Source organism: Amblyomma maculatum, chromosome 9 (assembly GCF_055883805.1).
Source record: "Amblyomma maculatum isolate TAMU_Amacu chromosome 9, ASM5588380v1, whole genome shotgun sequence".
NCBI classification, from domain to species: Eukaryota; Metazoa; Arthropoda; class Arachnida; order Ixodida; family Ixodidae; genus Amblyomma; species Amblyomma maculatum.
In genome coordinates this window covers 74660406-74948763 of record NC_139352.1, presented here as the reverse complement: position 1 = coordinate 74948763, position 288358 = coordinate 74660406, and the positions used below count along the sequence as shown (strand labels likewise).

At 47.0% G+C, this 288358-nt stretch overlaps 2 protein-coding genes across 3 annotated transcripts; both read left to right on the top strand.

Annotated features, from left to right (window-relative positions):
* The first annotated feature begins 72043 nt into the window (after positions 1–72043).
* Positions 72044–199896, top strand: LOC146179445 (nucleolar protein 4-like). Of its 2 annotated transcripts, XM_084579076.1 has the most exons (9): positions 72044–72314; positions 87738–88437; positions 159403–159540; positions 160182–160790; positions 188825–189187; positions 190448–190594; positions 191366–191566; positions 192666–192782; positions 193995–199896. In XM_084579076.1, exons 2-9 carry the CDS (start codon positions 87742–87744, stop codon positions 194832–194834), a joined length of 3111 nt encoding a protein of 1036 aa, XP_084435202.1. In that variant the 5' UTR covers positions 72044–72314; positions 87738–87741; the 3' UTR covers positions 194835–199896. The 2 variants fall into 2 exon arrangements, with proteins under 2 accessions (XP_084435202.1, XP_084435203.1); XM_084579077.1 differs by lacking the exon at positions 192666–192782.
* A 61703-nt stretch (positions 199897–261599) lies between these two features.
* LOC146179444 (uncharacterized) lies at positions 261600–285020 on the top strand. The gene is made up of 4 exons (XM_084579882.1): positions 261600–261900; positions 273733–273902; positions 282309–282644; positions 284157–285020. The coding sequence occupies exons 1-4, from the start codon at positions 261630–261632 to the stop codon at positions 284883–284885; spliced, it is 1506 nt and encodes a 501-aa protein (XP_084436008.1). The 5' UTR covers positions 261600–261629; the 3' UTR covers positions 284886–285020.
* Positions 285021–288358: the final 3338 nt, after the last annotated feature.

The window sequence follows — 288358 nt, the reverse complement described above, 5'->3', positions numbered from 1 at the left end:
CTCACCCTCTGTAATATTGGCAATAAATGTTTCTACCGCTACAATACGGCTACAAAGGAAAGATATACAGCTCTCTTAGAAACTTTTTTCTTAAACAAAAAACTTTCCTCGTTTGGGGTTTGAACTTGAGACCCAACGCTTTTCCAGGGCAGTGCCTCCATCTACCGACTCTAACGTTTCGTTTTTTCTCTGTTTGTCTTATGTACTCTCATAAAGACGTGTGCCATGAAAGGCTCGACTATGCTTTTTGGTGGACTGGGAAGTTTCAAGGCGAGTTATTTACTTAAGCAAAAGGTTCCGATAGAAAAAGAGCTAAACTTCATACCTCATGTTTAAGAAACTATTTCATAAAAGTCATTTGGCGCTCACTATTAACTAAACCTTTTCTCTGTTTTGCGCAAAAGTGGCTGAACCGGTTCCATCTGTGATCAGCATTAAAGAATTTTATTTTATGTTGCAAACAAAAACTTTCTCCGTACCGTAGAATGATTACCATTGCTGAGGGTAAGCAGGGGAATAATAAGCGGCAAAATCTGCACCACGGTGCCTCTCCCTAATGAGGATGCTACAAAACAATAATTCTTAAGCTTGAAGATGTACATTGAGACATTAATTCGATATTCTATGTTACTGTTGCGGAGGAGTAAGCGCTGTGCAGCATCCTTTCTTTTGACACATCGAGATCATTCTCAGGGGTCTAAATCCACACGTCCCGAATGCTGGTCTCTAATTCGTCATGACGCACGTGTGCTTCGTGAGCCGGAGGGCAGTTGACACTTCACAGAATCGTTCAAAAAAGGCACAGCTAGATGTCTTCGAACAACACCGATAAATAAGCGCTACAAAATTGTACCATTTTGTTTTCTACCTTGCTGATGACGGCAACATGTTTTACTAACAATGTGTATGTAACTAAGCTAAATATATATGAACACAGCTCCCCTTAGAAAAGCGTATACGCAGTATTCTCTCAGTAGTTCTGGTTTCCGTGGCGTGCGGCGGGAGGGTAAACAAAACTACGAGTCAGGTGGCTAACAGGACAACGACACACCGTTATTGTGAGCGTCCAAATCTTATGTTGGTTTTATGCATTGTACCTCTTACGTTCTTATGTCATAATCGAAAACTCGCTGTTGCAAAACAACAGCGTAATAAGTTTTCAAAGTTTAGTGTGTCTTACGTCACTAATTCTATCCCTAGCTTTCCGTACCACATTCACAGGATAAAGAACAACAATAGGAAAATCAGTGCTCCGGCTCATTGTTAGTTAAAATTGCGCTCAGCACTGCGCCAGCACTCATTGCTGCGTTAGGGCGGGGCCTACCAGATCCCGGCAGCAGCAGTAGCAGTCGCCGCTTCCCTGAGCAGGTGAGTCGGCGGTGGCGGACGAGGAGGATGGCTTCATTGACCGCAGCTAAAAACACCTCGTCGCGCCGACAAATTGGAAAAGTCCGGAGCCTGCCTCCGGTCACTCGCCCTTCCGGCCTAAACCTCCTCTCCCGCTTTCCTTTCCCTTTTTCTCTCAGACCGCCTCCTCTCTTCCCAGAACGCTCGGGAGGGCTGCGGGGAAAACGGGTCACGTGGCTGGTTTAAGGAAGGGTTTGGAACACGGGTGCTCCTGGAGAAGACGAGACGCGACGCTAGTGTTGGCAGGCGTCTGCTATAGATCGCGCTGAATCAGTTTGTCGTCATTTATCTCCCGCTCTTTTAAAACCTGAAAGCGCCACCATGGTGATGTCTAATTAACCTGAACGCTTAAACGCGACATGGCCATTGTTCGCTCACTGCATTAAGGCACTTGCAGCAACTGTTGACGCGCTGGAGTTAATGCCTTGGAGAAACTGTTGAAAGGGGGGAGAAAGGTACATGCTCAAAGTTTAATTGAGGCGCACTGTTAGCAGGCTCTGTGCGGTAAAGATTTATTGCGACACTCTAAGGCTCTTGCCAAGCCCATCAACGTTTCTCCCACACGCATCCGTCCTTTTTAGGACTATTAATTTGTTCTGCAGTGCGCTAATAGTGACCCAATATGGTGATGGTACTCTGATCAAAGGAATCACTTCTACAGTGGACCAAGATAAATGCCTGCTGCTTTTTCATTAAATGTACAACCCCAACAGGCAGGCCATGGACAACGTTTATATGAGCATACTGAAATTAATCGCGCATGAGCGTAAACAGATGCCATTGAAAACTTAGGCACAATGTTGTTATTATTACAATCTCTTCAATCTCACTGATTACTACACGCTGATACGCTATTACCAGGTGGAAGGCTTCAGTTGATTAAAGCCCGCATGAGCTGACTTGACTTCGTAACAGCTTCAGTTAATTGCAGTCCGAACGAAACAATAACGTAATGTGAGCAACATATACGTGTTCGTATTTTTTCGTGCTATCCTTCTCCAATACATTGTGTAATCTTTGTCGAAAGCGATAGGCTAAGTACAGGTTCGAAATATTAAGCTAAGATAACCTGTCAAATCATACCGCACAGTACCATATCGCACCATCATGTGCCATGATACTATAGAAGGTTTCTAGAGTCACGGGCGGGAAAGCAGAATCAAAAGGTGAAGGCGAAAAAACAAGGAAAGACGGTAACATAAAAATAGTGTCTGCCATGCTGCACTGGCAAGTAAGGGTAAGACTGATGGAAAGAATAGATTACAAGAATGCCTGAGATTGCACGCTAGCAGACAAGATGTCAAAGATTTCTTCCACCTTTAAAAGAAGCATAGAGAGGAAAGGAACTAAAGGAGACATAGCCCGAAGATATTTTCGTATTTCATTATTGAAGCCTACCCGTTGTGCGTATGCTTCAAGAATAATATTCAGCAATGTTGTTTCACATTGCTAAGCGAGATGTAGCGTCATTACATCTTCCCTTACATTGAAATCTTTTTTTTTTATTTTTTACAAATTCTACTTTTTGAAGAAGAATTCGCCGAAATTTCCTATAACTAACTTCAGTGCTTCACTGATAATGCCAGAAACTTTGAAGACTTCACCTGTTCGTATTTCTTCTGTGCTTTTTGCTAAATATTAGGGCACAATTAAGGACCAGGCATCGTGAACTAGCCCCTCATGATTGCATCTCGTCGTGAGTACAGAAATGAGGGGAAAATCTAGCACTCCATTTCATAATAACCTGACGTCGTTTTTTTTTTTTTCTAATACATTATGCAGATGTCGCCGCACCAGCGTTATTAATGGTAACGTGGGCATTCATTCTGCCAGCTCTTTATAAAATCTGTCTTCATTTTGTTTTTTTTTAATATTGATGTCAAGGACAGGATGCCGCACGCCCAATGTGTTACTCTGTGCTTCAGATTACCCTGACGCAACGCAGCACATCAAATTTCGCAAGCACTCACTCGCTCATATTTTCATGATTAATAATGACGCACTAAAATATTGGCACTCGCTGGGTGCAGCACTTCCAACAAGGGTGGCAACGACTAGAGCTAGCAGCAGACTTGTTGGTCCGTTTTTGACGTTGTGTACGCTAGAGGCAAGTCTCGTACGTGAAACTTATTTTTGGTATTGTATCTAGGGGAAAGAGGGAGAAGATGCGGTATATACCCCAAAGAATCGGGTTTTCGTGGTTTCTCTGTGCGGAATTCTCTGTTCAAGAGGAATCGAGAGGGGAGGACACCCTTTCCTCCCTTCCATCCCTCTACCTACTAGAATAGATGTATGAATCAGCTGCGGCCTCATTTCGACTAAAACAGCTCATATTCATGTGCGACAAAGAGTACAAAAACACTGCCGTACAAATGTCTGATATAGATGCACTCCTCACTTATCAACAAGAATTTAAATGCAAGTTATTTATTTGAAACATAATTGTTTGCTAGAGAATTACTGAAATAATATAATATTGGTGTCGAGTCAGATAGGGGTATTCCGTGAAGCATCACTTTCCAACAATAAAGTTAGCAAAAGAATGTTATTTTTTTTTTTCGAAAATAATGAACCCTTGTAGAGTAACCAACAACGCGTGATACTACCTCATCCAAAGCTTTCACAATATCAAACTCGTTTACCAGTTATAAAAAATAAATAATTATTTCCCAGGAAACGAAAGGCGCAGTATCTGTCACACTTGTGTCTGTGGACACCTGAACCTCGCCGTAAGGGAAGGGAGGAAGGTGGGAGAGAAAGTGGAAAGAGAAAAAGAGGTGCCGGTAGTGACGTAGTAATTTCTACCACCTGGGGATTTTTAACGTCACTGACATCGCACAGCACACAGACGCCTCTCCACTTCGCCCCCATAGAACCAGCTGAAGTGAGTGAAACGGGTCCCAGTTGGGCAGCGCTCAAGTTTGTTACAAGGGACAGGCAATTCTTTCCAGTCTCCTTGACTGGGAAACCCTTATTAATGCGAAGGTCAAGGTGCCTAACATGATTTGGCGAGGATCAAAACGAAGGATATCTCGGACAATATGGGAACCCACATAATAGGTTACGTGAGGCGGCCGCCGAGAAAAGGTGAGTCACCCAAACAGCATTCCACCGGTCCTGCAGTAAGTTCCAAACACGGCACTCGCCGACGGCGCCTCTGCGGAGAGCAAAAGGTTATGGATATGGACTAGAACTCTGTTCTGATAACATTGGGAACAGGACATCATTTCTCTCCGTATACTTGGCAAGAGGTATTTTCGATGCCTCAACCTCGTACGCTCAATAAACACAAGATCTGAGAGAGGTCAGTTGACTGATGCGGTATGAGATCGCAATGCTACTGAAGTGATGCGAGTACCGGTACAAGAAGTAGACGAATGCGTATTTAACTATAACTGAACACTCTATTCGGCTGTTGAGATAAGCCAGTTCTAAAGCTCTACTTATCGAACAAAAGACCCGCACCATCTGACGGGAATGTGTGGGCGACGTAACAGAAGCTCATAAGGAGGGCAGTGAGTCTACAAGGCATGACCTGTATCAGCTGCCTAAGCAAGATGACCTTGCTACTGCTTTACCGTTAGTTAGTCGCGGAGGTGAACAAGGTTTATCAGGCTAGGTTGTTGTTACCTGAATAGAAAATGAGTTTACATTGAAGTAAAATGGAGAGGTTGAATGTATTGCAGGGGGCCAGACGCAACAAAAAGTCAGGATTGCAAAGAATGGAAGAAACTGCAGATAAGAAAAACCACTGCTTAGATTCATGATTGAAAAAAGAGCTAGAGGAAACAAGCCATCTGCAGAATATCGTGGAGGTAGTAAAACGAATTCAGGGAACTACGGAGGTTTTCCTTCCTGGGGTAATAACAAAACGATAAAGTTTATTTCAAAGTGCGCAGAACATAGCCAAAGTCGAATAAAAAATAACGATCAAACGAGACACCTTCGCAGAACAAACCCTCCAGCGAAACGAGGACCACCGTGGAAAGGTGAAGAAGGATAGCTCGCTGCGAAGCACGGACCAAGCGGAGAGGAGAGGCTGAGTTCCCGGGAAAAGTACAGCGCAAAGATGAAGTGTCTGTCGCACCGGTTCGAGACGTATAGCGGACGAGGTGAGGGGAATTAACGAAATATAAGCGAAGATATCGAAGACGCTGGCCCAGCTACGCGTAAAGGAACGAATCTGGGTAGCAAGGGGAACGAAAGGTAGCTCGCCAGGAAGAGCGAGAGGATTGCGGAAAACTGGCGCGGCCGTAGCGACGGGCGAGTGGGAGCGCTCAGGCGACCGAGGTGGGGAAGAAAGGACGGCGGGTCCTCTCGAGCTTCCCTGACGAGGAAAGGAGGGGGAGTAGCGGAGGCTGCGCGGCCCGTCGTCTCCCGGCGCAACTGGGGCCGGTGGCGGCGTCGGGCCGATCGATGCGGCCGGCAGCGTCCGCCCCGGAGCGGCCGGCCGTTCTCCGGGAAAGAACCCGATAAGCGGCCAGGCCACTCGCCGCCGGTCGCGCATGGGACGCCGGGCGATATATTGTTTCCAAGGGGAGAAAGGGAAGCGCCGCCAGCTTGTACGCTCAGGTCGTACGTGTGTCCCCGCACGCTAGCTGCCAAGCTGTGGGCGTGCGTAGAGCTTGCTCAGGAAGAGGCGTTGCAGAGGAAAGGCCCAAGTAGAAACTTTGTACGTAGAAACCCAAGCTAGCCGGTAAAGGTAGCGGCGCTTTCGCTGCTCTTTAAGTTGTTCGCCTTTGAGGCATCAACAAGACGGAACAAAATCGCCATGAAGACAAACATAGCAGTAGAGCGCACCTATGAAACAAATTCACCATGTTCTGAAAGCACCATAACGCCATAAGGTTGAGAGATGTTGCAATTATAGGAATAAGCGTTGTGTTCTATGAGCGGTTGTTACCACGAAGGGGTTGGTTACACGTACGTAGTGACGCAGTGTTAGTCACGGGTGCTTCCGTCTTTACGGAGACCAAGCTTTAAGCGTCATTGTGTGGCTCAGTTATGTCCCGAGTACAAAATGCTTAGGGAGGCCTGATAAGCATAAAAAGTTTTGCGAAAAGCCATGGTGCGCTTATTTAAAAGCGTTCAGGAAATACCATGGGAGTGGCGGTAAGAAGAATACCTTTTAAGACTTCCTCCTGCAGGCGATAAAGCTGCATTCATGGGACGTCTTTGATACATCCTTATAGTTGCGTTCTTATGTATATGTCCCCTCGTTTCCCCAAACTTATCCCCTATAGCTTTAACCCATAACGCGTACACACTCCACTAACACCCTCAGATGTTTGCTCATTCTCAAGGCATTATACATTTTGTGTTTCCGCTGTGTTATGTTTTAGCTACCTGTGCGCCTAAACAATTACATGCCGATTTCTAACTGCTGCAGGCGACAGGGGTGCTGAGTCAGAAGAAGGTTACAGAAGGAAAATTTGCAAAGAACGTAACAGATATTTGCGTGCCAAGGAAACCTCTGGAAAACGAGCGCCTCACACAATGAGGAGTAGATACCTAGGATTATAACATGATATTCTTCTCAGGAGGAGGAGGAGGAGGAAAATGAGGAGGAAAGGCAGGGAGGTTAACCCGTAAAAGAAGCCGGTTTGCTGCCCTGCACTGGGGAAATGGGGTAAGTGGATATAAAAGTTGTGAGAGAGGGATGGCTGAAGTTAGTACAGTCACATCACAGACATGCCACATCACATCACGTCACAGTCATAACACTTAACATAACAGCAAACTCATAGTCTTTCTTAGGCCTGTGCTTTTCATAAAGCGGAGCAGTGCCTGGGAGGCCTTCACCGCAATTGCCGTGGCCAGGGACTTAAAATATTAATTTCAGTCAATGGGCGTCCATTTAGATGCTCCAGCGCACGGCATAGACACTGCCTTTCCTCACTGTATATGGGGCATTCACAAAGAATGTGGCCTATAGACTCGTCGCACCCACAGTTCCCCTCAAAGTTTCACTAACCAGTACTAGAACACTGTACCAGTACCTTTCCATAGGGCTTAAGCCGTATGCATATAGACATGAGGCATGGTGCTGCCTTAAAATTCTAATAACATAATGACATTATTATTGACCCTTTAGTCAGTTCTTTGTACGAGGCAGTATCTAGACGTGAATACAGGCTACTGTCTGTAATTTGATAGCATTGTTGTTTCGTTCAGCTTACAGATATCAAAAGCAAAAAGAAACGAACGCCTTACGTCTTTCAGCTCCTTGTGTCAAGTTCCAGGGCACGAAACAGTGCCTAGATGCCCCATTATCTGCTCCGTCCAATGAAAACCTGTAGAATTTCGGGAGACGGACAGCGAATGCACTTTGTAAACTTTATTGTACTCTCTAAGGAGGCCGCCAGGTTGCGTTTATTCATTTATGTATTCGTTCACGAATGACGAAAGATTCTTCAGATTTATGTGTCGCAATATCGTGCTCTGTTCGTAAAGGCGTCTTCTCGATCAACTGCTTAAGAATTCAAATTATCTGCTTTGTTTCATTCCTCTCTCTTTTAGTGTGTGCTCGCTGCGATGAAAACTGGATGCGTTCGAGCTGCTCCCAGCCCATTTTAAGCGAGATATGGAGTATAATGCCGCTCAATTATAACCTTTTGAGGTCACTGCAGTGACCAAGGGCGAGCATTTAGAACTTGAGATTGGAAAGTTACTGAAATAATTGCATCTTAGATATCTTTGAATACTGTGGTACGTAGGCTTGCACTGATCTCTGTTATAATCAAGAATTGTGACGGCGTCCCCAGAAACTTGACTAAGCATTCAGAAGCGATTTTGCCTTCGCATTCGTGGTTACTCTAATTTCCGGAGTCAGCTACGTGGAACGAAACAACCCACGTACGAAGTAGTGATGTCGCAGTGATGTCCCTGTCTATGCTCCGTCGGGTCCATGTATAGTCATTGAGTAAAAGGTTAACGGGGTCATACATCAGCATTAAATTGTCATTACCTCTTTCAGCTTCATTAGGACTAGCTCGGCGTATATATGGTCTTTATTACTGATAAATACTTAACGGTCACAAATGTGGCTGACCGTATGACACCGTATTTTTGCTTACAGCATCTGCAGCGGGTCCGATAAACAAGACTACATCTTGCTGAAATTGGCCCCGTGTTCTCTACATCAAGGAACGTTCCAAATTTTCGCGAGTGCTATCGGTATCTTTGTTATTGGCGTCTGTTTCCCATTACCGTGTGCAACCTTCTTCCTCCTCATCATCATCATCAGCCTGATTATACTCACTGCAGGGCGAAGGCCTCTCCCATATTTCTCCACTTAACCCGATTCTGTGCTAGCTGCATCCACGTGACCCCTGCGAACTTCTTAATCTCATCCGCCCACCCAACTTTCTGCCGCCCCCTGCTACGCCTTCCTTCCCTTGGAATCCAGTTTGTTACCCTAAGCGACCATCGGTTATCCTCTCTTCGCACTACATGTCCTGCCCATGCCCATTTCTTATTCTTAATTTCCACTAGAATGTCGGTAACCTGAGTTATTTCTTTGACCCACTCTGCACACTTCCTATCTCTTAATGTTACCCCTACCATTTTTCGTTCCATAGCCCTCTGAGTTGTCCTCAACTTAAGAAGAACCCTCTTGGTTAGCCTCCACGTTTCAGCGCCATAGGTGAGTACAGGCAAGATGCAACTGTTGTATACTTTCCTCCTCATAAAAGCAACCTTCATAAGTGAGTAAATAGTAAAGTTCTTAGTTGGGGAAAAACTCTTTACGTCGTTGTCTCGGTGCTGTCCAGCTCAGTAGAAAAAGCCACTCATAACTAGGACAATTAAAATAAGCACTCATTGATGACCTTGAGGAAAGATTACTATGAGAACGAAGATTATGATAGGAGAAGCCAGGTGGTAACATTGCAAAACATGTTTATTCGATGATGGCTCGCCTTGCTATGAATGTATCCTAATGGTTTAACGAAGTTCTGTATGCGAAGGAATAGTGGGTAAGTTTTCCAGACTATACTAGCGAAGAAGGAAGTAATTTAGAGGGGTAAGGTGAACATAAAAAAGGAATTGACGACAGACCCATAGGCACATAGGCCTACTGAAAGGCACTGATAGGGACCCCTAAAACTTCCTGCAATCAAATGATATTCTAGTTTTCCCCTGCGCAGTCGCGGCCTCTATCAGCAAATGTCTCTGAGACTCTCAATACGAAGTTTAAACTTTTGTTAACGAGAAATCTTCATTACCCCAGTGCCGAAAAAATTTAGGACACTAATTATTCGTATTGAGAGTAGACCCGAAAGCGTGCGCATTTATGCATTCGTTGGCCCAATTCAGTGCTCGTAGCTCGGCTCATACCGAGCGTTCTTCTCAGCCAGAATTCTTCGCATCTGTCTCGCGACTGGCAGTGAATAACCACAATCACAATAAGGCACACCCTCAAACAAAGCTTCTGCACTATTGTACGCACCTGGTACAATTTCGCATGACTCTGCCGCGCTATTACCAGCCACAGGTCACGTCACACGTGTTAAAACTCAGCTAGGCACGCACGAGATTATTTGTCTACACCACGCTGCTTTCATTCACTAATCACCAGTCATTACTCACTAATACGTCAGTCAGCCTATCACACTATCAACCAGCAATACATATTATCTATGCACTTCACACAAGTCATCCATCCCTTTGCGGCATGTGTTTGACTCTAGGCGCGCAGTGTCCGCTAGCGCAATTTAGGGAAATATGTATCAAGTCAGTTCCGGTGGTCGCCTTCACAGAGGATTTTGTACCACCTAAATGTTTCCGGCATGATTTTGACTCTTCCTTGAAAGCCTGCTCTGAAACTTGCGTACGGCGGCGAATTTTCGGCGCGACGAGTGCAGCAGGCTTCGCGTAAAAGTGTCCGTCGGTGGCGTCGATCCTTTAAAGTGTCGCAGTTGTGAAAGAAAGAAAAAAATGACCCAGACAGGCTCTCAATGAGAGTTTTAGTAACCACATGTCAGCAAAAATTATCCGGTGTCATCGGTCCTCATCGTTTGCAGCCTCAAAGCCTAAAAACGATCACAAGAATGCGTCTGGCACATGACAGTTGGTAGGTCACAAACACCGGAACGTTTTGGTCCCCGCTTTTGAAGCATCGTGAAGTTACTAACATAGCACACCTCTGGTAGCTGGTATAGTCTACAGGTGATGTGACCGAGCACTGATTATTTGTAAGTGAAATAACGATCTGGTGTTCATTTTTCTTACGCTCAAGAAAGACGCCGGAGGTCTGATTGTCGGCCGGTCTTGTGACGTCACCAGACAAGGTGGGAGACATGGGTGAGGTGGGAGCCTCCTGCTCAGTAACCTCTTTCCGTATGGCAAGGTGAGATGGGAATCTGACACACGGGACCCTTTCTACCCCCGTTCGAAGCTTCATCGCCTCGGAAATTCGCCAGCATGACTATGGGAGGCGGGCACGGAGTTTCCATTTCTGTAAACACAAGGCTATGACTATCCCACCGAATCCGAAGCCTTCAACTGAAAACGTTTCAACGGCTGCAAAACAACCTACCTTGTCCAGGTCAACTAAAAGGAAGTTTCCACCGCAAAATAAATTGTTCAGAAACGCCACTAATGTCAGTCGTTTCTTGACATAGATGAAGACATAATCATGTCAGCTGTTGTAGAAGAGTAATCCTCTGTAAGAGTAACCATATGAATTTCATTGGCTTATTATGTATCTAACTTCTTCTTTACTCTTCTGTTTGTTTTTCTTCGTTTCACTCCAGACAACATTCATCACAGCGAACCGTATTCTCCGGGCGAAGGTTTCACCCGTTTGCGGCCCGCTGCACAATGCTGCATGGGGCCTCACGACGTGGCGTTTCTCAGCGGCCCGCCCATTGCGCGCGCTCACCCTCTGTCGTCACCGGCCGTCGGCTGAGGGCCACGGGAGAGCGATGCCGCAGCAGCAACAGCAGGCTACGTATGAGTCGCAGCTGATCTTTTCCCCTATCTGCGTAGCTGCCCCGCTGTCGTCGGCAGCGGCGGTGCGCTCGCTCCTTTCTCCGACAGCGTCCGCTCGGGAGCGCGTTGTTGCTGTCTGGTCGCTTGCGCGAGGGGAGAGGTGCAGGAGTATGGTAGAGGAGCGTCTTCGTCTTTGCCGGGTCGCGCTGCCGGCGTGCGATCCAGATCTGCGCGTGATCGATATGCCCATTGTGACGGGAACCTCGCCGCTGCTGTTGCGGCGGAGCGCGGAATACCGGGGCACGTGTGCTTGTATCGTGGAGAGCCCAGCAGCTGCGATCCGCCACCACAAACAGGTCTCGTGCTCTCGCTCACAGTTTCGCACTCGCTATATCTCCCGTTCTGCTTTCGACGGAGACCCGAGGTTCCCGGACAGACCGGCGGCCCGGCCGCGGCCTTCCGCTTGTGTTGTGTCTTGCACGAAAGACGCGGCGAAGTAGCGATGGAATGTTCTTGGGGTGGCAATCGGCACAGTCTTGATCAAAAAGGTTCAGGTTCCCTGTACATGCTAGGCAGTCAGACACTTAGTGCGTCCCTGAACATATAAATATCCTTAGACGGAGGAGGACCCTCGACCTCGGATATAAAGGTATCGTCAAAAAAATAACATAAAAGGGCGCCTTCATTGATTGGGCAGCTCAAGAACAAAGACTTTTCATGGGGGATGTATTTTGATTAAAGAGTGAACGCACTATAGTCTCGTGATGCTGCTGCTACAACCTATTTTTATGCTCCTTTTGTTTCGTTTTTTTACATTAGTATCATGTACGCTTGAAGCCAGTTATAAACAAACGCAACGATATACATATATCGCGATAGTAATGATGGCGAATGTCTTATTTATAATGCAGCACAGTAAGATTGACCAGAGGGCGATCGCGTGGCTAACGTTTTCAGTGTGCATGAGGTACCGCCTTTGTCAAAAGGAACCAGACTGTGTTTCCCGCTTCTCAACCGGGTAGTAGAGAATTGGCATCACTTCTGAAGCTTGAAACCTCTGCAAAGTAAAGACGAGCCTCTTCCTCACTTCTTAATGACCTGTGATCATCTGGGAATTCATGTTGGCTTTAGAATACGAGCGATAAGCAAGACATGCAGCTTGGTCACTTTTGGCAAAGATGGTACTGTCACAGGTGCAGTCTTTTAAGCATTTCATCCGGAACACGCCATAGTAGCATCATGCTTGGCGAAATCGTGTACCTAATTGTGTATATAATCAGCGCTAGCCAAGCACTGAAGCGGACAAATTGCTAGCACACACCAGTATCTCACTGGACATAAAGCTAAGCGCCTTCGCTATGCCGTGACTATGCTGGCTCTGTCGTGTCAGCCGCTATGCCGACTCACCTGAGTAAATGCGGTTGCTGATAGTAAAGACCACACTAAGTGCTCCCTCAAGGTAACCTTAGAAAAGTAAGGGAATATCCGGTGGCACTTGGGTTTGAAACCTCCCTCAAACTATCAACTTATTGATGCGGTCAAATAGTGCTATATTACGAGAACCGCCTTGGGAGGCAACATTTGGTCGTTGTTACAGAGTAGATGGCTCCACTTTCTCGACTTACGCGGATGAAGAAATTGCAAAAGGCTCTAGCGTGAAAGAGAATGCCAAGAGCAATCAAATACGCGAAGATGGAACGGGAAGCACACAGCGCGGCTTTTCGCGGTGAACTTTTAAGAGCGAGGCGCAGATCCGTAGAAATTTGAGAAGAGATCTTGCTATCCGATTTGGATTTCGAGCTATTGACAACACTCCTTCTTCGACGCATATTTGGAAAGAATAAATAATGCGACACTATTTCGTGTTGTTTCAATTTGCGTAATCAGAATGTCAAACGCCCGCATCCCCTACTCTTTAGCCTCTCCATTTTTGTTTTGCCCTCAGTGCTTCATGGAATGCACAATTTGTCTGTAGTCATTTTTATTTTATGCTCACGGAGGTATACTGTCTGCCGACCTTGTGGGAAACCCCCAGAAGTAGCAAAAGGTGTCTGCAGCTCCTACCTACAACTGCTGCCAAGAGACAATGTCACTCATGTGGTGTGAACCCAAGGGATGCACGAACAGGTGAGTGGGTCAAAGAAAGCGGGCAGTGCGTTACATGGAGCCACGTGACAGGGGTCGTCCTGGGGACACGTGCAGTCATGAAAAGGGTATTCGAATGAGACAAGGCTGCAATTGCTAAAAGTACATTCTTATCACTATTTAAGGATATAATTTGTACGAGTAAGTGACGAATCATGTTTGGTATGAAGAAGCACTGAACAAGGGTAGTGAGGGGGGGGGGGGGGGGGGGGAGGGGGAAAGCTTCAGTTCGCAGATCGAGCTTACGTTTCGACAAGTGGACTTGTCTTCATCTGGGCCAGATGCCCAGACGAAGACAAGTCCACTTGTCAAAAACTTTGGCTGGACCTGCGAACAGAGGCTTTTCCCCCTCTACCCTTGTTCAGTGCTCCTTCATATCGTGTTGTCCATCTTCTTCCTCTCGTTCTACCTAAATTCCGGTTGGATGACTTTGGCGACTAAACAGATTATACAACGTGTAGACTCAGTGGCCATGATTGGGAATGGTAAAGGTAATTCATTTGCGTGGAATTTTCTATTCGTTCTGATATTTGCGCACGACGGTTTTTTCTTTTTTTTTTTTTTTGTCTTGTTCTCCTTCATCACGCCCTCATCTGAGGTCATCGCAAGTCGGAGAATCCGGATGCGCTTGCAAGACCTGTTTTTCAGCAAGTAAATTGATATATGTAATTCAGAATATTTTACGGAGTTAGCTCTGGATTTGAGCAGTTGCTTAGTTCTTTCGTGTGACCTAGAGAGAAGGATGGCTATGATTTTGCAAGTGTTCGGTGATGGTAGCGTGCGCTATACATGTCCGAGTTTTGCTGTTGCTGTTCTTTTTTTTTTTTCTTTTCTGGCCTTAATAATCGAGCTAACCCTGTTTATACATGTTGTGGTTAGGCTCACGGGTGGCTACAAAAACGTTTTCAGCGAGTTTTCAGGCAGCCATTTGTCATGGAACTATCCCAAGAACAGTTTGCTTTTACAGCGAGATAGATTGAATGTATTGACGACTGACCAAATTTAGGCGAAGACATCCAAAAGTCATACATCCCGAACAGTTAGCTTCTGATAGAAGCTAAAGATGTGTACACCGCTGCTGTTGGAAAGAATATGCTGCGTCAACATGAAACAGCCTCCGCCGTGCCGCTGGCCTACTGCTGCCATATCCAAAAGCTACCACTAAATATGCCTTGGCTATGTAAGGAACTGTTTTTTTTTTTTTTTTTAACATTTGCAAACTTAGGCGCGATGTAAAGGGCGTCACCACCAGAATAATTCGACCACAGCTAGTCGGGCCATTTAACTTAATCTTCTTCCCGTCAGAGAAACTAAAGCAGCGCGAGCAATGTTATATGAAAACATGCACTAGAAGAAAGCACGGCTCTCGACTTGCAAACACCCTGCCTCGAATAATGAGCTTGCCTCTTCTCTTTTCCTACGGCTGCAGGCTCGCGCCCATGTGCACGTAAACATTGCGGCACGCGTTCCAGAAATGTTCCTCATCACTCTCGGTCATGCAGCGCATATTGATCCCAAAGTTACTGATCCCTTTTCTATAATGAAGGGCTATAGCGACGTTTCGTATGCTTTTTTCACAGGTGAATCTGCGCTCCAGAGAGTCCATCCGGTTGTCTACCAATCCGTTTACAAAATTCTGTTTGCACATGAAAACAAGTACACCTGATGATTGGCAAAACCTTTGCTGGAAATTAGTACACGCCATGCAAGGCGTGTATGCGCACTGTCTTTCTGACCTTGTTTTCGGTTTGCGCATCTTCTCCTATTCTTCCGATCAATATGCCAAATAATGAATTATTCAATCAGTAAAAAACATTTACAACAAACAATTGCTCAAACAATTGTTCATTCTCTTATTTCTAAAAGAGTAAGGAGAAGAGTAGATAAGACTGCAGTGGCGTGCTAAATTTGTAAAGCTATAATGTATATTTTAATTATGAAACCGCAAAGCTATAAACGTTAAATCTCCGCAGTTTATTTGGAGCGTGTGAACTTGAATCCAAATTCTGATTCCAGCAGTATCCAGTTAACTTCTTCGCCCAGGTTCAACAGAATTTATCCACACCGCTTCAGTGCTTGTCTCTAAAAGCGTTTCTACGTCTGCCGCGCCTTATCCGCCCAACGCGCAAAATGGCCTTCATGGCGAGAAGCCGCTCTTTCTTACTCACCCGAACTCACGGTGACACACGCTGTTTTGCCTTTCTTCCGTAGGCTCTGGCATCGAGCGATGACTGAAAGATAAAGCGGGAAAGAATTCTACACTTTCTATTCAAGCGGCTGATATTAGTTCTTTATTTTGCTGGTGCAGTTAACGCTGATATCAAAGTCGGGCTTAGAGGGGTATGAGGGATGCTTTACCTGGTGCCTCTTCCCTCAGATACTGCGCCCTGTGAGCTGAGCTGCATTTTTTCCTCTCTGTTGTTTATAAACAGTTGAACAACGTATAGGCTGCTTGTTCAGCGTCCGAAGCCGCGGAAATCGGATTTGGCGTTCGTTGGGCACAGAAAAAAATACACCAGGCATCCCAATAGGTGTATAGAATTGATCGGAAAAGCGTGGTAAGTGAGCAAAGTAGTGTTCACGTCAACTTGAAAGCGACGGAGCAACGATATACTTCTTGGAGACATTACACGCTAATGATGATGTTCCTTGAGGCTATAGGCACGCAAGTTGTGTTTTTATTGCGACAGCAATAATACGCCAGGTTTCGGCCCATCGCGTAGCCCCGGGAAGGGCCACGTTTGACCTTCAACAGCCGCGAAGAAGAAGAAGGCGAAGAAGAAAACGAAGAAGACGAAGAGAGACGACGAAGAAGACAAATACTAAGCAGACGAAGACGAAGATGACAAAGGCGAAGAACATTAAGACGAAGGAGACGAAGAAGAAGAAGAAGGCGAAGATTAAGACGAAGAAGAAGATGAAGGCAAAAAGATGAAGAACGCTCTGTCACCCGCAGCTAATCAATTATATTATGTCACCTAACACGAATTCTGGCCAATCCCCCACTGTCGCAGCTAATCAATTATATTATGTCACCAACAACGAATTCTGGCCAATCCCCCACTGTGGATATGTGCCCTTATAACGAGGGAGAAGAAGAAGAAGCTAATATTTTCGCTCCACATTCGGTTCAGCAGCATTGAACCCTTCTTATTTGTATGTGGGCTGGTAGCTTACGCTCTCGCGTCATACTCTTAAAGGATGAGCTTAAGTGTCCCCAATAATGTAGCACTTTACACTGATGGGGCGTGATAGGGAAATAATGTAGCAGGCAAAATAAGCTTCCGTCGTTGCTATCGGAATTCAACTAGGGTTAACCAGAGTTAAACTACAACTAATTTGTTTTTCCTAGTTCACGCAAAGAAATAGAAACGTTGGGCTCCTCCGAGAGGAGGCCAAAAAAGATTCGGCCAACCCCTCGCAGTGACTATACACAGAAACAAGAGACAAGTTAGTAGTGATCATTTTGTTCTATTTGGTTAGTCCTGATTTTCTTAAACGGTACTTTTCCCGGATATTATGTAAGGAGCGGTTGCTAAGGCTGAGCCGTCACAACGGCCTTGTACGAATCGGATAATAACTAACTTGTGGCCATTTCGGTCATCCTTAGTGCGCAGTGTAATGTTACAGCTTTGAACATGACAGAAAGTAGCCGAGAGTGAGCGCAAACTGCACGTACTGCAATCCGGATGAATCCCCTGCTGAGAAAGTATTCCAATGATCTTCCAAGTAAAACGCACCGTAAGCGCGGATGCGGTGTCGGACCCCCCCCCCCCCCCCCCCCCCCCCATCCCGTCTCCTGATTGAAAATAACAGTAAAATAATTTAACAAAACGGCTGTTTCATCCTCTGCTTACAGCGTAGACAAAGTATGCCGAATTTTGTGGGCGAGGCCACAGATCATCTTTTTGACACCTCGCGGCGCAACGGCGAATAAGGGCACTTCGCCTGTCAGTTTTCATTTGCAAAATTTGCATTTCGCTACGCCCCAGTTTCATAAAGCTTTGCGAAATACGATTTACTATTGACAAGGGAAGACAGGTTCATTTCTTTTTCACTACATATTCAAGCAGCTCGTGCCGAGACGTCTTTTTACTGATGAAAGGAAACCGTTCTTTTTTGTGCCATCATTTCAGGTTTTTTTTTTTTCGTTTTTTCATTGCAATCGATTCAGTGAATGTCGACATGTTCTATACTCAAGGCGGAGAGGGGTATACAAACTAATAAACGTCGGTTTAAAACAAAAATGACAGTGTCTCGTACCTGCGCTGTCATACGTTTCTTTATTCAAGGCATGCTTTTCAACAGCTAAGTACTTGTTTTAAACGACAAACTGTCGTGGTCTTTCGGACGCAATTTATCCCAATTTTCTCTCTCAGCTTCCATGTAAAGTCGTTTTTAAGAACGTTTTGCAAATGCCTTTCGAATGTGAGTTATTAAACTTTCAGGTATTTGAACACACTTAGTAAAGTACACGTGCATAAACCCAGATTTACATAAAAAAGAGAGGCGCTGAAAATTTAACAAAGAATTTTACGAAACCTTCGTTTAAAGGTAATCTGGCTGAAATGGCTCTTCACTTAGCACATAGCACTAGTTTTAAAGTGAAATGACGGCCTTGCACTTGGGGTTTAAGTAAGGCCTTTTCTGTACTACTTTAGACGTTCGCTAAAGAGAGCTATTTTGCAACGTTTAAGTAAACCTATATCCAACAATGCACGATGGTTCAGTGGCGAAGGCGCCCGACCGCTAAGCACGAGGACAAGGATTCGACCCTTATCACGGTATCCGCGTTTAAATGCAATTGAAACGAAAGGTACACCAGTTCTGCGCGATATCAGTACACGCTAAAGAAGGCTGATTAGTTGATATTTCACGAGCCCTCCCATGAGTCGTTCCACATAGCCGATATTTCCATGGGTTATTATATACACCATGTACCACAAGCATACCTACATCCCCTCCCAAGAAAAGTTTTCTCAGAAATTGCAAGGTAACTTCCTTTTCATCAAACTGCATTAAGGAGGAGACATTGGTTTCCCTTTTTACAATACTTAGAAGCGATCTTTGAAAAACGTCTATCGAGGTTCTTTAAGTACAATTACATACCCATGGCAGTTCAACTGCTTTTCCAAAAATTCTAGCAGTCTCCAAACTTATGAAGAGGAATCTTGATCTTGACCCGACGTTCAATTTCCCATCTCAGATCTCAAATTTCTCATGGACGCTGATATATTGGGATATTCTGTCTCGGCAATGATGAACACAAATTGTTCTTGCAGTCCAGACACTCCAGACACTTCTTTTCGGCACATATTTGAACAATTAAGATTGAGAACCATAAAGACTCATTGATTAGCCCACTGATATGTAAAACCTATCTCATAGTCATTGCAGAGTGCAGTTATGTTCCCCTGTTTTCTTTTTTTTTAATTTCGAACGAGAAGAGTTTGAAACTCCATTTTGCGTCCTTCGTAGTTTAGGCGTTAGCATGCGCGCAAAATGACCTTGGCCTGAACCTCATCATCACATATTTCGTGCTCATCGCGATGGCATTGCACACTTAGCTGCTTTCAAGTGCCACAGCGGAACGGAGTACCACAAAGCTGCAGTAGTATCTTCACAAGTAACTTCCTGTAAACGCTTGATGGAGAATCTGTACGTGAGAAGCTTGACTCTGCCAGTCGACGTGAGCGAGAGGAGTTCCCCGTAAATGACGCAATACTTATTATGTGGAAGGGAGAAACTCGATCGTGTGGGAACAAATCCCAACGCTGGCCGCCTTGATCTCGATCAACCCATTGAGAACGACGGAAACTTTCGAGCTCATCTTCCGCGCGAAAGTGCGAGGCGGTGAAGAGGTGCGCACAGGGGAAATCGAAATCGGGCCAGGAAATATCACCTGACATCGCACAGCACACGGACGCCATTTCGCCTCCATCGAAACGCAGCCGCCAAGGTCGGGTTCGAACTCGGGTATTCCGGCACAGTACTCGGGCGTCTTAACAGAAGAGAGAAAGTAGAGAAGAAAAAGTAGAGAAGAAAGAAATGGAAGAGGAAGAGAAAGATGCGCGCCGCAACAGCCATCGTCTACCACCTAAGTGGTAGCGGGTGTAATGACGGCCCACAACAGATAAAATTCGGTGGCTGGCTAGCCCCCACAACAAGCGGCGTTCACCTACCGTCCCAGCACCGTAGGGCCAGGACAAGCCACCGTTCACCACCTCAGTTCGCTTGCCGACACTTCTGGTTCCGCCGTTCCACTAACCATATGAGGGCAAAAACGGCGAAAATAATTCTGCAAACGACGCAAACTCGGACCCACTTTCACTCCAACCTTCCTCCCTTCCCTTATGACGCTGGTCAGGTGGCCACAAAAACAAATGTGACAGATACTGTGCCTTTCCCTTCCTGCGAACAAATTATTATTATTATTATTATTATTATTATTGTCACGTCTCGATTGAACGCCAAGGAGGACCCAAAGATAGGACGGGTTTAATAAATCAACCTGGACGAGTCTTGCGCTCCAACTTCCTTCTCTTCCAGGCTCGCGCTTGTGGGGCCCAGTCATCATCTTTGGCGTCGTCTTCTATGCGGCATTTGCCCCCCTCCTCAGGAAGCATCGTCCCGATGAGCATAAAAGGGAGTAGGGGGTCAAGGTCAGTCCGAGTTGTACGGCTTCATGCGTACAACGTGGACGACGTCGGCTTGTTGCTGGCGTCGCTTTGAGGTCGACACCCCGTCTGGCACCACCTCATAAGTGACGTCGGTTAAACGTCGCTGAACAGCATATGGCCCGAAATATCGCCGCAATAGTTTTTCGGAGAGTCCACGGCGGCGAATAGGCGTCCAGACCCACACTTTGTCGCCAGGTTCGTACATGACATGTCGGCGTCTATGATTGTAGCGTCGTGCATCATGCTCTTGCTGATTCTTGATCCGCACACGCGCTAGTTGGCGGGCTTCCTCTGCACGCTGAACGATTTCCTCGGCGTCCTGATCGAGATCGTCGGTGTCGGCGTTCGGGAGCAACATTGCATCCAGCATAGTTGTTACTGGTCGCCCGTGAAGGAGGCTGAATGGTGTCATACGAGTGGTGTCTTGGCGTGCCGTATTGTAGGCGAACGTGACGTAGGGAAGAATTTCGTCCCAATTCTTGTGGTTCACGTCAACGTACATGCAAAGCATGTCTGCAATGGTTTTATTGAGGCGTTCCGTCAACCCATTGGTTTGGGGGTGATAGGCTATAGTTTTACGGTGACTGGTACCACTGAGGCGGAGAATGGTCTCCAAAAGTTCGGCCGTAAATGCAGTTCCTCGGTCAGTTATAATGAGCGCCGGAGCGCAATGCCTCAGGACAATGTTCTCCACGAAGAACCGAGCTGCTTCGGCGGCGGTACCCCTTGGCAGAGCCTTGGTCTCCGCGTAGCGGGTTAGATAATCGGTGGCGACAATTATCCATTTATTTCCGGCTGTCGACGTCGGAAATGGTCCCAGGAGGTCCATGCCGATTTGCTTAAAAGGTGCTGTTGGCACTTGAAGAGGATGGAGTAGGCCAGCTGGTTTTACAGGGGGTGACTTACGGCGCTGGCAGTCTATGCACGTACGTACATAGTGTTTCACTGTCGCAGGCAGTTTTGGCCAGTAGTATCCGTGCTGGACTCTAGCCAACGTGCGTGTGTAGCCTAGGTGACCGGCGGTTGGCTCGTCGTGACACGCTTGCAGAACTTCACTGCGGAGAACAGATGGGACGACGAGTAGATGACTGTTTCCCCCAGGGCGGAAGTTCTTTTTGTAAAGCACGTTGTTGCGAATAAAGAATGAAGAGATTACTCGGGTGAAAATCTTAGGCACAACGGTAGTTCGTTTTTCCAAGAAATCAATAAGAGGGAGCAATTCCTGGTCTTCTCGCTGCTGTTGGGAAAGCGTTGCGTCATCTATGACACCTAAAAACGCAGTGTCTTCATCGGTCATAGTGAAAGGTTCGACCGGCGCTCGCGAAAGGCAGTCAGCATCCGCGTGCTTTTTTCCAGATTTGTAAATAACTGCCATGTCGAATTCTTGTAATCGAAGGCTCCAACGCGCGAGTCTCCCTGAAGGGTCCTTTAGATTCGTCAGCCAACAGAGCGAGTGGTGGTCGCTAACGACTTGAAAGGGGCGAGCGTACAAATAAGGGCGGAACTTCATAACCGCCAATACCACTGCAAGGCATTCTTTTTCGGTTGCCGAGTAGTTCGCTTCTGCTTTAGATAGGGTCCTGCTGGCGTAAGCAATTACTTTTTCCACACCATCCTGGCGCTGCACCAGCACAGCACCTAAGCCCACGTTGCTGGCATCCGTATGAAGCAGTGTAGGGGCGTCGTCATCAAAGTGCGCCAGGACAGGTGGTGTCTGTAAACGTCTGCGCAGCTCATTAAACGCTTGTTCCTGTTCTTCACCCCAGTGAAAGACAGCATTGTCACGCGTCAGCGAAGTTAATGGCCAGGCAATTCGTGAGAAACCAGCAATAAACCGGCGGTAATAGGCGCAAAGACCCAGGAAACGCCGCAATGTCTTTTTGTCCGTAGGTGTCGGGAACTTGGCGACTGCAGAGAGCTTTTCAGGATCAGGCCGGACACCTTCTTGGCTAACGACGTGACCTAAGAATTGCAGCTCCTCGTACCCGAAGTGGCACTTCTCGGGTTTTAGTGTGAGGCCCGCAGATCGTATGGCCTGAAATACAGCTAGCAGACGGCGTAGATGCTCTTCAAATGTGGCCGAAAACACAATCACGTCGTCAAGATACACCAGGCATGTTTGCCACTTAAGTCCCGAGAGCACAGTATCCATCAACCTCTGAAATGTTGCTGGTGCTGAGCATAAACCGAACGGAAGGACCTTAAACTCGTACAATCCATCGGGAGTGACGAATGCTGTCTTCTCCCGATCTCTCTCGTCTACTTCTATCTGCCAATATCCACTTTTCAAGTCCATTGATGAGAAGTAACGTGCATTTCGTAGGCGATCAAGGGAATCGTCGATGCGAGAAAGAGGATACACGTCTTTTTTAGTTACTTGGTTGAGCTTGCGGTAATCTATGCAAAATCGTAAGCTGCCGTCCTTCTTTTTAACAAGTACCACGGGGGAAGCCCAGGGGCTCTGTGACGGCTGGATAACGTCGTCTCTAAGCATTTCGGCCACCTGGCGCTGAATGGCTGCACGTTCTTTCGGAGCTACACGGTAAGGATTTTGTCGAATCGGGCGAATCGAGTCATCCGTGATGATTCGATGTTTTGTCAAAGGCGTTTGGCCGATCCGCGATTCGGAAGCAAAGCAGTCTCGAAATTGATCTATGAGATCCAAAAGACGGTCCCGTTCTGAAGAAGACAAATTTGGACTCACATCGACGATGGTTACGGGCGTCTTGCACATTGATCCTTCCTGTTGCAGTGAGAAGCAGTGCTGCGCATTTGGGATGCTGTCGAAAAAGGCCACAGTTGTGCCTTTCGGAGTTTGCTGACGCTCGTCGCTGAAGTTTGTCAGCAGCACTTCGGTCTGTCCATTGGTCAAGTTGACTAGCCCTCGAGCTATAGAAACACCTCGGCTTAGTACCAGGGCGACTGCCCTTTCGGCGATACCATCGCCGGTATGCGCCATGTCGCACTTCACTTCAACAAGAGAGCATGATCGCGGAGGTAATGTCACTGTCTCACTGGCGACGCGTAAGGGCATCAGTGGTACTTCCGCACAACCAAGGTCTTCATGATTGTTGGTGAAGGCAACGACGCTGTCACGAATGCTGATTACAGCCCCATGAAGACGCAGAAAGTCCATGCCCAAGATGAGACCTTTGCAACAGTCAGGGAGAATAATGAAGCTGCCAACAAACACCGCGTTTCCTATTCCTATCCGGGCAGTGCACTTCCCTGTCGGTGCCAGTAGCTGGCCCCCAGCACTTCTTATTACTGGCCCAGTCCATTCGGTTTTTACTTTGCGCAGCGTGTCAGCCAGTTTCTGGCTAATAATTGAAAAATCCGCCCCGGTATCCACCAGAGCATGTACCTCCAGCCCATCAATGGAAACGGCGAGGTCAGCGCTAACAACGTTATCTGGGTTGCTCGTCTCTTTCGGCATTTTCGGCGGAAGTGCGGCAAGGTCAGCGCTATCAGCTTCGTCGTCGGGGCTGCTCATCTGATGCGGCATTTTCGGCGGTAGTGCGGCAATGTCAATACTAACGGCAGCGTCAGAAGCACGGCTGTCGGCTGTTGCGGCGGTGGTGAGGGTTTTGACACTTTTAGACTGTGTGCAACCTCCCCTCGTGAGGTTGCGGCTGTTAGTTTCCCCGGTGAGGGCTAGGGGATCGCCGTCCGCCAACGTCAGCATTGCCACGACGCATCGGCGGAGAATAACGCTGTGGCGATGGGGAGGAGCGGCGGCGGAAGCCCGGGGATTCGGTTTCCCTGCTGACCGGAAGGCCGTCCTCAGTTTGGGCAGTGTCAGCGTCGAAGCGGCGGCGAGCAGAAGCAGACGGAAAGGCCTGCCCCTCTTCGCGGTAACGGCAGTACCGATATACGTGGCCAGGTTGTCCGCAGTAGAAACAGAGTGGCCGGCTGTCATAACTGCGCCACCTGTCCGTTCGGCGTAGTTGAGAGCACCTGGAAGGCGCCCACTGAGGCCCCTGGAAGAATCGCGTCTCCTGACGGCTTGGTGCGCTCGATGAGGCGTGGTCTGGAGGCGGGCGACGTAGGACCGCGGCGTAGCTCTCAGATTGCGGCTCGTGATAAGGTGCAGGAATGTTGGCCGTGTAGTTGACCGGTTGTGGAACGCGGTATGGTGGTTCGGAAATGACTGCCGCGTTGTCGACTGGATGAAACTCGTTGCACTGGGCAGACGGTGTTAGGGAGCACCGAATTTCATTCCTTACAGCCTGCACGAGGGCCTCTGACGACTGAGCTTTCGTAACCGAAATTCGCTGCAACTCCTCAAGGACAATTTCTCTAATCATGTCTCGAAGAGTGGTCTGATCTGTTGCAGTCAGCGCCGCCGCAGTGGTCGGGGCACAGCTGGCTGGTCGGTTGTACTGGCGACACCGATCTTGGAGGGCTCGCTCTATAGCCGTAGCGTCCTTAATGAACTCACTCACGGTTTTAGGTGGGTTGCGTACTAAGCCGGCAAACACCTGTTCTTTGACACCGTGCATGAGATGCCGTAACTTCTTTGGCTCACTCATATCAGGGTCGGCACGGCGAAAAAGGCGAGCCATGTCTTCCGCAAACATAGCCACGCTCTCATTCGGCTTCTGGACACGCACTTCAAGCAGGCGCAGCGCATTGTCGCGTCGATCAGTTCTCGCAAAGGTGTCTACAAGCTGGCGGCGGAAGTCGTTCCATGTGGATAAGCTGGCCTCGTGGTTTTCAAACCACGTTCTAGCGTTGTCCTGAAGGGCAAAATAAACATTGCAAAGCTTGTGATCTTCGCTCCACTGATTAATCTCGGCCACTCGCTCAAACTGGTCAAGCCAGTCCTCGACATCTTCAAACGCTTCCCCGCGAAAGCACTCTGGCACCTTGGTGTTCTGAAGAGTCACCGGCGTAGGGTTGGGATGTGCCATGGCTTGGGAGACCTGATGGACTTGGTCGTTTGAAGAGTCGCTTGGCAGATAGTTGTACTCCGGGGCTAGGCCTAGAAGGCGGCGGCTAGCGCGATGTACAGGCGTGTCGATGTCTGGGATTCGCTGTGGACTGCCGGAAGGAGTCTTATGCATACCCAGCACCTCCACCAGTGTCACGTCTCGATTGAACGCCAAGGAGGACCCAAAGATAGGACGGGTTTAATAAATCAACCTGGACGAGTCTTGCGCTCCAACTTCCTTCTCTTCCAGGCTCGCGCTTGTGGGGCCCAGTCATCATCTTTGGCGTCGTCTTCTATGCGGCATTATTATTATTATTATTATTATTATTATTATTATTATTATTATTATTATTATTATTATTATTATTATTATTATTATTATTATTATCATTATTATTATTATTATTATTATTATTATTATTATTATTATTATTATTATTATTATTATTATTATTATTAGACATGCTACTCACTGATTTCTCTCTCTCCGTGACTCTTTTCGTTTCAGTTTCATTACATATATGTTTGTTTCTTCTTTAGTGCTCTATCTGTGTGTGTAAAACTTGTGTGTGCATATTTTTTTTGTGCTGCAGCACGAATACCATCCATTTGGTTGTTCCTGCGCATATTAAATAAACATTGACTGATTGATTGTTAGTAGTAGCAGTAGTAGTAGTAGTAGTAGTAGTAGTAGTAGTAGTAGTAGTAGTAGTAGTAGTAGTAGTAGAAGTTGGTTGGTTGGTTTATGGGGTTTAACGTCCAAAAGCAAATCAGGCTATGAGAGACGCCGTAGTGGAGGACTTCGGAAATTTCGACCACCTGGGGTTCTTTAACGTGCACTGACATCGCACAGCACACGGGCGCCTTGCTTTTCGCCTCCATCGAAAAGTAGAAGTACTAGCAGTAGTAGAAGTAGTAGTAGTAGTAGTATTTTAAACTCATAATACGGGTCCCCAGGCATTTGAGGCTGCCACATTTAAACGCTTTATGAAATCAGCTATGTGAATACACACCCTATCGTCACCAGTGCTTTGGCCAGCATGTGACTAAACACCGGGCCGAATTCAATGGGTCGGCGCCATCAGCGCTCTGCTGGCAAGTTGGATCAAGTGAGCCAGTATGAATGAAGATTGGAGGAGAAACAGAGCTGCTCCAAATGAAAAATATCAGGCCTCATAGAACGCGCCGTAGCGCCGCTGAATACATCGGCGAGCACCCCGTTGAAAGCTTTTCAGTCGCAGGAAATAGCTTATGGCAGTCATGCAAGGCAACATGGAGAGCCATGGTCTTTTGCGTTAAAACCAATGCATTCAGCCCTGGGGGACGTAGCAGTACATCGTCAAAGGAGAACAGTAAAGCGACGCGACTCCATGTTTTACCGAAGGAACCATTCACGAGCTTTCAAAACAACTGCTTATGAAATGGAAGACAGGCTAAACGAACTAAACGTGCGACAGTGCAGATAATTGAGGACAAGAACAGGGCCTACAGTGATTAAGCTAGAAGCAAAGTGCATGCACGCGAATGAACATCCGCAAGGGGAACTCCACGGTAGCCATCAACAGTGACGTGTCATACAAGCAAAGGCGGAGCTGAAGTGTCCCTAATCATTCATTTTGTATTCTCGCCTGTATTGTTTAATACCTGCTGCTCTGTGAAAGGAAAAAAATTGAACGGGACAGCACTGGGCATTGTAACATCCTCACGCCGGCCAATTTAGTGTCATTTTTTTTTTTTTTGAATGGCAGTCGTTTTGGTCTCATTAGCGACGTGCAACGCGAAGAATTTCACTGATATTCGCTGAATATCAACGCGATGTGAATTCGGCTGTACGCACTCTTTAAAACGCACTTAATCCTGTCCATGTACACAGTGAGCTTCCCTGTACAGCTGTGATACCGGATAAAATACCGGGCTCCCATTATGTCAAGAAACAATTACGGGGGACACCTAAGATTTGCCTTTCAGGGTATGGCATAGGATACCAGCCCACATATAAAGCCCGCTCTAACCAAGCCATGTGAACGTGCCTGCGTGGCCTAACCAAGCCGTGTGAACGCAACGATCCTGGCAAGTTGATTCTGATATCAGCCACCGTGTAAAAGGAGAGGCCTGATTTGACAGCTCCTGCCAAGCGTAACGTCAGACAACCCTACGTCCAGTTAATGCTCGGCCATGTCATCTTCCAGCTACCGCCATGCCAGCGCCTTGCTCGTGATTTTTCGCCCACAACACCGCTAACGCAATATTTTCGGTGTGTTGATGGTGAAAAACGTTTAAGAATTCATAAGGGGTGGAGGTATGCATTAACCGGATCTTTGAAGTCCGGCCCTAACAAATACTAGGTCGGGTCCTTAGTACAGGAACCTCAGTGGCGTCGGCCGCTGCCCGGGCGCGCTCGTCCAAGGCCTTTTGGGCCTGCAGGTCACAGCAGCCGAGCAGGATCACCTCCCAGTCCTCCCGAGTGGGGTTGGGGTGAGGAGGAATAGCTAGGTTGGATGGGCAAGCACACACCATTATGTCCGAAGACTTCTCCGCACAGGGCGGACAACTCTCCGTGAAGGAAGGATTAAAAGTTTCAGTGCTTTAGGGCAGAGTAGATTGTTGGTATAGAGACGGAGTAGAAGCTGCTCCTCCGTCTTAGATAGACTTTTACTCGGGTGAAAGTAAAGGCTATGACAAGATGATAATAAAGAACAATGGCTTTAAGAGAATACGCGGGTTCGAATTCGAGATCCTGATCTAGGGATCTCCGCCTCACGAGGAGCCTGTCGGAACGTCGAGCAAGGTTGGGCTACATACTTAGCCTATCGACTACTTCAAAATTGCACCAATACCGGGGACCGAAAAATAGTATGGGCTCCTGCTCATATGGGTCTTGAGGGAAATGAGGCCGCCGACGCCGCCGCCCGCTCACTTTGGGGTATCGCGTTATAAAAATTTCAAGTGAAGTAAAAAATACCGAAGGAAAAAGCGAAGTAAAAAAAAAATACGAAGTAAAAAATACTCTCCAATTTCTAGCATCTTCAGCATCCGAGCTGCGGTCGACGGAAATTAAAGGGACAGGGAAACGATAGAGAGAAGTATATAGAGGATAACGATACTTATTGCTGATGACATTGCCTTGCTAAGCAACTCGGGGGATGAACTGCAAATAATGATTGATGACCTAGACAGAAAAAGTAGAAAGGTAGGCTTGAAAATCAATATGCAGAAGACTAAGCTAATGTTCAACAGCCTCGGGAAGGAACAGCAGTTTACACTAGGTAGCGAAATACTGGAAGTAGTAGGCGAATATGTCTACTTGGGACAGGTAGTAACCGCAGATCCGGACCATGAAAAGGAAATAACAAGAAGAATAAGATTGGGATGGTGCGCATTTGGCAAGCACTCGCAGATTATGACTAGCAACTTACCGGTATCGCTCAAGAGGAAAGTATACAACAGTTGCATCTTGCCTGTATTCACCTATGGGGCTGAAACGTGGAGGCTAACCAAGAGAGTTCTACTTAAGTTGAGGACAATGCAAATGGCTATGGAAGAAAAAATGGTAGGGGTAACATTAAGAGATAGAAATCGTGCAGAGTGGGTCAGAGAAATAACTCAAGTTACCGACATTCTAGTGGAAATTAAGAAGAAGAAATGGACATGGGCAGGACATGTAGTGCGAAGAGAGGATAACCGATGGTCGCTGAGGGTAACAAACTGGATTCTAAGGGAAGGAAAGCGTAGCAGGGGGCGCAGAAAGTTAGGTGGGCGGATGAGATTAAGAAGTTCGCAGGGGTCAAGTGGATGCAGCTAGCACAGAACCGGGTTAAGTGGAGAAATATGGGAGAGGCCTTCGCCCTGCAGTGGGTATAATCAGGCTGATGATGATGATGATGATGATGATGATGATGATAGAACGGCCAGGGGATCGAAAGAGTTTTGTACGCTATTTACAAGATATAAAAAGGTGGGAAAATTGACGTCGCTCGCACGCAACAGCGCATGCGCTGTTTGAAACCAAAAATGGTAAGGGGACGCTCTAGCTTCGCCTTAGATACACAGCGCCTGAACAGTCTTCTTTTTTTTTATTTCGCAGTTTATATATGTGTCGTTTAAGTTGCTACTTTTAGAAAAGAAGGCACGGTATTGTCTCACTTCTCTGTGGACACCTAGCTGTGTATAGGTTTACAAATAACGGCATACATTGGTAGTACATATATTTGTCATCGGTTCGGATCACTATCGTAAACTACGCGGGTGCCTTTGACTTAACTAGCAGATAGGGCGGTGCTAAATGGGAAGCGAATTGGTTATGACCCCGCCCTAAACGCTAAACAGGAAACGTTTGTTTTACAGTTTTATTTCAAAATTACACAACTGTTTATTCCGAAATGTTTACCTATGCATTTTTACACGAAATTACGTGATTGTTTTTGTCTCACACGTTTTTCAACTCGTTTTGAATTCTCTGGTACGGGGACTGTTTTTCGACCGAACGAGCCCCATACGCTGTCGAATAACAACAGCGCGCTGGTCCTCATTGAAACTTACATAACATTAAAAATACACTCTATAGACATAGTAGCGTGTACGTAATCTCCTGTCGCATGTTTTACGGGATTTCGATGTATTCACTATTTTCGCTCGCTTGAATAGACTCCAAAGACTTTCTTGGTTCGGATGAACATCCATTTATATCCCTTCCCATATTCCGGGCTACAATGCGCCTCCAGGTCATATGAGTGACAGCTTCATTAATAATGCTAACAGCTGTCTTGTTGGCGCTCTACTGTGAATACTACGCTACAGCTTTGAGCTTTCAAATGACTCACTGTTACGACATGACCTTCATTACTGAAATCAGTGAAGCAAAATGTGTTCAATGGGTTGCAAGAGGTAAACAGAAATCAATACACCTATCAACGCACACAAGCTGTTGTTTCCTTCAGCTGCCACCTGTCTCATATTACTCCACAGGTTAAAGTAGCTAGTAATTGATCACTTAGTTCTACGTCCGATGTAATTATCACAGAAACCTTTGTTCATGCTGTTCCTTCTTCTTTGCAAGAAAAGTAATTTCAAACATCATTACTACATAAAGCAAGTCTCTAATACATAAGAACTTCGGCACTCGTCAACTGTTATGCTTAAAGCTAAATTTGGAATACAGAAAAGATAGCAGGGAGGCCAACAAAAACTTATGGAGGCACTTAAGACCCTTCAAGAGTTATGAGGCAAAAATCATTTCGGGGGTGGTTCTACTGTAGGGTCTATTTGACAGAACCCCGCCTACCACACAGCGCAGGAGCAGCTTCTTCCATGCCAGATCTGAGGTCTTCCGTGCCGCTTGGTCTTCATAACTGGCGGCAGATGGCGTGCACTAGGCTCCCTCCTTTGCCTCCTAGTTGCCGAGGTGATGGCGTCGTCGTCGCTCTCCTACGTTACTATGGAAACGGCGGTAACACTAGAAAATACCTAGGATATGTTTATCACGTTCCCGGCGTGGCGTAGTCGGTTAACGCGCTCGGCCTGTGATCGGAGGGTGAGAGTTCAATTACCGGTGAAAGATGCTTATTTTCTTAAACATTACACTAAACCACGTGGAATCTCGCGGACAGATCTGGCCGACGCGAGATTTTCACCATCAGCCAAGTAAGGTTTCACCTTAAAAAAAAAAAATGAAAATCACGAACAGCGCATGTAAGTGGTTCCCCTAGCCACCACTCTATGACAGCTTGGGCCGTATCAGCCACCAGCGAGCATACGCCGTCGGGTACAAGTTAATGCTTAAATGGTAGCTTCTTTATCGCTACGGCACTGCCCTTTGCTGGACTTTTGAAGCCTCTTATAAACTACGGGATATGGGTTTTACCCTTTGCAGCAAGTGGAGAATGCAGGTTTATGCCGTCTAAAAGTTCAATATACGAAGTAAGAGAGAGAGAGAGAGAGCCTTTAATGAAGAACAGAAATTTCAGCCTGCGTGTAAATTTCGCTGACATGCTACTCTGTGTAGGAAGGGGAACTGGGGAGGAAAAGATTGAAAAAGAATCATGAGGAGATTAAAAGAAATGAAGGGGGAGAATAAATGCGTCAATTAAATTCCTTGTAAGGTGTTTCGTGGAGTAATGATAAATCGTGGGGGTATGGAATAATGGTAGTTCACAGCATGACAAATGCCTGAGGGTAACATTCAAGGTGCACCTAGAGTTTGTCTAAAAGTTCAATTCCTTTAAATACGTAAATAAAATTTCATTGTGAGTCTTTGTTGCCTAGGGAGGCTAAGAAACCTGAAACAATGTCCATTCTTAAAGGCACTGGGGAGAGCTTTTCCATGCTATGTTCGTATTACGCACGCTCGTCAGCGTACGCAGGAGACTCAATTAGGATATGTTGCACAGTTTCAACCGAACTACAGTTGTCACAAAGCGGACTGTTCATTTGACCAAAACGGCATCTCAAGCTATTTGTATATGCACAGTTTAGGGGAAGTTGGGGGTAAAATGTTTCTAATTGGTGAGGAAATTTCGGAGGAAGTCTTGGCCTTAGATGCGGGTCAATCGAGTAGCGAAATTGATAGTGATTTGTCGGTAGGCTCCAAAGTCGATACTTTGCTTCGGCAGCAAATGTTTTAGCCAGTTAGGATGCATCAGATTTCGTGAAGAAGGTCCGAATGTATCTTTGATGTTGGTGGCCTTTACGAGCTGCTTCATCGGCTTTTTCATTGACTTTAATGCCACAGTGGGCTGGTATCCACTGAAATGTTGCGCTGTGGTTTGCGGCAATAGCCAAATGATAAAGATACCCGATGTCAGGGGAAACAGGCTCATTATTGGTTTTGTTTAGCAGGTTACACAGGATTTGCAGAGATGCTCTGGAATCCATGAAGATAACCCATCGTCCGGGAGACTGGCGTAGGATATATATATATATATATATATATATATATATATATATATATATATATATAGGAAGGGGGTTGAAGCTCGAATGGGTCCGGTAGGGCATAGACTTAAGGTAGGTGACACACGGTAGAAAAAACAACAATTTATTCCGACGTTTCGGCCGGGGTCCGGCCTTTGTCAAGGAATGTCATTCCTTTGTCATTCAGGCCTTTGTCATTCCTTGACAAAGGCCGGACCCCGGCCGAAACGTCGGAATAAATTGTTGTTTTTTCTACCGTGTGTCACCTACCTTAAGTCTATATATATATATATATATATATATATATATATATATATATATATATATATATATATATATATATATATATATATATATATATATATATATATATATATATAGCTCAGCTGTCGCAAATGGCGTCTTCCGCGGCAGCCGGTAAGACAGGGCATGGTTTGTTGATGGCACATAAAGGCCACCGGAAGAGGTGTCTTGAATAGTTGAACCGTCGGTGATTATGTGGGTGTACTGTGTACATTCCTTGGCTAAATAGGCGACAGCGGCTTGCAGAAGCGCAGCCTGTGGCATGTGGCTCTTCGCATCCACACCAGGAACATACATACACACCTTTAGAGACGATAATGTCCATGGGGGAAAGGTGAGTGGTAGTAGATTTCGTGGCTGAGTAATAGTAGGGAGAGGCAGAAACTGTACAGCTTGACCAAAGCCAGAGTTGCAGTGAGTTATGTGGACATGTTTTAAGAAGTGCTTCTTCCATTGAAGGACATGTCGGAGATGGGTGCGCATATTTTCTTGGGCGGCAATCACATCTAGCGGGAGACATCCTGCTTCCACACGTGTGCCTGATGCAGAGGATCCCTTTGAGAAGCCAAGGCATGTCAGCGAGCAGTTGTTCCGCTTGGTTTCTAGAATATTCTGGCCTGTTGTAGATAATCTTTGAAGAACCTGTAAATAGCAGCGGAACGCTCCTTTAACGTAGCCCTTTCAAGGATAACCATTGATCGGCAGTTGCTGCCCCATCGTGCTCCAGCCATGAGTCTGAAAACCTGTGACATTGCAGTAATTCTCTTGCAGAGTTTTTTTATCTGAGGTGGCCAAGAGAGATTACTGTTGGATTTTCGGGAGCATTCCAAACCAGCGCCTCTTTCTCGCCTCCGTATTTCACTCCTCTCCTCATTCGTCACGTAGTCATGACAATGCCCAAGACAGCAAATGTAGTCTGGTGTTGCATTTAACTCTTTATTGTGCTGACTTACACCCTAAAATTAACTGATCAAATTGACGGCGGTGATAAGAGTAGGCATGCTTGTCAGTTGTCGAACTACGAATTCCCGCAGCCTTTCGCAGCGCTTAGTTCAAAGTCGGCGAAGGTAAGCCTACACAAACCCCGCAGAAATTGACAGGAGCAACTTGGACCATTGTGGAAACAGACGCGAGTGGCTGGAATCATTTGAAATACATTCCGGCACACCTTGCCCGAGAACGTAAATTGGTTTAGTTTGGTTTTGGGGATTTAACGCCTCAATGCGACTCAGGCTATCAGATACGCCGCAGTGGAGGGCTCCGTAAGTTTCGTCCACGCTAGCCTGTTACCGAATTTTTATCCGTTGTGGGCCGTCGTTGCGCCCGCCGCCGCTCCGGTGGTGGACGACGGCTGTTGTTGCGGCGCGCGTCTTTCTTTCCCTCTTTTTTTTCTGTCTTCTCTATTTTCTCTTCTGTCTGCACGAGGCACGGGTTCGAACCCGACCTCGGCGGCTGCGTTTCGATGGAGGGGAAACGAAGAGGCGTCCGTGTGCTGTGCGATGTCAGCGCACGTTAAATATCCCCAGGTGGTCGAAATTACTCCGTAGCCCTCCACTACGGCTCCTCTTTCTCTCTTTCCACTTTCACTCCCACCTCCATTCCTTACGGCGCGGTTGAGGTGTCCACAGAAAACAAGTGAGACAGTTACCGCGCCTTTCCCTTCCTATAAATCAATCATAGGTGGCTCAGATACAGAGCCAGTAGCAGGCCCGTGCATTTTCTTTTCCTTCTTCCTACAGCACAACAACAACAAATGAGTCCTTCATTGTGCCCTTTATCGGCCCCCTCTAAAAAAAGTGAAGCGACATGGCTCTAAACCTGGCTGCTGGTAAAACATGTTTCTGTACAATCCGCAACGACCCTTCTTTTTCTTGGCCTTCTTCCGCTGCCTCCTTCATCTGATGCTTACTATCCGCCGTGGAGTCACAGCGGCTACTGATGAGCGCCCGAGTGATAGGCGAGCAGCAATGAACGCATTTTTGTGATATCAATGCCCGTTAACAATGTCGAAGAAATCCTGTTTTTTAATGCATTAAATGAGGCCTCGTTTATATGTATGGTTAAGCGTGGCTACCTTTGCAGAATGAAGTAATCTCATAATTCTAAACATCATTGTAATAAAATAATTCCTCTTTCTACATAAAACGAAAGCTATCGCACTGAACGAGCGTCCCGGGTTGGCCGAGGGATACAGAGCGCTTTTCGCACGACATAAGCGGCAGCGTTTCGAGTCTGAGGTCAACTGTGTCCTCTTTATGCGCAGTAGTTTTTCTTTTTACAATGTTCCTACGGAACCCTACAAGTGGCGGTATTCAATGCCATAACGGCCATGTAGGCCCGTTAGTAATTGTGTGATGATATCGGAAGTGTTTTGCGGTGCTTGAATGGCCCGCTATATAAGATATGTAGCTGCCAGAGGTAAAAATGTGAAGGCAGAAAGAAAAAAAATGGACGTTTTGGATTATAACAGCTAGTGTTTCCTCATTCCTTTTCTTTATTCTTTCTTTTTTTTTTTAGGCAGAAAAAATGCAAGAAAGATTAAAAACTTTCTAATTCGATTTCAAACTTTTATAAATGCTTGCTTTCAGTTTATACTGGTTTTCGCTTTGGAAACCACCGCAGTGTGTCGCAGTGAAAGACCAGAGACCAGAGAGTCGTTAGCATGTAAAAACGCTAACGTCACTAAAAAGCAATGGAGACTCCTGAGCGAATTCCTCGATTCACCCTGCGCTAGCAATGCCCCTATTAAAATTAATTTCAATGATACTGTGCACACTGAGCCATTTGACATCGCGAATGCTTTCAGTGACTTCTTTTCTGAGCCACATAACCGACTTCCACATCCGCCGGAGCTAGATTTGAAACGCACTAATCAATCTTTCTTTCTTTTTCCTGTCTCCCCATGTGAAATCGAGTTGATTATTAATAGCCTCAAGGACGCCAGTCCTGGACTTGATAACATATCCTTACGGCACCTGAAACTTGTTGCTAATGTAGTTTCTATACCACTTTGTCATATTATTAATCTCATCGTAAAGAATGGCGTTTTTCCTTCTTGCCTTAAGATAGCGAAAGTCGTTCCGGTCTTCAAGAAAGGTGACAGACAAACAATATCTATCGTCCAATATCTATGTTATCATCTCTTAGTAAGGTAATTGAGAAATTAATAATCAGTCGCTTAGACAATTATCTAAATAAATTTATTATTATTACCCCCTGTCAGTTTGGTTTTAGGTCCGGCAGTTCCACTAACTTGGCTCTTATCTCTTTGACCTAATTTATTAAGCATGGCATTGACAATGGCGAATTTGTTGGTTCTGTGTTTTTAGATTTCACAAAAGCTTTTGATACAATTAACCATTTGATTCTGCTACAGAAACTAGAATGTTATGGCATAGTAGGCCCTGTATCGCTCCTTCTGAAAAGCTACTTACATGATCGTAAACAAACAATTAACATTAATGGAACTACCTCTCTAGATCAACCTATTAACCAAGGTGTTCCTCAGGGGTCTATTTTAGGATCCTTACTGTTCATATTATATATTAACGACCTTCCTATTTGATTAGTCCAACTCACTGTGTTTTATACGCGGACGATGCTACCGTGTCATTATCTAACAGGTTCATTGATGATCTTACCGTTGATTTGAATACCGTTTTGAGTAACATAACAATATGGTGTCTTAGTAAGCACCTGGTTATTAACCCCGCTAAAACAAAGTTTTTAATCTTCAAAAGTAGCCAGAAAATCCTTGTTTGCACTCCTTCGTTAACCTTCTGTTCTTACACTATTTCAGTTTCCGATAACACTAGCTTTCTGGGCGTTATTCTTGATTCTGCACTTAAATTCTCAGCCCACCATCACTCATCTGAAAAAAAAATAAAATCTATGTTTGGCATCCGAGCTCTCATTAAAGCACGCCCATGTTTTCCTTGTTACATTCTCTTATCTCTGTATTATGCTTTCATTCACAGTCGCCTCACTTACGGGATTGTCGTTTGGCGAAATACAACTGCCATTTATCGTCTGCACAGAATATACAAAATCAAGGACATCCACATTATCACCTGCAGTACTTTTTCCACTAGCGCTTGTCTCTTATTATATGAACATCATATCTTATCAGTCCACCAGCTCTTTCAGTATCACCTTGTAATCGTGTTCTTCAAGCTATCGAATGGCAGCTTGCATTTCCAGTTGGTTAATCCGTTACTACTTTCGAACTATAACTCTACAAGATTTGCAGCGAATAGCAATTTACTACTCCCGAAAGTTCGTACTAATTTTGAAAAAATGACATTTTTTGCAGCCATTTCATTCTGGAACTCATTGCCTTTATCACTGAAAACTTATATGTCCTTGCCCACATTTAAGAGTAACTTGAGGGAATATTTGTTGAATTGCTGATGTTTTATATTTTTTTTATGTCTGATACCTGTGTTAGTGCCTTTGTTTTTGCGTAAAAATACTGATTTGCCATGTTTTGTATATTATAACCTTTCGCTAACTTTGCTGTTATTATTTATTTTGTTGTAGTGATCTCTCGAAGGTCCCGGTGCAGTCTTATGACTATGGGACCCTCCTCTGTATATTTATGCATTTTGTAAGTGTGTTCAATCTAATAAACTTTCACTTTCACTTTCAAAATGTCATCACCTGTTTGTAAGCTTTTATCGGGTTTAGCGTTCCAATTTGGATCTGTCTATGAGAAACGTAGTAGAAAAAATATTTGAATAATTTTGATTACATGGGAGTCTTAAGGTGCACTGAGATCCGGCAGCACACGGACGCATTACGCCTCGCCTCCATCAAAACGCGGAGGACAAAAAAAAAAAAAACAATTTTTTTTTTTTTTGCTCCGCAGGCTTAAGGGGATTAAAGGAACTGAGTATACCGAAGAGAGCGGCGAGGTACCCATGTAAGCCATTGCCTTGCCAGCTGGCATCCGATGATGTCTCGCAAGCAGATTGTAGCTGTACAAGGAAGATTGAAAAATCCAGGCATTACTCTTGACAAATTCGAAAGCGCCACTGCTTCGCTCGTTTCATTTTCTTTCTTCTCTATTTACGCTTCTGCACAGTGTGCAATGAGAGAGCTACCCTCAACCATATACTCTGGGGATGCAAGGAGGACCCCCCACCTCAAGAATTAGGAGAAATTCTGCATCCAGATGACTGGGAGGTCCTGCTGCGCAGCTCGGACCCGTGCATACAAGACCGGATCTTCAAGCGCGCCTACGAGGTCGCTAACAGGATTGACCTGCTGGCCTTCTAGTAGGGCAATGTAACTCGGCCCTATATAACTATCCGGCTTAATAAAGGTTTCTTCTCTCTCTCTCTCTCTCTCTCTCTCTCTCTCTCTCTCTCTCTCTCTCTCTCTCTCTCTCTCTCTCTCTCTATTTTCGCTTCTGTTCACACGAGGCAGCGGAGATGGCTCAGCTACAGAGCCAGTAGCAGGCCCGAGCATTTACTTTTCCTTCTTCTTACAGCCACAACAACCATATCCGCTGCGGGAGGTGGCGGCAGGGCTGGCTGCTCCTGACCCTGATACGGCTGAGACGAGTAAGTCATCGCCGCTTGCGGCGGGGTCTAGCCTGCCACCGAATTTTTATCTGTTGTAGGCCTTCATTGCACCCGCCACCGCTTCGGTGGTGGACAACCGCTGTCGCGGCACGCGTCTTTGTCTCCCTCTTCTTTTTCTTTCTTCTCTATTTTCGCTTCTGTCCGCACGAGGCAGCGGAGGTAGCTCAGCTAACAGAGCCAGTAGGAGGCTGGTGCATTTTTTTTTCCTTCTTCCTACAGCCACAACAACAACGCTGCGCGAGAGACTTCTGAAAGACGTCGCAGATACGATGCCAGACACTGCTTTGTGAGCTTGTCAGTTTCCTCTCCAGGCCTGCTTCTCTGCCCGTTCGTACGTGATGCTGAATTCAACGTTGGTTTTGTTAGTTGACGCCTTGTCTTTGTCGGGACCGCTGATGCCTTCCGTCGAGCGACGGAGCCGCAGGCCAACGCTACCGATGGGATCCCGAACCACATTTATTATTTATTTATTTCATAAATACTGCCGACTGCCCTTTGGCGGTCAAGGCAGGAGTGCACAAAGAAAAAAAGAAAAAAAATTACAAAGTAGTAACAACCAAATAACAGCAACACAGGGCGATTACAGTACGAGAACAAAATTCAATAAGACCAACGGGAAGCAAAAAAGTACAGGCAAATCATCCGACGTCAAACAGACTAAGTGAACAGAATAAAAACAAGGTAATCGAAATACACTGTGTACTAGACGCGCTACTGCGATACATGAGCCGAAACAGCAGACAAGAAAGATTCTGAAGATACCAGGTTGGTGATATCGCTTGGCAGTCGGTTCCATTCGGTTAAATTAAATTAAATTGGTTCACAGGAAGGGAAAGGCGCAGTAACTGTCACACTTGCTCTGTGGACACCCGAACCGCGCCGTAAGGGAAGGGAGGAAGGTGGGAATGAAAGTGGAAAGAGAGAAAGAGGAGCCGTAGTGGAGGGCTACGGAGTAATTTCGACCACCTGGGGATCTTTAACATTCGGTTCCATTCGGAAACAACTGGTGGCAGCGGTGGGATGAACTAGGCGAGGCCGGGGTCTAACAGGATGTAGGGCAAGCCCCAAAATGCCTACAGTAGATAGCCCTAGTCCTGAGCAGTGGAAGGACCTTCTAGCCGGCTCGACGTGCGGCATCAGCTCATGCTGGTGCCGCGAGCTAGAGCCGCTGCTGAGGCCAACGGACTCCTGGACAGAGGACTGCCGACCACCGCTCTTTCCTAACCAACTACCCCTAACCCCCCCCCCCCCCAAATTTTCCCCAATAAAGTTTATCAATGAATCAATCAATCTCTGATTGGTTTACAGGGAAGGAAAGGCGCGGTGTCACACTTGTGTCTGTGGACACCTGAAGTCTCAGAAAGGTGAAAGGTCAAATCGGCTTCAGACATCGGGGTGGTAGTGCTGCAGAACCTAAAAAAGCAGTTAAAAAAGTTAAATTGGTTCACAGGAAGGGAAAGGCGCAGTAACTGTCACACTTGCTCTGTGGACACCCGAACCGCGCCGTAAGGGAAGGGAGGAAGGCGGGAATGAAAGTGGAAAGAGAGAAAGAGGAGCCGTAGTGGAGGGCTACGGGGTAATTTCGACCACCTGGGGATCTTTAACGTGCGCTGACATCGCACAGCACACGACGCCTCTTCGTTTCGCCTCCATCGAAACGCAGCCGCCGCGGTCGGGTTCGAACCCGGGAACTCCGGCACAGTAGTCGGGCGTCTTACCACTGCACCACCCCGGCGGGGCAACAACGCAGTTCACAATGACCGCTTGAAGGGCTCCGCTACCATTTCAATTATAATTTCGCCCTCAATTATAATTTTGCCTTGAAACTACTTTCCCGCTCTCATAAACAAAAAACTAAAGTAAACGGCGAAAGGGAAGGGGGGGGGGGGGGAGGCGAACGAACTGTCTACAAAAGAGGCAAGCAGATTATTTCGCCTTGTCTTCTAAATGACGCCCCAGCCGACTATTCCCTTCCTCCTCGTATCTCCTGCAGGGGCTGTTACAAAGATAAGACAGCAGCAGGAAAACAACGAAAACAGAAACCTGGTCGAACACTCGTCACTTTGCGGCCAAGGCACACACTATATAGCAGGAAACCCAACGCTATGCTTCCCGGAACTGCCACCACTGTTGGAAGCTCTCGAGGCAGATTTTTTAGGCGAAAGCCTTTACTGGCTCACATTGTCGCCCCTTAAGTCATACTATAGCTGTCAATCATTCTTTCTTAGCCAACCCGCGCACGTGACAAACGCATCTTCTCCTTGTATACCGTCATGCCAGCGCGGTTACCATGGAGACCGCCGCTGCTATAGTTAGTGGTAGATAGTAACCGATAACTAGTTAGTGGTAGTCATTCATAGTAACAGTAATGATGATAATGACAGAGATGACTGTGACGTTATCCCCTGGTGACGTCGTGACAAGTCGTGACGTTGTGAGCGCATGTGAAGTCATTATGACGTCACGGCGGGCGTCCGATCCAGGCGTCCGTGAGGCGCCTTTTATTTGGCGCTACTTCGAACGCTGCGCCACCATGCATAGTATCTGCGACGCTTCAAATTGGTTTACAGGAAAGAAGAGGCGCGGTATCTGTCACAGTTCTCCACTGATTTGTTTATAGGAAGGGAAAGGCACGGTAATTGTCTCACTTGTTTTTCTGTGGACACCGCAACCGCGCCGTAAGGGAAGGGAGGAAGATGGGAGTGAAAGTGGAAAGAGAGAAAGAGGAGTCGTAGTGGAGGGCTACGGAGTAATTTCGACCACCTGGGGTTCTTTAACGTGCGCTGACATCGCACAGCACACGACGCCTCTTCGTTTCGCCTCCATCGAAACGCAGCCGCCGAGGTCGGGTTCGAACCCGGGAACTCCGGCACAGTAGTCGGGCGTCTTACCACTGCGCCACCCCGGCGGGGCTCACAGTTCTCCACGGACACCTCCGAGCCGTAATTAAAAGGAGGAAGGTGGGAGGAAAGAAAAAGAGACAAAAAAAGTGCCGTAGGAGGGCTGCGGAATACTGCGCAATAGTGGCTTTCGCCTCATAGCACTTTAGTGGTCCAAAGTGCCCCCTAGAATTCTTATTACCTTAGGTGGTCCCAGACATCAGCCTCGGCAGCTTGCACTCGATAAATATCGCTTACACGAGGAGCATTTCTGTCTATCCGCCCTTACTCCCGTGATTACTATCCGTGATACCAAGGAGGTTATATTTATATATAACCTCCTTGGTAAGCACTCACTACTTTGCCCTCACCTCACGCAAAGTACAGAATACCGCGGCGTGCTTCTTATGTCCTGCGTTTTCTGCCTTTTGCGGGAGAGCGTAGAACCCTGTGTCGCAGAAAAGCCGATGTCAAAGAACGTTTTATTTCAGACAACACCGTTACAGTTGCGAACGGGACCGACCAAAAGCCTGACGAAGAGTCTGCCTCTTCTTACTACAATTTAACAGCACAAGACATTCAAAGCAGATGACACAGACTCAGTGCATATTCATAATGGGTCATAATGAAAAGCCTTTATAGTGGCGAAAGAAAAGCACAAAACGACAGGTGAATAGAATCGTTACGCTTAGTCACAATAGGTACAAAACGATGCAAATTTTGCAAGCTTGCAAAGAATTGCTGTCATAAATAATATTTAAAGCAGGATGATGATCACTAAAAACAATTAGAGCACTGCAGAATCTACATTGGAGTAATGCGAAAGCACGGACGCTGCTGTTGGTTGCTTCTGGTTGATTCAAGTGAAATGTGGATTTAATAGTTGGTTTGAACGTCTAGCGCAGCCAGTAATTCGGGCACAGCAGAATCGAATTGCCAGCCGCAGGGCACAGCTTCAGCGCGAGAGATGGGCGCCGGAGACAAGCGATGGTGATGGCGATGCCGCAGCGTTTCCCGTTCTTTGTCTTCTTTACACTAGTAGCCTAATTCACTTCTTGTTTGCCCATTTAAATGGGCCTTATACGCCTTACACGCATCATCCGACATACCGTAAGGCTGCGCCCCGACTACTGCGAGGAGCCGAGCCACGGACCCATTTATCCTCCTAGCGTGACGTCTCAAACAGCGAGCGCGCTCTCTCGGCTGCGACACAGCGCCGTGTATGCATCCCCGCAACCATCCGATGGCGCGAGCTGGGGCCGTATCTCTCGGTCTGGCGTGACATCACACGGTCACATGAAAATGGCGTGACGTCACCGCTGCGGCTCCTGTAAGGACTCACCGCCACCATCCGATGGCGCGAGCTGGCACTGAATTTTTATCAGTTGTAGGTCGTCATTGCACACGCCACCGCTGGTGGTGGACGACGGCTGTTGCGGCGCGCGTCTTTCTCTCCCTCTTCCTTTTCTTTCTTCTCTATTTTCTCTTCTGTCTGCACGAGGCAGCGGAGGTTCGCAACACGCCGGGGTGGCACAGTGGTAAGACGCCCGGCTACTGTCCGGAATTCCCGGGTTCGAACCCGACCTCGGCGGCTGCGTTTCGATGGAGGCGAAACGAAGTGGCGTCCGTGTGCTGTGCGATGTCAGCGCACGTTAAAGATCCCCAGGTGGTCGAAATTACTCCGTAGCCCTCCACTACGGCTCCTCTTTCTCTCTTTCCACTTTAACTCCTCCCTTCCCTCACGGCGCGGTTCAGGTGTCCACAGAAAACGAGTGAGACAGTTACAGCGCCTTTCCCTTCCAGTGAACCAATTATTATTATTATTATTATTATTATTATTATTATTATTATTATTATTATTATTATTATTATTATTATAGGCAGCGGAGGTGGCTCAGCTACAGAGCCAGTAGCAGGCCCGTGCACTTTCGTTTCCTTCTTCCTACAGCCACAACAACATGGCGCGAGCTGGGGCCCCGTCTCTCGGTCTGGCGTGACGTCACACGGTCACGTGAAAGGTCATGTATGGAGGCGCCACGACACGCCAAAGACTCGAAGTGCTAGCAGTACTGCTTTCGCAATAAAAATTCGAGGGGGTCTTAAATGCCTCTGAGGAGATTAGCGAAAGGCTACACTTCCTCTTCTATCATTTCCTTCTCATCGGTTACCTCTTATCGGCGTTCGTTGCAGTGCTACATATAATCATAACTGGTTTACTGGAAAGGAAATGCGCAGTATGTGTCACACTTTTTCCAGCGAGTGCGCGAGTTTGAATGGTACAGCATCGCTCCTCTCGCGTGGCGTTCCTTTGCGCGCGTTCACGTGTGGAACTGAAGATGGCAGGAACGCTAGACTAGAACCCACCTGGCGGAATCTCGCGGAATATGACCGATCTAGCTCACAAATCGCGCGCACAACTCTCGCGCATGAGATTTCGCTCCATGAGCCTAGAAAGGCTTTCGCTCTAAAAACTGAAAAATCTGTGTTAGTTTCTGGTGCCGTACTTGGTGCGAATTTTCGCGTTACTGAAATATGTGTGTCGCGTGTTGTATGTACTTTGGGTAAAATTTCAAAGAATCGGAATGCATATCTAAGTGTCTTACGCTCTCCTTTTGTTTATGGCATTCCATACAGTAAGAAACTGGTATTTTATAAACAATGGAGCAATATGGCTGAGGTACGGTGCATTGTCTATCAACCGTACAAATTTTTTGTAGTAAGTATATGCTTTCTATGATTGTTTTAGGTTCTGTGCCCTAAACTATATGACAATAGTGAAAACGCGAATGAACCATTGTGTAATCTAATTGTATTTTTCAGCCAGGCGAGTAATAGGTCATTTAGTCTGTATGTATTGCCGATAGTACATCTAAATATATCTATACGGGCTTCGTGAATTTGAGGTGACCAGTCTAAATGCTCGTGAAATATGAGGTCAAGAAACTATCTTATGACACTTTCGATAGCTTCTCCACAAAAGTGAATCACTGATTTTTGTTTGATCTACTGGTTACGGGCTTGGAATACAATCTCCTTGTGTTTTTTTTTTTTTTACACTTAATTCCAGTTTATTAACATGTAGTCGTACAGATAAATTTTCCAGCCATGTATCGGCGTCTAATTGTAGAGCGTCTAGATCTTGTCTTGAGTCAGCTTCCCTGTGAGGCAGAAATTCATGCACAATGGCGGCAGAACCTGACTCCGCGGCAGTAGTTAGGTCCAGTGCATGCATCTACTACAGTCCACGCAGCTTCGGATGCAGTCCCCGTCGCACAGGCCATTGTGCAAGAACAGGTTTTCGGACATTCTTGACGCGGGCATAAAGGAAGGGAGAGCACTGCCACACTGGGTGAGGTGCGGAACGCTGTGACGAATGGGCAAGGGGTGCGGGAGTTACTCTGCCGCCAGTCGCTGTGCCAGCGCTGCTCCCAACTATTATTCCAAAGTAAGTCTATGCCGCCATTGTGCAGAAATTCCTGCCTCACAGGGAAGCTAACTTGTAGGTTTTGCAACTCGTCTATACATTGGCGTGATCAGCATACAATATTACTTCTGGTGTAGATGTCGCGTTAACTATATCGTTTATATAGAACAAAACTAACAGTGGCCCAAGAATAGATCCTTGCGGAACTTTATAGTGTATTTGACTTCTACTTGATTTCGTATGGGTGGTATTCGTGTAGTGGGGCCGATTTGAAAGGTACCTTCTTATTACCATGAGAGTGACTCCTCAATACTGCATTTGGATAATTTATGAAATAATATAGGGTGCTTGATGGAATCAAAAGTTTTTTGTTTGTTTTTGTTTTGTTTTTTTAAATCTATAGATATTTGTATTTTCTGCATTTTCTGTTCAAAATTTTCTAGTGTCATATCCTTGATCTTTATTAGTGCCATTTCTGTAGATTTCTTCTTCTGAAAGCCATGTTGCTGCTCGGCTATGGTGCTGTTTTGCGGACAGAAGTTCAGTAGTCTGATGTTTATAAATTGTTCAATTACCTTCGAGAAAATTGGCAGCACCGAAATTGGCCTATAATTATCTAAGTAATTTCTGTCACCCCCCTTTTGTATGACGGATACTTTCGCAGTTTTTAATTTATCTGAAAACATTCCGACATTCAAGATTAGGTTGAGTATGTGTGTAAGTGGCTGGCTAAATAAATTGCTGACGGATTTTGCAGGTTTACTTTTTATGTCTCCAACCCTGCAGGCACAATTAATGTTTAACTTTATCATTATATTATTCATTTCAAACTCTGTTGTTGGAAACAAGGACATAGATCTATCGATGCTGGATGCGCCATGTGCTGTGTGATCGCAGTAATTTGTCTGTGATGAACCTGAAGACCTAGATTCGAGAAAATGCTCCCTAAGTACGTCAGCAAGCAACAATCCTGTGTAAGACAAACAATTTATTAAAAGCTTAGAAATTTCATCTCTTTTGTTTGTGGACATTAAAATATTTACAGTGTTTCATACTTGTTTAGTATTATTCCAGATGTCATCAGTATTGCGTTCGTAATAAAATGGCCCTAGTCTTTTTATTACTACAGCTTAATGAATTCGTTTAAATTCAGCCAAACAGTCTATGCTTCTTGTTATGATAAAAGAGGCAGACATTCTGTCACGCTCTTAATTCTGTTTACAATGTCAACATTTACCCATGGCTTCCTGGCGTTTTTATTCTCTTTAAAGCCAACTATAGAGAATGCTTTATTGCAGAGATTTGTAATTGTTTGCATGAAAATTTCATACGCTGCAACGGTCAGAAAGTGGAAGAGCATCTATCCAAGCTGTTCTGCTATTAGCCTTTCAAAAATTGCTATCATATCATCATTACTGATTCGATATCTAACAGGTACACATGTAGGACTGTGTAGTGTAAGATAGGGTGTAAAGAACATGAACAATGGCAAATGGCCGTTACTATCAGCGGAGAGTACAACTGCTCGCACATCTCCTTTTACGTACTTTGTGAAGCATGAATGAAGCATAAATCTAACAAAGTATGGGAGATGTTTGTCACTATCCTCGGCACCTCTAACACATTTTCACAATCATACGGAAGAACAATATTAAACATTCTTTGCCTATTAGGGTCAAAAGACAATAAATCGGTATTACAACTTAGAAGCTAACAATAGGTGACTAGAAATTCATCGAATACTCAAACATATTTTCCATAAAACCTCAAAAAACTCTCTTCGACCCAGAAGGAGGTCTGTAGACAACTACTAATACGGAGCTAATACAATTTATCATCAGGCATTCATCTACTTTGTCACATAAAACTCTTTTAAGGTGACGAAACTCAAGCAGTTCTTTACATAAATGGCCACACCTCCCCATTTTTATGACACCTTGAAATTGATACACATATGTATCCTGAAAGCTGCACAATATTATAGTCGTTGGTGGACCAAGTCTCAGTGAAAACTAAAATTAAAATCTGTGGTCCAAGGCAGTTAAAAGCATTTCCACAGAACCTTGCCTATTTCTAAGAATGGGCATTTAAATTGAACAAAGAAACGTGTTTTTGTCTTATAAGAGCGTAGCACGCTTGATAATATTAGCATCGTAACAAAGACCTCTGTTCTGATCTCTTATTTTGAGAATGCTTCTTACAGTAGGTTCGAAACGCATACAGTAATCCTTAAAGAGCAATCCTCCTCATAGCAGGTACCGCAAACCGTTTGTAAATACTGAGTTCAGGCGAAGTCTGTAATACAGTTTTCAAATGACGAGAAAATTGAAGTGCTGCCTGAATTAGAGCATTTCCGGAGCGGTCCATCAGTTTTGTATATTTTACCAACGATTTATACAATGCCATCACTGCAGCTTTGCTGCATGCGCTGATAAGCCGCCACCTGTTCGCCAAGCCTCACCGCCGATAGTCGTCCTTCAACGAGGGGAAGGGTAACCTCACTGCTCCCCAAGCGCACCGAACAAGGACTGTGATGGAACGCCTTCGTCCTCCAGGCGCCACGTCTCCAATCGAACGAGCTGCCCAATCGAAAACAGACTGAAACATGCTTCTAAGGAACTGTTCAGAAGAAAGGGCGCCTTTTTACTCAGGATAGACAGTCACCACTTCACGAGGTGGTGGTGGACCAGCCGCGTGAGTGCTTTGATGTCACAACTTTGTCACATCGATAATCTTCTCCAACCAACCCTTGTCAAATGCCTTGGAACAACAGGATTTCAAGACTTCACTATTCTCCGGTAACGCTACGACCGGTGTGATTCGTGGAAGGCATGTTATGGTCCTCATAGCTTCTCGATTTACGGCTTCAAGGCGATCCCATTGTGCTCTTGTAAGATGCTGGAACTGGGCATGATAAACAATACGTGGCTGCTGCAGAAACGCCCTCACTAACTGGCGTGCAACAGACGAGCCAGCGCCACCCGTTTTAGGTGCAATTCTTCTTATTAAACTCATAGTTTGAAGTGCTTGCTTTTTTGCCTGAGAAAGCCAAGCAGTCGCTGATCCTGATTGGTTAATTGTTAAGCCCAGAATTTTCAGGCTCAAACTTTCTTGTAGTGGGGTGCCTGAAAGAGAGAGACGAATCGGATTTGAGGTAAGTTTACGGCGTCCCCAGCGGTTGGCGACTGACGTGTATGTAGTTTTACACACAGAAAGTTGAAGGCCAATGGAGGATGCGTAATCAGAGATTACGTCTAATGCTGACTGAAGGGCGGTCTCTTGAGTGAGAAGATCATGGTGAGTGCTCCATACCGTGATATCACCTGCGTATTGCAAAAACTTGATTCCAGGGATATCATGTAAGCCCCACGCCAATGAGATGAAAGTAATATTGAACAACGTCGGAGACAATACTGATCCCTGGGGCATGCCACGCAGTGAAACGAATGAACCAACTGTGTCACCACTGAGGCGTATTGCAAATTTTGTTCCGCCCAAAAATGATGCGATAAAAGTGCGTACTCTCAGAGGGAGCTGAAGCATGTGAATGCCAATCAGGATTGCAGCATGACTGATGTTGTCATATGCCTTTTCAACGTCCATTGCTAATATCGTGCGTACATTGCGGCTGCGGGTAGATGATAGAACTGGTGATGTCAAGACCGCCAACCCGTCCTCTGTACCTATGTATGGAGGAAATCTAATTTGAGCAGGGTGATAAAAACCGTGCTGTTCAAGCCAACAAGAAAGTCGCGTGGCTAGCCTTTTCTCTGAAAGCTTGCAAAGTGTTGATGTTAAGGAGATTGGTCGTAAGTTGGCGATGTCTGTTGGAGGCTTCCCAGGTTTGGGAATAGGGATCACGACCGCGGTTTTCCAGCTCTCGGGTATGACACCATCAAGCCACACTTTGTTTATGGTGCCTAGTAGTTGAGGGAGTGCAGCAGTATTGAGATTCTTGTAAACCTCATACTGAATGTTGTCCACGCCGGGCGCTGCTTTCCGTTTCGAATCGTCAATTGCAGTCAGCAGCTCAGACATTGAAAAGGGACTCGCAATTCCATCTGCGTTGGCATCAGATGGTAGTTTCCATGCGTCTGCAGGGATACCTGCCAAATTAAAATTTTCAGCTGAAGGAGGCAATATATCGAATTTTGGGAAACATTTTCGAGCAGCTCCTTTGGCGAAATCGCTCGGCGACAGATTGGCCGCAAAGCATGCTGTTGCTGGTGCGTCAGTAGAATGACGACCGTGTTCTATTGCACGAAACGTTCGCCAGAGTGAGGCATTCTAGGATTTATCAGAAACATGTTCACGCCATGCATGCCACTGGCGTCGCGTGATATCGCGTTCATATCTCCGAGCCTTCGCAGTAAGATAATTCAGTCGTGTACGTGCCTGCCCAGAAGTAGGGTCTCGCGTAGCAGCCAGCTCAGCTTGACGGCGGGCTGCCCACAAGTTAAGCAGGCCGAGATCTGGTGCCGGTCGACCTATACATCAATCCAGGTAGTAGCCGTAACGTTGTTTAGTGCTCTTTGTATACGGTCAACAAGGAGTGACAACGAATCTGAAGACATGACATGACAACGAATCGAGACATGAGCGATAGCTGTCCCAGAGGATCACAGAACATTTGCAGCGTAAAGGGCGGAGACGGGAGGGATGGAGACCGATGATGATAGGGTGGGGATCACTGCTCCAGCAGTCTAGCTCCATGTGCCCTGAGGGCATTCCCGCGCCCATTCTTAGAATATCGTTCCATCTGTATACGCATTGGTAAAGAACATGTTGGACACTTCAGCGTAAAGAGGGTTGTGCCTCAAAAATAAGTGCTGGCACCAATACTATTTAACATGGCGCTTCTACCTTGGGTCTGACAACTAGCAACCATTCCGGACATGTTTATCTGATGTGTGCAGATGACGTAACAGATGGTCACTACACACGGACCTAAGCAGTCAAGAATTAGGCCTTTAGATTGCTTTTGACAATACCTCTCAGTGGTGCACAAAGATTGGCCTGGCGCTCTCAGTAGAAAAGACAAACTTTATGTCTATCACAAACTGATGGGATAGACGCAACCTTTTACAAGCACCAATACAGGTGTCATTTGACGGGTATCTACTCACTACCACTTCGTCGATGCGATTCCTTGGTGTCGAACTGGACAGTTCTGGCTTTGCAGCGCAGTGGGTTCGATCTACGCGACAGAAGGCCGCCAGTGCCGTACATCTATTTTGGCGCATCGCCCCGAAACCAGGCGGCGCTTGCTGCAACATAGCTCGAATGTTGATCCATTCGTATTACAGATCGGCTTTTCTATGAAGCCCAATTTCAACGTCTCACGTTATGAGACTGGGACCGCTTGGACATTGTTAATAAGAGTCAATGCGCGTCATCACTGGCCTTCGTGCCCTGACATTTATTCTCACTCTCCAAGTGGAAGCTGAGATGAATGCTATTGGTGAGCTCGTCAAGCAGCATTGTGCAGCCCATTACATGAAGCGTCAAGCTATTCCTGCAGCGTCTGCACTGGCGCATTATTTTTACTGGTCTCATAGGCTGTTTATAGCAAAACCTTCGGAACCTCCATGGCAGCGACCACAGATGGCAAACAACCGTCCGCTACGAGAAATACGCCGCAATGATCAGTGCAGCAGTGGGACTGGGTTTGCACTCTGCTGACGACTCTGGTGCTGCTGGTGCTCTGTATCTGCGCAGGCTTTGTGTAAAAAAAATTTCCAACCTGCTTCCCCAATGTTTGGTGGTTTCAGGTTCATCATCAGCCTGAATATACCCACTGAAGGGCGAGGGCCTCTCCCACATTCCTCCAATTAACCCGGTACTGTGCTAGCTGTATCCGCTTCACCCCTGCGAACTTCTTAAACTCATCCACCCACCTAACTTTCTGCCGCCCCCTGCTACGCTTTCCTCTCCTTGGAATCCAGTGTGTTACCCTAAGCGACCTTAGGGTATCCTCTTTTCGTACTACATGCCTTGCCCATGCACATTTCTTCTTTATTTCCACTAGAATCTTACTAAACTGAGTTATTTCCCTGACCCACTCTGCACGCTTCCTATCTCTTAACTTTACATCTATCATTTTTCATTCAAATGCCCTCTGCGTTGTCCTCAACTTACGTAGAACTCTCTTTGTTAGCCTCCATATGTTTCAGCCTCATAGGTGAATACAGGTAACAGGTAAAATACACCTGATGTATCCTCTTCTGGTATCCTCTTGAGCGATACCGGTAAGCTGCTAGTCATAATCTGCGAGTGCTTGCAAATGCGCTCGAATCCAATTTTATTCTCCTTGCTAATTCCCTTTCATGGTGCTAATATGCGGTTACTACCTGTCCCAAGTAGACATATTCGCCTACTACTTCCAGTGCTTCGCTACCTAACGTAAACTGCTGTTGCTTCCCGAGGCTTCTGAACATTACCTTAGCCTTTTGCATATTTATTTTCAAGCCTACCTTTCTACTTTCCCTGTCTAGGTCATCAATCGTTCTTTGCAGTTCACCCACAGAGTTACTTAGCAAGGCAATGTCATGAGGAAATCGCAGGTTACTAAGGTATTCTCCATCTACCCTAATCTCTAACTAGTCCTATTCCGAGTCTCTGAATAGGTCCTAAGCAAGCTGTGAATAGTACTGGGGAGATCGTTTCTCCTTGCCTAACACCTTTTTGTATAGGAATTTTGTTACTTTCCTTATGCAGAACTACGGTTGCTGTGCAGCGACTATATATCTTCCACTACTTGCACGTACAGCTCGTCTACACACTGATTTCGCAATGCCTGCATGACCACCTTGGTTTCTCTGAGTCAAATGCTTTGTCGTAACCAATGAATGCTATGTATAAGGACTGATTATATTCTGAGCATTTTTCTATCACCTAGTTTATGCTATGTATATGATTCATAGTAGAGTACTCCTTCCGAAAACCTGCTTGATCCTTTGCTTGATTGCAGTCTAAGGTTGTCCTGATTCTATTAAAGATTACCTTAGTAAATACCTTATACGTAACAGACACTAAGCTGATTGGTCTGTAATTTTTAAGGTCCTTAACGTCCCTTTTCTTATGAATTAACATAATTTTTGCGTTCTTCCATGATTCCGGTAACGTCGAGGACACTAGCCACTGAGTATACAGGGTGGCCAATTTTCCTAGCAGAATATCCCCACTCGTCCTGCACCCCGCCGGGGTGGTGCAGTGGTTACGGCGCTCGACTACTGTTCCCAAGGACACGGGATCGTATCCCGGCCTCAGCGGCAGCTTTTCGATGGAGGCGAAAAGCAAGGCGCCCGTGTGCTGTGCGATGTCAGTGCACGTTAAAGAACCCCAGGTGGTCGAAATTTCCAGAGTCCTCCACTACGGCGTCTCTCATAGCCTGAGTTGTTTTCAGATGTTAAACCCCACAAACCAAACCAAACCAAACCACTCATCCTGCAACAAATCTACAGTTACCTCATCCTCTCCAGCTGCTTTCATCCTTTTCATAGTTCCTAACGCTTTCTTAACCTCGTCTTTAGTGACCGGCGGAACGTCTGACCGCTTTTCCCTACTGCCGATCTCATTACTGGCCTGATTATGGCTACTGTAGAGATCAGTATAGAACTCCTCGACTATTTTGACTATCTTGTCCATATTCATGATGACTTTGCCCACCATGTCCTTTAGCGCATACATCTCATATTTGCTTATGCCCAATTTCTTCACTGCTTTAAGGCTTCCACTGTTCTTTATAGCACGCTCAAATTTATCTATGTTATACTTCCTTCTATCGGCCACTTTGCGCTTATTGATTAGATTGGATATCTCCGCAACGCCACGCGACAGGGGCGATGGTGTACAGCCCAAACGCGCACTTGTCGGAGAAAGTGTGACAGATACTGCGCCTTTCCTTTCCTGTAAGCCAATTATAATTTATGTAGCACTGCAACGAACGCCGATAAAATAAGTCTATTACTGATTTATTTATTACTGATTTATTTATAGGAAGGGAAAGGCGCGGTAACTGTCTCACTTGTTTTCTGTGGACACCGCAACCGCGCCGTAAGGGAAGGGAGGAAGGTGGGAGTGAAAGTGGAAAGAGAGAAAGAGGAACCGTAGTGAATGGCTGCGGAGTAATTTCGACCACCTGGGGATCTTTAACGTGCGCTGACATCGCACAGCACGCGGACGCCTCTTCGTTTCGCCTCCATCGAAACGCAGCCGCCGAGGTCGGGTTCGAACCCGGGAACTCCGGCACAGTAGTCGGGCGTCTTTCATCTTGTCTATCGTTCCTGCCGTCTGCACTCCCACACTTGAACGCACGCTAAGGAACGCCACGCGACAGGAGCGATGGTGTACCGTAGAAACACACTTGTCAGAAAAAGTGTGACAGATACTGCGCCTTTCTTTTCCTGTAAACCAATTATAATTATATGTGGCACTGCAACGAATGCCGACAAGAGGTTAACGATGGGAGGCAAATTATAGGATAGGAGGGGTAGACTTTCACCATTCTCCTCTTAAGAGACATCTGAGAGACTCCCTAATTTTATTTCCTGTCCTCCATGTAAACTTTTGCTAGCGGAATCAATTTGAAATTTGAAATTTGTGTAATATTCTGCGGGTGAGTGGCGCAATCCTACCCCGCACATAATTTCGGCAGGCCTGTTGCGAGTCCAACATTAATATACGCTATATCGGAGTGGATGGCGGCCAGTGCAATCGCCACTTCATCCAACATTAGCGCCTCGTTAGTTTTTACCGAAAGCACGTTCACCTGCCTTCCTTCGTTCACAACAGCCATGCTGCAGATGCCATCCTAGATGATTGAATGATTTATAGGAAGGGAAAGGCTCGGTAACTGTCTCACTTGTGGACACCTAAACAGCGCCGTGAGGGAAGGGAGGAAGGTGGGAGTGAAAGTGGAAAGAGAGAAAGAGGAGCCGTAGTGGAGGGCTACGGAGTTATTTTGACCACCTGGGGATCTTTAACGTGCGCCGACATCGCACAGCACACGGACGCCTCTTCGTTTCGCCTCTATCGAAACGCAGCCGCCGAGGTCAAGTTCGAACCCGGCCATCCTAGATGGGACCCGCTGTAGTCACCCAATATGTGCTTGTCTTACTGCCATGGTTATTTTGTATAATTTTTTCCCTGGCTTCACGCCTCCCTTGATTATACTCCCCACTTAGAGGCGTTTCCAACTGGCTTACAGTAAACGAAAGGCGGAATATCTGTCACTCTTTCCAGACACGAATCGCGCCGTAAGGTAAGTGAGGAAGTTTGGGTGAAAAAAGAAAGATGCCGTAGTTGAGGGCTACGGACCACCGGGCTATAAAAGCTTTCTCCTCATAGGACTTAGTGGTCCAAAGTGCCCCGTAGAATATTATTGCGTAAGAATTGTGTGGCTACCTAGGCGGGTTTAGCGAGGGTATGATTTTGTCGGCGTTGCAAAAGAGGAAATGGTATGTCGGAAAGACGGTGCAAGAATATACTCCGTGGTCGGAAAAACAATGGTACCATAGGATAGAACGTCAAGGAAAGGTGTGCAAGTGACAAATGGTTGATATGATTTATTTAGGTAGGCAGAGCCAAAACAATAATAATTAATTCACAGAAACGGAAATGCGATGTGTGTTACACTTTCTCTGTAGACATACAACTGCGCCGTAAAGAAAGGGAGGAAGATGGGAGTGAAAGCAGAAAGCGTGAAAGAGGTGCCGTAGTGGAGGGCTCGGTTATCATTTCGACTACCTGGGGATCTTTAACGTAACTCCAGCTGGGTGGGATGGGGCTGGGGCAGGTAGGTCACTGCTGCTTGCGGCGAGGGTTAGCCTGTTACCGAATTTGTATCTGTTGTAGGCCGTCATTGCACCTGCCACCGCTTCGGTGGTGGACGACGGCTGTTGTTGCGGCGCGCGTCTTTCTCTCCCTCTTCCTTTTCTTTGTTGTCTATTTTCTCTTCTGTCTGCCTCGCCGGGGTGGTGCAGTGGTAAGACGCCCGACTACTGTGCCGGAGTTCCCGGGTTCGAACTCGACCACGGCGGCTGCGTTTCGATGGAGGCGAAACGAAATGGCATCCGTGTGCTCTGCGATGTCAGCGCACGTTAAAGATCCCCAGGTGGTCGACATTACTCCGTAGCCCTCCACTATGACTCCTCTTTCTCTCTTTCCACTTTCATTCCCACCTTCTTCCCTTCCGTTACGGCGCGGTGAGGTGTCCACAGCAAACAAGTGATTCAGTTACCGCGCCTTTCCCTTCCTATAAATCAATCAATCTCTTCTGTCTGCACGAGGCAGTGGAGGTGGCTCAGCTACAGAGCCAGTAGCAGGCCCGTGCATTTTCTTTTCCCTATTCCTACAGCCGCAACAACAACAATAACTCCGGCTGGGTGGCAGTTCCTGGCCCTACGGCGCTGGGACGGTAGGTCAACGCCGCTAGCGGCGGGGGCTATCCAGCCACCGAATTTCTAATCTGTTGTAGGCCGTCATTGCACCCGTCGCCGCTTCGGGGGTGGATGACGGCTTTTGTTGCGGCGCGCGTCTTTCTCTCCCTCTTCTTTTCCTTTCTTCTCTATTTTCTCTTCTGTTACCCCGCCGGGATGGTGCAGTGGTATTCGTCTTTGATGTGTACCCGGTCCAAGAGGCGGCGACCGGACGTGGTTTGTGTAAAACGCGTGTATTAGTTAAGTAAGTGGGCTTCTCGAAGCTCCCGGAAGGTGTTCACTACGCCAAGGGCCAGCAGTCTGTTTGGACGTGCTGACCGGAAGGTCGAGAGCCCGCTTGATGACTTTCCGATGGATGGCCTCCAATTGGTCATCATCGTGCTTGCGCAGATACAAGTAGGGGGTCGAGTAGAGGATTTTGCTCATTACGAAAGCATGGGCAAGCCGCTGTGCATCCTTGCTACTTAACCCGCCTCGTTTGTTGGAGGCCCGGCGGACCAACGGCCCGCTTGGTCTCCCGTGCAGTTTGGCTAGGGTGGTGTCGGCCTTGCATAGATGGTGTATGAAGAGGCCAAGGACACGGATCTCTTGGCCTCCAGGATCGGTCCCGAGGGAAGACTGATACGAAGGTGAGTTGTGTCTTGAGGGGAGGGGCGTATGTACACAAATTCAGATTTAGCTGTGTCGCACTGGAGCCCCGCAGTAGGCCGTGTAGTCATCGACTATGGTCGCCGCTGCTTGTTGTTGTTGTGGCTGTAGGAAGAAGGAAGAGAAAATGCACGGGCCTGCTACTGACTGTATAGCTGAGCCACCTCCGCTGCCTCATGCGGACCAACACCACCTAGACTAAGGCCTATTCATATCCTCCTCCTCCTCGCGCCTACGTCATCACACTACGACGGAGCTCTTTCGTCGTCTCCCGTCTCGGCGCAAATCCGGGAGGCGGGTGCGATGGGTGCGAGTGGTTTGTCTAGGTGGTGGTGTTCATGCTCCAAATGCTGTGCGAGATTTCGCCTTTGTGCAATGTGTGTCGCAAAAGTTTTGCTGATTTTTTTAAAGAAATAAGCACTGGATGAGTGGTGCTGACAGGTCTGCGCTGATTCTGCAGTGTTTTCATCAAGTGTGCACGTTTTGAGAATGCCTGGACATTACTATGTACCGCGGTGTCGCGGAAACTATGTTGGTGGGGATACAGTGAGAGTCCACGTTCCCATCGGACCCAGTGAGAAGGGCTCAGTGGATAAAAGCCATCCATCGTGCCGATTTCACACCAGGAAAGCGATCGGTGGTAAGGCAAATATTCCTCTTTACTATTTATTATGGACAACTTGTTTGCATCATTAACGCTACATAGATAATCCGCGATTATGTGTACGTGACACTTACCTTAAAAATAACGAGGGACTTTAGCAAGTAAAGTAGCGGAAGGCGAAAGCCCGAGAAATATCTTGTCTAACATTCCTGACATCTGCAATCCCACACTTGAACGCGCGCCAAGGAACGCTACGGGACAGGATCGCGATGGCGTACCATCCAAACGCACACTTGTCGGAATAAGTGCGACGGATACACCGCCTTTCCTCCAGAAGTCTCATCTTGTCTAGCGTTCCTGCATCTGAACTCCACACTTGAACGCACACCGAGGAACGCCAAGTGACAGCTGCCGCAAAAGCGGGACACACTTTGTCCACGACAGTATGAGCCATTAAAGGCTTCCGCCTCAAAAAAGAAAGTTTCCATAGCTATGGTGCTAACCTTATTTTATACTACGTGAATGTGACTTAGAGACACAGTATTACTGATATTTAGTGCGCGAGGATGGCGATCATTAGAACCTTAAAGTTAGGGCTGCTGGTTTTTTTTTTCTTTTTTTTTTACCTTCAGGTACTGCATCCTCCTAATTTCTCATTTCACATTCTAGGTCTGCGATCGTCACTTTAAGCCTACGGACATGGTCGACAAAACACGTTACGTGGATGTGAAGACGGAAAAGTGATTGAAGCTAAGCTGAAACATGCAATTCAATTCCATGCACTGGCGAACAAAAAAAAAGTCATTTTTACTTTGACAAGCAACCTGATGAAAGATGAAAATTTTGAAAATGCAAAAATGGTCACAGCCCGCAACAAGTGATGAAATATGTGCTCGGTGCAACCACCAATGTCCTGCTAAACAACTATTGCAAGACAAGACACGATCGGCTTGTGCAATCCAAGATCGCTCAAAAGCTTAAAATTAATACTTTGAAGCCTTGATAACTTTGATTTTTTTTTGTGACATTTGTCAAAGTTCTTCTCCAAACTTGCATATTTTAATAACTACTTTCATACTCGATACAGTTTACGTATTTATTGAGCTGAAATCAATTCTAGAGCCAAAAATAAAGTCCTCTGCTGATCGTGGAGTTACTTGAGCGCTATGAAATCATTGCGAAACTTTCTTGCTATTTGTTTCCAAAACGAGTACAGAGACTTAAGATTTATTTATAGGAAGGGAAAAGCGCGGTAACTGTCTCACTTGTGTTCTGTAGACACCGCAACCGCGCTGTAGGGAAGGGAGGAAGGTGGGTGTGAAAGTGGAAAGATAGAAAGAGGAGCCGTAGTGGAGGGCTACGGAGTAATTTCGACCACCTGGGGATCTTTAACTTAACGTGCGCTGACATCGCACAGCACACGACGCCTCTTCGTTTCGCCTCCATCGAAACGCAGCCGCCGAGGTCGGGTTCGAACCCGGGTACTCCGGCACAGTAGTCGGGCCTCTTACCACTGCACCACCCCGGCGGGGCACAGAGACTTAAGAATGTCCCAGCGTTTATAGAGCTGACTTTCTGAAGCTATGTTTATATCCGTAGCGTTATACTAACACTGGCACAATAAAAGAAGTGCTTCTGGCTTTTCATAAACTCATTTAGATTATGTGCTGTTTCTTGAAACTTTAATCTTTAGAAAGTCCGCTGCACGAATATACAGACGTTTACTTGCGATATTGGAGCCGACTGAAACGTTATGTATTCCCTTCCCCTTCCCTAAAGGCGCGGTTCAGGTGTCCACAGAAACAAGTGTGACAGATACTGCGCCTTTCCTTTTCTATGAACCTATAATTATTATTATTAAACAACGGGGCTTAAAACAGCAAAGAATCTTTTCGCATGCGGCAACAACCACAATTCTAGTGAAACAAGATTAAGCCCGCAGCAACGCGCAGCAGCGCGCAGCTTCCGCGTTTTTCGTAGTGTGATGACGTCACGGAGGAGCGGAGAGGCCTTGAGTAGTCTAGGTGGTTTGATTTGATTTGATTTGATTTGTGGGGTTTAACGTCCCAAAGCGACTCAGGCTATGAGACACGCCGTAGTGGAGGACTCCGAAAATTTCGACCACCTGTGGTTCTTTAACGTGCACTGACATCGCACAGTACACGGGCGCCTTGCTTTTCGCCTCCATCGAAAAGCGGCCGCCGATGCCGGGATTAGTGTAGTCTAGGTGGTGTTGTGCGACAGGAGAAAGTTACAAAGGGACTAGCTAACACTATCAAGTAGATAATAAAAAAAAAGAGGAAGAGAAAGACGCGCGCCGCAACAGCCGTTTTCCACCACCTAAACGGTGGCGGGTACAATGACGGCCTACAACAGATAAAATTTTGGTGGCAGGCAAGCCCCCGCCGCAAGCGGCGTTGACCTACCAGTCGCAGCCCGTAGGGCCAGCTACAGCCTAGGCAGGACTCGATGTGGCCCAGGTTACCTTGCGTGGCTCAGATTGTGATATCATCCGCGTAAAGTGCGTGATGTACAGGAGGAGGAGGTGGTGACGGGTGGCAGTTCCTGGCCCTACGGGGCTGGGACGGTAGGTCAAAGCCGCTTGCGGCGGGGGCTAGCCAGCCACCGAATTTTATCTGTTGTAGGCCGTCATTGCACCCGCCACTCTTCCGGTGGTGGACGACGGCTGTTGTTGAAGCTTGTATCTTTCTCTCCCGGTTCTTTTTCCTTTCTTCTGTATTTTCTCTTCCGTCCGCAGTAGTAGGCCGGTGCATTTTCTTTAACTTCTTCCTGCAGCCACAACAACAACAGCGTGATGTACCCCGGAGTGCCCGGATTCGATTCGGCTGCGTTTTGATGGAGGCGAAACGGAGAGGCGTCCATCTGCTGTGTGATATCGGTGCACGGTTAAGATATCTAGGTAATCAAAATTACTCCGGTGGTGGTTGGTGGTTAAAAAAAAATTGTTAACAAAAATTATAAATGGTTACATAGAGGTGTTTGGGTTAGAGACGTATCGGTCTCCTCCCCTCACAATACTAGGTGGAGCCCCTATTCCGGGGCCCCATTCGCAAGCAACGCCGCCCGCGTCCGTTGAACCAAGGCCTTTTGAGCATTGAGGTCTTGACAGCCAAGCAGGGCCGCTTTCCAGTCCTCTCTGGTTGGATTGGGGTTGGGGGGAATGAATGGGTTTGACTGGCACGCCCAGAACACGTGGAATTGTGTCAGCCACCTCCCTACAGTACTGGCACGCACCATCAAAGGACGGGCTGAAATGTTTAAGCACCGCTGGCCACAGTACAGTATTGGTAAAAAATTTTATGAGGAGGCGCTCGTCAGCGCGATCCAATCCCTTACAAGGGACCGGGTAGCGCCTGTGCTCCTGCGTATAGTAATCGGTGATAGCCACCACCACCGGAGCAAACACCACTCGAAATTACTCTGGAGGCCTCCACAATGCACCCTTTCACTTTTTTTTTTATTTGATACTGTGAATCCCATCAGGGATTGTAACGGAAAGGCATGTGAGCATATTACACTAAAGCATAAAAGCTTACATAATAATACATGGTGTAGAGTGTTAGATGCGGCTTACAACAATCGAAGAACACAGGGTATGTCACATATATTAATTACATGATTACGGATGATAACTAGTACAAAAGGCTTATGGCAAGAAAACATTCAGTCGCAATGTCAGCGAGGGGATCAGTATAAAGAACAGCTGGTTTGGGGTGGTTGACGCGATGTTGTTAACGTGAGAGTTCCACCGGAAGTTAGAAATTAGTTTCACACCAAGATACTTATGCTCATGAGCAGATCCAAGGGGAACGTTGTTAAGGGTGTACTGAAATGCTGATGTATGATTTTTTCTTGTTATAGATAAATGAACAGACTTTTTTAAATTGATATTGTCACGGTGTGAAGTCTCTGATCAGAAGACACCGCGGGACACAGGAGTAACAGAAGTCACAGTGCGGCAGGAAACTAGCAGGCCCGCTTCGACAGAAGAACTTCAGTTTCTTCGCCTCGAGGAGACGAACGTCGGTTTCTTCGCCTCGAGGAGGCACACGCTCGCGATCAGCACAGAGGGAAAATAAAGAATGCAGCGTGTCATTGCCCCCCGGGTACAAGAGGCATCGTCCCGATGCTGGGAGTGTGGGTAGAGATAAAGAAAAAACCATTGCACGAAGGGCAGTTGCTCACGCACAGAAAGAGTCAACACTATCGGTCGTAATACGGTTTCAGGCGGACCACATGGACCACGTCCGGGAGCGTGGAGCGTCGGGACTTTTTAAATCCATCAGGAACAACCTCATAGTTTAGGTCCCCAACTTGGCTTACCACTTTGTACGGGCCAAAGTAACGACACAGCAGTTTCTCGCTGAGGCCTCGTCGACGTACAGGAAACCAAACCCAGACGCGGTCTCCAGCTGTGTACCGGGCGTCATGGTGTCGGAGGTTGTATCGCTGGGCATCGCGGCGTTGCTGATTCTGAATTCGCAGCCTGGCCAGCTGACGGGCTTCTTCGGCGAGGTGCAGAAAGGTGTGAACATCTGCTTGTTGGTTGCCGTCGTCTAGATGTGGTAACATGGCATCAAGCATTGTGGTCACTTCGCGGCCATGGACCAGACGGAAAGGTGTCATGTTCGTTGTTTCCTGGACCGCTGTATTGTATGCAAAGGTGACGTACGGGAGCACTTCATCCCACGTTTTGTGCTCTACGTCGACGTACATTGAGAGCATGTCAGCGAGTGTTTTGTTCAAGCGTTCGGTCAAGCCGTTCGTTTGAGGATGGTAAGGTGTTGCTTTCCTGTGTTCAGTATGACTGTGAATTAAAATCTGCTGCAGCAATTCGGCTGTAAATGCGGCTCCTCTGTCAGTAATCAAAATCTCCGGTGCGCCATGGCGCAGGACAACGCAATTGATGAAAAACTTTGCAACCTCTAAGGCAGTACCGTTGGGTAGAGCGGAGGTTTCCGCGTATCGTGTAAGGTAATCCGTGGCAATAATGACCCACCGGTTACCGGAGTGTGAAAGGGGAAATGGTCCCAGCATGTCCATGCCAATCTGCTGGAAAGGCCTCGACGGTGGGTCTATTGGCTTCAAGAGTCCGGTGGGCTTAGTCGGCGGCACCTTACGACGCTGACAGTTGCGACACGTTTTCACATAGTGTGAAACGTCTGAGTTAAGTCGAGGCCAGAAGTACTTTTCCTTGAGCCTTGCAAGCGTGCGCGTGACTCCCAAATGTCTAGAGGTTGGTTCATCGTGGCAAGCTTGTAAGATTTCACCACGTAGACACATAGGTACAACAATCAGGTACGGCGTTTGGCTGGCGGAAAAGTTTTTCTTCATGAGGACACCATTGCGCACACATAACGATGACAGAGCACGCTTGAAAGCTCTCGGAGCGGTTGTACATGCACCGTTTAGATAGTCCATGATGTGACGAAGTTCGGGATCTGCAGATTGTCTTTCAGCGAGGCACTCTGTGCTGATGGCATTTAGCAGTATGGCCTCATCAGGAATTTCATCTGCGGGGGGATCTACAGGGGCCCGTGAGAGGCAGTCTGCGTCCGAATGCTGACGGCCAGATTTGTATGTGACAGTTATGTCGAATTCCTGTAATCGTAGACTCCATCTTACAAGACGGGTTGAAGGGTCCTTTAGGGTTGCAAGCCAGCATAGGGCATGGTGGTCAGTTACTAACTTGAATGGTTTCCCGTAAAGGTATGGCCTGAACTTCGACGTCGCCCACACAATGGCGAGACATTCTTTCTCTGTTGCGGAATAGTTCGCTTCCGCTTTAGATAGACAGCGACTGGCGTAAGCGATTACACGTTCTTGGTCGCCCTGGATTTGAACTAGAACGGCGCCCAGGCCTATGTTGCTTGCATCGGTGTGAAGCTCCGTGTCGGCGTTTTCGTCGAAGTGAGCCAATATGGGAGGTGTTTGTAGGCGGCGTTGAAGCTCTTTGAATGCTTGTTCCTGTGGTGCGTTCCAAGTGAAAGGCGTGTCTGTCTTTGTCAGACGTGTTAGGGGCTCGGCGAGTCGAGCGAAATCTTTGACGTAGCGCCGGTAGTAGGCACATAAGCCAAGAAATCGTCGAACAGCTTTCTGGTCTTTGGGCGGAGGGAAGTTGGCAATAGCTGTCGTTTTCTCTGGATCCGGCAGGACACCAGCGTGGCTTACGACGTGCCCCAAGAACTTGAGCTCCGTATAATCAAAATGACATTTCTCGTTCTTTAACGTAAGGCCAGAGGATGTTATGGCTTGCAAAACAGTTTCAAGGCGCCGAAGGTGCTCCTCGAACGTTGGAGCGAAGACCACAACGTCGTCAAGGTAAACAAGACATGTCTGCCACTTGAGATCTGCAAGTACGGTGTCCATAAGCCGTTGGAAAGTAGCCGGAGCAGAGCAGAGACCAAAGGGCATAGCCTTGAACTCGTAGAGCCCATCCGGAGTAATAAACGCCGTTTTCTCGCGGTCCCTCTCATCTACCTCTATTTGCCAGTATCCGGATTTCAAGTCCATTGAAGAGAAATATTTCGCGGAGCAGAGACGATCCAAAGCATCGTCGATACGTGGCAGGGGATAGACGTCTTTCTTTGTAACATTGTTTAGCCGGCGGTAATCCACACAAGGTAGGGAAAAAACAGGCAGGAGACAAGGCAGTAGGTGACTATGGCATTAGTTCTAGGAATAGCAGAGGGGAGTTACTAGTTGAGTTTGCAGAGCGCAATAACTTACGAATCATGAATACCTTCTTCAGCAAACGGAAGAACCGAAAATGGACATGGAAAAGTCCTAACGGAGAGACTAAAAATGAAATCGACTTCATAATGTGTTCAACCCCCGCCGTTGTGCAGGATGTAGAGGTAATCGGGAAAGTTCGATGTAGTGACCACAAGATGGTGAGGTCCCGAAATAACCTAAATCTGAAGAAGGAACGCAATAGATTAGTAAGAAAGAAACCCATCAACGAATTAGCGGTGAGGGGGAGGGCAGAAGAGTTCAGGATCTCGCTACAGAATAGGTATTCAGCTCTAACTGAGGATGGCGACATTACCCTAGAGGCAAGGAACAATAATTTCAGAGATATCATTGCTGAGTGCGCGGTAGAAGTAGGCGGTAGGATAGTTAGAGAGGATACCGGTAAGCTGTCTAAGGAGACGAAAGATTTGATTAAGAAACGGCAGAGTATGAAAGCTTCCAATCCAACAGACCAGATCGAATTGGCCGAGATATCAAAGCTAATCAATAAGCGCAAGGTGACCGATATAAGGAAGTATAACATGGAGAAAATTGAGCATGCTGTAAAGAACGGGGGAAGCCTTAAAGCGGTAAAGAAGAAATTGGGCATAGGCAAAAACCAGATGTATGCGATAAGGGACAAGGCGGGCAACGTCATCACTAATATGGACAAGATAGTCAAAGTAGCCGAGGAGTTCTATACAGATCTCTACAGTAGCCAAAGTAGTCAGGACCATAATGAGATGGGCGGTAGGGAAAAACAGTCAGACGTTCCACCAGTGACGAAGGACGAGGTCAAGAAAGCACTAGAAACTATGAAAAGGGGGAAATCAGCTGGAGAGGATCAGATAACTACAGATTTGCTGAAGGACGGGGGGGATATTGTGCTAGAAAAACTGGCCACCCTGTATACGCAGTGCCTGGTGTCATCGACGGTACCGGAAGCATGGAAGAATGCAAACATTATCCTCATTCACAAGAAAGGGGACTCTAAGGACCTTAAAAATTACAGACCAATCAGCTTACTGTCTGTTACGTATAAGGTATTTACTAAGGTAATCGCTAATAGAATCAGGACAACCTTAGACTGCAATCAAGCAAAGGATCAAGCAGGGTTTCGGAAACGGTACTCTACTATCGATCATATCCATACCATCAATCAGGTGATGGAAAAATGCTCGGAATATAACCAGCCCTTATACATAGCATTCATTGATTACGAAAAAGCATTTGACTCAGTTGAAACCTCGGCGGTGATGCAGGCATTGCGAAATCAGGGGGTAGACGAGCCGTACGTGAAAGTGCTGGAAGATATATATATAGTGGCTGCACAGCAACCATAGTTCTACATAAAAAAAGCAACAAAATTCCCATAAAGAAAGGTGTTAGGCAAGGAGACACAATCTCCCCAGTACTATTCACAGCTTGTTTAGAGGAAGTATTCAGAGACTTGGAATGGGAGCAGTTAGGGATAAGGGTAGATGGAGAATACCTCAGTAATCTGCGATTTGCTGATGACATTGCCTTGCTAAGCAACTCGGGAGATGAACTGCAAATAATGATTGATGACCTAGACAGGAAAAGTAGAAAGGTAGGCTTGAAAATCAATATGCAGAAGACTAAGGTAATGTTCAACAGCCTCGGGAAGGAACAGGAGTTTACATTAGGTAGCGAAATACTGGAAGTAGTAGGCGAATATATCTACTTAGGACAGGTAGTAACCGCAGATCCGGATCATGAAAAGGAAATAACAAGAAGAATAAGATTGGGATGGAGCGCATTCGGCAAGCACTCGCAGATTATGACTAGCAGCTTACCGGTATCGCTCAAGAGGAAAGTATACAACAGTTGCATCTTGCCTGTACTCACCTATGGGGCTGAAACGTGGAGGCTAACCAAGAGAGTTCTACTTAAGTTGAGGACAACCCAGAGGGCTATGGAACGAAAAATGGTAGGGGTAACATTAAGAGATAGAAAGCGTGCAGAGTGGGTCAGAGAAATAACTCAAGTTAACGACATTCTAGTGGAAATTAAGAAGAAGAAATGGACATGGGCAGGACATGTAGTGCGAAGAGAGGATAACCGATGGTCGCTGAGGGTAACAAACTGGATTCCAAGGGAAGGAAAGCGTAGCAGGGGGCGGCAGAAAGTCAGGTGGGCGGATGAGATTAAGAAGTTCGCAGGGGTCAAGTGGATGCAGCTAGCACAGAACCGGGTTAAGTGGAGAGATATGGGAGAGGCCTTCGCCCTGCAGTGGGTATAATCAGGCTGATGATGATGATGATGATGATGATGAATCCACACAAAACCTCAGCGTACCATCCTTTTTCTTCACGAGAACGACAGGTGCAGCCCATGGACTCCGCGAGGGCTGGATGACATCGTCGCGAAGCATCTCTTTCACTTGGCGGGTGATAGCGGCGCGTTCAGTCGGAGACACTCGGTAAGGTGACTGTCTGAGAGGTGGCACGGTATCATCCGTAATAATGCGATGCTTGGCGAGATCGGTTCTGCCAACACGTGAAGAGTTGGAGAAGGTCGCCCGATAGCGCTGGAGGAGCTGGTTCACTTGGCGATGCTGCAGTTGAGAAAGTGCAGGGTTAATGTCGAAGCGTAAATCGGTGGTAGGCCTCTCCATTTCGGTAAATGACAGCGTCGCAAGTCCAGAGGCTTTTCGAACATGCGTGATACCGCAAATATGGGCCACTACAGTCCCACTGCTTAAATGCTGGTGCTCACCGCCAAAATTTGTGAGTAGGACGTCTGCTTTGCCGTCTTCGAGGCGAACGACTCCTCTGGCTACAGCAAGACTGCGTTCGAAAAGTAAGATCTGTTTACTCTCCACGACACCTTCAAAGTTTCGCAGTGTATTCGCAGCCACAGACGTCATCACGCTGGAACGGGGCGGAATAGTGACGTGATCATCAAGGATGTGCAGTGCTGTCGGTCGCTCTGAAGCACTGTGTATTGCGTTCTCAGTCGATAAGGTCACTGACTTAGTCTGCAGGTCGATAACGGCTCCATTCTCTGCTAAGAAATCCATGCCAAGGATGACGTCGCGGCAACACTGGACAAGTACGACGAAGGTTGCTAAGTACGTTTCTTCTTGCACAGTTACCCTAGAAGTGCAGGTACCGGTCGGCGTTATCAAGTGGCCTCCGGCGGTACGAATTTGTGGGCCTGTCCAGGGTGTAGTCACCTTTTTCAGAGTGGCGGCGAAAGGCCCACTCATCACAGAATAATCGGCGCCGGTATCCACAAGCGCTGTCACGTCGGTTCCGTCCACTGAAATGTTCAGGTCGGTGGTTACGGCTGTGGTGTTCGCGGAACGTCGCGGGGTCCGGTCACGGCTGCGGTGTGGTACTAGCTGATTTCGTGTCGTCGGAGAACTGGAGCGCCGAGGCAGCGGATCATTGTGGGGCGCGTCGTGTCGTCGTGAAACGGAGTGGCCATCCGGTTGCAGCGGTGGAGGAGCTTGAGAATTTCGTCGATGAGCAACCTTCCCTCCAAAGGTTGCCGCGTCTAGTTTTCCCGATGGGGGCTAGGGGAGCGGACCCGCGTCAGGCCGGCATTACCACGTGTCTGCGAGGAGTATTGGCCCGGTGAAGGCGACCGCGAGTAGTCATAGGGCGTTCCGGATGATTCAGCCAGGTACGCGTCAATGGCAGGGGGTCGTTCACCACGCTGCGGCTTTCGCGCGTCGGCGCTAAATCCCGGCAGACCCATTCGTCGGTAATAGCAATCGCGGAACAGGTGACCAGCTTCGCCACAGTGGAAGCACAGCGGGCGATTATCGCGAGTGCGCCAGACGTCGCTTTTGCGTGGACGCACCTGAGAAATTCGAGCGGGAGGTGCTTGACGAGTGTATGCAGGGGCTGCTTGGTGCTGACTTGGAGGTGGATGCTGACTGGGAGGTGGACAGGCACGACGAGTGACTGCGGCGTAGGTCATGGCCTGCTGTGGTGGCATTGTCGGGAGTGGCTCGGGTGGGTTGAGTGCCTGGTTGACCTCTTCCCGAACCATCTGAGAAAGGCTGGATACTTGAGGGGGTGCTGCCGTCGAAAATAGTTTTTGCAGCTCCTCGCGTACGATGGCCCGTATGGTCTCACGGAGCACGTCAGTGCTACCAGTGTCCGCGATGGCGGCAGCAATAGGGATGGACGGCCGCTCGTAGTGCTTAGATCGCATCTCTAGAGCCCTCTCAATGGTAGTGGCCTCGGATACAAATTCCCCGATGGACTTGGGGGGACATCGCACTAATCCAACGAAGATCTGTTCCTTAATTCCCTTCATAAGATATCGAAGTTTTTTTTCTTCGGACATGTTTGGATCAGCGGGACGGAATAGCCTCGTCATGTCCTCGAAGTAAACGAGGACGCTCTCGTTAGGGAGCTGAACTCTCGTCTGTAGGAGCAGCTCGGCGCGTTCTTTCCGAAAAACGGTGGTGAAAGCTTGCAGAAACTGGTCCTTGAAGGAACTCCACGTTAGGATAGTAGTCTCATGATTTTCAAACCATGTGCGAGCTGAACCGTCAAGCGAAAAAAATACATGTTGCAGTTTCTGGTCGTCGCCCCAGCGATTGTACTGGGCTACTCGCTCAAATTTATCTAGCCAGTCTTCCGGGTCGTCGCCGGGAAAGGCTTGGAAGATGGGTATCTCCCGCGGCTGCTGCAACACGAAGGAGGGGGCAGTGGTGTCTACCTGCGTCATTACGGGTGGTTGTGTTGTCTTCGAAGGTGGTGCTGGAGAAGATGGTGGCGGCCTCGCAGTACGAGAAAATTGTAGAGGCGCGAATTCAGGATCAAGCCCTCGAAGCCGTCGGCTACTCTGATGGATAGGCGTAATCTCGATGGTAGGAGATCCTTGAGGGCTGGAGTCTCGGCTGGTTGGAGGTGTTGGGAGCATGGGTTGCGTTACCCAGCAGCTCCACCAGATGTCACGGTGTGAAGTCTCTGATCAGAAGTCACCGCGGGACACAGGAGTAACAGAAGTCACAGTGCGGCAGGAAACTAGCAGGCCCGCTTCGACAGAAGAACTTCAGTTTCTTCGCCTCGAGGAGACGAACGTCGGTTTCTTCGCCTCGAGGAGGCACACGCTCGCGATCACCACAGAGGGAAAATAAAGAATGCAGCGTGTCAATATTCATTTGCCAGTCCTGGCTGGCAAATGAATATCAATTTAAATCAATGAATATCAATGAATATCAATTTAAAATTTAAAATGAGGAAGGCCGGTATGGACGAGTCTTCAGCTGGAGTGAAGATCGCTGGAAAACGCATCAACAACCTTAGATATGCGGATGATACCACTTTAATGGCAGAAAGTGAATTGGATCTCAAGAGACTTCTGATGCGCGTACAAGAAGAGAGTGAGAAGTTTGGGCTTAAACTGAACATTAAAAAGACGAAGATCATGGCGTCTTACCCTATCAAGTCCTGGAGCATCAATAGACAAGTGGAAGCTGTGACAGATTTTCTGTTCTTGGGCGCCAAGATTACCTCGGAAGGAGACTGCAGCCATGAAATTAGGAGACGCCTGCTTTTGGGAAAGAGAGCAATGGTTAGCCTTGACCGCCTAGTAAAGAGCAGAGACATTAGTCTGCCAACCAAGATCCGTATAACCCGTGCTATGGTCTTTCCAGTTGTGATGTATGGATGCGAGAGTTGGACTGTGAAAAAGGCTGATCGCCGAAGAATTGACGCGTTTGAATTGTGGTGCTGGCGAAGACTCTTAAGAGTTCCTTGGACTGCCAGAAGATCAAATCAGTCGATATTGTCGACCATAAACCCTGACTGCTCATTGGAGGATCAAATTCTAAAGTTAAAGCTCAGCTACTTTGGTCATCTGATAAGAAGAGAGGAGTCGCTGGAGAAAGATTTGATGTTGGGAAAGGTTGAGGGTCGCCGGAGAAGGGGTAGGCAGCGAACGCGATGGTTAGATGGCATTCTCGAGGCATTGCAGATGAAGCTATGTGATGTTAAGAAGATAGTGAGAGACCGGAAAGCGTGGCGTGACATGGTCCATAGGGTCACGAAGAGTCGGACACGACTGAACGCCTGAACTGAACTGCCAGTCCTGGCACCACTGATGTACTGCTGTTATGGCGTTGTTTAAAGTTAGATGATCATCAATGGAGTTAATTTCCTGATAAAAAAACGCAATCATCAGCAAGAATTTTAATATGATGTGAAGCGTAAGATGGTAAGTAATTTATGAAACTTAAGAATAATACTGGGGCTAGGACACTGCTTTGGGGTACTCCTTATGAAACAGCAGTTAAAGACGATTTCTCGTTGTTAATTTCAACAAATCGTGTGCGATTACTGAGATAGTTTTTAATGCAATCGTGAGCAGGACCAGTTCCCAAAGTTAGCTCAAGTTTTACCTGACGTTTTGTGTGTGATACGTGGTCAAATGCTTTAGAAAAGTCTAGAAATACGTGTTCTATTTGTTTCTGGTTATCAATGCTCAAGGATATATCATGTGTTAATTCAATTAACTGAGTAATGGTGGAAAGGCCCTTACGAAAACCGTGTTGATAGGGGTTAAATAACATTTACTTCTAGGAAGGCATTTATGTGTTTTAAGATAATATGCTCTAGTAGCTCGCATACTGTGCTAGTTAGTGATATTGGTCTGAAATTCGAGGGATCAGATTTATTTCCCGATTTGTGTACTGGGGATTTTTTTTTTTTTTGCTGATTTCCATTCCCTGGGAAGGGTGCAAGTAGATAATGATTTGTTAAAGAGTAGAACAAGGAATTTAGCCACCCACTCAGCATATCGATGCAGAAATATATTAGCAATATTATCTGGCCCTGGTCTGTTCTTGGTGTCTAAATGTAGTAAAAGATTTAATACTGCAGTTTCTTTTATAATTATAGGCTCCATCTTCATACCTGTGCTAGAGTTCATTCGGGGCAGTTTTCCATTATCACTTGTAAAAATGTAGCAAAAGTAGTTGTTCAGAGTAATCGCACTATTTTTGTTATCTTCTGTAGATGTTTGTCTTTCATCTCGTTTTTTAGGGTTTAAATAACGGCAAAATTTTTGGGGAGCATTCTCCAGAAAATTGTGAAGTGTTTTTGTAAAGTAGTATGGATTTGGCTCTCTTAATATTTGATATGAAGCCATCAATGGCGGAAGTTAATTTTTGTATTGTGCGTTGCGACGGATGGCTTTTTTGGTTTCTTCTGAGCCGGCGAACTTTTCTTTTTGGGTGATAATGGTACGAGTTATCCAGAGGTTGTGGTTATGCGTTTTCCTAGTCTTCAACGGGACGTAGTTAGCGATGTAATGTGACACAACTGATTTGAACCGCTACCATAAAATTTCTTGTGTTCGCATCATGTGAGAGTTTATTGAATGACAACAGTTCGAGAGACAGTGTATCAATGATGCTTGTATCGGTAGCTCTGCTGTAGTCTTTGTATGTTTTTGTTTATTGTGAAGGTAGAGAATCGTGATATGGTACCGCACATAATACTAGTTTATGGTCTGACAGGCCGGATGACACTTCGATATTAGCTTTATGACTGGGAAAATGATCACTTAGATAGATCTAAAATGTTACAGCTGGATCAGATCCTTGTAGATCTCTTTGCGCTTTCACTCCCGCCTTCCTCTTTTCCCTTACATGACACAGGTGTCCAGAGAAAAAGTGGGACAGATACTGCCCCTTTCCTTTCGTTATTATTATTATTATTATTATTATTATTATTATTATTATTATTATTATTATTATTATTATTATTATTATTATTATTATTATTATTATTATTATTATTATTATTATTATTATTATTATTTCAATGGCAGTTTTAAGTGAAAGGGTACAAAGATCACTGGAACGAAAAGCCACAGTTAAAGTTAAATTGGTTCACAGGAAGGGAAAGGCGCAGTAACTGTCACACTTGCTCTGTGGACACCCGAACCGCGCCGTAAGGGAAGGGAGGAAGGTGGGAATGAAAGTGGAAAGAGAGAAAGAGGAGCCGTAGTGGAGGGCTACGGAGTAATTTCGACCACCTGGGGATCTTTAACGTGCGCTGACATCGCACAGCACACGGACGCCACTTCGTTTCGCCTCCATCGAAACGCAGCCGCCGAGGCCGGGATTCGATCCCGGGAACTCCGGCACAGTAGTCGGGCGTCTTACCACTGCACCACCCCGGCGGGGCAAAAGCCACAGTCGTAACCCGGAATTAAGAAAAAAATGTGCGGAACAAAATACGCACGAGACAGTATCAATACTTTGACGCAACCGTTCTTTAATCGTACAGCGTTCAGAGTGGTGTCATGCCATTACGCTTCCCATTTAGCATCCATATTTGCTAGTCAGTTGTAGGCCAGTTTAGAATAGGGATTCAAACCGACGACCTAAGTTCCTGAGGAAAAAAATCGCACAGCATGCGGACGCTCTTCACATTTCTCAACTGCCTTATTTTCTAAACCCCATGAGCGACGGAGGGGAGAAACGGGAATGAAATATACGCAAATTAGGAGTGGACAAGATTGAAACAAAAGCCAGGTAAAACTGGAAAATTTTTTAAAATGTTGAAGAAACTGAAAGCTGCATTAACTTCTCACTTCATGTGAAACACCTGGCCCGTGCTGTAAGGGAAGGGATGGAAAAGGCTCGTCTCGCTTATTGCGTTGATTTATTTATTTATTTTGCAGCGCCTCACAGTAGACAGTCAATGTGGGGTTAACGAAGCGCTCTTAATTAAAGACATATCAATAGCGGCTCCTGTAAACGATCGCAATTTGTTGATAGGAGCACCGATTCCTTGTGTGCGATTTGGTGCTTCGTAAAGGCCCTTAATTTGCCAAAGAATCTGTATTCTGCCACTAAATATGACAGTCGACAACCACAGGACAAACAACGAGCAGGGGAATAAAAAAAAATTGAACATATTTAGCGCCTGTCTTGAATCGTGCCGCCGAGCGCGATGCTTCAACAGGTCGCTTCAGCTCAATAAAAGTTCGAAAGTAGAAGAGCATACAGTAATCCAGCATTCTTCTTGAGGCCGCTAGAACGCAGTTGGTCACCCTTTTCAAGCAACGCGGAGCTTTGAGAAAGGTTTCTCGGTTAGTTACAGAGGCGATGGAAGCTCCTACACTTGTGAGCATGGTCAATGCCACAGACAGCCAAAAAACAAGAGGTCAGTCAGTGTCGGCAGCCGGAGGTAAGAACCCAAGGCGCTTGCTTATTTTCCAAAGGCGGCGGCGAGGTTCGGGCTCCGCTGCTGCCGTGTGTGCCGTCGGGAGAGGGAGGCGGTTCACGCGCGTCTGTCCCATTGGCTGGCGCGGGGCCTCCCGGCGAAAGAACGCTCGCGCACCGGAGGAGGATGGCGAAGAGGGAGGGGGAGAAGGAAGGGAGGGCGTCTGCTGCCGGCGGGACGTGCCTGGCTCGGGCGCGAGTAGCACAGCCGCTGCCAGCCGCGTTAACGCAGTCGTCGCCGTAGTCGCCGACGTCGCTTCGACGACGCGCTCCAGGAACCACTACTCCCCAACTGCTGCGGCGGAAAAAGCAGGACCCGGTGCTCACAGCAGTGCCGCAACCACGCCGGGACCGAGCCGAGGACGACGACGCGGCCGTCGCAGCCGCCTCTCGTGGGACGCCCGACCCAGGGCTAGGCCTAACCCCGGGCCCGAGCGGCTGCTCTACGAGCGGTGAGTGTACCGCGTTTCTGCGCGTCGTCTGCTACAGCCCAGTACTTCTGTGACGTTCGCCGTTGAGGACGCGTCGTGAACACCGACGATCCCCGATGTAGTTTTGCTCCGGAGTATTGTGTTTGCACATATTACATCGTCACCAACGTCATCCCGTCTGGTGGATTGCCCGCGTGGACTCGGTGCCACGCGGATGATTCCCGCCGCATCTCGAGAGGTGTTTCGGGCGGCGCGGCGACGATTTTCTTATTCGCGTTACTTAGAAAGTTGCTCGCGAGATGCTCGAAAAGTGAGCAGCTCGTCGACGGCCCAGGTTCCGCAACGGGATCGAATGCAGTGTCGATATGTTTTGAGAACGTTTTGAGAAGCGTATCGTTTGGTCAACGCTCAGTCATAAAGCCTCATTGATGTATTCTCAACAGCTGATGTGCGAAAGAATGGAGAAAAAAAAAAGTAGCGGCATGCCCGTACTCCTTTTATACGTTCTTGTTATTACTTCGAGCTATGTTGAGTATCTATTCAGTGAGTTGCAGCAGCTGACGCGCGGTGACATTTTTGGACCAAGCTCTCGTAATACGCAGCGCGGCGTCGTTCCGTGCAGTGGCGCGAGGAAAATTCTTTCGCTTCGCGCCTCTCTCATCCGGAAACAGGACGTCGGTCGAGTGGCGTGACTTTATAACCAAGAAGTGTTTGATATCCTCTTCACTGACCGCTCATGTGGTGCGGAAGGTTTCATTTTCAGTCCACAAAACTAAACTGGCCAGATGTTTCCTCGGAAGCCGCTCGTCCGAGCCGTCAAACAATTGCATATTTCATCAGTGCCGACAACCGTGCCTCATTAGACCAGTGCTAAATTTAGTCGCCGTTAACACCCGCTCCCGGAACTAGTCGGGCAACAACATGTCACCGGCAACCAATCAGAGCTTACCGGCGGCTTTCGCAACATGTCTGCTCTGCGCACCGGTGGGAAGACAGCGTGGCGCGGGATCTTCCGTGGCCAATTTCGGTACTTTCGATCGGTCATTGGTCTCCGTGAAGCTCGGGAAAAAACTCGGTGCTGGATCGCTCCGGTCGGCGCTGTTCGATACCCCCTTTCTCCCTTCTTTTTTCCTTTCGCCTCCGCGCCCGAGCACCGCAGTTGCTTCGAGTATCGCGAGAGTCGGCGCAGCTTGCTGTGTAGCCCGAACGGCTACGTCGCCGCTCTCTCTCCTATGACGTCACAGCCTGTGCAACGCTGGAGACTGCTGCTGCGACAAGAGATTCCGCTGCGCGCCACTCCTCTTGGGTCCCGAGCCAGGAGCGGGACCCAGGACGCGCCCTTTCGCCAGAAGTGCGGCGGGTGCGTGAGATAAATGAAAGCTGACTGTTGATATTTATTTGTGGCACTAATTTCAGTGGCTATTTGAACGTGCGAGTTGGTTTGGTTTATGGGGTTTACGCCCCAAAGCGACTCAGGCTATGAGAGACGCCGTAGTGGAAGGCTCCGAAAATTGCGGCCACCTTGGGCTTTTTAACATAACTTTTAGCATCCAAAAATTTATGAAGGGAAAGGTGCAGTTCTAAACCGTGCGATTAGAGCATTGATAATATTGAATAACGGGACTGAACGAGAGATGAAGAAATAACTGTTGTAGTGGAGCGTTCCGGATTAATTTCGACTTCCCGTAGTTGATTTTGAAGCTGTCTATGTCCTCTTTAGCATTGCGTCTCTGTTTGAACGTTACCAGCGCAGCCGTGTGGGTTCGCATTCTGGCTCTTTGTGCTGGGGTTCCAAAAGCCGTGTTCGTCTGATTGTTTCAAGGGAACTATAAGAATTGGGAATTGTGAAGGGTTTAACGCCTCGGAGCCACATATTGGCTGTGCAGGAGGGCTACTGCGTGGGGGAGGCTTCCGGATTAATTTAGAACACCTGGGGTTGTGCGCAGTAGTGTGAACTGAGTTTTCAAGTTTATTCCTGCACATTCATTGTGTTTATTTTAAGTTGCTATGCCAAAATTATTGGTTTCCTTATTTTTTTTTTCTTCTATGTTGTGCTAAAATATCTTTAACTTCTTGCATTTTGTACTCGGGGAGAAGCCAAGTTGTCAAGCTGAATTGTCAGCCCAGTTTTCTTCCCGCACTCCCTCACTTCGTGGGCGAAATGAAGTGTAATATTGTTGTTGTTGTTGTTATTATTATTATTATTATTATTATTATTATTATTATTATTATTATTATTATTATTATTATTATTATTATTATTATTATTATTTCTAATATCTGCTTTTCACTTAAAGCAGGCATATTTTACCCTTTGTAACAACAGCGATACAAAGCAAGAAAGCGGCAGTTAACACATAAGGGTGATCAGTTGCGGCGTTAGCATCTAGATTGCCGGGCCGCTGTTTTTAAGGCGAAAGCCTTCCAAGGCTCACGAAACGAAATCCCGTACGCGATATCTGTCATATTCCGCGAGATTCAACGAGATAAGTTCTTGTCTAGCATTCCGAACATCTGCAATGCCACACTTGAAGTTGTGCCATTAGAACGCCACGCGACAGGAGCGATGGTATACCGTCTAAACTAGCACTTGCCGGGGAAAGTGCCTCGCCGGGGTGGTGCAGCGGTAAGACGCCCGACTACTGTGCTGGAGTACTCGGGTTCGAACCCGACCTCGGCGGCTGCGTTTCGATGGAGGCGAAACGAAGAGGCGTCAGTGTGCTGTGCGATGTCAGCGCACGTTAAGTTAAAGATCCCCAGGTGGTCCAAATTACTCCGTAGCCCTCCACTACGGCTCCTCCTTCTCTCTATCCACTTTCTCTCCCACCTTTCTCTCTTCCCTTACCGCGCGGTTCAGGTCTCCACAGCTACAAGTGTGGCAGATACTGCGCCTTTCCCTTCCTGTGAACCAACCAACCAACCGGGGAAAGTGCGATACATATTGGGCCTTTCCTTTCCTGTAAACCCATTATAATTATATGTAACACTGCAACGAGCATCGATCACAGGCAAATGATGGGAGAGGAATCGTAGGCTTTTGCTATTCTCTTCTTAAGAGAATAGCTATTCTTTTCTTAAGCGGCCATGTAGTTTTTTTTTCTTGGATGTCCTACAGCGTACCCTTAAAAACGAGGCCTCCCACGTACGTGAAGAGGTTCTCGGTCTCACTGTGCATAACGGGGAGAAGATTCCATGTGATGTTTTGCTGCACGGCTTGTCATATGGTGGTGCCTCATGGCGGTCAGAAATTGTGATACTGACGTCCATCTTGCGTGCTGTCATTTTGTTGACAGTGCATGCAAGCTGCATGGCATTTTCAAGGACCACGGTGGCTCTCATGGACCACATTAATTAAATGGTTGGTTGGTTTGTGGGGCTTAACGTCCCAAAGCGACTCAGGCTATGAGAGACGCCGTAGTGGAAGACTCCGGAAGTTCGACCACCTGGCGTTCTTTAACGTGCACTGACATCGCACAGCACACGGACGCCACTCCGTTTCACCTCCATCGAAACGCAGCCGCCGAGGTCGGGTTCAAATCCGAGTACTCCGGCACAGTAGTCGGGCGTCTTACCACTGCACCACCCCGGCGGGGCACATTAATTAATAGGTGGATTCTGTCGCATAAATGACAGTCCATAGGACCTGACTCCATGCCAACCGACTTTCTTTGGAGTTTTCCCGTACTTAACGGAACAGGTAAAGAATAAAAATAAAATGTGTCGATAGCATAATGTTCTCATAGAGTGGCCCGCGACGCTGACCTGTTTGCCTCACCGCGGCATTGACACGAAGGCTCGACGCTGTTTGAAAACATTTATTTTGTTAATTCATGGGAGTGTAACTGGCTTCGGACAAGCACACAAACAACGCTGGTTATCGTTGGACGGAGAGCCCTAGTGCGAACACACTAAAGGGGAAAATAAATTAAGTGGCGGTTCAACTCTGCTAAGCACAAATGTGCATGCAGAAGCGACATTTAGCTCTCGTTTAGCTAGGTTGCTTAGTCTGCCGCGCCTTGCTATGTCTATGGATGAGATTAAGAAGTTCGCAGGGGTCAAGTGGATGCAGCCAGCACAGAACCGGGTTAAGTGGAGAAATATGGGAGAGGCCTTCGCCCTGCAGTGGGTATAATCAGGCTGATGATGATGATGACGTCTATCCACGTATTTAACGGCTGCTCATTAGGATAAACAAGGCGTAATTCGGGTCTTCAGCACAGCTTTGTCAGAGACTCAGCAAATGGCATTCGAACCACTGCGTAAATAATAATTTGTTCACAGGAAGGGAAAGGCGCAGTATCTGTCACACTTGTTATGTGGACACCTGATTTTTTTTATCTATAGGAAGGGAAAGGCACGGTAACTGTCTCACTTGTTTTCTGTGAACACCGCAACCGCGCCATAAAGGAATAGAGGAAGGTGGGAGTGAAAGTGGAAAGAGTGGACACCGCAACCGCGCCATAAAGGAATAGAGGAAGGTGGGAGTGAAAGTGGAAAGAGAGAAAGAGGAGCCGTAGTGGAGGGCTACGGAGTAATTTCGACCACCTGGGGATCTTTAACGTGCGCTGACATCGCACAGCACACGGACGCCTCTTCGTTTTGCCTCCATCGGAACGCAGCCGCCGAGGTCGGGTTCGAACCCGGGTACTCCGGCACAATGGTCGGGCGTCTTACCACTGCACCACCCCAGAACCGCGTCGTAAGGGAAGGGATGAAGATGGGAGTGAAAGTGGAAAGAAAGAAAGGGGAGCCGTAGTGGCGGGCTACGGAGTAATTTCGACCACCTGGGGATCTTTAACGTGGCGTCCGTGTGCTGTGCGATGTCAGCGCACGTTAAAGAACCGCTGCGTAAACGACTGTCAGCTTTGTAACGGAGAAAACGGCCGTTTTTCAACACATTTTTTATTCTCGATCTGTGTGTCTGGGCCTGGTTTTGAAATGCACTAGAGGCGTGTTTTTTTGTTGTTTTTTTCTCGAGCGGCTTTTAAAGGTGCCTTCACAGGCATTCCGGCGAAACCTAAGAATGCTGGTAGAATAATTGTTTGCCTAATGGTTACAAGCGTTAGCAGTGCTGTGAGAGTAGATCTTTTCTCTCTTTCCACTTTAACTCCCACCTTCCTCCCTTCCCTCACGGCGTGGTTCAGGTGTCCACAGAAAACGAGTGAGACAGTCACCGCGCCTTTCCCTTCCAGTGAACCAATTATTATTATTATTATTATTATTATTATTATTATTATTATTATTATTATTATTATTATTATTATTATTATTAGATCATTTTTTTATATAGTTAGGGGGTCTGTAAAGTTCTAGGCTCCCCTCCGATGCCGGTGTGCGTGCATTGCAGCGCGGATCGCCTTGTGCGCGACACTCGTACCCCAACGCCCCACTGGCTTTCTTACGCGAACGCTAGGAAATGATCCAAGAAATTACCAAGGGATGGAAAGTGACTGCTGCGGCAGAGGGAGCACGTTGGAGAATTAAAAGACGAGAACACGCATATTACTGCGTCCGCCCTGTGCGTTTATTCGCGTTGTGCGGTTTCCGATTCTTCAATTCTGATTATAAGCACGTTTTGCAGTCAGAGCTAGCGTATGGGACGGATCGCTTTAACAATATAGCCATAAACTGCTGATCTATGCGCGCGTTTCGTGCAGTTGTCGACTGGATTGGTTTCAAGAGTGAACTTACTCATGAGACGTGCATGACGAATCGCTCGTGTCTCATGGCGTAAACGTTGGAGTTCACCGAGAAGGCAATGAGCATTGGACGCAATAGGGCACGATCCAAGCTAGTATAGAGGGACGAAGACTAGATAAACGGAGGGAGGGGGGGGGGGGGGGCATGAACGTCAGCATTCATGACGGTTTCTGTATATTCTGTCTGTTCGTGCTTTGCATATCCACGCTGGTATCTGTTTTATAGTTTCAAAAACCATCGAATAGCGCGATTGCGTGGTCCTAGGCGACTAACAGAGGGAGGTCGAAGCTACCGAGGGTGGACTTGACGAATTTAAGGTGTGTGTGTTTTTTTTTCTGGAAAGACGTTTCGAGGCATTTGTCGAGGCCTTGTTGTAATCCAGCGCAGCGCGTAATGACGACGCACGATAGCACCAGTCGCGAGTAACGGTTGCACGTGCACATGGCGGCCACGTTGGTTCGTATTTCAAGTTTCGCTCGTTTTGAGAAGTGTTATTTCCCCGACGTCAAGTCATCTTACTGGTTGGAAACGCCGGAACTGGATGTCACTACCACTTCCGGTTCCGGCGTTTCCACCAGTCCGATGTCCTGAGGTCAGGGAGGCAAACGCTACTTCTGAAAACGAAGCAAGCTCGGATTACGGAACCTGATCTTGGCGAGCGCACTACATCCGAAGCACTACATAAGAAAGAAATTTCATTAAGCCACGTTTTCTTTTGTAATTTCAATCAGCGCCCTGCCCGGCTGCAGTGAAACCTAGGGTTCTAGCATAAACCGAAAACTAGCTGATAATGAGATAATACCTCCTTAGCATCCACCTAGGGCAGCCGTATATTAGATGACCAAAAATGCCTCCTGCTCCGGAGTGTAATTAATAAGAATTAACTCCGTTATTGCCCACTCCCCGCTGCGGTGGTGCAGTGGTTAAGATGCCCGGCTACTCTGCCGGAGTACCCGAGTTCGATCCCGACCTCCGGCGGCTGCGTTTCCATGCAGGCGCACTGCTAATCCTGCCCCTAGTGTAATTCCGGCACGCCTCTTGTGAGTCTGTTAGGATGTGGAGAGGTCTCCCTGTCCTATATCCTTCTCTTACAGCCAGAGCAATGGCTATCTCTTCTGCTTCTGTTATGTCAGACACCCTGGTCGTGACACTTGCGATGTGTTCCCCTTCGTGGTTTACTACCACCGCTACTGCGTTACCTTTGTGTGTTTGTGGATATCTAGAGGCGTCTGTGTAGACTGCGTCTTCCCTGTATCCCATGTTTTTCCCGTAATGCTCTGCCCTAGCTGCCCTTCTGCGAGCGTGGAGATTTGGATCCATGTTTCGGGGTATGGGTTGTGTGCTTATCTTTCTCCTCAAAGAGGGTGCGCCCTCGGAGGAGACACCAAAGCAAAACATAATCTGGATACCGAGCCACGCGGGAATCAGGGGCAACGAGGGGGCAGACAACCTAGCTCGAGGGATGACCAGCCGAGCGGGAGCGTCGCACACCCCGGAGGACCCCCAGATCAGATGCGGAGAGAGTTATTCAGACCTACTAAACCTATATAAGGGGCTGAGGTTCCACTACCCCCCGCCACACAAACAACTAACCAAGGAAGAAGCCACGGGATGGAGGAGACTACAAACGGGCTCCTTCCCAAACCTACACATACTAAACAAGATTTTTCCAACACAATATAGCGCCAGCTGCCCATGGTGCGGATCGAAACCAACACTATATCACATCACGTGGGAATGCGAGAGAAATCATGCATTTCGCAAACAGAAAACACCAAGTGCGGAGCAATGGGAGAGCCGGCTCACCAGCTGCGAGCTAGAGGCCCAGAGGGCACTCATAGCACACGCAAGCGAGGTGGCCCGACTCAGTGGAGCCCTGGACAAGGGGCCCAATCACGGCCAGGGAGGTGACGGACTTCCAGAAAAGGCCTCGACCTCCACCGCTAACAAACTTCCAAAAAAGAAATAAAGTTTTCAATCAATCAATCAATCCATGCAGGAAAAACGGAGAGGCGTCCGTGTGCTGTGCGGTGTCAGTGCACGTTAAAGATCCCCAGGTGTCAAAATTACTGCGTAGCCCCCCACTACGGGGCTTTTCTTTCTCTTTTTCCGCTTTAATTCCCACCTTCCTCCCTTCCCTTGTGACGCACGTGACTCGCCTATCCTGTGAATCAGTTGATATTATTATTATTATTATTATTATTATTATTATTATTATTATTATTATTATTATTATTATTATTATTATTATTATTATTATTATTATTATTATTATTATTATTATTATTACTACATATCCACGCCACCTTGGGAGACCCCTCTAAATATTGGACCAATGCGACTTTCTCCTTTACTTTATCACTTCTCCCTTGCTCTGCAATCACATCCGCTTACACTCTTAGCTCAGCATGTCCCAAATTCATACAGTGGGCCAGGACAATTATTTTAATGCGAAATTTCTCAGACATTTCCTTCCTTTGTAGCCCAATGGCTGCTCTTGGGTATATTATAATGTGTAATTACCCCCTTATTATGAATCTACTCAGCCTTTGATGATTCCCCTGAAGGTTGGTCCAGAACTATAGCTGAGGCGGTGCAACCACACCTTCCAGTGCAACTTGAAAATGCACGACATAATAACCCTCTTCAAATCGAATTACCACCAAGTCCCGGAGACCAGTTTTTGGCACGGGAATCAAGCCTGTAGTCGGAGTGAGGGTATGGGCCGTAACTTCTTGTGATGTCTGTCTGAAAACACCTTCCAGCTGTTCTTTCACGGCCAGATATCCAGAGCATGTGCGAAATGTTAAATCAGAACATCATGCGATTTCAGATTACTTGGTTGCAGCTGTTTTGCGTTGTCAGACTAATAATGCAACCAGCTTCTCCCGTGCTTATGTTTTTCTCTTTTCTAGATAAACGTTTAGGCAGTACTACAGGGGCAACAACACAGCCTTCACAAACTGCTTCTCAAAAACGTCTTCGATGCATTCGATCTTCAGGGACGGAATAACTTTAGCTCGTGCTAAAGGCGGATAAGTTAAATGCCGCGGCTGGTCGGACTGAAAAAATAAAATAAAAAAGAAATGAGAGGCAAAACGATTTTGCTCTGACTACCGCATGATTGGTTTCAATTTTCGAGGCAGCATCGCGCTCCTCATCAGGGCCCGTATTCTGAATTTGCGTCGTTATCGATGTGTCGCTATCTCACGTGACCTCTAGTCATCTGATTGGTCGAAACGCCGGAACCAGGTGTTGCCAGCATGGAACCGGAAGAGGTGGCAACATCATGTTCCGGCGTTTTCGCCAATCAGATGACTCGAGGTCGGGGAGATAGCGACACTTTAGATAACGACGCAAACTCGGAATACGGGCCCAGGTTGGGTGTCCTCTGGTGGTTGTAGTGGCTTATTGAAGTAATAATCAAAAATGAAGGAAAACAGTGTTGCTGGCCACGGCAACTACTATCTAAAATATGAAGCACCCGAGCTGCGGCCAGCGGGAAAGAAAAGAGATAGCGAGAAGTTCGGAGGGGAACGATAGGAAGGAAGAACAGCGGAAACTTCGTACATTAATTACAAAATGCAAAAAGGGAACGAGTTTGGTTGTGCTTTGACGTCAGGAAAACGGCACCTTCAAGTTGCTGATCCCTGTGATTGCAGTGATGTTCCTTCCTCATTAAAGCTATCAGCTATTGAAGCTATAGTTCGCGTCCCTGTTCCAAGTGTCATTTTGACGAAAACATGACTGAAAGCGATGTCACAGCGGTTACAATGTTGGCATACAGAGTTGTGTGTCACTCAGCGTTGGATATGAAACCAAAGCGAAAGCTGCTTGAAAAACAGTGGAATTGCCTTGAAAAAAAGTCTACGGGCGCCCTTCAAGTTACTTGGAGGATCAGGGAACAAAATTAAAAGATAAAAGAAACGCTCAATATGTATATCGAGAGCTGTATTCGCAATAGCGATCCGGAGCAACAGCTGGAGTGTGGACTCGGTAACCTAGTCGTTAATTGAAGTCGTCTCAGTTATTAGCGACTGACAAGAATGTTGAATTCAAATGTCTTTAGTAACTGCGAACAATCGATAATTGCTTCTGATACTAGAGGCTTGGCTCACTAAAAATTACAAAAATGAAGACTGCTGGCCGAATCTTTCTTCGCTAATTGGCACCTACACGAATGCATAGCGCGCCGCTTCGCATGCATATAAAACATGAATATATTCATGAATCGATGCGTAATGTTTCAGATTGGCGCTGGCGGGAGGAAATGTTGTTTTTTGAGAGATCGGAAGTGACATTTTCAGTATAACACCGTGCTGAGCTTCCGCCTCCTACTGTACGATTGCAGCTGACACAAAATATATGTCGTTCAAAATTGACCATTACTTAGGCCAGTCGTCCAATGTCGCCGCGCGCTGTACTTACTAGGATTTGTAAATCGGCCCCCTTTTTGCGGGATCAGAGGAGGAGCTGACAAATGAAAATGGAACCGAAAGAATGAATGAAGAAAAAGGTCACTGTGAAACATTTGGTCACTTTCTCGGGTGCATATGTCCGCTTTGAAGTACTATGCTTCCTTTTCAAAGCTATGTTACATACCTCACCTATTCGCCAGACTATTTAATAATTGTACTTGCATCAACGTCACTGGAGTAGCCATTCAGGTTGGGAGACGACCTCCCGCGTTCACAGGTTCCGCTTAGCCGCCAGCAGGTTGGGAGGCAAGGGAGGGGGCTTATGTTTAGGCGCCCATGCCACGACGCTATAAAAATACTGTACACAGAATGTTGCCTACCGGTACAGTTCGACAGAATTTACGCAACTGTCGCATACGCAATGCCGGTGTACATCTTCATCGGCCGTGCCCTTTTTCTCCGGAGACTGGCAGTAAGGGGCGCTACTTAATCATGGCCTGTTTTAAAGGCGCACTTTAAATAAACACAGGTTGCCGGAATGAATACTGAGCACTGCACTTTGGCTTCCTTCGCATTCCAAGTGCAATTATGAGGGCGGTCGGGTTCGAACAAGGGTACTTTGGCTGCTGATGCGCAGTATCCGGGTTCTAACTCGACCATGGCGACGGCGTTTCGGTAGAGGCGAAATACGAATGCTGCGTTGGCTGTGCAACGTTATTGCACGCCAGGTGCAAACTATTTCGAAATTATTTCTTAGCCCTCCAGTACGGCACTTCTTTCTATATTTCTTCTTTCACTCCCCTCCCTTACGGCGCGGTTCAGGTTTCCACGGAGATGTGTGACAGATACTTCGCCTTTGCTTTTTCTATTAACCAAATTTAGGGAGTCAAACTTCATTGTTTGACAGCCGAAGGCACTCAACAAAGGCTGTGTTAACTGCGCAAGCGCTGCCGGTGGTCCTAGATGTAAACCTTACACACGCCGGTCGCGTATCCACAGACACTGTAATTTGAAGGCCCACAATGTACCTGAATTTTGGCATACTGGCATGTTTAGCGCTTTGGCACCTAGGACTTGCAGAGCAATTTTACACACTGGGGCACGTTGAGCGCTCTGGCACATAGGGCGCGCAGTATTCTGGTGCCAAATAGTTTATCTTTCAGCTATCTCATTCTGCAACAGTACTAGAGCACTGCGTGTTGTTTGCAGTTCCGGGGACGTATACTACACTCGCTGCGCGCCGATTTTCGACCGGAATCGAGCGTCGGCGGCGGCTTGCTGCCAGAATACTGGGGCACTGCGCTGCTCCGAACGTCGCCGTCCGTGGCGGCCCGGCCTGCGAACGCAGCCACCTTCGCATCCCGGGACTCAGGCCGCGTCGGGAAGGGGGGGGGGGGGGGGGGGGGCGAACGCGCAGCTGTGGACTTTCCGCGTAGCGGAAACGGCGCACACTTGCCTCCGTTTATTGCGGCCAGAGAGCGGGCCCTTCTCTCCCGGAGCTTCGGGCAGCAGTGGAAAGCAAGCAGCTGCGGCTGCGAGCGGTGCGCGCTTACATACGTGGCCACTGCTGCGTCTGGAAAGGGCCAGAGGGCGTGCAAGCGCTGTAGAGAGGACAGGTCATGAAGGAAGGTGAGAGAAAGACACAAGAACGCGGAGCGGCGATGTACAACCGCGGGCCGCTGGCAAGCGCGCGCGAAATGCCGCGACGCCACGCACTCTCCGTGGGTTTGGAACGCGGGTTCCGGCCGTGCGCGCCGCACGATCTCAAACCTGTCTGGAGCAGCGCCATGTAGCTCGCCCGCGCCGCCGCCACCGCGCTTTTTGACCTCTTCCCTTCTTGGTTTTCCCCTTGCCCTGCTTCTCAGCCTCGCTTTCTCTCTCTCTCTCTCTCATTAAATCTCGCGACGCAGGGCATACTTTCGCGGCATTTCTTCGCACTCGGCCCTACGCAAAAAAGGGAAGAGCTGTCGGGGGCCGTATTTTTAGCAACGACTGTTATCTTGCTACACTCCTTTGCCCTTTTACTTATCAGTAGCTGCTGCAATTGAAGTCAGGCTAGTAGGTATTGCAATTAGTAACGACAGTCCCAGGAGGCCAAAGTATCGCGCGATGACATTGGCCGCGAACAAGTTTTGTCACCAAACTACGGCTTCCTGGAACCACTATTGTTAGATATTTTCGAGCTGTGCGTCGGCGCCAGTATCGTAACGATTGGCAGGGCCTTGAAATGCGCGTGGCTTGTGTACTTCGCAAATTTACTTTTTATGCTCTTCTTTCTTGTGCTCATTCGTGTGCTCAAAAGCTGCGGTATCTTTGGAATCGAAATGGCAGTTCGTTTCAAGCAATGAAATACAATAGAAATAAAACAAGCAGTAGAACAGCATGTATAATGTACCCCGCTGGGGTAGCGCAGTGGTTAGGGCCCTCGACTACTGTGCACGGACGCGGGATCGAATCCCGGCCTCGGCGGCCGCTTTTCGATGGAGGAGGCGAACAGCAAGGCGCCCGTGTGCTGTGCGATGTCAGTGCACGTTAAATAACCCCAGGTGGTCGAAATTTCCGGAGTCCTCCATTAAGGCGTCTCTCATAGCCTAAGTCGCTTTCGGACGTTAAACCCCACAAACCAGTCAACCTTTCCTTGTGCGTAAACTGTTCGAATACTGCTGATAATTTACGTCACACGAGATAAATATTTTCTTGCTTCGCATTTTTCGTCATCATCAGCGTCCGAATTAAGGGCTATACTAGACTGCAGTGAATTCCAAGTGCATAGCGGCCGCGATTTTCACATGGAAGAGTTGTCGGTTGGAAGCACTATTTTTGGTTGGAAGCGCTGGCCTGTAAAATCACACAGGCATCCACCCACGCTGACTCACACAAACTTTCGGGAACTACCATTCCCTAATTCTCGCTTCCGTAAACAAACTCCGCACCAATAATAATTTTGATATCCACAGTGTTAAAGAACGCTGCGGTTTGAAGCAATTATGGTCGATTAAAATTTACTCTCACAAATATATCTAGTGCCACGTTATAGCTTCTCGTCGTTCGTTGAGTGGCGCTTTGTCGATACAGATCGCTCCGGCGAAACGCAGGAAATATAGCTTAGAACCATTATACATGAATAATAATCACTAAGTGAAACATTTGGTTAACATGTCTTTGCTGAGTAAGATGTCCTTCAGCCAACGTGAGGAATCGGCATCGTTAGGTCAGCAAGAATGGAAAATAAAAATAAAAAACAACGTTATCCGGTTCCGGCGCTTATTTATTTATTCACTCACTCTTTTTCTCACAATGGACTTCCAGACTAGTCTCGTCAATCCATATGTACAGCGATGAAATAAAGAAGACAATTTTCCGGTGGCCTCCTTGTTAATAGCACGCGTGGACAAGCGCGGCAGGAAGAGTTCGAAAAATGCGGAGAGGTTGTCACCATAAACCACATCCTAATAACCTGTATAAAACTTGATCAACTTAGAGAAAAGCTTTTCTCACAGTTCTATGACAACTGCATTCCCCTACACCCCATAGCTTACTCTTAGGAGAAAATTCACTGGTTAAAACGTCTTTTCTCGTTGATTTCTTAAAAGATGCAACATCCTAAAGTTACTCTAGTGTATTAAAATAAACGCTTGCTTCTTTTCACCAAACAGATATGTAAACCCCGAGTTTGGCGCATGATGGCCTTAGCTGTCTATGTGCCATAAAACACAACACAACACAGCTAATTAATTAACAGTTCCTTCGCAGTCGGTTTGAAAGTTGTTCGAGAACAGTGCATTTTATTTTTATCTGCGGGAAACAAGGAAATACGATATCAGTCTAATTACTGTCTCAAGCCCACGACTTTAGTTAATTCTTGCACAGTGGCTCAGAATTTCGCGTCTTCGTATCACACGCGAGCTCAAGTACAAACGCAAGCGCGCTCAGCCTTCGAGCGATGTGCTGCGGTCGAAATGAAGGGAAATCTTGCGATGTCGCCTCGCCAAGCGGCAAGAGGGCCGTCCTCTCACACTGTCTGTACCTGTTCGACGGGCTTAAGAATTGCTCACTCTTCGGGAATAATGTCGCTCTGGTGCTCTAGACGAGTCTGCTCATCGACTGGACAGTCTCCAACACTAACGAAAACTGAAGGAGGCGGTCTCTGTTGAAGGCTTTTGCTTTTGAATGCTGTCTCTGTCTCACTGGAGCATTGCATTCATTTCGGTATATTCATTACTTTTATTTAAAAAAAAAAGAAATAAATAAAAGAGCCTTTGTGGACATGAAAAAAAAAAAAAACAAAAAACAAATCAGGCATCAGGCAGGTGAGTGATAAGAAGGCATACTACTACGTAAAAGAGATAGGATTCTTACCGTTGCAGGAGCCAATGATCAGCATTGAAAGATATAGAGCAAGCCCCTTGCTTTCCCTTGCACGCAGAATATGCCAGGAGTTCCCAATTCTTACTTTCAGCGGTATATTATGGGACGCCCGTTCGACCTGCAATGCCTATAACGCCACCAAGTTTCTCAGTGTTGAAAATATAATAGTTATCCTAAGCTTTAGAAATATTTTCAGGCTCGGCGCTGTCGTAAATGCTCCACCGTAAGACTCGAAAGCAGATAGTGTGGCTTATAAACTTTTGACGCGCCTTGTACATTAAATTTGTTTCCTTCTGCACATGCATATGTAGGTGAAAGATTCATTGATTGCCCAGTCACTGAGTCGCATTTCCACCTGAATGACAATAACACGCAACGCCAGGTTATCGAAAGTTTTAATCACGACATACTACTGCGCTGACTGCTGCGCTGCTTGGCATGGACAAAACGACCAGTACAGCTGTTGTTTCAAAAACTACAAAGCCTTGACTAAAGACAAAAAGTAAGATGTCAAGAAGAATTCTAAAGGTCGGCAGTCGACTGGTACTGTTACGGATTTCAATCGTGGTGCTGATGGTTCGAATGTATACTTGCGATGTGTTACCAAAATTTATATTGGTGCTTTTCTGCGTATTTAGTGGTACAATGTTGAGCGCCAAATGCACACCAATTGGGCCTCACAATTTGCATACTTGACTACACATAATAGATTGCCGTGCTCACCTTTAGTTATCGTATTTGCGAAATTTGAACGCGCGCGTTTTCCTTTTTTTTTTTTTTCATGATAATCTCATCTCGAGATGCCACGAACGCAACAGTGGAATACAAAACCGAAACCACGGTGCGAGCAAGTACGCATTATATTCGGGCAACTACAGTAATTCATTTGCGTGATACCGTTGGCAAGTGCCCCTTCATTCCGATCCTTAGGTGTGTGTTGTTGCCTTGTCTCTCGCAGAGCGATGGAGAAGCGACTTCACAACACGAGGCATGCAGCGAGGCAAGCACGAAACAGCAGCGGTAAGGCTAGCAGCGCCAGTAACAGCACGACCAGCGGTGCCTCGGCGACCGCTGAGAAGACGACCTCAACGACGACGACCGTCAGGACTACGGCGGCGACTTCAGCGCTGAGCCCATCGCCTGCTATCGCAAAGCACGAACAGCGGGACCAGGAAGCCATGGTACCGGCGTCGTCGACGCCCCGCTACCGGCACCAGCAACCAATGCAGCAGAGCGGCGACTCCTCGGACGAAGACGAGGACGACGAGATGGACGATGACGCCGCGTCACCGCCTCTAGCGACGCCAGCGTCGTCGCCTTCGACGCCGACGGCGTCTGGGTCGTCCGTGGCTGCGCCCGCCAACCCGGAACAGATGTACGAGGGCTTCCAGGCGTGGGCGCTGCGAACTTACGGCGACAGCGCCAAGACCAAGACGGTGACCCGCAAGAAGTACCAGCGCATCCTCAAGATACTCAAGGGCGAGGAGCAGACCAGCGCCGAGAACTCGAAGTTCCGCTTCTGGGTCAAGGCCAAGGGCTTCAAGATGGGCCTACCGCCGGACCATCCCCAGCAGAGCGTCCACAAGGCGGCGCTGGCCGCGGCCGCCGCCAAGTCGCCGCCGGAGCAGCTCCTGTTTGTGCCTTGCAGCAAGGTGAAGGTGAGCGTTATTCAGTTTCGCTGCTTCTCTCTCTCTCTCCCCCGCGCGCAGGTTGCGCGTTTGACCTTGAGAGTTTGACATCACTGTCAAGCGCCTACACACGCGACCGCGGTTTGAAATCGTTAGGCGCCTGCAGAACTTGATCTGAAGAGGGCTGCATCGATGCGCAAGGCGCACTGTCTGGCGGAGCACGCCAGTGCATAGAAAGCTATTGCTCAAAAGAAGAGACAAAACTGAAGATACGTTGTGTCACCGTTCACTTCCTAACAGCTAGGGATAACGGATTCCCTTTCGGTCCCTGCGTAGTGTGAGATTAATTCTAGCACTGGAAAAATACTGTCTTTAATTTGTTTAATTTTCTTAGCAATAAACACGCTTGTTTCGTTGCGTATGCGTACAAACATCAACGAATTTAGCCTCAGGTAGTCACAGAATCGATTTTCCTCTGCAATAGAAGCCAGGTGGCGCTGTCTCGGCATTCTTTCAACAGGCCTCCTGGGTTCGATCAGCGTTTTTTGAAGCATAACTGGGTGCATCTTCATGGGTATATCGAATTGAACATGCCATTAACTTACACAGCAATGCGTGTGTTGCGCTCATTGAGGGAGGCTTGATCACATGGAGGAAACTCAGTGCGTTGACATAACGCCTCGGCCCGTAAAGGGCACTCACAGCCTGCGCATGTGCGCCTCTTCCACCGTCTCGTGGCAACACGCTTTCGTGTAGGCAAGTATTTATAACATGGACAAGCGATAAGTGCACATGATGTGAATGTGCAAAAAAGAGATAGATTTCAGCAAAATCAGGCGAATCAGTCGTCTTAAATAAGTGCTTGAATAATTAAACGTGTATATTTGCATATTTAGGAAAGATATCACGCGACTGCTGGCCAACGTATAACGCTGTACAGAAAGTTTGTTCTCGGGCTCGTGCGGCTTGGACGATTACCATATACGCCAGATGTAGACTAATAATACCGTCGTATTCTGTCGGGACCTCGCCGCCGCCTATATATTTGGCACAACCAAGACCCTCGCGTAGGTGTTTGCATTGGAACAGAAAGGGTGTAGTAGATTACTGAGACTCGATCGGGATGAGTCTTTACGTTGAGCAGCGATCGTTTTTACTGGTAGGACGCGGCGGCGTTTCGAATGGCGCGCCCTCCTAATGCAAAATAACACGCACGACTATAGCGCCATGGGCGTCTGTGTTGAAAGAGTTGCCGAGAAGGAAGAATAAAAGTCGTTTCGCGCTCCTTCTGATTGCCTTCGGCGAGCGCTGAATGAAACATAATTGCGGAGAAGGCCGCTGCCCTATAACATCGTCTCTGTGTCTCGACCATTAAACATTGACGCCATCTGCCGTTCACTTAATGTGCGCGAGAACACGAGAGAGATTGGCGGCTTAATTAGTGACTGTTATAGGAGCAAGAAAACCTGGAAAACGCTGTTTTAGCTTTAATTTACTGTTGAGCTGAGGTGTTAGGCAAGGAGACACGATCTCCCCACTACTATTTACAGCTTGCTTAGGGGAAGTATTCAGAGACTTGGAATGGCAGCAGTTAGGGATAATGGTAGATGGAGAATACCTCAGTAATCTGCGATTTGCTGATGACATTGCCTTGCTAAGTAACTCAGGAGATGAATTGCAAATAATTATTGATGACCTAGACAGGAAAAGTAGAAAGGTAGGCTTGAAAATCAATATGCAGAAGACTAAGGTAATGTTCAACAGCCTCGGGAAAGAACAGCAGTTTAAGTTAGGTAGCGAAGCACTGGAAGTAGTAGGCGAATATGTCTACTTAGGATAGGTAGTGACCGCAGATCCGGACCATGAAGAGCAAATAACAAGAAGAATAAGATTGGGATGGAGCGCATTTGGCAAGCACTCGCAGATTATGACTAGCAGCTTACCAGAAAGAGGAAAGCATGCAACAGCTGCATCTTACCTGTACTCACCTATGGGGCTGAAACGTGGAGGCTAACCAAGAGGGTTCTACATATGTTGAGGACAACGCAGAAGGCTATGGAATGAAAAATGGTATGGGTAACATTAAGAGATAGGAAGCGTGCCGATTGGGTCAAAGAAAGAACTCAGGTTACTGACATTCTAGTGGAAATCAAGAAGAAGAAGAAATGGGCATGGGGAGGACATGTAGTGCGAAGAGAGGATAACTGATGGTCGCTTAGGGTAACCGAATGGATTCCATGGGAAGGAAAGCGTAGCAGGTGGCGGCAGAAAGTTAGGTGGGCGGATGAGGTTAAGAAGTTCGCAGGGGCCAAGGGGATGCAGCTAGCACAGAACCGGGTTAATTGGAGAAATATGGGAGAGGCCTTCGCCCTACAGTGGGTATAGTCAGGCTGATGATGATGATGATATGAGGACGTCCACAATTGACTCCCCATTTCTAAACAATATATATTGATTACCAGGAAATCCGTTCTGTCGAGCACACGTCGTTGACGTCATGCCGTGGTGCAGCTATTTCAATCTGCGTTTACTAAGGCGAAAGCCTTTAATGACTCACGCTGCCGTGGACAAAACGTGTCCCGCTTTTGCAGCGGCTCTGATTGGCCGAGGCGGGATGACGTCATAGAGGTCTCGCTCAATCACAGAGCACCACCACAGTATGCGCGAATGCTTGCCTTATATGGCCATATGGCAATCAACGATCAATTACTAATTAATGAGTAATCAATAATTAATTAGTTACAAGTTATTGACTAATTAGGCAAGTCGCCAAATAACTGATTAATGATTATTGTTTAATAAAACAATTAATTTCTCATTAGTGCTAGTTGCGTAGCAGAATGCGGAATTCAGGCTTTCGCCTTTCACTACTTTATAGTCGCTAAAGTCCCTTGTAATTTTTATTCGCAAGCCCGCTGAAATGGATGCATGCTCTCATTCCTTTTGTCCTTGTCTTATTGCGTCCCCCATAGTATTCAGAGATCCCCACCGATTTCTGTTCCCTGTTCCTTTTAGGAAAGCTGTATCCCTTTTGTCACATTTACCGTTCTCTTTTATCTGTCCAGCGTCCATCTTTCGTCGGCGTTTTGTTCGTTCCAAGATTTTTGTATGTACGTGTGTGCGTTCCTCTTCCCAACGCACATCATCCCATCGGCCGGGCTCCTTGGCCGTGTCATACGTATAGCGTAATTCCCCGCGAAGTGGGAGCGGACGGAGCATAAAATCGAGCGGTTCGGTAATAGCCGCACGAGCGCGCTCTCTGTCATCGTTGTCGCCGCGCAGCAGAAAACGGCCGCCGAGCAGACTTCTCTCCCGACACGCGGAGCAAGCGGTGAACCAAAACACCCCGGGCTGCTAATGGTCCCTCCGCTCAGGCGCTCGGTGTGCGATGACTGCGGGAAGTGATGAGCTGCTGAGTGCGCCAGTCGGAAAGCGAATTGGGCGGGCGGTGTTCATTGCGGTGTTTCTTTCAACCGGTTGTAGAACTCTGATAATGTGTTTGCAGTGGGGAAGCGCGAATATCACTTTTTTGTGTGTGTGGACCAAGTCACGCTAGAATGGTGTATCTACAAAGTCGTGTTGAATGCGAATAATATGGCTAAACGGCGAATTCGAATTAGAAACAGAATGGAATAGTGGTAGAAGAAAATCAAACACGAATCGAGCATTTGTAGTGATTGTGGATAGATACATTTACATCTAATCGCTCCCAATATGTACCAGACAACAACCTATCTAGCCTTCTCCCAGTAACCTCTGAGACCTTGTCACGTGCACCACCTGCACACAGACGAATCCTCGAACTATTAATTCGTCGCTGCTGCAGGCGTTTCGAAATGCTTAACGGTCCGGAATAGTTCAGAGGTCGACCGAAGCGGTGAATGTCTGGGGAGGTACTCCTTAATGAACAAGGGAAACGGGGAAATGCAAAAACGTGGAGAGAAAGAGGACTGGGAGCCAATAGTATACCCGTGCATACTCCTATACAAGATGAATCTAAAGATGAAGATCTGAAGATACAAGATGAAGAACTTGAAGGATCGTATACAAGGAAATGCACATCACTTTTGACCTTGGCACGCGTAGGCCCCGCACTTGTGGAGGTTGGGCAGAAGAGGGATATTGGAAGTTGATCACCGATCTATATACCTTCAACGACGCAACACATACAACGGCTATCATGACTCTATTCACACTTTGGACATAACACCTTTCTACGATGCGCGCTCTTCATGGGGCCTCAAGCACCAAATGCTACGTTACGTTGATTCCGACCCGATGTTGCGTCTAGCGGCAGGTCGTTCGTTGTATCCCACGTGACTACGCTTTATACATAGGCACTAACCACGGAGTCCCCCGAACTTCAGTTCCAAGTTGATCCCGTTTTTCCCGGGCCCCTTATCTTTCAGCCCGCTTCCAGCAGCATCGGGGCGCGTCACTAGACTTTCTTCGCGGTGGGAGAGCAAATGGAAGCGTGGAGAAAAGGGAGACGGAGGAGGGGTGGCAGAGCGGAGGGGCGACGCGATAATATGGTCGTCGTGCCGCCGCAGCCACCAGCCCGTCCCGGTCTTCCGGAGCTTCCCACTCCATGCCCATCCTCCCCCCGCGGGTCTCCCAGCGACACTGCCGCAGACGAGGAACTGGAGAAGGGAGAAGTATGTCCCTGCGTTCCCTAAACGCGACGGTATCGGGACGGCGCGTGCCTCGGAGCACGTCGGCGGTCGGCGATTCACCGAATGAGCGGGGGATAGAGCAGCGAGGGCAACTCTCTCCTCTTTCTCTCTCCCCCTCTCCTGTTTTATTCTGTGAATGGTCCCTCTCTCTGCTTTTCGGCCCTCCGCGACGTGGGTCCCGTTGCTTCTCCCGTTTCGCCCCTACGTTTTCCCCCAATTTGCGTTGTGTGTTTTGCGAGGCCAAGTATCGGGCGAGCGTGGCCGGCGTCGGCGGCGGTCTTCTGGGGCTATACCTCCGCCTATAGTGTCACGTTCCATCGTTCTCTCATCTTCATCTCCGTTTTTCAGGCGCGTACATGAATTGGGAGAAGTGGCCGTAATTCCGCGGGACTATCTTAGCGTTTGCTACAAAACAAAAAGAAATCTGACACCTTGTGTTTTGGTATTGCGATGGGCGTTAATCTCGTGGCGCGTTTCTAAACGTTTCGATTTAAATATCTGCCTATTGTTCTTATCCCCGTATAAGTTCCGTTGAACAATTTTTAACAAAAAGAACCGTAAAAAAAACAACTAAAATAAAAATAATTCACTATGTTCGACCAAAGCGAGGCTTCGCGGATAGTGCCAAGAAACCTATCTTGTGCGCAATTGCTGATTATATTGGCGATTATTACTGGCAGCTGCAATGATATCATTTGCTTTAAATGACAGAAAAAAAAAACTCTAATATGTTTCCTTGAGCAAACGAGGAGAGAATATCGGCGGGTGTTCAACTTGCGGCGTCACGCGCGCAGTGTTGCCCATGGAAGTTGCCAGATTGATGCCATAAAACGTTAAAATGTAAAATTAATTTCCGCTGGAACAAGCCTATCCCCCAGCTGTGAAAGTTATCACAAAAATAAGAAAAACTCCCGAGGACGTACCGCTTAAAGAAAAGAGAGAGATATAAAGAGGAATACTGAAGATTTTAAGAAAAAGTGAGTTTCGCTTGGATACCCTGCACTGGAGAAAGGGATGAGGAGATGAACAATGACAAGAGGAAAGCGGCGAGGAATGCGGTCACACTTTGTCGCAGAGCAGTCGCTTTCAGGTAGCCAAACAGTGCCTCGTTGGCCTTGATGGCTGTCGACTGTTAAGGCCACAGGCCGAGAATTTGATGTTCTCTGTTACAGGGTGATGATCAAGGTGGTCCAGAGTACAAACGTAACCATTGGCTTTCGGTCACGAAATCAGGCACCGACACGGATGTGCCATTTCCTCCTCACAGCTATATTTTCTCAGAAGCAGGGCTGGTCGGCCATCCCGATCCAAAATGTGCATTGTTTAGTAAAAGCAACAGCGAGCCATAAACGGCACATCAGTGTTGCTCCTCCTCGCGGTGTGTATTATGGGGATGACAGGCACAGACCTCGCTTTATGTCCTGAGGTGACGGTTCAAAAACTCGCCCGTGTTCCGCGCAGAAAGTGGGAGCTCTTGCGCCAGCCGGCAAAGCTTATATGCTGCGCCAGTCTTCTTAAATAGTGATATTAACCCCTGCAGTGAGTTGATTGAGCATTCTCGTTCCCGTGGTGGTTCCCTCTGTACCGCAGTGTCCTGGCAGCAGCCTAAGTTTCAGTTTGTCGCCCTTTTAGCCCGTCATAGGGACTCCAGTTGGGTTGAATATAAGGTATGAACTGAAATAGTTATATTAGGTAACCTTGCTGCCTGGGTGTGAAGGTTTCAAGTCGACAAAGGAAAAATTCAAACTCCTCGCGCTATAAAGGTAAATAAGGTTAGCATTGTAACGTGCTCGATCGTTAAACATTGGAAATACAACCCTGTGGCGGCTAACAAATGAAGGAATGAAAAGTAGCATATCCATGTTGTTGTTGTTCTTGTGGCTGTAGGAAGAAGGAAAAGAAAATGCACGGGCTTGCTACTGGCTCTGTAGCTGAGCCACCTCCGCTGCCTCGTGCAGACAGAAGAGGAAATAGACAAGAAAGAAAGGGAAGAGGAAGAGAAAGACGCGCGCCGCAACAACAGCCGTCGTCCACCACCAAAACGGTGGCGGGTGCAATGACGGCCTATAGCAGATAAAAAAAATTTTGGGCAGGCTAGCCCCCGCCGCAAGCGGCGGTGACATACCTGTCTCAGCCGCATCTGGGAAGTACTCTTTGGAGCCAGCATATCCATGCGCTGCCTTTCAAATAATGGTCGATTTTCACAGCGAAGGCCATAACAGGCACGTGAACAGAAAATGGGCAGTCATAACGAGGCGAGGGCTATGAGAACAGAAAGAAGGGCTCGGGAATTAGCTTGCTGATGGATTTCGTGTATTCGTAATCTGGAGCTGTTTAATGCGACGCATTTTCTTGCTTAAGTGCATATGATGAGCCATATAAGACTTTTATTGCAGTCAGGGTGCTTAGAGCGTAGCTCTGCGCGCCCTTTCGGCGGTTCAATCGCTTCGCCGTTGGAGCAGTTGCCGGTGTAACCGAGCGGAACAGCCACGAGTCACGCTGATCGCTCGCGGCCTTTCTTTCTTTCATTTTTTCCCCTGAGAAATTCGCTTTATTTCTTGAGAAAAACAGAGTGCTTTGTAACTGTACACACATACAAGCATCTCTCAAATTAGTAAGGCGAAAGCCTTCCTAAGCTGATGGTGAATATCTCACGTCTGTGAGATGTGTCAACGAGATTTCCGACGAGACGTGTCAGCGAGACGTCGCTATAGGTTTTGACGTCAACATATTTTTGTCCGGTAAAGACGCCGCAACATTTCTAGGAAAAAAGTAATGAAATTATAACGAGTGTACAAACATGCAAGATATAGGAAGAAGAGGATAAGGAGGAAAGGCTTTCGCCACTGAGCTCTTAAAAGAAGCTAACTACAACCATGTTATTTTTTACCTCAGTGTATTGCGAAAACGCTTAACTGCGCACAAATTTCTCATTAGGGATTTTGTAGCGGAGAGCTCCATTGGCCACAGTCTCGGAATTTCGCCGTGTCTGTCCGTGCCTGTTCGAAGAGCAAAGAAAGAAGAAGAAGAAGTCGTGGGAGGCGGTAGCTGGCAGCTAACATGGCTTCTCAATTTAATGAAAAAGCCGGCGTTGGAATATACTGTCCGCTTTTAGACTGGGCTTTTTCAGTCCGTCTTCGGGATTTTACTCCAATTTTCCAGGCGGAGTTGCTGGCGGTGGTGCTTGCTCTGCGCAAACTAGACACAACATACTCAACAGTGGCTGTAATTACAGACTCTTATTCTTTGTGCTTGTCGCTTTCTTCGAATATGGATTCGCAAATTTTAAACACCTTTCTTTCATTGCTCCCCTCACATTTGAGGCTCATACATATAGTGTGGGTACCAGGACACAGCAATGTGACAGCCAATGAGATTGCAGACAGACTAGCCAAAGATTCTCTGAACGGCCCTGTATTGCCCATCCTCCCGGCAACAGCGTACATAACAGCAGCAAGATTTCGGCGGCGTGCCTTATTAAGCACGCAGTCTGGATCTATTTTATCCTCGGATGACTACCTGCACCTCAAGTATTCGTGGAATAGGAAATCATGTCAATCAAGGCAGACTGAGGTCTCTCTAACAAGGCTACGCTGTCGTATTCCGCCCCTAAATTTCTATATGCACAGGTCTGGTTTGGCGCTTTCTCCTGTCTGCGCATTCTGCGGGGAACCGGAAACAATAGACCATTTCTTGATATTTTGCCGCCGTTTTACCATGATGAGAAAACGGTACTTAGAGAAGCCGTTACAACAGCTGGGTCTTAATTTGAGCAGCCAAATTTTATTATCGTTCGGTGCCACCATGCTTGGGTACAGCCACAGGTATGTTTTCAACGCCATTCAAAACTTCTTAATAGAAACAAAACGTCTACCTGACTAATATGCTTTGAAGTTTTATTCTGTACATATAAATCTTACTATTCTCTTACTGCGTGCGTTAGTATTTACTATTATATATTTTGGTTTATCATATCTACATTTCCTTTTCTATTCCCTAGCATTTATTATTATTTTTTTTTCCGATGTAGTTATACATCTCAAAATCTAATATCTCTGCACCCCAATTCTTGGCCGATCCCCCTATGTGGGTATGTGCCATCACATTAGAGGAGAACAACAACAACAACAACAACAACAACATGGCCAAGCACTAACTGGACGTGGGGCTTCCTGATATTACGTTTGGCAGGGGCTGAGGGTGATATCAGAATCGGCCTGTCAGGACCCTTGCGTTCCCATTATCCCTATAGGCCACGCAGGCTCTTTCATACGGCTCGGTTAAAGCGGCGCTTTATATGTTGGCTGTTAGCTTACGCTATCACATCATCGCGGAGGTGGGATTGAAAACAGAGAGTAATAGCTGCTGTAGTGGAGGGCTTCGGACCACTGCGCAACAGTCGCTTTCGCCTCATCGCACTTGAGTGGTCAAAAGTGGCCCCTGTGGCATAAATAAAGCTGAAATCACAGAGTAAACTCAGTTCTGTTCAGTCGTTCAGTAGTGTCCGACTATTCGTGACCCTATGAACCATATCACGCCACGCTTTCCGGTATCTCACTGTCTTCCTAACATCACATAACTTCATCTGCAGCGCCTCGAAGATGCCATCTAACCATCGCGTTCGCTGCCTACCCCTTCTCCGGTGACCCTCAACCTTTCCCGACATCAAATCTTTCTCCAGCGACTCCTCTCTTCTCATCAGATGACCAAAGTAGCTGAGCTTTAACTTTAAACTTTGACCCTCCAATGAGCAGTCGGGGTTTATGGTCAACAATATCGACTGATTTGATCTTCTGGCAGTCCAAGGAACTCTCAAGAGTCTCCGCCAGCACCACAATTCAAACGCGTCAATTCTTCGGCGGTCAGCCATCTTCACAGCCCAACTCTCGTATCCATACATCACAACTGGAAAGACTATAGCACGAGTTATACGGATCTTTGTTGGTAGTGCAGTGTCTCTGCTCTTTATTAGGCGGTCAAGGCTAACCATAGCTCTCTTTCCTAGAAGCAGGCGTCTCCTAATTTCGGGGCTGCAGTCTCCTTCCGGGGTAATCTTGGAGCCCAAGAAGAGAAAATCTGTCACAGCTTCCACTTCTTGTCCCTTGATGCTTGATGTCTTTTTAATGTTCAGTTTAAGCCCAAACTTCTCACTCTCTTCTTGTGCAAAACTACTATGTGCAAAAGCCGTGTCTTTACTTTCGAGTCGAACTTAAGCGTAGCCATGCAGACAGCTCTCGCGTAATTCCAGGTTCGACCACAAGCTAAACCACAGCTAACGTTTTTGCTATCGCCCTTGGAATTTTTGTATCTTCTCATTGCTGGAAGTCTTTACGAGCCTTTCGTCTTTAACAAATCTAGGCATCCAAGATCTACAGTTTTTGTGTAACGCGATTTGTTTGCGATACTTCTCACAGCCTAATGGGCCTCGCGATTTCGTCAGTTTACCGATGCTTTTCTGACGCGAACGACAGATGGGTAGCCAGTGCGTTTGTCCGATAAATAAAAGCCATGCTGGCACATTTACTTTCGATCCTAGTACGGGAACGCAGCCGAGCAACAGCTTTAGATGTTTGTCTCATTTTCACTTCCACCAGGGGCTGCAGTTCTCGCCGAAACACTCGCTGGGCTTTCTTTGTAAATTATAGCTGGTACATAAGCTGTTGTGGTCGATTATTTATCGGTAGGTTTAAAGATACCCCCTCCCTCCCTCCCCCCCACCTCCTGCATTTTTTGGGTCTCCTCTAATTCTCTTTAACCATCTATCAAATATAGAGTCTTTCTGATCTTCCGTGCCCACGTCTTAGCCCATTTATGATCTCTGACGTAACAGCATAATACAGTTAATTGTAACAGCAATACCGGCCTTTCAGAGTCCAATATAAATTGCTCTGGTGGAGGTTGGCGAGTACTGGAAATCGAAGTTCATATTCCTTCTCGTAGCCACAGTCCACACGCGGGCACTTTCTTATAGCCCACTACTTTTATTTCGATACGACGAAGGTAAGCACTGTACGAATAATTTCGGTTCCGTTTTATTTTTATTTTTTTCAGTCTTTCGTTTTCTTTATCCAACAAACCTAGGTTTACAGTAAAAAGAAAAGAAGCTTGCAGCCGTAACAGAAGCACTATAGGGTCCATTTTCCACACGAGTGAAGCTGACGTCCCATCGCAGCCTAACCAACCTGCGAAAGTTCCAGAAACTAAGTAAAACATACCACGTGCAGCCTCGACCACGTTTCCGCTTATCTATTTCCAAACACGTTCGCAGTGTAAAGCAGCGCGCATCGCCAGCTCTGCACTACCGCGAAAACTCCATCCTGCTTGCATCGCTCATCTTCAGGGACACGAATTTGGTCATTACGAGGCACGCGTTTTATTTCCCACTCGCAGCACTGGGAGAGTGCGCGCCCGCATCGGCGTCGTTCATTGATCTGTGCCGCTCTGAGCACACGCGCTGTGCTCCCGTTGCTGCTTCAGGCCGTCCCAGGTTACGTCACCGTGCGGGCGAGAACCCCCCTCCTTCGCCCCACCCGCCTCACCACCGACCCCTCACGCAAACACACGTACCGCGCTCGCTCCAGTCGTCACCGGACGGCCTAAGCGCCGTCCGTCCCCACCGGTATTCTTTTTGTATGTTGTCTTTGGTGTTTCCACGCGCACAGTGAGACTTGAGCGAGAGCAGCCGGTGTCGGTCGGGCCGCTGTTATTAGGACCCGGATGGCAGCAGCCCAACCTGGTCCCAGCTTTCCTGCCTCGTCCACCCCAGCTTCGTTTCAATACGCGAGCGGCCTACTGCACGAGGGTAGGCTTCTCCTGCGCGCAGTAAAATACACAGGCGAAACCCGCCTCCACGAGTGCCGCGGGCAAGGGAGGATGAGGAAGAGATAGGAGGACGGAGGAAAATGAACCGCGCACTCCGCTTTCCCCTTATTTCTTCCATTCGTCCGCACCGTGCCTTATTCTTGCACTGCTCAATCCCTGACTCTCTCGCCACCTTCCCCTGAAGACCGCTCTTTCGGCACTTTTATCCCGCCGCTGCCGGCTAGCGTGTTGGAAAGAAAACGTTCCTTTCAGCGCGAAGGAGCGAAGGGCAAAGCGTAGGGAATGCGCGAGTTTGGAGAAGAAAGCAATGGGAGAAAACATGTGGAGGATGGTTGGTGGTTGTGGTATCGTGCGGAGAAGCTGCGTACCACATGCCCCGCTGCTGCTACGAGGAGCGCGTCCTGTGATGGTGGTGGTAGTGGCGATGAAGAGGATATGGAGAACAGTGGTTCCTCTCCACAGGCCACGTCCATTTCTTTCCTCTTTGCTCCTTATCGTGCCGTCAGCAGGGACGGGACGGGCAGTGAACGGGAGAGCGTAGCGATGTGGCGCACCCCGAGGTGCGCCACGCACAAAGCATAGGCCTCGGACCGCGCAGCTACAGCTTTTGGGGAGGGGCGGAGACGCACAGATTCCCGCGCGCTCCCTACGTCTCTTCCCCCTTTTCCAGATGACGGGATGCCACGGCTGGGATTCCCCTACCTACTCATCCGGCGTTACCGAGCAGGGAGCCTCTTCCCCACCCTCCTTTTGCCAGCATCCACGTTCCTTGGCGTTCTTCCCGCACCTCCCCAAACGTGGACCGCGGGCACGTGAGTCACACAAGCAGGAGAGTGCGTGGGCCACCCCATGCAGTGGTCGGTCTGGCGCGCCGTTGCGCTGGGTCTGTGCGCGCACCTTAAACTGTAGTTATTTCGAACGGCGGCGGGGCGAGAGCAGAGCCCGGAACGGTGAAGGGCGCGTGCGCGGGAATTAGGGAAGCAATATGGGGGGCGCACTGGGTGCCGAGGGGGAAAAGAAGGGAGACGGATTGCGGGAGGTCCCTGAGCGAGCCTCGTCCCGCGCCTGGCTAGAGGGGCGACCAAGGTATGAGGGAGAGTCCGGGATGGAGAGGGCATTGTACAGGAGTGTATTGGCGTTGCTTGGAAACAGCTCGGATGAAGAGGGGGAGGTGGACGCGCTGGCTGCAATTTCGTCCAGGAACAGTCCTCGTGCGTCTTTGTGGGTTACGCAGCCAGGAAAAGACGGGTTTTGTGTCTGTGTACTACTGTTTGCACGACAGCGCATTGCAGCCTCCTTTTCCCGCAAGTTCAGTGTTGCTGTTCATTATTTTTTTTCATTAGATGTAATCAGCGCGGGTCTCAGTGAGTACGACGCTCGTATGCTTTGGGAACTTTTCTTCTTTCATAGAAAACAACCCCGAAAAGCCAAGACTTTTCAGTGATTCGCTACATTCAGCGCCGTCTAAATAAATGACTTGAACTGAAGATTAGTATTGCGGAAGCATAATTTGCTCTCTGAGGTAGGAGTATTATGAAGCAAGACCTGTCGATGATAGTTGTAGATGGGTAGAAACGCAAAATGCATTGTTATATTTCTTACATTGCTATTTGGTGCCTCATCCATGATACATAGGCGCCCTCGCATATCATTATTAGTGAAACTGCGGAAACCTCATTCTTATAATGAATTTGTAATCTGTAGTCACGAATGGAGGAAAAGGCTGGAATGAAGCTGATATATCAAACGTTTACGTTCGGTTGAATCCAAAACGAAAACTGATTGTGTATAGCTAGACAGGACTTCTCTATTTTTGCCATGCCACTCATCATAATCGCCGCACCTAGAAAACTTCTCCTGTAAACCTAGAGAGGGTATTGGTGGACCTCCCTGTGAAAACCACTGTTCCGCGAGATGCAGTTATCGGTGGTTTTCTGTGGCATTGAACTTCTTCACTTAAAATGTTTGCCTGACTGTCGCCCGTGACTTCATTTACAGCATTTTGTTTCAAATGCAAATCAAAACTGAAAGGAATGAAGTTACGGCACATATCCGCCCACCACGCCTGCACACTCGAGCGAAAATTCAAATATGCAACCCTTATGCTGCTAACACATTAACTACAGACTGCCGTACTACTTGTAAGAGATTTCTGCATTGGCAAACAGAGAATAGATTCAAACAATGCTGCTTTGGATCTTCTCAGCGAGACCGCGTATTCGTATATCCTCTCCATGAGAAGCAGCGCTTATCTGTGAAAATTATGAGCACTCGATTACGGCTTGCTGTACTGCGATGTTTTCGATATACGACTCCCTGTCTCTGTGGTATCAAAATTGCTCGCATTCTTCACCATCGCCCCAGAAATTTTCATAGCCATTTCCAGATGCTTGCGTGTTCATTTTCGGTACGTTCAGCCCCGATATGTGAGTCATTTAAGGTTCCGTGTCTGCTCATACAAATGTCTCTCAGTATTGCTATGACGGTGCTTAGCGCGTGGTTAAAACAAATAACTCTAAGATGCCCTCTTCGAATCTCCTTACATGGCCTGCGTGATTAAGCAGGGTATAGCCAGCTTGAGGTCATCGTTGAATATACAGCAAAGCGGTGAAACAAGATACAACGGACGAGCCGTTCTGAACTTCGCCCCATTTGATCGCGCCTAAAAGGAGACAAATGAGCGACAATAGTTATATACAACCCATTTCATGTTTGACAACCAGAACAGGGAAGGTGCTGGTATTCAATAAAGATAGTAAACGTCACCAAACAAGCTGAACCTTCAGCGCTCTTTACGCATTGTTGTAACCACGAATTAAGTCCTGCTCCTAAACATTGCTTCATCAAACTGCTCTTGCATTGAGTGAAGAGACTGCGTGTACTAACCTGACGATGTGTGCCGTCCTTGTTATGGTTGAATTGTGTGTTCTAATTTCCTCGCTGACACCACTCTCTGTCCTACTAACTTACAGGCTTTCTCTCTTTTGGAGCTCACCGAATTCGCCTTAGTTTCGTCCTCAACTTTTTCTTTGCCCCGTTGAGCTTAAAGGGCAACTCCGGTGGTTTTTTCATAATTTTGTGTTTTTAATTGAATTACATTCCTCAGCATGTCCTGACTCCAACACAAAAAACCGTTTTCCAAAATTCCAATTAGAAGTATTTTTAAAAACGAAAAACAGCAAATCGAAACCGAAACTGATTTCACGGCCAGAAACGACGTCACATTTGACGAAATGGTGACGTCACACTCAGTATTAGAAAAACACTCGTACGTGCGTTGGATGGTAAAAACAAAGTATGGAAATCATGACGCACTGCATAAAATGTCTGAGGTAGTTCAATATAAACCTCACAATTTCATAATCACGCGGGAAGTAGACATTAACGCCCGTATACTGTTTGTGACGTCAGAAACTCAGTGTTGCCCGCGAAATACTCTCAACTTAACCAATGAAAACGGCATATTTTAAAGCCGCATTGCGCGTGAACGGATTATCGTACGGCACCCAAATTTTGTAGAATGTGTCAGGACGGAGAAAAGAACCTGTGGTAAAAGTTTCACTACAATATTCGAATGTCAAAAAACCCCCGGAGTTGCCCTTTAACAACAATGGACGCGTTCTAACCAGCTAGCTTTCGAGCCCTCTCAGTGTGTTCAGCGTTGCTATATACATGAGCTCAGAACGATAAGCATTCACTAACCTAACTAACCTAACTTTTTTTCCTACACCTGCTCTTGAATTGTGCGAAACAGTTATGAAAAGTGCCTAAATACCTGCTTAAGACTCAGGCTATATACAGCACCCAACATCCACTGCAGCTGTGCGCTATCGACTTTGCGCTAAAAGAACGTTGTGTGCAACCCACACACCCACTATGGCCTGCAGGCATGCAAGCGTAAAGATTGCGTACTATCTCTCCGATCAGGGAAGAGCTATCTCGACTACTTCTCAGCTTGTCCGCTTTCTTGGGACGTTCGAAGCTGTCACGGAGGCAGTGGTTGTCATGAACGTGGGCCTCTGCAGAGCTCCTCTCTGCTTTTCTCCTTTCGCTAGCCGATCACAGTGCACTTATATAGTTTTAGTTTTTGTCGTTACTCCTGTCACAGGTCTCGGCAGCATCAAAGGGGAACTGCAGCACTAGAAGTAGGCACGCAGTACTTTTTGCTATGTGCCCCCTTTCCCCACAGTTCCCCTGCTTCCTCGGGTTTCCAGCGTGCCCACCAGTCCCTTCCAATTTATATCCTTTTCCCCCATTAGGGACGCGCCGGCTCTGCCCCGAGTCAAGGAAAAAGAAATCGGGAGGGGACGTCCTCTTCCCGTTCCTGGTCCCGGGGTGTCAGGGCTGTTCAGGCCGTCACATTTTTTTCTCCTCTCCCTTTGCCTTTCGGCGTTTCTTCACCACCCTCCCTTCTTCCCGCAAGGTTCGGTCGTTCGCCTGGCTGGTGCGCCCTGCGTATCTCCTGCGCCTTTTTCCCATCGCCCCCTTACTCCCTCTGCCACGGCCACATCCTGCATCCGCGTTCCCAGCGTTCCCTCGGGCCATCGCCATCCCTCCTTTACCAACGTGCTTCCCGGATCCTTTCTGGGCCGAGGGGATCAGAGTGTGGGAGGCGCGCGCTTCGCGCCTCCAGTGGTCGCCCCGTTTCCTTTCCGACGGGGATGGGGAACAAGGGAGCAGCGGCTTGTGCTATAGGTACACCGTTCTCGACGGCGCACTGGACTCTGCCATTATGCACCTCGCTGCATCGTTTCTTTACCCCACTACAGCCGGTCGCCGCCAACTGGCGCCGTGGGAGGGGAAATTACGGCGCTAGGAGTTGTGCCTCTTGTTGTCCATAGAGCCATGCGTAGCTTCTTGGTCGACATGGCGTACCTTTCCTTCCCTGTTCAGCTTTCAGCAATTCCGTACTTAATTCTGCCTTCCGCCCTCCTTTTCTCCTCCTCCTCCTCCCCTCCGTACTTAATTAGGGTACAGTTTGTGCATGCTGTATGGACGGCATTACAGCGAAAGCAAGGACTTGCGCTAAGAAGACAACAGAATCAGCGGTGTTTTTCATTCACTTTGTCTTTGCATGTATTGGCATCCGTAGAATGCGTATTCGAATCGCAATAATCCAGTTCATGGTGGTAAGCTGTGGAGAGGTGAAACGGTTGCTACGCGGTATAAAGTCGGTGTGTATTAAAGAGGTGATAGATTGAACGGCGACGCATTTCTACCGTTCGGCTAATTGTAACTAGCGAAGGAAGTTCATGGCTCCTAAAACCACTTCGTATTGATGTTTTGTTTGCGTCAACTGGGTTTTAGAGTCAGGCACCTACATCGCACGTAATGCCACTACGCCTGCGCATGTGCGCAGAGGGGTGGAATTCGCCTCGTCGCCTACACATCTTGAGCTTTGGGCACGTCTCAAGTGCCTAAATACCGGGCTTGAAAGCAGACTTTGTTGTGTGGAAACGTTTGTCTATACCTGTACCTAATTACCGCATTTAAAAATAGCCATCAACTATTGCGGCACTCGGAGCATTTAGCTGAAGCTTGTTGACCTGCCGTAGAAAACATAAGCGAGGGCTCACGCAAGCGGTGCGGAACTTCATTGACAGAGCTTTACCCCAAACGCAGGGAAATACAGATGCCCAGCTTCTTCACTTGGCCGCCTTTGACCGCGATGTTTTTGCAACTTTTGTGCAGTAGATTGCTCTTGCGACTATAGCTACTACATTTCTTCAGTGATGTTATAGGGGTCATATAGTCTAGAACAGAGCACCAGCACAAAGACTAGCGAAGAAGAGACGACACAGAGTGCAAGTGTTGTCGATGTTTTTATATTAATGAAGTCCAAGGGCCCACTTAGCCAGCAACAGGGTGTGAGGCAGGTGCGGCGGTACATTCTGTCTAGCAATGTACATCTAGTAAAGCCTGTTAGAGACTGACATTGATGAACGACCAGCCACAATCTTTGTTTAGACGCGTGTGTACGGTTGCTGTTTACCATGGTTGTGCGAACCTCCACTTGACCCAGTCCTGCATATAAGCTATCTCCGCTGAGAGTGTCTTAGCCCGAAGATGTCTACACTCACCCCCTTTGCGGTTTCACTCGTGCAATCTTCCCCTCAATGTCTATTTCTGTATATTTCTAGACCACCAGCACATTTCGCATATTCTTCATTCTTCCTCATAATATGACTTAAACACTGAAACAGCGGTTCCTGTAGCTTCGTTTCTATGCCAGCGAACTTATATTTGCCTCCGTAACTTTGATATATCGATAAAACCTAAGCATTTTCTTCTTTATCATTCTTCTTTAAGCAAACGTAATTTATAAATGCATACACACTTGCCGTTTTCTTTTTCTTGTTCTTTTTTTTTCTTTCACTAAATCTAAGGCGATTTCACAGAGGGGGAAAGTTAAACAGTGGAACTAGACAGGAAGCAGTACCACAGCCAGCAGCAACCGAAATATTTTATTTGCCCTCCAAAGCAGCCCCACAGTTGTGTTGTTAGCAAATATAATGAGGTTTTATGATAAAAGTATTATAAGCAAACATGGCTATGAATTAAAAAAAAACATGAAATAATAATAATAATAATTGGTTCACAGGAAGGGAAAGGCGCAGTATCTGTCACACCTGCTCTGTGGATACCTGAACCGCGCCGTAAGGGAAGGGAGGAAGGCGGGAGTGAAAGTGGAAAGAGAGAAAGGGGAGCAGTAGTGAAGGGCTACGGAATAATTTCAACGACCTGGAGATCTTTAACGTGCGCCGACAGAACACGGACGCCAATTCGTTTCGTCTCCATCGAAACGAAGCCGCCGCAGTGTTCCGGTGGACGCGAAACGAAGTGGCGCGAAAGCACTTTTTCTTCTCCAGAATTAATTAGTAGAACCTAATTGGTTATTTTTAATTTTTGTCTCTAGTAACAAAATATTAAAGCAGATGTTGCAGATCGTTTCGAAAGGTATGTAGCTAGGTGTGTTGTTTCAACAAGCTAATTGTTCACTAGCTGCCAGGCACTGCCTCTTAATTCTTGCTTGGCTTTCGCAGTCCGAAATTTGTATTATGTTCGTTGAAAATAAACAAAATTTTATTATTAGCGTTTACATAAGTATTTGTCTTTCCGGCGGTTAGCGATAATTTACGCAACAAAACTACATGGGTGCACGTAACTCTTCTTACACGTGGAATTGCGAAAACATTGCAAAATCGACGTTCACAGCGTGTTACCTAGATATGTTGCTACGACGACACCAACTCTCTGTTACTGGCATTATATTCTGACGTCCGACGTTATTTCGACGTTCACAACTTCTTGACGAGCTGTTTGTCTGACGCTAGTGTGACATCGTCTATATAAAAACCATCTCAATCAAGTCGCTAGCTGAACCCGATCGCGTTATTTGGTCAGTGACGTCATTACCTGTAACTATGATTATCATTATCTCTATAATTTGATGACATCATAAGGTTACGGTTAAGGGTAATGAAGATTCCTGGTCGGTGTGTTTTTTCAGTCGAATTATCGTATCTCACTGTCACCACTATCATGCGCATTATTTAATGTCAAAAAATGCGCCTTTTTTTGCCGTTAAATATTTTGAACTGCTTTGCCGATGAGGAAAGTTTAAAAACTGGGCTCGGCGGTTATTTTGAAGGCCTTGAATTTCTTTGCATGTTAGACCCTAAAATTAAAGGTAACATTTGATGGTAGGTACTTTTAATAAATTACTCATTTCATTGCTGAGCTCGTATACGTAATATCCGCCTTGATGTACAATCTAGACCGCACCGACGTATCTATCGCAGGGTTTCAAGTAGCGATCCGTAAACAGGTAAACAAGCACATTCGATATAAGGCAATTAAAAGGTTGAAACCTTCTTTTCGAGAAAACATCAATTTCTTCGGGGTTCTGGTCAAAAAATGACCTTGTGGCCAAAACGCTGACGACATAACTGTTCTTCGATAAGCGCGGCACAATTCTCTATCTACGTTATCAAAAATAGAGCAGGTTCCCATCCCACGATATGCATATTGAAAGAAGCACCGTATTAATTTTAGAGGGATGGGCAGCAGATGCGCTAATGATTTTCCATGACTCGTCGTACAGTGCTTGTTTGCGACGCATCGTGTTGAGCTGACAATATGTGGAATACCAGAATTCAAGCTACCAACATCATAAGAAGAAATTGTGATGCGCTCAGTCGTTATTGCCCAGTCAAAGAGCGCTCATTCGTTGACGCAAAATAGTCACATATCCCGTACAAAGCATCCGTATAGTAGTTCTTGTTCTATCACTGCAATTATAGGCCTTCGTGAGAATATAGGATACCTCAGTACTGCTTTAGACTCAACACTACGAGCGCAGTCATGCTTGCTGTACGCATGTATCACGAGACGAAAGCAGGCAAACGTTCCATACTATAATTTATTCCGGGAAAGTGGCGGAGGGTAGTGTGAGGGTAGTGTGAGGGTAGTGTGAGGGTTTTTGTCCTCGAGTGGACGCAATTCGGACGCCGGCACTGATGACTGCTACTGTCTTACTGATGCAATTGTTTCGTCCCAAAGAACCTGACGCAGCTGCCGAAGCAAGTGCGCCGATCTCGCGCCTCCCTGTGTTTTGCGCAGAGGGCGCACGTGTCGCCATCCCGGCTTCGTCGGCGCAGGCGCCGGGCGGGAGGGCGTCGTCCCGCGGGTGCTTCCTCCGTTCCCCCGCCCCGTCCCTTTTCCTCCCTCGGTTGGATCCCGCCCGGCCGCTTCTCCCCATCTTCCGACGCCAATGCGACCCAGCCGGTGCCCGTCCCGAGCGTGAAATGGGTATGGAGAGACGACTTGTGCGCGGGGCAGAGAATGATGCGGTGGTTTGGCCGGGTGTGCTGTCTCGCCCAGAACCCCGTTGCGGAATGAATTATCATCGCCTCGTGCTCGTGTTATACGCGATCGCATCCGACGTCCCCACCTCCCCATCTAAGAGCGTTTTGCCAGACATCTCTCGCTGGGTGCCCGTGCTCGTGATCGTCACTAGTCGGCCCTTTGCGGGAGCTGCCGGAAAGGGGTGCGTCGTTTGTGGCCTACTCGTGGCGGCTTATGCGCAAACTGTGGGGACATTGTGTATCTTGTGTCCGGCCTCGAGGCGAACGCGCCGAACCAGCGCTAAGCGCTGCTATTCTTTTTTTTTTTGTCTGAAGCTTTGTGGATGGCAGAGATTCGCGGCACATAGCAGCGATGTTAAAGTAGTAGAGCTCGAAGTGAACAATTTGTACGATAGATGCAGAAAAAGCAAGTTACACCAAGGGAATAAAGGTCATTTGCATATATGTTCTTTTTCTTATGAATTCACGAATGAATATTTTATTTCGAAGTCTTTCATTCGACTTCTTCGTCTTGTCACGTGATCTTTGACGCCTGGTCTTTGTTATATTTGCGCACATGTGCAGCACAAACTGTTTGCGTATAGAAGAGACATCTGCGCGCGTTAGTACGGTGACATGATGACGCCCGCCCTGTTTACATATGCTCATGCACGATTTTAAACGATGAACCCACAGTGTTAAGCGTCCGCAAAAGTGCACCTGTTCACGGGATGCGCAGAAATGCGTAGAGGGAGAAGGGTCATCTTTTGCCTCTACCCGCATCTGAAGCGATTCCGTTAACTATCACCATACCCCTAGAGCACTCACAGTAGTTATTACCTGCCAGTCTGTCAGCTAGCGTCCTGCAGGCATGCCTCAGAGTTGCTCGCTAGTGTCTCAGCGAAGTTGTTATGGTCCCAAGCAACATGTTTTATAGCTTTCTGGTAATCTTTACAGCGAAGCTCACTGCGGGAAACTCAGGGTACAGCCCATCACGTCACTAGCGCCGCCCACGTGGTGTAACGGTGATTTAATGGCACTGCGCGCTCGACTTGTACATATGTAACACGGAAGAAAGCTAAGTTACATGTCTTCGCAAAGATAGCTATATTAAACGTTTATTTAGGGCTTCGGTGGTGTATTAGCAGTAGGGCAGCAGTAATGATAACCAGTATCAGAAAACGGCCGCGTCAGTAAAGGCTGCTAAACATCATCATCATAGCCATCATCATCCGACTACGCCTACTCTAGAGGGTAGGCCTCTATAGCATCACTCCAGGTAACCCTGTCCTGTGCCAACTGCATCCACCTGATTCCCGCCGACTTTCCTAATCTCATGCACTGATCTCATTTTATGACGCCTCCTGTTACAGCTTGCTTTATCTTGGAATCCACTTTGGTATCCTGATAACAGTCGGTTTCTTGGCTTCACATCACATGCCCGTCTAAGACCCATTTCTTCTCCTGGACTTGATCGTAACACCATTAACTGGCCATTTCTTCTCTGACCTACTTTGTGCTCTCTTCTAATGGTACGCATATCATCCTCTTACCTGCATCTTACCTGTACTCACCTATGGGGCTGAAACGTGGAGGCTAACCAAGAGGGTTCTACTTAAGTTGAGGACAACCCAGAGGGCTATGGAAAAAAAATGGTAGGGGTAACATTAAGAGATAGGAAGCGTGCAGAGTGGGTCAGAAAAATAACTCAGGTTACCGACATTCTAGTGGAAATTAAGAAGAAGAAATGGGCATGGGCAGGACATGTAGTGCGAAGAGAGGATAACCGATGGTCGCTTAGGGTAACAAACAGGATTCCAAGGGAAGGAAAGCGTAGCAGGGGGCGGCAGAAAGTTAGGTGGGCGGATGAGATTAAGAAGTTCGCAGGGGTCAAGTGGATGCAGCTAGCACAGAACCGGGTTAAGTGGAGAAATATGGGAGAGGCCTTCGCCCTGCAGTGGGTATAGTCAGGCTGATGATGATGATGATATCATCCTCGGCATTTAATCGCAAATCACAAAAGCAAAATTCGGAAGAGCACAGAGAGATGCGCTGGTCCGATGTATATATAAGAAACCACAATTGTCATAGCTAATTTTGTAAGCGGCAGTTAATTCTTGAAATCCCGGCTAAAACGCCCAAAATATCCATTTATTAAGCAGAGCGTCGCCACTAACGCTGACTACGTGACGCGAAGAATTCAGATGGGGCAGTTCGTATAGTACTTCTTATACCTGCGGGGCTGACTGACATCCGTCGTGCGTGTCGAATCGCGCGTCTCTCGCCACCGTTGTCGTTGTCTTCGTTAACCCCACCTTTCAAGAATATTCGTCAACCCGGATCACGCGAACGGCGCGACGGAAGTTCTGTTTGTTCTTGGGATTGAATTTTACGGCGCGTGGCCCACGTTTCTCGGAATGAAGTGCCGAGGCGTCTGACCCAGCCGCTCGATATGCAGCCAGTGGGCTTCATCGCCCTGTTGTGCAATGCCCGCTACATGATTATGTTATGAAGACTTTTTTCCAGGAGATTACCCGAAGTCCGCTACAAATTCGAGTGTTCGACGCCATAAATAGAGTTCAGTTACCATCGCTCTCTCTCTCTTTCTCCCTCTGTCTGACTCTCTGAAACACACGCACGCACACGCACGCAAGCACGCACGCACGTACATTTCTGTTTCGCTGCCTGGGGCAAAAATTGGTTGTGCCGTGATTTCAAAGCATTCTAGTTGTCGGGCACGTAAAGAGCAGTATCAAGCTTCCTTCATTAAACGATATAGATTTGAGCACTTCCGCTTTCGTTATCCTAGCGGAACTCGCTTTGTTAGAACAAAACTAGTTACAGACAGCCAGTCAGCGAAGGCCTTCAGTAAGCGAACTGCCGAATAGATTTATGTACAGCATTTGCCAAAAGTTTAGAGAACAGAGGATACGCTTCTAATCCGTCTAGTGAATCTTCTTTAGCATTCATGAAAATCATTCTCATTGAGTACGGTAAAGAAAACATTTCTTGCTTTCAGAGAAGTCGGAACACTTAGAATGAACTACGAGTCGAAGGGGTGTGGCTCAAGAGCAAACCTCTTGGGCACTGAACTTTTGACAAAGGCTGTACATTCGGGGCCCATTTTCAGGACTCCACATTAGGAACGACAATTCGCCCGAAGCTGTCGTAAACAGGACCGCAGTGGCGCAAACAGAGATAGCCTTGGAGGCAGGGCGCTTCTAAGATCGCAGCTCCGACTCCCGATCGTCGGAGCCCTAAGCATTTCTCATGCGTCGGTGGCCAAATCACCGTCTGTTACAGGCCCAGTGCGTAGGTTGCGCGGGTTAAGGCTAGGAGTTGTTCCTTCTGGTTTCGCAAGCGCTATGTTCAGACAACACTAGGGCTAAGAATATAGCACGGTGCGGAAAATGAAGTTGAATGGAATGTAGAGATGGGTTCTGTTATTGACTCTGTTATTGGCACAGGACCCTCAGCAGGGGGTACAGGCGGCACAGGACCCTCGCTAGGTTGTACAGGTAGCACAGGTTCCTCACCGGGGGGTACCGGCTGGCCAGTGACTGGTACAGGCTCTTCCTGGCTCTTGTTCCCAGCGGCAGTAGGGTCCGAAGCATTGGAGCTATTCTCCTCCTTGTCGTTGTTGTTGCTCAGCACGAAGGTGTGACCGCGGCGCCGCCACATAGGCGGGACTACAACACGGGTGACCAGACACCCAGAGCCCTCCGCGGAAGCGGAGATGACTCAGCTGTGACCTGATGAAGAGGGACAGGTCAGCCTGGTGGCATTAATTTGTCATCGAGCAAACTAAGGCAGCTTTTCCGATGATGGGTGGATTGATTTTTGGTTGGTCATTGGGAGGGGCTGCGTCCTCCTGTAACCGAGAGGGGTGCAACCATTGGCGATGAAGCCCTGAGTAATAAGGCTGGGAGCAATGGCGCGCTCCTGTAATCGAGAGAGGCCACGCTGGTGAATGCTCAGACGGCCAACTGGAACCTCAGAGCCTTGTGCACTCTGAGGAAGTCTATCCCACTAAAGTGGGGTAGATTCTCGAGCTTAGGAACTGCTACGGTGGGGCCCACCGAAAATGACAGCCTTTACCGATGATGTACCCTATTGATAAACGGGACTAGTGATAAGGCTAGGGAGCTCCCAACTCCCTCTAATCCATGGTGGAAGCCGCTGGAGTTGGAGGTGACCACTCCTCGTAGCGGGAAATAAGAGTCTGTTCACCCGCTGGTGCAGTCCAGGGATGGGCTGCGACGGCTAAGTCTCTATGTAAGGACGCCGCAGGGGAATCCCCGCTGACTAATGTCATCAGGGGTAGGGGCAACCCTGTGTAACCCAGCCCGCGAGGAGGCATGGGGGCGCTGTTAGAGACTGTCTTCACTCCCCCTCCTGCGTACGCCAGGGACGTCCCGGGAAACACTGAGGCCTGCGGGCGTCTCAGCAGGCTAAGAGAGTGAAGACGAAGCGAAAGCAGAACTGGTGCAAGCATCCTTTGAGAGTCTGTCAGTAGTACCGCTGTGAGACCAGAGGGGTGGAGGATGAAGCCTCCACTCGCGCTTCCGGTACGTAGGCGGTAGGTCCCAAAGAGTTTTGCAATGGGGCCAGCGTCCAATTCAAGACGCTTAACAAAATTTGGTAGAATCGGGCTCTCGCGTGGAGCGCAGCACGAAGAGAGTTACCGAAGTCGGGGGCGCGAAGGCGTCTGGCAGGGGTGCACGTCATGGGAGTGCACCACGGGTGTTGCGATCCCGCCTGCCCGAGCACGTGGGCGCGACCCACAACACGACCAACGCGGTGGCAGTAGTTGACAAGTCCGCCAGGCGCGCTGGGAGAGCTGCAGGATTAGTTTTTCAGCTCGACGATGACCAGACGTAAACTGGGACATGAGCGGTCCCCGGCGTGGGTGTCCGCCATTTTGTGGGACTTAGCTCTTGGGAAGGGGCTCGGCCTGGGCGATCCCATGTAAGCCTGGGGGATACTGTTTGGCGAGCTAAACTCTTCTTGTACCGAAGCGATGGCCTTGTGGTAGAGCATCCGCCTCTCATTCGGGAGGTACCAGGGTTCGATCCCTGGTGCCGCCGGTTACCCACCGTTTTTTCAATGGGTACAAGCTTTCCCCCGGCCTGGTGCTCGGCTCTTCTGGGGTGAAATGCTTGGGAAAAGGTGCCACGGCCCAAATAGTTGCGCCGATGTGGCAGTGATTCGTTCCGCCATCGGACAACAATAAGTCCGCCTCGCGCGGCAAAAGCGCTTTATGTGGCACTTTTTTTTTCTTCAGCACGGCCTTTGCAGGCGATGGTTGTTCGAAACTAAGCCCCCGAAGGAGCACAGCATGGTTAGCAGAGCCTCCTTCCAAACGCACACCACTGAAAGAGCCGGGCGCCGGGCCGGGGGACGCTTGTACCCAATTTTACCGGTGGGTGTCCGGCGGCGGGTTTTGAACTGACCACCTCCCGCAGCCGAGACGGGCGCCCAAACCACTCGGCCGGTATCTGTTATTGCAGACGAAGTTATGTGATGTTAGGAAGATAGTGAGAGACCGGAAAGCGTGGCGTGACATGGTCCATAGGGTCACGAAGAGTCGGACACGACTGAACAACTGAACTAATTGACTCTTCTGGTATTCGTCCTCGCTTCATCATCATCATCATCATCAGCCTGACTATACCAACTGCAGGGCGAAGGCCTCTCCTATATTCCTCCAATTAACCCGGTTATGTGCGAGCTGCATGCACTTGACCCCTGCGATCTTCTTAACCTCATCCGCCCACCTAACTTTCTGCCGCCCCCTCCTATGCTTTCCTTCCCTTGGAGTCCAATTTGTTACCCTAAGCAACCATCGGTTGCCACTCTACGCACTACATGCCCTGCCCATGCCCATTTCTTCTTGATTTCCACTAGAATGTCATTAACTCTAGTTATTTATCTGACCAACTCTGCGCGCTTCCTATCTCTTAACGTTATACCTAACGTTTTTCGCTACATAGTCCTCTGCGTTGTTCTCAACTTAAGTAGAACCCTCTCGGTTAACCTCCGAGTTTCAGCCTCATGGGTGAGCACAGACAATGCGTATACTTTCCTCGTGAGCGATACCGGTAAGCTGCTAAACATAATCTGTGAATACTTGACAAATGTGCTCCATCCATCCCAATGTTATTCTCCTAGATATTTCCTTTTCATGGTCTGGATCTGCGGTTACAACCTGTCCTAAGTCGACCAATTAGGCAGAAAAAGAGTCGATGTAAAGCATGGCGCTAAACCTTTTCTTCTTCTTTTTTTCGCGACAGAATTTTGATGCTAGATGAATACGGAACGTTCGCTCATTTCAAAAACTGAGCAACGAGTTTGGATACCTTGGAATGCGGGTTCGTCGTCTCGCCCTGGGGTCCCAATATGGATGGATTCATTCTCGCCTTGACTGGCTCTAATTTCCTCCCCTTAGGGCCAACTCGAACTTCCCCGCGTGGGATTAAGCTAGTGAGCAGGTGCTCGGAGCGAACGTTAGAGAACGCGTACCAACGCTATTAATAACCCCCACTCTCGAGTATAGGATGACGACGTCAGCGCTCATGTCCGTCTTCCGAAGCAAGCGGACCCGTCGTGGTTGGGTTGCAGAGCTTGGGACAACTCCATGCGCCGCCACTGTCGCTAGCCTGGAGAGAGAGGGAAGACCGTTCTGTCTCCTTCTTTCTCCCCACCCCGCCCGTGCGCTCCGGCACCGTCGACAGAGCGGTTGGCATTCGTTGGCGCCGTGTCAATATTCTGATTCGCAATTTGCGCGCGTCTTCCGACCCAGCGCCGATGCCATATTGGCGCGTTGAAAGAACTTTTCCCTGCTGTATTTTTTTTTTCGTCTCAGTTGTTGGGAAGGCCCGGCGCCGATATCGGCCATATTGGCACGTTGAATGAACTTTTCTCTGCAGTATTTTTTTTTCGTCTCAGTTGTTGGAAAGTTCTGCATTCAGCGTCGAAAAAAAAAAGGAGCAATGGATGGAAAAACAGGGACGAGAGCTTTTGTTGAACGATAGCTCGAACAGGGTCAAGCACTGCAACGCGGAAAGAAGTGAAAGGAATGTTGTGGAGTGTGCTCCTGATTCCTGAGTTGCTTCTTTCTGAGGTCGAATTGACGGCTCTTCGTCGTAAATAACAGTTCTCGCGCTCTTCGACGTTTCAGAATATGGACGCATTGAGCCTTCCCGCTTTTGAAGTAGGGGCTAGTAGCGTGCCGAAATGCTTAGGCAAACATATTCGATATTTCCCATTTTTAGTTTTTGTTCCTTTCCCTTGTGTGTGTGCCCTTCAGAGTCGAAATATCGCTTTTCACGTGCAAAGTGCCGTGCATTGCTAAGGCGGAGACGAGCTTGGTCGGAACAGAACATGGCGGCCTATGACTCGCATATGGCGCAAACAATTGAACTAGAGAAATCGAACGGCCAGAGCTAGTTAATTTGTATACGTCTCGCTCCGAGGTTGCCATGTCCATGCCGCGTCTTCAATAATAATAACAACAACAATAATAATAATAATAATAATAATAATAATAATAATAATAATAATAATAATAATAATAATAATAATAATAATAATAATAATTGGTCGACACCAAAGGAAAGAAAGGCACGGTATCTGTCACACTTGCTCTGTGGACACCTGAACCGCGCAGTAAAGGAAGGGAGGAAAATAGTAATTAAAGAGGAAAGAGGTGCCGTAGTGGAAGGTTACGGAGCAATTTCTACTTCCTACGGATGCACGGCATCCGTAGGAAGTAGAAATTGCTCCGTAACCTTCCACTACGGCACCTCTTTCCTCTTTAATTACTATTTTCCTCCCTTCCTTTACTGCGCGGTTCAGGTGTCCACAGAGCAAGTGTGACAGATACCGTGCCTTTCTTTCCTTTGGTGTCGACCAATTATTATTATTATTATTATTATTATTATTATTATTATTATTATTATTATTATTATTATTATTATTATTATTATTATTATTATTATTTTTATTATCGCACAGCACACGGACGCATCTCCGTTTCGCCTCCATCGAAACGCAGCTGCCGGCAGTCGGGATCGCGTCTTCAAGAAATTAAATATTTGTGAGCTCGAACGCTGAAATCCTATCCAAGCTTGAATAAATGAATTCAGGGCAACTAAGTTTAAAATTTTTATTTTTCTCGCTGACCTCATTACCGTGTCGGTCTCCGTTTTACGAAAACGCACATGCCCCGGGCACATAGCTATGCATGTGACAGGGGCGGCCATTGCCAGACTTCAGATTTTCTTCAAATTGAGTGCGGCCGACTCAATTGCAGATTATATATAGGCGCACATGTCCATTACACTGTTACTTAATCATCGAATTTTTCTTATTTAAAATCGATTCCGCTCTTTGTGATTTTGCTGACGGTAGTGAAAAACTCAGTTATTGACAAGAAAATTGCGTTCAAACAATGTCCCATCTACTCGATTTAAGTTTTAACGTCCGACCGACTCCCTGGTTAGCTTTCAGAAGGGAACGGCTATGTAGCCAGGAGTCTGGGATTCTAGAGAATATATATATATATATATATATATATATATATATATATATATATATATATATATACAAGTGAAAAATTGCTTCATACTGTTTCCAAGTTTATTTGTAGTCGACGTTTCGGCAGGAGCCCTGCCTTTAGGGCCCCTGCCGAAACGTCGACTACAAATAAACTTGGAAACAGTATGAAGCAATTTTTCACTTGTATGTAACCTCTAGCAACCAAGTACGTCTATTTACTTATGCGATATATATATACATATATATATATATATATATATATATATATATTAACTATGTTTTTATCACCACAGTTTTTTTTTTTTGCGAACACTGCCAGTGTTGCAGGCAGCTGTATTTCAATTTTGTTACTTTTTTCGCTTATTTTAAGCTACGTTGGCAAATAAAGTGGCATATTTGTGATAGAGTGAAATACAATCATTAGACAGGAGGACTATCGATGTCATTAAACGCTTGAAAAATGGGAAGCAGGAATTAAAAATAGAGAAACTCGGGAAAAACTGTGAAAATCAATCAATCAATCAACTAACCAAGCAATTATTCATTTCATCTATCATAAACCTACAATTGCTTTTAATGCCCACCAACAGCGAATGCCTTAGTGCAGGGGGGGAGGGGGGGGGGGGGTAAAGAAATTAGGCGGGGCGGACGGAGGGGCGGGGGGTGACATTAAGCTCCGCCTTTAAGGGCATGACAATACATCTTTAATGACCCCCCTCGTGAATCCTCGTTAGCACAATTACTAATCTTTTAATTTGTACCTCCACAATCTCACGGACACACGAATAAAGCCGTAAGTTAACCACTTTAAAAGAAAGACCACCCGGCACAGATGGAAAGCCCCGAATAACCAAAGAGTACGAACATACCTACGTGGTCTTGATACAGTGTGTCTAACGCGGTATTCAACTCTCCCGGAAGGCTGGATTCTCATCGTACCTTCCCATCTCAAAGGCGAAGCCCAATTTAACGGCTCCTAAAAAATGAGCCGTGTCATGAGGGTCTCGCTTCGTTACACAACGCGACGACTGCGGTCAGCTTACGGTCGCAACACCTGCCACAGGCATGGCCGTGATTTTTCGCTCTCAACCCCGACATCGAATTTATAGAGAACGAAACCTTTAAAGCTAACGCATTAAAGCCTTAGAAAATTACACGCCGCGCTGCAAATATATATACTTACACTACAGATCAAATAACGATAGATTTAACGCTGAAAGTCACATCACTCTAAATAGAAGCATCAGATCATAGATAACAGTATGCGGCAAATAATTGAAAGAAGCGAGTAGTAATCGTGCAGAAAAGAAGGGGACAAGGGAGAGAAGTGGAAAAGAAATCATTGTGCACTGTTTACAAGGACAGAAACAAAAACAAAAAGAGCCTCAAAGCAGTAGCGAACAAAGTGATCGCTAACAACAGTGCAGTGAGTAAATTAGATTGATAAACACCACCCCCACATCACATCGGTCGATTAACGACAATATGAATCAACTACTTAATCAATGCTTATTACAGTGTATTTAAAGCGAGAAGCTTTTTGCTGCCGAACTCTAGCAATAGAAAAAGATGTGAGAAAAATGGTCCAGATACGTTCCATGCCGATGCAGTACAAATAGTGAACGAGGTAATTACAGGACGGAAGTTACACAAGACGAATGGCTGCTTTAAACAGCAGTTTAATAAAGATGAACAATAGTAATTAGTAGTAGCAGTAACAGTAACATTAGCAGTGTCAGCGGCAGTCGACGTTCGTTTAACGGATATGAGTGCATCATTGTAAAAGGTTCAGAATCAACTCCGATCACGTGTGGTTGTTTGTAGCCCGAGGGGGAATCGCGCCATGTTTTGCATTTTCACTTTGAAGGTATTATGGCTGCGGCCGTAGGTGATCGAACTCACACCCTCTGGTTCGCGCGGCCGGTTGCCATGTCCTCTCAGCGCGCCCGGCGAGACCTCTTTCAGTTTACTATGCTTATACTCGGAACGGGCACCCGCCCGCCTCGTCGACAAAAACAATTCAACCTGCTCCCACACCAGCTGCAGCATCGAAGGGGCAGCGGAGAGACGACGGCAGCGGCACCTCTCGGCTCCATCTGTGTTTACACCGCGGAAGCTAGACGCGAGTGAGAAGGCACGGAGTCTTTTAAAAGGAGGCGACGACGGGGGACCTTCAATCAGGGCCTCTGCTGAGTCGACCTTTCCAAAGAGGCGCATCTCTTTGCGATTCCCCTTTGCTCTCCTTTTCGTTTATTGTTTTTCTTTGCTTTACTCTCTTTTCTTTTTTCTCCCTCGAAGCGACCTCTTTCGCTCATTATTCGCTTCGCTCTCCTTTCTCCCTTGTCTACGCTGACAGCGATTCCATTCCGCTCCACCATTTACTTGCCCGTCTTTCTTTCTTTTTCCTCCTTTCTTGTTTTGCTTTTCATTTTCTCCATCGCTCACCCATTCTCTCTCCGTCTTCGAGTTCCTTATTCGTCGCTTCTCAACCGCAGTTGACTTTGTTCCGGCCGTGCCATTTTCTCACCGACTGCGCTAGCGTCGTTCCTCGCCGCCGCGCGGCCGACGTCGGTGGGATCATAAGCTGGCAGGCGCGAATGAGCTCCGCGCCGTCGCCACCTTTCGCGGGCGGCCTTTTTCGGACTCTCTTACCTCCCGCACGTTGATGTGCGTTTTCTTGCATTTCTTTAACGTCGCTTCTCCATTTATGTTTTCGTTTCATGTTGACTTCTGTCCTGTGTCTCATTCAGTCTTTTTTAAGCTAATGGTTTTGCGTTATTACTCGGTAAGAACTTTTTTATGGAAAGTTATTTCGCCCTCAACCGCCGCAGCAACCCAATAGCACTCGTTTTGCTTATTGCTGCAGCGTTACGAGTGAGATGGACTAAAAGTGGCCGTTCTCGGTGCCTACGTAAAGCCTGCCTCTGTTAATCTGTAGCAGGAGGCCTGTAGGGTAATTCCCCTCAGTCCACTGATAACTGTTTCAAGTGGAGGGAGGTAAACGCTCTTGTCCACTTGCGCTGATGATGATGGGGCGGTCAGACTAAGAATTACGCGGCGAAAGTGAATCAGGTATAAAACGTCAGGAACGAAATAAAGAAGAAAAAAAAAAGAATAGCATCTGCAGCACCTGATTTGGAATACAATCAGAATCGGAATCGAATCAGGATCTTCTCGACTGGTGAGTGAGTGACAAATTAAAATGAGAGTTGGAATAGAATCGAACTTGGATTAAACTGATGAGTGCGAGGTAATAGATTCGCTGTTGAAACTGATTTAGAACGAGAAAACAATCCGAACTGGCATGGGGTTTAGTTGAATTTTATCGCTGTTAAAATTTGTTTCTTGGTGGTGTGGGTCACAGCAGTCAAGCGGTCATTCCTCCACGCACTTAAGAACTTTGATTTCAAATAGCTGGCTAATGTTTGCTCTGCATTGCTGTCCCCCCTCTCCTTCTACTTCTTGTGACGAAGTGAGATGGCGGTAAGGTGACGCCGTTATTATTCGTTTTGTCGCAACTTCGCACTTATCGTCAGGATTTTTCTTTTTTTTTTTTTTTTTTTTGTTGTTGGCAAGCTGCTTTTCCTTGCCCTTCGTGCTTTTCGCCCTGCCGTAATGCGACATTTTCTTTATTTTTCGTACGTCCCAGAGGGTAGTTGAGCTGGGTCCGTATTCCGAGTTTGCGTCGCTATCGCAGTGTCACTATCTCACGGGACCTCGAGTCATCTGATTGGTCGAAACGCCGTAACCGGGTTTTGCCACTATGGAACCCGAAGAGATGGCAATATCGTGTTCCGGCGATTCAGCCAATCAGATGACTTGGGGACGCGTGAGATGGCGATACTTCGATAACGACAAAAACTCGGAATACGGGCCCTGGTCAGAGCGTTTCTCCTTTTGTTGTCCTCCCTCTTTTCATGAAAACAGCGCAACAAAAAATGTTGTTGAATTTTTTGGCGCATTCGCACACTCAAGTAACTGAATACTCAGTGGGCTACCTAAACGGCTTAATAATAATAAAAAAAGGACGATGCGGATTAGATAACATAATTGCATAGCTAAAACACGAACGGCATTCATTGTACTCCAGAAGAAGTTGAGAAATGCGATGCGGCTAGATCTTGTTTCCTTTATACCCACGAATGTACGCCCTTTTCGTTCCATTTTAATTTCTTGGTACTTCCCTCGTTTCCCTTCATCCTTTCTTGCACTTTTCCCTCCCTGAGTTGTTTCTTTTTTGTAGATATTGCATTTGCTACCTTGCACAACCCAGTCCTTTTTTCTTTTCGTCGCCGCCCATTCGACAATTTTCCTCCCTCTTCTCTGTATTCTTTTTTTTTTTTTTTTTTTCGTTATCGTGTCCGGTACCACTGATTTCAGCCTCCTCTTGGCGGCGGCCACTTGATTCAACCGCCGCCGCGCGCTGAACCTCTGTTTGCATTGTCCCAATGCACTGGGGGAAAAAAAGGCGGGTATATAAAGATGGTAGATGAGTAGGGGGGAGGGTTGAAGGGTAGAGAGAAGCGAGAATGCGAGTGCCCCATCACATTAGTTTGGGAAGCGAGAGATGAGCGCGGCCTTCTCGCCATTTTGACGTTCTAACGAAGCGCAATCTTCGTTTCGGCGTCCTTTTTTCTTTTCTTTTGACCCATCTCTCTGCTCGTTCTTCCTCTTCCACATCTTTTTCCTCCTTCCTCGGGCAACGGGCAGAAGAGTGCTGCGAGTTGAGAGTTAGAGAAGTGTGAGCTTGACTTGAGGGTCAAATGCGGAAAATGGCGCCGTTAAAGCGCCTTACATAAGCGGATGCCGAAACCGCGCGGCAGATTAGCGTTCACAACCGTACGTACACGGTAGTCAGCTTGAATCAGAGGAACAGTAAGGACAACGTTGGCATGTATTGATAGATTGCCGCATTCAGATATAAAGACGCTCCTTTATGTGAAAACTTAGATTTCACCAACTACAAAGAGTGAAAAAGAAAAAGCAAAATCCCAGATCAAGGTTGTCGTCACCAGCGGCGGGTTTCACGAGTATATTGCGGTGTGTCGATGCAGCCTCTTAACTGGGCGTCTTGATAGGACGAGGTTATTGTGTAATTCATTCCAAAACGGGCATCACGGAGTCGCGAATCGAACTCGAGTGGCGCGTTATCATTTAAATGTGAAGTTGTGCAGCAAGAAGTGTTACCGGGCACGCATGAGCATATCCGGGAAGCGCTAGAAAGCCAACTTTTACATGGAAACGAAGATGAATGATGTTGCACTTAGTGCCCCTTTGAGGCCGACAAAAATACTAGGAAATCATTTTACCCGCATATTCTAGGTGTACGTACGATCTTCTCCCCGACGGGAACAAATTTGCCGAATATGCTGAACCTAACTTGGGTCTTTGTATTGTGATCAGCACTAGTGGAAGTGAGACACTATGGTCTGCCTGTTCAGAATCGTGCACCACAGGCGCTAGTTAAAACCTACGTTCTATGACACATTTTTCAACCGATTTTTTCTCTTTTTTTTTTGTGACACACGGCATTGAATATTATTTTCCTGTAATATCAATTGTCTATTTCTTTCTTGCCATAGCCTCAGTTTCGTTGACCGCGGCGGCTTTAGTGCACTATTTATTCGTTTCGATCGCTTCCGGCTGTTTGTTCGGGCACAAAGTTACACCGCCAAATTCTGTTGCAGTACGTTTGTTCGGGCACAAAATTACACCGCCAAATTCTGTTTGAGTAAGTTTGTTCGGGCACAAAGTTACACCGCCAAATTCTGTTGCAGTACGTTTGTTCGGGCACAAAGTTACACCGCCAAATGCTGTTGCAGTAAACATTTTCCTCTACTGCTACTACTGATATGCGATGGTCTCAACTGGGATTCGCACTCGTCACCATGTCATCGACACACCGAAATTCTGTGGGCTCTGAAGATGATTGGTGCGAACTGCTCCTATACTCACCACCAGACCAATTACGACCACTGTAGAACACCTGTTACATTTGTACGAACCGCGATGCGACCCTGCATGATGTAATACCTGTAGTTCGCGGCTTTCTAACTCATACTTTGGTTTTGTGCCTCTGTAGTAAAAGAAACGATATCATGCCTCTAGCGGCATGGCTTATCGGTCACGTGATTCGGCAATAGCGAGGTTCGCAGCTCGACTCTTGACTTGTTCCTCGGTGGGTTAGCGGGGTTCAGGCATTTCGGCAATTCTCTACGCTCTCCAGGATCAATTCGCCAAAACGCACTGCATGCTTCTAAGAATAAAGTGCCAGTGTTGCTCGCATTGCGCGGCGCTGCGATCAAACTTCGCCTCGACATGAAGTGGCATTTGATCCGTCCTGCGAGCTGCGTCCGGTTTCGTGCGGTCGCTGCTTTTGTTTTTTACTTTTTTTCCCTGCGAAGCAGCCGTCGCATTCCCTTCTCTCCCCTTTCGCTCTGCGGTCCATTCCTCGGCGTTCAGCGCCCCCTCTCTGGCGTCCCGAGTGCCCTCATTTCCATGGTGACGAACGACAGCGCGGGAGACGCTGCTGCCGGGACGTCGGGAGCGCGCCAAGGCTGTCAGGGGAAAAGGAGGAAGGGAGGGAGCTGCGGAGAGCGAATTGAGGGGAGGGAAAAGGAGGGGGCCGGCCCGGGGCCGCGAAAAAGGCAGCAACTATGCTGCTGTGAGGAAGGAGAGAGCGCCCGACGTCCGACTGGAGTCTGTTGCTATGGCGACAGGCTCGGGGAGCAGGCACGGGCGGGACGCTTCGGAGGCCGAACGGGACCGCGGCAGGGGAGCGGGTTGTGGAGGAAAAGGTAGAGAACGTGGGACGATCGCTGGGGGAGAAGCGCTGCCCGGGACTGTCCGCCACGAAAGGAAGCGTACCAGAGCTGCAGTGTATACCCAATAGATTCAGCGCCTTCCGCGGGCTATGGGAATCAGCGAATAAATAAAGGGAGGGACTGAGCGAGTCAGCAGATGAGGAAGCGAGTATGGTAAAGCACAGAGGCCAACAAATGCGACTGTATTACTGTTATGTCATCGAGTGGTGTTGACCAATAATATTGATCTTAAGCCGACAGCCTTTAATGGCTGATGCTGTCGTGAACAAATTGTGTCCCGCTTTTGCGGCGGCTCTGATTGGCCGAGGCGGGATGACGTCATAGAGGTATCGACCAATCACAGAGCACCACCACAATATGCGCGAATGCGTGCCTTATATGACGATATGCCAATCAATGATAAATTAATAATTAACGACTAATTAGGCAATAAACACTAATTCATTACTTACCTTCTCGCTGAATAAATAAATTATTGCCTAATTAATCAATTACTGATTAGTGCTAGTTGCATAGCAGAATGCGGCACTCAGGCTCTCGCCTTTCACTACTTTAATTGTAAAGACCCTCGTAATTTTTTCTTCACGAGGTAAATACAACGACGGATTAGAAAGGAAACGTTTTGACATCATTTATAAAGGTATAACGTGCTAGATGTTCAAGTTAAGCATACTCGCTTGCATATAGTAGAGAGTAGAGAATAGAGGCTGTACCATTCAGAATGATCCCTAGAGAGCACTTTCCTTTATAGTATGATGTGAACTGCAATGTTCTCAAGCCTGCTTCCTGTGGCATTTCAGAGGTGCACCTTTTAAATGGCAACGTTGCGCTGTGGCAGACCTGCATAAGTGCACCGGTTGCTCCGAAATTAATACAGCCGCTGCTGTTCCGGAATCACAGTTGGGAATCGTGAAGCGTCGCTTGTTCTTTGTGAATGGAGCGGAGTGGGTTAAGTTTGGCACAAAAGCCAGAACTCCTCGACTTTCTACCCTATGCCCCATATACTCCTCCCGTCAACTCGACTGCATGCATGCGCGAATGTAATGTTGAATTCCAATGGCATATCCGGAGCAGGTTTTTCTGCTCTGGCCACAGAAATTCTATTCCAATGGCAGAACGGGAGCGCGAGTTGTCTGTTCCAATGGCAGATCGGGATCTCGCGTCGATCCCGGATCGCTCCGTGGAGCGACGATATTTGCTCTGCCGAAATCGGCAGGCTTGGCCGGAAGCCAGCGTGACGTTGTAGCCGCTTAAGTTTCACGTTACGGTCGGCTGGCGCTCCTGTCGCGTCGCGTTCCTTGATGCGCGTTCAAGTGTGGAATTACTTCTGGAGGAAAGGCGCAGTAGTGCACGTTAAAGATGTTACGACAACGCTCTTGTCGCGTGGCGTTCCTTAGCGCGCGTTTCTAGTGTAGGATGATCCGGTCGCGTCTAGCGCCGCCTCAAAAGCTTTTCTTGCACTAAGTGCTCCCGCGGGAGCGAACGCGTTCCAATGGCAAATATGGAGGAAGGGATATCAGCACGAGCGAGGCGCTCCGTTGGTGCTCCGGCCGAGCGCTCGCGATCTGCCATTAGTATTCAACATAAGTAAATGGATCACGCTGTTCAATTGCTTTGTAGTCATGGTTGAATTTGTAAAAATAAAGCAGCACTCTGGATCAGCGCAAACCGCACCAACCTCCACTGGTATCCTGCAGAGGTCATGTCGGCAATTTTAGTTAAGCACTATGTAAACTGACTTGGAAGAGCAATTAAAGCGCGTTCTGTTTTCTTGTCCGCGAACCTATTTATCAGGTTCACAACTACACTACCCGAGATACGTTGATAAGGGTCGCACTGAGCAGAAAGTGAAATCTGTAATTTCCAGTTACGGTGTTTGATGACTTCATATAGATTGAATAAAGATCGGCTAAAGTCCTTCAGGTGTTCTCTTTAATAGATGCGGTTCTACGTGTACGGCGCGAAGCACGCCAATTATATGCAAAGGGGGAAGAGCTTTTGACCCTCTTCAAAAGCACCTGAAAATGTTCGGACTGATATCCAAATTAAAATCAAAACGCTTTCCCGTATATATATATATATATATATATATATATATATATATATATATATATAGCGCAGAAATTTAGCTTACGCATACTTCCTGTTTTGACTGAAGTACTAAAAAAACATATTTTCAACATGCGAACAGACAGAATCATGCACGAGATCTCAAATTAACCTTACTGATTAGCACAAAATAATTTTGGCGCACAGTCCCGTCGAATCAAGGCGAACATCGTCCAAAAGTCGCTGCGAACCTGGGCTAAACTTGAAGCCGAATATATGGCCGAACATTTCTGAACCACCCCGAAACTTTCTTCCGAGATGGAACCCGGCACAAAAAAAGCCCTCCGCTACAATAGCTCCGAATGGAATTCGAACCATCTCCGGCGCTAATCCACCACCGTCGTTTCCCAATGGTTCATACCACTAGGGTCATTGCCGCAGTCTCTCGCTACGTGCCTTCTAGCTTGCAGTTTCTCAACCGCTCTGTTTATTCGTCGCTTTTTCTTCGTTGGCTCCTTCTGCACCCAGATGCTTGCCGACAACACTGCTCCCGCCTTGGATGTGCAACAGAGCCAAATGAGTTGAAAATAGAAATACTCGTAAGTGTCGCCATCGGCATCTGTGCACATTAAGAAGCGAAAGGAGAATATCTCCGCAATCGGCGATTCGCTGATGACATTGCCTTGCTATTTGAGTCAGAAGTCGAATTGAAAACGGTGATTATTGGCATAGAAAGGAGAAGCAGAGCTGTAGGCCTGAATATAAATTAATACGCACTAGACTAAAACACTGCCCAACGGCCTCAAGAGAGAACCCCAGCGTAGCGAGGCTCTGGAAGTGGTGAGGAAATACGTGTTCTCAGGACAGGTAGTGGCCGCAGATCCGGACTACGCGACGCAAATAGCGAGGCAAGTCAGAATGGTACGGACCACAGTCGGCACCCACTCTCAGGTCGTGAAAGACAGATAACAGGTAAGCGTTCAGAGGCAAATGACAGGAGAGGAAAGGTAGGCTTTCACCATTCTCTTCTTAAGAAACATCTAAGAGACCCTCTAATTTTTTTCTGTCATAGACATGGCTTAAGTGAAGAAATAATTTTCTCTTTACACAGTCTTTATGCTTTCCCTACCTCCTAACAATCTCCTAACAGGAGATGTGAATAGCTGAAATACGGGGTGGTCTCTTACGCTCTCCTATAGAGCATTGCAGCTGTCAAGTTTTTTACTGCTTTTTGACTGTCGCCTTCAAAACGACTCGCTCCATGCCACTGCGCAGAGAAGAAAGGTAGCGCCTTAGCCATCGGCATCAGGCAGCTGCCAGTGTGAAAGACGCACCTTCCTCCGAAAAGAAACCAAAAGTTCCGAGAACACTGTATAATCTGAAGTGGTCAAATGCAAACGCCTGAGCGTTGCAGCTGCATACGGTACATCGCGCACCACTTGACGAACAAAGCCAGCATTCCATTTAACGCATAAATGTTCACCGGCGTTCTATAATATTGTCTACAGTAAAGGAAAGGCACAGTCTCTGTTACTCGCGAAATCTCGCCGGCACATTTCCCGGTCAGATCTCGCCGACGCAACATTTTCATCATGAGTGTTCCAGATACTGCTCATTTGTTTTCCTGTAAACTAATTTATAGAACGCCGGTGAACTTTGATGCGTTCAACGGAACGTTGGTTGCGTTGAAGTGCGCGCAATGTACCGTGTGTCACAGCAACGTTCAGGCTTTCGCATTTCTCCACTGCAGGTCGCTTTCGGAACTTTTGTTCCTTCTTTTCACTTCGAATAAGCGAACATTGCATACTTTCCGATCACTTTCACTCGTTTATAAGGCTCATTCATGTCAAAACTTAACTTCCGGTTGGCGTGACGTCACATACCTTGGACGTCAACATTAATCATATGGCTATTTCCATGTCTGATTGTTTTTATTTTTACATTTTTGGCTGCAATTAACTATCTTGTCATCATATTAACATAATTGTTTTTCTTCAACATCCTCCAATCATTCTCTATCAATCAGAACCAATCGTTTGATCTTGACTCTTCCAAGAACGACACAACGGCTTCAGAAACGTTCTGTAGTAATATGGAAAGTTGAGATAAAGTTGGTACATGATTGCAAATTACGAGCGCTGCGATGAACCGTAACAACGAGAGAGGAAGGACAAAAACATGCGCTTCCTTCCTCTTTCGTTGTTGTCGCAGCGCTCGTATACTTTGCAGACACGTTCTGTACACGCGTCTTTGCTGCTCACATAGCCTTGTCCTGAATAAAACAAAAGTTTTGCGTTGTCCACATTCTAATATTTTAGGAGAACGTTTGATGTGCGCACGGCCTCCACATAAGTGAAGACATTCTAGTGCTCAGACGACCTTTTCAGCGCTCCCGCGTGATAGATACAGACAACTTTCGGCAGCAAGGACCTAGTCTTGCAAACAATCCTCTCCCACTTTTTCTGCAACAAGTATTTTCTCGAAACCCTACAATTTCATGCAAGGACTGGCTCCCACCACTAATTATGCATCTCTGTGAACGACAAAAAAGGTCAATGCTAAGCAGGCGAGAGCTGTCCAGGGCATCATAAACCCGACCTTTTGTTTCAATAACCTGTTCCCCTCCTAACGCTGCTACCTGGAAAGCGCTTTACCAATCGTCTGCCTTAATTCTATGCCAAAACTGTACTATCCGCTACCCTGCCCGATTTCGCTAGTTTTTATAGCGAAAGCTGCACTGCGGTAGGTTTTCAATTCAAGACCTCGGGTGGCCGCAGCCACGCCTTGAAGAGGCGTAGCTACGAGAAGAAGAGAGAAGAAGAAGCAGCTAATGCTTTCTCTCCACATTCGGTTCAGCAGCGTCGAACCCTTCTCATTTTTTTTTCTTTTTCAGTTAATTTTCACGTCGCAAAAAACTGAGCGCGCTCCGGTTGTTTTCAAACTCGAGAGCACCCTCAGATCCCTGCGGTGACCTCGCGTACTGGAAGCCTCGTCAATACTGCGCGCGCGCCGCAGCAACCTGCGTCCGGTTCGGGAAACCTGCATATATTCTCGGCAGCCGCAGCTTGCGCTCTCAACCAACACTCGGTGGTTCTGCAGCGCTTCAGCTTTCACGCGCGCGCGCACACACACTCACGGGCACACAGTTGGATGCGCTCGCTTTGCTGCCGAGGTCCGAGGAAGAGGAGGCTATGGAGGGCCTCGTGTCACAAAACGGAGCGGCCGGGGCGCGGCACGACAGGATTTGAACAGCAGGTGAGCGTGGAGGGGGAAAAAAAAGGCGGCCGGCCTGGGGCCCGTTGTGCGTGATCGAGCGGGCGGCCGCGATGGCTCCTTCCCTTCCCCGTGACCACCTGTGCGGAACCGTGTTCGCGCAGCTGCTGCGCCGGACGCCCGGCGGCGACGAACGAGCGGCCTCGTAAAATACGCCGCGGGCCACGAGCGATGAACAAAAAAACAAGGAAAGAAGAAGGAAGAGCTGTTCCTCGTCGGCAATGGCACGCACTCCGAAATTCCTGCCGTTTTAAGCGTGAAAGGATTAAAGCAGGCACCGAGGAAACAATACACCCAACTATTGATGTTGGTAAACACTGAATATACAGCTGCTTTTTTTTTTTTTTTTTTTTGTACGTTGGCCTTTTTCCTGAGACCTGAAGGCGCATTTACGGCAAAAATTATGATACAAAATTTTCCGTCAATCAGTTGGCTCTCACGGGATGGTTGCCAGAGTTTGATATTGAATTGCGGCAAGTGTCTGTACACAAGATATTGCAACGGCGCGATTTACTGCTCACATCATTTCCGGTGTTGGGTAACGAAAAAAAAAAAAACAGATAAGAAGTTGTGAGGACGCCTAAGTTCCGCTTTTAATGATATGACTGGGTTCACACTCAAGAGCTCAGCTAGAGCCCCCGCGCGGTCTCTCCTGAAACAGCGCACTGCTGATATATATACGCGGCCGACGCGCTGACTACTGGCGTTGACACAAGGAGATGGATAGATAGATAGATGGATCTATTTAAAGGAAAGGCAGAGAGGTGTGCCGGGATGATTGAAATCCGGCCTGCTACTCTCCACTGGGGAAGGGGAAGGGGAGAAGAAAGAAGATCATGATGGGTGACGATGTGGAAGAAGGCATATGAAATATATATATATATATATATATATATATATATATATATATATATATATATATATATATATATATATATATATATATATATATATATATATATATATATATATATATATACAGGCACGACAGCTTGCTTTACAAGCGCGATTCAATTCCAGTGGCGCACAAAAAACGGCAAAGAGCCCGCACTGCCTGGACACTCTTCCCTTTGGCCTGCCAAGCGCCCAGCAGCAGTTCCTCCGACAGAAGCCTCTTGTCCAAACGCTTCAAGGAAGCGGCTAGCACAATCCTATCGCACGCATACACTGGGCACACCAATAATAAATGGTCCACAGTCTCCGGGATGACAAGGAGATGGAAACTACGCGGTGGCTAAAGGCAGTCTTGAATGCTATTATCGCCAAATAACCGAAAACAAAAAAGAGTTACCCGCCGCGGTGGTGCAGTGGTAAGACGCCCGAGACTACTGTGCCGGAATACCTGGGTTCGATCCCGACCGCGGCGGCTGCTTTTTGGTGGAGGCGAAACGAAGAGGCGCCCGTGTGCTGTGCGATATCAGCGTTGTTGTTGTGGCTGTAGAAAGAAGGAAAAGAAAATGCACGGGCCTGCTAATGGCTCTGTAGCTGAGCCACCTCCGCTGCCTCGTGCAGACAGAAGAGAAAAATAGAGAAGAAAGAAAAGGAACAGGGAGAGAAAGACGCGCGCTGCAACAACAGCCGCCGTCCACCACCGAAACGGTGGCGGGTGCAATGACGGCCTACAACAGATAAATCTTCTGTGGCAGGCTGGCCCCCGTCGCAAGCGGCGGTGATCTACCTGTCGCAGCCCCATCAGGGGAGAACCTCCGTCACACCCTAGCCGACCAATCAGTGCTCGGCCATGTCACTTGCCAACTGCCACCTGCCAGAACCGTGCCGTGATATTTTCGCTGATATCGCCGACAGCAACAAAAACGGCGGAGTTTCTGTGGAAATTTGCCTCTAACGCGAACGCAAGCTTGTTCGCATGAGTGAAACATGTTTAGGAACTTATTAGCATCCGTAACGGTTTGATCAGCGTTTAAAAGAACACGTTTGAGCGATGAGGACGCTTTACTTTTTCCTCTTCTCTGAAAAATTATCGATCTTTTTTTTTATTTTGCGCCATACATCTCCCAGTGCGCAGTCATAAACTCGAAACGCAGCATGAGATATTTCACTCAAGTTTCGGAGTGGAAATTCTCACGTCCTAGCTGTGCCAAAAAAAAAAAAAAAAAAAAAAAAAAAAAAAAAAAAAAAAAAAGACTGAATGTGGGACAGTTTAGGTTTCGAGTTTCGGTAGGAGACCGTTTACTTGCAGTTGAAACTTAAACCGTCCGTCGTTTTTGAAGTCGATATCCAAAAATGTAGAGGTCCTTGCATTGTACAAGCGACCTCATACTGTGTGGAACCGTCGACCGTTACGCAACACGGACGACCGATTGCAAGCAGCCATAAGCTCATGTAAGCTTGAGTAGGCCTGCGCACCTGAAGCGCATAGTGAAATTTACCCTCTTCCTATCTCTCTCACCCCTGGCTTACGGAACGCGCATCTCTAGTCACACCTTTGAATCGGCAGCAGCAAGAGAAGAGACACCGCGTCCGCATCGGTCCAGTTGAGCTTCCCAGGAAACGGGGCGAAAAGAGAGGAGATGGAGCGCTGTGGAAAGAGTGAGGGTGGGGACGTGGAAAGGGGTGAATTGTACAGGCCTTTCCGCTTTCACTAGTTCCGTTGCTGTCGCCGTCCGGGCGCGGCGAACTGCTGCTGGATTCGCGGAGTGCCGCATCCTCACATGCACAACATGTAGTACATCTTCTGTAGCTAGCAAAAACAAATTATGGTTTGCATTCTGCGGCGCTCACGCATCTTCAGTGCTACCATTCTTTTTAAGTCGGAAGCCTTTCTAATATTGTACTGAAAACCTTGTGCCCTCGTAGTTCCGCGAAACGTGTCCGCCAGATGTCGCAGTAGCTTCTGACGTCGGCATAGTTTCACCTTTCGGTTAGTTAGGTCTAGGCCCTATAAAATGCCCTGCAGGGCTGCGCGTACGTTACTTTAGCCCAGAACTTTTGGATAATCCTAGTTGCGAAACTCCGTTTAAAAAAGAGACCAAATTTTGAATGCATCTTTCGGGTGCTGAAGAATTGTCACGCCATCTGGGAGCGGGGTGAAAAAAAAAAGCGTTTTGCAATTGCTGTCATTGCCTTTTAGAAATCGCATTTTTCTCTCTTTTTTTCCATCTTAATTAAATGTATGGCTGTTATCTTTAAGAATTTTTGCTACTGCAAGTCTTCAACTAATTTTATTTTTCAAGGTGGTTGTGCATTTATCAACAATCTGAAAGTTGCAATTGGAATTTAGACGCAGTTTTATTTATTGGCCGCGTGCGTCGCCACCATTCGTACACACCCGAATTTTTGCCAATCAAAACCGTCGTTTTTTTATACATGAGCCCTATGGGAAGTTTTGCAACTGGTAATATTGGGGAGCTCTGGTTCAGCCTAGCATGTCAAGGAGAGTCGAGTCCTGAGATGCCGATGTCGCCGTCAACGAAACCAAAGAAAAAGAAAGAAATGGAATTGCAACCAGTACTCAAACACGCAATATAATATCAGAAGGAAAGAACTAGGAAAGGCTTTCGCCATTGAGCTCTCAAGCGAAACTAAGTACAATCGTGTATTTTTTGTGCCTTAAGACCGACTCTCATTGGCACCCATTGCCGCCGTGTCCATGCACCACTCAATAACGTTCATGCACTATTCGACTCCTTCTCGTTCCCAATCGCCCCAAAATTATCGACCCTTACTTGCTTGGGCTCTCATACGGGCGTGATATGCAAGCGCCGTACATTTTTATCCCCGCCTTGTGTGCTTTCCCGCTACTCAAAAGGAATCCGCGGCAACCCCAACGTACAGCCTCAAATTCAATTTCTAATGCTGACGGCTTGGGAATGAATACAAGATGAGTGGTTTGAGCAGTGATTCGAAGCCTGAAATAGATCGAAGCGGAATTTCAACATCTGCGTCCTCTCCTACTAATACGTAGTAGGAAGTTAGATGGAGCAAAATACGACTCCGCCCACGTTACGGAATCACAGGGTGCTGAATAGTCAGTGGGCCCTCCATCAGGCAATTTTTACCGGTAGCAACGTGAACAATTGGGTCGTAAAGCGGTACACATGCACTTGAATATTAATGCGCAACTTTCAATTCTCGCTGAACGAGAAGATTTGGGCTGCATATCATACTGCTGTATTCATACTGTTAGTCGTAATGCGTATGCCGTATTTTTTTCAATGTCAAGTCTTCGCGAAATCAGCGTTAACCTGGCTTCGGACCCCGCTTCTTTGGCTGCGCGCTAGGGAGGAGACTGCGGGTCGGGCTGTGGCAGGGTCGCTGCGGTATACACGTTCCCAATGTGTAAGCGACGGCTGCTGGCGTCCCGCGAGAGCAGCTGTGCGTCGCTTCCATATACGGGCACTTCGTGACCCGCGCGCAGGAGGTGCCTCCTGCGCACGGGACCACGCGGCGTCGCCGGCTGCGCAGGCTGGCAGGCAGCAGGGACAGGGGTTCGCGTTCTTGCTGGGAGCTAGTGCGAAGCCTACCTCTTCAGCTGACTCCGCGAACAAAGTTCCAGTTTGCGCAAATCAGTGAACGACTGAACGAATCAGTGAATAAAGAGAGATGGGGAGACAAAAAGCGAGTGTGCATGCTTGCGTGCATGCGTGGGAGAGGGGGGGGGGGGGGGGGGGGAGGAGGAGGTTATGGAGTGTACCGTCAAGCTATGAAGGATGTTGTCATGGAGGGCTCAGTGGTTCCTTAACGTGCACACTGGCATGACTCTGTACGCGGGCGCAGAGATGCGCACGGGGCGAAATTTTGAGCCCGAGCCCAGCCCGGGCCCGACGCTATAGGCCCGAGCACGGCCCAGCCCGGCTCTGAAAGGGTCTGAGCCCGGCCCGGCCCGGCACTCAGATTTTAAGGCCAGGGACCGACCTGTCATGATATAATTGCAGTTGAAGGGATGATACACAAGAAAATAATTTCAGGAATGTAAGTTTATCCAAGATGTTGAAATGTTGAGTTCTCAGGTTTGAAATGACAAATTTTACTTAATACGTAGAAGCACAGCCCATAAGTAGAATTAGCTTATTGTGCAAAAAAAAAAAGTTATGCAATGAATTGAGACATTTGCGGCGCTCCTGGATAATTAATACTGTAGCCCTGAAGTTTCTTTCGGTGGTGCTGGAATGACTAACACGTTCTTTTAAAGGAAAGGAAGTTTTCGGTGAGCAGCTTGTTTGCTTCTTTAAAAATGCTCTAGATCTAAACCTAAACAAGGGGTTTATATTGTGGCCAAGTACTTGGTGAGCTCGCCTGACTCATCGTGTGCCTTTCACGTGAAATTTTCGCGAAAAGAGAAACAGAAAACTTTCACCGCAGATATTTTGAGTTATGTCCCGCTTCAAACGAGGCCATGTCGAGACAGGAGTACGCCTCAACAGAGGCGTTTGGTAAGCGGCAGTGAGACGTGAGTCTCTAAATGGATGCCTAAACATCAACGCCGGGGTCAGAAACGAAACTTGGAACTAAACAGCCCACAAGCTGCCCCTCTGCCCGGCACTGAAGGCTACCAAAGATCCCTTCGCGGCAAGAAGGTGGGGCGGAAAAGCGGGTCGACGCTGGGAAAGAACTCGGAAGCTCTCGCGTGCGGGGAGGACGCGAGAAAATACTGTGCATTCTAGACTTATCGCACTATGGCCATATCCACGCTTTCGAAAAAGTGGCATGTGTTCGTGATCGGGTGTCTGGCCCGGCCCGGCCTGCGCGAGATAAACATACCTTGGCTCGTACCGGGCCCGAACTCGAGGGAGAAGGCTTGCGAGAAGCCCGAGCATGGACAGCGGGCCGGGTCGGGTGTGGGCTTTCGGGCCGACCGGCGCCAGTGCACAGCTCTACGCGGGAGCATTGCGCTTAACTTCCATCGAAACGAGGCTGCGGCCGAGATCTAACCCATCGCGGCGGATCTGAGTATGAGTTTGTTGTACACACATAAAAAGTAGTAGTCTCGGCCCATCATCACGTGTGTCGTCGTATCGATACTGAGTAATTCACGCCTGCCGGCTTGTTAAGGGAGAATTCAAGAACCTACCAAGGGCCGGGTTGGCCCTTTGTAGAGATCATATCCTATATGTCACGCCCTATTGGCACTATGCAAACTGGCTAATTTGAACATACTGAAGGCATCGTACTGGCAATCTGTGACAGAATGCTCAAACATCTAACTCCCGTTCACTAGCATTGAGACTGCGCCTCATGGCGCTTCCTAGATTTTATGCCTTGAATCCTAGTCGGGGCGCAATTCGACGTACGAGCCACGAGCAAAAAAAATAGTTTCTTTCCCTTTACTCTTACCGCGCAAATAAGGTAAAAAAGGGGTTCACGGGACCATTCATGCAATCACCTCCAAACAAGTTGAGCAGTCATTCAAGGGGACAGAGGATTGAGCGGTGTAATGCTCTACTCCTACAAGCGGGATACTCCATGCCTATTTCTTGCGGTGTTGCTGAAAGCATCATGCTGAAGCTGAAGTAGGTCCTGAAAAGTGGCACCATGCCTGAGGAAGCTATAAGTAAGAATATTTTTTTATTTGCTTTCATGCATAAGTTGGGTCGCATCCTAGTCAAGATTGAGCACGTCGTTTTTGTGTGGCCTAACAGGGCCCACCGGTGTATGTGCTAATCTTTGGGTTCGAGGAAACATAACAATGCCATGGAAACATAACAATGGATGGAGATCAATATGTTTCCAATAAAACACCAGCTGAGAATGGAGCATCGCCATTGTCTGCTTCTTCCTTCCCGGTCATATTTTCATCTCTGCAGTACTCCTCTAAATATTATTCAACTAGTGCCCAGCCATCCATTCTACTGACAAGAAAATCTCCCTCCTTTGGTAGAAAATTGTATATGGTGAGTCAACTTGTCCGAGACGAAGATCTGTGCAGTGGTACTGACTCGCTAGCCTAAAATAAATAGATATATTTAGGCCGACACTGTTCAGAGCTCGGCACAGTGCGAGGGCGGATACCTGTACAGGTATTAAAGCGTACCGCGCAGCTTTTACAATACAGGCAATGTTGAGGCGTTAAGGAAATCGAAATATTTACCAGACCAAAACGAATACTCTGAGTAGGTTCCGTAACTGATCTATTCACAGTTATATTACATATAATGGACAACTCCAGTATGCTGGTGACCACAGAATTCCCGGAACTCTAGTGAAAGTGTGGATTTCTTTTTCGGGACCATGGGACGTGCCCGTACATGGCGTGCGAAACGATAATGAATCAGGACATTAAATTGTATCAGGCATCGCGAAAAATGACTCCGCTTCTCATGTTCAAAACTTAGCGCTAAGTAATTAATCGACAAAGCGTGCTTAAAAAGCAATATAATGCAGCACACGCGACCTCAGGGCGACAAATTGACGAGACGACACGGATAAACGCCAGCATGTCCCCTGCTGATCTTTGTCAATTTGTTGACCTTTGTAGTATCGTATTTTTTTCGTCGTGGTGTGTCGTTTGGATTGCGTTAATACCCGATAGCGTATTGGACACGTGTCCAAAAGTAGCCTGCGTGGCCATTTCCTGGTTTTTAGTAACTTATCGAAAAGAAAAAACGTGTAGAAAAAAAAACGCGCACTAATTGGTGTCAAAATTGTGAGGTAATCGTCATATGTGCAGCGTTCACAATGACGTCAAATCATTTCGCTTTCCGTATAGCGGTCGACCTGCTTGTAAAGTTCGAGACTAGGTTACGATATGGATCCGAACCGACGACATATGTGTACCTCATATTTTATGCCACTGCTTTGTATGTGTAGAGGTCCACCGGTTAGAGGCAGATGCTGCGCCTCACCTTTCCCAAAAAACCGGACCAAATAAAGATATTTAATGCCTACCGGCGGTGGTGCAAAGGTGAGACGTCCGACTACTGTGTCAGAGCGCCCGGGTTCGATCCCGACTGCCGCGGCTGTGTTTCGGTGGAGGCGAAACGAAGTGGCGTCCGTGTACTCTGCGATGACAGCGCACGTTAAAGAAAACAAGTTTAACAGGTACTGCGCTTTTCTCTTCCAGTGAACCAATTATTATTATTACTACTAAATAGGTTTAATAGGTTGCCGAACTCTGTGCCCGGTTTCTAACTACTAAATCGGAAAGAAAAAGAAAAATCATGCCAAGCAAAGCCAGACAGTGCGTTCGTACGTCTTAACAACATTAAGCGCAGTTAAAACTGGGATACTTATCGTTTGTAATTCGGAAGCCGCACAATTCGCCCGCAGACCCAAGCACACAAAGTGTGCTTTCGTTCTGCGAATGTGCACTGCCTTCCCGCCATCCCTCAACTCCCCTAACCGAAGGAATCACCTATATAGTTAAAACTCTATTGAGTTTGCTTTCGCCTTGGTTATAATTCGGCCAACCATTTTACGGTGCTTTAATGCAAGTAAAGTGTAGAACGAGAGGAAGAAGGCTACACAGTATGAAATCTGAGCAAGGGATGCGGAGAACCTCAGTTCGTAAGCCGAGCCAAGGTTTCGACAAGGGGACTCGTCTTCATCAGGGCACTAAAGTGCGGATAAAGTTTTCTGTGTGCACTATCATCTCCGCGTATACTAAAAGGAAAAACCAGCTGCTTTGGAATTTGCACACCAGGCATCTGGTCATGACTGGCGACGTTTTTGTCTGCAGTTTTCTCTTCATGCGTTTTGAGACATGAGCGAATTTGAAAAGCATATAGAATCGAGTTGCACTGTGGAATTTTAGGGGAGAAATAATCACGACATCTAGTTGCGTAAATCTCCCCTTGAAAGGGGTCTGGAGTTGCGAAATGTGCTCAGAATGATTTATAGCTTGCGCGCTCTTGTTCGGTGTAGGGGATGGCGTGGGGCGCAATTTATACGAATTTTCTGCGCGGACAGCTAGGACATAAATGCCGGTCGGAGGACAAATAATTCAGTTCAGGGCTAAATGAATCAATCATGTTTCTTGCTCAGTTTTTGTCGCTATCTATAGTAGCTATGTAAACTCGGCGTTTCTATCTTCGAGATGCGAACAAAAAAAAAAAAAAAAACATCCACAGTATCGCATCGCTACTTTACCGTTTTTCGCGCTCGAATGAGTTAAGGCTAACGAAATTTTTTGAAACGAGTTTGCCGAGGCATGGTTTCGGAAGGTTTAAAAATCTCTCTTCTTGAAAGCGACAAGTGAATCACGTTAAAGCACGGTAAATTTCAAGGCCCGGTTGTTTTCAGGGGCCATGCCAAAAAAGAGTGCAGTTCTGCATCACTAATACTCAACGACGATAATAATCATTGGTTCAAAAGTCGTCCGTGTGCTGTGCGATGCCAGCGCACGTTAAAGATCCCCAGGTGATCGAAATTACTCCGTAGCCCTCCACTACGGCTCCCCTCTCTCGCTTTCCACTTGCACTTTCCACACTTGTCAACAGTGTTGTCAACCTGCAGTTTATCACTAAGGTCAATTTTAAGACACTTGCCTGCCTCCCAAGTGATGATAGAAGTGGCGTCAAAAAAAGGATATTGATCTTTCTGAAACTATTGTGTCTAACAGTTCCCAAACTGTCACATCTGAATTATCCTGATGAGAATCATTTTAGACGAATACGGCTGTGACGGAGAGATTAGTAATGATTTTATTACACATTATCAACTATGGGTATCGGTACTGCGTACGAACGGACTGAGTAAGCGATATAAGCCATAAGTCCATTATTACGAAGCCTTTAAGACTTGAGGGTTTCCTTGAAAACACTAGGGTAAAAAAAAAGAATGCTGTGAGTTCTGCTCGAAACAGAAGACGGCGTGCCCTGCAACGTCAATGGTCCTTAAAGAAACCAAGATGGTTGTAATTACTGAAATGACCAACTTTTTGTGTGTGTGTTTATTTCTCCCTCCCTTCCTACACTCCCTTCTTCAACCCTTCTCTCACAGCTCGGCTAAGGCGCCCATTTACAAGTGACACTTTTTGCGTCTCATCTTTCCTCACAGCCATTTTTTATTTTCAAGTGAACTTCCTACTTCAATTTCCGGCGGGAATGTGTGCTCTCGGTTGCTAAAGTAAGCACTGAGTGCGCACACACGCGTTCGTGCGTGCGTGCATGCGTGCGTGCGTGCGTGCGTGTGTGTGTGTGTGTGTGTGTGTGTGTGTGTGTGTGTGCGTGCGTGCGTGCGTGCGTGCGTGCGTGCGTGTGTGTGTGTGTGTGTGTGTGTGTGTGTGTGTGTGTGTGTGTGTGTGTGTGTGTGTGTGTGTGTGTGTGTGTGTGTGTGTGTGTGTGTGTGTGTGTGTGTGTGTGTGTGTGTGTGTGTGTGTGTGTGTGTGTGTGTGTGTGTGTGTGTTTGTGTGTGTGAGAGAGAGAGAGAGAGAGACTGCGTGAATGAGCGAGTGAGTGGGCGTGGGTGGGTGGGTGGAGTTCTGTTGGGTATGATGCAGCGTAGGTATTCGTAGTGCGATGCTATTTTGCTGATCTGCAAGCTTTGTTGTAGCCAACAAAAAATAACAAAAAAAAATGGAACGATACTTGAAAATTCTTGTGATTGTGATGATTGTGATTGTGATGACAGACTTCCATATTTCTTAACGGGCGGTAACACTGTGCGCCCTATTTATTCAATACCAGAATTTAAAAAAAAAAAACAGATTAATACAGAAGAACAAAGCACGCACACAAGTGATAAAACTGTACATCAAGCCACTTTAAGTCTGCTGGCGATATGTATTATCAGCTATCGGCACTCTATTTCCACACAGAGGGTAACGATAGGCTGCTCTAATGCTGGAGGAAGTGGCGATTGCACTGGCCGCCACCCACTGCGACGCATCCTACAGAATATCCGACTAAAAAACAGGTTATATGGGTGCCCGGTCACCAGGGGGTGGAGGGGAACGAGACCGCTCAAGCGGCTGCCCGAGCGTTCTTCCCCCGGGGTTCCGCTCATAACTTACGCGGACATTACAATTATTTACGCCTCTGCAGAAAGGCACTCCCGGCACCCGCCAAAGGTCTCGACAGATCTGAGGAGTGCCATTTTATACGGCTCCAAACCGGGTGTTTTCTAAATCCCATCATACTAGAACACATGGACCCGACATTTACGGGTAGGTGCAAATTCTGCGGGCAGTATGCTGACCTATACCAACCACATGGTGTGGGCCTGCCAGCAAAATACAAAAAAAAAGTTATAAAACAGCCAACTAGAGAGGGCAGGGAGGCGGCCCTATCCAGTTCGGGCCTGGAGGCCCAGCGTGCCCTGGTCCAGAGAGCTCGGGCAGCGGCGGCGGCCAATGGCGTCCCGGAATAGGGTCTACCACTCAGCTCCACAACCTCCCTTCCTAAATCATTTAGTTGTGAATAAATGTTTCCTCCTCCTCCTCCTCCTCCTCCTCCTCCTCCTCCTCCTCCTCCTCCTCCTCCTCCTCCTCCTCTATTTCAGCCTATTTTTCGCGTGTTTCGCTGCATGTGTAGGCTAAGGAAGTGCGGGAGGTTTATTGGATCAGTGTGATGGATAAGCGGCTTTTCAATGTGCATTAAACGAGGACCTAATTTCGCTGGGGCGTTGTTACGCGTCTTAATTTCTAGCCAGCTGTTCGATTTCACCTTCTTCGTTGGTCGTTTATACGAAAAACTCCATGATTGCCCTTTTCTCCTATCTTGCGGCTTAAATATTGAAATGACTTATCAATTTTTAGGTAATTGATGTTACGCATAATTAATTATTCATTTCAGTTATTATTCAATGAGTTACGAGAATTCGTCAATTGACTAAAGAAACAGTTCGCTAATTCACCTAAATTATGAAATTGCTCTGTTTTTAAGTAATTGACTAATGAAAGTCATTAATTCATCCAGTTGATATTTAACTGTTTAAACATTTCGGTGGCTAAATTATTAAACCTTATAATTATGTGATTGCTTAATTAAGTGATATATACATTACTCATGAAATAGTTTACTGACTGTTCTTGCGGGCACGTTCTGGTGAGAGGCTCTGCCGAGTCCGACACGCTAATGACGCGACTCATGAGACAAAAGATGATTTCATGTTAAACATTTCTTCAAACAGTAGTATTTGCTCTATGTCGTCGATTTTTTCCACTTGTCAGCATCCCCTACCCGTCTTCCCGTACGCCCTCAAACTCTGCTTAATTTTTGCTCATCGCTGCATGCCCCATCGCTTCGGTCGTCCAAAAAAAAAAAAAAAAAAAAAAGAACACTAAGTAAAAACTGTACAGTTTGCCTCATATGGCGTCTGACAGGGATCGTTCCTCAGATTTCACTGATAAACGTTACTTTATTAGATTGCTGTGTAGGAAGTGCACACGAAAATGCTCTTAAAAGTAAATTTGCTTTGTTAACGAAACAAAGTGGCACTGTTTTAAGTCCAGCGTAGCAGCTTTTGTTGATGGCCTGATTCCAGATCGTTGTTTTGCTCGTTTTTCAAGTTGTCTTTTTTACCGTTTCGAATTCAATTACTTGAATCGAGCTCATATTGAACAAGAAGCCAGGAAAAACAAAATCGTTGTGGTTCGGTTTGGTTTGGTTTGTGGGGTTTAACGTCCCAAAGCGACTCAGGCTATGGAGAGACGCCGTAGGAGGACTCCGGAAATTTCCACCATCTGGGGTTCTTTAATGTGCACAGACATCGCACAGCACACGGGCGCTTTGCTTTTCGCCTCCATCGAAAAGCGGCCGCTGAGGCCGGGATTCGATCCCGCATCCTTGGGAACAGTAGTCGAGCGCCGTAACCACTGCGCCACCCTGGCGGGGCCGCCTGTAAAGCTCGCTTTACCTTCTAAAGGGTGTCATGAAGGAGAGGCCCACCTTAATACTAGTAAAAACGTACTAATGTTATACTTCTCTCTAGAAGCGTCGCAGAGAATATTGTCGTATTCCAAACGCAAAATGCTCTTCCCTCGCTCTCAAGCGTCATCCGTGTTGCCATTAACGTGTTAGGCTTACCTAACCAGCGATATAGTTGCGTAAAAGAAAAACATTTTGACGTCGTTGTGATTATGCGTATTGTCAGGAGTGGCTTGAAATGGCGCTGTCGGTCCGAGCGTTTAGTAACTTGGAGTTAGGGCGCAGGCTGTCTGTTGCGTTTAAGTGGTGAAAGTGAACTACCAATGCCTTATCACATCAGTAATGGCGCCATTGTATGGGGAGCAGGCACTGGTTTAGATTCCGGCCATTCAGCTGAGCGCGTTGATATGACGCCGTTCCTGACGTCATTCCATTCTGACCAATCTGCAATGAGCGCCGAGCTTACACCTCATTAACGGCTCTTGCAGAAGGGATTTCAATGCAAAAACTGACGCAATGTCTAACTGCAGCTAGGGATGAATGATCATCGACCTTTTACCCCCCGGAGCATGCCCACGTCGTGGGATCCTTAGATAGCTAGTTATAAATGCTGCCCCTAGACCACACACACACATTCGCATACACGGCTTGGTTAAAGAATGGATTTATAACTATGTCGCTCCTGACAACTTGGACCTTTTACATCCCAGACTTCCCTACAAGTTGCACTGCGCCTAACAACAAGGAAAACAATAAATATCGCGATCCCGGCCATCACTGCCTTCTTCACAGCATCACACAGTTGAACCTTCTAAAGCCACGCCTTCGTAGAATAAAACCGCTTAACCATAATTTGAACCTCGTATAACTTTTCCTTATTTTTCTACGACGGGCGGGGGAGGGTGGGAGGAGGGTCGCGTACGTCCTTCTTGTCGGTAATCAACTGAATGCTTCGAATAGTTAAGTGGCGAAGAAAATATTTGCTGGCACCATCCACTCATCCTTCTAAAGTTCACGAACTATGAATTCGGTCGCTGGTACTCGAAGCTTGCGCGAAAGGGCTGTCTTTTTGACAAGATGTTACATTTGCAGTCTTCGGTAATCATTCTAGTATATTTCGTAATTGCTTTCACGCCCATTAGTGTTGTCTGGAGATTTATGGATATGTTAACACTCCAACTAAAATACTGCGCTTATGTTGGAGGTCTCTTGGGGATTGTAAAGCGGCATCGGATAGGTTATGATACCATTTCATCCCCATCGGGGCGGCATCGGGCCTTATGTTCGCCATTGGGTAGGAAAAGGGGTATGGGAGCCCATCTGTTTGCTCATCCCATCGTTTGCCTCGCTTTCTTGTGGGACACCACATCATTCACGTCCCGTTCGGAGAGCCAGGCCTGCTGAAAGCCATACTCGACCAACACGCTCGCTTTCCAATCGCGCCGCGGCTCAAGCATCGGCTGATTCCCTCTCTGGTCACTCAATCGACGGCCGCCTGTCCGTTAGCGCGGCGGACAAATCATTGCGAATGCACCCCGCGTGCTGGGGTGAGCAGAGAGTGTCGGTCTGTGGGCCGACATTCTGGCTTAGTCGTCTGGATTGGCAAGCTCAACAGAATCCCCTCGTTCTGCGTTGGTGTGTGCCCTGGCTACTTTTCCAGGAGTCCTTTCTTCCTCCCTCTTCTCCCACTCGCCTCTGTTTTCTTTTTTTCGAGCTGCTCCTTTCCTTTAGAACTCTCTTTCTTTCAGCGTTCATGCTAGGTTCATGATGCTAGGTCTCTGCCGATGCCGGTATCTAGATCGACTATCGCTTAGGAGTATGTCGAGCGATAGAAAGGGAAAGAGAGAGCAACTGTGCCCATGACAGTGTAGTTCGTCATTCTCAGCTCGGCATTTGTAGGCCAGCATTCATAAACCAGGATGGATATTGCGGCGCGCGTCTTTCTCTCCCTCTTCTTTTAAGGCGGAAGTCTTTGAGGGGAGGTGGTGAGGGACGACGGCTGTTGAAACATGGGTGGTGCTGAGTTTGCGCTTACCTCTTAACACTTAAGACGCGTAGGCCGTGGTAAGGGTAGCGAGAATGAAAATGCAGAGCTTTTTCAGTCACTTGAAGTGTGTAATGCAGTGGCGGATGCCGATAGGGTGCAAACCAGATCGGATTTCCTTTTTGCCCATAAGAATGCGCAAAAAGGACAAACTGTATTCAGAGTTCAAACAATATCATTACTGCATTCAGTTAACTTCTATTTTCTACATTTGAACTATCGGAAAATTTAAAACAGCGCTAACACGCACAACCACAGAAGACGACCGACGAGACACAAGCGCTTGTGTCTCGTCGGTCTATATTTTGTGGTTGTGTGTGTTAGCGCTGTTTCAAATTTTCCTATAGTCAAAATGAGCCTACTCGTCCAAAAAGAAGTGTTAATGAAGTATTTTTCTACATTTAATTAGCGCTTTTCAGTTGTTGTTTTTTCCGTGTTCTGCGGACTCCTATGACTTGTCATTTTTGTAATGATTTGTCATTTTGTTGCTCTTTTCATTTCAAGTGTTTTTCATATCAATGCTGTTTTTGAATATTGTTTTTTTGTTTTGTGCATGGCTCGGCACGTGCGCAATGACGCTGTACTGTCCGGCTTCGTTCACAAGCATGTATGCTTAAACGGGCTGGCTATTTATTATTTTGTACATTTGTTGCCAATAAATCAATATTATTTTTTTTTTTTTTGCAGATTTTTGGTGTCATACAGGATAATTACGCAACATTTGAGGGTAGACGGTTTTTCATATATATCAGCTGTAACAGTTCACGCTGTAGCTAATAAAATAATTTGCAGTTCAGCATTATTTTCCTCCTTGACTACAATCCCGCTGACCTTTGTTCGTAAATGAGTATGTAGTAATTTCAGTCACTCACTCCAGTGTTTTATTTTCCTTTCTGCTAAAACAATTATTCAAATTCCGGGCACCTGGAAAAGTTCCATGAGCCTAATTCTGAAGTCGTGCGGGCGCAACGTCTGTAATAGGCGGCTCGGTTTCCAATTCACCATCTACCTATTGTGGCCATCACGTGCTAAAAGGAGGAGAGAACAGTTTGGCTCGAGAAACAATAGGTTCACTCGTTTGTTTTTGGAAGCAAATCAAACGCTACAGTGAAACAAAGTAAACATTAAACGAGGCAAAAACGACCTTCAACCATCCTACTCCCATCTTCGCACTCTCGAAGGTCCAGCTGTGTGCAGGCGTACTAGTTGGAAAGGTCTTTCTTTTACTTTAAGAGTCAGTTTATTATTTCGTGATTCTGAGCGTTGCCGCCTGTAGAAGCAAATTAAACGCTACAGTGAGGCAAAGTAGAAACGACTTTCAGCACCTTAATCCCCGTACTCGTACTCTCGATGGCCGGGTTGATAATAGGCATACTATTTTGATAATAGGCATACTATTATTAAAAAGCCGGTTTACTCTTACATCATTCCGGGTGCTGCAACACTCAGACCCAATCTTTCGTGCACAGCTGTTTGCTCTGAATCAGGATAGCAGAAACAAGTCATAATGGGGCAGCTTTTATTCCTTTTTTTTTTCTTCCAAATCTCGACTGCTGCTTCCAGAAAAGGTCTAATCTTTTTGTGAACTGACAGAAAGAATGCTCGTGCCCGTAATTTTACGATTTTTTTTTCATGTTGTGTGCATTCACACGCGTGCGGAGTTCGTCCCATATGGGCGCCGTTTATCGCACGGTTTCCAGTGCGTTCTCTTACGCAATATCTTGCTGAATATCGTCAATGCACCTCTGCATCATGCATGATCGACTGCTTGTCATGAATGTTATCTGGCCTCGCGGTTCGAACTGTAGTGCCGTGCCATGGTCTGGTGATGTTGCTTAAGAGCTGATTAAGTGTTTTCCTTATTTATTTTGAAAAATGCTGATTATTTGTGTTTGCACTTTTTCCGACCACTCTGATAAAAATAACAGAAGAAAACGAAAGAAAAAGAAAGGGTTTCAAAAAGTTACGAGGGACTTTAGTGACTAAAGTACTGAAAGGCGAAAGCCTGAGTGCCGCATTCTTCTACGCAACTGGCACTAATTAGTGCCTAATTAATTAGTATTTAAATAATAATTTAGTTATTAAGAAGGTAATAATGAATTGTAGATTCAGTAATTAGTCAAATAACTGATTACGTCATTAGGCACCAATTTATCGAATAATTCAATAATTAGTCATTAATTGCTAATTCATCATTGATTGACATATGGCCATATAAGGCACGCATTCGCGCATACTGTGGTGTTGCTTTGTGATTGGTCGATACCTCTATGACGTCATCTCGCCTCGGCCAATCTGAGCCGGCGCAAAAACGGCGCACATTTTGTCCACGACAGCATGAGCCATTAAGAGATGATAATGAGAGATGATTTACTAATTCCATATATAAGAATTAGCTACGACCAAACAGTACTAGGCAGTAGGCGTGGGCGAAGTTTGGAAGATTGAAGGCTTTCGCCTTAAAAGTTGGAGACTGCATTCAGCTGTAATTTTTTTCCCGTATGCCAGACCTTTCGGAAAGAGAGAAACCTTTCCCGCAGTGCACTAACACGAAGCCATAGCCCAACGGTTGCACAACTCTCCCTATGGGATGGAGGAGTTGGTTTGTTCTCTTCTTCAAGAATTCGTCGTTATTTTTTGCATTTGCCAAAGAAGGTGAACGCTGACTCGTTCACCACTGTACGAAATGAGACTCAGCTTCAACAAGACCATGCGCATAATTGATGGCTAAGCGCTCGCATCTATGGGGGACGACAAGCGTGACGCAACAATAACCATTCTGGGAATGTAATCGAATGTTGGCCAAACATTGAGAAACATTTACCGCAGCGGAAACTTTATACTCGAGTGTAGTCGCTATATCTCTATTTGTTGAACTTCGTCCCCGGTTGGCTTTTCGTGTCACTGGCACAGTAGCAGACGACTTGATATTTTCTATCGATCGAGCATATTTACTTCATTGCTCAGGCGAGTTCCCTCTGATCACTGTTGAATATAGGAATCCGTTCGTTAACAGAATCGAATGCAACAAAATGGAAAGCATATAAGGTATCTACTACGGCGTCTCTCGTAGCCTTAGTCGCTTTGGGACGTTAAATCCCGTAATAAAACAAACAAACCAATCTTACCAGGGTACAAAAACACATGGTCAAATGTACATTTCCTCTTGTGTACTTTGCTCGCAGGAAGCATGACTCATGATGCCATCAACAACCACCTAGCCCAATGGTTCTCGCTCAGGGACATTATTAATTATTAGCGGGAAGGATTAGAGCACACGTATCGAACCACGCGCTTTAAGACTGCGAATATTTGCGTCAGGGCACAGTCTCCCATTCAAAAGCTCCCTGGGTGTGAAACTGCTTGGTCAGTATCTAACGTTTGAAAAATTTTGTTTTCGAAGCTGTGGCAGTATGAAACCGACTTTTTGTTTCCACTGAGACCTTCGGTATAATTTTCCTATATTTTTCGTGCGTTCGCTGAGTTGCGGATGAATTTCACAATTTTACAGAATACACAATAATAGAGCATTGAATCTAAATGTAGCTTCACTAATAACGTAAATTTTTGAACACCGCCGGTGTCATCCCCCTGGGTTCAATTCCCAGAGAACGAAATTGTTTCTATCACATCAGATGTAAAATTCTAGAACACTAGATTTAGGGGCGCATCTCAATTAATGTCGCGTAGTTTCTTCTTACGAGCTCGGTGGAATGCGTAGCTTTCATCTAAAAGCGGCCCTTAAATTCATCTTTAAAAATCCGGCACGCTGGGTGGATCTTAACCTCGAAACATTGAAGGATTGCGGATTGTCGCGCCACCTGTGGACGCAGGAGAATAGGCTCAAGCGCTCATTTGCGGCGCCGCCGATAGCTGCCGCCACATATGGTAGACCCTCCGAGCTTTCTGCGGCAGGTGGCGCGACATTGAAGCGAAGCCCTAGTGGAAATACAGTGCCTAGCTAGGCACTATAGTAGAAAACTTGCCGCCACCCAGTTTAAAAGGAAACGCTCTAAAATTCCGTCCGTCAATCCATCTTGAGCTTGGCACAAGCTCTAAGCAGATGCTCTTAAAACACAAGTAGAGCAGCTTACAAGTGATGTAATGAGCTCTGCTATACCTTTTAAAACCGCGTGGACAAGCAGATGAATACAATTCAAACATACTAAAATTTGAAATAAAATAAAGTACTGGTCTGCTACATGTTATATGGGTATTTCCTCAGTGAATATTGTACAGGTTAATACTGAAAAAGAGCAGCTTCTACAGTTTGAAACTTTTTTTTGCTGCCAGCAATTATTACAGGCTTCAGTTAACGGGTCGCCTATCAAAATTGGGGGAGGGTGCATTCGATCTGCGTCATTAACTCAGGACTCAATAACATTAATGGTCCGATCCTGTCTGCGACTTCTATCGCAGAACACCATTCGCGTATATGCATGCTTCTACTCGCGTTAATAACCGATACAGAGCCTCTGTGACATCTTGCATAATCATTATCGTACAGTCATAGGCCCCTCATTTATGTGAAAGGCCTGCTGACATAGATACTTATAAAACACCAACTGTAACCAAACCATACGGATGTGCCCGCATAGCCTCATAGCCCGAGGGTCATGGAAGGTTCGATTCCTATATCATCCACCCATCCAAAAGAGAATACCGAGATGGCAGCTACAGCCATGTCATTTGGTCCCATGACGTCACGCAACGCGCTGACCAATCAGTACCTTGCATCCATGTCACTTGCCAACTACCACTTCTAGAGCCACACGCGTGATTTTTCACACAACGCCGGAGTTTCTGCCGAACCTTGTCACATTACAAAATCCTGCTCAGAATTGCATATGGCGCTTAACAAGTACCTGGACACAGTTATTCATACAGCTTTTCTGCAAATGCTACCTCCCAGCTTCACGGTATCTGATAGCTTATGATATTTTCTGTTCGATGTGTTGCTTATGGAACAAACCGGCTCGTCCATAAGCAAATAGACTACTGGCTCTGCCTGTATTTGCTCGGCTGAATCCAGAATTTCCGGTAGGTAGGCGGTTACGGTATATAGCATTTAATGGCTACTCCATTTTAGCTGAGCGGCAAGGTGTCTCTCCTTACCAAGGAATCGATAACACCTTTGTGTTGTGCCCGTCGCATTTTCTCTTCGTAAACCTTCATTGATGCTCCCTTCGAGTATACTTTGATCTCCACCTGGTGCTGCCCTCCATGAGCTTGTGGCGAAACTACCGTGGGCGAAACTTCCCGCTTGACGCAGCATGCACAGATGGCGCCACGCGCTCAAAGAAGTGGCGCTCGTTCAGAGTAGATTTTCGCGCCGAGTTCAAAGGAGGTGCTGAAGGGCTCTGTAAAGCGCGGTTCTCCGGAGTGACAAGGAAGGTAAACTCGCTCGTGTCTGTTGTGAAGTCCTTGGACCTTGCAAGGCCTTGTTGACCCGTCGAGGTGCATGAGCGGTCAGGGAGATCGACCACTAAGCCGGGAGACCTGTGCTCAGTCTCAGCCAAGGAGGCCGCGTTTCGACGGAGGCGAAGAGCAAGATGCCCGTGTAATGTGCGACGTTTCTGTAGGATAAAAAATTGCCCAACATGGTCGAAATTATGCGGAGCTCTGTACTATGACGTCCCTCATAGTTTAAACTGCTTTGGTACCTTAAATGCATGAACATACATACCAAACCGTAAAATGTTTTCGAATAGATTTCTCGAATTCGTTCCTATCTCTTTTCCTGTTGATTTTTTTACGCTGATGTGTATCACTAGACGTTTCGCACCCACTGGTGTTCGTGCTTCTTGATGACACTCTCCTGTCATATAACTCGCCTTTCTGGGTTCTGCCCGTTGGGCATTTTTTGCCTATTATCCTCATGCATTTGAATGGCTCACCACAAAGTCCTGAAACTCCCTCCAATCCACCCACCGCTGATAATGTGTATGGAACCCGAAGGAGGAGGAAAAAACTTTATTTGCAGAAGAATTCGAGGCACGCAGGCCTCCTGGGTCTCCGCACGACCCCACTCACGATCTAAACGTTCATATTATGTTTATCCATGACGTATGCGGCCCGGCTGACGACGATCTTCTGCCTGGCCGGGTCCGCTGATCGCAGTGAGGTCTCCCAGTCCTCCCAGGTTCGGAGAGGCACCGGCCCGGCGGGGGGAGGAGACGCCGGGCAGGATAAAAGAATGTGGGTAAGAGTGGCCTTGGGGTGGGAGCACAAAGTGCATAGGGGGGATACCGGCTGAAATTTCGAAAGTAGAGCTGGTGTCGGTAGAGTTCGTGTCTGCAGACGACGCCAGATTGACTGTTCTCTGGTAGTGAGGGATGGGTGGGGTGACGGATAGATGAGGCGCTCAGCGCGGGAGTTTGCGGTGAACTCAGCAAACGAGTGCATACGATCCTTCGAGAAATCCCCCATGAGGTCCGCCTGTGCCCGGTTTCTAGACCCTCGGGCTAAGGAGTCGGCAGCCTCGTTGCCGGGATTTCCCGAGTGCGCAGGCACCCAGATGAGCTCAATCCGTCGGGGGAGGTGGGAGGTGGGCATGTGCAGCAAGCGGTGCGCCGGAGGATGAACCCGGCCCCTGGCATAATTTAGAATGGCAGTTTTTGAATCACTGAGTATGTAACTGGCATCGGTGTATGCCAGAGCAATAGCTATAGCGGTCTCCTCGGCTTCTTCAGGGGTCGTGCCTGAAGGAAGCTCAATAGTTAAGGGGGAAATGTGGGGGTTGTGGACAACTGCAGTGGCTCCGCTCTCATCGCAGGCGGCATCTACCCAAACGGCATCGGGCTCATTCCCGTACCATTTGTGGAGCGCTGCCGCGCGCGCCTTCCTGCGACCTTGGTCATAGTGGGGGTGCATGTTCCGCGGTAATGGTTTGACATAGATTGAAGTGTAAATTTGGCTAGGGAGTGTTAATAGGGATGAATTGTTTGCAGGAATAGTGATGCCTAGCTTAGTGAGTATATGTCGCCCGGTAGTTGTAGCAGCTAATCTGAGGTATTGTGCTTGTAAATGGGCCTCTCGAAGTTCATGTATGGTATTATGGACTCCAAGTTCGAGTAGTCTCTCGTTACTAGTGCTTTTCGGTAATTTAAGTGCTGCCTTTGTTGCTTGCCGAATTAATGAGTCTATTTGGTGGACCTCACTGCATGATAGTTTGAGGTATGGTGTAGCATAAAGAATTCTGCTGAGGGTATAGGCGTGCACTACTCGAAGTGTGTCCGCCTCTCGAAGCCCATGCGCGCGTCCTGTCACCCTTTTTATGATTTGTGTGGTGTTTGCAACGGCCTTTTTGAGCCGCTTAATTGTGTCGACGTTCTTTCCATCCTGTTGCAGGTATAGTCCCAGAATGCGGATGGTATGAACCTGTGGTACTTGTCTTCCTTTTGAAGCCTGCACTGTTGGTTACTGTCCGAGTAGCCACAAGGCTGCAGGTGATTCCACTAAGCGACGAATCGCGGTGAAATCGTCACTAAGATACTAAAGCTGTATACTGTTAAGTCATCCTTGCTTTGTCTTTATGTCAGGCTAGCACCGATGAAACGGAGGTAGCAGTTCGCTACAGCATGGTTACCATGCATTGACAGCTTCTTTATCAGCGTTGCCCAGAGACGAGGAAGGAACACAGGAAGGCAGACGGCAACTGCAGAAGCAAAGTGCTGTCTAAGTGACCTTAATGTGTTCACATATAGTGAAGCATTATTATGAAACTATGTTCTAGCGTAGTCGACGGTACTAAAAGAAGGAAGCATGTACCTTCTTTCCTTCCTCTCTTTTTTCTTTTGTTTCCTCCTATTACAATCTGAATCCTTTGTCTCGACAGCCACTAGCACGGCTTGCTCCGTCCCCTCGGAGTCATTTTAACTGTTTCACTCCCTTCCGTGGTTTATAGACCTCGTCAGCGTAATCTACAAAGCAGCTATCCTTTTTTGCTTCCCTGAATTTTCCTGCTCGCCACTAACCCCTCAGCTATGCCTCGTCGCCCGCCTTACCCCCCCCCCTCCTCCCCCCTTCCTCCAAGGTTGGAAAACTTTCTCGCTTTGTGTGCATTCACGTGCGTCGCAGAAAAGGCGGCTGGGCTGAAATTACCTTCGTGCATAGCAATACGCCTTCACAAACTTCCTTCTTGCCCTTTTCCCTCATTCTTTTCTGCTACCTAGCTGTTTCAGCTCCTGCCGTAAGTTTTCTGCTCTCCCGTCACCCAGCTCACGTTTACTCTCCCCACCATCCTCGAGCTCCGTTAGTGCATCGTAAAATTTTCTCATTTCCTTGTTTTCTTCCCTTCACACACCGCGTGTCTCCTTCCTCATTATGCTTTTCGTTTCTTTCTACCTTCGTTCCTTTGCGCTGTGCAAGCTACACCCTCTCCCTTTCGCGCTGTCCTCGCGGTGAACGAAGCAATTACAAGTACCTCTTTCTCTTTTCTCTGAACTAAAAAAAAAGGGGACGATTGCCATTCGCCTCCTTTCTTTCCCGACTCAAAACTCTCTAAACATTTCTTCTTAACCTCTTTCCCGTTCTCCTCCTAAAGCGTTTCACACTCTCGCTGTTTCTACCTTCTCTCAGCGCTTCCGTTGCATGCATGCCTGTTGCGTTGCTGCGGTCTTCGGCGCGCCCTCCTATCGTGGACGACGCCTCGCCATCCTCTTCACGTCCGTTATCCGTCCCGCATTCCCTACCTCTCTTTACCTCTATTGTCGCTGTTCCCTCCGCGTCTTTGCCCTCCTTCCTGTCTCCCCTGGATTAACCTGGCGAAGCGGAGCAGCTCGCCCTAGTTTCCGCGCGTGCTCACTAACCCTGGTTAGCGGCGCTTCCCCTTTTCGACCCTCCGTGCTGTACTCTCATTTCTTTTTTTCAGTCATCGTTTCCATCATGCTTTTCCCCTTCGCTCGCCGCGTGGCTTCTATCCTACCCTCTCGCTACATCCTTTCGTTAGTGCACCTCAGTCTTTATTCGGCTCTGCGGTGCTGCTGCCTGATCTCCTGTTTTCATTGAAGCGCCCTGTCCTACATCCCATCACCTTCTCTCGTCTCTCTCTCTCTCTCCCTTCCTCGACGCTTTGTCTTTTCCACCCAAAGCGGGGGGAATGTCTGCTGACTTTCTTCTTTATGTTGATTTTCTCTCTGCCTCACTCGCTCGAAGAGTTTCGGGAGGAAGTAGGCAAACTGGGAAGAAAAGTAAAGATATCGGAGCCAGTTCGAGAAGGATGGGAGGAGTTAGCCGACGGCCGTTAATGACACAGCTCCAACGCACATGCGATGGAAAATCACGCACCGCTTCTTGTTGGCAACCTCAACAAAAAGGACTAGTTAGGCAAGTCAATTTACCACTCCTCTGCCTCGTGTGGAGCGTAGTTTTGACGCCTACCAGTTCTGGGTCCTATTGTAAGCTGACGGGACATCATGGGCAGGTGGATATAGTTTTCACAATGCTATCACTAATGTTTGAATACAGAAGCGGATATAAGATGGGCTTTGGGATATGAGTAATTCATAGGTTCACAACAGAGAGCTAGGACTAAAGGACCTAGCCCAGTAAAAGGGCAACGTCCTGCAACTTGGAACCCCACCCGAACTTTAGTCCGATTCTTAGAAGTGGCCGAAGCGCAAGTAGCTGGTTGCCGAGTGAAAGTTCCCGTTGTGCCAGTTAATGTCTTGTAATGAAGGTGGCATGTGAATGAGATGAAGGTAAGCTAGTGCATTGTCATGTGTTATTTTCCGGTGTTCGTCATGCGAGGCGCTAAGCTGTTCATAAGTACGCTGTGTTTTATTTGGGGCGCCGTCGGTTTAATAGGCCAGGCCGTTCAACTCAAGCTGTGGTCTTACCTTAAAAGCAGCTCGTGCTATGTGTATTTTGGTGAGAAAGTTTAAGCAAAGCTGCGTTAATATTTCAAGGTCACTAGCCACCGTCGCAGCTTTTATGAGCGATAAGCGAGCGTGTAACCTTCTGGTCACATATTCAGCTATCACTTGCTGCCACCTTGACTCTCTAGCTAAAGGAAGTTTCTCAACTTATTCTTGCTGTGAAAATTTATTCTCAGACTGCTTTACAGACCCCGCGCACACATTAAAGACCAGTTTGACACGAACGCCTGAGCGCAAAAGCACTGAATGGCTAGGAATAAACAGAGAAGAGTTATTTGGTTATAGTGGAAAGCACGTCTTCTCTAATTACCACCGACCAAGAATCTTGCCCGATCTTCTTTATGCTGTGCTTGGATCGGCTAAGCCGTTGCATGAGGTCACAGCACCGTGGCCTCGTGCGGGCAATTCAAACTCTGTTCGGTATAGCGGCTCCAACGCGCAAGTCTTCCATCAAGTTCGCCATACCATTGACTGACCGTAACTTCTTATAATACTAGTGTACTCGGATTAAGTAGTCAAACATCTTAACCTGCTGAGCCACCGCAGCAAGTACTCTCGCTTGCTATAACCAGGTTTAAGTATCCACAATATGACGGGCCTGCTCCAAGATGGCGCCACAAGTATGGTTAAACTTGTGGCTCCGAGTTCGTAGCGCGTCTTTACGCCGCAGCTCTTCGCGAGGGTCACGGTTAAACCTCCGCCATTTGAAACGGCGACTCCCAGATGGCGCCACCTGTACAGTTGGGAGCAAAAGCAGCATACAACACTTAGCCGATGGCGGAGCTCGGGGTAACAGCATCGAAACACTGTCTAGTGACAGCGGCAGGGACAAAGATACCGACACATGCATGTAGATAAGATAGAGCACCTCCAGTTTTATCTCGAGGCCAGATATAGCTGTTGCTAGATGGTTTTGAAATGCAGTTTTGCCGAGCTCCGCCATCGGTTAAGCGTTATATACCACTTTTGCTCGCGACTGTATACACCTGAAATTAGAGCTTCCTGTGCTTTCGCACTGTAATCTCATTAACAGAGATTACCTCTGCCAATCTTTTTCGCCTATCCTTCTTTTAATTTTTCATTCTTCATCCCAATCAGAAAAAACTACAAAAAATTTTCTGTTGTTGCGATAGAGTTTCTGTGCGGTTTTTGACGCGAAACCTGTTGTGACGACAGAACGTCCTGTAGTAACATCAGAAATTTATGTAGTTACAACAGAAAAGTGCTACAGAACTAGACAACAGAAATATACTACAGAAAAATTACAGAACTACAGAATTTGCGACAGAACTACACAATATTTTGTCGTATTTTTCACACGGTTATGTAGTTTTTTTTTTTTTTTCGACTGGGATGAACCGCCATTTAAGGCCGCTGATGTCTTTCAAGTCCTTAACTCCCTTTTTCTCCGAGTCCGGAAACAAATTTAAGCCAGAGAAGGAGGTGCCCCCCTTTCCTGTGACGTCACGACACTGCATGACGTCACCGAGTTTGCAGGATCGTGTGCCAGCTCGGATGGTACATAGAAGGGAGAGTGAGCTCGGAATCCTACCGGCACCCTTGAATCCCTAGTCAGTATAACACAACCCCTAGACTATACTACGCAGGTACGTTCATATGGCTTGGTAAAGTGATGCTATCTATTTATGTCGGGTGGTCATTTACATAATTCGGTAGCTTATTACTGTATGATAACGAGTATGCGAGCGATAACAGAGGCGCGAATTAAGGGACGAATAATTAACAGACTATAACAGTGTATGTACGAAAACGAGGATACGCAAAGGAAGCCACAGATTGAAGACCTTAACGCTGTCACGTCATGCCGTTTATTTAGGCCAGAGCTCGCACGAGCCCACCCCAGCCCTATTCGTTAAGCTCTCAACCGTTGTTGGCATCCCTGAAAGCACGTGCCTTGATATCTCGTTAGCACTGCGGACCCCTAGCCTCTCATTGTTAGCTTTTTCATTTTTAGGCTCACAGTTAACTATTATTAGCTAGCCTTGCTGAAAGCATGTACCCAAGGATCTATTTGTTAACTTCGCGAAAAGCATGGTCTGGCATCTTCTTCCTGGCTTCTCAGTCACCGTTAGCTTCCCGCTATTAGACTGGCAGCCGTTCCTGGCCGGCTTAGAAACATTGATCTTAGCCTCCAATTGTTAGCATCCAAGAAATCGTTGCCTATGCCTGCCTTTATTACTCTCCAACCACTTATAGCCTCCTGATGTTAGGCTAGCAACCGTTGTAGGTTTCCCTTATTGCGCGGACCTACGCCTGTCGTTGCTAGCCCCCGTGTCCTCTGACCTTGCGCATCTCGCCTTCTGCGCATTAATACTTGGATTTGCAGCTAAAAACACAGCCAGGCGTACTACCACGAATATGACCGCTTGACTTTTCATACCGAGAGCAAAGGCAAGCATGGTCGACTGCCAGCGCTTCACCGGGAGAGAAGGAAGGTATACAGGATCCATCCTGTCTTGCACCTCCTTTCTCATGCAAACTTTAACCTGCGCCCCCGCGAGTCGCGCTGGCGCTGCTTCCGCGAAAAAGAAGGGAACGAGAGAACTCGATCAATCAGGAAGCGCAGAGAGGCAGCAGCAAGCGGTCCGTGCGCCGGTGAGGTAGTATGGAGGTACCGTAGAACGGAGGGGCTTTGGCGTCGCGTGCGAGGGGCTTGTATGTGTGTCGTTCGCGTGTTCGTGGGAGTTCTCGCAAGAACGCCACACGACCCCCTCGGCACGAGCAAACACGTACAGACATACGTGGAGAGAGCGCGCGCAAAGTGAACCAGCTAGGCCACCAACCAACGACAGACAGGCAGAGGAGGTTCGGAGAGAGCCGCACGTTCAACTTTGGAAGTCGATGAAGAGCTGCCTCCATATGGGGAAGGGCGGAGAAAGGAGGGGGTAAAGCGCCGACTCAAACTTGGGGAGAACTTGCCGGGCGATGCGAACGAGCTTACCCCCTCCGTCTTTTCCCTACAGTTGTGCCTCCGACGGGGAAAAGAGGAGAAGTGAGCCTGGTGAGCCGCTCGCGTGATTCGGGAGGAAGCGGTTTTTGCTGGGAGAGGGGACGAAAAAAGAAGGGAGAAGGAATGGATTTCTGGAACAAGGGGTTGAGGAGCGTGTTAGTTCGTTAGTTGCGGGGGAGGAGCGGAACAACGGGAACTTTCGGGCGAAGCGTGACTACGAGATGAGAAAAGTGCCCGAAAATCTAGGAGGGAGGAGAGGTGGCGGACCGTGCTTCACACGCAGCCTGCCACTTTCCTCCTTTCGCCGAGGCCAGCATTCTGCTGCTGACAGAATCCTTCCTCCGCCCTCTCTCCGCCCCCATCCCGCTGTTGTGGCGTCGAGAACTCGGAAGCATCGATTAAAAGCGAACCATTCTCTCGCGAGCGCAACTTTTGCTATTCGCTATTGCTGCGCGGTGCGTGCGTGCGTGTGTGCGTTCGAGTCAGGAGTCAAGAGTTGCTTGCAAGATCTGAAATGTAGCCGACGCGCGAGTAAGGAGGTGCATCTGTCCAAAAAAAAAAGAAAAAAAAAAGTCGGCTGGCTGTGACATTGCATGACTTTTCCTTTTCTCTGCAGCCATATTGTGTCTGGCTTTTCCACGCTGGGAGGTGTCAGAATAACTTGTTGAGAGGCCTGCTAACTCGAGTTCTAGACGATTCAAGGTGTAAATGTACAAAAGGTACAAAACAGTTGCTGATGACACGCTGGTCGCGAAGAAGAGCCGTCTACGCCATGTCTGTTTCGATCTACGATAGGGAATTGCAGCTCAATTGTTGCTAGATCATTCGTGCTTGAATTCGCCGACGTTGGTATAGTAGTATGACCGGTAGCGTGACCGTACTCCCCGGCTTTAACGTAAGCAGATGCGTTCGGTCCAGAGCTCCTCCCAACCAACCACGAAGCCTTCGCACAAATGACGTCACGGCGAGCACCCTTCAAGAAGAGCAGCAGGAGCAATCGCAAATTCACGCATCATAAAGTGGCTAATTACAAACACATGGAATGGCTACTCTCTGTGGAAACAATAATCAGAAGCATAGTCACCGAAGCATTTTTCAACTTTTCGCTTCTCACAAGTTCAGGCCAGGTGGGGAAAAAAACCAAGAGTTTGGTGCAGTCCCGGAGATATGTGCCTGGTTTAATGCGGCCTATATTGGAAGATGCACATATGGCATGCATGAACTATACTTTGAACAGCTTGCGTTTCTTCGAGCAGACTCGCAGGAGTTCGTCTCAACTTTCGCGGTTCACTGGTGCATTACTGTATCAGATGAATTACTATGCCCATTCATTGGATTGGTCTGAATAGTGACTTTTCTTCACAATTTGTTTTGTAGTAGCTTTGGGACAAATAAATAATGGTCAAATTTTATTTCGTTTATGGGGTTTAACATCCCAAAGCGACTCAGGCTAAGAGAGGAACAAATTGTTAAATCTATAGCGTCCTTTCCACCCAATGGCATAAACGGAACCGGTTAAGTCAGTCAGATAAAACATAGTGTACTCGCCAGCTCGGGTAGATCACACTTGCCTAGAACGTTCCAGTGGCTGAGGCAGTGCTATGTAAACGAAGCGGAAGTGTAAACTAAGTTTTAACGTGCGCTGATAATAACTTCACACAGGCTCAGCCGAACATGCATTAGAATCATACTAGCATGAACAGCTTGACTAGAACAACGTAGCTATGATAGAATTTATCTGTTTCCATCGCTGTACGCATCCTGTTCGTTCTAGCCAAATGTGATCGACTCTCTCTTTCTCCACACACACACACACACACACACACACACACACACACACACACACACACACGCGCGCGCACGCACGCACGCGCGCGCACACACACACAAACACACACATACACACGCACAAACACACACACACACATGCGTACAAACACACACATACACACACGCACGCACAAACACACACACACGAACAAACACACGCGCACACACACACACACACACACACACACACACACACACACACACACACACACACACACACACACACACACACACACACACACACACACACACACACACACACACACAAACACACATAAACAAACAACGGCGTGCGTTTTGGCCGGAAAGAACTGCCTAGTGATGCTGTGGCAGGCCGGGTGACAACGTCATATCAGTGCTTCTAATGACCGCTAATGCTCGAGCACTTGCGATTTGACTGTAGCAGAGGAGAGAGCGTGAGCCAGCGTTTGGTCTTAATCTGTTCCACTCTCTTGGTTGCAGAAAGGCATCGAGGGCGAGACCACAGTGTACAAGCGGGTGGCCGTGGTGGAGAACTTCTTCGAAATCATCTATGGCGTCCATGTCGAAATGGACGGCCGTGGGGGAAAGCACGCAGGGCAGAAGAGGACCTACAAGGCCGTAAGCATACCGTGCTGCTCAGTAAATGATGTTGGTACCGTTCATATAACAGAGAAAAAAAAAAACGAAAACACGCACCCAATGCGTGGTACAGGTTCGGAATTTTAGCGGTGGCCTACCGCATTCGCGTACGAAAAGGCTTCTTTTGTGCACATAGATGTTTGTGTGTACGTGCACGCGCGCACTGTGTGTGGCACCCTTACAAATGGTGCTTGTATTAGCCATGTCATGGTTTATGTAATGTGCTATGGTGATGGGAGTCATATTCTAACAAGCGCGCATAACTCAAGCGAAGCTCAAGCAGGAGCATAGACAGGATGAAGGAGTGAAAGAGAGGGATACAGGCTACAGCAAGCTAAGGGAGGAAACAAGTGAACGCTTATTCAGGCGCCCATGTCAGATGCCCCTGTGGAGCTCATAAACCAATCTAGCTGAAGTGAGTATTTGTTTTGCTTGCCCCCTTTCAGCCTTAAACTGAATAAACCATATGGCCAACCCTAAACTACCCGTGGATCATCATCTGTCCTGCATTTGGGGATGTATGGCATCCAGTGATTTTTTTTTTTTTTACTTCGTTATTGTTGCTTTCGTCTCAAGGATGAGCGTCTAAGAGAATCTTTGCTGGACGTTTCTCTGCGCAGATAGCGGAACTGTACGCCTTTCTGCCCCGCGAAGCTGTCACACATTTCTTGATGTCCTGCTCCGACTGCCAGAAGAGGATGCACCTGACCAACGGAGCTCTGAGTGCGGTAGCTCCCTCTGCTGCGGCTTCGAACTCCGATGTGCCCGCGCTGAATTCGAGCGGCGACTGTGGCAACGGGGCAGTTGCCGGAGCCAATGCTGCTAGACTACCCGCAGCAGTCGTGTCACCTCCATCGACGACCACGAGCGCGGGCTCCCCCGGTTACCAGGGCAACAGCTGCAACAACAACAGCCGGGAAGCCCTTGGCTCTGGAGCCGCCAGCTGCCGACCCGGAAGCAGGGCATCCGGAAAAAGCAGTCCTCCCCGTGACGTCACTGCTTGCGCAAGTGGCGCCGTCACTACTCCGGCGACGAATTCCGCGGCATCATCCCCAGGTGGCGCCTCGAGTGACGCTGGCAGCGCCCCCGCGGCACGCGCGGCCGCGCCGCGCATCATCGCGCCCGTGTCGGCGGCCGATCTCGACTTCAGCGTCCCCATCACGACGGCCTACTTGAAACACATGAGGAGCCTCGGCCTGTCTGACGAGGATGCCTTCAACCCGAGGGAGGTCAGTGAGGTTTTCTATATCTATCCTAGCCCACCTCGAACTTTCTTGCTTGTAGCTCCCGCGTCATCGCATTAATAATTGCTTGTCGGCAAGTGCTACTTGTTGCTTCACGAGCAAGTAGCGCATCTCATTCCCAACGACGCCGAGGTCGTCTGCTGCTGCTCCGACGCGCCGCGTCTCCTCGCCTTTTTTTTTTTTTCGCGTCTTGCCCCCGCTGAGCTCGCCTGTTTCGGCGCGCCTTGTGACTGTGGACGGCCGACTCGTGTTTGAAATGCCACTCTGTGTTAATGTCAGGGCGCGCCTGAAGCTGCTTCAATGCGTGTTTTCGGTGGCGCCGAGTCGGGCAGCTGATTTTTTGTTTTGTTTTCGCTGATCTCGGTGCGGAGCGAGCTCGGAATGTATAACTAACGATATGACTGCGTTTCTCTTTTTCTGTTTTCACTAAACGCGAATGATGGGAGCGTTTTTTTTTTAGAGTCGTAACCTTTTGCCATTAGTGCCGCCCGAGTTTTTCGGAACGGATTGTGTTTATGGCAATGTATGACGCTGCGCTCTTTGGGTGCGTCATATACCGCTGAATATACCGCGGTTGGTGATCTGTTTTAACCAGATCATTTGCGTGCTAGTATTAAATTGCTTTTGACTTTCGAAACCGAATTAACCAGGTCACCAAAATTACAGAATTTTACAAAAGCGAATTAATCAGGCATTAGGTCAACAAAATTACACAACGTTAAAAAGATATTTGTTAACGCCATTTTATTTTCTTGTTATGAACAAACGAAAGAACGATTGCGCACATGAAGCGACTTTATTTGCGAAATCTGGTGCCCATGAGCTTTTCTCGGGTCCTTGTGCTACTGTATGTTGGTTCTTGTTGTGTGTTGAGTTTTATGGCACTCAGGCGACTCAGGTCATCATGCGCCAAGAGCAAGGTTATTGTTGAGTATGTTGGAGAGTCGCGTGTTTATCGGAGGCAGTAATCAGTGAATGTCTTACTTAATAACATCCAATTGCCGCTAATTTATGTGGCGAGTTATTGGCGGAATTTTCACGACAGTACCGAAGCTAATTATCGAAACAAACGACGTGTGTGATAATTACTGCATGTGTGATAATTTTAAAAAGTGCAACCCTCCTAGCAGTGACAGTTGAAAGTTTGCCCCTTTCACTCGAGTTGACCAGAAGCACATTAAGTTCCTAAACTAGAAAAACAATTTCTTTCTCGAGCTACAAGGGTTGTGGTGCTCTATGGTCGCTGGTTTTTCAGCAGACGTAGGTGTTCTGCAATGGCAGTAAATGTATTACGTCTCAGTAAACGGCGCGTAAACCTGACGTTTCCGAGACCTTACATATATAGTTTCGGAGTTCTTATTATTCAAATTTCTGCGTATGTATATTTAAGAAAGTGTGCCTTCATCCATCACAAGAACACTTCGGAAAGTTTCAGAAGACGACGGGCGAAACTTTATTTCACGTAACTAACTCTACCAGTATGTTTTTTGCTGTGATCGGCCATTCTACGCCACTCGGGATATCTTTGTATCCTGCTCATTGAGGCGAAAGTTCTCTTCCGACTATAATTGAGCAGCTTATGCTATGCTGACGTCACGACCATAGACACACAACACGCTTGAGGTTTTTTTTTATGTTATGGCATAAACTACGTTGACGTATGATTGGCAGCCAGAGCATGCGCGCTGAGGGTGTTGAATTTCCTTTTTTTTTTTCATACCGTGAGCAACAAACGCGATGCCTCCGGCAGCAGTGTTTGGCTCACACATTGCCTCTCAAGCTCTGCGCTCAGTGGCCATGTTTACAGAAGACCTTAATCTTATGTAAACAAAATTCCGTTTGAAGCGTATCGCGAAAGATTGAATGGTTTTATTAAACACTGAGGGTGGTATAACGACCCTCCTATATGAAGAATGCTTACGTTTTCCCGAAAGCCTATCATTATGAACATACGCGCGCCACCCAAAGTCCAAGCCTTTAATGGGTTACACCTTTCATAACTCCTTTTCCCCCATTGTGGGCACAGGCCTCTAACATCCAGTCTCTTTCGCGTAATTTTCCTTATCTTCACAACCACGACAGTACTGCATTGCGCGAGCAGCGTTTAGATAGCTAGGCAGCGCTCACAAACAACGCTGTCAGCTCATGGTAGCCATGTTGCGAAAGCGGGATGTTTACTTCTTACGATTGAGAACATGCCTGGGTATCGCAGACATTTAGCAAGCTACGTCAGTAACTGCACCTGTGTTGTGCTGAGGTGACGTCATCGCCCGTTCGTTTCCATGTTTGTCTTTCCGTTTCCATCTCCTATGTCCTTAACTCGTTATCAAGACTGCGGTAGTGATCAAGAGCTAAGCTGGCATAATTTGACCACGGCCCGCAGAGCCCAGCATTCGCGCGACGGTCGATGCCAGTAAAATAAACATGCCCGCATCCGAAGACAGCGGTGCAATTGCGAAGCGCAACTGATATATAAAAAATAAACTAATGGGACGCGCAAGCTCATTCGTTAAAAGTATGACGGGATAGAGTTTTACACATACACTGACGATTTATTATTCCCGACCACCGGCGGCTGTGTTTCGATGGAGGCGAAACGAAGAGGCGTCCGTGTGCTGTGCGATGTCAGTGCTGTTGTTGTGGCTGTAGGAAGAAGGAAAAGAAAATGCACGGGCCTACTACTGGCTCTGTAGCTGAGCCACGTCCGCTTGATTGATTGATTTGTAGGAAGGGAAAGGCGCGGTAACTGTCTCACTTGTGTTCTGTGGACACCTCAATCGCACCGTGAGGGAAGGGCAGAAGGTGGGAGCGAAAGTGGAAAAAGAGAAAGAGGAGCCGTAGAGGAGGGCGACGGAATAATTTCGACACACATGGGGATCTTTAACGTGCGCTGACATCGCACAGCACATGGACGTCTCTTCGTTTCGCCTCCATCGAAACGCAGCCGCCGAGGTAAATGCTAGAACCTGATTGATTTATAGGAAGGGAAAGGCGCGGTAACTGTCTCACTTGTTTTCTGTGGACGCCTCAACAGCGCCGTAAGGGAAGGGATGAAGGTGGGAGTGAAAGTGGAAAGAAAGAGGAGCCGTAGTGGAGGGCTACGGAGTAATTTCGACCACCTGGGGATGTTTAACGTGCGCTGACATCGCACAGCACACGGACGCGTCTTCGTTTCGCCTCCATCGAAACGCAGCCGCTGAGGTCGGGTTCGAACCCGGGTAAAAAGTACTAGCAGTATTGCTTTCGCAATAAAAGTAGAGAGGAAAGAAATAGAAGGAAAAGACGCGCTCCGCAACAGCCGTCGTCCACCACCCAAGCGGTGGTGGGTGCAATGACGGCCTACAACAGATAACAATTCGGTGGCAGGTTAGCCTCCGCCGCAAGCGGCGTCGACATAGCAGTCCCAGCCCCGTAGGGCCAGGAACAGCCACCCTTCACCACCTCACCTGCCAGTGCAAGTTAAAGATCTCCTTTTAAGATCCCCATGTGTGTCGAAATTACTCCGGAGCCCTCCACTAGGGCACCCATTTCTCTGTTTTCGTTTTCACTTCCACCTTCCTCTCTTCCCTTACGGCGCATCAGGTGTCCACAAAACAAGTGTGACAGATAGTGCGCCTTCCCTTTCCTGTGACCTAATTATTAACAACAGTAATATTAATAACAATATTATCAATAACAACAATAACCTGTTTTGTATCTGTTGCGTGCTCGTCCCTCAATCTTAGTAAGTTTGGAACAGTTTATATTTATTTGCTTCATTGCTTATTTTCGCGCTACAACAGAGAATAATAACGCCGTCACCGGCTTTTCTGTGACAGGGGGCGCCTAACGTAATGCTGTTGCGTTGAAAAGTCCAGATTATACATGCCAGTCGTCCGGCTCAGAAGCTCTAGAAATGCTTACGCACTGATTGCCTTTGGAACCTCCTGCACCGCTCTCCAGGCTATTTACAACGAGAGCTTTATATAGATCTTATTCACGTGGCGTCATTGCAGCTTTCCTGGCAACCATGGCAACGTAACATCGGAGAGGGGGGAAGAGAGAGAGAGGGTCTGCGGCGAATCATGACACGGCGTCGGTGAAATCCGAGTTCTGGTTGGCCGGCGTTGCAAACGGCGTCTCAAGTGTCCGACAAATGAACGGCGCGCAGCAGGGAGGAACGCTGGTAGACCGGCGCCGACGCATCAGAAACATTTTTTGCGTGCTTTTAGTTTCGAACCACGTTATGACGTCTCCAAAAAACATGGTTGCCACAACTGCCGCCTGCTAAACCTTATAGGGAATAGGGTCTACAGCTAACGCTCTTCGTGTGATCGTGTAAACGGTGAAGCCTTTTTGTAGTTGCCGTAGAAATGCGCAAGCGATCAGCCGAACCAATAGCGAGAGAGCTAAGAGAGAAAAGGAGAAGAAAAGACCGTAGAATTGAAGAAGATGAAAGATCAAATCACGCCATGGTGAAGCAAGAGGGTGAAAAGAAAAAGAATCGATAGAGAAGGAGAAGGAAAATAAAAGAATAAAGAGAGAAGAGGGATGACCACTACGTGTGTAGCCGAATGTCATATTAAGTCGTGGCCTAGTTAAGCCAGTTATTTTTTATACATCTTTTTCAGCTGCGTCCAAGCTCACCTTAATTAATAGCATTCACTTGCATTCTTACTTGCTCGAGCATGTATGCAATGTAGCCTTGTCAAAACATGCGTGTTTAACATTTCAAGATGAGGCTTGATCGAATAGGAGAGCGTTTGCACGGATCGCGAAAGCAAAACTGAGTCAGCGAAAATGTTTTTTTTTTTTTTTTTTTTGTGGTTGCTCTGTACTTCCGTATAGAGGTTTTGCAGCTCGAATTGCTGCCGCGTAGGAGACCGACAATCATGCATGCGTCGCGCAGCGCCCGGACGGTTCTCGGCGCTGCCGACTCGGCTACCCCGAAGACCGGTAGCGAAGTTGGGCAAGGATCGCTAGCAGGTGCGAAGTAGAAGTTGCTGCCCCGCGTCTAGTTCCAAAATGGACAGAGTGGACTGTGCTATTTCTCCACCTGGCCTTTTGTCCCCCTGTATCATTCTTTTTTCCTTTTTGCGTGCGCTGCTCGGTGCATTGGCTGCGATTCTCGAAAGAAGCAGCCTAAGTTCGCGCGCGCGGCCAATGCCTGTTTGCGCCAGGAACAATGGACTGGGGAAGGCAAGTGGAGTCAGGTATATAGCGTGTCTCACTATTGTGCTGGGCTTTCTCTATTTTCGGTTTGCCTCTAAGATGATACACAGTTGCGTCTCTTGCTTTCTTTTTCTTAACCGATAGGTGGATTGTCGTATGTTAAAGAATCAAGAAGGCTAGCGCGTACGTCCGAGTGGTAGCCTTGTCCGAGTAGTAGCCGAGTACGTCAGAGTAGTAGCCTTAAACGTTTGGTTCTTCGTGCAAATCGCTTACGTCGACCGGACGCTGGCCCCTTTTCTGCGGAAACGACCCAGTGACATTGACCGCGCCTGTCAGCTGTGCAGTGAGCTGCTGCGCGGCTTTTAGAGCAGGTTTGGGGTTTACAAATCCGAGCGCAGAGAAGCCGGAGTGAAGAAAGACTTTGGGTCTGTCGTAGCTCTATTCTGATGTTTACAGCGCTAGGAGTGGCTCGACGAGAAAGCGCTCTTCTAACCCAAATAAAAGATTATTTTGAAGTATTGGATGTTGACAGCCAAACGTTGTAACGTTGTATACATTTGCATACATCTTTTTATAGGCGCTTTATCTTGCTTTTATCTCAGATCTTGGTCGACGTCACCTCGGAGGCGGTCTTGTGCTCCGATAGTACGTCGCTGCTTTCCCTCTTTGCATATCGGAATTAGGTTATTTTGTTCGTCACCTTCCCGACATGTCTTGTTTCCTTTCTTTCTCAGCCTATCTTCCCTCATTGATTTCTCTAGCACTCAGTCATCTAAGTCCTTAATGCTTTCGAAAGCACATTTGTCTTCCTCCCGCCTCAGTATGTTTTGTCTTTCGTTCATTGTTCCGCCTTTTGTTTCTTCTCGAACTTCGATTCCCACTTGAGCAAAGTGGTATAGTTTAGGTCAGTTGGTGAGATCATAATTTGGAGGGGGGCTTAGCGTGAGCGAAACAGTGCCACGAAAGGGTTCAGGACGAGCTTCCTGTGTTCATTTCACTTCCTTCTTTCTCTCGTACTTAAACCCCACTCCAGACACTGTCCCCTTCATTCGGCCCTCGTTCTATCAGTAGGCTATCCGTTCTTTTCTTTTGTTCTCCGTGATGGCCTTGCTACCTTCGACCTCTTCTCACAGCCGCCTTAGTTCAATCTCTCCGTTCTTACGCCATTATCTTTCTTTGCTCTTGCTCCCTTTTATTATCAGTCATATCTCATATAAGCGTTGTTACCACCGCAAGCTGCGCTTTCTTCCTTTATTCGCCGCCTTGTAACTTCATCCTCCTTTTCCTCCTCGAACATCTCCTCGGGCTGTTTTCGTTGCGGCGGCCACACAAACTGGCCCATTTTCTTCATTGCGTTCTATATATTCCGGAACCCGTGGACGATGATCGCCTTCTTAGGAGGCGCGATAATGTTTTGAACGGCGCTCTTCGCAGAACGCGATGGCGAAACGGAAAATCCAGAGAGGGGAGAGAAGCGAGGATTGTTTTGCTTTCGGGGAAGCGAACGAGAAACAGAGCGCGTTTCGCGCTGTACGATCGTATACCGCTGAAACAGAAAATAAATAAAAAAAAAAATCTCGACGGGGTGCCCGCGTGCTCCCGCTTTCTTTTCGTTTTTTCACTTTTATTTGATTTTATTTGTAAACGGATTCGGGGAGTGTTTTCTTTTTCGTCGTTCTCTGCGGGCTTTCTGCGTTGCAGCAGCAGGAGCATTCGGTGAAAAGGGCACGCGGTTCGACAACGCACGCTGCCAAGATGGTGGCAGGGTGCGTGTTTGTTGTTTGGCCTTCTTAAAAAAAGACGTTCAGCGCGAACGCTGTGGTTGCGGATAGATTTACGAAATGTTGCCGATCGTCGCTTTGCGAGCCGAGGTCCGAATGAAAGGGGCGGCGGTAAGGGTTCGTTGTCACCTCTACTGTTCGTTTCTCCCCTTTGAAACCTTCAATAAAGCCGCGGGGACAATGTGAAAAGAAGCTGTACGTCGGTCTCACTATATTGCGCTTTTATAAACTAAATGCATTCTGTGCCTACAGTATCAGATTTTCTTGGCGGCAGTTTTCAGTCCGCTCTATAGAAAGATCACCCGTGTAAGAGTACGCGTCCAAGGTCGCGATGACGATAACTGAGACGAACAATGCCTTTGCAAGAATACACTACGTGTAACTTCGTCAGACCCAACTAAAAGTTGGGTTTGTCAGCAGTCATATCAATACACTGCCGGAGCCAGAGTGTTCCCATGATTGTGCAAAAGAACGTTTTGCAATACAAATTTTAACAGTTCTTCCTTTGTTAGTCTTTTTTTTTTTCACTTTCTCTGCTAGGGAACTCTGCCTTCAAATGCTTGAAACTACGTCTTACGAAATGTAAATGGCGTGACGGGGCGGATATTGACAAACAACCTCAGCGGAATCACGGTTAACTTGAGAGCTGTTCTTCCGCTGGAGGAGAAAGCTGATACAGATAAAGCAACCTGATTGCATGCGTCGTCTAAAAGCGCCCCTATTAAGACATATCCACGAGAAGCTCTGTAGATGAGAGGATGATCAGTGCCCTTTGACTTCCGGTATCACTTTGGAAGTAATGCATTTCTAATTATTACATCAAACACGAATTTGACTTGCATAAGCTACGGGGGTTGAGACGAGAGTATGACCACTTGTATGGCCCGTAAGCAGCAGAATCGGCTGTCAATTTCATTCGTAAAAGGGGGTTAGTATGTGAAGCGTGCGTAGTGTGTTTTGAACGATCGGTCATAATACGTTTCTGCCACATTCGCACCGAGAATTTCGACCACGTATATGTATTTACCTGTTTTTATTTTTAAATGGACGCGCACTTTGAACTCGGCTCAGCGCCCGTCTTCTATGCGACCAATCAATTCCGCTGCGCTCTCGAAATTCTGAGTTGCTTAGAATGCGCCCCGATTACTGCTGTCGTGTTAGCCAGCTCATTAAAAATATAGATGGCATTACAGTGACTGGATAACGGCTGGTTGGTCTAGGCGATGTTTGAACGTCGTGCGCCGCCTCCACCACAGGCGAAGTTCATAGAGGCGTTAAAAGAACGCTGCAGTTTCTTTTTGGAGCTCCGCATATTGAGCGAGGCGCAAGATTTTCGTGCGCTAAATTATGCGGGGTGCTCGTTTACTTCTTCAGCGTCGGGAAATTCATGTATACCATCCCGCTGCAGCGAAAAACAGGTCATTAGTCTATCAATTTCTCTTTTTGCTCTGACATACGAAACTGAAGCTTCGTGGACATAGTTGACTTTGGGGATATCGTTTTACGTGCCCCTTTAATCCCAGGCAGTATACCAGGAAGGAGCATCTGTAAACGGCTTCAGAATGTTGTAAGCATATGGATTAATAAGCGTCGCAGGTACGGGTGGCAGAAAAAAATGCGTCACGAGATTTTGTACGACTAGAGTCTAGAGCCGAATTGTCAACTGACGTAGTCCGGTCTTCTCCTGCCCGAGTCATTTGATGCTGCAGCAGAGGCATTGTGAGGGATTGTATGTTGCTTCGGCTGTTTTGCTACTTATTCACAGCAGTTCCGCTCGCAGGGTCATCAGAGAGCGCGGTTTTTAAGCTCAGTAAAGACAGCAGCAGCAGTGATGGGGACAAGCTGTTCTTGATACAGGGGCATTCCCATCAGAAACCTCACCAAAGTCACGTTCAGGGTGTGACATCCACGGCCGGAAGGAACCTACTTGTCATCAAGAAAGTATGTCAATCCTCTTAGCTCCGTGTGCTTATTTTGTCATTTATTTTATCATCCTTCAAGTGAAAGGCACGACGCAAGGCACGACGCAACTAGGAATCCAATACGGAATGGACACACACACACACACACACACACACACACACACACACACACACACACACACACACACACACACACACGCACACGCACACACACACACACACACACACACACACACACACACACACACACACACACACACACACACACACAGGATATCCACGGCACTGCCGGAAACGAATGGAGCAGGTCCTTTCGGGAGGCTTTCCTTGGGGAACTTGGGAAAGTGAGGCACGAGTGGCAGCTCCGGTCGGACGGCTAAAGTGGATGGGGCATAACAAGATGAAGGCAACAAAGCAGCTAGCCCGGGAAAAGTACAGGAACCGAAGTGTGGCATGATATGGCACGCCTGCCTATACTACTAGCTGGTTGGCGAGATGTGGTTTTGGGAATATACAAAAAATATGTAGATGAATGCTGCGTGATGCGGATTCGGGAGCTGAAAGGTCAGAGGCAAAATCTGTTTGCCTTGTCTTCAACAAGGGAAGAAAAGCTAAACTTCGCGGCAATCACAGGGAGCCTGTAAAAGCTAGTAAAACCTGAACTAGGGCAAGGGAAGTTGAGAGAGTGGGGACGCGGTCAAGAACTCTGACACGAACAGAAAAAATGGCCAAGAAAAGTAGAGAAGGCTGCAACGAAGTAATCAGAAAAAAAAAAGAGCAGTACGTAGCCGTGTCTCTGTGCAACTCAGGGGCAAAAAGACAAGACGCTAGGCGCGCTGCTGAAAGGAAGATTCAAAAGGAAAAAGGGGAGAATGCGGTAGCGGTGAAAGAGAAGCAGCTAAGGACACGGAAAGAAAATGGGAGATGAATGTAGCTTACAGAAAAAGAAAAGTTGAAAGAAGCGGGTACCGGCTACAACTATATATTTATATATATTATAGCGTCTAGTACCGTTCGTGCTCCGCGCGGGAAGTTTGGGGAGCGAACGAAGAGGGGAGCGTGGCTGGCTGAAAGATGAGGAAAGCGGGTCACGCGGAGGGAGAGATGGCAGCACCTCTCCCCGCCAGACCGCTGCGGCTCTGAGAGGAAGAGAAAAAGGAAAAACGAGCATAGTGGCCGGCACATGGCGAAAAAGAAAACGGGGCGAACGGGGCCGGCGAGGATTTTCAGAACAAGGAGTCCTGTGGGGAAGGGCTGGGGGGACGATGAATCCAGCGGCGTGGTGGCAGCGGCGCAAAAAAAGGATAAAAACCACTGGTTGCGCGCTGCAGCCAACGCTCTTGTAGGAGAGCCCAGTGGATTGGAGGGCAAGGAGGCGAGAATGTTTGGGAGTGCAGATGGGTAAAGTGGCGCTGACGCAGAGAGAGGGAAGAGTCTCTGCCGCAGATCGAAAGAAACGCAACGCCAACGCTAGAACCGGGTCGGGAACGAACAGGCGGTAAAGCAAGAAGTTTCTAGGGAGTGTGTGTGGGGGGAGGGGGGGGGGGAAGAGATTGGGAGCGAGAAAATGGTTTCGTGGGGGAGGGGTGGTAGCGAATGGGGAAGTGAAGGATGCACGTGGGGTACCGGGAGAACATGAGAGAGGATAGAAAAGTTTCCCAAACATCTACATCCAAGAAGAGAGGGAAGAAGGAGGTCGCTGTGCTGTGTGCTGCTTGCTCTGTGGCCATTTTTCCTTTCTTCTCTTTTGTGGCGATGCGAGTACCTAGTTGTTCTAGGGCTGCCGTTAGTGTTCTCCCTATCTCTCCCCTTTCTGCAGCGTCTGCTCGCCCTCTTTACATCTCGCGCAGCGTCTCCCGTTACATGTGGGTCTTCCTCGCAGCAGCGGCAGCAAGCAGTGTGTTCGATACTGTTTTCTTTCCCCTTTCCCGCTTCCCTCTCTTCGGCTCTGTTCGGTCGCTCGGGCGACCGGCTTGGGCACTCTGTTGAGCAGTGACTCCTTATTCGCGGGGAAACAAAGTTCCCCATATCCGGGATATGTCGGAGAGGGTTGGCGAGTCTGAGGGAGCGAGGTGCAGGCGTAGTCCCGGCTGGGAAGCGAAGGGGGATCTTGCTGAGAAGCCGTACTTGCCGCCGCGCAGCTAATGCACGCCGTCCCTATTCGTGCTGGCGTTCGTGCGCTAGGGATAGCGGGCCTGTAGGGCGCAGGATTTGGGAAGCGAGGAGACTGGCAGACGGACACAGGCTTTATAAACTTTCGTGCCAGGCTTTACAATAACAGTAGAGGTGTATTCGCAGCTCAGAGTGTATAGAAATATTAGAATAGAAATCGAATATAGGAATACAAATCTCTGTGTAAACAAAACTGTGAAGGCACTGTGGTAAACAAAGGCTAAACCGAACGCTGAAAATTTAATTTCGACGAATGCTGTGTGTGCATGATGAGTAAAATTGCTTCGTTCAAAATATTGTGGGAGTATAATTCAGGCTGCTCCGTGCATAACTTCAATTGTGGTTATTACGTGCAATGCGGTTCGTCATGCGCTTCAGCCTTAAGCGAAAAAACAAGGCGCCCGTGTACAGTGCACATTAAACAACCCCAGGTGGCCTAAAGTTCGAGTGCCCATTGCGTTTTCGTCCTTCTTAGTAGCCGTGTGACGTTACAACCTATAAACCAAACCAAACTAAATACATTTTTCTTCTCCGTATCCTTATCCACTCATAAACTAGCTGATTTAGTCTCCAACGTTTATTTTCGAAGCTCTTTTCGGTTGGAGAAAGTTAGGTCATAGGTAAAAGCAACCAAAAAGCAACAAAAAAAAAAAAGCAGCAGCAGCAGCAGCCTTGCTCTGAGAAAGTGCGCATAATTTTTTTGATTTACGTCTCTGCGCGGAGACAACGCTAGAAAAACTATAGGCGCGCTGAATGAAACAATAATCAAAGGTACAACACATTGCCGCTAAGTGTGCTTTTTCTTTACTCCTTTTTTTGCGGTAGTCCACCGTCGTTGAATGGTTCAAAAAAAAAAAAAGACGCAACATTTTGAGACGGGGACAAGTCCTATTTGGCAGGAGTTCATCGCGACAAGCACAGTGACAAAACAGGTAAAAATCAAAGCGACACTGAAAAGCATCGATGATAAAAGAGGCGCGAGGGATCCATAAAGATAGCGTACCGTAAGGAATGTAAGGGTTTGCAGGGGGGAGGGGGGTTCGTAGTCTGAGCTGTGTAGCAAAGCTCGTCAACTTTGAACGCAAGACCTCCCTCGTGTGCGAGTTTTTGGAGTCGGTTCGTACGCGGTGAAGCAAAGAGACGACGTTGTGCGGATTGAGAGAAAAAAATGGGCTTAGTTTTCACGTTTGTTCTCAGCCTCACATCCTTATTTTTCTCCCTCCTTCCTCAATTCCCGCTACAGTGGCTTTTCCCTAGCCGACATCACGCTCTTTTAAAGAGGACGGTAAAACGAGAACAAAAGGAGGCTGTGCGCAAAACGAAAAAGTATAGGGAGCGGTGCAGCTCTCGCAACGAAGATTTAATAACCGGGAGCCCTTGCGATGCGAGAAAGAGTGGTCAAAAGAAAAAGAGGGAAAGGAACGTTTCGAGGCAGTGGGAATATCAGACTCGGCAAGAGCGGCGGAGGGAAGAGGCAGGTTTCATACGACAGGAAAAGTAGCAATAAAGGAAGCTTGGAAAGTGTCAACGACAAAGAAGAGATTTTACAACGCGGAGCGCGGTGGGGCGTCCATGAGGAAAAAGAGGTAAAATGCCTGGGACGAAGGGAAAAGACTAAAATGGGAGAGCACGCGCTGCTCAGCAGAACGCAGTTTCTCGTCGCTGCGGTAGACTCAAAGTTGACGGCACAAAGCAATAAGAAAATGAGAAAAGATGGGGATACAGGGAAGATGGAAAGCAGAAGCGGACCAAACAAGCGGGCAGGGAATAAAAAACGTGGATCCGGCACTATGGGGAAGCGGCGTCTCCGGAGCAGCGGTGGTTGACGAGGAGGAGAGAGATTGGAGGATTTGAAAATCGGCGAGCTAGGCAAAAACCATGGGTTTCTTGTTCACCGAGTTATATTTGCCTCATCGTTCGCCGCTGTGCTGCGCCGCTAGTCGTCGCTGTCGTCGGCTGGTGCAGTCGGCGCGGCCGAAGCAGAGAGGGTACGCGCTTTTCCGCTCTTTTGAATTACACGTGTTTCCCCTCATTGCTCCCTCCTTCTCTCCTTTCTTCTTGTCTTTCACTTCGCTCTTCGCTTCTTTTGAGGACGAAGCGGCATTTCCTTTTTGCTGCGTGCGCCGGGCCGGTACCATCCTTCGTTGTAGCGCTGGGGTTCGTCGTCGTCTTTGCCGATTGAAAAGAAGCACACGTTGGTCATAAAAAGGTGCGCTCGGCGCCTTGCTCTTACTCTTCGGCCCAGTGAGGCAGTACCTTTTGAATGTTGAAATTCTGGAGACGGGAAAAAGGGGAACGAAATAAAAGGGGAGATCGAGTTTGGCACGAGGGAAAGGAAGGCATAAGCAGCTCAGGAATTCGTGGGACGAGTCATAAAAGGAAAATAAATGTAGCTTTTTTTCGGTAGAGTCACGCTGGCAGGAGGACTCGCTTGTACGGCAGTGGTGGTAGCTAGCTGCTGGCATGGCTAGGAGCAGAAGAAAAAAGGGGATGCTTCGCTGGAGGAAGCTGACTCCAAGTTGAGGGGAGCTCGAGCAGTCAGGAGAAAATAGGGAATAGCGTCCAACAGCAGGTGAAAAGTAGAAAGGATTCCTAAAAAGGAACAGCTTGCTACTTCAAAGAGCTGAGGAAGGGATGGGGAATGCGGATAAGGGGGGATAAAAGACGAAGCCTGTGTCCTGGCTCACATATACTGTTTTTCCATTACTGCTATTTTATATGGTAATACAAACAAGAATGTGGGTGAAGAGGAAAAAGGGCAGAAGCTAATGCTTGGAAACGGGGTTCTTGTTTCAGAGCTGGCAGGAAAAAGAGAAAGGACCTAGGAAAGTTTGGGCGAGTGGGGGTGGGGAATTTCGTCCTCGAGTCGCAAATAACCTGCGCGCCTCGAGTAAGAAATGAAAAGAGTAGCGAACGGACTTGTTTGCACGCCAGAAGGAAAGATTCGGTAGAGATGTAGTGTGGGGAAGGGAGTAGAGGCACCCCTCGCGAGGAGGTCTAGGGAAGCCAGAGGGAGCTTGCCAGCTAAAGGCGGACTCACCCCTCTCGGTGTTCTTCCCTTTTTCTCCTTTACTTTTCTCTTTCGCGATAATACCGCCTCTGACTTGAGCGAAGAGGGTTGGGACTCAGAATGACGCGTGGGCGATGTGGGAAGCAAGCACTCGTGTGAGCACGAAAGAGCAGCGGCGCTGAAAAATAAAAAAAAGGAAGAGGAAGGGGATGGGGGAATGACGCAGTGCACCCGCTGGGCGGGGCAAGTAAGCGGACGGAATGAAGGCACAGGCCGTTGAATGGAAGTTGGGGGTGTTAGAGGAACCGGTGCAGTTAGCTGCCATAGAGACGTTTACTTTAATTTCCAGAGACGTGGGACGCTGGGCTGAAGAGTGAGGTGGGTTCTAAGGACCGTAGGAGAAGGAAAAAATAGGAAGGGGTCGGAGGAGAGGTCTCTGATGTAGCTTCGCACGCTGCCAGCGAAAAATAAGAGCGGTCCCGTTTTCTTTGTGACGCAAGAAAGCAGAAAAGAATTCAAAACGAGAGAGTGGAATTTGCGCTCCCGATTCTTCCGTCCTTGCTTGCGGGAAAGTGGGAAGACCGCCAGTGGGGACATCAAAGTTTATTCCCGGGAAAGGTCGCTGGGAAGGCGAGGTGAAGGGAAAGTTACTACTGCGCTTTGTCTGAGTTGCTTCGGAACAGTAGCCCCAAAGAAAGGGGAAAAAGAGAAAGAAGCGTGGTTTTTAGAAAAAGAGCGAAGTGCGAAAACTTCGTGGGGAAGCTGAGGAAGTTCTCGAGGAGGGAAGGAGCGGTAGGAGACACTTCAGAAATGGTTCTTTATTTTGATGTTGAATGCAGCTCGCAGGGTTTTTGTTATTCCGGTATATCTCCACTGCATTTTTCAAAATGATGTTGCCCGCTCACTGCGTCGCCTTACTGCTTTGCGCAAGTCGCTACTAACGCCAGGCTTCCACGAAATGAGGATGTGGAATTTCCGCGGCCGTACCAACTGACTACTGAGAAGATTAAAAATTGTAAATAATTTATCCATTGTGCACTGTTTGAAAGCGGTGACATGATGAGCTGTTTGAGAAAAGGCGTCGCAGTTTGTTTTTTTTTTTTCGCCTATTCTTATTTAAGTATATACCCGCTAGCAACCACTATTCTGCATGTGCTGCTAGTGCAAACCGTGCGTATGCTAAGATACTGTGCATCCGACTACGTCTTCTAAAAGCAGCGGTGTGCTTGAGAGAACTTGCTTTACTCGTGTTGCGATATCCTGAATACATCTTTTGTTATTTCCTACTTCGCCTGATGTGCTTTCCTTTTCACTCAGTGTGTGACACCGAAAATGTTAACTTTATGTCGAGGCTTTTCAAACTTGAATATCGTGCTTAATATCATAGCATTTACGTGTATTAGATGCTTGCTATATTAGTTATTGCCAGATGTATCATAAATACAGCGATCAGCGATAAATATTGCTTGTAACATTAACAACAAAAATTTTCCTTTTACTGAAGAATAAATATCCTTCACACACAGGCCGCAGCTAGTTAGCTGCTTAGTAGGAGTTATATATACAGGGTTCAAAGAATACTGAACGGAGTATGAAAACCATGGGGGCATTGATGATCAGTGGCACAGTTCCCGTTTTGGGGCACTGCTATGGCAACTTAAATGTCTTTGCAGGCCATCCGGACGTATTCCTCGCGTCTCTTAATTACTAGCTGTGTAAGGCCATTGTGTTGGTTGTGTGCGTTAGTGCAGCGCACGGAAGGACACTAGCGCAAACCCGCGTAAAAGGGCAGCAAAAAAGGTGACATGTTCTCCCTGCCGCAGCAGTTCGCCGACTACTTCATGGTTACGGTGAGCCCGCGAGCCCTACCATGCCCCTGCTCTCTCACTCAACAGAAATGCAGCAATCTAAAGATAACTTGGTAACTAAGACCCACTCCCACTTTCATGTTTTTCTGACTGCTCTGTCAGTTACCGTCCCATAAATTTTCCAAATGGTGGCAGCGCCTCCTTCTACAAAAGCAGTGGTAACTGCTTTTGTAGAAGCAGGCGCTGCCACCATTGGTAACTGTAGTAACTGCTCACAAAAAAGCGACTTCTTCTGTTAACAGAAAAAGCCAAGGTACAAAATAAAAGGGGACGTGTCCCGCAAAAACTCAATGTGTCGCAGAAAGACTGAAACACATTGTAAGCAACCCTAGCCGTCACAGGAATACACCATTAAATCACGCATCACCTTCTCCCATCGAAAATAAAGTGACCGAGAACATTGCATACTCTGCACTGGCGAAATGCGTAAGCTAGAGCGTTGCAGTCTTGTCCGCAATATGTGTCAGCGAGATTCTGCGCCTTTCTTTTCCTGTAAAACAGTTATTCAATCATAAGACGCTGGTGAACTTTGATGCGTTCTACGTTGGACAAGGGGAGCCATGTACCGTATGCAGCAGCAACGCTCTTGTAATTTTGCAGACTGCAGTTGGTTTATTACCTCTCTTTACACACTTTCTAATTATTACCAGCCATTTGTGCACGCAAATCACACCCTTTCCTGCTCGTTCATGTTCAAACATATCAAATTTCCCGCCACCGGAAGTTAGGCCGTCATCGGCAGTCGAGTACCACGTGACCCCGCTTAAACTTAGCCATTGCCCCTCCGTACTATTTCAACGTCTGAGTGACGTAATTGGCTCTAATTAATTACTTAACTAATGCACTCGCATTAAATTTTTTCCCCAGCGAGATTTTTTCCTATAATGCAGCCATTCTTTTTGTTATAACTCGTTTCGTCAGAACGTAATTGTGATGACAAATTCTGGTGACACGGCACTGTGGACATAGCCATACAATGCGGATGCATTAAAAAAAAGATAAATTATTTCACCACTAGGAAATGTTATTCGCAGAAAAAAAGAGCCACACTAGCATTCCTGAAATAAACGCCGAAAAAAAGTCAGCTAAATTCAAAACAAAATCAAGACCGAAGAGTGCTGCTAACGCTTATAAATGTACAAATGAACGCGTGCGACGCTTCTAGAATACTAGAAGTAGCTTAAAATAGACGAGTTGGTATTCACGTGTTACAGTGCTGCAGAACTGTATTGTACACTGGAGCTCATGAGATCGACTCCTTGCCGCGCCAAGCCAACCCCCTGCCCCTAGAAAGCGTGCTTTGCCACATAGTGAGACTTACTGCTAGGAAGACAACCGTCCAGTGCTTAAACGTCAGAATCTTGGCAGCGCCTGGAAAAGAATGGAAAGATTATGAATATTTTTTGTCAAGCCTATGGACGCTAAAAGCGCAGCAGAGGTCGACAGGCAGAGCTGTAATGCCAACGTTTACAAACAACTCAGAAGTATCAGTACAACGCAACATGAGACACAGGAACAGACGGAGAAACGTGACACAACACTGTGTACCGTAACATTTTCCTTATCTGTTACTGCGTGACCCCGGTCGCGCCGTACACTTCGTAACGTTTCTGAGCAAAGCACCTCGTCATAACGTTTGAACGTAATTCAGAAGACGATGATACACGAACAAACAGCCTGACTTAGGGAAGTTTGAGAGTAAAATGAACGTATAAAACTATGCATGCATACTTTCAATATAGACGGTCTGTTCTAGCACAGTGAAGCAAAATGTGGGCTATTGATAGTAGCACGGCCTACTGTGGAGTATTTTTGTTCAACAGAGTAATTATTCGTAAAGGCTAAGTAGATAATGTTTATTTATTGGCTTCAGGAACAAAGTGTTAATTCAGAAGGAGTATATTGTATTCAACAATTTGGGCAGGTAATTTGTGAAGGTCTGAGTCTTGTTACGTTGCATAATGGCTTATGAGTCAGGACTATGACCTTGAGTCGACCATGCGTAATGTTAGATCTACTACACATTACATTACGTCATTTTGTAGTCTCTTTTTTTGCGGTGTTTAACGTTCCAAAGCGGCTCATGCTATGAGAGGCACAGTAGAGGAGGTTATTCATATTGGTTTCACCGCGCTAACACATTGAACGACAGAAAGAAGAACGACATTTTAGTAGAGGAGGACTCCCGAAATTTCGTCAACCTGGGTTTTTTTAACGTGCACTGACATCGCGCAGCACGCGGGCGCCTTCCTTTTCTTTTGTAAAGCCATGCTACGTTGCATATTGACTATGAGATAAAAGACAAGAGGTTTAAGAAACATGGTACATTAAGTTTTATCATTCACAATTATACACATCTTCTTACATATGTTGTGACGACTTACGCCGTTGTATTGACATGGACCTTATTTCGTGTCATGGGCGGTCAATATCGGACAACTTGCTGGCTATTGTACTGAGACCTATAATGCTTTCCCATCGAAACATCCGGCCGCACTCTTTGCATCAAGTTGCCATTATTGCAGATTTATGCATAGGTGTTTAAAAAAAATCTCTAACGTGACCAGCCCCTGTCGCACATTTCTCGCCCAGTGCACATAAAAGACCGTATCGGGACGAGAAATCGAAGAAAGAGCGAATTTGGTCCTCTGAGACGCTTTTCGAGTTATCCCATCACCACCACTGTAAAAAAAAAAAAAAAAAAAAAAAAATGAACACTTTATCTTGCGCGTTGTCATTTAAAGCCCAACTAATTTTCAAAAACGGTAGTTTGGGGCAAATATTTCAGTTAGGGGCAAATATTTCAGGACGATGTTCTCAAAACCCATAACTGAAAGGTTAGCTTATTAAAGTATTTGCCAGGTAATCGACTTAGAACAAAAAAAGAAAGCACCCCAGACTTGGTCACGCGGTTCTCAATATCTCTCTGTTGGTTTCACTGAGTTCGCATAATCCATCTTTATGAAAAGCTTGGTATCCCATCTTGTACACCCGATATAGGGGGCTTAAATTTTAAGTCTGTATGCAAGATTTCAAGATAAACATTTTTAAGTGATTTCATCAGTATAACATTATCAGCTGTGCTGCACGTGAGAATACAACTGTGCTGACCAACGTGCAGGTTAAGTGGCAATAAATAGTTAATTTTTTTGCCAATAGCAGTTGGACCTCTCATTTATTGAGAAGCTTTTATCCTTCAGCTATTAACAGTATTAATATCAGTTTTCGGAATTTCGAAGATGCCACTCTCGTCGCGACAGTAGCGCAAGCTATTTCGTGGTGGCACACAAGTGAAACCGAAACTTCGCTATCGGAGAGATCGCTAGTCGGGCTCAGGAGCTCGTATCATACGTCGGCGCGCCTGTCGCGTGCTTTTTGGCCAGTCCCGCGCCGCTCTGTCAAGCACGCTCACTGGTGTGGCTCTCGCTCTTCCTCGTCTCGCGCTGTCGCATTCGGCCGTGAGCGGACGTCCCATTTATGGCACTACTGCAGCGACAATATTGGGATCTTCCAAAATAAAAAGATTGATGTGGATATTAGATATTAGGTATGGTGGGCTATAAACATAAGAATGGTGGGCTATAAGCGTAACAGTGGTCGAGAAGCCCAACAGCAACCGTTGAAGCGTTATCTGTTCCTAGTTATTGTTGTCGGTTCAATTAACCAGCCTACCAGTTTACACGTATTAGCTGCATATTTTTACACCCGCATCTAGACCGTCCTCTCCACTGTGGAGCCTGAATCAACCACACGTGCTTCTTTCAATACCCGGCATCAAGAAGAAGGTCGAACTATCGCCGACAGAACTAAAACAAATCACTCTTGAATACTTCCATGAGTATCATGCAAATCGTATGCACGTCTACACCGACGGTTCAGTGAATGCCGCGAGTTTTTCAGGCTCCATGGTCATACCCGCAATTACTACAGAAATAAAAGTTAGGACGATTCACCGTACTTCTTCAACAGCAGCAGAGCAAACCGCTCTACGTGTCGCTATTAGGCATATCAGTCAGCAAAGCCCTCAACGATGGTCTATTTTCACAGATTCAAAAGCAGCTCTGCAAGCCTTAAAACCAGCTCTTCGCATTGGAGCCCATGAGCAACTCGCCGCGGAAATGCTACAACTTCATCACTATGCCATAAATGGAGGACATGACATCATGTACCAATGGCTTCCAGGACACAGCGGTATAGCGGGCAATCTCCGGGCGGACGAGGTCGCACGAACAGCCCACCAAGACGGCCATTGCGTGTTGATTCAATTTTCCAGGGCAGACGCAGCGGGCAGACTTCTCGCACTTGCGCGGGAACACACGCTCTCCTTGTGGAATTCTGGCCAGTTTACGAGCTGCTGCTTAAAATCCCTGGACCCTGACCTGAAGCTCCGGCTTCCACCTAACCTTCCCCGATGTGAATAAACATTGCTGTGCCGCCTGTGGGTTGGTGTAGCATTTACAAACTCTTATTCTTTTGTGATAGGTATGGCAAATAGCCCTGCATGTACAAACTGCGGTTGCGACGAGACTATAGGCCACATTATTTGTGAGTGCCCCATATACAGCGAGGAAAGACAGTGTCTATGGCGTGCGCTGGAGCGTCTAGATGGACGCCCACTAACTGAAGTTAAGATCCTAGGTCCCTGGCCACGGCGATCGTCTGCGATGAAGGCCTCCCAGGCACTGATCCGCTTTATGAAAAGCACAGGACTGATCGAAAGGCTATGATGTTTTATGTTACGTGATATAACTGTAACGTGATGTGATGTGGCATGTCTCTGATGTGACTGTACTGTCATCACCCATCCCTCTCTCATCCACAACATTTATACCCACCTACCCCTTTCCCCCGGTGCAGGGTAGCAAACCAGTTCATATACCGGTTAACCTCCCTGCCTTTCCTCCTCATCTTCCTCCTCCTAGCTGCATATTCTAGTGCACACCGGCGCGGAAAATTTTATCCCACACCTCCATCCCACAGAAAGTATACTTCTAAACCAAGGGGCCTATCTTAAATACTCACTAACCGTAAAAGGTTGCGCAAATACCATCTAGGCAGCGTAAAAACACAGCAAACTAATGCGATGATTATTTGGAAACTACATAAAGAGAGGGGGGGGACAGAAGCTGTGTATGTACGCACTAATTCTGATGGCGCCACTGCCACTGATATGGACACGAAGCCCAGAAGGCCAGCGTTCCGACGGGCCCCACGAGATTTTTGACGGTGGAATCAAATTCAAACTTTCGGAGAGAAAGCTGGGCTACTCCGCACACTGCATTAATATTTCCTCCCCCCATAATATCTACTCCTCGCGTTAATAATTTCCAAAAGCTGTGCTTTCTTCTGCCCGTACAACTCAGCAATGCCGAAGCAGCGGCGCCCGGTGCAAAGCATGCCAGACTTCGTGCCTTCTTTTCATCAATCTTGACCGAAGTAAAAAAGATGTTATTTGCATTTTGTTTTCTTCTTGACACCGACATTCTGCCGCATCATCGCAATCTTTCCATTGTATAAAGCCTGCGAACACTGCGCTAGTTTGCGCCGAGACAGTACAAATTTTGCTGTGAACAGGTTCTACATCCTCGGTATTCTTTTCCTTTGAGATAATGCTGCTCAGCAGCGATTTGCTTGTTTTTCAATGCTGGGAGGCCAGACGGCTACTACGGAACGCACGCCACAGAATATATTGACCGGTCCGGACCGTGCAGAAGGAGAATATACAAAGACGCAACCCAGAAAACGACTGGTTGTGCGGAAACAAACAGAGATAACGCGTTGCCGAAAGCACCGGTAATAAACCCATAAAAATCGTTTTCTCTATAGTCGGCCAGTCTTGCGCACATTCCAGCCGAGCATCTGTCGCCCTCCCGCTTCCCTCGTGTTTTCGTCGTCCTTAAGCTGTTCGCAGCTACGTGTTCATGCGACGGTTCAAAACAAAAACAAGCACTTGTAGAAGTATTTGTTTATTTCTCCTCGGTCCACCACCGCGCGTATGGCTGGCTGCCTTCTGAAAAAGATCTTTCCTTTCTCCATTACACCCACGCTCCTGCAGGCGTCTGGTTATGGCCCTCAAAGCTGCTCGTCTCTCTCCTCGCAAGGCCGTTTCGTCGAGAAAGCGTGTTCGATCGAATATATGCGTGCTGTTTTATAGTTGTTCTATACTACTCCTTCTCCCTCACCTCGCGTCCACGTTTCTTCTTCTTTTTTTTTGTTCTCTCTAACATTCGTGTAGATAAGCGTCTCTTGAAGCTTTGGTTGCTTTGTTCAAGAGAGGCTTTATGTATACTTACACGGCGTCAAGGCGTTCGATGAACCTGCTGTGCGTAGGTGGAAGCGAAAAGCTGCATGAGGAAAAGTGAAAAATTAGAAAAAAAAATGCGACAAGAGGAGCAGATTTTAATGTAAGTGGGGAGCTCGCAGCTTCAGCTTCTCGCCAGTCCTTGTAAAGCGGTGTTTAGCGTGCCGGGCTGTTCTTGCGCGAACTCGATTCCGAGCGCCGACGTTAAAGAGAATTCTCCTCTCCCCATCACTCTCCTTTTTTTTCCGCACTGATTTTGGTTCAACTTTTTTTTTTTTTTGTGCTTTTCGTTCTCGTCTTTCCCACGCGGCAGCGCCGAATATCGCGCTCGGGTGTTTGCTGCTTATTGGAAGTTTTTGTCTCTTCGAGGAATGACGCCTCCCCTCCCCCCCCCCCCCCCCCCCCCCCCCCCCCAACCCACCTTTTCTCTTCTCGAAAAAAAAAAAGTGAAATAACGCACTGTCTTGTCTTTTTTGTTCTTGAGTTAACTTTAACTTCTCTCTCGTATGAACGTTCGACGCGCTGCGAATGGCCCCGAAGACGCCGTCTCATTTCCATTTCTGCCGCGGCCCCTTCTCCGTCCCCCTAACACTGCGCCCGCGTTTCGTGCTCAAAATTTGTTGCCGCCTCGCACGCGCGCTTGAATTCGACGTAAATTTTGTGAACATAAAAAGTCCATCCGGATCTGGGAGGAGGAAGAGGGGTGCTTTCTTTTTTTTTTTTAATTTCAGCCTTTTTCTCCAAACTCTCTGTCGCTCCCTTTTCTGCTGCGAGCTGTTCACTACGTGTAGACGTTTCTCCCGTGCTGTCAAAGCTCATACTTCCTGCTCTGCTCCCAGAAGAATAACGGTAACAAGGGAAAAAAGTATAACAAAACGGAGGAGGTGTGCTGCAAAATGACGGGGACAGGTCGACAGCCGGAGGGAAGGAGGTGGTAGAGCCGGGTCCTCTTTTCACTCCCTTCGCTCTGACTGGACCGTTTCTATCGCTCCCTTTTCCCCCTTTTCTCATTTCTTTCTCGCTCTTGGCTTTGTGACTGCTCTTTCCTGGTAAGGTCGTTTTATATCTCGGCACTCATCTCCTCTCACCTCTTCGTCTTCTGCAGTTCCAGGAATCGTAACTTACCTGTTAAACGTTGAGAGCCATGCCTGCGTTCATTCTCTTTTACTACGTTGCACTCTTCCACTCATAAGTACTCTTTCTCCGAGCGCGTTGAAGTTGTCTGTGACGTCTTGGACACGTCTTGTAACGCCCCTCCTATTGCTTACCCCTTGCCAGCAACCCATTCATGCGCGTCTCTTTCCCGCTTCCCTGTCCTTTCAGTCTCTCCCTGGGGAAAAATTTGCTTCTTTATTTCCGCCAAATGTATCTAGTTCGTTTTATCCATTTCTGGCGCTGATGTGACTTTTACTTTTCCCCCCTCGCCAGCGCAGGCTCGGTGCCTAAAAACATTTATCCTGCCTTTTTTATGGGTGCCAGTCCTTCTAACTTAATTTCTGTCGTCCCGCTGTGTAGCTGTGTATTTTTTTTTTTTGTCCCCAGCGTAGCCTTTCTTAGCTCAGTCCGGTTCGTTGTCGTGCAACTTCTTTCCCTCTTGCCGTTCTTGCCCGAACGACGTCTATCCTATTTTTCCCCAAAGCGCGGCCTTCTTCTTTCCTTCTCGACCCATCTTCACATAGCTTGCTTCTTTCTCCTCGTTTTCTCTCGTGTTACTTAGTTTCTGTTTTCGACGCAGTCTCTCAGCTTGTCACTTCTATTCCTTCAGAAGTTTCCCCTTCCAGTTCCCTGCTTCTTGTTTTCTTCCCTCCAAGTGCACGCTCTTTCTGTTATCGTTTTCCGTGCACTGCCGGACCCATCCGGGTTTTCTTTACCCCTCCTGTGTAGCAACAAGTGGACGAATGCCTCGGGAGTCACTCTTTTCTAGCCTCGTCTTTCTTTCATCCTCTTTCTCTGTTTCCTTTCTGCCGTCCCGAAAGAGCCCGAGAAAACACAAACCTCACCCCCGAGCACACGATCCGGATGAGATGGGGATCCCAGGGAAGATGGAGGATGAAGAAGGAGAGAAATAGGCACTGGAACTGCTCTGAAGCGCCAGCGAGGCAGGCCGCACCGAGCGGGGGAGAGGGGGAGGAGTATATAATCGCGGTCCAAGACACAACGTAGGCCTTTTGTTCTCTCTCTCTCTCTCTCCTTCTGTCTTTCGTGACATTTTCGTTTCCTTTTTTATCTTCTTTCTATCTCCATTGCAAAGTAAGAGAAAGGCATCACTGCGTGGGGGAAGTAAGCTGCTGTGAGAGAGGTGGAGGAAGAAGAGGAAAACTTTCCCTGGGGAGGAGGTGGGAGCCAAAGGGGAGGGGGGAAAGGAGGTAGCAGGACAGGAAAATATCACGTGATTCGGCGCTTGAGCCGCGTTCGCCGCTACGCCCGTTGTCACGGGCAACAAGAATGGTGGAAGAGGGAAGTAGGTCCCTACTATCTTCCCTTCCTATTTCTTTATATTTCTCGCGCCGCTTGCTTTTCCCTTCTCTGTTTCTATCACGGTTGTTCCTTGCCATCTATTTCGTGTTTGCTTGCGCCTGTGGCAGGCTGCATACGCCGGCTGCGATCGTTGTGTCCTCGGGTGCGCTTACCCGGTGACAGACTAGGGAAGGGGGAGAAAGAGGAATAAGGAACGGGGAGAGGGATGGCGCGGAAGGAAAAGGCGGCAAAAGGAAAACAAGCTGCGCCCATTTTCTGAGCGCTTATTGTGGTCGTTTCTCTTTTCTGTGCTGCTGCTTCTTCTGCCGCGTTACTTATTTGAAGTTTCACTCCCCGCCCGAATTGCTTTGACATGCTTGTTTTATGGCGTGTTGGAGTAGCTCCTCTCCCTTTTAGGCCTAGGGAAAGCAGCAAGTCGCTGCGGATCTCCCGAGGAAGAAGCAGCGGTAAATGCACACGTAAAAAACCAAGTCATATGTGGCGTTTATTTCTCGGAAAAGTCTGGATGCTTTCTTGTATTGTGCATACTGCTTACATCCTTGCTATCATTTTTAAGCTATTTCTAGTGAGGTTTGCTTGTTTCCTTTCGTTCGTGAAGCTTATTTCCACTTGTCGTTGACCTTCGCTTGAACGTCGACAACTAGCTGGTTCCACGCTCTTGAGATGTCGCCCATGCGTCACTTCCGGTTCGAATACGCTGCTAATGTGCGGCTTGCAAGTGATTTCATTGTTGAAGCCCATGTCCTGAACGATCGCCGCGCCAATGCTGCTTTTTTTTTGTGTGTGTGTGTGCCGTCCTCGGGCTTTCCTGCAGCAATGGTCAACATCTTTCGAAACATGTGAGCACCGAATACAACAGGCTATCAGGGGCGACGATCATTTTACCTGACAGCCATGGCCGTTGTGCCGAGAAGAAAGCGAGCGTTAAATGAAATGGTAACTACACGCGAGATGGTAGTTGCAGATTCTCGGCCGTATTTAACCATTACACTAGAAGGTTTAAGTGATCCTTAGTTGCCCCTCATACATAAGTGCTGTGCCTAACGCGCGATCGACCAAACACTTCCCGCTTAATGGGATTTTTGGTTCATAATGGACTAATGCATTCTCGATTCGCGCGACCCATTTCAGGTTCGTTTTTGTAGTTTTTTTGTTTTTTTTTTAAGAAAGAGATTGCAAGTAGACCCCTTCTTTCGCAGCTAAGAGCATTTGTGAAATCCCAAGCAGTTGACTGAGACCGCTTGAGTGATAGTTTAGCTAAACTCTGAAAGAAGAAAATGGTACGAGCGGGACCCATTTTCTACTGTGAGCGGATAACCAAGGGGGTCTATCCGACTTTCACGAGAAGGGGGGGGGGGGGGGGGGGTGCATAAACCAGGAATGAAAATCATTACTGAAAGTGACTATATATATAATAGAGATAGACACTCATTGAAAGAGAGGCATTCGTCTTACTGGACTGAACTTGCTTCATGGTGGCGATGACGACGACGATTACTGCACGGGTGACCACGCTAAATATTGCGACATCGTAAAAAGAATGAATGGCGATGTATTTTGATGGTGGTATGAGTGATTGGCAGCCTTGTTTTTCTGCCGAGGTACAACCGACTGTTATCTTCGTTAGGAACAATTAGCTTGCCTTTGTGGTTACGGCAGTTAACCCATCCGGTTTCTGTGGTTTAAATTTAAAGGCTGTGAGGCATTAGACCGCTGAGCATGCGTTCGCCAATTCGACCCCGAAACGGGCCGTAGTGGCTCGGCTTGCTCTTGTGCACTGGCCTTTGGTTTTCCAACGAAACCGGAAATAGAGCCACTCTGTCACAAATCACGTGATCGACCGTCTTCTTAAGTTTCTCTGCCCGTGGGCTCTTGAAAATTAATCTGGCTTTTTTTTTCCACCTTGTGATCTCAGGCGAAAAGTGGTGCAATTCAAGTCATGGAAACCGATTAATTAGTCACGCAATGGCTCAGTGGGTAGGACCTCTACTGCCGATACTGATGAGTGGGTTCTAAGCCAGCCATTGTCACCGCATTTGGACGCTGCCGATAGCGCCCCTGTACCGTGCGATAACAATGCACGCCAGGGAACACTAGGTGTTCTAAATTTCTGGATTCCTGCTCTACTATGGTTTCCCGCATAGCCAGTGTCGCTTTGAGGTAGCAGGAAACATTAACCAAATTCAACCGATTCCAAGCTTGAAAACCGCGAGCGGCTGTCCCTTCTTTCCTTTACGGTGCTGGGCGTTTGAGCCTCGCTTATGTTGCGTTGTGTGCCTTGCATTCCGCACAACGTATAACGGACCTGCCGCCAACTAGCTGCACACCTTCGTGTCTGCTTCGAACTCGTGCTGGAATATCCCATATGCAGCCGTGAAATGCTAGGCTCAAATGTTTTAAAGTATTACTGTTGTGATCGAAAATGGTACTACCGCTGTTTTATGTGCGCTTTCGTCCTAAAATTCTGACCCCTCCTGTTGAAACCCATGAATCCTTCTTTGGCCGCTTTAATGATGTAAGAAAACATTCTTAAGTTTATGTTGCCTGCTTCGTTTCTTCTTGCCCTTTTGCGGAGCCCGTCTGGATAATGTGAACAAACTATAATTTTACTTCGTATCCTCACAAGCAAGACATGTTATATACATGGCCGTGGAAGAAAAACATATACTTTATTGTTAGGCCGGGTAAACTCTACAGCGAGGGACAGAAGGTACTAAACTAAACATTTGCATCACAGTGTAATGCAAGGATCAGTGAGTGATTTACGAAGATAATATATTTTTGTCCTGTTCCGTTTTGTTTGTAGCGGTGGCCTTGTGGTAGAGCATCCGCCGCCCAGTAGGGAGGTACCAGGTTCGATCCCTGATGCCGCCGGCCACCCACCAGCTTTCACCAGATTTCCCTCGGCCTGATGCTCGGCTTTTATGGGATAAAATGCTTGGGAAAGGGGTCATGGCCCAAACAGTTAGCCGCTAATAAAAAGGGCCACATATGGGCTTCTGCCCCACGACGCAGACTTATGGTTGTCCGATGGCGGAACGGATGACTGTCCCATCGGTGTAAATCCCAATCCCATCGGGCAAGTGTGGTCGTAAATTTCTCATGCTGGCAGTCGTGATCTCGTTGCATTCGAAACATTCCGCTTGGCACGTTGCTGTGACATCACACGTGACGTCACCGCCTGCTGACCAGACAGCAGGGCGCGGCGTTTCGTCGGCACTGCAGAGCTTGGAAAGATCACCTCAACAGCTGTCGCTGTACAATGTTATTGAAAACGTATAGGGTTCAAGCCCCGTTGGGCCCACTCGCGCTGATTTAATCTCGGGGACTTCGCAGGACTCGACGGTGGGCAGCGACGAGCTGAGCGACGATGAGGCCACGCCTAACTACGACGACGACGACGGAGAGGCGAGTCCCGACACGGCACCATTAGACTCCAAGGAGGCCGAAGGCGGGGACGTGTGCATGGCGGACGAGCCGTCGACGCCCGGAGGCTCAGAGGACGGCACCGCCTCGGCAAAGGCGTCATCACCCGCGGCCAGACGAGCCTCGTGTGCCGAGGAGGCCATGGACACCCAGCAGCCGCTGAACATGACGGCCAAACCGACCACATCCTCGATTCCTGCGGGCTTCGTCGGCAGCACTGGAGCAGCAGCAGTCTCGGTTGCGGGGGAGCACGGCTTCGTCGAACGAGGGATGGTAAGCACCCGCTGAGGATTTCCACAGAGCTTTGCTTCTTATCTGTTCTTATGATCCATCGGGCGGGACGTCACGGGATAGTTGAAAAGAATGATGGGTTAAGCCTAGTCTGCACCTTTCAGATAAGAGTAGCTAGCTCTCTGGACAAGAAACATATTCGCAAAAGTTTCACCGTGATCTTGGTACACAAGCACGGCAGCTTCTATGACTTCAATGTTAGCTGTACATGCTTGGAAACCGTGTCCGTACATGTAAGCTCGCTGCAGGTTGTGGCAATTGCACATCTGTAATGTGTGCTCACGAAAGCTCTCATCGCCTTCTGTTTGCAAAAAGCTCTAGGAGGCACTTGACCCCTTAAGAGCGATAAGGCGAAAGCCCTTGGGGCAAGCTCTAGTGTAGTATTTATTTGGTACAACTGACTTGTAAGGCACATTTTGAGACTAGAAAGTGTCACGTCCCAAGGTCACGCATGGCCCATCACCCAGTCATCATCCGCACCCCCCCCCCCCCTCCCCTCCCGACAAAGACCTCTCCCAGGTGCGGGTGGGGGGGCGGGGTGGGGGGGGAGGAGGCGTAGTCCAATCCGGACAAGGGCCGCGATGCGCCTTGAAGGTAGTCGCGGTCGCCGGGCGCTGCCCTCTCCTCCGACTTCAGTTCGCGCCAACCGCACCGATCGGGCGAGGTGCCCCAAGGATGACATAGGGTAGGTGCTAGGAAGTCGATGCTGAAGTCACTGGCCAATCACTGGCTAAAGTCGCTGCTATGAGCGGTTGTGACCGCCCATGATTCCTTCTCCGCCATCCACAAGCTGCCGAGTCCTCTCACTCTGTCTCTTTTATATGCTCCGCTGAGACACAGTGGAGCGTGCTACCTTGCCATGGAGATAGCAGGCTGGCTAGACAAGAATTACGATCTTTTTCTCATGTGCCAGGCGTGGAGTAGTGGCTTGTGCGCTCGGATTGGGATCGGAGGGATAGTGGTTCAATTCCAGAAAGATACGGATATCGTCTTCTTTAAGTGCGACTACGGTGAACACTTTCTGTGCACAGAATCTCATCACACAAATTATGAATCAAGACAGGCTGTCGCTCTAAAAGCCACATGTACACTTGTTACTAGAATGCTGTGATGGAGCGCAAGATCATGCTGATAAACTCGTTAATCGCGGCAGCTCTTTACCTATCAAACAGTGGATACTATGTTGTAGCCTCATCGCACTCCCTTCTCCTCACCATCCTTATTACTTCTCCGCGAGCGCAGAGCCCTCCGGCGAGCGGTGGCGCCAGTGGCGAGCCCGACGACCTGTCGGCGGGCACCAAGGAGGACCTAGATGAGGAGGATGATGACGACGACCAAGACAAACTCGACATCAGCTCCTACGACCCCGAGCGCCTCAAAGCATTCAACGTGAGTCAGTTCGCTCCCGTTGTGGGCGGCCGCTACGAAACCTTCTTGTAAAACCGAAAACCTCCGCCTTGCTACTTGAGTAAGGTCTATCCAATTTCAGAGAGCCGTGTACGGAAGCTCCTATAGCTGTAAGGCTGGTAGCCATTGTGCCTATGGAGGTCTCTCATGGCAGGTAATAAATAATTACGAGGGACTTTAGCGACTAAGGTAGTAAAGGCAAAAGCCCGAGTCGCGCATTCGGCTACAAAACTGGAATTAACCATACTAAATAAATAATCAATTATAATTTAGGTAGTTATCAGTCAATATGTAGGTAATTACTTGATTAGTTGTTAATTAGGAATCAATTGCTTAATTAGTCAATTGTTAGTAATTGGCCATTGATTGGCATATGGCCATATAGGGCACGCATTCGCGCATACTGTGGTGCTCTGTGATTGGTCGAGACCTCTATGACGTCATTCCGCTTCGGCCAATCAGAGTCGTCGGAAAAGCGGAACACATTTTGCCCACGACAGCATGAGCCGTTAAAGGCTCTGGCCTTAAAAAAACACTAAAAACAGTTTGGGAAATTATTATCAAAGAAAACCTTCGATTCCCTCCTTCTCAGGGCCATGCATCCCCCTTCCTCATCCATGCGTCTACTCATTCAGCCGATATCTTCGACATGTTGAAGTACCCTTTAGTGTTGTTTTTCAAGGCATGAGTCTAAAGAGAAAAAAAAATGCGCAGGGTGTTCCTTAATGTTTTCTCGCTTGCGTCGCCTTTCAGATGTTCGTGCGGTTGTTCGTGGACGAGAATCTGGACCGCATGGTGCCCATCTCGCGGCAGCCCAAGGAGAAAATACAGGCCATCATCGACTCGTGCGGCCGCCAGTTCCCAGAGTTCGCCGAGCGCGCCCGAAAGCGCATCCGCACCTACCTCAAGTCCTGTCGGCGGACCAAGCGTACACGCGACCTCAATGGTTGGGACGTGAGTATATTCCTCTCGAGCGCTCGCTCTTTCGCCGCTAGATTATTGGTTTGATTTGTAGGATTTAACGTCCCAAAGCGTATCAGGCTATGCGTGCGCAACGGTTAATTATGCATGCTGATTCACTTCAGAGGTCTAGAGCATTCTCAACTAGGCGCCTATATATATTGTTTAAAGCCTTTCAAAAAAAGCTGTACCTATGTCCCTATAGGAGAGTATTTCCCTGGGCTTGATTGAGGCTCGTCGTATCCGTACCCACGCCAAAGCACACCCAAGGCTGTACTTATTCCGCAACAGGCATACTGAATGCGAACTTAGTTTCGTAAACAGGGACCACGGTTAGCCACGCTCAGACGTGGATTGCGTGATTTACTTTGATATTATGTTACTTATGCAGCTTAGGCTGCTATTTTATGCTTTTTTTTCTTCTCACTGCCCTTTATGATTTATTCGTTTATTAGACATTTACAAGGCACGGCGCTGAGATTAAATGAATAGGATTGCCTGACAGGACCTAGGCCCACAACTGGTCTCTCTGTCGTCATGAAGATTCATGCGGAGTATATTTTAGTTGTGTGGAACCTAGCTGATTTTTCTGCCTTTTCTTCATCACCGCCATCATGAGGGGCACCAGCCCAGTCAGCACTCAACGCTGGCTAATGTTTTCACTTAAGACGACGTCATTTATGTGCGGCTGAACTTTTCGCGACGCATTTTCCTATATTTCACCGACTTTCATTTTACCGGCTCATTTTCATGCACTAGATCATTATGTACTAAGTAAACTCGGGAAGGAATTGCACGCGTTGAAGCAGAAGACGAGGAGCGAAACCGAACGCGCTTTGACTGAAGCGGTGGTCAGCTAGGCTTAACGCGACATTCTTTCCCGTCCGATCGCCTTTGTCACGTTGTAGATGCCGCAGTACTTACTCGAGAGGAGGCTAGCAAGATCTGCTTTAGTACCGACACCAGCGGTATTCGACGGTCATAGCCTCGGTAGACCTCCACGCGTCGCTGGCGGCACTGTGGATGCAGTGACAGTTCTTGTTGGGTGAGGGACTTGCCTGTGATCGTTCGTCTTAATTCTCCCATCGCCTAGGGTCGCACGGCGGTTCCCCATCTGACGTCTCCGCTTGCCGAGCAGATTCTGGCGTCTGCGTGCGAGAACGAGACCAACAACGCCAAGAGGATGAGGCTCGGTCTTCAGCCGTTGCCGGTAGGTCCTCCACTGCTCTTGAAGACGCTCAGATTTAGGCCGGGCGCGGAGCCGCACGTAGCGACGGGCGATCGCTGTTAACTTTTCTCCGGGAACAGATATTAGAACAAGGTTATTCTGTCGCATCCATTCTAAAATGCATGCGCATGTTGCCGAGGGACATCCTTTCAGCTGCACAAACAAACGGCATGCTTGAAATGCATCAGCTTTCTTCTTTGTTTTTTTTAACAACCGTTGCCAATTGGTTTGCACGATGCCTGCGCACGTCTTTGGTGTTTCCATCACTCGTTGGTGGGTGACCTGTATTTTTTAGAACTTTTGCCACATTCGATTTCTGTTCTATTGCTATTTCTTAAGCGAATACGCGGAATGTTATACAGTTAGTTGTTGATCAGAACAGGGCGAAATCTGCGACGCCTGCATGCACTTAGCAAACTTCGCCTTAATTGCCCCAACGTTAAAAATGTAGCAGCCGATTGGCCCGCAGTTTGACGTTCTCCAAACTCGATGGTGCTAGCGCAGCATCGACGATAACCGGATAAGACAGGCACGACGCGTCTCCAAGCTTTCACGTAATTACTCGCGTTCGAATGAACTGTTCGGTTGCTCTAAAGCTGCAGAACACTTGATAGCTGTATTCGCAGTCCGTAGACAACTCCTTCATCTGCTAGCCTCCGAAAGCTCTTCGCAGGCGATGTCTCAACCTGTACGGTCTTTGCTAGAAGTAACCAGGAAACAAGGTTCGCTTCTGATAAGTACCGTGCAGCCTCAGGAGCACCATTGAAACCCGAGCATTATCGAAAAGGGAGGACAAAGCTTCTCCTTAAGTTACCAATCTTTAGAGCTTTAGCATGAGAGCTTAAGTGCCCCGCGTCGCGGCTAAAGATTGAACAAGACCTGTGGCACAGTTACGTTCGGCAAAGATTGCATCCGAGTTTTAAAACTGATGTTGTTGCCATCTTGAGAGTGTACAGGGTGACGCGAAACGGACAAAGAAAGGGGACACGCCCAAGCACTTTATCTTATCACCTGTCGTCCCTTTTGGTGCATCTTTTAGGTACACTATCTTCATTTGAAAACCAAGCGCAGCGACCGAAACATTTTTACACGATTTGTTAAATTTGATCAGAGAGGGAGAGCTTTATAATATCTGTTAGAAAATCAATGTTAAAGGAAACTGCCACTTGTTCTCTGTGTCTTTTTTAAATCCAGATGGAACTGGATGCACCGGGACGTTCCACGACGCCCGGCTACCACGTGACTGTCAGTGTCGGAGGAACCAGTGTCGGCGCCCTCTCGAGCGTCCCGTCGTCTCTCCCGGTCAACAGCAGCCCGGCCAGTAATGTCAGCAGCCAGCTGATAAGCCGGTTGACGTCGCCCATCGTCACTTCTTCGGCCAACGGGCATCTACCCACAAGCTCACCCCTTTCCTCCGTCAGCGTCGGGTCGACAACCCTGAACACTGCCAACAGTGCCGTGACTACGTCCGGCGTCGACGTGACCACGGTCTGCCCCTTCCACATGCACCATCGCCACCACCAGCAGTTTCACCAGCATTTCACCACGGCGTCGACGAACCCTCCCGCGGTCTCGTCCAACGGCGCCATTATCACCTCCCCGGCCATGGTCACGTCATCGTCGTTGTCGACCCCGGCGACGAGCTTCGTGAATGGCGCCAGCCCGCACACGCATCACCACCACAAGTGTTTCAACAACGTCGTAACGGCGGCCGCTACCAACGGCCTCAGTCCGGTGACGTCAATGGCCGTCGCCGCCAATGGCCATCACTACAGCGTGCACCACAGGCACGTTGCTGGCACCACAGGTCCCGCTTCCAACGTCGTTTCTTCGCCGGCGTCGTGCAATAGCCCGACGGACCTGAGCGTAAAGAAGTGCAACGGCGTAGACAGGCCAGCCATGGCGCTGAAGTATTCGCTCAACCCCACAGAAGTGAATGCCGTGAAGCAGCTGATCGCGGGTTATCGAGAGTCGGCAGCGTTCCTTCTGCGTTCCGCTGACGAGCTGGAACAACTCCTGCTCCAGCAGAACTAAGAGAAAAGTTGAAGGAAAGAGCAGTGAGGACTGTCATGATGCTGCTTTGAGGGCAAGGCATATTTTGTTTGGGGGACCTATCGGAAACAGTCTGCTGTTGCCTGCTGAATGGATGACCGGTCGAACGGACCACCTTATCCATGATGGTTTCGGTAAAGGCTTGACACGCTCTTTACGGCTGTGACGCACAGGATTTCACTTTTTTACATTCCGTTTGCCATAGTTATGTGCTCGGTTGCGCTGTTTGATTGTTTTTGTTGTTGGTGTACTCATTGTTGGGTTCACGCAGTATTTCTCAGTATGGCAGGGGGGTTTTGATCATTTTCATAGAAAGTCTGGTGACTGTTTTAAAGCCACGTATCATTTGAAAGCCACAGCTTGTTCCGTTTCCTGAGCTCTTAGCGAGTACAGATGTATGGTTCAATTCTTGCGCCTGTTCTGTTCCATATTTGGGCTGTTATGGCATTGATATTTTGCATCGACATGCTTGTACTGCCGGAACAAGCCAAACCAAGGATGATGGAAGCCGACATAAGTGTCACTGTGGGTAAAAGCGTGCCCAAACATTTTTCTCGCCATCCGAGACCAGCCTCAGTGCAGCACAAAACCAATTGTTATGTGACCAGTGTTACAGATGGCAGCAAATGACACATGTACAGATTACCAGTGACCTGGCTTTGTAAAATGTAAGACCACTGCCTCTATTGTCCATATCCAGAACTAGTGTGGCTACAGTGTAGAACACCAGTGATAGGTGGCACTGGTGTCATGACTTTGTACTTGTATTAGTTTTACCGCTCATTCTTTCCCTAAAAGGCCTGCAAGCCAGGAGAGGAAAAATGCGAGTCATATCCGAGTGACCATATCTTGAGGCATCTAGTCATAACAGATCTTGTATACTCTGTACAGTTCGACGTGTCATCTTTTGACCTCGTTTTCTTCTAGACATATCTCACAGGTAAATTCAGATAGCAGAAGCTGATCAGAAAACCATAGGCATGGCATTGCAGTTAACTGCTGCTATTAAATCGCATTCTGTGCGAGCAGTCTTTATTATAGCACCAGGCTTAAATCTCTAACTTTAACTGACCAGCAAAGCTCGACATCGCATCTCCTGGGCAGTCTCTTAACTCTCGTGCCAGCTCTACTGTGTACTGTTTTTAGCCTTTTACAAATCATATTTAAGGGTCACGTGACAGGTGAATTGCACCACATAAATACATTATTTGTGAGGGCATTCCATGATGTTTCTCTGTTGGTGTGCCGTGATGTTTCTGCTTACCTTCTACACAGGAAAAAAGTGCATAACGTATTTCACTGGGCGTTTTGGTACATGATGTTAAATCCATTGTTTCTGAGCGAGTTTCCATCTTCCTAAAAATGGGGGTGTTATTTTATGGGAGATTTCCCCTGCTGCTGTGTCTTTGTCTGAAATCTGCCTGTTAGCCATTTCAGTGAAGAAGCAGATGAGGTATTTGAAAGAGTAGATTTTATTCTCTTATCTGTGGTGAGAACAGAACCCATCATAAAACACGAGGGAACCAGCAAAAGAGTTACGTTTTATTCTTAGAGGTCTGGAGAGCATTTTTAAACATGTGCTTGAGATCTTCACTTTTACATTCCATTTTAAGATTACCTATAGATACACATTTACTGGTGATTACACTCTTTATCATATCACCTTATTTTACTGACAATCTGTTTATCAGCGTTCTGTGCCCTAATATTTTAACCGCATTCATTTCAGTGATAGTATTCAGCCCTACAAGTCAAAACATGCTTTCCACTACAGTTGACCTAGTCACTTCATTGCACACTTGGCTTAGAAAGTCAAAATCGTTTTGCAACATTTCAGCTGATTAATAAAGTACAAAGCTATTTGCAGCTGCGAAATCTGTTGAAGGCACAAAGCATAATGCGAGAAATCTATTGTCTCACAAAAGTGCATATTAGTTGCATAGCAGTTGGATGAGCTGCTTGGGACAAAATTTCAATTTGGTTTCAATGAGTATTAAGAAATATATCTGAGAAACTGGAAGTGATTATATTTTGTCACGAAAATTTCCTCTCTGCTACAAAATCAGAAAACAAGACTGATTTCGTGCTTAGTTTTAATGCGCTTAATACGCTGGGGCTTAGCGAAGTCTTATAGTCACTGTACACAAGGGGTTATTTAAGCATCTACTCTTGCTGTGCATATTTGAAGTCTTCTTAATTGGTCAAGCTCTAAAGATTATCTAATAGCTTTAGGCGCATATTTGTTTAAATATATATAGTGTGCTGTGCAAGACGTCATTGTAGATATTTTCAGGGATTGGTACTAGCAGTTACTCTCTAACAAAAGGTAACCAAAGATATTTACTGAAATATTTGTAATGTTTCTAGTCAATCAAAATTTTTAGATTGCACTTGCCAATGAGCATCAGCATGAGGGTCTAATATTTGAATTTTTGTTCGAGTAGAAACGGGTTTAGATATTGTCTCATTCCGAGGTTGCAGTTTCCTTTAATTGATGTTTACTCTAATGAAGCAAAGGCATTGAAGAATTATGCCCATCAATGATTTGTTAATGGTAGAGCCCTGCTGTACTGCAGGGGCTTGCGTAGCAATTTTGGGATTAAGGGTGTTTAAAGTACTTTCAACCACAATTTTTACACCTGCTTTTCGCGAAATCCCGAAACTTTTCATTTTGAACCTATATCAAATATGCTTTTTAAACGGCGGTCTCGAGGTGTTTACACTGACAACTTACGAGCACTCATTTGTTTAGCTCTTCGAGTCATATCAAAGCAGTGACGTATGTGCAACATGATCTCTTAGTACCATACACCATATCCTTTATCATATCAAGGGAGATTATTTATGGATTTTTGTTGATGTAAGGGCAAGACCAGCATTTTATTTTTCAGGTACACTGTTGGCTGGTGGCCTGCAACATATCACATTCCAGAACTATTTGCATGGTTGGGACTGGTTTACTTTGGAACCATAGGGTCCCATAAGTCGTATACCTAGTCAAAGAAAAAGCCTTGTCAAAAGCTGCAAATGACAAAGCAAATGAATCTCTTCAGTAAACTCCTGCCTCTAAGAGATGGCTCAGGGTAAAAAAGAATATTGGAGAGGTACTGGATCTTTTTTACATTAAACCTTGATCTGGGTGTTTGCGATAGTTCCTTCGCAGTATTACAATAAGATTATGATGAGATTGTTTTATATTTTTCTTGTCATCTGTCATAATCACTTGAAATGTACTGATGCCTCACCATGTGTATGGATGCTGACCTGCAGCTGAAAATTGGTGGTGCGAGTTGTGATGTAAGTTTGTGTGTTTGTATGTGCATGTGCACTGGCGGGGCCGGTAGTGTGCAATTGTCAATAGCTGGACCAAGCGTAGTCACTTTAATGGGCAATGGCTTTCGGAGCACGGCACTGTGCCTTGCTCTAACCGAAATCCATTTTTGCCCAGTGTTTGAAGGCATTTATTGAATACCGTGGTGATGTGGAATAGTTTGTACTTGACTGAGATGCAGGAAAGCGCAATAAACAGGGACTATGGTGCGCATAGATAACACATAGTGTAGACTTGTTTCTTCTGCCACATACGTACGCACGTCAAAACATATACATAATAGCTACAAAAGCATTGGTGTAGTAGCCTTCTTTTCCTATTCCAACATTGAGTATATGTTTTCATACAGCTGTGTTACTGAGATTCACTATCCTACGCTGTCTATCCTCACCATAGTCTTAATCTATTGCGCTGTTCTACATTTCCTGCATTTATTGCTGCTGTATGCTTTTCACTGGCTGACTATCAATCGGGTCAATGCATTACTTTCTATGTTCTACTTTGTAGCTGTGCTGCACGTTGCAAGTGTCTGCCAAAGACGTGTGAGGGATTCCATTGCTCACAAAAAAGTAGTAACTACTTGGGACTTGATGAGTCCACTCATTAATGTTTTGCTCCATATGGCTTAGCCCTTATCAGCAACTAATGCCATGATAGCTGACAGTGTTTGTTTTTTCAGTACTTCATCTGAAAGTTTATCTTTCTCTTCTTCAACCTTTTTCTTTCGTGTTGTCTAACTAGGTGAAGACTCATTCATTACAAGTGTTTGCACAGATGCGTCTAATGTTTGTTATATCCCAAGTGGCTTACTAATGACACAGGAAGTTCAAAATATGATAAACAGAGAAAATTTAAAATGGCTAGTTATGAAACCAGGACAAATGCCGTTAAGGTACATAAGATTTCTTAACCTGTCTTTGCAACGTTTAACAGCTGGAAGAAAAAAGCTGCATCCTTACTTCTTGTAGTCTGTGAATTTAGTGCAGAGGTGGTTAGTGCCTGGTTTTACCTAAGTTGACAGATTGTTAGGGAGGTTTTTTCTGAAGCTTCACTCTCCAGTTCGTTTTATTTTAAATAAGTGAGCAGTGAAAGCAGTACTGTATTGTGCAATTCTCAGTGTTAAGTTTTCAGTATTTTTTTGTGCCGAAATACCTTGAGTGCAATGGCATGCTTGCAATCGTATCCTTAATGTGTTTTCAAAACCATGTACTCTGTAATCACAGCCTCTTTTGTGGTGTAGAAGAATGCTCTCAAAATTGAACTCTCGGCTTCGGTTGTGTCGCATATGTTTGACATTGCAAGAGCTTCACTAATTGTTCAAATTTTGAACCTCCATTTTGGGCAATTGCCGATATTGTTTTCAGTGCAGATGTGGCCATCTGTGACAACTAAAGTCAAGCATTTGGTTTTATGGGTAGTTGATATGGTTATGTTGATTTGCGACAACTCTCTAAGGCGCTTGCACCTGTGGCTGTGATAGTTCAATTTTATTTACCAAAATGGTTGTGCACTTGTATGGTCCACTCATCATACCAAAAACACTGCATTAATTTATATTGTTTGTTGCTCTGACTGACCCAGAGTTAGAATGCATTTTGACATGTGCTGATTTGTCAGCCAATCTATGTGTGGGTTTCTGTTTTTGCTTTTGTTGTGACATATCATGCACAAGTGGCAAAGAAGAGTCGTGTGAACTATATATGTACATACACAGAGGTATATGGACCCGGTGTGTTCTTGAAATACATTTTTTATGCTCTATCACACTGTCTGACTCACTTCTTTCTTTAGGGACTTTCTTCCTGTCATTTTCCTTCTTCACGTAAGAAAAAAGCTGCAACTATGTCCCTATTATTATGCAAATTGCAACTGCCATTTGTACACTGCATGCAAACTTTGATGACAACCAGAAGCAAAAAACAATTGGAGCTAAGCATTTGCTGGCACGATGAAAGCGTGAACATAACAGACACTGACGAAAATGCGCATGTTTGAGGCACACTTCTTTGTGTATAAAGCACTAATTGATGATGAAAATACTTTCCAGCCCGCTCATAACGTTCACAGTTATAAGGAATGCTCCCTTATTACCAACGAGTGTTAAGCTACCGCCAAAATATGCATTAAGGCTATGGCGCTACGTCAAAGATTGAGCGAAGAACCGCAGCCGCGCCACTCGGTTATAACGAACGGGGAGACCTACTGACTCACCACTGCGGTAGAAAGCACGTGCTCCCCGACAGTGAGGAGGCGGAAAGGCATCTCCTTGGTCTATTACCTCCTCCCCCTCACGAAATAATAAAAAGCGGAATTGAAACTGAGGTTGACAGCTGGCCAAGCGCGCCAGAAGGCTGCCAAGCAGCCAGTGAATCAGTGCATATGTGCAACTTCGATGGGAAAAGTATCTGACGTTGAAGGGAAATAACGGTAAATGAGATAGAGAGTAACGTTTAAAGGGATGCTGCTACATATGGCCTGCGATCAGCCACCATTATCAATTTGAGGTTTGAATAGACATGCCTTTCTGTCCCCCCACCCGCGGATCGGCCTGTGGCTTGCGGCAGCATACAGACAGTAGATATGTAGTACTGTTCATCCTGCGCTCCCATGCACTGTGGACTGTGCTAGCGACGTACCATCGGTGAAGGCTTTAATCGCGCCTCCTAACACGAAGACGCCACAGCCATATACAGGCAAGACCAAGGAAGCTGCTGGAATATACGCCGGCTCTTGAGTTTCTCAAAGCGATGACACTCTTCGATGAGGATGTCCACAGCAAAGCAGCGCCCTTGCAGAGGCGCAAGAAGAAAGTTTCATCTGCAATTCATTTCAATATGGGGCCCAATTCTCCGATTCCGACTTGGTGGTATTGAACGTTCGCGGCAAAGGACTGACACATTTTGTATGTATACATACCAAGTAGCTTTCTATGGTGGACAGAGGTTGAAGTTATTCGGCCGCGAGCCCTAAATCATCCGGTTGTCCAAACAGAGAACGGGGTTTCACTTGAAAATGTCCCATGTTGCTAGGTGTTCCTCGTGCGTGTCATACGATGCATGGTCATGCCTTGTGGTCAAATGTAAAGTGACGCTCGCTGACGTCACAGTGGGATTCCAACTGTTATCTGTGCTGACGCCTTCGCACAAGGGTACAGACTTCCTCGACGTTGTTGCCTGAGATGCCGCAAAATATGTCGAGATCACGGGGATGGGCCATCACTATGCATGAAAGTAGGGGCAATGGGGGCATCCAGACTCCCCGGATTAAACAATCGGGATTATTCCGCTGTCTCGACCGCTGCGAAGCTGCATGGTAAAATACTTCTGCGCCCTTAGCAGTGCTCCAGGATGAGGATGGTGGGAAACCCTGCGCCTCCACCAATATATTACGGGGCGAAAAGCTCGCAGCGCTGAAGAACGCACCACACAAGCCCACACAAGACACAGCAAGACAAGGACGTCACGACACAGGCCACCGCGATGTTGCTGTTATTGTTTCCCAAATAACAGGTGGCACATCCCCACACAGAAGGATCGATCAAGATTTGTAGCGCAGAGAAAGTGTTTTGGGTGTAGCTTTATGCGGCCTAAAATTAAATGATTGGACGGGAAGATAAAACTAAAAAAAAAACGACGAAGCACTGAAAGAAAAATCATAATGCGCGTGGGACAATGGGACTAGGATTTGTAGCCAAGTAATATTTAAAAGTTAGCATGGGAGAGGATTAGATGGCAGTAAGAACTTTTTAATGGCAATAAATACAAACCTATAGCTGCACCAAAGTATGGTGGCGCCAAATGACAACATGTTTGGGTTGTTCCAACTGAGGCCAAGCTGTTGCAGTGGCTTCTCCAACAATCGTCTTCTGCGGCGGCAAAACATAGAAGTGGTTACCTCTCAACCGCGATTTCAGCGAAGGAAATCATCTGCGGCCATGACTCGCCGGCCCTGTTGTAGCGGCAGGCGCGCTCACTGCAACTTGCACCGACACATGCGCCACCAAGCTGACACACGAGAAGAAACCATCGCACCTGTCGCTGCTGGGGATTGCTGGGCACATCTACCTCCTACAGAGGTCCTATCTGATTCCTCACTATATGCGTGGAATAAAGTAGCAACCAACGATGATCCGGACGAATCATCGGGGTCAAGGATGCACCTGCTGACCACCTTCCATATCGCCATCATTTTTTCTCCCAATAAAGTTGACTTCATCGCCAAAATTTTAGTCTGAAGCTACAAAAAGGCAGTAGAGACATGTCCGCAGCTGATTTCTTTTGCTGAAACCACAATTGAGGTGATGTAAGTGAGGGGTTCCTGAAGGTTCTCTCCAACTTGCAAATGCAATTTATTGTCTAAAGTCACTATTTACTGCTTTATAAAACTTATGATTGGATAATCACTCGAAAGAAAAAAACATGTCTGAGGGGCGCAACTCTGTTAGAAGCTGTATACAACTGGTGTCCCTCACTTGCCATTAATATTATTTTCTTGTCCTTGGTTAAAGTTACCTGGGACACCGGATATATACGTAGTTAGAGAATTACGACTAGAGGAAAACGCCGCTTTGGATATTTGAAGTAATAAATGCGCTGAACCACTGCAGACGTCTCTCTCTCAATTATTTTTAATTTCAAACGGACCGTTTTATTGTACTTTGTATATCCAAAAGGCAAGAAATCCTGCTCATTATTTGTTCAGCGGAAAACACTAGAGACGATTTTTGACCGACATGTATAAAACTTGATAAAATATTCTCACATCGCAGCGAGGATTTGTCAGGTAAAGGCGCCGAAAAATCTTGAAATAATTTTATAATTCGGAGAAACATATTAAGCTCGTAATTCAGAAAGAGCATAATTACTGGTTACAAAATCTGTCAGCACGAAGGCGAACACGGTGGTGCCGTTGTTTCGATAAATATGCATGGCGTTATGAAGATAGTGGAAAACATTATCCGTATAAAACGGAAGTTCAATAAGTCTGAAACAGCGAACTCACTACTTGATTTAACACGCTCTTATAAAAAGCTGCGAGTTTCCTTTGGTACAGTTGTGTGTGCAATGCGACTTGAGGCGTTATCGCTGAAATTCATTACATACAGAATATAACTCGATGCACGTTGGAAAAGACTGAATTTTGCAGCGACTTAGCTATTTTTCCACCTCGACGGCTGACGGTCAGCTATATTTTAGTTAAAAGGAGGTGTTGTCACTGCTGAAATGTTCGATGCAAGAGAGAGGGTAAATATGAGTTTTTCAAAATTATGTTGAGGGAGAAACAGCAGGTACTAAACACACCAGACGCCATGGAGCAGATTACAAAGAACTGTGTAGAACAGTAGGAACCTCCAGAGGTATTTCAGGGTGCACATTTCCATGGTCTAAATGTATGCCCACAATTGATTCTTATTGGAATTTGAAAAACGATCTTGGATAGCTAAATTCGATTCACAAATAAACAGCAGAAACACGAAGCGCATATGCGTTAATACAGAGTCGTGTTCACGAACGTTTATTATTCATTAACTAATTTGACGACTTTCGCATATGTGACTTTATAAGACATGAATTATACTGCACAGAACTGTTTCACGCCTTTAGGGATGGTGAAATAGTCAAATATTATTCATTCTTACCCGGATATTGCTTTAAAATGACTTTGAAACAGTGATTCGACCATCAAGCAAACGCGTGTCTGGCGATGCCTGTGAGTCAACTAATGTGGAAGTGAAGATCACAATGTTTTATTTTAAACTTTGATCGTATGATAAATAGAAATTTAGTTTTATATTTGCAGTTCCACTAAAAATTTATATATGTACACGCATTTAGTCGAGTGCAGAGCTGACGATGACATCAGAGACTCGCGATGCCGGTGGGTTGAGCTATTCGCAACGATTTATTTATTCAGTCGTTCAGTGAGTCCTTCGCAGCTTAAAAAGAATTTCTTCATCGGAGAAACTTTAGTAGAAGCAATATAATTAAAGTAGTTAGAGTTGGAGTTGGAGTTTCTTTCTACAAGATAGGGGAAGCCAAGGCAAAAGGCGACAAGCCTGACTGGGCCTTGGCTCCCAAAACAGACAACCGCAGACAACAGCACACACCTCTAGTGTATATAAATATAAAAAAAAAAACCATTATGCAACACTTACAAACGATATATAAAAGGTATCAATACATGAGGTACTCATTAGATATTCAAATCAACAGACCACGCACTCAATTACATAAATTTCATTGCAAAAAATATTTACACAGAAAAGATTGCATATGAGAAAAATACAGTGACTACCATCCATGAAACTATAAGGGATATTCATTTCAATATTGTTTTACGTTCTTTTTAAATACTCTAGGTGCCAATGAAAATTCCACATTTGGTGTTGTGTTGTTGTTGTTGTGGCTGTAGGAAGAAGGAAAAGAAAATGCACGGGCCTGCTACTGGCTCTGTAGCTGAGCCACCTCCACTGCCTCGTGCAGATAGAAGAGAATATAGAGAAGAAAGAAAAGCAAGAGGGAAAGAAAGACGCGCGTCGCAACAACAGCCGTCGTCCACCACCAGCGGTGGCGTGTGCAATGACGGCCTACAACAGATAAAAATTCGGTGCCAGGCCAGCCCCCGCCGCAAGCAGCGGTGACCACCTGCACCAGCCCCATTGATAAGGGATGGCACCTGAAAAGTTAATTTCTGTTTTCCATAGTTGGCTCGAGTAATAGGCACAAGTTTTTTTCGTGTTCGCAGACCATACGTCACTGTAGATCTATCAGGTAGGGTAGTATACAGCCTATTATGGTGAATGTACTGCGGAAGACAGAAGTAGTAAATCTGATTAGCGGCTAAAATGGAATATTTTTTAAATAAGGGTTCTGTACGCAAGTCGCGCGGTATACCGTAATAACCTTCAATAGATCGAAGGGCTATTTTTTTTTTGGAGAACAAGCAACTTATTAATATTTGTAGAAGTAGTGGTTACCCATATTAGAATACAGTATGTTAGTTCGGAATAAAAAAAAAAGTTAAATATGCCTTAAATATAAAAGTTAAAAATATTAAGCACATTTTCTATAAAAAAAAAATAAAAGTAGAGGGAGACTTAAGTTCCCCGTGAAGGGTATGACGCAGTAGCGTTCACACACACGGACGATGTTTTCCCTTTCATTAATTTTTATATATTTATTTACTTTTTATTCCCGTTGGGAGTAGTTTGACACCTTTATTCGCATTTTTTATTTTCCAAATATTTTAGTTTATTAATTGATGAATTACGCACTCTCGACTTTCTTAATTAGCGTCGTCAAGCATTCTTTACATTCAAAGCAGTTCGACACCTTTTAAAATCTTTTTCCAATTTTTCCCACTCTTTCACTTTTTTTTTAAATTTCCTTGGTTCATATTTTAATCAATTACAGTGATTTCATTAATTCGTCATCACCTATCACATATCTATCAACCATCAAGCACTAGAACCAAAAAATCATTTTTACACAGGCTCTAATCATTTCCGACCGGCGCTGCAGACTACACGTCGACCGTTTTTCGACCGAGCGAGCTGTATAAGCTGCCGCTTCAAACATGCCATCCAAATTGGGTTTGGTTTTAAGCCCAGTAAGGGGGCTCGTTGCATATAGGTGCCGTGTTATAGGGCTGGGAAGAAAACCTCTTCGCCTGTTATATTTTTGACTGTAGCTATACTACAGTAAATCATTACCGAAAAAACTACAGAACTACGGAAGAATATGTCAGTGCAAAAAAAACTGCAAAACAATGTTTCTCATTTCTGGCACTTTTCTGTCGTTCTTTAGCTGTGTTTATTTGTGCATGAAATTTAGCGAAATTTGGCACTGATATGCATTTTCTTTTTTAAACTTCGGACCTTTAGTTTAAAGTAGCTGTTACTGTTGGTCAGCAACTTAAATTCCCATCGTTACGAAATTATTCCCGGACGTCAAATAATTAGAAGTGCAAAAACGTTTCCTTTGTAAGAATGTTCACAAAGCAGTGTTCTGTACAAATTCACTGTAAGTTGGTTTCTTAGATGGTCATCATTTTTGAAATTAATGGTTCAACTCGGCTCGCTTATATTTTAAGTTAGATATGTTTAATTGCGAAGTTGCAATGTGTCCCACAAAATTAATTTCCAAAAGTATGCACACAGAAATAACGGGAGCCTAATCACGCTTCTCAAAAACCCGCGCGAGAAAAAAAAAAAAAAAGGATCAGCGAATGCTGTTGCCTGCTCAATTCAACAATTTTATTTCTACTACTTCTACTGTCATTCGTTACGAAATTCCCAAGAGATGAGCGCTAGCAATCGGACAAAAAGTGACAGCGTATTCCGTCGCTTGCCCCTTTTTTGGTCAGAGAAATGCGCGCGCCACTGCTACCAACGGAATGCAGTGATTTCTCCCCCTGGCGGTGATACGCAGATTAAGATAGGGGCAGTCCGTCAATGGAAATGCGCCAAATAAGCAATTGCCGGCAATATCAGAAGCAATAGTCTCTAAAATGTTTGACGACCACACTGTCACACGAATGTGGCAAATGCAGAAGCGCCCTGGATTTTGTTTTTCTAAATCGCTATTGCAAATGTTACGACACTGCCTGAGTTTCGCAGCGTCGTTCCAGCCGTTGAATTCTGCCACACGGTCGAAAAGGTCCATCCAGTCTCCAGCATCTTCATCCGGTCGTCCGTGGCAGCAGGGGGGCTCACGGGGTTGGACGAAAACAACCGGTGCTATAGTAGGCTGGGCCGTTGTCAGCGTCGATGCTTTCTGAGATCTTCCGAGGTCTTCGCTTGAAGGATCAAAGGCAGCACCCCCACCAGATGTCACGTAGGGGTGACAAGGTCGACGCCACAAATGAAGGGTCGATGATTGCACTGAAGAAACTTTTTATTGGGCTGACTTGCGCCCGCAAAAGAACTAAGCAACTCGGCGGCGGCGATAGCAACGAACGTGCTCGTCGGTCGTCGGACAAAGAATGCTCGTCACACTTATCAACGCTCAATTTAAAGGCTGCACAGAACAATCTAGATAACGTCGCAAACAGCTACCAGCACGGGCTGGAACATTGTGGAAATACACCCGAGTGGCCGGAACTTTCGAGACAGATCTCGGTGCATCTTGCGCTACAACGAAACTGATAAAGGTGTGACTCGCGACATCGAGCATTAACAAACAAAGATTACGGAACTGATACGCGATCCAGAATCAGAGTGATAAGCCTCTATGCCGGCGGCTGTTGAAAAACAACAAATACAGTTTTGAAGGTTTCGCGGCAATATCAGCATTTTTATCCTTCTTTTTTTTTTTTTTTTTTTTTTTTACTGCGTGAAAGACGAAAACCTACGGTCATCAGCGAAAACATAATATAAACTGCAAATTATTATCGCATTATCCCTTTATTTCCCGCGCCTCCACTCAATGGGCATATATTTTCTTTGTGCAGTGTTTCACGAATACAGGTCTCTATTTTGGTGCACTATTGCCTAATCAAATCATAGAGTTAACAAATCCTCGCATCACTTTGATCGGATCGAGAACTAAGTACTTTGTCAAAAATGGTATCAAATTGAAAATTATGACCAAATTATCTATTTACTTGCCCCGTCTCAACCTAAACATTGTTTTTGGAGTGTTGCCCGAACACACACCTTTAGCTTAGTGCAGTGTTTGCTGACCAAATCCTACATCTGGAAATTCGGCGCTTCATTTTGATTCAATCGATAACTAAGCACTTTCTTTCTTTTTTTTTTTTTTTTTTTTTCGAAATGCTTTTGTCCAGTTTCGTCAGTCATCAAAGCGCGCAAGATGCTGCTCGGTGGAGCTGCTGCAACGCAGCTGCTCTCTGAAAGCCTATAACGTGAATATGAGAGTTGTACTGACACTCCGAAAGGATAAGATTTATGTGGGTTAGCAGAGCTAGAAAATCGAACTGTATCGGCCACAGTCAATTTCGCTCATGAGTTCATCGGCCTGCCCGTTTCGTTTTCCTTTTTTTTTTTTTAATTGGTACACAGCACTGATTACACGCTGGTCCACGTCTAGTTAATTAGGTCGCCAGTCAAGCGTGCTGTCCAGCTGGCCTCGCCTCGTATTCACGATAGATCCGTACATTTTCGCGCCTTTACCGGTAAGTTTCTGGGCTGCTCATAGGTGTCGCCACACGGGCGCTCCCCACAAAGAAGCGACTTGGCGGATCGGTGGCGCGGGTTTCAGTGCCACGTTACGGTACATCTGTGATGTACTTACAGCGCTGTTTGGATGAATTTCGGCTGGTGTTGGTACCTTGTCAAAAAATGCTAGCTTCTAACTGCGCCGTAAAAGTAGATCGGGGAAATAGCTCCCTTATATAGCAACTCATTTTAGAAACTCGGCCTTGGAGCTAAACCTGAGATCGCAAAACTTACTCGGAACTTGCGGTTCTATCAGAGAAACGCTCTCCCGGCCACTAATGCGCCGTGAATGAGAGAAAGAAGGAAGAAGACTGAGGTTTTCATTTTGAATAATGACTTTGAAGTGATTAAAGATGCCTGCGGCTCTTAACCATTTCATTAATAGCACGGCACACGGAAACGGAAGTCTTCTGCGTTTCGCCTCCATCGAAACAGGACTACCGCGGCCGGCTTTCGAATCCGCAATCTCGTGTTCCGCAACCGAACGCAATAACCACTGAGTGCCATCGAAGCGAGTAAAGGTGCGCGGAAGAAAGGTGGTAAGCAATATGTTTGGCAGTCTTTTAAAGCAGCCACGTAACTAAAAATCAAAAATATAAAAAAGACCTGCTCTTCCCCAAAAACCTTCTTCGCACTGCTCCAAGCTGTTATAGTAAATATACTCTCCATGTGGGTTTTTTTTTAGCAATTTTTATTAGTTTCAACCACTCCCCTCTTCGGTGCATTCGACCTAAGCTGCTCAATAAATAAGTAAATAAATAAATAAATAGCACCGCAAACAGCTGAGCTAAAGGCGCCTTAAAAAAACTCCGCAAAGAAAAAGGGCCCGAAAATGTAGTCTTTTGACAAAAAAAAAAAAAAAAAAAAAGACAACGCGAAAACTTTCACGACGAACAAGTGCAAGTTATCTTGTACAACTTCCAGTGAGTGTTAGTTTTTCGCCGGATGTTATATTTTTCACGCCAGAGACGGTTCCGCTCCACCTTGTTTTCAAGTTTCATCTTTATACTTTCAGTTTTCTTCTTTTCGTTCGTACCAGTCTGTATATTCGACAATTCTTGTAGGCTAACACGAAACGTAAGGACAAAAAGAAAACGCGGCAGAAAGTATCATGCGGATTTATGCTTTGGAGTTCAGCAGTAAACTATATGAGCCATCCCCCTTTCCAATGATATATCTGTGTGCTTGTCTCGGAAACCGACACGCCAAAAAATTTCAGCAGGAAGAGGCACTTCTTTGAACGTTTAGCCCGCCACAATACATCAAAACTGAATTCTCTGTAGAAAGTCGAACTCTTGGAAATGATTTCGGTATTGCAATTTACGGGCTTTGTTGCTTTACGATAAACGTATTTTAGGGCTACAATGGAGAATTGCATGGTTTATAAGCTAGCAAATGCTATCTCGGCAATTATCAAGCGCATATCTGAATTTCTGCACTACAGACTTCCAAGGAGATTATTTTCATTGCCGTTGCTATGCAACCATACCCAGAAATTTTGGACACATCCTTGGCAAGGGCTTTTGAAAGCTTTTAACATATTGTTTAACATCACGGTAACAATAAATCTATGCGCAGGCCTTCCCTCAGCAGGATTCTAGTTTTTTGCTATTAATTTAGAAAAAAAGAAAGCGCGCCTTTGGTTTTATGTGCCGGTGTTATTTCTGAGCGCTGGGCAAACTACACAAGCAAAATTTTCTATACATCGGACGCTTAACGCGTCCTGTGATATTTTAGTTTTCTCTACGTGATTCAAAAACACACCTTGCTGCTCTTATATGCAGAGGCTTACCTACTCGTTGAACGGGAAGAACAAGCTTAAAAAGAAAAAAAAAAAACAATTCGCTACGTACCGGGAGTTTAGATAAATTATATCAGTATGGGGGGGGGGGGTTCGTAAAAGAGTTTTGCAACATTTCACAGTTGCCTCATGATAACTTGAAAATACGCAGCCCACAGGTTTTTCCGTCGCAGTTTTAGGTATTCTGCGCGAAGGTAAGAAAAATTTAAAAGCTAATATTGCAATGTGTCGGAAGCTTAGACCATTCCCATCAACATATGAATAACGGTATCCTAAAATATCCCACGCATGATTCACGGTTAAGAGGTGTCCCACAATCCTGGTGCTCCCTAAAGGCCAACTCAGGCACTTTTTAAACCTTTTTAGCCTTCTTTGATTTCGCTGAAATTTTCACGACAGGTTTCCCTCACTCTTCTGATCATATGGCCCAAATATTCCAGCAGGGCGGTATTCTATTCCAGAAGAAATTAATTTTCAAATTTTCAATTTTCTGGCCTCTATCGGGATGACTCACGATCAACCTAGAGTGTATGACGTCAGCGGACACACGGCCAGCAATATTCGATCTGCTTTGGCAGGATAAAATTTCGAGCCTGCTTTCGATCATTTCATTCAACTAGTGACCAAAGCTGTCGCCAACGTCGCCTGTTTATCGAAAAGCGCGCACTGTAGGATTTCTTAGAGTAAACGTGACGTCATTGCATGCACTATTCATTGCATGCAAAATTCTAGATTTCAATGGAAGCAGCACTGACCTCAACTGAAGTTCAATATACATGATGTGAGCATAATGACTCTATGGACGCCATGTCGTGTGCATAAGAACAACTTTTCGCAAAGAAACTATCGCAAGACCCCGTTTGGTAAGAGGGATGAGGATTAAGCCTCTGGTTTTAATATTCGATATAACAGAATCATTTGCTAAGACTGGATAAACTCCGCTTCGCCCTATTTTGAAGGTCATATGCATGAGAATTTCTAACGGTGAATTGCAAAATGGACCACGGCGTGGTGATGAACACTAATTCTGGTACACACCATTCGTGGCTGGTAGCTTGACAGGCGACGTCGGAGTGAGGTCTGCATTTAAAGAAGTATTTAAAAATAAAGTGCGCCTTATTCTAACTTCGTACCAATTACGCGAAAGGAACCAGAAAATTTTAGAACGCATTCGAATCGTTTCGAACCATTAAGCATTAAGCATCAATAAGCATCCGCTCAGTGAATCGAATAGAGTCGTCTTTGATTTGCTGTTCGAAAGGAAGGAAGATGCCGCATCACTCTTACTTTTCGGTGGCTAGCCTACAGTTAATTAGTTCAAAGTAATTCAGGACTAGCGAGACTAAATTGAAGTTTGCACCGCGAGCACTCTAAAATTCTGCGCATTGTTCGAAATTGTGAGCCAGTGCAGGAAGCAGCATGCACCTCTTATTTTCCAGCACATATTAAACGACTAAGGTACTATTAAGGCCCCTTGTAATGGTAAGAAACGTTCGCTGGAAAGAAAATGCTGGTGAAACTTTGGGTGCTAAACGATTCATTTCCTGAAAACAACGTAAGTCACTCACATTGTGAATGTTGTGTGGCGATTAGCGCTAGTTTGTTTGCGAAACACATTCCACTCACAGTAATTCACCAAACTCAGTGGTATTTCTAGTTTAAGCTCTACGTCAAGGTGAAATGTGGTCCCTGTATACTCCATCCCAAGTCGGCTACAGAGTCAAATAGCGACGTCACTAGCAATGCGGCAATATCCGACATGTAAGTAATAAACTCCCGAGAAGGCTAGCGAGGACTTGGAAGGGATGTTCCTGGGTATCGCACGAAAATGGTACGCGGTCATATTTGTGACGTTCTCAGTGCAATTCCCGTACATATCAAAGATGTCTTACCACCCATTCCATGTATATGTGGGTGCCGCCGTGGTGTAGCAGTAGTTAAGGCACTCGACTGGTGTGTCCAATGATGCGGAATCGAAACCGGGCAGCGACAGCCGCATTTCGATGGAGGCCAAAAGCAAGGTGCCCGTATGCTGTGCGATGTCAGTGCACGTTAAAAGAACCCCAGGTGGTCGAAATTCCCGGAGTCCTCCACTACGGCGTCTTTTATTGCCAGAGTCGTTTTGGGACGTTAAACCCAACAACCAACCTTATTCAGTTTCAAGGAAATAACATTGCAGATAGTTGTTGAATGACTATATTCCCCCAGAAACCAGAATAATAAAACATTGTGGGGCCAGTACCAATCTGCTGAGCCGATTGTGAAATAGCCCGCATCTTCCCACTTATTCAGAAGCAGAACTTTACCCGCGTATTCCTTTGTCCGTCTGTTTCTAGGGGTGTTCCTTGTGTTTTGAAATTTGGTCGCACTATTTAGGAAGAGCTGTTCGCTTGCGTCCATACAAACACGGAAATTCTATTCTAAAGCATAATTAAAAGAGACTACTAAAATTAATTTGCCTAATTTGGCAGGGAGGAAAGGTGGTCCACTGCGCGACACCACACTGGTTGTAGTTGAGCGAAATTATTCTACAGTCGAGACAAAACTGACCCGGGCATTGTGACGGTCATTTAGCCGGCTGTCCATTTTGTAGCTTAGCAGTAGTTCAGAAAGCGCATCTCTTTTGTTTAGGACAAGTCTGTTTTAGTCGCACGACATTCAGCTTGATAAACGGCCCAAGCAAACGCAGGGACGCCGGCACGTATTGAAGGCTAATGAGGAAGCAGACGACGAAGACGACGACGATCAGCGCTGCATTTTAACAAGCCCAGACCGAGCTGGCCAAGCAGACGGCGCCGTTATGGCAGACGGCGCCGTAACAGCAGACGACGCTAGTGAAACATCAGCAGCAGGAAGTCTTTTTGATGGCGCTTCTCCGCGCACCAAGCGTACCCCGGAAGTATTCTACACCTTGTCCCCTCTCCACCCGAACCCCAATGTAAGATCATGATGTACGCAAACACACACAGACACGAACGAAAAAACAATAAGTGGATGAACAGGAGTGCGATGATCTATCTCGTCGGTCGGCAGTGCACGTTTTCCTGGGTATCCGCTAACCCTTGTCCCAGTGACTCGGCGGTGATACTGGGAGGCGCCAGTAAAAGCGAAGAAGGAACGAGAGAGGTGACTGGATGCTTGTGCGCAGAAACAAGCCGACAAAGAGAATAGAATATTTTAGAGCACAACGCTCGAAACAAGATACCCCTTTGTGCACTCTTAGAGCGGAGGGACTCAATGTCTTGTGTATTTGCCGTCGAAATGACGTTCAAGGTTACTCCGCGAGTCTCCGAGAACGAGAAAGAGAGAGAGAGAGATAAAAGTCCTGTTTGCTTCGGTTGGCCCTGAGAGATCTTGCTTTCCCATTGCTCTTTGACCGCGCGGTGTATCTGCCATTCCCGCAGTGTAATATAGCGCTGGTGAGAGCTTCCTGCTTCTCGTCAGACGTTTGTTTTTAAGCTTACTTCCAGTCTATCTACATACTTGTTTATTGGTTCAGTTTCACGTTTTCACTTCCGTCTTCCACTGGTCATTTTTATTTTTCTTAGCGCTTTTAGACTACTCATTCCTCGGAGCGAAAGGTAATGTTACTCCTTACGTTTTAGAGCGAAGCCCTACACTTCGCACTACTATTCCCGAGGTCATTCACTTGCTCGTTTTACCTTGAGCTGCCGGGGTGACCCTAGTGCGAGCGATACTGCCTGCGTATTTGTTGTTGTTGTTGTTTTTTCGTCCCTAGCAGCACTCGGGGCCACCGAACGATCATTCTGATCGAGGACACGGAGGCTCTCCTCTGTAATACCACGTGACTAGGCAGGGGTTTAACAACTGCTTCCCCTTTCTTGGTTGCTTAGTCTCGTCATGGCTTAGGTGAGTAGATGAGCAAAAGCATTAGCTGCGGGTGGCCGAGCGTTCTTCTTTTTCTTTTTCTTCTTCCTCAGCCCACATATAAAGCCCCGCTTTAACCAACCCGTATGAACGTGCCTAAGCGTCCTATAGGGGTAACGTAAATGCCAGGGTCCTAGCAGGCTGATTCTGATATAACCGTCCCATGTGAAACGAGAGACCCAAGTTGGCAGCTCCTGCCAGCCCGTGTGTCACGTGGGGTGTGACGTCACAGCGTCACGTGGGTAAGACGTAACTGCGGCCGGGTCACGCGAAGGCTTGAAAGTGCGAGTGGCATTGTTTTCGCAATAAAGATAACCGATTCGATCGTATAAAAGATCGCAGACGCGTTCGACGCGCTACTCTTGTCGCTATAGTTCAGGCCGACTCCGGGAACCCATTTTTTGAAACAAACATCGGGATTACATTCTTTAAGCACCTGCTTTTGAATGAACACGACCTCCCCCGGCCTCTCTCGATAATATCTCGACAGGGGTCGGCTATATTATCTCTGGTGAACTGCCATCCGCGTTTGTGTCGCACTCATACGTCCTAACACGTGTCCTAATACGTGTAAAGGCGTCCGAATAAAAATTCCGACGATCGTCATAGATGTGCGATGCGTACGTTCTGAGCAGAGAGCCCCCTGCGCCGTCATTAATCCTCTGTTAACCATATCGGATGTTGGTTAGGTACTTTCCCACGCAACGAGCCATGTCGGGTTTGTGGAAGCAGGGTGAAATGATGTTAACGTCACATGTTGACTTATCTCTGAATTTTTTGTACCTTTCCTGAGGCAAAGTAATAGAAGCTTTCACATATGTAATAAAATCGGGCGAAACATTCAACGATACCAAGGCGCCAACTGAATGCAGTGAAAAGACGATTTGCAACTCGGCGGGGCCAAAGTTAAAACGACTGAATCGTTCCCTCAGCGTAGTAGAAAGTGAAATACTACATAAAGCCGGTGGGCACCAGGTGAAACTGGAGATCGAACAGCGGTCTTCTTGTATCTATGACGGATGCTCAAACCGTCAGGCCTCCCCAGCCCTCTTGAAACGTCTGCTACAAATGTCGTTTAAACCAGCTGCCCCCCACCCTATATTCGGAGGCGACAATGTGTTACTGATCCGCATTGCTGACCACTGTCTCGTATAAGCAATAAATTAAGGCATCGAGAGGCGCTCGGTGGGACGTTAAGAACCATTTTCCTAATATATTCCCAGTGCCCCATTGTTGCAGTGGCCCGCTACACATCTGGGCTTCTGCGGGAAGCAGCTGAAAAGCATGCACGCGCCGCGGCGCCCAATGGTTCATGGCATGATGATGTCTTTCGGAACCCCCGTATATGCTATCTATTGGCAAGGTCGCGCATATATATATATATATATATATATATATATATATATATATATATATATATATATATATATATATATATATATATATATATAGCATAAGTAAATATACTTCGTTGCTAGAGGTTATACACAAGTGAAAAAAAGCTTCATACTGATTCCAGTTTTATTTGGAGTCGACGTTTCGCCCTGCCTTTCTCGATATATATATATGCAGATAAACGAAGGGGAAATGAGGGTGCTTGGTATAATACATGAAGGAAAGAAGGTTATTTTTTATGTCTTCTTTTTAATTTTAAAAATAAAAAAAAAGACCTAAAACATAATCCCCAATGATTTCCTTGGCCTCGCCGACTGTTGGCTTCTTTCCTTCATATATATATATATATATATATATATATATATATATATATATATATATATATATATATATATATATATATATATATATATATATATGTATATCTGTGTGTGCGTGTGTGTGCGTGTGCGTGTGTGTGTGTGTGTGTGTGTGTGTGTGTGTGTGTGTGTGTGTGTGTGTGTGTGTGTGTGTGTGTGTGTGTGTGTGTGTGTGTGTGTGTGTGTGTGTGTGTGTGTGCGCGCGTGTGTGTGCGTGCGCGCGTGTGTGCGTGTGCGCGCGCGCGCGTTTTCACAAATGCGTCCGTCCCAAAACGCGCGACAGACGCCCCGACTGGTTTTTCAACTATAAGACCACATGGTTTTTCAACTATAATAGTCTTGCACCCCCGCCGGGGTGGCGCAGTGATTACTGCGCTCGACTACTGTTCCCAAAGGCGCGCGATCGAGTCCAGGCCTCGGAGGCCGCTTTTCAATGGAGGCGAAAAGCAAGGCGCCCGTGTGCTATGCGATGTCCTTGCACGTTAAAGAACCCCAGGTGATCGAAATTTCCGGAGTCCTCTACTACGGCTTCACTCATTGGAACGTTACATCCTACAAAACCAAACGAATAGTCTTGCAACTTATCCTGAAGGTACTATATAATGTGGGCCCGAACATTTATGCCTTTCATTTGGACTACGGAGTCTGGAAAGGGTCCGATGTAACCTGGCGCGCCAAAAAAGGGGTCTTTCCTGTTGTCAGCAAGCTTTATCTTTTCATTTTTTCTCGTTTTTCTAAGCTCTCAAAGTGCTTAAAGTATTTGTTATGTAAATATATCTGTGTAATACTTGTCATTATATCTCATTCCTAACATTGTACTTAAGACCATCTCTGATGGAGCACATCTGGTGCACCAGGCATCAGCTTTTATGTCCTGACAGTCGCTGTCCATAAGCGTAAAGAAGATGAGCGGCAATCGCGCTACTTGTATATCTGCTCATATTAAATTGGCCTCTAAAGTAAAACCAGCTCGAGCGTCATTATAATGAAATAAGAAGTAGGCAACAGAGACCTGAACCACCTCCTGGAAATAAATTGGTGGGGTGTGTAATCCCTGGCGATAGCTCTTCGGCATCACCGATGTGCACGTGGAACTATCTCGAGGGGCCTTGGCCCTCCTTGCAAGGTCGGATACTGCCATTCCCGCATCTGTTCCTTTTAATTGGGGTTACCGCGGAAGGAGACAGCTGTTTACGTATTCGGTGCTCTTAAATCTGCATGAGCACGGTATGTTCGGTCTCTTTGGGTACGCAGAGCGAGTACGTGCGTAGTTTGCACGATGTTGTGCGCTCACGAAAATGAACCAGAAAGGTGATTAAGCTGGTTGTAAACATATCAGTGGCGTCCACGAGTTTTGTGTGTACGTGTCCGTACGAGCGCGCATTCGCATGTGCGCGAATGCACCCATGTCTATTTAAACGAAAGAGGCGTTCTGCATAGCGTGGGTCGCTTTGGGACGTTAAACCCCATAAAATAAACTATAAAAACGGAAGAGGCCGCATTGAACCAGCGTTTAATTTCGCCCAGTAAGAACCGGTTGACTCACTTTCCTCCCGTCGATTACGGCTCCGTTTCCTGCGACGACTGCTCGCGAGACAGTTTTCACTTTGGGACCTTCTTTGAACCTAAAATCGAACATGACGCGGAGTGAATTCGACACGCTTGTCAGAAAGAAAAGAAAGTGAACGTCCTGTCGGCGGGAGGGCTTTGCATCAACTACGGCCACTCTTAGTTCTCTCTCTCTCTCTCTCTCTCTCTCTCTCTCTCTCTCTCTCTCTCTCTCTCTCTCTCTCTCTCTCACAGACACAAACACACACAAGACAAAAGGCCGGAGGAAACAATATTCAACTTACGGGCTCCTCGATTTCGGAGATGTAAAGGCGCAGAGGAAGGTGAAAAGAAGATGAGCAGTAATAAGTATCCTACTGCCGAAGTTGTAATGGAATTAAAGCATAAGTTGCAGGGACGACCAAGGTCGCGTCTTCATTTCTATGGAAAGCTTGGGACGGAAAAGCTGGCGCTGCGGAAATTCTTCCCAGATTTCTGCAGCTGGCGTCCCAATCCTGCCCGTCCAGGTGCGCAAACTGCTTCACCTGGCCGGCATGCATGTTCACGTCTGCCGTTAGCACCTGCCGCATTTTCGTAACCGTTGCTTCCGTTAAACAGGGCACGTCCCGATAAGTGTGCACAATCCTTGCGCGAAACTCCGTGGCTGCAACTTAGTGTACCAGCGTGTAGGTTCCAGCTGCTGTTCTTTGATATGTTGGTTCGGTTTGGTTTGTGGAGTTTAACGTCCCAAAGCAACTCAGCCTATGAGAGACGCCGTAGTGGAGGACTCTGGAAATTTCGACCACCTGGGGTTCCCTAACGTGCACTGACATCGCACAGCATACGGGCGCCATGCTTTTTCGCCTCCATCGAGAAGCGGCCGCAGAGGCCGGGATTCGATCCCGCGTCCGTGGGAACAGTAGTCGAGTGCCCTAACCACTGCGCCACCCCGGCGGGGTTGTTCTTTGTTCTTTGATATGTGGGAATGCGCAGTGCTTTGCTTCATAGCGACTCCAGTTTTATTTCTCAAGAAACACAATATACAGGAACAAAACTGGAATGAGTATGAAGCTTATCTTTACTTGTGCATAACATCTCCCTACTCAAGTACGTCCAATTATTTATGCTATATGTATATGCACGGAAGAAATGTGAAAACGCTTGTGGCGAAAAACAGTTTGATGGCAATTCGACAGCTGGACCGGCCGTTGTCAGTAAAAGCGCGAATCCTTAACAGTGTCATATATTTAGATTGCGCCGATATTAACAGGTATGAAAATAACAAAACTATCAAATCGCACAAAAAAGGCACTTAGTCACACTTATGTGACACCGGTGATGTACTGAATCACCTATGCCTCCATAACATGCGCCGAGACGCGACCTTTTGTCGTGCATGCGCAACAGAATAAGCACGTGCAGAAACTTCCGCGTCTCGCCTCCAAGCTCGTCTCTATTTGTGGCTGAAGACAGTTAACTAAATGTAACCTAAAGCGGAGCAACGGAAACCCCGGGCTTTGTTTTCCTCTTGTTCGTTCGGGCAAATATTCTCTTATATTCGCTCCCCACCGGGGTGGCGTTGTGGTTACGGCGCTCGACTGCTGTTCCCAAGGATGCGGGATCGAATCCCGGCCTCGGCGGCCGCTTTTCGATGGAGGCGAAAAGCAAGGCGTCCGTGTGCTGTGCGATGTCAGTGCACATTAAAGAACCCCAGATGGTCGAAATTTCCGGAGTCCTCCACTACGGCGTCTCTCATAGCCTGAGTTGCTTTGAGACGATAAACCTCACAAACCAGACCCAACCATCTTATATTCGCGCATGCGCAGGACGAAAGATGACGCGCCTACAAATGCATGGTATGAACTACTGGGCACTGAAACCACACTGTAGTTGATGGGGCGCAGCAAAATACAGCAGATATCAGAATGGTAGCACGGGCTGCGAACATGATTCGAACCCAAGGCGAAGCGCGCAGATTAGCATCCATAACCGCTGAAACGAAGCTATAGTCGCAACAAGTATTATAATAAACAGCCACTTTTTCGCGATGCGCGTTGCCGTCTTCATCAGCTTCCATTAAGTTAATCACAAATCGAGACAGTGCACGCGCTTGCACGTGCAAGCAAAAATGTGATCAAGCGCGTGGTAGCATCCGACTGAGCAGCCGTGTGGCTGCTAAACAACGAAGAGGCCAAAATTCTTCGCAGACTACACGCCTGAAATTACCCCAACTCAGTATGGCTGCACCACTTAAATACAGAGGACAGACAACACGAAAACTTTAAACACAGCGGACAGAGAGGTACACTAGACCACATAATCTGGCCATGGCCCTTTTCACCTTGGGCAATGGCCAACATTCAAGATTTGGAAGCTTGGGAGTCCCTTCTACAAAGCGAAAACCTTGAGACCCAGAAACAAGTCGTCCACCTGGCGGCTGAGACCGCGAAGAATCAGTGTATTCTTGCGCGCCTCTAGTTGTGGACTCCCAGCCCCCTATTCGGGTCTGCGTACCTGAGTAGGGGAGTAGGGGAACCTCCCATATCGGTGGCAGTAAAGTTTTTAATCTATCAATCAATCAATCAATCTATCTATCTATATCTATCTATCTAATGTCTATCTATATCTATCTATCTAATGTCTATCTATATCTATCTATCTATATCTATCTATATCTATCTATCTATCTATATCTATATCTATCTATCTATCTATATCTATCTATCTATATCTATCTATCTATCTATCTATATCTATCTATCTATCTATATCTATCTATCTATATCTAGCTATCTATCTATATCTATCTATCTATATCTAGCTATCTATCTATATCTAGCTATCTATCTATATCTATCTATCTATATCTAGCTATCTATCTATATCTATCTATCTATCTATATCTAGCTATCTATCTATCTAGCTATCTATCTATCTATCTATCTATCTATCTATTTATCTATCTATATCTATCTATCTATCTATCTATCTATCTATATCTATCTATCTATCTATCTATCTATCTATCTATCTATCTATATCTATCTATCTATCTATCTATCTATCTATCTATCTATCTATCTATCTATCTATCTATCTATCTATCTATCTATCTATCTATCTATCTATCTATCTATCTATCTATCTATCTATCTATCTATCTATCTATCTATCTATCTATCTATCTATCTATCTATCTATCTATCTATCTATCTATCTATCTATCTATCTATCTATCTATCTATCTATCTATCTATCTATCTATCTATCTATCTATCCTAGGCTCTAACAAATTTTCAGACTGAACTTCTCTGAAATGCTTCGGCGCTTGAGGGTATCGAAAATAAATAAATAAATAAATAAACTACCTTGTTGCTGTGGGAAAGAGCAGGTAAACCTATCCTGGTGGTTGAGGCGTCGTAATAAAAACTGTCGTCAAGGAACAGAGCAGACAAGGAACGGGGCAGGGATAGAGAGCGAATACAGCCGTCTGCTCTCACGACCTAAGCGCGGAGCCTTCTACCCCTCCACACATCTTGACGGGAAACTCCAATCAGTCACATTGATTGATGTTCCAAGCCGTTGAGCACCGACACAGACACAAGAGCCGAGACTGTACAAACATGAGGTCTCCACGCATATATTGCGTTTTTCTCGGAGTTAGTCGTGTAGTGCTATTACACCGAAGTAAAGAAAAACAAGGAGATGCTACAGTCCTCTCGAGTGTTTGAGAATCCCACGTGGGCCTTTACGAGGTGACGAAAAAGAGATTTGTGATGGAAGAAGAGAGGGGCACCTAGGCACAATTCTCACGACAGACGGGAGATGCTGAGCGATAAACGAGAAATATCAGTTTGGCGAAGCCTGAAGCGCAAAAAAGGCGGACGTGAGAAAGAGGCCGAACAGCGAGCGAGTCTGAAGCTCAAGAAAACGAAACCAAACGACAGGCGCGAGGAGAAAGATGGAGAAATGAAGACAGAGAGTAGACGTCGGGAAGGATTTCCAGCCCCTCGCCACGTCGGCAGCAGTGAAGAGAGAAGTGGTGGAGGTCGGACTCTCTTTCCTGCTCCTCCGCCTTCGCCCAGAGAGTGCGCGGACCGCCTACCCACAGCTCCGACTGCGCTAGTCAATCGCAAAAGAGGACCTGATCGCGCCGGTTGGAATCGTGCGCGCTGCTCCATTTCTTGCTGCACGTTCACTCTACACGTTGCGCTGCGTTGTGTACTTTCCGCGTGGCAGTGGATGCATCAAGCCGCTTCATCACATGGACGCTTCCATGAGTTGTCAACGTTTTTTTAACCGACAAACAACGCCTTCAATGCTCCCACTGTAATCCTGTCGTGCGAGAAGTGGCCGCACCATTCGCAGTGTCAACCGTCGTGATGGGTAAAGTCCACGGCGAGTTTTGGTGAACCGATGAAATTGTTATTTTATTGGATGTAGTGTGCAAGCACTTGTGACTCCAGAAAGCGTGGATGAGGCTGCTAAAGATTTACCCTGTCTCCTTTGGAACATGTGCTTATGCAACTGCTCACCTCTGCTCTTGTGCACGTGTTAAACCTGGACTCATCACCTGCGGTCGGCTCTGCACCGCCTTGCAGACGCCAACGTTCAAAGTCTCACCGGAGATGCATCTTGCGCGGGAAAGCAACTAGGCCACTTGGTGCGCGTTCACCGCACCCTACTGAAGGATAAGGAATCGACACCAGTGCATTTGGTGTCACGTGTGCGTGCAGTGGGGACGAGTAAGTGATTGGAGGAGGAAATACTCGCTTTCCGTGCTGTCAACGCTAAGTGAGGACATTGGTGTTCAACGCTGACGGAACGCTTGTGGACAGTCAAGTGTTGACCAGTTAGCTAGCTGCGCACTTTTGAATTTGCCTCCACAACGCACCTCTTCAGCACTGAATATAGAGCACACAAAAAGCGCGCACCATCAACTTCACCATTGATACCGGCCACTTTAGCAGTTTCGTCCACCGTGGTTGTCACTTGCGTGTATTTACTGCTTTCAATCTTCCTCGCGAACCTTCTTTTATCGGATCCCCCAGCGTAGACTCCTCAATTGTGTGATCAAGCCAGTTTGCTTATTTTTTTTTTTTTTTATCCGCCTGTTCGCGCTTTCTTCCTCTCTTGTGAGACGTCTTCTGAAAGCGCTGGCCGATCATCGGGAGCGTCGAACGGCTTAGTGCTGCTTTCACGGAAGCACCGGCTTAAGCGGTGAGTTTTACATCTTCGTCTAAATCCTCTAATATTGTCATGATGGGGTTTAGCTCCGATCATGCTATGTTCTTGCCACTGACACTGTTCACTGATATGGATCAGTTGGTGCGAACCTAACATGATGTACCCGCGAAAGACACGAGAACAAGAAAAAGTACACAGAGACAGCGTTGAAGTAACAACTGGTTTACTCGAACAAACGGTCAGCCCAAGAAGCCAAATGGCGTATGCTTATATGTAAGACCGTTTGCCTGTCTGTTTTTTTTTTCTTTTTTATTGTTAAATACAAAGTCTCTTTTACTTTGGTTCACGTATTGTCAGCATAAACATAAAGCATACTGGTATTTTCGATGCTTGTGACCTGGAATAGGTGGAAAACCTTGGAAAAAAAATCAAAGATCTCGTTAAAGTAAATTTACCGTTTCCAATACAGCAGGTCTGATAGCGACAGTCTTTGGTTTATTTTAACACTTTTCATGCATACTTGCTTTTCTTCAACTTTTTTTTATATATTTTTCAAAACTGCGCGAATAAATGAGGACAGAGCGAAAAACACAAGAACACATACATAGCGCAGGTTTTTTTTTTTTTCACACTTTCTTTTGTTTCTTGTTTTTTTTTTTTTTTTTTTGCAGCTGTGGTTATCATCATGTGTTAATGGATTTCACTATCGCACAGTGCAGCTCACGCCAGGCCTGGCTTTGCTGGCAACTGCGGCCTTGTCATCTACGAATGACTTGTGTAGTTCGCATGGATACTCGCGAAGTGGGGTTATCAAAACAAGAGAGCATTTTGGCGGTCTAGTTGGTGTATGAAGACTGAGGATAAAAAGAGCGCGAAAACAAACACGTGACAACACAGCACAGGTGCTGACTATAGTTCCTAGTCAGCGTTGTGTTGCCACGTCCTTGTTTTCGCGCTCTTTTTATCCTCATTCTTAAGAAAACAATCTGCGTGTAAGCCTTCTGTACTACCGTGTCTTGTGGCATGTGAAAAAAATCGAAGATGCTAGGAATGCAAAATAGATGAAAAAAAAAAAACAAAACAACTGGAGCTTACGAACAAGAGACTGGCACAGCAAAGTGAATAATTACAGTGTCATTCATCCTGCGCCAGTAACGCTGAACCGGGGAGAAGATACGTATACCGATCTAAGGGGAACGAGCGTACAGAGTCGGCAGTATTGCGCACCCCCGTGCATATAACCGGGATACAAAATCGGCCCCGCTCCCCGGGGGAAGGGGGAGGTGACCTCGATTAAGAACTGAACGCTCTTCTTTCCTCCTCTCCCTTTGTTCTTATTGCTCAGGACGGAAGGAAAGGGGATGAGGAATTTCCGTGTCACGCGATGTATAGTGCATGCTTTGAGAGCGCTTCTGCGTGCTTTTCACCGCCACCAATAGTTTTTTTTTTCTTCAGTACTTTTCCCTCTGTTGCCAGGTTAGAGGATTCATCTCTTCATTCACATCTCTCCGCTGAAAAAAAAAAAGGAGAGATGAGAGATGCACTTAGGAATTGGCAACAGAGGCAAAATTCCTATTTTCTTGTCAACAACGACACAAAATAACAAATCGAAAGGCTTTTGAACGGTTAGAAAAGGAGCTACAGATAATAGGGCTGTTTATTTTTGGTCTACACGCAGTTCTGAACGTTCCGCGATCTTCATGGTGGCTTTGTTTTTTCATATTTCTTGTTCAACATGGGCTACGATCGACGACGGATGGCAATGAGCCACCCTGCGTACACGTGACAGTACGAAGGAAGGAAACGAGTATGCAAGGGCAGGTCGGCTGGTACCAAACGCCCTCTACCGCGTTCTCGGGCTGATATCAAAGCGCTGAAGGAGTCGAGTGGTGAGAGAAACAAACGGAAAGCGCGCCACAACAACACGCTGCTCGTTCGGATGAAGTCTTTTTTCGAGAACTAGCTGCTGACACAAAGAGCGCTTCCCAGGACGAATACGAATGATAGCGATAGTGAATATGTAAAGATGAGATGCAAAGGTGAGTACAGCGTGCACACACCGTTTCCTCTACTCATCCAGACACTGAAGCGACACCTCTAGCCGCGGAGTAAAGTGAAGAGGCCCGACGGACGTATACGACTTCATACGCGAAACGTAAACACCCTGTTATATTTATCGACAGCAATCGGTAACGCAATGCGAGTGGACACTTATAAAATTGATTGTGAAATGTGGCAATATACGACTCCCCGTTCCACAGCAAGAAAAGCTACTTAGGAAACGGTCATGATTAACTACACGCTTCATAACCACGTGGCCTGATCACCTTTCTTCCTTCGAAGCACTGACCATGGTGAGGCTCAAATTGGGAGGGAACTAGCGGCTGGCAGCAACTGTCCATGGCTCCCAAGGTGCTACATTGCTACGCTAACCAACGGCAGGAGTAAATAAAATGGACATTTCAATCTTTTCTTTTTTTAATATTTACAAGTCAAAAGCATGAAAACTTGTTAGGTTTCTATATTCATCTTGTGACCAGTTTTTATTTTTCGCCAAAGAAATTTTGCTTGAAAAAACAAACCGTTTCTTTGTCGTGGAGAATGGTGCTTATCGGTCATGAACCTGGGCGTTGTCCCGCTGCGTACTTAGACCGTCATCATCATCATCAGCCTGACTATACCCACTGCAAGGCGAAGGCCTCTCCCATATTTTTCCAATTAACCCGGGTCTGTGCTAGCTGCGTCCACTTGACTCCTGCGAACTTACCTCATCCTTAACCTCATCTGCCCACCTAAGTTTCTGCCGTCCCCTGCTACGCTTTCCTTCCCTTGGAATCCGGTTTGTTACCCTAAGTGACCATCGGTTATCCTCTCTTTGCACTACATGTCCTGCCCATGCCCACTTCTTTTTGATTTCCCCTACAATGTCAGTAACTTGAGTTTTTTCTCTGACCCACTCTACACGCTTCCTATCTCTTAATTTTACCCCTACCATTTTTCATTCCATAGCCCTCTGAGTTGTCCTCGACTTATGTAGAACCCTCTTGGTTAGCCGCCACGTTTCAGCCCCATAGGTGAGTACAGATAAGATGCAACTGTTGTATGTATACCTTCCTCTTGAGCGATACCGGTTAGCTGCTCGTCATAATCTGCGAATGCTTCCAATGCGCTCCATCCCAATCTTATTCTTCTCGTTATTTCCTGTTCATGGTCCGGATCTGCGGTTACTACCTGTCCTAAGTAGACATATTCGCCTACTACTTCCAGTGCTTCGCTAACTAACGTAAACTGCTCTTCCTTCCCGAGGCTGTTGAACATTACCTTAGTCTTCTGCATATTGATTTTCAAGCCTACCTTTCTACTTTTCCTGTCTAGGTAACCAATCATTACCTGCAGTTCATCTCCCGAGTTACTTAGCAAGGCAATGTCATCAGCAAATCTCAGATTACTGAGGTATTCTCCATCTGCCCTTATCTCTAACCGCTCCCATTCCAAGTCTCTGAATACTTCCTCTAAGCATGCTGTGCATAGTACTGGGGAGATCGTGTCTCCTTGCCTATAAGACCGTATCATACTATAACTATATAACTGTATGCGCATTTTAGCTGCGGACACCGGCAAGCTGGCCAAGCAAACTAAAATTTGCATGCGTATGTATGTGCAAAACCGAATCCGTCTGAATTTCTTTTTTGTTATTTGCACATGAGTGGAATCGCATTCGTCTTGGTTACGAAGAGGCGTTCGGTGTTTGCTGTGTAGGTCTCAACAGTAGGATAGAGTTTTCGACATGACCTACACCACTTTGGCACTTTTAAATTACCCATGCACTCTTATTCACATAACCGTGTATACCTGCATGGCAGTCAAATGATCGGACCTCACGTTGCGAAGAAAAGGAAGCGCCGGAATGCGCGTTTAGGATGGTCATTGCGCGTCGCGGCGTAAAGGGAGACCCAGATCCAGCAAATGTTTAGCCGTTGAGTTCGTTTCGCCTGGTGTCCGGTTTAATTAGAGACAGCGCGTAAACGTCAACTCGTCCCTTCGGTAAGTGCATGTAAATCCGATTTTTCATTTCTCACCCTCCTCCTTCAGTTTTGTCCCGCACTCTGGTCCCACTGATGCCCGCGTTTCCGCTTCCCAACTGAGCTGTGCAATTACGTCCCATTTTAACGCGTGCTGTCCACAGACGCCCCGTGTTTATGAACTCATTTTTTGTTCTCAAAGCAGGTCGGCCTGTTTCGTGAGCATTTGCTCCAGAAAAGTAGGAGACGAGCTAGTTATTCTACTCTGTCGCCTTCTTTTTTTATTTTATTTTTATTGTTCGTCTTGCGCGTGTATGGAACAACATTATCCTTAAACAAGTTTGTATACTTCGCTCGTTGCGAGGAGTGCCTTGGCTGCTGAATAACGTTACCCTCTTTTTCTGACATTTGCAAGGAGGCGGACGCTTTTTTTTTTGTTCGTTTTCTTTTCTTTTCTTTTCTTTCTTTCTTTCTTTCTTTCTTTCTTTCTTTCTTTCTTTCTTTCTTTCTTTCTTTCTTTCTTTCTTTCTTTCTTTCTTTCTTTCTTTCTTTCTTTCTTTCTTTCTTTCTTTCTTTCTTTCTTTCCACCTTCCCTTCCTTCTTCTCGCAAAGAAAACCCAGCTGCCTAAGTAAATAGGGCAGCAGCGAGCCAGATTAGAAAAGGATGTTTGGGGGGTTAACGAGAAATTAGAGCCGACCGTGAAAAAAAAGAAGAAAGACTGAGGCAAGAACTGCGGTGCCCGCAATATATATATATATATATATATATTAGAGTGGGAGGGGGTGAGGTGGGGAGAAATATCTGAAAATGCGTGTATTGCGAAAACAGGGTCTCTACGAGGATGACAATCTAGCCAAGCATACTTATTCTATCTGAAGCCCTGCACAGTGGTCGTTTATTCTGAGTCTATAACAACGTATGTATGGAATAAATAAGCAAGAGAAAGACTTTCCCTTAGGTTCGATGTTTTGAAGGCTTCGTACAAGAAAAAGAAGAAATAAAGACCCTAGAATTCATCGACTATCTTACTCCTCTGCTTACCAATACCTAATATCGACTGCAAATTTTAGGTACCGTTATTACTATTTTTGTTTATTTCACTACCCTCAGGGTCCGATGAGAATACAGAGGAGAATGCGTAAAGGAAACCTGGCAGACCACAGAAAAAAAAAAAAAATGGAGTGAATAACTGACGCTCAAAAAAGCAGCCGTGTACCTTTGCCAAACAGCGGGAGAAAATATAATAGCGCGTTTTGCGAAAATATTAATTAGGCAGCGCCTGAGAAAGCTCTCGCTTTCCTACATTTGAGGAAGAGGCAAGAGGATATAAATGTAAAATAGCAGTGAGATCTGAAATTAAAGTGAACTGAATAAGAACCTAAGTGATAGTGATACTTCCGTGTTCTGAAGAAAAGGAACAATGCTTGAAACCCGAGGGGCAGAAATGTGAATTTTATTGAACATAAGCTTTTATAAAATGCCCTTCCGAAATTTATAAATATTTGGAACCTTCATGAAAAACGTGGTTTAATATTAACTTTTTTTTTTTTTTTTTGCATTATAGCCAATGTTGTTTGACAGCATAATAGCCTGAAGCGCGGCCCAGATACATATCGGCTGCAAAATGTACCTTTTCGGCTAAAACCTGGCCAAGCCAAATACGAAATTTTAAATTCCCCGGTGCTCTCGTAAGGCATAAAGAAATAATTAAAACATCCACCGAGGCCTGCAGATGGACGAGTTGGAAGAGTGAAAGGATGCATACAAAACGCGGGACAACAGACGACTAGACATACGAACAAAACCATCAGCGCAGTTATTGTTGCTATTCGTGTCTGGAGTCTTCTCTTGCCCCGTGTTTTAAGTGTTATACTATACATAAGAAAAAAAAATACCCCCGCGAAGATGAAGGGCCTTATTTCTTTCCTATAATCTAGTTCAAACTTCTTGTTCCGATGAGAGAGCTAACATACTGCGGAGGGAACAGAGTCGCACTTCCGTGTGCAGCCTCTCTATATTCTTGCTAACTGTGGTGGCAGACATTAAGGTCATAGCCAGTCGCAATGCAGCGCACGTACTGCCGGCGATAGAGCATGCCACTCGAGGTCCAAGTACGGGGTTCTTCCTGTTGTCAGCAGATCTTCTCCAATAAGTTTTCTGCACAGTTCTTGAAATGCGGGTGCTGAAAAAGTGCTAAAACGTACTTTTTAGAACATCCGCTCCTATAAAGCATGTGTGGTGGAATCTTTGCATGGGCGAAAGGAAGGCTTGTGGGTTAAATTATACGAAGTATGCGAGGATAAGGCGTTCGCAGCTGGCGGCTCGGTGAATTCGAAACATACGGCAATTCAGCCTTTGGTAAGAAGTGGACGCAGCTAGGCTGACGGCGATAATGTGAATAATAACCAGAATAAGGTGGACAAATGGTAAAACTGAAGAGGCGAGTCGTTTATTGGGTGTCTGTTCATATGCAAGCGTTCTTGTCATTGCCACCATGGCACGAGAGAGGGCGCGCGATCTGCCCCACGGCCCCGACCCACCCAATGGCGCTAGCACTGCGAGATGTCGAGGCGGAGATGTATAGATATATAATCCCCATCACACAGCTTCCTCAACGCTGCCACTGTACGGTTCAGTGAGGCAAGGTGCTTCCGAACGCGCCTGCACGATCTGCCATTGCCCGCGGCTGCTGTCCGGGCGCGCAACAAGAATCGGGACGCGCTGAAGTGGCCCTAATGGTCAGGTTGCGCCGCGTAATTGGAATCCGCAAATAAAAGAACGCAATGCGAAGAAGCGCGGCGCTGCATATCCACCAGCACCCAGCTATGCTTGCAGCGCCCTGATCTTCCCTTGGGTGGCGAGCACCATGCCGTGAGGCCCACAGGCGTGTGTTTATGTATTTTAATGCAGGGGGGCCGCTAGCTGCTTTGCCCCAGATCCTCCATAAACGCTTATTCGGAAAGTTTATTGAGGATTTGTCCTCGTAACGGTTCGCACGTTGGGGTTCTGTTCTTGCCCAAGATTTCCGGCTGTACCTCCGGTTTGGGATTGTGCTTCGTGTCACGACACACAACTACAAGAGGTGACACCAAGTTTGCAGGGATTAGGCAGGCCGCAGATGGCTTCGCGCAGAGTTAACTGCAGATATGGGGTAGTTGCCTGCTCTGTGCAGTGGGTGTAGCATAGATGATGACGATGATGATATAGCTGCTGTACATGGCCTTGTTGGCGGTGTCTAGTTTGATGTAAGAAAGGCGGCCACTTCCACTTACCTGAAATCCAAATAGGGGACTAATTTGCACGTAACAAAAGCGTCATGGTCGCCCTTAGGTGTTGTTTTCTTTTTTTTTTTTTTTTTTCACGCGTGACGAGCGTTTGGCGGAGCGACTGAGAAGCTGGCATGGCCGCACATCCAACCGGTGATGTGAGGATCTAGGCACGGTGTTTTCACATGACGTTTTCATTTCGACGAATGACGTCCAGAAACAGGTGAAGCATTATCCAGCTACCGGCGTGACGTAACGCCCTGAAAACGCCGAAGGAAGTTTTGGGTCAGATCCGTGAAGCCGGTTGTTCACTACGGCGCGGATTATAGAGATGACGGCTGGCCTGAATCAAGCTTATTTGCTCGAGCAAATGACGTTCTTCGATTTTCGCATGTGAGGCGGCTATTTTTACTGGTATTCTTCGCAGTGACGGTTTACGCGTTGAGCTCTTTAAAACAAGACAGGAAAGTCGTTCGCAGCTGTGGACAATGACCGCGTTTTTAATGACACCATGAAATGATCTTGGTTGACTACCATGTAGCCCTTAGCGAACGGTGTCCAACGGAGCCTTCAAATGCTTTTTGTCACTCCGGGTTGCCTTTCTACCCATGTGGACTGTACTAGATTGTGATAAAAGATTCATAAGCACTTCTTATCGAAGTCAAGGCTGTGCGCGTTCAACCACTACTGCCAAGCACGTGTCAACGCGTCGAGGTTTTAGCCTTATTCTAAGGAAAATGACGCGCACTTTGCTGTTGAATTCGAAGGTGGACCTCTTCTAAACGAGAGGAGAGAAGAGCGGTTATAGTCCGAACATCGTTGCTAAGTAACCGGAAATCAGAACAGACCGGACGAAACGCAGAACTTGCATTAACGGAAGTGTTTCTTGCGTTCTGGGAAAGATGACGTCATGTTTGATTTCATAGCGATAATTAGCACGAAATAGAGACATTGAAAAACTAAGTACTCCTATTACGCAACACTTTTTACCCCCATGCATGCAGAAAAGGGAAGCAAAGCCAGGGGCATCTTGAGACACGCGTGGCGTGTGCTCGATTACTTTTAGAAATCAAAGCAGAGTTGAAATGAGGAATTCGACGCGCGTACAGAGTACCTTATGCAGAGTGTTTGCATCCACCTTAAAGTTGTCCGTGACTTTGAAGCAGGCAACGTAGCAATCATTGAGGAGTTTAGAAGAGGGAAAGACGAAAATCGATACGATAAACACCAACGTGATTGCTAGTCCTCGAGTGGTATTCATCCAAATGGCTCGATGAACTTGGCGACTATCTTGTGGCTGCTGTGGTTGGATATGAAGATGTTCCAGAGGAACACTCGATCCACGCTCTTGGTGCTGTTTGCATGCCCTCTCCGCTACGTCAAGACTTCTGAACGTTTATCAAATTCATCATTACAGATCAGTCAAATCAGCACTCAATATTTCTATTGCTTATCCCGTCTACTCCCCGTAATTTTCCAACAGGCTGAACTCAGGTCATGAGACAGATCAGTACTTTACATCATGTGACCACCTCCACATTAGTTATACAGCCAATATGACCTTCCTGCGAATGCCTGCATAAACCTCTAGTGTATTCATCTCCTTGTCCTTTAAGTTACACAACGCTGAGAAAAGCTCGCCAGCCCCGAAGGGGTTCGCCGTGGCGATCCGGGATCGACACCACCAGGGAAAGTGGAAAGAGAGAAAGGGGAGCCGTAGTGGAGGGCTACGGAGTAATTTCGACCACCTGGGGATCTTTAACGTGCGCTGACATCGCACAGCACACGGACGCCACTTCGTTTCACCTCCATCGAAACGCAGCCGCCGGCCCCTTCTCTGGCGCCTGCTCATCCGCTCAGCATTCCCGTCACGCCCTCTAAATAAGGAGAAGTTATAGTCGCCCCCTCGAGCAAGGTGCACGTGCCCGTAATCACCGCGTATGCCGATAAGTGGGCAGAAGCGCATTAGTGGCGACAGCAGAGAGCTATAGGGGAGGTGCACGCACGCACGAAACTTGCTTGAGACAATGGGCACATGAAGCGCGGCTAGAGCCAGCTTGCTATTCCAAGTGGTCGACCTTCTCCTGCGCGTCCGCTCGCTATGGACCGCGCAGCGCGTGCTGTCTTCTTCCTCGACGTTGACCTGCATTTCACGGCTCTGATTCCTTTCAGAATAGCTAAGCGACCTTGACAAATGCCGCGGCACATTTTGGCTACGTGCCCCCACCACTTACTCACTCTCGTGCCAGTTATCATTATTCCCCGCGTTCACTGCACGTGCTCTTTCTATGTTGCTTCTAAATCGAGCCAGAACCGCAGGCACGGGCAGGTTTTGGTAAAAAGCAGCGAAGCAGCACGCCGCGCATGCGCGGGGACCGCCGTGACGCTGAACAGATTGTAAGCGCAGCGATGTACAAGCAAGTGGTAGAGCTCACGGAGGCAGCAACCGATTTCGTAAAGCGCGGGTTATAAGAACAAGATATCTGCAGTGTCCGCCAGCAACGACCTTAGTGGTGGTGTACGTACATTCAAATTTCGAGACTATTAAACACGCCTTCGGGGGAAAACTGCTATGTGCGTTTTCTAGATCCAGTGCGCGCGGATCGTAGTTGATGAAGACAACTACATACAATGCACAGCTGCGGAGAGTGGCAGTTAAACACGCGGGGTAATCGGCTGCGTTGATGGCGTAGTGGTAGAATGCAGCGGCCAACGAAGCTGAACTATTTGAATCCCACCTCGGGAGAGAAAGTATTTTATTTTAGTTTTAACTTCTGCCTGCAAACTACCACCTGAGAATAACGGGACAAAAATAGGCGAAATTGGCGAATGTAGGTTCTAGCCTGCCACCAGAAGACAAGGACTGGACGAACAGGCATTGGCAAACTCAGCGAATGTCTGTGCTCTAGTGTTTGTATATTAATTTGCTCCTTACCATCATGATATTGAAATAGATGCTTTCAGCAAGAACGCTTTCAAGTTTTCTGCAGTGATCAGTTCCGATTAAGCAAAGCATACAAGGTAGAAATGCTTGGGAAGTGAAGTTGAAGATAAGGAAATGTGTCGAGGTGTTTCGACCGTCTGATAGCTTTTTCACTTTTTACTTTTTTTTTTTGGAAATGATACCTTCGTTTACGCAAACTAAGAATCATACTAGCTAATAAACACTTATTCACTCACTCTTATACCGCATCTAATCGATCTGTAGCAATTCAGTTGAATGAGTTTGCTGTTTATGACATCTGGTGCGGTACGCCCCGCCGTGGCGGTGCAGTGGTTAGGGCGCTCAACTACTGTGCCCAAGGAATGCGGGTTGGAATCCCGGCCACTTTTCGATGGAGGCGAAAAACATAGGCGCCCGCGTGCTGTGCGATGTCAGTACACGTTACAGAATCCCAGGCAGTCGAAATTTCCGGAGTTCTTCACTACGGCGTCTCTCATAGCCCGAGTCGCTTTGGGACGTTAAAGCAAACCAAACCAAACCATCTGGCACGGTAAACGACGTTTAGCACCTCCACCTACACTCCAGCTATGTTGACGCCGTAGCGGAGAGCCTCGGATTAACCTTAACCGCTTCGGATTCCTAAACTGGCATTGACATCGGGCAGCACATGTATACATGGACATTCCTGTGTTCTCCGTAGCCTTCGTTCTTTAGTATTATTTAGCCCTGAGGGAGTAACAAAAAGCCTGGGCGAATGAGGGATCAGCACCCTAAAAACACACCCCGGCATCTACTTTTCGTGGCAATGTGGACATTTTCGTGAGCTCTGCTCACGAACAAGTTACATGCCTGGTGTGCGTGTATTCAGGACGACTACTTGCTTATCGTGGAGTAGAGGAAAATACATTAGATCAGATCAACGTAAACACTGGCTCGTGTGTGCACTACACGAATCCCTCTTGCTACACAAGAGGGCACACTTAAGAAACTATAAAAACGAGCAATAAATAGGATTCCGAGGAGTTAATTGTTGCTCCAAAATCTTGTTTTACTTTTGTGTTTTATTTCTTTGGATACCTTTTATTTCTGACTTCATCCTTGTCTTCATCTTGGCCTCATATCATCGTAATTCTGCGCGCTTTAAGCCCAGTTGTGTTTGTACCACGATGAGTACCTGCGTACCGCGAAGGACTATACCACATGCTGCTATAACTTTTTTGTTTCTTCAGGCTCTCAAAAGTGCTTATTTCCTTACTCCATTAACTTTACACTTCTTTTCTTTTGTTTTGGAAAAAATACAGCTCTTTATTGTGTATTTACATCTTGCTGACGTATTTGCGTCTTCAGTTTTGGAGCTCCACATTTTTGTTCGGCCTTATCTGATCGTTTCGCAACGCAGCTTTCAAAGAGCTAGAGCAATGGCCTGTCCCACCGGAGTCAAGCAGCTCTACTGGTTCCTTAAATTTGGCCTGAGGTAATCAGGGGTCCTAGCCAGACCGATGAAAGTAGGCCGATATGAGTTAGCCACGACGGGAGGCCGCCAATCACTTTGCAAATTCAAACTTTCGATTGCCTCACATAGGATGCTGCGTTACTTCGGAAAGGAATCCTTACGCACTTGTGCCATCGGTAAATGTTTTTACGCACGTGTGTTTGAACGCTTGACGAGAGGTACTGTGAAAAGAAAAATAAACTGCACTTATTGGTAAGGAACAGCGTTGAAGTGCAATTAAGCCGTTGAAATTTAGATGCTCGCGAATGCACAAAAGCTACCTACAGGCATGTAAAGCTCACAATGCAGGTATTCCACAGGGGGGCCAATTTAGGGGGTGGTACGACGCAATAACATAGCCGTGGAGGAATCCCTTATGTATCGCTAGCCGCTATCTAGAGGAACGAGGGAGGGCGAGCTTACATGAAGTCACGGGCGCCAGCAAACCAAGAGTAGAGGAGATAAAAAAAGAATAATCGAGCACATATTAGATATAACATTCTGCGCAAGGGCTCAGGGGGCTAACGATCGTACTATAAAAACTGGCATGCCTGCAATGAAAAAGACAGTTTCCGCTTTAAAACAGCGCAGCCCACACTTAACGTCGCCTGCCTTTCTGGGATGGCAGCATTATGCTACCGGCTACCGCAAAGTTCCTCGCATCTAGGTTACAATACTCTGTTCAATATTGCACCAAAACAGCCTCCCTAAGTATGCGGATCTAGTTCGTAACAGAACACGGACTCTAGAGCGCGCGCGCGTACTCTTCGAAAAAGCTCCACGGCGCATCTGGAGGCTTTTAACGGAAAATGAGCCACACTCGTATGCATGGAGGCTGCCGTCGTTCCGTTCAAGGGCGCTTAATATTGAGGCGGTGCGCACCCGAGTTTGTTCGTCGGTGCACACCGCCATCAAGATGGTCGAACGGGAGGCCGGAAGAACGGTACCACTTTTGCTCGAGCACGGCTTGACCTAATTTGTGGCAGCTGGAAAAACGAGGAGGTGCACTGAGTGCACGGCGTTACTCTGGATGCCTGCGACGAGGAGCCTTTAAGCGAATCTGAAAACCCGTGCCTGCTCCGTCATCATCTGTGTCAGGAAGGCATATCTGCGTAAACAGTGCATGACCGCTCTGTCAGTGTTTTACAAGAAGGCCCTTCGGTGATATATTCCGGCACGGATGGAATTTGAGGTAAACAGTGACGTCGGAGCAGTGGAGCGTGGCATGTACAGCTGTGAGATTGAAGCAACGTTAAGCCCGGTATAGCTCACATCCGTCAAATCAGTCTGTGAACGTGAGCGGCACTATTTTTGTCAGCTTTTCTTGAGCAACCAGAGAACATTACTGACCGTGGCATCCTGCATTCGGAAAATGTTATGAATTTGTGAGTACCTTATGAAATTAAAACTTTAACAGCGATATTTTCCCGGTCGTTTGTTGGCTGGTGTCCATAGTTTTGTATGGTATCAAGTTTGAATAGTTTGTGTGACGTCATCAATACGTTACCACATAAACCGCCTTACATATGAGCAGAATGTGCCGTTCCCCAGAACTGGGACCACCGAACCATCTCCCGTCTTCCCTAGCTTGGTCGTTTAGATCGGTGGCACAATTTTCATATGCGCGCGTGACCGCAGCATCACCTCCGAAGGGGAAAACCCTTGGACTACCTTCTTTGAACATGCTCGTGCGAGGAAGACCGCTTCCGCGTCTGAGTTGCAACCAGCGATGGCTCTCATTGCATCCTCTAAAACTGTTAGCCTAATGTCTTCGATTTTTGTAAATGCATAAAAAGTACTGTAAACCTCCAGGTTATAATTCCTGTATCCGCATAACCTTAGCGTCAGCTGATCAAAGTGCTTTGTATCTGTGCCAAATAACGTCACTCCATCGTGGGACCCATTACATCGCTTCTTATTTATGGCTATGGCCTCCTCATGAATGCGTTTTCCCACGCTTCTACATAACAAACATAATTACCTTAAAATATAAAGCTCCAGCTAGTGTCTTTAGTTCAACTGTCTTTCAGTTTTTTTTTTTTTTTTTTGCTGCACGAATGTAAAGTGTAGGATTGAAGCTGCACAGGGTTTGTAAGAGACGCAGCAGTAAACGCTGCACCTTAATTTCAACCTCATTCGTATCGTTATCATACGTTAACGTCACACAGGACACAGGTGTTTGTCCACTTGAATCCCACCGGAATGCCTCCACTGCGACCCAAATTCGATTCCATAAACTTGGACTGAGCAGTAAAGCGCCACAAACCACTGTATCGCAACCCTGTGGTGAGTTCGTATATATGCTTGGTACAGTACAAGGAAGCGATAGCAACATCTACGGTTAGAGGATTACACGTCGCCAAAACTGCGTAATCGCTCTAGCATCGGAGCGCCCGTGAACGCTGCGACTGATGACAGCTTCAAGAAACGAACGCATTTATCAAGAAATAAAAATAAAAATTAGTTGTAGTTTAACTTTAGTTATCCCTAATTGAATTGCGATAGCAACGGCGGAAGCTGCTTTTGCCTGCTACATTATTTTCCTATCACGCCCTATCAATGTAAGGTGCTACATTACTGGGGACACTTAAGCTCATCCTTTAAGAGTATGACGCGAGAGCCTAAGTTACCAGCCCACATATAAATGAGGAATGTTCAATGCTGCTGAACCGAATGTGCAGCGAAAGCATTAGCTGCCCGTGACCGAGAGATCTTCTTTTTCCCCTTCTTCTTGAGAAATCGTATTTGCTAGCGCTTCTTTAACACACAAGGGAATAAGCGCCAGCAAATATGATTTTTAATGCTTTCCAACTCGCCCACGTTTTCGCTTCTTCTTCTTCTTCTTGTTTTCCTTTTTCTTTTTCTTCTTCTTCTTCTTGTTTTGCTTTTTATTTTGCTTTTTCTTTTCCTTTTCCTACATCTTTCTCTTTTTTTTTCCTTTTCCTACATCTTTCTCTTTTTCTTCTTCCTCTTCTTCTTCTTTTCCTTCTTCTTTTCTTTTTTTTTCTTCTTCTTCTTTTCCTTTTTCTTTTTTTCCTTCTTCTTCTTCTTCTTCTTCTTTTGCTTTTTCTTTCCCTTTTCTTCTTTTTCTTTTCCTTTTCTTCTTCTTTCTCTTTTTCTTTTCTTTCTTCTTCTTCTTCTTCTTCTTCACCTCAAGCAGCGGAAAGCACGAGTACTACTATCTTGCATTTCAGTGAACACGTACGCACTCGCGTACACCTCGCAGCGCTGTATGCTAATGAGGATCGTGACTTGCCGAGACTCGCCGACGTCGCTCTCCAGAGAGTCAACTACACTTGTTGAATGTATCCTTTTTGTACAGCCCACACTACCGCTCTCACGGAGAAGAAACGATGACAACGATTAAAAAATAAAACACCTGGACATGTATCCGCGACAAACGGCCGGATCGGAAAGACGAGATTGCGCCGTCTTAAAGAAGGCTTGCCAGACAGCTGCAGACACGAAGTACTCGGCGGCCAGTGCGTTACAGCACGAGTCGTGACCCGTGGAACTCGCCCGCTGAGCAGCGTCGTATTTGCCTTCCAAGACATCCGTTTCTTGTGCATTTCAAGCGTACACGTGTCTACACGGTAACAAGAACACAGTAAAAAGAGAGCTACCGCGTGGTCATGCTGGCTGGATTACCGTAGAAGTGTACTTGTAGTGCAGAGTCTTCCACTGCATATTGTGCTGATCTCAATGTAAGCAGCTGTCCTCCTCCGTGTATCTGTGTTTTTTTTTTTTTTTATTGCGATGGCAATAATGCGCCAGGTTGCGAGCCTTCAGGTGGTCCCGGCGGAGGACAGGCTTTACCTTTAACAGCCGAAGAGGAGGAGGAGAGCTCTATTACTCGAACTTTGGAGCAATGAGTTAGCTTTATGCGAGGGAACGTGGGAGAGACGGAGCCATAATCGATCGCCGCACTTCAGTAGCCAGTCATGAGCGAAATGACAGGGAACAAAATTTGAGAATTCGTCTATTCATCACTCCCAAGTTATATATGACAAACCTAGTCTTTATGTTTCTGACTAGATTTCCTGTTCGCGCATAACATCAAAGTCATTTTCAAATTCGGTCAAACTATAATCAGAAGTTGAGAAGAGCATGTTGCCGGGCTAGTTGGTGATCCATTGGGTAAAAAATTTTGCGCAAAAAACACAAATGACAAAGAAGAACACATAAGACGTTTGACAAGCGCTTGTCAAACGTCTTATGTGTTCTTCTTTGTCCTTTTATAATCAGAAGATTTGCGATTTAATGCACAAAAGCTTTCCCCTCCATGTATTTCTAGCAATTCCGCACAAAGCGAAATAAAAGTTGCAGTGCCTGACAGGGAACCTAAATAAATAGAAGGGAGAGCAGGGGACACTACACGACGCGGTTACAGCCTGTCTACTGGATGCAGGAATCATACATAACCATAACCCGCTTTTAAATATACAAATATACGATTTATTTTTATGATGGCGCCATGGAAGACATTCTGCCACGCATCACAAAAATAGGTCACATATTTGAATGCTTCTACGAACCTCGTACGCGCTCGCTGGGCAGGCAGTCACCTCACCTCAGTGTAGTTTCGTATTCAAGGCTCATTTCCTGCCATGCACTAGTAATCATGTCCAGCAATCAGTTTGAACGGGTCAAAATAAAATCTTTGAGTCTTTCTAGGGCTCCGGTCAGATTCCATGCCTGGATAAATTATTCAAAGTCAAGAGTTTGACGGAAGCCCGTCTGATCGGGATGGGACTAAATGAAAAATAAACGGCAGCTATCAAAAGAAGAATGATATGGAATGACGTTTCGGCTCCCACACGGAAGCCTTGTTCACAATCTTGAACAAGGCTCTCGTGTGGGAGCCGAAACGTCATTCCATCATTCGTCTTTTGGTCAGTGCCGTTTATTTTTCGTCATAAATTATTCAGCGAGCACTACTCTACAAAATATGCAGTGTTATTTGGTGGTCAAATATGCACCTCCTGAGAGTGCCTATATCGGCTAACCATAACTAAGCCATGGCTGACGCAATGCATACTACCCCGGATGAGCTACAGCTACTGTTGCAGGGGCTACAGATGGTTATGCAGCCATGAACGAATATACTTGAGTACCGCAGATATATGCCAACGAAACAAAAGCAAACGACTGAGAGAAGGCACTGTGGGTAGCGCCAGCCTCGTCTCGTGCACTTCTCAGGGGAGTGCTTACACTTCCTCCGCGTTCAAATAAAGACGATCGGGTAGCCAGGAAGGGGCACCCATAGTCGCGTCACGAGCCCACCGCGGAAGACGGCACGCCCTGGCCGCGTCATCGTGTGCGGCGGGAGAAGCCAGGTGGCTTCTGGCCACCGTCGACGGCGAACGTGTGTGTGGTAGCCGCAGCCGCTCCCAGCACTGTTGCTCCCGTTAGCCCACCAGCGGTTGCGGCATGATGGGCTACCGAAAGTGAGCCGGTGTGGTAAAAAAATAAAGGGAGAGTGTACGTAATCCTCTGGAAGGCAGGTTCCGTCACCCGCGCCCTTACTCGTGCAGCTCGATTCACACACCTACCGCACGAGCAACATTTGCTCCCAGCGGCTTATCTACCTATCTTCAAGATCGGGCTTGCAAGTAATGGTGCGCCGGATAAGGTCTCTGTGCACGCAGACTGAGAATAGCTGGCTGAAGAATCGACCACGCACGACTGCGCTTTTAATGTCCATCTCCTCAGTCCGCAGACTGCCTCCGCTGCGTCCGGACGCAGTGGAGGCAGTCTGCCGGCTGTGGGACGTGTAGGTCTAGACTGGAGCAGATGGTTCTGCGGGCTGAGAGCCAGCGAAGGCTATGAGGTATACCTTTTCGCCAGCTCCATTGTTTCCCAAGCTTCAAAAGGACACTCCTTTGCACTCTACCACCGCCGCCTGTTGGGCTTCACGATGACCGGAGCCGGCCTGTTTTCGAGCGGTGTCTGCTCGAGAAAACAATGAAACCAAAAGAAACGGTGAAGACAGTTAACTAGTGTAACGGATAGACAATGCGTGCAAACTGAAAGATGATTCAGGGCGCCCTACTGAAAAAATTCTATGAGACAATAACCTCACATTCTCTCACAAAATCTCACTCAATTCATGTAACGAGTCACATACAAGTCGCATATAATTGCATAAGGTCTCATAGCTTCTTGCACATTATCATACGTAAGATATTTCATGATGATGATGTGCACCGTATGAGAGTCCATGCGATTAGATGAGATTTTATGAGGTTATTGTCACGTAGAACTTTTAGTTTTTCAGTAGGGAATGCTATGAGTTCGTGCTCGCTGTTCAGCGGAACAAGACGCGACGTGATACCGGCTGTAATAATCGGCGTGGCAAAAGCAATCCACAGGATCAACAAAACTGTATTTGCGGTTTCATGTATGCAACGCAACAGGTTTCACAACTGGTGGACGCTTCGGCTGAAGACGTTTAGTTAGTATACTTCTTTACCACTGCTTAGAAAAGTAACAGTGGGCAGCGTTTCTTTCCATACTAAACTGTATTATGCCAGCTACTAAAAAGCAAACCAGTTCATCGGGGTTCTGCTGGTGCCCCCAAAATAAAACGGAGCACACGAACAAAACTTCGTTTCGCGACGCGCCCTGCAAACGGATGCGCATGTGTATATAGCTTGGGTGCATGTGGGTCACTAGCCTCATCGGCAGCCCGGACGAAGGAGAGCACTTTTTCCACAGGCCCGTGCTCCATTTTGTTTTGGGCGCTAATACGTAAACGAGCCTCACGTGGGGCTGATTCGTCAACGAGTTTGCTGATCAAGAAAAGAAACTCGGATGTGTGCCTCATGCTGTCATGTAATCTGGTTGCATGTAACTTAGGCGTTCCCTTTTAGGTCTGTGCGATACAGTACGCCACGGAAACATTTCGAGAAAGTGGCAGTGGCGGGCTAATTCCTGACAAATGCGCGCATTTAGCAAATGTTAACAAGCTACTTGCTTGCATGTTTTCAGGTATCATTGCTCCCAAACCATAATTTTAATCAGCGTAAATGTAACAGACAGTGAAACTTGACCAATAGCTAAGTAGTCATCAATGAATTTCACGGAGGGAAACAGCAAGGAATCATTAGAAGTACAGGGAGGGGGGGGGGGGGGGAGGTGTGGCGGCTGCCTGCTTCTCATCGTGCCTGTCACAAGACTTGTACACGCAACCCCCTCCTTTTCGCGGTCCCCTCAGGCGATAAGTGAAAGGTACGCTCAACAAGTCCTCTTATTAGCTTTTTATGTGTTTTTTTTTTCTTTACTATCTTGCCGCTGCCCACGATTAGGTGCGGCCTATTAGACTGTGTTTACACAACTTCGGTTGCATCCCTCGGGCCGTCCTCTGAGTAATGACACCGCTTTCATGACAGGGCCGCGTCTGCGTTTTCGTTTTCTTTTACCTCATCATCTGCTAGCCGCCTGTTTTTGCTACTTGGTCTGTCTGCTTTATATTTATCATCTTTATACCCATGATTCTCTATTTCCTGCAATGTTCGTTTTGTTTCTCGTCTGCTTAACCGCCTGCTTTCCCTGCGTGACCCTTACTGAGCCAAAACTACCGGCAAAGCCTCACACGCCGTTCCTTGCTACGCACCACAAGACATCAGAAAACATTCATTCACGCCACGTATTACCATAGAGTGTGATCAGCTACCCAGCAACGCGTTTAGATACCATTGTCAACACGAACAGGCCTGCGACATTCGTTACAGCAAGTCGTACAGTTAAGTTTTTGCTGCGTACGTTTAATGATTGCTGTTTTCTGCATAAATACAGCAAGTCGTACAGTTTTCTGTTGCGTACGTTTAATGATTGCTGTTTTCTGCAATAGTACAGTTGGTTAGGTTCAGCGGCCCTGGCATTTTGAAAACATGGTGAGGGATCGATTTCCAGACGCTATGACCCTCTTTCTGATGAAGGCTAAATTATAAGAGCAATAACGTATCACTAGTATTTATGCACGTTGCATAAAATTAAACATAGGCAGCTCCAGCCCATCTCACACTCGTCATTTATCAGACCTCTTAGCTCAAGTAGGCATAACTTGAGCGTGCCTGAAAACTATCACAATCACTTTACGCACTTCTACCAAAATTAACAACAAACAAGTGCATTTCTAAGACGAATGGTAACGAAATGGTATTTCATGCAGTTAGTAGATGAGTCAAAAAGAGTACAGCAGTATCTTATGCAGGAAAAGTGCTGCATCACAACGTCTTCAAGGTCCCTCCCAATCTAAGGCTGTCCAAATTCTAGTTCTTTTTACATTAATGGCTTCGCCTTTGGCTTCCCTTCGCCGAAGACCGGATGGGGAGATAAGGTAGCAGGTTTTCGCGGTTTTCGTCTCTCCTTTCTGTGTTTGTCTTTGTTCTTTTGCCTGGCTCGCCGAAAGTGTACGCTCTACCGTGGCTACTTTCGGCGCCTATAACTTACATATTGGATTGGCTATCGGCTTCTCCTTTTTTTTTTTTTTTGTTCTTTTCTAGCGAGGGTTGGCAACGAGTCACGCCGAGGCATGAGCGCCTGATGGCGAGCTGGCTTCCTAGATCAGGCACGCCGATAAGCTTATCTTACCGGCCAGTTTTAAACGCTCTTCGTTGCTGTTGCGCCGCGTCACGTCATAGTGCTATCTAAAGTGACTTCAGTGGGATCCGCACCACGATGGCGAATCTATTTCACGCCTAGTACTTTAAAGGAATCTCTGCTTCGTGTAGAGGTCCGCATTAGTTCATACGTGCCATCGTGTCGTCTATTGCTGTTGCCATAAAGTGTTTTAAACACATGAGAATAATTATACGTACCCACTTCTTGCTCTTCACTGTGTCTGATTTCCCATGCCCTCTATCACCGCTCCTTCACTTGTTCGTCCATCCGTGTACAATAAGTAATTGCCATTGCCTTATGATTGCCATCTCACCTTCCCTTTCGCAAATAAATAAATGCTGCTTTTCATTGAGAAACAGAACACGTATCCGTTACTGCCTTGAGCATCATAGTTGGTATTTCAACCAATCAATATTTGAAAGGTATTAAACGGAAATGTTGTGACTTATTTACTTTTGTTCCCAACGCTAACATGTACGGAGGCGAGGTCTTCGAACATTGCATACATGACCACAAATAAACAGGATATGTCTGTTATAAAAAGTGACATTGGGACAGCTGGAAGACATCGTACACGAGCAATGCGGATATTAAATCAGCGGTATGCACGAGTGAGGAAGGCGCGGCAGTGCGTAAAGTCCACACAGTATTTAGTGCAGTGGGTTATTAGTTCTAATGACTTTAGTATTTCTTTCTCGGGACCACTTTCTACATGTGCTGCAGACGCTAAGAAAGGTGTCGCAAGCAGAGAGCGATCTGCGATAACAGGCGTCCTAGTGTTGCTTCTAAGTTAGTTTATTCATTTTTCTTTCACCGTCACTTCGTCCCGTCATACAGGTATGTGAGGCTACCTAGGGAGAACAAAGAATATCATCGAGACGCCTAATTTTCCTAAGAGGTACCATGGGAAGCGATAAAAATCTCGTGACTGTCCTTCCCGTCAGGAACGCGAGCTTCGGTGAAGAGGCAGGGGGTGCCGATTTCACAACTTAGGTGGGAGATTCCCATAAATAACGCTAGCGCAAACGGCCCGTAACGCCTCTCTGAAAATTGTTTATCTTCCAGTGCATCGAAATATATGAGGATGGCCTCTCCGCTCCCCTGCTCCCTTTTCTGCTCTCCCTCTTCACCATTTCTAGTTATAGTGCTGCCCGCGTTGCACAACCGTTTTGCTCCGAGAAAGCTGTTCTGTGCTTAACCTCCTATGCCCTTGCCTTCCCAGTGTGTTGCGTGTATGAGCGCCCTTCGTCGGCGTTGTCTTTGTGAGACACTCCTGATCAAGACACGACTTAGGACATCGCTGCATTAATTATTCTTCGCCTTGCTTAGTACTGCTGCTTGGTTTGCTCAGGTAGCGTGGTCATACATATTTAAATGGAGGGGGGGGGGGGGGGGTAATGGTCATGAGGCTTCATTTTTGAACAATCCTGGAGGGCTCGGCTACAGTTTAGGGAGAACTTATTTGGGGCGAACGGAAGTAATGGAGAACAACTCTTGAGCTGATCTACGCAGCTCCAAGCCGCCTCTACCACCACCTCAACCTTCGCTACATACTACGCTGATGTCATAACATGCACACTTCACTGTACTCCTTTGCATTGTTGTTAAGAAAGCCTTTTCTTTTTCTCGGCATCCGCTGTCGGATTTCTTTCGAAGGGTTGGAGTTCAACAAACAAATGTTAAAACCGGGCAAAAACCACTTTTTGTCATATTTGATTGGCCAGTGCTCGAGCTCTGCTGTCTTGCACAGCACGGTCTTGTATTTTCTTCACTTTTTTTTCTGTTGTAGCACTTGTTTCCCTCATGTTTTTTTCGTAGCCTCGTATCCTTTAGTGGTTCTGTCACAAGCCCTTCTCCGTTGTATATTAAACATATTTCGTTTGCTTCGCCTTAGCTCCGTAAAGGAAAACTAGAGGAACATTGCCTCTATCCACGACCACTGCTTTAGTTGTCAAAACAATGAATGAAGTGCTCGAATTATTTCACGCCGAAAGATATTGTATCAAGAGAGTAAAGTTGGTAGTAGCCAAGTGTGCATGCGAGATCAAGGCCGACATGATCTGGGAAATTCGTGTTAGCAAATATGAAAAAAAAAAAAAATTACGATTGCTTTAGCGACTAAAGTAGTGAAAGGCGAAAGCCTGAGTGCCGCATTCTGCTACGCAACTGGCACTAATTAGTAACTAAATTAGTAATTAGTTATTTATTGATAATAGACAGTAAGTAGGTAATTTATTATTTACTGAACTTATGAGTCGTTAAATAGTAAATAATTAACCTAAATCGTAAATAATTGTTAATCAAATATTTAGTCATTCATTAATATTTGATCTTTATTTGGCATATATCCATATAAGGCACGCATTCGCGCATACTGTGGTGGTGTTCTGTGATTGGTCGAGACCTCTACGACGTCATGCGGCCTCGGCCAATCAGAGCCGCCGCAAAAGCAGGATACAGTTTCTCCACGACAGCATGAGCCATTAAAGGCTTTCGCCTTTATATATGATCAGAAGAAAAATATTACTATCCGCCCTTTCCACGAGGCCGCCCTGCGCAATCGCGTCTCTCCACTGGCTGAAAGCAAACCGTTTCGCACCGCCAACCCCAGTTGCGCGTGCGAAGTAGGGATGGGCGTATGCGACGGATGTCAGCAGCTGTGAAGCACATACATATGCACTGCGTAGGCGCGTTTCGCGTCCCGTGGAACCGCCTCGCAGCGCCGTGTCTCAAGTTTGTTTTTACTGTGCTGGAGTACCCGGGTTCGAACCCGACCACGGCGGCTGCGTTTCGATGGAGGCGAAACGAAGTGGCGTCCGTGTGCTGTGCGATGTCAGCGCACGTTAAAGATCCCCAGGTGGTCGAAATTACTCCGTAGCCCTCCACTACGGCCCCCCTTTCTCTCTTTCCACTTTCACTCCCACCTTCCTCCCTTCCCTTACGGCGCGGTTCAGGTGTCCACAGAGCAAGTGTGACTGATACCTCGCCTTTCCCTTCCTGTGAACCAACCAACCAACCAGTAGCAGGCTAGTTGTCGCCTTTCGTCGCAGGGCGTCACATTTTGTAAAAGGTGGGTTCACATTCATCCTCGGCGCAGCGATGCGATACAACTGCAAGGTCGCACAATTTCATCGTACTTTGATAACTTCATCTGCCTCAGGGATTGAACCTAACACCATGGACATACCAGAGCAGCATTGTACTAACTGCGCTTACCATATGGTGCCTCGCTCGAGCTAGGGGCACACTGCAATCTCTTGTTGCGACTGAAGGAAGAAAGAAAAGAAAATGCATGGGCCTGCTACTAGCTCTGTAGCTGAGCCATCTCCGCTGCCTCGTGGGCACAGAAGAGAAAATAGAGACGAAAGAAAACGAAGAGGGGGAGAAAGCCGTGCGTCGCAACAGGCGGCGTCCACCTAGGCTTGCGGCGGGGGCTAGCCCGCCACTGAATTGTTATCTGTTGTAGGCCGTCATTGCACCCGCCACCTGTTAGGTGGTGGACGACGGCTATTGCGACGCGCGTCACTAATATTTCAAGCGCAACAACGAAGGCACACAGAAATAGAGACGACATGAAATGCGCGACAGGACAGGACATATTAGTATCTATGCACCAACATGCCCCGAGAAGTGTTTTACTGAAGTGTCTTTCTCTTCCTCTTCTTTTTCTTTCTTGTCTATTTTCTCTTCTCCGCCCTTCCCTTACGGCGCGGTTGAGGTGTCCACAGAAAACAAGTGAGACAGTTACCACGCCTTTTCCTTCCTATAAATCAATCAGCGAATCAATCAATCAATCACTTCTGTCCGCACGAGGCACCGGGGGTAGCTCAGCTACAGAGCTAGTAGCAGGCCCGTGCACTTTCTCTTTCTTCTTCCTACAGTCGCAGCAATAGCATTGGCTAAATCATAAAGCATTACCATAAGGTAATCCATAAACTTCGAACCAGGCTTAACCTTAGCTAAGCCCCAGCCATTTTGTTTTTGTTCTGGCACCTCTGCTGCTCTGAAGGCAAAATGCTTGGCGCTGGGCAGCTTAGTGTAGCTCTCGCTACAAAAACTATAAAATAAATTTGCAGACTGCCAAGGTGCTATCGCGTTTATTTTTAAAACGACGCTTGAACATATCTGTTGTTTTCATCGAGTTACTTCGTAACCAGGAAAACAGCTGCGTGTAGCGGGAATATCTAAATGCGAAAAATGTAGTTAGATAAGCAAAAGTACACACATATGAATGCCACAAGCAGAAATTTCCAACTAATCTTACGCATCTACCTTGTCTTTTTATCGTGACATCAAACCACCTGTGGTTTCTGCATGTCCATTATCAAGGTAGGTCACCGCTTCTTGCGGCTTGAGCCAGCCTGCCACAAATCTTTTATCTGTGGTAGGCCGTCATTGCACGGTTTCGGTGGTGTACGATGGCTGCTGTTGCGGCACGCGTCTTTCTCTCCCTCTTTCTTTTATTTATTTTCTCTTGTTTATTCTCTTGTCTGCGCCGGGGTGGTGCAGTGGTAAGACGCCCGACTACTGTGCCGGAGTACCCGGATTCGAACCCGGCCTCGGCGGCTGCGTTTCGATGGAGGCGAAACGAAGAGGCGTCCGTGTGCTGTGCGATGTCAGCGCACGTTAAAGATCCCCAGGTGGTCGAAATTACTCCGAAGCTCTCCACTACGGCTCCTCTTTCTCTTTCCACTTTCACTCCTACCTTCCTCCCTTCCCTTACAGCGTGGTTGAGGTGTCCACAAAAAACAAGTGGGAGACTTACCACGCCTTTCGCTTCCTATAAATCAATCAATCAATCAATCTTCTGTCTGCTCGAGACAGCGGAGGTGGCTCAGCTACAGAGCCAGTCGCAGGCCGTGCATTTTTTTTCCTTCTTCCTACAGCCACAATAACAACAAGATAACGTATCGTAATCGAGAGTAGCGGTTGATACATCTTTATAGAACGGTCGCTGTGGATTTTGTGTAAGTCCGAGGTGCTTTAAAGCTGTTGCTGATGTAAGGCGCTGCTGGAGCCGAGCTTGTAATGAGAAATAATTTCAGTGAACGTTCTGAGTTCGTCACTCGAAGGGAGGGGTTCCTCGCGTGGGGGCAGTGCGTCAACGGCCCTCGGACGATCGTGTGCGCCTTCTCATTCCCCGTAAGGCCCTGTTATCCGGGGACCAGATCAGTGTGATTTGCTCTGCTGGTACTTGCGCTTCTTTCAGAATTTCAGCGGCTGCAGCAGAGATTCTGCCGATGGCTGCCTTAGAGTAACTATCACTCTTGTACCATTTTGCGTTATTGCTAGAGCAATGGCAACTTCTGCCTCAGTTCAACTCGTGTTTTTAACAGTGCGCTTTAACAGCTGCGCTCTCGTGGTGCACCACGAGAGCGCGGCTGCCCCTCCGAAGTGGCGTTTATTTACGGCGTAGTTTCGTGTTGCGGTCGCGTGAAGAAGGCTACAAACATACACGTACCCACACCCGATCGACACACACACACACACACACACACACACACACACACACACACACACACACACACACACACACACACACACACACACACACACACACACACACACACACACACACACACACACACACACACACACACACACACACACACACACACACACACACACACACACACACACACACACACACACACACACACACACACACGCGCAGTGGTAAGACGTCCGACTACTGTGCCGGAGTACCCGGGTTCGAACCCGCCCTCGGCGGCTGCGTTTCGATGGAGGCGAAACGGAGTGGCGTCCGTGTGCTGTGCGATGTCAGCGCACGTTAAAGAACCACAGGTGGTCGAAATTTCCGGGGTCCTCCACTACGGCGTCTCTCATAGCCTTAGTCGCTTTGGGACGTTAAACCCCACAAAACCAACCAACCAACACACACACACACACACACACACACACACTCCGCGGTTTGAGAGGGTCCCATGACTGTCAATGCCCCAATTCTCCTAGGATGGCGCTACGATTCGAAAGGATCCTGGGAGTTCCTGCTGCGTAGTTCGGACCCCGAGTACCCGCTCCGCTTCGTCCGACTGGCTCAAGAGGGCACCGATACACAAGACCTCCCTGCCAGCATTTAAAGTGGTTCCTCCTGTCTCCCGGCCATATTAACAAAGGAGGGGGGGGAGGGGGGCATTTTTGTCGGACATAAACGGTCTTACTGCCCCTCGTTGTCGTTGCTGCGTGCGGCGACAGACGGCGGAGTCTGTCATCCTCGCGAATTCCAAGTGAAAATCTGAATGCGCCGCTAACAGAGGCGTTCGTCTGCTACGTGCACCGAAAAATTGCAGTCGGTGGCGCGGTTGCGCGCCATGTGGGCTCCAGTGCATACCACTTATAGGATTTAATATCCTCATAGTTAAAGTTGGCTGGGCTTGAATATCGACAACTCAATATATGACACTCACACACATACCATTCGTCCGTTCAGTTCAATTCAGTCGTTCAGTCGTGCCCGACTCTTCGTGACCCTATGGACCATGTCACACCACGCTTTCCGGTCTCTCACTATCTTCCTAACAGCACATAACTTCATCTGCAGCGCCTCGAGGATGCCATCTAACCATCGCGTTCGCTGCCATACCCCTTCTGCGGCGACCCTCAACCTTTGCCAACATCTACTTGATAACAATTTTATGAATGTGAAGTTTAAAAAAACAAAACAGAAAGGAACCGTTCCTCCCACGACTATCTGTAGCATCTCCAATATCATCGTTCGCGCTATGCTACCTGTTGTTCTTAGACGCAGCCTCATGTGCTTCCCGTCCTACGCGGAACCTTAATCTCAGCCATATTGTCTCTTTGACATGCGGGCAACACATCCTCCCTATTGGATTTCTACTGACAAGTCGAACAAACGCCGCAGTCCAGCCTTAAGTATTAAGTCTCTCGCGTTGCCATTACGCGTGGTTCTCATTGACGCCAAATAACTGCTATATGTGATATTGGTATTGCCGTGCGTAATTCTGATACGCGGCCATACCAATGCGCTGGAGGTAGAGTGGCGAATGGTGAAGGAATGTGCAGAGCAAGAAATAAGCCAGAAACCTCGTCAATTTTGAAGTCCACCGCTAACCTTAGCAGTGCCCGGGTAAAGATAAGGGAAGGCGGCTTCACCAGCCTAAAATCCTATAGTGACGTGCCCTCTGCGGCCACTAGAAAAAGAAATCTGAAAATAATTGCTTGTTTTTAGGCCGCCCCCTAAAACTGGCCAGGTAGCTAGCGCACAAAAGAAAGAAATTTCCAACCCCTTTGCAAACTGCACACCGACGGATACCGGCGTGACTCGGCTATCAACTCACGCCAAGTGTTCCGCTACACTACAGGGTTTGAAAATATACACCAAGGGCCGAAAGTTTTCAATTTCGGAAACCCGCCTCAAAGACCGCAATTTTTAAGATTTTTGTTTAACAGCAAGCGCTCGGAACAATCACAGATCTGCGTGAAATACCCGTAGAGAGGACACTCCTTCGAAGAAACTTACAGGCACCCAAAAGTCGAGGTGACGCCGCAACGCCTCCTCTGGAGAGCGCGTTGAAATGCCATATGAGCCAGCAATGCATAGAGGTGACGAATCGGAGACGTATACTTATATTCCAAGCGGGGAAACGAAGACAGAATGAAGGAAGAGAAAACAGAAGAGTCCACCGCGAATGTGCACCATAGCTGCTGGTCGCGTCCAGCGATGGCTCGCAGATCTCAAGCCAAGCGAAACGTACTCAGCGAAGCGCGTCTCGAAAGACGATCGAGCACCCCAAACCTGAAGTCGTCGCTCGGCTTGTCTCCTCGCCGTTCGGGTGCCGTTCGTACGGCGCCGGTGTGGCAACGGGGGTCGTCGCTGCCAGCTACGTCTCGAACTCCCTATCCCAGTTTTATGCAGCGTAACCACGCATACTGTTCCACGCTTGGCTGCTATGGCCGACCGTCCTTGCGGCTGTGCTTCTGCAGCCGTTAATTCTCATGTACTCACGCCGATTATTCAGCAAAAATGCTGCCCTGTATTGACCATTTACATGTCAGCCATGTGTCGATACCAAGACCACAGTGCCTGTAGACGCGTGTCCTGTATTCGGGGCCCCGTCGTGTGGCTGGAGTTGTGGAAAGAAAGCAATCTGCGTCAGTAAATGTTCGGCGGAGGACCTCACTGCGTGTCCGCTGCGCGAACTTCCTTAGACAACACGTGCTCGCTGCATATCTCAGCCAAGGAGCTTCAATGACTCGAAGAGTATTTTTCTTCGTCGTACACGTAGTCGTCTCAAGGGGACGCTGACTGCTTGTGGTCGCCAAAATGATTCTATGTAGGGCGCTACCGATGCCGGCTTCGATGTACCTTAGTCGACACGGAAGCTCAGGTAGGATTGGTTGCGGTTGCTGATCAGGAATTTGTGCCGTGTCCCGAAAGGAAAGAAGACAGCGCGCTCTGGTCAGAAAAACGATGAAGACGAGGACCATGAAGACATGGACCATTGGCTGAACGATTAGTGACCGCCGAACCGACATGCCTGCAGAGAGCGTGGTGTAACAGCGTGGATAGCGCCCCCGAGAGGAGGCGGTCCGCCATGGACGGGGGTGCCTTTAGAATAAAATCGCTTGGGTTTCGAGGACACCATTGAAATTTCTTCTTCACACCCTGTTCTTTCTGAGAACTGGCAGCGTGTCTTTCTGGTCGAGCGGTTTTATGCTAGTCGCGGAGTCCCAGCCCCCTATTCGGGTCTGCGTACCTGGGTGGGGGAGTAGGGGAGCCTCCTGTATCGGCGGCAGTAAAGTTTCAAATAATAATAATGCTGCACTGGGGACTGGCTCCCACTCAAAAGGCGCGGTGGCACACCTGCCTCGGTATCTAGCACCTTCAATGTCAAACCGTAGTAATGACACGGGTCGTTTGAGCGTTGGAGGTGTCATGCTTGGAGCTCCTTTTGTGGTCACAAAAGCGCACGTGATAAATGAAACTTGACACGTGCCCATTTACATCCATACATACTTATACATCGGTTCCCATATACATCCATGCCAACTATGTAGCTTAAGAGGGGGGGGGGGGGGTGAAATAAAGCCATTATAGCAAGCTAATCGCACGAATACAGCAAGCACTGCTCGGTGCATAGTCATCAGATTTGGTGCAGCCTGTTAGGGAACGATTGCTTCACCAACACAAAGTTCATTTTAAGTTGGTTGGTCTGTTGGTTTGTGGGGTTTAACGTCCCAAAGCAACTTAGGCTACGAGAGACGCCGTAGTGGAGGACTCCGGAAATTTCGACCACCTGGGGTTCTTTAACGTGCACTGACATCGCACAGCACATGGGCGCCTTGCTTTTCGCCTCCATCGAGAAGCGGCCGCCGAGGCCGGAATTCGATCCCGCGTCCTTGGGAACAGTAGTCGAGCGCCGTAACCACTGCGCCACCCCGGCGGGGTAATTTTTTTTTTTTTTTAAGCTAGTACAAAACAATATGCCTGGAAAGTTTAGCGCCGACTGTCGTCAAAACGAAATGGCAGACTAAATGAATGTGCAGATGAACTGTTTATATTGGCCTTATAGGTTAGAGCACATATTTCCGGAAGCATCAAAGCTATGCATAAGCCTTTTTCTTCAGCTGGTCTCTAGTGAGTAACTGACTATTCATGGTCGCTCGCATTTCGGCAACACCTTATGGGTGCATAAATAAGGTCATAAATTCTAGGTCTATTAAGGTCATAAATCCCTAGGTTCTCTGTGGCTGTACACGACGCTTGACATTTGAGAATGAGTTGTGTGAGCCTCAGTCGCAACGGCCGAATTTAAATTATGAAGAAGGAAAAGGTGCGCATTCGCTATCCGCTTTCAGTGCACGTTAAAGGATTCCGAATGACGAAAACTAATTCATAGCCATGCACCATGAGGGTTCATTCAGCCTCACTCCTAACCACTGTTAGGATCTACATAAAAAAACCTTCGATGGATTTAGACATATCTAAAGAGATGTTTTAATTGCGAAAGCAAGCCACGCTTTCGGACCAAGTTGGCTTTGTTGAGCCGCTTAATTAGAAAGGCCTTAAACGCCATTGTGCATTCAGACACTCGCAGACTTCATTACCTAGCCTGTGCTTCGTAACGTCTAATTAGTGTTAACTATTCCTAATTTGCTTAGCCTGTGACCGTGGCCATGGTCATTGTAGTCATCGTAAATCAGAGCAAGCCGTAGTATAACCATGTATAGCGAAGCTGGGCAACGCTCAGTTACGCGGACAGAATGCGGAATTCGGCGAAATCCATCGTTCTAGGCTAGAATTTTGTCCAACTAGCATCGCTCAGTTAGCGTCATCCAAATGAAATCGTCTTAAACCTCATACCACTATCTACCCTCCGAAAGCACACCGAATTTTTCTGTTTCACAAGTCCATATATACTAACTTTGCTCCCGATGGTTTCAAAGAGCGTTCTTTATTTCCCATCACAATAATCGCCAACAAAATGTCTCAGTGCCCCATTGCAATACGTTTACATGTGCGCAATCAGCACCCTTCCTTTCCCGTCACCGTAACCACAAACAAAATGTCGTAGTGCCCCATTGTAATACGTTTACATGTGAACAATCATTTTTTTGTTTCCAGAATCTTTAAAGACTCGAATTCCTTACCCGCATCACTGTCTATCTTAAGTGATGCCAATTAGGTAAAATGTGTCTAAAACGCCGATTGCCTAAATAATGTATTTGCGTTCGTTAAGTGGTTGATTATACTGTTTGACACACCACTTTACATTACTTTTCATCAATTCTTTTATGTTCTAAGAAGATTGTTAATTTGCAATAATTTTACCTGTAATGTTTTGCGTTATTGTATAATTATATTTTGTATTATTTTTTTCGTTGTTGTTACTGTTGTTGTGAGTTGGTCCTACCTTTTGCAGTGTACATTGTACGCCTAGCATAAAATAAATAAATGAATAAGGTTCTTTCACGTTAAAAGCTACATTAGGTGGGAACTGAGAAGAGCTGTAACCTGATTTAAAGAAAGAAGCGTGAGCAAAAATTAACTGAGCGCGCTCTCGCCTTCTAATATTTTGCCTGCGCTGCCTAATGGAGGTTTCTAGCTAAAATACATGCCGGCTGCACTTTTGGCCGCCACGGAGAGCTTTTCCATGAACAAACCGTATTTCTTTCCGACCGTTAGGTAATTCGTGATTTCTCCTGGAACAGATTATCGCGCTCCATTTAGTCATGTTACCACCTGTGCATTTTTCCACAATTAGACATCAGTCGTTCAATCGGCGAAAAATAGTGTTCGTGGCTTTCCCACCTGTCAGGCAATATATTCTGACGGGCTGAAAGAAGACGAAAGAAGGCGACGCAAGACTCGCTCCTATTTACACGCTCTGAAACTAGTGTGCGATTCCATTCTCTGCTACAGAATAACATTAGGGAGATTTGTCTGCTAAAATGAGAAATCACTGCAGTTTCTTTTTCTTTTGATTTTTTTGTTCAAATTCTGGTTTAAGGCTCAAAATTGTCTAAATTTATTTTGTATCTTGTGTACCTGAGCTGCACCCTGGCCGTGGGTGTGTGCCATAACGACTGAGGACATCATGATGATGATCATAATCACCATCCTTAAATCATCTCGTTGTGATCACGTCTTTGATCATGTCTCTAGTCTCTACTGTTGATTGTTCGCCACGTACCAATATTGCTACATTAGGCGGTGCATGCACTGATATGTGCAGAAGGAAGAAGAAGAATCTCATGAGTTTATGCAAGTATACTTCAAATATTTTCTTTGCTACCCAATTCTTGGCCGATCCCCCTCTGTGGGTATGCGCCATAAGTTATTTGGACAACAACAACAGCACCGCCCGTCATCCCGTCGACCCGTCAAGCCAATCAAAATGTGACAATGACGCTTGCGTGCTATCTATTTCTGACTTTTTCAACATTCGCAGTGAGCAACGCCAAGACCCTCAGCTTCGCGAAATTATCAATCGCCTCAGCGCCTATTGCCATGACCCTTCCCTTCGTTTGTTTGGGCTCCACGACGGCACCTTATACTGGCACAATATGCCGCCTGAGGGCCCCGACCTTCTGTTAGTAGTCCCTCAGCACCTACGCACAGCCGTCCTTGAATAGCTTCACGACGTTCCCACAGCAGGTCATCTAGGAGTCTCTCGCACATACGACAGTGTGCGCCGTCGGTTCTTTTGGCCAGGCCTTTACCGCACAGTCCGCCGTTACGTGGCTGCTTGTGACCGCTGTCAACACAGAAAAAGCCATAAGTTTTACCAGCTAGACTTTTGCAGCCGATCAACATCCCCATAGACCCATTTTGTGGAGTGGGTCTGGACCTTCTAGAACCTTTCCCCCTGTCCGCATCGGGGAACAAATGAATTGAGGTGGCCACTGATTATACCACACGCTACACGGTCGCAAAAGCAATGCCAATCAGTTGTGCAACTGATGTCGCTGCTTTAATCCTTAATGACGTTATACTCATCCATGGAGCTCCCCGCCAACTGCTCACCGACCGTGGCCGTTGCTTTTTTGCGCGTATGGTCGACTAGATCCCACGGTTGTGCAACGTTCGTCATCCTTTCACGACTGCCTACCATCCACAGATGAACGGGCTTACCGAACGCCTTAACCGGACACTGACTGGCATGCTGTCTATGCACGTTTCTGATTACCACCGCGAGTGGGACATAACGCTGCCATTTGTTACATTTGTATACAATTCGTCGCGTCACAACAGTATACCGGCTACTCCCCCTTCTATCTTTTATACGGCCCTGAACTTCTGCTTCCTTTTGACAGCCTGCTCCCTTCTGTGCCAATGCCAGCTCATATGCTCGTGACGCCATAGCCCGAGCTTACGCTGCCCGCGCGTTGTTGCTCGCAACCAACTCGCAGCCTCCCAGCACGCCCAGAAAAGTCGCTATTATTCCTGTCATCGCAACGCACAGTATTCTTGCGGCTCCCTCGTGCTGCTTTGAACCCCAACTCGCCGCGTTGGCCTATCTGAAAAACTTTTGCCCCTTTATACAGGACCCTATCGTATTTTACGACAAGTGACTCCAGTGACATACGAAATTGCGCCCTTACATCCCGCACCCCATACCTCTGCACCACGCACCGAGACGGTCCATGTTGCACGCCTTAGGCCATACTACACGGACCCTGGTTTGGACGCTAGTCGCACCGGGACGGTGCTTTTCAGCCGGCGGGGTAGTGTTACGTTAGGTGGTGCATGCACTGATATGCGCATAAGGAAGGAAGGAGAAGCATATCGTGAGTTTTGGAGAAGACGACGTTCGAGCAGTATCGCCTGGTGCCTGCACCTGTTTCTTGAAGCCTTGTCTTCCGTGTTCGCTCTTTGCGATCCCAAGCTGAACTACCCCGTAACAAAAAATCATCATTTTCCATAGTTCGTATACACGAGCCGTTCGTGCCAACTTCTAACTCTGCTGGTTTCTGCCAACCCCTTTTCTAGGTGCGGCATTATGTCGTGAAGGAATTCTGCTAAATAACGCAGATTCTATCAGTGTGATGCAGCTAAATGAAATAGCTTTTACCATTCAGTGCAGTGCCTTATTGACTCACGCGCACAGTTATTTTCGCTTGGGCGCGCTCGACCTCGGCGTTTCGGCAACGCCTCGCGACTGACTCAGCGGCGGCGGCGTTCAAGGGTGACGAACCACGATCGCCGCTGCGATAGCCTGAGGAGACGAGGAGGAGGCGACACGCATTGCTCGCTGGCGCCCAGAAACCGGATGGGGTAGCGTACGAAATTAATGACTACATCTATTAGATCCTGCCAGCTAGGTGGGAGGGTTTCAAAACAGATTGCCCGGTCACAAATATTTCCAACATTCACTGTTCCTCTCAATGGCACCCTAACTTTTAATTCGAAGTTTCCCATGAATCAAGAGCACATTGAGTTGATAACTTCAATTCATCGACTTACGATATCAACGTCGCCGCCTTTAGCCTCTTCTAGACTCAGCCACGCATAAAAGAAGCGAACAACACACGAGGGAGGCGAGCACACGCTCTGAGCTTACGCACGTATCTCATCCACTCTCTCTTCTTTGCGTTGTCGTGTCCACTTGCGCTTCCTGGCATGCATTTGAGCTTCGCTGTATCGTGACTTCACCCCTGCATACCGGTTCGTGCCTCACATTTTCATCTTTCGCCCATCGCATTGTGTTGGTAGCCAACTGGTTAATGGCGCCAGCATGTATAGGGTCGTAACCGGCAAACAACAGCGGTGTTCACCTAGCAAATGTTGCACTGTACTTGTGGCAGCTAATTTATACACTCCTATTGGGAGGGCGTCCTCTAGGATGTTATCGCATACCGCAGCCTCCTAGGCGTGGCGGAACACAGCCAATCTTTTTCGTTTGTTTCAAGCAAATGTTGCACGAGTGATCACTTCCTCCTTTCTTTCGCAAGCGTAGTCCCTTTTCCTATCGCAAGCAATGCTGTAATGGCGGCTAGTTGGTTTTCCATCATCATGTAGGCGCGCTGAACTTTGACTCGAGACAATTCACTAACACAAGACAAGACTGGTACGTGCGCGAACTTTCCACTGTTTACTACAAATACTTCTCTCCTTATATACACACATACAAAGAAAACATGTACGAACAATGTCAGAAACAAGTTTATAAGTGCAATTCATCAACCCGTAACACCTGAAGCACCGCTTTCCATCACGCTGCCTGTTAACAATTGGATCTCTCTGCTTGTCAGCGCTATCGACGGATCGCTTACGCATTCCGTGGACCAGGCCCGCGCCATTTCATATGCTTCAAAGATTATTCTTTCGCGCCGGTCTGTGAAATGTCCGATTACAGCAGTTTCTTCGAATATTGGGATGCATGTTCTACAGCTATTAACATGCTTGGCGAGGTTGCTTGGGTCGTTATTTCTACCGCAGTTCCTTCGATGCTCCACTTCTGACACATTCCTTTTCCTAACCTCCACGGGCTATATCCCCGTAGTGAAAGTTTACGTACCATTCTTTGATCAGTTGTTAGCGTGATTATTATTATTATTATTATTATTATTATTATTATTATTATTATTATTATTATTATTATTATTATTATTATTATTATTATTATTATTATTATTATTATTATTATTGATGTTATAATTAGCGAGAGTAGCTTTAGACTATAGAGAGTGCATGGCGCAAGGTATTCTTCCTTCGTACATGTGGGGTGCATGGCAAACTTTCGACGCATTCTACCTCAGCAGTTGGAGGGAGAGCGTCTACCCTTCGTACCACCGGAGGGTACGTCAAGCGGCACAGGGGATCGAACTTTGTACCTCCCACATTGGAGGCGGACGCTCAAGCACCGAGGCTACCGCTGCGCTGTTACAAACTTTAGCGGGGTTCACTGCTAGTTAAAATTGCGTGACCTTCGCGGATTACATGACAGAAAGGAGACGAGAGTACACAGGGTGAGTGCTAACAAAGGAAAAAATTGGAACCGAGGAAAGAAACTCTGGAATTGAACGTTAGCGGCCAACTATACAGCGATAGAAAAGGCGGCAACATGTGAGAATTAAAAATAAATACCTTTTTTTTTAAGCCAGAAAATTCTGGCCTAAAACTATTGAAGAAGGATATAAAGAAATATGCAGGAAACACTCCGGCCTTCTAAAGTAAAAAAAAAAAAAAGTATCAGAGGCAAACCAAAGACGTTACCATTGTATAGCAGCATATCTTCCCTCCTCAGAAAAACAACCAACCTGTCGCTGACGTCCCTGTCCTTTCCAATTTAATGAATGAATGGCGGCTGAAAAATATGCTTGGCTAAGGAAAGACGAACTTGTTTTTTAACAAAGCTTGTGCCAACTACAACCTATGCAAGGCTTAGACAGCTTCTTTTAGCTGGCGCAGCGCAATTACCGAACAAACTTTTTAATTGATGAGTTGCTCTTTAAGAGCATTTTTTTTTTTCTGAGTTTCAATGCCAAGTCTTTTCGTTAGCGCTCGTCTGACGTCCTCCCTTGTCTTTGTATTGTCACAAAGACTCCCCTTGAACCAGTTATTAAAAATTAGCTGACACCTAAACATTCCTGTGGGCTAGCCTAAACGTTTGAGAAGAGGACCTAGGCAGACAAACAGGGCACACTGCTACCCTGTGCGTCAGCAATTTGCCCTGTCGGTCTACCTACGTCCTCGTCTTAAAGTACAAGCTAGTCTACAGAGACGGAATCGCACTAACTAGCTCTGAAGCATGCTATTTTCCAAGGCTTACACAATGACTTGTCTAGTTTGCGATTGCGCATGGCAGCCGTTGGGGCGTTGTAAGGGTATGTATTTGTGACATAACTTCCAGTTTATGCGATTTCATTTTCGGCTAGGCGACAACACTTTCGGCCAGGTGTTAGACATGAATAAGGGATAAGTTATGATTGGTCACACGACTCATACGCACTACATGACATGCAGTTAATAGCAATTATCAGCACTTAATCACCGTCAGAATAATTATCCTTGACGTGCGCGTCTGTCTTCTAGAGCATATTTTTTTCTCAGTTCTAATGCCAAAACTTTTCGTTAGCGCTCCTCTGGCGTCCTCTCTTGTCTTTGTATTGCCATAAAGTCTCCCTTTAAACCAGTTATTAAAAATTGGCTGGCGCCTAAATATTCGTGTTGGCTAACACATGATCATCAGTCACGTGTCTGCATAATATGCATCATCGTACCACATACATTCATCTCTATACATGACTGGCACATATAGAGCATAATGATCAGAAGGAATATGTGCACGTAAAAATAAACAGATATTCTTCCTGCCAATTCTCTCGCACCTTAATTTCGTTTTGATTTTGTTTTTGTACTAACAGGCTTACGGGAAGAAAACTGGATTCCAAAAACAAAACTGCACTACTTTTACGACGAGGGTAGCTAATAATGCAACGTGCGATTGCGTGAAAAATTGTTTATGGCTTAATTTCTCGCATTAACTAACTGTTCATCCGCACCACACACACACACAAAAAAAAAAACACCGTGCTTTGCATATTTCAGCAGAACAAAACAAAAAGGAGGGAATGTCTTAACATTGTGACCATTTCGGATAGCTGGTATGAATTTAACATAATGAGCCAGCGAAGACACAGAAACACAAGAACAGTACACGGTACACCGATGTCTTGTGTACGTCTTTTATTGTGTTTCTGTGTTTTTCGCTGGTTCAGTATATTAGAGGTATTGTCCGCGCTGCCACCTCAATACGCAACCTAACGGGGCTGACGGAGTGGGGACAGCGTCAGATCGCGTACTTCAAGTTAGAACCGCCACCAATTGCTTTTCCTCGGTAACCGATCTTACATTGACTAGTGCTTACTAATCCCTCAATGCACTGAAGAACCTTTAACAGCCGTACATCGATAAAGTGTATCGATTGTAGGGGACGAGGTCCAGTCAAGCTGCGAAAAGCGGCTTTTTACCTCGTCTCCACCATGTTCAATGGAAATAAATAAATAAATAAATAAATAAACAAATAAATAAATAAATAAATAAATAAATAAATAAATAAATAAATAAATAAATAAATAAATAAATAAATAAATAAATAAATAAATAAATAAATAATGCAGATTGGCCAAGTAATGTTGATCGACTCCTTTCTGGTCAAGCCTTATCATGTGCTGCTCACTTGCTCACTTTCTCGACTTTGAGGCAGTTTCATAACGCAATATTTCAAGAATTCTTGAATCTAGTCACTTTACATGCCTACATCCCGACGGCTTTACGCTGAATCTTTCTGAGGCGTTGAGCGCAGTCGCAAACCCTTGTGTCCCGAATGAGTAACAATCTGCGCGTGCGCGTTACTCTGCCGACGCCTCATATCTGTATCTGCAACCACGATTTTCTATTAGGGGAAAACGTTTCTGAAAAAGAAAAAAAGAAAACAGTGGCCGTTATAGCTTGTGGCATAGCTCTGCACGCAAATTGAGTGGGTAGGTGGTTTGGACACCAGTGGCTATCCGTGGTTGTCTTTTCTTCCATTCTACGTAAAGTTATGGTCAACTTAAAACGGCTGCGCAATTAATTTCTTTGTTAATGAATGCTACGATTAGAATTCATTTCTTTGGGTTCTCGCTGTATTCGGTGACGGCAAACATATTTCGCATGCTTACCCGTTGATCCAGTGTGTTTGCGCTAGTTGTAACGGCAATCTGTCGTTAAATAGAAAGTTGAATATAAATTATACAGCGATTATATTATACATGTACAACATGTACACTTTCAGTTTACATTCGTTCTAGATTCGTTGATTACAATGGGGTTTTCTGTATATAGCAATGTGGAATAATCTAGTCAAATTTTGTACAGTGATAGTAGAGGCTGAATTTGGAATTGTTGATACTTTGTGGCTTGTTTTTCTTGTGTGTTAGTAAGTGCGCTCTTCGACTGCTGCTGTGATCGGCGACTAGGCTATATGCCCAGCAGAGGACGCAGCGTGTCTCTCAAGTTGCAGCAACATAACTTTTTCCGTTGCGTCCTCTCTCCTTTACTAATGTTGTCACTTTGACAGAGTTCTTAAAATATATATATAATTCAAAATGGCCACAAATATATACTCCCTAGTACAACGATTCCACTGCTTGTCGCCACTTTCATGCAGGCTGGTGGACCACGGACCCTGTCATCGTCCCTGTCCTGCACAGCAGTGCTCGCCCGACCGCAGTGTTGAGGGAAGCGGCGGCAGCACAGTCCCCACAGTCATGTCTCTGAGCTCGAAGAACACGGACGGGAGTGGCAGCTGGCAGCCCGGACTTCCGCCTCACGAATTTGTGCGCCGGGTGCCGCTGCCGCAGATGGTTCGCATTGCCGAGCGGGTGCAGTCGCCTTCCACCCTAGACCTAAGCCAGCCCCTCGTGCTGTACGGTGCCTACCGATGCCGAAAGGTGTACGCGCGATCCTTGGTGCCCGACGCCCGAAACGCGGGACTCAGCACCACGGGCCCATCACTCGTCATACCCGACAGCTACGCCGGTGAGTCGGGGCTTTCTCGCCAGTATCAAACGTTTAGAATATACTGCGCGGCACAGTTGCTTCCTGCTACATTTGCTTCCGACCTACTGGACAGCAAGAAATGACCGATAGGAAACAGCGTTCCCACGTCTTCTGAATAACCTGCTGCGGAGTTCACAGCAGTTCTCTGAGAATATGACTGAATGATATTTAAACTCCCTACACAAAAAAAGGTTACATAGAAACCGTTTAAAGTTACATGGGCTTGAACTACGGGGATGCACGTTCGACTGGCGCTCTATCACCCCGACCCGTCGTGACAAGCTCCCAGGGAGTCCTTAACAGGTCCAGATGCCCCAACGAATTCTTCTCCTCCTCTGCGTATGTCCAGGAATCAAGTGTCCTTTGGTGACGATCCTCTGATCGTGTGCGGCTTTGAAATGCAAAGCAAGGTTCGAAGTGGTTTGCTTTCTCTGTTGCATAAATGTTCTCAAGTTCTGTCTTCTCCGTCATTGTGCTTGCATGCAGATAATTACGAGAAGTTGCATGAGTGCTGCATGCTTCTTCGGTCAACATTTGTCGTGTTTCCTGTAATTAAAAAGTTCCCATTGCTAAATACTGGTTTAGGCTTTGGTAGCAGGGTTTCAAGTTTACTTTGTTTTGTCCAAAGGCTTTTTCTTAATCTTTTGTTTTGAAGGAGTTGTACACTACTGCCAAATCTCTTTACCTCTCTTTTTTTTTCTCCGAACAGCGCTCATGCCAAAGCTATCCCTAACCTCATCGCACGCGACTAACGTAGACCGTACAGCCTATAGCACAGATGGATGACGTCTCGGGCACTGCACAGCCATAATCCGGAAGCCCCTCGAGCTTTTTTAATATGGTTGAGCGAGGCTTCTTCACAAGGCCCAGCTGAGAGAAACTCAGAAACCTAGGTCGGCGGAGCGACGAACCTCGTTCACAGGGGGCGCGATGGCCATCGGCACCTGCGTGACTGCTCCGGGTCATCGAAAGCAGCCCCATTTTTCTCTTTCTCCTCTAATTCACCGTTACCCATCCCTTCTCACTTCCTCAGGGGCAACCGTATATCGGCAGGCATCGAACAGACAGAGGACTCCTTGTGTCCCGTTTCGATGAGTTTGGAGATTCAGCGTTTCCTGGCTTCCCTCCTTCTTTCGCCTTTCTTCCGCCGCATCGCACAGACCATCATTACCGCCTCCTCGCCTGTCCACTCAGACTTGAGGCGAGCGAAAGCTCTCTCTTCAAACTTTCAGTCTGATTCGCTTCGCCGAAGGGTGGCCCGATCTGACCTCGTTTCGCAATGCTCCCCTGCCTGCGTGCGTACAGCGTCGTTCGTCATCGGCCGCGAGTCCTCTTAGCTGTTGATGCTCTATGGGCATGCGGCCTTCAGTTCAGACTAGTGTTGTGCAGGTTTACACTGACCACCATGTCAGGTGAGTACTAACAGTTCAAGTAAGCTTGTCTCTACACGAATTAGTACTATCGCCGTGGTTACCACCGTAAGCCATGACGATACGTTTATTCAATTCAGCTCAGTTTATTCGTCTCAAAGACCCCCATTCAGAGGTGCCATGTAAGGGGCAGTGTTACAGACATAATACATGGTTCGTTCTAAAATCTATTGGCGGGCAAATAATTCTCATTAACATCTTAATAAGACATGACCTTCGTAAGCTATATATAGCACCGATCTATCCCAGCGTGTCCTCCAATATGATGTGCTCACCTGAGTCTCTGACGTGATCGACTACGCTTGCTAACTTGTTGGCCTTAAACGAAAGATCGGTTTCATCTGTATAGATTTGCATATCCTGTCCAAGTTGTATTTTCTCCTGCTTGTTCTCTCGCCAGGATGTTATTATTTCGACTTTTACTGTTCTTCAAAGCCCTCTTTATAATCATTTTTTTTCTATCATTGTATGCTAATCTATAACTATGTTTACGTTATCAAGGAAAATATGTCCTAGTATTTTGTCGAAGGATGCTTTCCAGAAGAGCCCGTTTAAACTGAGGCAAACCTTGCGCCACCCTACGTAATACAGCAAGATTTTGTTCCCCGGTTTTACAAAAGTTGCATTAATTACGAAGCACAATTCTACGTACCTGAGAATGGCCCCGAGTACTCCCCCAGCACTCATATAAGGTGCTGCGCCTCGCGTGATAAACCGATCACTTAGGGAAGCGTTAGCTCTGAAAAAGTCGCCTAAACAATGACCGATGCGTAAAACTGCAAGACTACAGGCCAACTCGAGTCGCGAGCACGGCTTTCAGTTACAAAGCATTCCATCCGAAGCTATTCATCGGAGCTGGCACGCTGTCGTCACAGGCATCACGAGCCTCGCTGAGAGTGCATCGATTGCAGGCAACACGAGAGGGGGTGGTTTTGTTGCGATTAATTACTCCGGAATGCGTTTGGCATGAAGCGAGCGTAGTGGAGAGACACCGATCTTTGGCTTCAGGAAGCGAATAAATAATGTTTCAAAAAGTGTGCCAATTGCATCTCTGTACATCTAAGCAGTTGCCTATGGAGGTCATAAGTATCCCTGAACCTCGTCAGCTGGTCGACAGCAACACAGAACCACTTTCTGAGATTCTATGGGGAAAGGTACATAAGGTAACATGGAGTCCAAAGTCAGACTCCGCCCGCACCACTAATGTATCGCGGTGAGAGAAAGTTCCGCAATGCGAAAAATAAATGAATAGGTCAATGAGACAAGAGTTTTTGGTTGGAAGTTATTAAATAAAAGGGGGAGGTGCTGCTAAAGCGACCCACATCCGAGGAAGCGGGCCCGGGGAAACCCCACGTATCTCCCCTGGGAAGTAGCGGAAGGGATGGGTTGTAGGGTAATGGGAAATAGGAATTAGGATAGGGTTATGGGAAGTTGGAGGGGAATGTGGGCAGCGTAGGATTTGACTGTCACACAATTCGAGTCGAGCTCCCATATGGGCCTCCGTAGAGGGCGAGCAGTCGAACGGAAGCAATTTTTGATATTGCAGGCCATGGGTGGACATAAATAAGTGCATATTGATATTTAATCAACAGAATCGCCGTGATTTGCATACCATCATCAGCCACACGGTGTAGATTTCTCATGCAGCTTCCTAGGTAACAAGCGCCGTTATGGCAATGTCAGGAGATGTGGTATCGATGCCGGTAACTTGTACAAAGGGTCGCGGCACTAGCACGCTCTGTAAAAGATAATACACTACGCACGAAACGTCGGCGTGATACTCATTCAATTTGGTCTTCAGAGAAACATTTGACATCCATGCACAATTTACTCTTCCCACATCTAGCTGTTGTTCTGACATGCCTATACAATACTGCTACTACAGGCGAAGCCGTTTCCTTTGCGAGAAAACAATTGTTACCGGCATCTGCTGATCGCTCCTTCTTTTGAAATACACCTCGCTTTGCCAGATTGCCGAATTACTCGTCACAGTAGCTTCCCTCACAATTTCCGTCGTCGACCAGTTCGATCTCGCACAGCATGCAGTGCGCTAGCTCTATACTAATTGGCCATTTCGTAAACGTAGCGAGAGCACAGGAAAAGGAGACATGGACAAAACGCCTTGCGCGAGTTTTGCGTATACTGGCGTACAGTCTGTATTACGTTATTAATTTTTTTTAGTAAGATATGGCTTAAAACTGAAATTATCACCTGTGCTACTTATCTCACTGTTAGGACAAGACAATGCGACACAGTCTAGGAGTCGGAGTCGAAGAGGTTATTCTAAAAATAGTAAACAGCCAATGTCCACAATGAGCGTAGAGGTTTGTCGAAGAATTTAAGTGTGGGGACTTGGGAGGGGCTGTTTTTTAGACTACGAAGATAGTCCACCTTGATGAGAAAGCACTAGCCCATAGCATCCCTTGTTTTTCCACTACCCGGGGCTCTAAGGTGTGCATCGCATTCTTCATTTCTCTAGCCCACAGCGCGTACCGAAGGAGTAGCCTTGAGATCCACTTATGAGGGGCGCTTCGAGGGAGGACTCTTGGAATGAAATGCTTCAGCCAAGGTTAATCTGGGAACTGTAAGAAGCCGTGCTTTGCTCTTTGTTCGTCGCAAATACTCAAGACGAGTATTTGTCGTCCGACCGTTTTGTTTAAGCGAATAACCTAGGCTCCAGTTGAAGGCCACAGCGCTGAGGATTTGTTCACTGTCCTTGGTTTACGCCCTTGAGTTTGTTCCTCCTGGCACGCAGGCCTGTCTTCATAGAGCTTCGTATGTTTCATCAGTGCCAAGCTACCAATGAAACGAGCGAAATTGTCCTTAAGAAAAATAAATGCAAAAAACTTTTTGTCAGAGGTAACATAAAATTGTAAACAAATAACCTGAAGCGCAGAGATCTGGCAAGCCCTTATGGACGACCAGAGAATGTGCCGCGCTGTTACGGTGGTCTCCTTTATTGTCTCGCTGTCTATACGGCCCGAGCCTGTCGCATTTGCCGGTTTCGATTCCTCGATCGCAAGCGCGCGCTTTGTCGAGAGCCGATAATCGTTCAGGCACAGTTTACACAGTCTTTCGTCAGTGCTCTCGAACAGCACGGGTCAAGCAGGTCGCTCGTGCACCCCCCCCCCCCCCACCTCTTTCTCTCTCTCTCTCTCTCTCTATTCTCAAAATTCATCCCTGCTTGCCCAACACACCGATTCCCTGCTTGGTTAAAATGGTGCAGCACTGTCAGACGCTACAGCCACCGTCGGCCCGTAGACGCAGCAGTCGCTTTCAGGGGACCTGCTTGCAGAGGAGAATCGTGATTCAACCACGAATTGTTTATAGTGCCGCCTTTTAGCTTAACTGGGCGTTGCAAAGAAGAGCGATCCGCCTTCAAATTCAGTATATCAATCAGTATACATCAGGAATAATTTCTTCATACGGATAGTGAGTGGCAGCGTCGAAAAGAATTAGCGTGTTGTAAGCATTCTAGAAGTGGTCAGTCGACAAACGTTATTGAGAGAATTCTTTCCGAGATATCTCTAATCTGGAAACTAATTACCGCTAGACGCTTCTAACTATAATGCAGAATTGACAATAAAAATCTTTCTTAAATGGTGGCGGGCGCAAAGTTCCCTTTCATATTGGTTTCAGGTTAGTTCTACCTGGTGCCAACAAAGACCTTTGTGAAGCCAGCCTTTGTTTGGCTAACATAAAACCCTACATAGGCTTCCACCGCACTGCGCGGGCCCATGCAGTGAGGAACATTGGAGTCCGGTGACGGAACGATGCCGCGCGCCGTTTGCGCGGACGTTTTGTCGTTGCAACAACGTTACTGATGGCGTCACCGAGCCCCGCAGTAACTGGGGCAATTGAAAAGAAAACGGAGGATGAGACAACACGGCAATACTGTCACACGTACGCGGGCAATAGATTTTGAAATAATTACGACGATCCGTTTGGCCGTACAACTCGCACCGCGACCGACGCCACATGATGACTGACTGCACGCAATACCAACGGAGGAATGAAGAAATACTTTCGCTGCGGGAACTCAGAGTGCCGTCGTACGCACACAATGGTCTCTGTCAACGTAATTTCAAACTGGTTGCCAGTGGTCTCAATGGTATTCTCGCCTGATAGTTTCCCTTAAAATTAAACTGACGTTGTTTATTCTTTCCAGCTGATGAGTTTAGGGTGCGCCATTTATTTAACAGCAGGACAGTGTGCTGGATGAAAACAAAATTTCGTTAATCTCGTCTGGCGCTAATCTCGCGGAGCACTGCAAAGACTGCGTTGGTTGTAGAGACCAAAAATGTCCAGCTGGCCTTCATAATGTTAAGGTTGTGAAAAAGATGAAGCATAAGTTATCAAGGGAAATTTATGAAGCATATGCAATCTGTGACTCGGGAGACCAATGTGTCAGTATGCCTTCAGTGGTTTTGTTGAAGAAGTAATTAGAATTTCTGCGCAAACCGGCAGGATGTTAAAGACAAGGAAGAAGTTGGCTGCAGGCGTGAAGTGAAGGGAGAAGATGTGCGGGTTCTTGTCAATATAGTTGCCAGTGCAGCGTTGTCCTTGCGTTTGTATGTGCTTCCTATGTTTTGTGTTGTTACCTGCTCTGCTGCCTTCTTCAAAGTGATGCGTGACCAACTAGCTCAACGTTCAACTATTATTGTTCGTTAATCTATCTTACCTATTATATTGCCTGCGAATGTGTGTAGTAACCACTGAAATTCGCTGCATCTGTTAGTGTGCGGCAACGAAATTTTTTTGGTGAATAATCAACTGATGCGTCGCTTAGTTGATGCGAATTTACTGACGCGAGGGCACTTTATGCAAATAGCGTCGGAACTAACTCTATCCGGGCAAGGTCAAAATCTGTTTGCCAGTCATTTTCATTCAAATTTCTAGGGAGAAATTTCCCACTGGAAAAATGACGTGTACTCGACGGTACTCGGAATCCAACTCCGCATAAAACTCATGCAATATGGCTCAAGCCACGATGCCAGACTACATTTCTTTCTTTCTTCCTTTCCCTTTCTTTCTTTCTTTCTTTCTTTCTTTCTTTCTTTCTTTCTTTCTTTCTTTCTTTCTTTCTTTCTTTCTTTCACTGTATCTCACTCTTTTTTTTTTTCACTGTCGTCATTTGATTGCACGAGTGTTTGTTTACTCTGTGCGTACGGTGGTGTAGTGCGACTGTTTTCAAATCAACAAAAACACACTCCGTGCCATGCGCGGTATTTCGCGTGCTGCATTGTTCTCAACACGTGCTTCCCACTACACACGCGATCGGCTTAACTACTTCCTCGTTGCACAATATTGGATCGAACCGCGAGTCGCGGCTTGCGTGTCGGTTGCGGTCGAATTCTCTCTCTGTGGCGCCCAAACACTTTCTTCCGGAACAAGTGCGTTATCCGGAAGCGATGTCCATGGGGGCCGGCGAAATGTAACAGGTTCTAGTTCTATTCCTGTTGCTCTTTGTTATCCGTTCAAGTCTTACCACGCCCTGATATAAACAGCGCCTGCATATAACCGAGCTATAGTGTAACAGAAAAAAATCTCATTCGGCTTCATTCGGCATACATACGTCGACGTTACATTTCTACCGCATACTGCATCAGTATGCTATTGAATATGTATAAACATAACAGAGACACTCGTTTCACAATTGTTTATTATGCCATGGCAACTTCCTTTCACAAATATGAACCTGCGACCAATCAGTGCCCAGACATGCTACGAGAAGGTGACGAAATTTCTCTGGGTACTTTCAATTGTTTAAAAGCAGCGCGTCGAGAAACAACCAGACAACAGTGCGAAGCTATTTCGGGTAAATTGAATGCCAGGCAAGGGCTTAGAGCAGTTTACGGGCACTCCGGGACGACAACTCAAAGAGACGGAAAATTATCCGGAATGCCAATGATGTGTTTTTTCTTCACAGCGATGATGACACTCGCAACAAGTCATACGTCCATCCTATATGAATAGATAAGCGACCGTCCGATGACGCGTGCCTGACGTCTGACGCATAGTCGTTCGTGACAATCCTCCTTCTACACAGCGCCTTATAGTAATAAATGCACGCGGCTCCCCTGGCGCTCTCAGTGAAAAGAGCCCCTTCCCAGATTAACTGGTAACTTCTGCTGGCATCGGAATTCGATTCGCTTCATTAGTAAACTTATTTCGAGAGAAAAATGCTCAAGGCTCGATCTCGACCAGATGCGGCGTTGGAATGTTATCACCTAATACTGCAACTAAGCTTTATTTAACAAGTCTTTGTAGTAGATATGCCAGCAGCTAGATATTTAAGAACAGCTGGCTACTATGTACACCACCGAGAAAAGTTTACACATTGTAAGCCCACGACGATTTTCCGCCTCGTTATCCAGAAATAAAAGTACGGTTCCAACATGCAGAGAGGCAAGGTAGAGTCACTTCCTCAAACCTTTCTCGCACGAAGGTCTCCCGCTCGGTAGCAGACACGTTTCATGCGCTACCACTGGGAACACGAGAGGACAAAACTAAAACAGAACAACCACATTTAAGTAATTTTAGCGCGTTCACTCCACCAGTACGTACCAACAAGCGCTACCAACTAGCTCCAACTACCACCTAGCTTGAGCAATACACTTCGTGCAAGTGAGCGTAGCGATCATCTTTTTTCTTTTTTTTTGCGTTTTCGAAGAAAATCATTTCCATGCATCACAGTGGCAGTTGAGTGCAGCTTATTTGCTCAATACGTCAGTACGCTCCACATCAATACGGCTATACAAAAGAAAGAAACCATTAATCACAGCCCATTGTTGGTGTATTGCCTCAACACCGCATCCTCCTCGACTATAATGCGACGTCATGATGTGTGAATTCGCGTATTCTCTGCCAGCATATGCAACAACCATGCGTGCTATCTCCATAGTGAGGCCATCGAAGTCTGTGTTGATTCTTTGTGCGATCGAGGCAATTAAGTCCATTCGCCGAATTACCACGCCGAGCGGCACAGCTGCTCGTTTGTGTCAAGGACTCAGGCTTCGTCCAAGTACGGTTGCTTCAACGCACGAGCTGTTTATCCATAGCATTTCTTCCTTCACTTTTGTGTTTCACGGAATGCGAGAAAGAAATTATGAAAACGACAGAAATACAATAACGTCTTCCTTTACTGCGCCTGCCTGCTATTCATCCAGAGCCACCAGCTACGATGCGTTCGGTAGTGTCCTACAGTCGACCCCTTGCGGCCGCTTCGTTGATGGCGCGCACTGAGGCCTATATATCCTCCTTGACTGAGGCACAGAAGAAATTATTAGATAGAAGAAGCGAGGGCCGAAGAGAAAAAGAAGCAGCGAGTGAGAAAGTAGAGAGAGATGCATGACCCGAACTTCGATATAGTGGCCAAAGTTCGCCTCTCGCATATCTTCCGTCCATCGTGAGTTTCCCATTTAAACCGTTATGCATGGCTGCAAGTGTGTCGAGAAGTCATCGTACTCCACCACGCACTCCCGGCGCTAGTCAGCATTGGCTAAGCGGTGCCTAGCAGAGTTAATTAGCGACAGCGAGGCATTCCAGTACTGAGTCGAGTATATGCTCCGCCTAAAGCGCAGGAGCTGTGTGCTGCGGCAGAGATAACGGGACAACTTAACCCATGTCCCTTGTTGCGAGCACTGGTTATGTGCCTTGATCAATCGTGTAGCTATGCGGCAGTCCTTATTTGGCAGTCCAAAATTACACGTGCAAATGGCTACTTGCAACAAATTTTTGCATCTGGCGCTCTGCCTGTCACAACTTGGACGCTCTAGACAAGTCCACACCTTCTATACGCCGCACGGTGTAGAGTAACGTTGTTTATAGGTCTCTTCATGCTGTACCTAAGGCGGATCGTAGCATGAGCCACCACGCCTGCAGCCACCAGTTAGTTGACAGTGGCAGATGAAGGCCGGTAGAATATGTGACAAAGACACGTTCTTACTTCTCCCTTTTGGAGAGTATGTAGATTATTTAAAATGGCAGCACATCAGTTCAGTTCAGTCGTTCAGTCGTGTCCGACTATTCGTGACCCTATGGACCATGTCACGCCACGCTTTCCGGTCTCTCACTATCTTCCTAACATCACACAACTTCATCTGCAGTGCCTCGAGGATGCCATCTAACCATCGCGTTCGCTGCCTACCCCTTCTCCGGCGACCCTCAACCTTTCCCAACATCAAATCTTTCTCCAGCGACTCCTCTCTTCTCATCAGATGACCAGAGTAGCTGAGCTTTAACTTTAGAATTTGACCCTCCAATGAGCAGTCAGGGTTTATGGTCGACAATATCGACTGATTTGATCTTCTGGCAGTCCAAGGAACTCTCAAGAGTCTTCGCCAGCACCACAATTCAAACGCGTCAATTCTTCGGCGGTCAGCCTTTTTCACAGTCGAGAACATACCATGGGCGTAATAGTGCGCGTGCGTTGGCAACATACTGGCCCTATGTACGGCCGGACATTGCCAATAATCTCGCACTGTTAGGTTGATGGCTTCAACTCTCTGGAAAGTAACCCTATCCAGAGCGAGCGATTGTTACGCTGCTGCTCATCTAAAGTCCAGCCATTAGACTTAACATAAGTTGAAGCAAGAAATGTGCAATGCATGTCCCTTCTTTCTGGGCGCATTCTCCATATTTATTCGTTTCAGTGTTACATGACGGACAGAGCAGCGAGATATCCGTATACACACACCAATAATGACACTCTGACGCATCCTTGTGCGTTTCAGTGCGTTTGTGTGTTCATTTTTACCGCACTCAGCCTGGCAACTCGTTCATGAAGTCTACTTTTACAGCTGCTCATGTCTGAATATCGGTATTCGATAATTATTAGAAAATGCGTGTAGTAAGTGACGATCTCGAGCCACGGGACAAGACCGCCACGGCTAAAGAGAGTGGATTGCAGAATGACTCACGTTCGCCTTCGACTGAGCTAGTGTTTCACCGTTTCATATTAGGGAGAGTATACATACATTATATTAGGGTACGCTACTCACGTAACGTAAAATTTTATTCCATTTCTTTCCGGCCAGTTTTCAGAGCATTTTAGCCGAACGTGTCTCAATAAATGGTTGACAAAGTCAACCCTTCTTTTTCGTACACCTTTGAAAGTTGTTTGACTCACGCAATGAGCGGATAGTCGCTTTATAATAGATGTCAGTGTGTGAAAAACAGTCCGATCAACTGCACTGAATAGATCGAACATACGCTTTTCTGTCACTACGCGGGTCCATATTTATGTGTTCAATCATCCGATATGCTCATGTTGATGTCTTGGTATCTCGCATTATCGCCTCTACAGTGTCGGAAAGGAACATCACATTTGGCCTTAGGAGGGTATGACGTCTGGTGAAAGAAGTAGGATTTCTGGAAGTGTTAAGCCATCGACAGGACACGTAAGGCGTTTGTGTAAGACCGTGGGGCTTGAGACGCGACAACTTCACATCATTCAGTACAAGTTTACAGTGAGCGCGTCATGTTCCCTGTGTCACGTGTGTGTGTTCTTTCAAGCATTTTTACAGTCCTGGAATTACACCAACTAGCCTGATAACATGTTCTAATAAAGGAGTTGAACCACACACAAAACAAATGTAAAGAAGTGTCTAATAAGAGGAGTGGAGAGAACAAATATGTAAATTTTGCTATCCAGTTAAAAAATGTTAACAAAGGATATGGAAATACTTCTCACGGTCTGTTCTGAACTCGCTGATCCGAGTCTACACTACTTCAAGAGCACTTCTATCCATATCCTTTTCCTAGACGTTATCGCGTGATAAGAGTATGGTTTGCGCGTTCATCTCCTACACTGTTCGCATATCATACCTTCAGCCCTTGTCATCAATTCGCACTGAGGCCTCCCAGGGGTTACGCAATCATCCCCTTTGCATAGGCAGCCGTCTCTTCAAAAACAGGCTGCACCACGCGTGCATTCATAACGTGCCGTACGTGTGCGTGTCATATTTTGCGCCTCAAGCTTTCTTTCTAACTGTGGCTCTGACATACTACGGATTCCGCTACCTCGGTTGACGAGTCTTGGACCCGCTCCGACCTTTCGCTGATAGCAAAATTGGAGTGCATTCTTTTCGGAGGCAACAAATGTGACACACATATACCATAAATGTGCACGTTTGAGGCCCTTTCTCCAAGAGAAACAACTCAAAAACGTCATTTCATGGGCTTGCAGCGAAAATTATTGCGTGGGAAAATGCGAGACGAAGAAAGTGCTTACAAATATAGGTCCATGTAGACAACATAGAAAAAAACAGTCAATTTTCCTCTCAAATGGCTGTGCTGTGTTTTGCCACCTCAGTTTCAAACGCAGTTCATTTTCTAAAAGAGCATGCCAACGAAAGGTTGCATATGTCGCCGTGCGCAGGCTGGTTCGCTATCATCTCCGAGGACGGCCACACGGCGGGCTACTTCAGCTGCCTGGAACAGGTGGCGCTGGCGCACGTGTCTCACTTCGTGGCCAGGGATCCCCTGCAAGGCTACCGACTGCTGGGACACAGCCATGAGACCGGCAGGGCAGAGTACAGCCGCACCGTGGTGCGTTGTCCTCATCCTCTCGTATACACAGCACATACATCTCTTCAATGATTCGTGTGTAATTGCAGCCGCCGTCTGAAAAACTCGATTCACAGTGGAAAACTGACACATGTTATGGTGCTTCTTTGCTGTACGCATTCCTGAAGAAGAGCAGATCCTTAGCGAAGTTAAATAAAGGTACTGCGTAGGAAGGCAGTATTTTTGTCAGAAAGCGAAGCGCAGTATAACTTCCCCTCTCACAGAGCTACAGAGAGAGCAATGATTACTGACATATTTTTCTTTCGTAATAAATATTTCCTACTCTCGCGCCGTGAAAAAAAGGAAGAAGTGGAGAGAGAGACATAAGTATATTTGAAAAGCATGTGTGAACGCATACGCAGACACTCACGCTTGGGCATAAACTAGACCACCAAAACTCGACCCCTATACTGTGGCTTACTACACTTTCGCTCTTCCAAACATTGGCATGCATGCGGGAAGACCAATTTATTTTTAGCGCTTCCTTGTGTTGCAATTCACAGGCAAGCTTATGCCATAGGACTTCTGTACTAGTTGCAAACTGATGCTGTATTCCTGACCTCAAGTTCAAATCTCCATGTACGCCCTCCATCCCTGCGTATATACGTGCCTGTCGTGACGCTGGGGCTATGTCGACCCGGCCTTCACTTGGTAGCGTGCAGAGACTCGGGGTTGAAGTAGGATTGAATCTTCGAAGTTGGTAAAATATGTACAAGCAGGTTTACTGGCACTTTGAGAAAACGTATTTACAATATTTACACGAAAAAGAAGGGTACATCAGCAAAATGGCAAGCGTTAAGAGTTCATAGCGAGAAGCGACTGGATGAGCCGTTTACCCAGGGCTCAGAGCGACATTTCGTGCTCTGCAGCGTCCTTAAAAACCCCCTATGTCCAGCCCCTCTCTGAAGATGCTGACCAACCAAATCCAGGGCACGCCCCTCAGGTATCGGCATCCAATCGAACACTTCACTGCACTGATGGTCTGAAGCACTGACTGGTCCGGCATTCATTTGTTGGGCGTGATCACTTGTTGGCGGGAAAAGCTTGGGAACGGCGAGGAGAGGAGGTACATTTCTATTCTTCAGCAAAGAAACCACAAGCTGGTTCTGACAAGGGGTTTTACTTCTCAGAAACCCGAGTGCACGTGGCGCCGCATAGGGCTCCCAACATGGTCCCTTTTCGACAATTGCAAATCTTTCCTGCATTCCCGGGAAATCACTTAATGGCCGTATGAGTCATGCTCCTTTCTTGTCCTGCACGTCAGCGGACATGTCACTCTGTCGTCTCCTTTGGATAGGAGGCATTCATCACTGGAGGATAGCACTTCTCGACTGGAAGGGTGAACAAAAGAAAGAAAGCACTTCCTGCTATTTCCCTCAGGGGGACGTTTCTTTGTGTTTTTCCAGACGTTCTCTTGACAAGGTCAATTTGGCATTTGCAGGTTGTCCACAAAGCAAAACATGCTTACAAAACAGGATTCCTGGAAACAGGCTCACTTAGAGCCATTGGACCATCACCACATATTCACAAAACTTATCCATGCCCACAGGCGAACAATAGAGCGCGCAATTGCGGATGCTTGGTCGTAACAGCCTCCTCCCCCGCCAGAAGAGTCTCGGAGGGCAGCAGTCCCAGCTGCTGCATGAAGAGACGACTTAATGGCCTGCACGTGAACGCTTGAAGCTCGCTGTTGCTTGTCGCGTTGTCTTGATTGTTGTAGGCCAAATTGCTCGAGCTGTCTGAAACTCAACCACATGTCGAAGCAAGCACTCGGCTCCCGTCTGAAGAGACCAGGTCAAAAGAAAACTGCCATTGTTGTTCGAGAAAAGCCCACTCTCAAGACGTTCAGGACCCACGTATTCCTAGAAAACCAAACGTGCTGCTTTTACTTAGTCACACATATACAAGCGCACGAAAAAAAAAAAAACCTGATTATCAATTTGGATACATGGTGAGGAACATCTCGGACCGCTTAGAAAGAGCGGCTAAGCGCGTCCGCATTCCCATTTAACTTCCCCTTTTTGTATCTTATTTCAAAATTGTACTGCTGTAAAATCAAGCTCCACCTAAGAAGGCGACTGTTCTTCGATGTCGCAGTTTGCAGCCAAGCCAGGGGACAATGGTCCGTCTCTACGGTGAATTTGGCCCCTCCAAGATAGCACTGCAATTTTTGAATGGCCCATACAATGCAAGCGCATTCTTTCTCTGACGCGCAATAAGCCCTCTCTCTAGAACTCAGTTTTCTGCTCAAGTAGAGCACGGGGTGCTCATTACCGTCGTCATCTCTCTGGCAGAGAACAGCACCTAACCCTCGATCACTGGCATCACACTGGACCGTGAATTCTCGGCCATAGTCTGGAGCTCGCAATACCGGACGGCTAATCAGCACAGCCTTCAGGTTTACGAAGGAGGCTTCCTTTTGTTCGTCCCAGACTACATTTGTCGGTTCTGTCTTGCGGAGAGCGTCGGTCAGAGGGCTAGCCAAAGATGAATAGTTAGGGATGTAGTGATTGTAGTATCCCGTCAGACCCAGGAATGCTCGAATTTCCGTCTTCGTGCTCGGCCGCGGGTAGTCTGCTACCGCAGAAATCTTAATCTCGCTGGGTTTCCTGAAACCTTGACCTACATTGTGACCCAAGTAGTCCACGGTCGCCCTTGCCAGGCAACATTTCTCGGCCTTTACGGTTAGTCCAGCTTGACGCAAAAGGCTCAGTACAGCTCTTAGATGTACCATATGGTCCGCCCATGAGTCGGAAAAAACCGCAATGTCGTCTAAATAAGGCACCGCGAATGTTTCACACCCCTTTAAAACCCTATCCATGAGTCGGGAAAAACAAAATGGAGCATTTTTGAGCCCGAAACTCATCATTGTTGGCTGGTAGCTGCCCGTCGGAGTGACGAAAGCCGCGTATCTGCTGGCGCGTTCAGTGAGCGGTACTTGCCAGTATCCTCGAATAAGGTCCAGCGTAGTCACATATGCCGCTCTACTGACCTGTTCTACTCTCTCCTCAATATTCGGAATAGGATACACTTGATCCCTGGTGAGAGAATTTAGCTTTCGGTAGTCTACCACAGGCCTAGGGTCTTTACCTGGAGCTTCTACTAAGATCATAGGCGAAGCATAATCGCTTTCCGAGGGTTTTATTACTCCCAATTCCAGCATGCGAGTTACTTCCCTATCCAGAATTTCTCTTTGCCTTGGAGAAAATCGGTAGCACCTTGATCGCACTGGCACGTCTGAAGTCAGCTCAATATCGTGCTCAGTCAAATCAGTTCTGCCTGGCCTGTCCACGAAGCAGGCCTCAAACTCTGTCATTATCTCGCCCAGATCGGACAGCTGGGATTTCTTTAGTTCTCCTCTCTGCTCCGTCTTTTTGAGAAGCTCCTGAGCGTTGCTTCCTTTTCCGCTGAGGCAAATCAAGTTGTCCCCCATCTCCTCGGGAAGGTTTAACGTTAGATTTACCACGGCTTCCCTCTGCACATAAGGCTTCATAAGATTGCAATGATAAATGCGCACTGCTTTACGCCTACCGGGGAATTTCACTTCGTAGTTAGTGTTAGAAAGCTTTGCAACGACTTCATCAGGTCCTTCCCACTGTACTTCGAGCTTATTCCTGAGATCATTGGCTTGCTCCATAGCTAAGTCCTCTCGGGTTCCACTTAGAAGTCTCGTGAGATTGCTAGACACCGGCGGCAAGAGGTTACTCTCTAGAACGTCCTCATTCCGTGTCTTATCAAGCTCACTTTCTAGTTGACTTATCTGAGATGCCTCGCTCTCAAAGTTTTCTGACCCGCTATCTTCCGCTTCGACCACTGTTTTAACTGCCGCTTCCTCCGCTGTGGAATTTTCTGGTATGAGCAGTGTAGCTAGTTCTCGCGCCTTTGAACGTGTTAAGGCTTGCACAACTCTGTCTCCGAAAAGGATGCCCCTCTTTCGCAGCAGCATGTCCGATTTGTTGGAGAACAAATACGGATAGCACTTAGGAAGCTTTCCTGAAACGGCAGCCTCGGTTGTTAATTCGCCGAAAGGGCCCTCGATGACCACGTTCGCGATCGGCAAGCACACACTCTGTTCCTCCACTACCTGGCGGATCCACGCACACTGTCCTGTATAGTCGGAAGGCGACACATACGCCGGATGGACAACATCCATCGTTGCGGCCGAATCGCGCAGTACCTTGCAAGGCTTCCCGTTGACTACTAGGTCATGCAGGTAGGGTTCCAAAAGCTGCATATTTTCATCGCAGTCACTGACATACGAGAAAGCAAACTTTTCTTTCCGGCAGTTGACGGCAATGTGACCCTGCTCATTACACCTAAAGCATGTGAGCGGCTTCCTAGCCTCAAACTTATTCTTTGTGTTCTGCGCGTTGGTCACTTCCCCACTTTTCTCACTGCCGTCCTTTCTAGGGCGTTTGCCTGAAGAAGCCTTCCTTTCTTCGTTTGCAAATCTAGCAAAGTGCCTTTTCTGACGGTTACTCAACTTGGGATTGCGGGGCCTATCCACTGCTGGGTTGCTGAATTGTCGGCGCGAAGCATACTCCTCAATGAGTTCAGCAGCTTCAGTTGCCGACTTAATGTCGCCTCGGTCCTGTAACCAATTTCTTTCTTTTTCTGGGAGGCAGTTATAAAACTGCTCCAAAAGAATTCGCTCGACTACAGCGTCCCTATCACTGTAGGAATCAGTGCTCTTTAGCCACTCGCCCAAATTAACTCTTAAATTGTAGAGGAATTCAGGGTAACTCTCGTCCCTGGACTTAGTAGCTTTCCGAAAACGTTGTCTGAACGCCTCGGCGCTAAGCCTATACTTTCTCAGAAGGCAAGCTTTGACCTTCTCGTAGTTGTCCGCGTCCTCCTTGCTTAGCCGCGCGACAACCTCCGCTGCCTCGCAGGGCAGAACCGTCAATAATCTCTGAGACCACGTGTCTCGCTGGAAGGACAGTTTTTCGCAGGTTCGCTCAAAGTTAGCCAAATACAGACCGATATCCCCTGATATCACATATGGCTGCATGTACTTTGACATCTTGAAATCTGCCTCCTTGTTGAGACGAGGTACCGCTAGCTGGGGACAATCGCCCGACCTCTTGCTCAACTCTAGTTCTAATTTCCGGAGCTCAATGTCTAGCTTCTTTGCCTCTCTTTCCCTCTCACGTTCGCGCTCCTTTTCCTCTTTTTCCCGCTCCTTTTCCTCTTTTTCCCGCTCTTTCTGCTGTCTGAGCTGCTCCTTTTTTTGACCGATGAGGTTCCATGCTTCACTGAGCTCCTCATCATCGGTTCCCAAATCTGTGATTGCCTTTATAATCAAAGGTTTTCGTGCCAAACCACTTGTATCAATTCCCAATTCCTCACACAATTGCAACAGGTCCGGTTTCTGCAGCTTTTGTAGGTCCATGATCGCTCCGAGTGTCGGCTACTTCCAAAACAACTGTGCAAACTACCAACCTAAAGGCGTTTCCACACTCTCTTTACCAGTTCTAAAATCTAACCCTGTTCTAGAACCTGGTCCACATCAGAAGAAAAGCCAAGCACTCACCCACACATGCGATCGATGTTCCGAGCTGCCCTCTTGTTGGCCGATTGTTGCGCCTGCTTGTTGCTTGAGAGGCCACCTCCGATCACCAGATGTTGTGGCTTGCAGATTCTGATCCACCTCGAATCACCAGATGTTGTGGCTTGTAGATTCAGATCCCACCTCCAATCACCAGATGTTGTGGCTTGTAGATTCAGATCCCACCGCTGGTCACCAGTTGTCGTGACGCTGGGGCTATGTCGACCCGGCCTTCACTTGGTAGCGTGCAGAGACTCGGGGTTGAAGTAGGATTGAATCTTCGAAGTTGGTAAAATATGTACAAGCAGGTTTACTGGCACTTTGAGAAAACGTATTTACAATATTTACACGAAAAAGAAGGGTACATCAGCAAAATGGCAAGCGTTAAGAGTTCATAGCGAGAAGCGACTGGATGAGCCGTTTACCCAGGGCTCAGAGCGACATTTCGTGCTCTGCAGCGTCCTTAAAAACCCCCTATGTCCAGCCCCTCTCTGAAGATGCTGACCAACCAAATCCAGGGCACGCCCCTCAGGTATCGGCATCCAATCGAACACTTCACTGCACTGATGGTCTGAAGCACTGACTGGTCCGGCATTCATTTGTTGGGCGTGATCACTTGTTGGCGGGAAAAGCTTGGGAACGGCGAGGAGAGGAGGTACATTTCTATTCTTCAGCAAAGAAACCACAAGCTGGTTCTGACAAGGGGTTTTACTTCTCAGAAACCCGAGTGCACGTGGCGCCGCATAGGGCTCCCAACATGGTCCCTTTTCGACAATTGCAAATCTTTCCTGCATTCCCGGGAAATCACTTAATGGCCGTATGAGTCATGCTCCTTTCTTGTCCTGCACGTCAGCGGACATGTCACTCTGTCGTCTCCTTTGGATAGGAGGCATTCATCACTGGAGGATAGCACTTCTCGACTGGAAGGGTGAACAAAAGAAAGAAAGCACTTCCTGCTATTTCCCTCAGGGGGACGTTTCTTTGTGTTTTTCCAGACGTTCTCTTGACAAGGTCAATTTGGCATTTGCAGGTTGTCCACAAAGCAAAACATGCTTACAAAACAGGATTCCTGGAAACAGGCTCACTTAGAGCCATTGGACCATCACCACATATTCACAAAACTTATCCATGCCCACAGGCGAACAATAGAGCGCGCAATTGCGGATGCTTGGTCGTAACAGTGCCAAACATGCAAGCGATGAAATCGCCCCGAGTACGGTGCTTGACATTGCATGCAATTAAAGCTCAGTGTAAGGACATTGAGAGGCGCCACGAATTATTTCGTTAAATCAGGAAATTCGTTAAATTGAGTAAGCCACTTATCAGTAACTTAATTTGATGGTTTAGCGACATCCAGAAAGGCATCGCAGCATCATTTCAGCAAATCGTAATTGCGGCTAAAAAGGGGCTGCGGTCTGCGGAAGCAAGCGACATCACTAGAGTGTATTAAAAGAAACAACGAAAATCTTTACCTCAGCAAAGGGCCCGAGGAAACTACAAATTTACCTCCCAGCAAAAAAGTCTGTGATCTTCGCATGCATGCACTTAGTTAGCAAAGACCGGACGAATTCTTCTTAAAATTTGAAATGCGTCCAGCGCGTTTTTCGTCCCGTCGTGTGCTCAGGCATCTTAGCCGCATCAGAAAAGATACACCACCTCACCCACAGTTAAATATCAGGTTCTTTTCTTCTTCTTTTCTTCAAATTTTCATTCCTCTCCCGATTAACCTGGACCGGAATTCACTCTAATTTCAGAATACACAATTTATTTACAATATATACACATTGCAGCACAACTTCACTTCTGCCAGGGTGCGGCCTCTCGTCACGGCACCCGAAACGAGTCTCTCCTTTTTCCCGCGTCGATCGGACTCCTCGGAGCTTCTCCACCTCTCCGGGTTCTCCTCTTCCCCCGTCATCCGGCGTCAGCGTAGCAGCAGTTTCAAGCTCTCCTCCGAATTCCTGGAAAACAACTCGCCGGCACAGCTGGGGGTGGTTGAGGTAGGATCGGGTGTCCTCTCGGGAGCGGCGCTTTTCTTCGGCCGACATCGCCGGCCGGCCGTTCGGCGCCAGCCCGCAGACTCCCTCCCAAGTTCGGGTCTTTCACAGGGAGGCGTCATCCACGGCCGCTTCTCTTGCACACGCACGCACATACACACACACACGCCAACACACATGCGTCGCAGTCTTTTTATTCGTTCGTTCTTTCTGCCCACGATCAGGGCGCGCGCACTTGACACCCACCCTCTGGTGAATTCTGTTCAGAATTATAAATCTCGTTTTGTTTGGTAAACGCCGGCGAAGACATACCGCGATGTTACCATTCGCTGGCATGCAATCGATCAAGTTTATGGCGTTGTCTACAAAATATACCAAAAATGGACTTTTTCACCTTCGTTTTCGTAGAAAAGGAAATGTTCGTTAAATCCAAGACAGATCACAATGAGTTTCGTTATTTCGAGTTAGAGCACTGGACTCTATGGGCGTCTGAAGTAGAATCTCGATATCTTCGTTAAATCAGATTTCGTTAAATCGGGTTGTGACAGTAGTTTGCTACGCACCTGCCATTTATACAAAATGCCGTCGAATCTAAATTTGTCTGGGATATTTTGTTGCCAACTGGAACGGAGTCATTAGAGGAACATGAACATGAATGAACCTTCATTCATTCCTCTACTTCGGTGCCTTGTTCAGTAACAGTGAGCCGTCGCCACACAGCCAACACAGCCGTGGACACGTGGCCGTGGAGTAGCAACGCACGTGTGCGATGCCATAAGAATATGCGGAAGATGGCGCACTAATGAGAGGATGGCGTACTCTGTATACACTGCTTTGGCGCAGGTCCTCCCTGGCCAGGTTCTGGGCTTCCTGGGTGTTTACGAGGACGTGAACATCCGCGCGGCGGGCTGCGTTGGCGCCTTGCGCGGAGGCGTGCCCGATTGCCGCTACGCCAAGTGCTGCCACGCTGCCACGGGCGACGTGGTCTTCGTGCCCCTCTCGTCGCGCGGCAAGTTCTACTCGGTGGCGCGCCGGTCGTCGCGCTCGCCCAACCACGTGTTTCCATTGGCACAGCTGCTCTGTTTCGCCCGGGTGCCCCTGACCGTGCGTCTGGTGTGCGGACCGCTGCTCAGGACCCCGTGCGGATTCACCGGAATACTCAGGCTCGAACACGTGCAGGTAGGTGCCTTTATTTGTCTCCTTATGCTGTGCTCACAAAGTCGTTATCTAAGAAAGGTTCACAGGGTAATACGGCGATTTTTGATGTACCTTAATGGAACCCATTTCATCTAACCCACTAAAACAATACTGAACTCCCAACAAAATATTATTGTTATAACTAATGTGATTATTATAATGGTTATGCCGAAAGCAGAAATGAACTTCAGAAAGTGTAATGACAGGAAAGAAGCTTCAAAAGTTTATTTCTTTGCAAGGAAAAATATGTATCAGTCAGCTTTGACTGCTTCATCACGGCATATCTAGTTCACATCTCCCTGCATACCTAATGCACGTACCCAAGTGAAGGACCTTTAGCAAAAAAACGAAGTGGCTCTATCGTTTGTAAGGCGTCTTTGGCATAGCTTCTTTACCACAGTCCTTATCAGCGCAGGTGAGAGCTGACAGGATCGCCTTGTCGATTAAATCTTGATTATTCGCAATGGTATCGTCAATATTCAAAACTTCTTTAATTCTCAACACGCCGCCGTAATCATTACATAGTGGGAAGTTTCGCGAACCTTCGCGTCACTACCTTACTGAATGAATCCCGCTTTCTAGAAGCAACTTTCAAGTTTCAGCGTTTCCTTGTTGCCGTGGTTTTGTCTCCTTTAAAGTAGGCTGTGCAACACATACAATTCTTATAAGTAATAATTCGCTAGACAGCATTGTCGTAACCGGTTTATTTTACCATAGTTAAAAACATGCAAAATTTGATGATGCAGCGTATAGGGCCATTGTTATATCCAATACTTTGTTCTGAGCGGTATTGTTAAAAGTGGATTTGGCTGTAGAACGAAGAGAGATACAGAAAAAGCAGTAGCAGCCAATACACTATAAGTGCAGAAGAATCTCAGAAGGAAACTCTCACGTTGCTGAAACATTAGACTTAATAAAAACACATATCACTTGGTGTAGTTGGAATTACAAGTGGCTATGTATTCTGGACACCATCAATTTATGCTAGAACTCGGTGGATTTTCACAGATTCAAAATTGCCTGGGAGAGATAAATTAAAACAATGGAATCGATTCTGAGCCGATACTTTGCTGCAATTTTAAAACACAGTGTGCTGTTTGCCATTTTCTCTACGTCGGAAAAATCCTGGGTCGTGTCCTGGTATTGTAGCCGCGCGGGACTGAGAGGCATGGTGACATGAAAAAATACGCTTCATCTTGCCCCGTCCCTACCTTCCCAGAAATCAATATTTGGCGTTAGGTAGAGCCTGAAAAGGACTCGTCACACGAACTTGGCTGCGGGACTAAAGCTAAAACTGCACGGAAAAGTAATTATAGTTTAGCGACATCGATTAACCCGCTATCGAGCGGTTCCTCTGGGCCATGGCATATCCAGTTACAGTCGCCAGTGATCACGCCTAAACGATAGCCAAATTACGGGAGATGTTCACCGCCTTAAACTTCGCAGCAGAGAGACTTAACTATACGCTCTCGTTTATCGACTTCGTTTCCGCAGGACCAAGAAGTAGTGCTGGCCTGCACCTTGCAAGACGGTCGACCCGCGCTGCTCGAGATAGATATGGGCTCCACATTCTCCTTCGTGCCGGAGCGCGACTCACGCAAGACGGGCAGTTCGAGCCAGCTGTACAACAGCATGCTACGCCACTGCCTCGAGGAAGCCGCCCACTGGCGCAGAGAGATAAAGGTGGCACATCACGTGATGCCTAAGCACCAGCTTCTGCTTAACAATGATGCGACCCACACCAGCATCAGCTTCAAGAAGTCCTCGTCTACTTTCAGGAAGAAGTCGTCGTACTCTTTCGACGACATGCCTTCAATCGCGGTGCCCACGCTAGAATCTCAGGTGTCCACGTCATCCAAGAAGTCATCCACGTCCTCAACATCGAGCAATCCGTTCAAGAGGTTATGGTCTCTGCGTAGATTATCCTGGAAGAACGTGGGTGCCAAGCTCGGCTTCGGAGGAGATAAATCCCGCACCACCGATGAGTTCGAAATGCTCGGCGTGTTAGGGAACATCGGGCCGAACTCCTCAACGAGGTTCGCATCCACGACGCATCACATCTATGAGTCGATACCCAGACCGCGCCAAACGAGGACCCCTCGCTATCTTCTGTTTCGAGAATTGCTCAATCCGGTCAAGGCCGGAGTCTTCGAGCCGACAGAAGACGACGGCTACGGAACCTCAAATGTGGGCAGTGACTACGTGTACGACTCGATCTCGTAGCACAGCCACTAGTGATCCCGTGGGGTACGTTTTTTGGACAAACTTATGTGGCGGTTGTTCCCAGTGACCTCACAGATGATGTGGAACTTCTGTGACGTGAGCCTTGGAGAACAGTGATCTAGAACAAGGAGTGCACCTTCTGCTTAATATGAGCGGATATCATGCGATCTCTCCGCCCAACACCACAGCTGGAGTGGGAGAGAAAATCGTTTGCACCTGACATGTTCACTTTTCGCGCCGGCTTAGCACCGTAGTACCAGTCACATATCTGGAGCAGGATATATCAGTTGGCATGTGCAAGTAAACAGAAGCATTTATTGACGCACGCACAGTGGTTTATAGCCTATGTGGGTGTGGCAAACAAGGCTGACATCTTGATCTTGACAAGCTGACGAAAGGGTGTGCCAGGCATGGAATGTGTGTCATGCACAATATACACTTTGAAAACTCTTTAGTTGCCTGAAGTGTTCCATCCAGCAAAATGCATTCTTTAAAACTTGAATGTACACTGAGCAGAACTCAATCAGTTCCCTGCAATCAGTTGTTACTAAATGTTCATTATTGCCTTTTTTTTTTCTATTTCTCTTTGCCTTTGTCTCGCAGCGCAATGCGAATATGTCATCAAGAAAATCAAACTTAAAAATGGTTGTGTAATTATATTCAAACTCTTGCAACCTTAACCGAAAATGTAAAGTGGCACCCATGTCAAAAAAAAAAAAAAAAAAGAAACACTGTGTCAGTGCACGAACTTTTGTTCAAAAATCGGTCGGAGGTGGAAACACCTGTATAGTGTCTCTTGGGAATTATATAAGACATCGAAGCTTCGTTCTGCTTTATTATTGGGATGACTTTCGCGGCAACCATGAACGCCTTACGGCAGACCGGCCTTAGCACAAGGGCAAGCAACGAACTGCGTAACATAGCTTATAGTCAAACGCGCCACCTACACATCTTGAACATATAAAACTATAAAAATATATATAAATTCCGTATAAATATTACAAAAGTATACAGGTGCCCCAGTCTAGTCATTCGTGTACACTTCAAAAGATTGAACTTAACAGACGATCAGCATCTTGTCGAATAGTGCCTCATATATGTCATTTAAGTTGAGAGTCAAATTTACATTATTCAATTTTTCTTCCCTTTTTCGTTTACCTTTCGACTGATCACATTCCTTGAAGACTTTTTTCGTTTACCGTTCGACTGATCACATTTCTTGAAGACGTTGATTGTTCACGATGTTGGCTACTTTGGTGTTCTGCTTGCCTATTTTGTGGAGTGGGCGGTTCTAGTCAGGTTGCATCAGAAGTTGTTTATCGCGCTCTCCTCGACATCGATCTATCGATCTTCTGTACATGTGTGGTGAAATAAAGCGAAACTGATCTGGGCCAATATATCACTTTGGGTTCGTTTATAAAACCTCCATTAAGGAGACACCTCACTGGCCATCAGCCAGAACGTCTAGATGTTAAATTACCTTCATACTTTCCAAGCCAAATATAGCTATATTTACATCGCGTTTAGAACATAAGTGGTCTATTGTTAGTGCCTTATACAGAAGTTGAAGTTTACTTAAATGGGCTTTCGCTTCGTATTGAAATACAGAAGTTGAGGCTAAAAAGGAGTTATCGTTGCAGGGGGCGGGAAGGCAGATGCAAATGTTTTCAAGTCAAATTTTCAAGACGAAGAGAAGTCCCCTTACCGAAACGTTGGCTCGGCTTGCGAACAAAGGCTCCTTCTCCACCCTCGTTCAGTGCTGTTTCATACTGTGCAGCCATCTTCTTTCTCTCGTTGCACCCTTGAACGCACCTGTGTGACATAAATTGGTAAGTGCGCAAGTCATTTTATCGGAAATTCGCGATGTGGGCGCAGCTTCTTGTTTTAATAATCAAACGCATAGAGCACAAGCAAACATGCTGAATTTTTCATCCGTGTTGGGCCAGAATCGGCGCGTAAAGTCGGGTTAGCAGAAAATTAAGAGCCCTCATCATCACAAATGCTAAAGCTTTACTAATAAAGCTACACTGCCAAATATAACATCTCTTAATTAAAGGCAAAACAATAGAAACGTTCGCATACTGCATACCATATGCCACCAATGCTCACGAGCGGAAGGTCCCCGAAGCAGCCATTATGCACGCAAGTGACCGGCACGAGGAGCCAACTATTGCCCTCAAACCTGTATTTCTCGGCATGGGCTTTGAAAGCGCGTGGTACAAGGTGAGCGGTACCAGCACCGGTACGCGATATGCTAAGTATTTCTTATGTCTTAACACAGAATGTTAAACAGGCCCTATATTTTAGGCGGCCGGCAAGGTCGAATATATACCGGCCCAGCAGAAATCATCGGCGGCCACAAGATATGCCACGACCTGTTGCGTTGGGGAATCCGTCCAGATAAACCACGTGATAATCCGGGGAGGGACACCTGCCGAAACATCAGGCGGCGGAGTCAGCAGGTCATGCTTCGTAATGCTACTCGGGGCTTGGGGCAGTGCTGCCTGCAGGTGAGAAACTCAGAACGCTAATTTCAGCATGAAGGAAGGACAACGGGGCTCCAATTGCCCACAAGGAGAAAAAAAAAAACATACAGTAGCTGTTTTCCTTCCATTACAACGTAAGGGAACGAATGAAATAAGAGCAATAAAACTATCGCTATAAAGGTTTGGTTTGGTTTGTGGGGTTTAACGTCCCAAAGCGACTCAGGATATGAGAGACGCCGTAGTGGAGGGCTCCGGAAATTGGGGTTCTTTAACGTGCACTGACATCGCACAGCACATGGGCGCCTTGCTTTTCGCCTTCATCGATAAAACTATCGCTATAAAGGTTTGGTTTGTGGGGTTTCACGTCCCAAAGCGACTAAAGATATGAGAGACGCCGTAGTGGAGGGCTCTGGAAATTTCGACCACCTGGGGTTCTTTAACGTGCACTGACATCGCACAGCACATGGGCGCCTTGCTTTTCGCCTTCACTGAAAAGCGGCCGCCGAGACCAGGATTCGATCCCGCGTCCTCGGGAACAGTAGTCGAGCGCCGTAACCACTGCACCACTCCGGTGGGGCTATCGCTATAAAGGAGAGCTCCACTTAGATATGAACGACCTGCGGGTCCTTATACGTGCACTGACATTGTGCGCCTTATACCTGGATCACGCGTTTCGCTTGCATCAAAACTCAGCTGCCACGGACGGAGACATGCACAGCCCCGAATGTCATAGTCATTGAATGCCGCAACGGCGGTTGAAGACACAGGATATGGCTGGCGAGCACATGCTTTCAACAGTACTATAAGGGAAGCCATGTAACTGAACACGGGACCTGCCCCTCCCTCTTAAACCCTTCTCTACAGTACTCTTTCTGTACTACAGTAACTATCATCTCTCATACACAAAAAACAGTCAGCCACACTCTTTTCCCTTCCTTGAGAAAAACATTCTCGGCTACGTGCCTGCAGAAACAATTGTCATTCTAC

Coding starts and splice junctions, on each gene's coding strand:
- LOC146179445 (XM_084579076.1), top strand. CDS start 87,742: ATGGAGAAGCGACTTCACAACACGAGGCATGCAGCGAGGCAAGCACGA. Junction 190,595..191,365: donor AGCGCCTCAAAGCATTCAAC/GTGAGTCAGTTC, acceptor GTCGCCTTTCAG/ATGTTCGTGCGGTTGTTCGT. Junction 192,783..193,994: donor TCGGTCTTCAGCCGTTGCCG/GTAGGTCCTCCA, acceptor TTTTAAATCCAG/ATGGAACTGGATGCACCGGG.
- LOC146179444 (XM_084579882.1), top strand. CDS start 261,630: ATGTCTCTGAGCTCGAAGAACACGGACGGGAGTGGCAGCTGGCAGCCC. Junction 261,901..273,732: donor CATACCCGACAGCTACGCCG/GTGAGTCGGGGC, acceptor CGCCGTGCGCAG/GCTGGTTCGCTATCATCTCC. Junction 273,903..282,308: donor CAGAGTACAGCCGCACCGTG/GTGCGTTGTCCT, acceptor GCTTTGGCGCAG/GTCCTCCCTGGCCAGGTTCT.